At 42.0% G+C, this 207490-nt stretch overlaps 3 protein-coding genes across 7 annotated transcripts; all 3 read right to left on the reverse strand.

Moving 5' to 3' along the window:
• Positions 1–9315: 9315 nt before the first annotated feature.
• CHRFAM7A (CHRNA7 (exons 5-10) and FAM7A (exons A-E) fusion) lies at positions 9316–126700 on the reverse strand. Of its 2 annotated transcripts, XM_073303720.1 has the most exons (10): positions 105157–105328; positions 99998–100137; positions 52078–52122; positions 43929–44038; positions 19052–19131; positions 16471–16638; positions 15651–15845; positions 13982–14068; positions 12508–12617; positions 9316–10101 (listed from the first exon to the last, which is right to left on the reverse strand). In XM_073303720.1, exons 1-10 carry the CDS (start codon positions 105230–105232, stop codon positions 9583–9585), a joined length of 1530 nt encoding a protein of 509 aa, XP_073159821.1. In that variant the 5' UTR covers positions 105233–105328; the 3' UTR covers positions 9316–9582. The 2 variants fall into 2 exon arrangements, with proteins under 2 accessions (XP_073159821.1, XP_073159822.1); XM_073303721.1 differs by lacking the exons at positions 99998–100137; positions 105157–105328 and adding an exon at positions 126359–126700.
• A 286-nt stretch (positions 126701–126986) lies between these two features.
• On the reverse strand, positions 126987–153988 carry LOC140894888 (uncharacterized). 4 transcript variants are annotated; one of them, XM_073303724.1, is made up of 8 exons: positions 149374–149531; positions 145567–145920; positions 142659–143081; positions 139368–139472; positions 139257–139281; positions 139114–139148; positions 137805–137991; positions 126987–127012 (listed from the first exon to the last, which is right to left on the reverse strand). In XM_073303724.1, the coding sequence occupies exons 1-7, from the start codon at positions 149414–149416 to the stop codon at positions 137813–137815; spliced, it is 1164 nt and encodes a 387-aa protein (XP_073159825.1). In that variant the 5' UTR covers positions 149417–149531; the 3' UTR covers positions 126987–127012; positions 137805–137812. The 4 variants fall into 4 exon arrangements, with proteins under 4 accessions (XP_073159825.1, XP_073159824.1, XP_073159823.1 ...); XM_073303723.1 differs by lacking the exon at positions 126987–127012 and adding an exon at positions 132983–134946; XM_073303722.1 differs by lacking the exon at positions 126987–127012 and adding an exon at positions 153936–153988 and having other exon boundaries at positions 136289–137991; positions 149374–149481.
• Positions 153989–154231: 243 nt separating this feature from the next.
• On the reverse strand, positions 154232–191552 carry FAM81A (family with sequence similarity 81 member A). The gene is made up of 9 exons (XM_073361471.1): positions 191209–191552; positions 177603–177670; positions 175912–176185; positions 175062–175180; positions 160518–160647; positions 158456–158562; positions 157548–157683; positions 156899–157094; positions 154232–156327 (listed from the first exon to the last, which is right to left on the reverse strand). The coding sequence occupies exons 2-9, from the start codon at positions 177647–177649 to the stop codon at positions 156206–156208; spliced, it is 1131 nt and encodes a 376-aa protein (XP_073217572.1). The 5' UTR covers positions 177650–177670; positions 191209–191552; the 3' UTR covers positions 154232–156205.
• Positions 191553–207490: the final 15938 nt, after the last annotated feature.

Consider the following 207490-nt stretch of genomic DNA (forward strand, 5'->3'; position numbering starts at 1 on the left):
CTTCTGATAGTGGCCAGTGCCAGGTGCCTCAGAGGAAGTGAACAGAACAGGCAATCATCAAGTGATCCAGCCTGTCACTCATTCCCAGCTTCTGGCAAACAGAGGCTAGGGGCACCATTCCTATCCATCCTGGCTAATAGCCATTGATGGACCTATCCTCCATGAATTTATCTGTTGCTTTTTTGAACCCTGTTATGGTCTTGGCCTTCACAACATCCTCTGGCAAGGATTTCCACAGGTTGACTGTGCGCTGTGTGAAGAAATACTTCTTTTTATTTATTTTTTAACCTGCTGCCTATTAATTTCATTTGGTGACCCCTAGTTCTTGTGTTATGAGAAGTAGTAAACAACACTTCCTTATCTACTTTCTCTACACCACTCCACAATGGCCTTGTCTTACTTGAATGTTTCTTTAGCATCTCAGTTGTTCAATGATTCAATCAATAACCCATTGATTGTTTTGGCAGGCTTCCTGCTTCTGAGGTACTAAAAGAATTGCTGTTAGTTTTTGTGGCTTTTGCTAGTTGATCTTCAAAAAAAATTTTTTTGCCTGCCTAATTGTATCTTTACACTTAACTTGTGAGAGTTTATGCTCCTTTCTATTTTCCTCAGTAGGAGTTGACATCCTATTCTGAAAGGATGCCTTTAACCGTCTTGTTTGCTCTGCTGTTTAGCCATGGTGGCATTTATTTAGTCCTCTTACTGTTCTTTTAAATGGGGGGTATATATATAGTTTGAGCCTCTATTATGGTGGGTTTTTTTAAGGTTTCTGTGCAGCTTGCTAGCTTTTCACTCTTGTGACTGTCCCATTTAACTACCTTCCTCATTTTTGTGTAGTTCCCCTTTTTGACATTAAATGCTACTGTGGTGGGTTTCTTTTGTATTCCACCCCCTCCCCCTCCTTCCAACAATGTTATATTTAATTACATTATGGTTGCTATTACCAAGTGGTTAATCTATATTCACCCCTTGGACCAGATCCTGTGCACTATTTAGGACTAAATCAAGAATTGCCTCTCTCCTTGTGGGTTCCAGGACAAACTGCTCCAAGAAGCAGTCTGTCTAGAAACTTTATCTCTGCATCCCTTCCTGAGATGCCGTGTACCCAGTCAATAAGGGAATAGATTTTCTGTTTTTGTAGCCTCCCTGAGTATTTCATAATCACCATCCTGGTCAGGCGGTTGGTAATATACTTCTACTTCTATATTCTTATTACTCAATCATGGAATTTCTATCCAGGGAGATTTAAGATTTTTACTATATTTGACTCTATGCTTTCTTTCACATATGGTGCCACTCCCACACCAGCACAACCTTACTCTATCATGCTCTAGATATATTGTACCCTGCTATTGCTACGCCCCATTGATTATCATAGTTCCACCAGGCTTCTATAATGCTATTTAATACCAGGCACTCAGTAGTTAAGCTGTCTTATTGTTTGGACTTCTAGTGTTTGCATACAGCCACTTATAAAATTTGTCAATATTTAGTCGTCTGCCTTCATGTGATGTCGTTGAATGGAACTCTTTTTTTCATTTGACTGTTTCTCTTCAGTTCCTACCTGTACTTTATCCTCTCCTCCTTACTAGAATATAGAGAGACCCCTTTTAATAAGTCCTCCCCTCCGGGACGTCTCTGTCCTAACTATCTGTTCCTCCATGCCTGTCGGTTTTTGCCCAGCCCTTAGTTTAAAAACTCCTCTACAGCCTTTTTAACTTTACATACCAACAATCTGGTTTCATTATGGTTTAGGTGAAGCCCATCCTTCCTGTACAGTGGAGGCGAGAGGGATGGAGGGGTCTGTGCTTATTCAGTGAATCATCCAGCTGATATAGCAATGAACCCTTCCTGACTAGATATACACACCTGCCCCCCACTTTCAAGTTTCTTTTGCTTTTAGACAATAAATTGCTACAAAGCAAAACCTTAAAAGCCAAACTTAGCCATGGAGCCTGACTCTGTGCCCACTTATCTAAGGGTTATGGAAGGCAAGGTAAGTTCTAAAATACTTGGCCCAGTATTTATTCTTGCAATGGTTTCATTTTTCTGTTTAAAAAATATTTTGCAAAAAATATCACTTGATCAGTGAGAGATGGGAAACTATGTGTTTATAACAAAGTTGCATTGATATAGTAACTATGTATCATTAAATGGTTTAACAGCAGCATGTAATTTCTCAGCATGTGATGACTAATTCAGTACTGCCCCACGGATATCATGTATGTATCATAGTTTAGGATCAGATTATCCCAGATTTTTGGTTTCTGAAGTAACACCAAGCAAATAGATGTGCTACTTTCAATGTATTGCTATTTCCTCCTCCTTTTCCATGTTTGCAATAAGCCAGAATAGTGGGTAAGTGATAACTTCTGGAATTTTATACTAATTATGGTCCTGTCCCATGGGGATAGATTGATTCCCATTGACTTTAAAGGGTATTGGACCAGATCCTGTAACACCTAAAGGGTAAGAGATAAGTGTTACATAGTCAATAGGTTGCTTTCATTACAATCTTTTCTTGTTTAGGTTTTATGAAAAACCTCGGTTATCAACGAGATGTACATGGTCCAATGTGACATGAAAAGGTGCCTTGTTATTTTTAATAGGTAATTTAGTAATTATTTGCCTACTACAGATTTGGAGCATAATTGTTCAACATCCCTTCTTGGGTTTTTTACAGATGCAAATCAGTACATTTCTGAGAACCCAATAAGTTACAGGTGACAAAGATGCAACTGAGTGAACACAGAGATGGGCAAACTACAGCCCGCGAGACCGTCCTGCCTGGCCCCTGAGCTCCTGGCCTGGGAGCCTAGCCCTCAGCCCCTCTGCCGCTGTCCCCTCTCCCCTGTAGCTACGCCACCACGTGGGCAGCGCTCTGGGCAGCGGGGCTGCACACTCATGCAGGGCAGCACGGTAGCGTGTCTGGCTCCAGCCGGGTGATGCAGTTGCCAAACATGCTGCTCTGAGTGGCATGGTAAGGGGGCTGGGGGTTGGATAAGGGGCAGGGGGTCCCGGGGGGCAGTCAGGGGACAGGGAGCAGTTGGATAGGGCAGAGGTTCTGGGGGGTGGGGTCTTGGGGGGCAGTTAGGGACAGAGGTGGGGACAAGGAGCTGGGGGGGTTCTGAGGAGGGCAGTCAGGGGGCGGGAATTTAAAGGGGTTGGATAGGGGGAGGGGGCCAGGCCGTTTGGGGAGGCACAGCCTTCCCTATCCGGCCCTCCATACAGTTTCGCACCCTGATGTGGCCCTCGGGCCAAAAAGTTTGCCCACCCCTGAGTTAACATGACCAGAAGTTGATTGAAAAGCCTTGTACTTTTTCCCTTTGATGGTCTAAATGAAAGTTATGAGAGAATTCAGTTTTTGTTGCATTTAACTCTAGTAGCATTGATGACTGCAATTCTATTAATAAAAGGTTGCCCTTGAGGGTATGTCTACACTGGAGAAAAATAAAACCCACAGCAACGGGTTTCAGCACCTGTATCAACTGACCCGTCTTACAAATAGCTACATTTGGCTAATAGGGCTAAAAATAGCAGTGCAGACATTGCGGCTGGAGCCCCGGCTCCTCGGCCCACCCTCCTCACTGGGTTTCGAGAACCTGGGCCCCAGCCTCAGCAGGAACAGCCACGCTGCTATTTTAAGCCCTGAGTCTCGGCTCTGAGACTTTTGCAGTGTTGCTGTACCCTTAGAAAGGAAGTATGTGCTTTTCTAGGTCAGAAAAGAGATGGTGTGAGCTCATGTGAGATTTATTCTCAGTGTATGGCATCTTATGCAAATAAGGGATGGATTCCTAATTCCTTTCAAGGTGTTTTTAATATGTACTGTTTGGTTTTAAATAGCAGCAGCAATGTTAAAAGTGAAGTAACAGCAGAAGGTATTCTCTTGTGAATGTAGACATGCCAGACATTAGATCTAGTGGAATATCAAGTACTGGATCTGTTCAGAGCCTTGTTACACTATCATAGAATATCAAGGTTGGAAAGGACCTCAGGAGATCATCTAGTCCAACCCCCTGCTCAGAGCAGGAGCAATCCCCAATGTTTACCCCAGATCCCTAAATGGCCCCCTCAAGGATTGAACTCACAACCCTGGGTTTAGCAGGCCCATGCTCAAACTACTGAGCTATGTTGATCATCATAATTAAAGAACAAGTAATTGATTGGTATGGGTCTGGAGAACGTTTTCAAGTGTTGCCCAGGCCTTCTTGACCTCCCTCAGATTCCCTGCTCCTGTTAGGGTCAATATACTTTCTATCATGATTCACTCCTCTCATCTATAGTACATAATAAACTGGTATGAGTCTGGGTTTCCACTGTATGGAATGTAATACCTGTGCAAGTGTTTGTTTGTGAAACTGTCACCTTCTTTTGGTTGAATACTTATTGCCACACATAGTTGAATGCACTTGAGTTTTGGAATCTGTAACCTTCTGGTACCTGCATTCTACAGAAGCATGAATTTTTCATGACTTGCCATTAATGACCACATAAGAAAAATATAAAATTAGTGCATCCCCTTTTGAAATGATATCGAAAGTCTCAGCCTAATGCCAGATAGTAAGAACCAGGGAAGAAGGGAATGATATAAACAGAACCTCTTCTATGCTGTAGCTCTCAGTAGACTTTTTCCCTATGGATGTGCCACTGATTCAATTTTCTATGTAAATTACATGCTCCTTGATCTGCTCAGTACAATATTCTTCCTGTGTAGCCCACACAGGAACCTTACAACTGCCAGAATGTGGCTGTTTATGTATTCAGTTGATAGCTTTTTCTCCTGTTAACATGTAGAACACACAAAAGATTAACTTCACCATAGTTACAAAGTGCCCCAGCCCAAGGCATATGTGCCACTTCACCTTCCTTTGAGGGACTTATAAGAAACATATGGTGATATTTACTCCCATGCAGAAGGCCAGCACAAAGTTCATGCATCACTTAAGTGGTTTGCTAGGCAGAGTATGACTATACAGAGATCAGGAAATTTCCACTGAACTTCTTCAATCATCCTGAAAAACTTTATTTCAGTTATTTGGGGTTTGTAAATGTATTGATCAACAAAATACAAGGAAGAAACAGATCAAAGAACTTTTGATCTAAAATATTTATTTGTACTGGACCAAAAAGGTGTCGCATTACTTGTATAACAAACAATATTTAATGGATGTATCATCTCTTTCTAATGCAAGCTGTCCTTTGTTTCTTATTCAAAATAATGTAGCAAAAGGAAACTAACTCAGGGCTTTGGTTTACTTTTTTTTTTCAATACAAAGTAAAAAGTGGAGCAGTCACAAGTGATCTGAGATTAAACCCCACAGCTATAGTTAACATAAATTTCAAGAATCCTTTTAAAAAAAAACTTTTACACAATATTGTTAAATCCCATATAAAATAATTTACTATTTTAAATATTGTTTAAATATTTTATCTATCTTTAAAACTATTAACTTTTTAATTTATGGTTGGAATTGATTTTTGGCATAATGACAATTTATTTTTTAAATATTAAAAAGCTTCATATTCAATATAAAACCAGACAAAGTAATGTCTATTGTCCAATAATATTGTACATTATACCAACGCTCTAGAGTGAGCTTTTTAGTGTGTTTGCCAGACAAGTCACTTGAGAGAACTCACTCACCACAGTGTAAGATCATAACAGATCACTATCAACATGTATCTTCTATATATTATGTACACATAGAGTATATAGTATTTAATTCCCAACTTGATGCATAGGGTTTTAAGTGTACTTCCCCCAGCATTTAGATCAGATTATCTTTTAGCACATATAATACCTACAGTTTGGAAAGAAAATTTTACCTATTTTGCTCAGGCCAGCGGTCTGAAAATTTACAACTTTAAGCAGTATCTTCACGTAACAAAATAAAAATTCACTGTTGTAATTGCTGGCAACTGTCATCTTGCTATTTGTCTAACAGGCTGTCTCCACTCTAAGAAAATTAGGACTCATAATTTATCATTGGTGCATTTCTGTGTTGGCAGTGATGGAGGCTGTAGTGTAGACATGAGGCTGGTGTCTTAACCACCAAGTTGTCAAGCCCAATGCTTAATAGTGTGAAATATCAGTGGTAAAACACCTGAGATTTAGATATACTATGGCCTCCACCGTTGCTACCTCTGGCAGAGCTGCCCCATAGAAAACTATAGGTCCCACTTTTCCAAGTGTAGACACAGAATGGTAACATAGGAGCTCAATGTCAGATTGTAATCCACTTTCCATTGGGCTACACAACTACTTCAACAATGAACTTTAGAGTGTAAAAACGAAACATTTTGTTTAACACTAAATTCCATTTGATGGGGAGCAGTGTAGTCTGACAAAACATTTCTACCACCATCGTACATTGTACCAGAAATTATATCCATATCCAGCCAGATGGTCACAATAACAATGATTTCTAAGCCAACATTTTTAGAAATCTTTTTTCGAGGGAGTGGATAGCTCAAAGTATTGGTAGAGATCTTTGAGAACTACAAGCAGGTGAGCAAATCTCAAGAATATATTCCATTTATATTCACTCGACTAAACAATTGAATTTGATTCATCCTGTACTTGCACTCACTTTCTGTGAATATGCTAACAGGTGAATTGGCTAGCAGGAATTTTTGCTGACTCAGCACATTTTAAGCGATTGTTTAATAAATCTCTCTATAGACGTTTTCAACTTGAACACAAGTATTTGCACAAGAAAGCCATTTGGCAGAGCATAACTCCTAGAATCAGGGAATCATACCATGTGACTCCACTCAAACTCAGGTTTCAGAGTAGCAGCTGTGTTAGTCTGTATCCGCAAAAAGAAAAGGAGGACTTGTGGCACCCTAGAGACTAACAAATAGTGAACTGCTGATGAGCAATCTACAAACCAAGAATTATTCAGTGAATAATTTTGAATAAATACATCTAAGAAACTGATTTCCTCATGGACAAATCAAAACCAAAGAGACTAAATTAACTAATCAGTGTAAATTATTTGCTCAGCTCTAGATATTATAGGTGGGATTCTGTGCTGCACTTCAAGAGGCACAGCACCAGGGGAGGGGAGCTAACACAGCTTTAAGCCTCCCCTGGCGCCTCCTGATCCTGGGCTGCACAAACCCTGGTGCAACATGCCCAGGCCTGTCTAGATTACAGCAACCTCCCTGGCCTGCCCTATGGGAAGCAGCAGTGCCAGGAATCTCCACAGTGCTGTGTATTGTGGCTCAACATCCCTCCCACTGCCAGCATGCCCCCTATGCCAGAAGAATACTCCCCCAGCTATATAGAGGACTTTTTAGGGACCCCCTTTCACCACTCTAGGCTTTTTATTTGGCAGTAAGGGACCAAAGTGGGGATGAAGCTCTCACCCAAAGCCTTTCAACTGTAATTCAAAACCAGCTAAAATCAGTAATAACCAAAAGAGGCTCCTATCCCATTGCTCTTACAGCTGTCTGAGAAGTTAGTTGGATTCTCAACCTAATATCCACTTCAATAAAAACCTCCCACAACTGGCATCAATTTGCAGCCTTCTTGGCAATCTCAGAACTGAACTAGCTTCTGCTGTTCCCTAAAAAGAGCCCCGTCCTCTGAGATCATAGTTCAGGCACATTGGCAGGACAGAGTAGGGATACTTTTCAGCACCTGCTTTGTAGACACATGACTTCAGTCTCCAGCACTGTCCGCTCAGCACCTTCCTTGAGCACCACATTCACTTGAAAAGTTTAACATTCCATGGGGAGAATTTTAAAGGTACAAATGGTTAATGTTAAGCACCTAATTACTTATTTGTGCACTTAAAACTTTGCCCATAGAATGATTTTCTAAAAAGGAATTCCTATTTAAAGTTTCCTGGTGAATATTTACAGCTTATGCACAGCAAGAAGAGTTTTCAGCATTAAACAATGCACTGAGCAAAAAAGCTAACCAGTTTTCTTTCCATAATACAGATTGGTAAGTCAAAGAAAGATGATGCTATATCTAAAAGACTGTGCATGCATCAGACAAAACATTAATTTTGAACACTTAAATGGCTCACTTTGCTTTAGATTTGTCATTTATTTTTGAGTTTGTATAGAGAGAGTTATTTTTGCCACATTGGAAAGCAATCAGTAAAAAGACACGAGTCTCTCTTTAACAAATGAAGATGTAGAGATCTTGAATCCTGCATTTTCCTTTTAAAAAAAGACAGACATTAATATAGCAAAATAGGTTCAACAAAACTTGGCAGTTCAAAGAATGTCTTTGCTGGAGAAGGCAGTGGGTATAAGCCCCAAAATTAAATTCCTTGACAAATCATTTCAAGTGTGTTTTAAAAATTCAGCCCCCACTTTTAGTGCTGTTAAAATTAGGATCTATGCTTCAGAGCCGGCTCCCATTAAAGTTGGTAGTATCCATTTTGGCAGCCTCAGTTTTTAGGAGCCCAACTTGACACACTTTTCTGGGGCCTGATTTTCAGTACAGTAACTCCTCGCTTAACGTTGTAGTTATATTCCTGAAAAATGCTACTTTAAGCGAAACTATGTTAAGCGAATCCAGTTTCCCCATAAGAATTAATGTAAACAGGGTGGGAGGGGTTAGGTTGCAGGGAATTTTTTTTCGCCAGACAAAAGACATTATATACATATACAGTATAAGTTTTAAATAATTTTAAACAAACTAATACTGTATTCACCAAAGATACTGTGAAGCTTGGTTGGGGTGGGGCGTAGTAGGGATAAGGCACAAGGGCGCTTATCTGTCTGGCGCTCCTGCCTGGGAGTGGGGTTGGGGGCTTGCCCACTCCCCACCTAGAATACCAGGCAGGCGGAGTGGGATAAACCCCCATGCCCCAACCCTGCTCCCCAGCAGGAGCACCGGGTGGGCGGATTGGGGCGAGCCCCAACGCCCTGACCCCGCTCCCCAGCAGGAGCACCGGGTGGGCGGATTGGGGCAAGCCCCAACGCCCTGACCCCGCTCCCCAGCAGGAGCGCTGGGCAGGCAGGTGGAGCGGGACGAGCCAAACAACTTTATAACGGAACGTTGCGCAACTTTAAATGAGTATTTTCTCTAATAGATCAGCAACCTAATAACGAAACAATGTTAATTGGGACGACTTTAAGTGAGGAGTTACTGTATTGCTGAGTACCTACCCTCTGAAAATCAGGAGGGTCAGCTTGGGCCCCCTCCTACCCCCATTCACTAGTTGCTTCTGACAACATAAGCCGGTGGGAGTGTTCCCCCATTATAGCGCTTGTGTCATTTATTGGCTAAGGACCTGATCCAAAGCTCATTGCAGTGAATGGAAATCTTTCCATTAATGCCAGTGGCCTTCGATTGGTCCATCAGATACTTTAGCAATAGCTCACAAACTGTGGACTCAACCCTACAAACTGAATGTCCTATTTACACACTTCAGTGGGAGTTAAGGTCCCTCAGCATTTCACAGGTTGGAGTGAGCCCTATAGACATTTTACTGTTTTTAAATGTGTCACTGAGTAAGAGTATATTCATGATATGGCATGTTTTTTTTTAAAAAAAGACCATGTACTCATCTATATGCTACATAGCATACCTTGAAGGATCACAGACACTTTGCAGAATTAAGCAAAATCTTTAGACACAGCCTCTACAAAGTTTGGTGCCGACATTAAAATGCCGATTGTACAAATGATTGTGAAGACAGAAAAGGCCATCAAGCAGAGACGGTCTACCACAGAGGCTGCAAACTTCCATTCATTGCAAATGGCTTCCTCCTCATCCTGGTCCCTGAATCGGTTTGCAATATATCGGACTTCCTCCAAGATCTTAGCCAAATCTGGGTCACCTTCAGAGGGGTGTCCACTGTGCAGGAGAGTCTCTTCTTCTGTTGGTGAACAGGTCATCCTCCCACAAATTACCCCAGAATCAGTGGTCGGAGTGCAATGGACCCCTTCCAGCCCCCGGAACCCAATATAGAGCATATTCCCATTACTGGCTTGTTGTCCACTCACAGTGTTCATATCTACACTTGACAAGCTACATCGACGCTGCTTATGTTGACAGGCAGGGCGTACTTTATCCTCCCCTGGTCTCTTCATCCTCAGGAACCAGGCACACCAGTTCAGAAGGATGATTCTTGTCTGGAAGAAAATTGAGAAGTAAGACATCTTTGTAAACAGAAACTGATCATCATCAATAGCTATTTGTATTTTAGAGCTCTAATACTCTCTGCTCCCCATAGGTGTGGTGGACACTGCCACATGCCCTGGCTTGAAGTGGTTTCCATTCTATACAGGGTTTATTACAATTTGGCTAAATAGCTCTCAGGACCTCCACTATAAAAATTGTTCCAGCACTCCTGTGCTCCCTGGTCTCTATTTGCTGATCTTGCCCTGTAGCCTAGTGGTGATGTCATAATTGTCCTACAGTCACTCTCAGCCATTGAGGCCATTGTCCCACTCCCAGCAGGCTGCTAATGGCCCTATGCAACTGTCAAATTATGATTGCTGTGGGCTGGTCTGAAAGGTAGATTTTTTTTATCACATTCATGTCAGAGCAGTGACATGACAAACTTTGCTGTTTTTAAATTGAAACTATGGACTTTCCTTTGATTAGAAAACAATTATTTTCAATGAGACTCGAAATAGTTTTGCTTTATACTTGAGGTAATAAATAAAATAAGTGTTACAAACAGAAATAAGAGTGAAAGAATTGCAGTCTAATACTTCAGTGCTTTTTGGAGGCAGTTGCTAAAAATATGCCATACTAATTGGATTGAATTGCTATATTTTACAGTGTTTTTACTATACTCGCACTCAATCCTTTTATGACAGCTGATTGCAAACTGTATAAAACAGACCTGCATATACCACAGGGTGCAGATGGAACAGAAAAGTCCTTGGTAAAAACGATTAGTTTCGTTCCAGTGGCAAATCAAATCACTAGGTTTCATTTTATTGGGTTTTGCACTGCTGTTCAAAGAATGCTCCAGTTCAAATTCAGGCTTCCAAAATTCAGCTCTATCAGGATTTCAAAAAGTAATTCCAGTGTTTCTTTTTCCTAGTCATAATGTCATTTCATTATCTCAAACCACATGTCACTCTTGCAATGTAATTTATATTAGGTTTAGTCCATTTGTTATGATTTTAGAATGCCACTTATAGTAGATAGATATACTCCTGATGCCGTTTTGAGGGTAAATGTTTTTGCTAAAGACAGATTTCACATGCTCTTGTCTTCATATTTCTCCCCCACCCCCGCACTAATGTAATTCAGCTAAAAAAATAGACCACCTTTATTAATCCAAGGCCTGATCCAAAAGCCTGTTGACTCCTACTGAGTTTAAATGGGCTTTTGATCAGGTCTTCAGTGCTAAGTCTTGCTTATTTTACATGAGTATTCCAACTAATTCCAGCAGGAATATTTATGCAAATACAGTCATCAATATTTGGTTTTCTATCTCACACTGCATTGGTCTATACATAATCAGTTCTATTACTGCATTGGTTGCTACTTAATCAGTTCTCTTTCAATTTTAATTTCCAATGCCACCACCTAACTGCCTATAATGTAAGCTCTTCGGGGCAGGGAATATCTAATGTTTGTAAGGCACTGGGGCATGGGATTGTAGGTATGGGACTGTATGAAGTAGTGATCACTCGTTCCTGCCTAAAATCTAAGGAGAGTACATTCCACCTTCACTATTGACCTGATGCTGCAGGATGCAAGGTAAAATATATGGGAATTGAGAATGCACCTTACCCTTTGCAATATCAAGCTATGCAGGATTCATAGGGTATGTCCACACAGCAATTAAACACCCACAGCTGACCCGAGTCAGCTGACTGGGGCTTGTAAAATTGGGGTGTAGACATTCTGGCTTGAGCTAGACCCCAGGCTCTGGGGTTTAGACATACCCTTAGCATTATCTCATCAATATTCAGTTACTATGCAAGATTCTAGTTCTCAGCCATGCTATGATAGTGCTTTACATAAAAACAATAATTCATGGTACTAGCTCATGAAGATGGCATTATACTTCAGCGACAGTGGAATATGACAGACAGAGATACTAACTTTTCATTTGTAGTTGACATAGTCCCTGGCTTGATGGTAAAGTCAGTATATAACTCACAGAAAGCTCAAAAATTCTCGCTTCCACCTTAACATACCTCTCTAACATATAGTCATAGCTGCAGCTGTTCACAAGTAAATAACACTTAAATCTATAGCAGCGGCTGTAATGAAATTAATGTGTTCTTATTGGACAGAGTACTTCATGTTCTAGGTGGTTTTAGTTGTATTGCAGGAAATTTTTAAGATAGAAACAAGATGACAGTCTTAGTTCTTGCAAGTGTTTCCCTCTTTCTGAAAAATGAGAGGCCCACAAAAGGAAACGTATGCGGACATTTTTGCTCAGCTGTGAAGCTTCAGTGGGGGAGGGTATCAAGAAGTAATGATAGGTCACCTGCCACTATGACACATCTCTAATCTGAAAATTTATATAGTGAATAAGTAGATATAAATGAACTGGAATCAGACCTTACCCACTTCGGCATTTTCCCCCCATCTGGGTCATGATGATGATATTGCAGAACAATAACAGTGACAACAACAGAAAGGCCAACAATAATCATGGTGCTGGCAAAATACTGAGCTGCAAAAATAAACACATAATCAAGATATGTAAAATTATAGTGATATACAGGTGCTTCATACACCTACATAAACAGGTACTAATCTAAAGGAACACAGTTAAAATGGAAAACAAACCTGATTCTACACAAGCTACTTTTTAATGCATTTGGGAGAGATTTTTCAAAAGCAGAAAGAGTAGTCAGGCTCCAGTCTCTCACTGATTTTTCAATGGGAGTTGGCAACTGTTATGTTCATAGTATATACATAGGGAAAATAGATAAAAGAATTAAATATTCTTCCTGTAAAGTTGCGGCATAACACTGCTTTATTCCTTAGCATCCAGAACCTTAACACCCATGAACCAAACCCAGAGAGTGACAAAACATCCCTAAAGCAAGGCAGAGCTTAGTCCACTGAAAGCATAAGAGACATATCAGACTCCTCCTTAGAGAGCCATATATCCTGCAAGCAAGACCAGGAAACCCCTTACATATTTAAAGTGATAATGTGTAATTTTAACACTGTTTTTAATAAAACACAAGCACCAGACTCTTTTTAGTGCCTTTGAAAATCTCCCCTTTTGTTATTGTTATCATCATTATTAGTTAGTTGGTTAATATCAGAGAGAGTGGTTGGGGTTTTCTGCTTATATATCAATTGCCATGTGGAGGAACTGTAATGAAAAATTTCCTCTCCCCCTTCCAGAGTATATTTCAATCTGCTGTTTTATAGAGCCCTCGCTTACTGTGTTCCAAGACGCAACAACTGCATACTCCAAAGAAAATCTTTGGCATTATCCCCAGTGACGTCCCATTTGTTTTCTTTATTTTGATCCAGATCTTCCAGCAGACCAGAGGACTCAAAAAATATGTAAGAAAGCAGAGAAACCCCCCCACAAGAGGACCCTGCTTATGACAAACTTCACTGGATGCCAAGGTAGTAAGAGAGGGAACTACTATGAGTGGATAGGAGGCCTGCAGTGATCAAACCCTTCAGCGAGCCCGTGAGCACCCTGCCCACTCTGCAGTGTCTCCTACCCCCAAGTGAGTGTTTTCTCACCCAAATGTCCCTATGTTACCACCACTGCACCTTTGTGCTCCCCCAGCACATGTTCCATAACCATTCTCATTGTCCCCCTAGTGTGCTCCCTATCTTCCTCCCAATACACGTTCCCCCAGAAGGAGTGGTAAGCAGCCTCGATTCCCACTGAAATCATTGCTCTGCACCATGCAGGATCAGTCCTAAACATCTCTGATTCAACTGCACACAAATCATACACTTTCTAAATGTGCCTTATTTTTGGTCTTCAAGTGATTTAATTACAACTTGTCTGATTTAAAAAAAAAGAGAGAAAGAAAGAGAGAGAGAATAGATTGAAGTTACCTATTAATGGCACAGAATCTGATGTTGCAGGCATAATTTCTGCCACAAGTAGCATAAAGACAGTAAGAGACAATAAAACTGTTATACCTGAAAGATAAACATGAAGTACAGAATTAGGACAGCAGCTTGTCAGGTAATTGCTATCCACTAAAGAACAGATTTGAAGAAGTGCTGTGTGAAATTTATTCTCACAATCATACCCTTACACAGATTGTACTCAATCCTGTTCTCTTTTGATACTACTTTAAAAACTCCCATTTTAGTGGGTAGAAATCTTGCCAAACTAGTTTAATTTTTTCTAAATCTGTGTTTTTGATATATCTAATACAAAAGCCTTCGTGATTAGGTCCCAGTTTTTGTGCACTTGTACAAATGTAGAAGCTGGACCTAATAATTTCTTTTTGGCCTTGTTAAACCTTGCTAGACTAATCTTCACTTCGCATCACTGTCCAAGGGATTTGATAAAATATGACAAATTAAAGTACTTCTTGTTTTATGTTCCATCACCCCTTTTGAAAAGTTCACAAGAGAGTCTTTTGTTTTGAGCTTTCAATAACTTGATACAGTATGTGATGTGCTGATCAATAGGTTTGGAAGACATGAAGCTAAAAAGTACAGTAGTTAATCCCAGAAAACAGAAATTGTCCTGGGAGAGAGACCGATGTTCTCTCTGAAATTAGCAGTTGATCTCTGAGAGTTGCTTGCTCTAAGCAGTTCTGATACTGATTTCTGGATTTTGATTTTTGTTGCTCACTGATTTGCCCCTCTGAATATGACTCAGCTGTTGTCCTGATAGGATCTCAGGATTAGGTTTGCACAAAGGGAACCACTGTCAGCTGGAAAGGGACTGAAGGACAGGATAGCGCATCCTAAAAATTCAGAGGGTAGTCAGAAATCAAGGGCTAGGGAAGCTGGTTCTGAAATCCAAGAGAAACATACACTAAACATTAAAACGGCACTTGTGCAGAGATGCCCAGTTTACATTCTGTCTTTTGAACAACCATTTTCATTAAATAGAAATTAATACATTTGTTATGTCCAAATTGGTGGTGTAAAATTTCATAAAATATTTAGCAGCTACCTTAACTATCGTGTATCAAGAAGATTCCAGTTTATCCACTCCTCACAATCCAACATTTAGCCATACATTTACAAAAAGAAGATGGCCTCACCACTAAAATATTTAAATGGAAGGAGCCCAACTTTTTCAAAAGGATGCAAAGGGTGACTCCTGGCTCTTAATGTATCACTTACTAGTAAGAGGAATATAGACTGAAAATAATGCCAAACTAAAATGCCAAAATACATGTTCTTTCCAACATAACCTTTATTCAGTGAAATTATTTTTCCCTCCAGCACATAAGTGTCAAACAGTAGCTCTATTTGTAATACAGGATTACACAGTTAAACATTGTAATGCTACTTGTATGTTTTTGTTGTTTATGTAACTCCTAGCTCCACCCTAACTAGTAGTATGACCTATTCTTTCATATCTTTGCTAAGATACCACCGTAAGAGATGCTTTAAAAACACCTACATACTTTTTATTAGATAGAAATGCAGCAAGACAGACAAACTTTTTCCCTGAGCATGCTGAGGCTATCTAGCTACATTGAAATCAGAAGACTCTTATAGAGCCAACTTTTAAAATACTTGGTAATGTGTTTACCTAGTGAGATCTTCTCTCCTGAGTCAGCCGGAAGCAGAAAAACTAATAGGGCAAGTGCAGATATCAGCACGCAAGGAATGAGAAGATTGAGTCCATAATACAGAGTCCTACGTCTCATAGTCACTGTGAATGTCACATCTGGGTAAGGTTCTTTACAACATTCATAAAAACTCTCACTCCTCTTCCCAGGAACTCCTGCACAGGAAAAAAAAACGGAGAAAAGCAGAAACTAATCTGCATATAACCTATGTTAATGTAGAAGCTACATTTAGACAAACGCCTCCAAGTATCTTCTGTGAAGTCCCACAGCAAGTAAAATGTTCCTCTTCAATTCCAATTCTCCTCTCTGTTACATGACCAAAATTAGGTAATAAAGAATCTGAGTCAAAAAGGTTTTCAATGAACTTGCAATGATCAGAGTTCTCTCAGTGCCTCCACCGTCTTCATATGTTCTTCACCTTTTATCTTTTTTTCCACCACATTTAAAATGCCACTGTCTCAGACCTTCATAGCGTGTACCAATCCACTGCTTGGTAACCCTAACGTAGCTTTTTCTTTTTTTAATATATCTACAAAGAATGCTGGTTCATGTGTCTGTCAAGGATCTGTTAGTAAATGGACTGATGGATCAGCATGCATTTGTACTGGTACTTGCTACCTGAGCTGTGTACATTTTTACGATCTGAAAAAAAAAGACAAGGGGCCTGATCATCATTTACACAAAGGTCCTTTTATACTGATCTACCTTTCCATCCACTTTAAAGCCCCTTTACATTCCCAAAGTACAGAGTGTAAATGAAAATCAGGTCCAAGGGCTTACCTACTAGATCCCACTCTCCATTTGAAATGTATCCAGATATATCTGCTTCTTGCATTTGTAAGTCCAAGGACCATCCACCATAGGTCCAGGATCCAAACTTCAGATTACACTTCTGAACATCAAATGGAAACCAGCGCACATCTATGTAGCATGAGCTCTTGAATATGCCTAGAGTTTAAATAGAACCAAAAAAAAAAATCTATAGAAATGCTTGTTTCACATACTATTTCATCTGCTTTTGTAAATGATCCCTGTTACACACTGCAGCTGTCCAGCACTTACTCTGAGGGTAGTCTACACAGCAAAGAAATCCCGCAGTTGGCTTGTGCCAGCTGACTTGGGTTCACAGGGCTGCAGCCCAAGCCCAGAAGCGTACACAGCAATGAAACAGCCCCGTAGTCCGAGCCACGTGAGCCTGAATCAGCTGCCATGGTCCAGCAGCAGGTTTTTCTTTGCTGTGTAGTAAAAGTACACTTAATATACCTCAAGAAGTGAAAAGGAAGACAATTCAAACTTACTATAGTAATAGATTTGCAGAATCTATATACCTCCTTTCACTGAATTGCATAGGTCACTTCTCTAATTCTCTTTTCCTGGTGTTACTATTCTCTTCATGATGTGGCTGGGATGGGATTTCTGTTACTAAATATAGCGAGAGGCCCTGCAAGATGATTTACTGTCTTTTCAGATTTACATAACATTGGCTCATTCCTTTCAAGAAGGCTAACCTCTATTTGTTGCATTTATTGTATGAAACGATGGACAAAGTTAAACATGACAGATCAAGGACCCATCACTCAGCACCTTGAAAGATCAAGTCCACAAACACCAATTGGAGCTTCCTGTGAGCGGAAGGGTAGGAGACCCCAGGGACCATACCTAGGGCCGCAGTAGATTTAATTTCCCTGGGAAGCACTTGGATACTACAGGGATGGGCACTCTGTAAGACCCTAAGTTAGACAGAAGAAACCTGATTCTAATAATTATATTCCAGGGAACAGAAATAGCTCCAGGTGTCCAATCAAACACGGATCACTATGTTTCAAAATTTCAAATATGAAATAAAAGCATTCTCAGGAATGAGCTACAGACCAAAAGCTGTTCTGAGAATGTGTTTGGTGCATCATTTCAAATAGCAAATCCATCCAAGAAATTAGTAAACTATTTACTATAAGAATGAATTCATGAACAGAAGCGCCAAATTCATGGAATAAATTAATCATGTTTAATTATTCCCTCAGCCTCAGGAGACAATATTTTTGTATGTCAAAGGGTGATGTGATTTTTATTTCTATTCATACTTCCATACTTCTGAAACCATAAATTGATACAGTAACTCCTCGCTTAACGTTGTAGATATGTTCCTGAAAAATGCTACTTTAAGCAAAACGATGTTAAGTGAATCCAATTTCCCCACAAGAATAAATGTAAATAGGGGGGATTAGGTTCCAGGGAAAACATTTTTGCCAGACAAAAGACCCCCCCACACACACACACAGTATAAGTTTTAAACAAACAATTGTTTGTACACAGCAATGAAGAGTGAGAAGTTTGGTTGAGGTGGCTAAGTCAGAGGACGGAAGAGGGTGGGATACCCAGGGAATGCCTTACTATTAAATGATGAACTAGCACTTGGCTAAGCTCTCCAAGGTTAACATATTGTTGTTAATGTACCTCACACTCTACAAGGCAGCACGAATGGAAAGAGAGGAAGACAGCATGGCAGAGAGAGACAGACACACATGTGTGAGAGAGAGAGAGAGAGGCACGCATTGCCCCTTTAAGTTTGCTGACCCTACTCTGAGTACATTGCCTTTTTAAGTAGATCACCAAGTTGAGACAGCAGCTGCTGCCAGCAAGCTCCCTCCGTCCTAAACCCTGTCGTCATCCCCCTGCTCTGTGGAGATAAGGTGCAGGAGCAGGGGGAGGGGGATATCCTGACATTAGCACCCTTCTTCCCCCCACCTCTGCACAGCAAGCAGAAAGCTCCTGGGAGCAGCTCCAAGGCAGAGGGCAGGAGCAGCACCCGGCAGTGGGGGGAGGGACAGCTGAACTGCCAGCAATTGGTAGCTTGCTGGGCGGCTGCTGCACAGGGAACTTAGGGGAGCGGGGAGTTGCTAGGGGGCTGCTGGTCCACCCTGGTTGCAAGCCCCCACCAGCTAGCTCCAATGGGCTAAGGTAAAGCAGGCGGCTGCTAAACAACGTTGTAAGGGAGCATTGCGCAAGTTTAAACGAGCATGTTCCCTAATTGATCAGCAACGTAACAATGTTAACCAAGACGATTTTGAGTGAAGCGTTACTGTAATAGGAAATGGGGCTAAACCAGTGATAGGACAGAGGATTTATATCATTGCAATTGATACTTTTTTTTTTGTATGGTGGTATCCATGCAAGATTGTGTTCTTAAATACAAATACATACATAATTACAGGTACATATGTGTAATTTATATAGTTTTAAATGTAGCAAACAGGTACTATCTAGATTTATATGGCGTATGAAAGAGTTTATATCCAAACTATGAGATGACTTCATATATGAGTAGGCAAGAGCTATTACATGAAAACAAGCTACTACTTACCTGGGGGCAGGTATTGGCAGTGTCCTGAAGAATTGACCAAAACATTGGTATGAAATGTCGCATCAAATCGCTCATCAGCACTAGAATGGGAGGGAAGAAGACCTGAATTATACTCTTTGATGGAATCAATGAGGTCTTAAAGAATTGCAGTATTCTTACAAAATGTGGATTTCCCCTACCCTCCCAAACCAAAAACCTCTTGATTGTATTCTCCTCTAACTCCCACTTTGTCCCAATGTCATGTACCTGACTTCAGTGAAGTTACTCCCAATAAACACAGCTGCAAATCAGCAGTTAATCGTCTCATTTGCTCACTCGCTGATCAACTGGTGTAAGTCTAGATTAATTACCATGGCATCGTGTGATTTATTTCCCAAATTGAAACCAGCCCTTCCCCAAAATCCTAGCGGAACTGTACAAGGAGATCTGGTCTCCTCTTGTTGCCAGCAGCATATAACTTTCATTAGCATTAAGAGGAGTTAATGAACATTGAGAGGATTTATGACCAATTTCTCCCCCTTGCCTGCCCCCAATACAATTACAGATTACTTTTCGTCAGTGAAAAGACTATTTAGTATATCTTAAAGTCTGGTCAATCCCCACTGACATCAACAGGCGTCTTCCATTCACTCTGTGGTCACCAGATCAAACTCTGAGTATTTAACTCAGAATCGACAAACCAGGAGGCTGGTAAACTAAAATCAGACCTTATTATTGTTTCATCTTTTAATCTAATAGTGCTGTGAAATAATTACTGTTAGTGCTGTTTGTAATGCCTTAGATCAGAGGCCATCAACCGGTCAATTGTGCTCAAGTGGTCCATCCTGGAGCCTCTGACAGTCGACCTCCAGCTGCTAAAAGTCTGGTGTGCAGCGGGGCTAAGGCAGGCTCCCTGCCTGCCTTGGCCATGCACAACTCCCAAAAGCAGCCAACCCACCCCTGAGGCCCCGGGGGAGTGGGGAGGCAGTGGTTTCCCTCTGCATGCTGCTCCTGCCTGGAATAGGGAACTGTGGCCAATAGGAGCTGGGGGGCTAGGGGCAGTGCCTGCAGAGAGGGGCAGCATGCAGTGCCACGGGCTGCAGGGGGTGTGATGGCCGCTCCCAGGTACATTGTAGGGCCAGGGCAGGCAGGGAGCCTGCCTTAGCCCTGCTGCGCCGCTGACCAGGAGCTGCCCGATGAGGAAAGTGCCTCCCAGCAGGAGCCCGCACCCCAACCTCCAGGCCTGAGCCCCCTCCCAGAGCCAGCACCCCATACCCCCTCCTGTACCCCAACCCCCTCCCATACTCCAAACCCCTCAACCCCTGTCCCCAGCCCAGTGAAAGTGAGTGAGGGCGGGGGGGGGGGTCAGGGAAGGGGCAGAGTAGATCCTAGGTTGCACTTAAATTCAAAAAGTGATCTAGTGCATAAAAAGGTGGGAGTCCACTGCCTTATATTATCAGTATAGATGCAACTATTATTAAGACTAGGAATGAATTAGCTTCTTTCATTTGTTTTAAAATGTTGCTTAATTGCATATTTGTGTGTGTACAAAAAAAAATCAATTATTGCCAAGTGATATCTCAAATACATTTGGCCTGGTATGAGGAAGTTCTATAGCTTGTATATACAGGAGGTCGATCTAGATGGTCACAGTGTTCCCTTTTGGCCTTGGACTCTGTCATTAATGATTTTCTTAGGTGATACACATGCTAGAAGCTGCTATATGTAACATATATTAAAATGAACCAAAACCAAACCAACCCAAAAAACTCACTTTCTGTTTCTGAGACAAAAGTTTAATGGATTAACTGCCTTAATTCTATTCGTTATCAACAGAGATTTTTAAACTTGTCATAACAGCAAATAGCTACGTATTGTTTACTGTTTGGGCTGGTTTCGGGCCTCCTCCTTTTTTCAGCATCTTAAATGAATTTGGGGTGATTGGACTGATGGGTATTTGGTTTGTGCCATGTCTTTTTGTTTGTAAAGCATGTATGTGTGTGTAACTGATATATTTTAAAAATCGTGAAGTGAGGAACTACTGTACAATCCCAATTCTGAGGCAGCTCTCAACTCATGATATTTCCAGATGTTTGGGATGCTACAGTGATATGGTCTGTAAAAGTACCACCTGAATGGAACGTCTCACAAGGGTTTGGGATGAGACTTTCCTATTGCCAGTGTCCCACAAGGTGTTCTTTTGTTCTATATATGTGCAGTACCATAGTACTCTGCTGGTAAGTAATCCTAACCCTAAGTAACATTCACCACTCGTTTAAACTAAAATCATCCCATTTGGGTAAGAATTTTTGGCACTATCAAAAACAAACCAGAAGCTTGGTGTAGACAGCTTGGGTATAGGGTCTCCTAGCTGTGGACCTGCACATGAGAAAATCCCAGAAAATACAGGTGAAATTAGCCTGGGCCATGAGGAAATGCTGCCAGCCCCTCTTGAGACACTGAAAATAGGTGACAGCACCCTCAGTCATCTGTCTCCAAGACACAGTCTGTGCTTTTAGCTGATCAAGACACCCAAGTTATCTACAGGATGGTTTGAAATTGACCAGGCTCTGATCTCCCTGCCTCTTAGCAGTTTAGGTTCTTCTCAACTTCAAAAACAGCATCAGCAAAGTAGGCTTTGGATCTGAGGTAGGGTGAAGGTACAATATTCATGAGTCTGGTGGAAAATAAATTGCACTGAAGAAAAACTACATGAAAGGAACTGAAACCAATTAATAAAGCTAAATTAAGAGAAAGTAGAGAGGAAAGAACACCCAAACTTCAGCAAAAAAGGGAAAGAACTGGAATGCTGAATGAAAAATTGTGAGAAAAATGAATTAGGAAGCAGCACTAGCAGCAAAAGAACGTGTATCCCTATTTTAAATCCTCTTTTCCCATTAATTTCTACCAGTCCATTCTATTCCCAAGCCTAGTTTTTCATCGTGTTTTCAGTATTGTGACATATCAATCATGTCTGTGTAAAATGGATTTTTCATTTTTTGTGTAGTTCAGCACTTACTGTAGGTCCACTTAAAGCAACTGAGAGTTATAAGCACTCATCACTTTTCAAAATCCAACCAATTATTTAGGTGCTTAATTTTAGGTACCCAAGTTTGGCTACATTTCTTCCATCTACAACATCCCAATATAGGGTTTCAGCCTGAGGACCAGATTTTCAAAAGTGTTTAGGCACCTAAAAATACAGAGTGGCATGTAATGGAATTCTCAAAAGAGCCTAAGCAGGTTAGGTGCTTAATGGCCATTGGCTTAAATTGAAGTTAGGCACCTAAATTGCTTAGTTACTAGCTACATCTTTAGGCACCTAAATGCCTTTGAAAATCTGGCCCCTTGTGCATTCAACTCCCACTGTCTACCTAATTACGACATAGCGCTCAACACCATAGTATCTGAATGCCTTTACTTTAATGGTACTTAAGGACATTCAGCACCTCACAGGATTGTACCTTTAACCCCGAGTAAACAATTCCAGAGTACTCTAAAGAAAGAGGCCCCAAATATTTGGCCTACTTTGCTGCATATTTCTGTGTTTGAAAAACTAAAAGTAAAGCATTCATCATTTTAGAATTGGTTACTTTGTACTTCAATTTTTTCCCCCTCTAAGTTTCCTTTGACTCTTTACTATTAATATTATCTTAACGCTTTTAAAAATGTATCCAACTATTGATGATTGAAGCAGGAAGGACCAAGGACACAGTTGGAAACGTAAGAGGTATTGTCAGTGAGTGCAGATGCAGAATTAGGGAGGGCTGTGGATTGAGGGGTATTAAGAAGGACAAGGGATAAGGGTGCATAAGGAAAGGGTTTGAGTCTAAAGGATTCTAAGGCCTGGTCTACACTGTGGGGGGGATCGATCTAAGATATGCAACTTCAGCTACGAGAATAGTGTAGCTGAAGTCGACGTATCTTAGATCGACTTAGAATCACTTAGTTCGCGTCCTCGCGGCACAGGATCGACAGCCACCACAACCCCATCAACTCTGCTTCCGCCTCTTACCGTGGTGGAGTGCTGGAGTCGACGGCAGAGCAATTGGGGATTGATTTATCACATCTACACTAGACACGATAAATCGATTCCTGATAGATAGATCACTACCCGCCAATCCGGCAGGTAGTGCAAACGTGGCCTAAAACAGCAAATGCTCCATAATTGAAACTGAGGATGAGAGGAAGCCGTGTGCCCTTCTAGAACAGACCCACCAAGCAATACTAAGAAGCTATCTTTATTGCATGCATTGTTTTTAAAAGGCAAAACAGAATTATTTTGTATATACCATAGATCGAAGCATTGATTTTGTACAGTATTGCAATTTAGGTGAGATATTCCAATGAGGATTGGCCATTGCATTCAGAGGCACCAACTCCATGGGTGCTCCGGGGCTGGAGCACCCACGGGGAAAAATTAGTGGGTGGTCTGCATTCACTGGCAGCCAAGGTCCCACCCACCCCCAGCCCCATCACCTCCTCCCCCTGCCTCCTCCTAGTACTTGTGCTGTCGAACAGTTGTAGCAAGCTCTGGGAGGGAGGGGGGGCTGGGATTTGTGGAAGGAGTCGAATAAGGGCAGGGATGGGGTGGAGTTGGGGCAGGGACTCTGGGGAAGGGGTTGGAATGGGGGAGGGAGGGAGTGGGGGGGTTGAAGAAGTCGGTGCCTATGATTGCATTGATATATTTTTGAATACTGTAACTCAGTGTGGTCATGGAACAAGGCAAGAAGTGTTTGATTACTAGGTAGATATTCTCTAACCACTGTTTAGTGCCGGTAATTAATATATTAAAAGAAACTAATTCTGAATAATTTGCAAAACAGAGAAAAGAGGTCTGCAAGAGTAATTTAATTAACTGTAGTTACATTGTTTCAAGTTCTGAACAGAAAGTTTACCATATTAAACAATGTATTTGTCAGTGTCTTTGAAACAAATTAATGTGAAGGCTGAAGACAGCAACAGAGCTAAATTTTGCAACTGTGATGTGCATGGATATTGGTTAGAGAATGTGTTTCCAGAGAAATGAAAACAGCAGATGCAACTCATTCACTTTAAAAGAAAAAAGGCCCAGTTCTGCACCCCCTACTGTTCGATCATATTAAAGAAATTCTGTATTAAAATCACAAATGAGTTTGATTCCCCAGAGTTTAAATTCCAAGATATTACTAATTAAGAGGTCTCTTCGGTTTTGGTACTGTTTCTCTCCCTCTCTGTGTGAAACATGCAAGCTGCTAATTGTGTTAGTACATGGTAAGACAGAGTCTGTTCTCAAAGCAATACTTTGTAACAACAGAAACAGCACACAGAGACTCCCCGCCCTTTTGTTGTATTTATTTCGCTTTGTTAACAATCATGACTAAAATAGAGATAGAGGATGTATGTGGATGGATGCTTGGTGTGGATAATAACTGAATGACCAGGAGGTGCCAGCCTAAGAATCCAGTGTCCATCGGCCGAAGAAGGCGTCAAGTGGAAACAACGAGAGGACACAGGGCAGACTGGAATCCACCCAACAGCCTCAAGGATGGGAGAACCAAAGAACAAGATAACATCTGGCAGCACGGAGCCGTCAGGAACATGCCATCTGCTGATTGGTTCAGCAACAGCATGATGAAGCAATTCCCATAGACTGGCATAGGAAGAAATTCCTATAAAAATGGACTCTAGAAAGTGAGAACTTTGGGGTCTGATTCTGCAAACCAACTTCCAGGAACATCAGATGAGCAGCTGACAAGGCCCTGCTCCCTCCTCATGTCCAGGCCACCTGGCCAGTGGCTTGGCATGAACAACTCTAAGGCTGGTAACTATGATAACAACCTTGCAGAACCTGTGTGTGTGTGTGTATGAATGAATGTGTGAATAAATATGAAATTGAATGGAATGTTATAGCTATAACTAACTGCTTACTATGATTCTTTCTGTATTCACAATAAATATGGTATTTTGCCTTTTCCCCTTAAATAAGATCCTGCTGGTTTTTATTTTACTGGTATAACACTACTGACATTAAATACTTACTCATGCAAATAAATGCACTGACATCAGTAAGGGGTGCAGGCTAAGGCCCAAACTAATTAGAGTTAAAAACAAACATAACACTGTGTAACATGAGTGGAGACACTGAGGTACATAAAGGAATATTAACTTACTGGAACAGATTCTAGTCCTCTTCTGACCCAGAAGCTGAGCCATGCACCACACAGTTATTCCCAGGTTTCAGAGTAGCAGCCATGTTAGTCTGTATTCGCAAAAAGAAAAGGAGTACTTGTGCCACAAGTACTCCTTTTCTTTTTACAGTTATTCCTGAGGATCTTAGCCTGCCCCTCTCCCCACAATTTCTGGGAATTTTGCATAGGGTAAAATTTTCCAAAGCATCAAAGTGACTTAGGTGCTTAGTCGCATTTTCAAGAACAACTTGGGTGCAGAATTCTGACTGAAAATCATCAGTGGGATATAGACCTCTTATTGCTCTTTAGAAATGGAACTAAGGCACATTTGAAAATTCTACCCATAGTCAAGATTTTTTAATTGCTTTTTGAAGTGCAACGCTTCAAACTGAGATACGTTAGCTACCTAAAAACATGTTTTTCCTAATGAAACTTCAGAACTTCATAACAGGGTATCATCATGATACGGACATAATGATATGTTCACATAGGGGGGTGCAGAAGAATCTGACAGTTTTTTAAGAGGTGCAGATACTGATTGGTATAAATTGAGGATGAAAGTGTTCTGGACTTAAACACAAGGGCAGTTCTGACACAGAGGCATCTACTCAGAAAATTAATACATTTAATGCAGGGTAAACCTGTGGTGCACATTCCAGTGATGGGCTCCTAGGCAGCAGGCAAATGGCTAAAGAGCACACCCACATGTCACTGACTTTTAAGGTGCTATGTAAATTATCATCTGCATTCACTGGCAGCCACTAAAGAGAACTTTCCGAAGTGGCTTTAGTTTGCATGTATGTGCAGCTAAACTAGAACACCAGGAATCAAGATTTACCATGGCTCAAACACAGGTCTCCTATTTGTACAGCAGACACAGAGTTGGACTTTATGCTATTTATCATTGCAAAAGGAAGTAAGTATGCAAATGTAATTACTACATTCACCCCCTCCATATTGGAACTGCAACACATACTCCACACGATAGGCCTGCCCCACAGATGGCCATCCTTGGAGTAAGGGTGAAGGAGCAAATCTTTTGGTGCATGCAAGGGAACTTGACTCCATACCAGCTCTGCCAAAGAGACTGGGGGAGGAGGGGAAGTTGGTAGTTTCCTAAAAGAGGAGATGGGGCTGTACTCAAACCCATGAAGGAGACGTGCATAAACCAGGTCTGCAGTAGCAATCATGGTGAAGCTGCCAATAGTGTGCCACTGAGGTGATTTGGATTTTCTCTCCCCCTAGCCCCTCACATAGTTGACTACATATTAAAATGTCTTTTGTACCCTGAAAGCAGATGATGAAATTCTACAGAAAAAAAATTATCACAGAGTAAAAAAAAGCTAAATTCTGTTATGAGACTTAATTAACGTGCAATGATGAAAACAATGAAGTCAGAACATTGTAGCTGGAAAATAATAAGCACACCTCACTAATATGGGTGTGATAGTCTATACCATCATGTTCACCATTTTTGCAATACAGTACTATGATAAATTTGCACAAAGTCTGCCTTGGGAGGTATCATTTGAAATGTCATAATCTGCTGAATATAATTAGCCTGGTGAAACGTGTAGCAACACTATGTGTGAATTTAAAAGCTCCTTCTATATGATCATTACTGAAATAGGTTGTGACTCTGGGTAATGCCCACAAACCAGTTCTTCGCAGACAAAGACACACTGGCCCGAACCAGGAGTTAAAAAAACTATCAGCTGCTTAAGTGTCCAGTCTCCAGCAGGGGGAAGAGGTAAACAAGAAATTTACATTTCATCACAGATATGGTCCAAAGTGCACATCCACAAGCAACTGCTTGTTGCCTGCACTCCAGCAGGGTGTGTGTGTGTTCAGTAGTGAGCTGGATAGTACAAGATGCACATTTCTGGGGGAACAAGGCTGGGACTAAGAAGTTGCTGGTGTTGCCCTGTACATAATTCATGAGTGCCTGGTCAGGGTGTGCATGTATTTAATCAGGAGTGGATGTTCTGACAGAAAAGCAGTGTATAAAGCACCCCAGGCTAAAAAATTAAGGGGGCACAGCTGTTCAACAGTCCAGATTGTACCCTGGGGGATGGCACAATAGGGCAAGGCAACAAAACATTCTACTCTAACCTCCACTGCATCAGTCCAGGCAAAATTCTCACTGATGGCAATGAACATTGTGCTGAAAGGGAACTACTGAAATGGGCTCTAGGTGTTTAGGTACCATCTTCAGGACTGGCCACAGTTCATGTATCTACTTACAACCTAGAGACCATCAATAGTTAAAAGAACAGGAGTACTTGTTAGAGACTAACAAATTTATTACTTAGAGACTACTACTTAGAGACTAACGAATTTATTAGAGCATAAGCTTTTGTGGGCTACAGCCCACTTCATCAGACGCATAGAATGGAACATATAGTAAGAATATATATATATACACACACATACACATACATTCCATTCCAGAAGGTGGAAGTTGCCATACAAACTGTAAGAGGCTAATTAATTAAGATGAGATATTATCAGCAGGAGAAAAAAAACTTTTGTAGTGATAATCAAGATGGCCCATTTAGACAGTTGACAAGAGGGTATGAGAATATTAACATGGGGAAATAGATTCAATATGTGTAATGACCCAGCCACTCCCACAAAAGCTCATGCTCTAATAAATTTGTTAGTCTCTAAGGTGCCACAAGTACTCCTTTTCTTTTTGCGGATACAGCCTAACACGGCGGCTACTCTGAAACCTATCAATAGTTAAGGTACTATATAGCAGCTGAAATAAACTGTACTTCATACAGCAGGTAAATCATTTTAACATAACTTCTGTCAACCATACACCTCATTTGGAACCAGAAGTACACAATCACACAGCAGAGACTCAAAAAAGGGCAAATACAGTACTGCGTTAAATGTAAAACTACTAAAAAATTAAAGGAGAGTAGCATTTTTCTCCTGCATAGTAAAGTTTAAAAGCTGTATTAGGTCACTATTCATAGAATATCCAACCCCCTGCTCAGGGCCAATCCCCAATTTTTGCCCCAGATCCCAAATGGCCCCCTCAAGGATTGAACTCACAACCCTGGGTTTAGCAGGCCAATGCTCAAAACACTGAGCTATCCCTCCCCCCCAAATTCAGTTGTATACTTGTGAAAGAACAGCTATACCATTTTTGTTCAGACTTACGAACATTTCAGAGTTATGAACACCCTCCATTCCCAAGGTATTCGTAACTCTGGGCTTCTACTGTAGAAGTTTTAAAGAGAAATGAAGGCTTGCAGCTACTGTTAATAATAAACTGGCAAAGATTATATACACAGGCACAGTGGGCTGATAGTAAAGTTTACTGTAGCTGCAGTGAGTTTCCCTCCATTAGGATACAGCTACCAGTGAACATAAGTAAGGCTTGGGGAAATGGTTAAATATAAGCATAAATCAAAGTGAAGAAGCAGTCTAATATCTATGGCTTTAAATTTGCAGTTACAGCTATAAGTCCATATGTAAGTCAACAGGAAATGAAAGTACCTGTTTCAAAATACCATGCAATTATATGAGACAGTTGTGAGAAGACAATTATGCTACACTGTCCACAATGGAAAAATTACACAAGAATAAGGATTATTTTTAAAATATAGTCAATTCAGTCAGGTAATTAAATTTCTGCCTGTAGGATTTTTTGTAATAAATATATGTACAAAATAGTATTAGTTTTCAGTAAAAGTGGTGTAAAAGTTAATGTACCAGGATTATAAAAACAACATGAATTAAGCATGACACTCAGAAGTAATGCAGACAGCACATTAAACTTCCAGTTATATGAATTAGTGGTACATATTGTTATCATAAACAGTGTAAGTATTTACCCGTACTATCAAGTATATCAACATTTTTCAAAAGTGGCCTCTAATTTTGGGTGCCCAGATACCTAGGTACTGATTTTCAGGAGTTGCTAGCACCCTCCTTGCCTATTGAGTGTTGTTGGTTTTGAGAGAGCTCAGCATCTCTGTAAATAACCATTTTCCATGCCCAGCATGGGACAACGAAGTAGAGGTATCAAAAATTATGCCCAACATTTCAAAATCAGACTTAAAATAACTTTCGTTTGCATCACTGAATAGAGAAAAAAAGCTATATATTAGTATGTTAGATATAATTGTCATACCTCATTGTATACATCAGTACACCCTCTTCCAAAAGTACAGATTTTAAGGCATGCATTTAAACATGTTAGTCACTAGTAGTCTGGACATGAATGAACAAATTGTCCACTTTTTGAGTTGCCATTTCACTGCTAGTCATGCATGAGAGAAAATGTAATGAGGATCAGGGACTGGAAAAGACACTCAAGAAAAAACTAATTTGCAGCAAAAGATATATTAAGCAAAATCAATGTTGTGAAAACACCTGTTCAGGTCACATGATGCTCCATCTTGTGAATGGAACATTTCAAGGATTTTTGTTTTAGGCTGATGTGTGGACAAGTGCAGTACTAATTACACTGCTTAAATTAGAAACAGCCACCTAATCCTGATAGCAATTACGCTAGGTATGGAGAACTCTTTAGCAGAATTCATCCTCAGTTTCCTCACTCATTTAATACTGAATGCAAATGCACTCAAGCATGCTGTAAGCAGGGCAGCAATGTGGGCCCTAGAGAGATGCACTCAAGTGGTTGACAGTAAAGCCTTGTCACTATGTGCTGCTATAACAATATTGTGATTCAACAACACCTGTGACAATGACATTAATCATCTAGATGATTATCAAGTAGACAGGAGGGCAATGTAACTGCAACTGACATACTGGATGCAACTACTGTATACAAAACTAATGAAACAAACAATGCAGCTTCTGAAAGGGAGAAGGGAAATCTGGTTGTTACACACAGCAGGGGTGTGTTTAATCAGAAAACATATGGTGAAGACAGGAAACAAAATCACTAGAAGCCATCAGAAAAACAAAAGGGTCATATCATCTCCATGGACAAAGAATGATAGAAAAACCTCTTATCTAGCACATAAGAACCAGGAAAACAGATGTACAAAGCAGATATATTGTCTTTCCCTGAGCTGGGGAATTATACACTGCAGAAAAAGACAGGAAGTTCGTGATTAAAGAGCAGCCATCTGTCAAAGCTTTAACATGGCTGCTTTGGTAGAAAGGGTGGCTAGCTAGTGGTGCCAAATGGCATTGCATATCCTAGAGGGCGTATACCTGGGGACTAGGAACGGAATTGGCTATGGCCTTCCCAACCTGTGTATCACTTATGCCCAGCCCAAAAGCCCACTGAAGGCAAAGCCAGCCAGTGCCAGAGGAAGCCATACGTTGCTGAACTGCTGCTCTACTGAGCATCCAGCAGACATTGTCCCCCCATATCACCTGTTGTACACCCCCTTGGCCCTCCAGAGCCATAATTTGGCCCTACAGGCAATTTAGCAATAATCTCAGGTGTGACTGCATTAACCATAATTTTAAAAGATATGACAGGCTAAATTCTGCTCTTTGTTACACCTCCTATGATCTACTGATTTCAGTGGGACTGCAGGAACACTACTAAGGCTAGACTTTGGCCCAGGATAGCCACACTACAATTGATCTGATTGGGCATCTCCTCTGTTTAAAAAAAAAAGTATGTAGTCAATGGGGCAGGTTTTGGTATTTACATTGGTATAACTAAGCAATGCCATTGACTTCCTCAAGGTTCCTCCATAGTTACAATGGTGTATCCAAGATCAACATCTAGTCTTATGGCCTAGCCCATGCTGCCAATTTGCTCCAGCAATTTTTGATGTATCTGTGGGATGGGAAGAGGGCTAAAGAGGCCAGAAGATGCCTTTAAACTAAAGTGAGATTCTGCTATTCATTAAAACACTTTTAATAAAAATATTCAGGAACATAGGAATTGCCAGCCCAGATCAGCCCCCAGGTCCAGCTAGTCCAGAATCCTGTCTCTGATTGTGGCCAACACCAGATGTATTGGTGTAAAATACACTCCCTCCTGCCCCCCTGGCCCGCACCCCACCCCCGATGGCAGATATGGGATAATCTGCCTCCTCACATAGTTCCCATCCTGATCCCTAATACTGAGATACTGGCTTAAACCCTGAAGCAGGAGTCTTAACATCCTTCCAAAAATGTTATTTATCTTAATAATGCTGGATATTCTTGTTATCCATATAATGTCTAATCCCTTTCTAAATCACACTACATTCTTGGTCTTAATTTCCTGTGGCCGAGAATCCTAATTATGTGTTATAAGAAAAAGTATTTCCTTCTTAATCAGTTCTGAAATTGCTTCTTTTTAATTTAGTGGAACATGTTCTTGTGTTATGAGACAGAGTGTTTGCTGAATCTTCTGTAACTAACAGTTCAACTCACTATATGAACTATTTGCAGTAGCTGAGTATTTATCTGCCTTCCTATAACTGTTATTTCTATTGTGGTTTGGTTTTTTTTAAATATGAAATGTTCCTTGGACTGTGAGTCACACAAGATATATAGGTTTCCGTCTGTTAAGTAAGAAGAGAGATCAGCATAAAACTTCATTGAAAGAAATAGAAATATGGACCTAATTTTTAGAACAGCCTCATCCCCAGCTTCCACTGGTGCATCCAAACTCTCACCTTGGAGCACTAAATAGATTGTAAAAGAGGGTGAAGAGCTTGTTCATTTCAGCAACTGAACTCCTTGGGCAACCCTTAACTGTGCGTTTCCTGGTTTTTCGGAAGTTTGAGTTTTGCTCAACTCAAAGTTCTGCATGGGGATGACAGGCCACCAAGCAACCTCAACTCTGTGTCACTGTATTTTTTTGCCATTGAATTTCCTAGTTTTGTTTTTTTTAACAGGAAAAGCTCTATTGTTGCTAGGAGTTAGTAGTAATTTAGGCAGCTGTACATATCATGTCTCTCAATTTGCATACCGAGACAACCAGACCTTCCCACCCACACACGTCAGCTGGACCCCATCAGCCCTGCTTTGGCACACTTTCCTAGCCGCACCTCTGATCCATTCAATGTGTTCACCCATTCAACCTGGCCCCCTCCCCAATACTTTACCCAGCACCCCCCACTGTCAGCAGGGATCACATCTCCCTGAAGTCCTCCCTCCCTGGTATAGAAACGGCAATATCCACCCCAACCCCCACCCCGCTCCCTGATAGGTACCCCAGGACTCCCATGCCTATCCAACCCCCTTGTTCTCCGTCCCCTGTTATTTGCTGTTATTTCCCCCACCATATAACCTAACTGACAGGCAGAGCCTGGAGCAAAGGACAATCACGTTACAATAGATGGGTGCTCCTGGTCATGTTTCACAACGGTTGGAGGGTGTAGTTCGTGGCACAGCCAGTGAGAGAAATCACAGACAGTGTTTCTGTTCCAAAATCCTAACAGTCTTATATTTGAAAGAAAGATCTCTGGCCTCTGTCCAACAGACATTCCCCATCTCTGAAAACCAGTGTAGTGTCAGAGCTTGTAATGTTTCTATGGCATACAATACACATTTTTGGTCAGCCCTTAACCTTCCATTTTCCCAATTAATGTTTTTCTAACAGTAATTAATAGTATTCATGTGGTCACTGTAGCAATTATTCAGCCAAATCAGCAAAAACTCTCACAGCACCTGGACACAGTCCTGATGTAGTCCAAATCTGCTCTCATATATTGTATAAGGAGCACATCAGGAATAAGGCCCAGATCATTTCCTCCCAAGTGAATCACCACAATGTCCAGTATACCACAACCTCTTAAGGCACAAGTTAGATGCTACCAACTAGGCAAAACAACTATGGCCAATGCAGCCCACTTCTTTTCAACCAGTCAGCCTGTAGTCAACAATCCCCATGTCATGGTGTACTCCTTGCTTGCTTCTACAACCTTGTGGTCCCGGAGTTGTCCAGAATCCACACACTGGCAACCCTGAGAGTACCCATATTTCTTTTCCCTCCGGGTCAAGGATCTGTGCTGTCAGTTCCAAATCTCCATGCTGTCTCTCTTTGGAAAAACCACGTTAATCTGCTCCCAGATTAAGTAGTAGCCAAAATACAGATTTTCTCAAACAACCAATCAAAGGCCTGCTTACCACCTGTTCTCATTTCCCACTACCTCCATCACCGCAACCCTATCCCTGTTTCCCCATTCCCACCCTCCAACACACACAGATCGCTGTCTCCAACTCCTCTGCCCCCAATAGAACAAAAATGTTGGTTAGAGCGGTTGGTGACTATTCTGCTGTGTTCACTGTAAACCTCCTTGTAAATTAAACACACATTATAACGAGACAACCTGCAGAAAGAAACATGAGTTATTAAATTGTTATTGCACAGGAGCACACAGGTTTGAACTACAAATATCAGGGTTTGTGTGTTCACTGGGACAATTGTGTCAGTATATTTCCTCTAACTGCCCAGCTAAGCAAAAAGTGACTGCATAGAAACCCTCTCACGTTTTTTCTTTGTTGGTGCATATGGAATGTAATAATTCCACACTACATATCTATGCAAACAAAGAACATATTCTTAAATACTGTTCTCAGGTTGGCTCCATCAAAGATTTAGTACAGAGGTGGGCAAACTACGGCCCGCGGGCCACATCTGGCCTATGGGACCATCCTGCCCAGCCCTTGAGCTCCTGGCTGGGGAGGCAAGCCCCCTGCCCCACAGCTGCAGCTCGCCATGCCGCCAGCGCTCTGAGCGGTGGGTCTGCGAGCTCCTGCCGGGCAGCGCAGCAGCATGGCTGCCTCCAGCCGGGCGGTGTAGCCGCCCGTCCTGCTGCTCTGAGCAGCATGGTAAGGGGGTGGGGAGCGGGGGGGGTTGGATAAGGAGCAGGGGTTTCCGGGGGTCAGTCAGGGGACAGGAAGCAGGGGGCGGTTGGATGGGGCGGAGGATCTGGGGGCGGAGGTGGTCAGGGGACAGAAAACGGGGGGTTGGACAGGCATGGGAGTCCCGGGGTACCTATCAAGTAGCAGGGTGGGGGGTGGATAGGGGTTGGGGCAATCAGGGACCGGGGGGGAGGTTAAGGGGGGTCCTGGGGGGACAGTTAGGGGCAAGCGTTCCTGGGAGGGAGCAGTCAGGGGACAAGGAGCAGGGGGGTTGGATGGGTGGGGGTTCTGAGGGGGGCATGCGGGGCAGGAAGTGGAAGTGTGAGGGGGCAGATAAGGGGTGGGGGCCAGGCTGTTTGGGGAGACATAGCCTTCCCTACCTGGCCCTTCATACAGTTTTGGAACCCCAATATGGCCCTCAGGCCAAAAAGTTTGGCCACCCTGATTTAGTGGGTGCCATGCACTCCCTTGGGTAAAAGTCAACAGATTAAGACCATTTTGACCACATTGATTCAATGGTGATCGCTAGGACTTCGCAAAAAAAACAACAGCAACAAAAAAAACACCTAAAAACTTTTTGGAAAATGACTGTTTTGGAGAAAATGGGGGGGGGGGTCTTGGATCTCTGTAACACCTAGCTCAAATGACCCCAGATTTGGATCACCAATCCTATCCTGCACCCCACTGAGACAAACCATATTTTAAAGGAATATGACTAATCATGTCAATGTTAGAGGATTTTAAAAGGTCAACCTTTAAACAGATGTTATGACACAACTCAACTATAATACACACACCCAGGGTTCCTTAAAGTCAATGATTTTTTTTATTTAATTCGGATTTTTTTGATAAAATGTTTTTTGAAGAAAAAAAACCATCTAAAGATAGCTTTAATTAAGATACATTATAGCTCAAAGATATCTCATCATGGAACAGGGGTTATAATTCTAATTCTATTGTATGAGACAACATATTCATGTAATGTTTAAGAGAAGTTTTGTAAATGAGTTCCAATAGTTCATGGATTAGGGACCCAATCTTATGCGGTTCCAGGGGCTTCTGTATAGATTATTTAGATTAATCTTTCTATCTACCCAATGGGACTCAGTGCTCAGTCTAGATGATATCATCCTGTGGATTTGTGTCTCCAGAGATAACATGCTTGTTAACAGCAAAAATGTTTTTAAATAAAATAAATAAATAAATAATAGAAGTGAGAAATAACAGACCTCAACCCTATTGTTCCTCTGCAAATTTGTGTACACAGAGTCAATTCCTTACCTCTCTCTAAAAGTGCAAAGTTTCAAAAAATTCAATGAATAGAAGATTTTTGGGGGTGGAATAGATCTGCACAAGGAGAAGAAGTCTGGAAATAAATGTGAGAAGGGAGGGACAGGTAGTGGAAACAAAAGTGAAACTGAGCAGCATATTCCGGAAGTCTTGAGGTCTTTCTGCGTGTAGCCTTCATTGATTTGAGATCTACCATACCATTCTCTCACTAGAAGGGAAAACCTATAATGGCAGCAGGCTGTAAAAAAAGACCCAGTTTGGGAATATTTTAATGACATTCCTCTACCTGTGGGTAAGACAGGCATGCGTGCAAAATGCAAACAGTGCAACAAAGAAATGCAAGGCCTGGTTGCCCGAATGAAACAACATCATGAGAAGTGTCCCTTCTCAGGAGGAAGCTGCATTGAAGATGATGAAAGGAACACGTCTGAACATGCAGGATCTTCAGGTTGGTAAACTTTTTTATTTCATACTTCTCTCTTAAGGACTGCCTGTCTTCCTTCTGGACTATTCTTGAATTTTCATGTTTGAAAAAAATATAGTTGTTACTCTATGGTACTATCATTTTAGATGCAGTTGTGATAAAAAAAATAAAGAGCTGAAATAGGCAGATCTTCCTTTTACAATTTCATCTTTAAAGTAGTACTGAGTGTCAATGAATGCAATGAGTAATACTAAATGAGCAGTATGGTAATAATAATTAAATAACTGCATTGACTTATTTTGAGACTCCATCCTCAATATACAGGATTCTGAAGACTATCCACCTTGAAGATCACCGTCATTTTCTATAGTTTCAGAGTTATCTGCCAATGATAGCATTTCAGTCACATCATGTATGTCACATAGCCACAGTATATCACCTGTAGCAAAAAGAAAAAAAAAACTCCATCATCCAGAAACAACCACAAATAAATTTGTGATAAGAACCAGCAGATTAGAAAAAGAAGTAATTGATGAAAAAATTGCCCAGTTTGTTTATGCAACAAACTCTGCTTTCCGTATGATTGAGAACCCACACTTCATTAATGCTCTTCAGTCATTAAGACCAGGATACAGTCCACCCAACAGAGCAGATGTCGCAGGCAAATTGCCGGATAAAGTGTATGAAAGAGAAATTGAGCAGTGTGCAAAAGGTCTAGAGGGTAAAACTGTTAACCTGAGTCTTGATGGGTGGAGCAATGTCCACAACGATCCTGTTGTATGTGCTTGCGTGACAACAAAAGAAAGGAATGTCTTCCTTACAGAAACAATTGGTACATCAGGAAATACACACACAGCAGAATACTTACAAGAAGTAGCAGTAAAAGCTATAACAAACTGTGAAAAAAAATTCAAATGTCTAGCATGCAGCTTGGTCACAGACAATGCTGCAAATGTATCCAAGATGAGAAGAAATTTTTTAGAAGAGAGTCCCAAGCTAATAACATACAGTTGCAGTGCTCATTTGATGCGCCTCCTAGACTCCACAAAGACTTCAGTGTTCCAGAAATAAAGGTTAATGTTGAAATTGCAAAATATTTCCATAACAACCACTTTGCAGCAGCTGCTCTGAAAAAAGTGGGAGGAACTAAGCGAACTCTCCCACAAGACGTGTGATGGAACTCAGTAGTGGACTGTTTTGAGCACTGTATCAAGAACTGGCCTAATCTGATGACAGTTTGTGAACCAAATCATGAAAAAATAGATGGCATTGTCACAGCCAAAGTTCTCAACACTGGGCTTAAGAGAAAGGTTGAACACATGCTGAGTACCCTGACACCTATTTCTGTAGCCTTGAACAAAATGCAGGGAAATAGCTGTTTTATTGCTGATGCTGTTGAAATTTGGAAGGAACTGAGTGAGAAATATGCAATGACAGAGTTCAGTTACAAGCATTAAAAAAACAAATGGGGCAAGCACTATCTCCAGCTCATTTTCTTGCAAATATTCTCAGTACCAGGGTCAAACCTTAATGGCTGAAGAAGAGGAGTTGGCTATGACATGGACATCCAGCAATCTTCCCTCCATAATGCCAACTATAATAAACTTCAGAGCTAATGGTGAACCATTCAAGAAATATATGTTTGCTGATGATGTTTTAAAGAAAGTCACACCAGTGAACTGGTGGAAGTCACTTAAGCACTTGGATTCAGAGACTGTTGAAGTGATAATCTCACTTTTAACAGCAGTAGCTTCTTCTGCTGGTGTAGAAAGAATATTTTCTTCCTTTGGACTAATTCATTCCAAATTGAGAAATCGTTTGGGACCTGAAAAAGCAGGAAAGCTGGTTTTTATTTTCCAGATTATGAACAAACAGGAAAATGAAGGTGAAGATGACTGAGTTAGCTCCAGAAGCCAGTATTATAATTTTCTCACATTGACCTGGCTGACATAGTCGGTTTAAATTTTGGGGTTTATATATTTATAATATATTTATAGTTAAAAACAATTTTATATAACTATTTTAGTTAAAAACAATTTTAACAAAAACAAACCTGATTTTAAAAAACTTGAGTATTTAACTAAATTCAAAAATTCATATGCTTATTTTGTTAAAATATTCTAGGTTTGCTGTTGAAGAAAAAAATCCAGAATCCATAACATTGTTGTTTTAGTTAAATAAAACAATTTAAATGTCTGTCTGGTGATGTTCTCCTCCTAATACAGCATGGCAAGAAAATCCTCCAAATATTAATGATTAACCTGTTGAATTGGAGATAGTTCACCTCCCAATGACTTCATAAATATCTGCTTCAATTACCTCTGGTAAATGAAATAACTAAACAATCATTCATTTTCTGATACAGCTGTAAAACTGATCTGAAACTTTTTCAAAATAAATCGCTTTAAAAATGTATAGTGTGTACCTTCTAAAAATGAAACCTACATCTATCTCTGAGTTGTGAAGAATATGTATTAAGGTTATAACAACCAACAAGAATGCACTTTTATGTAGAAATCCATGATTAAATCGAGTCTTCCTGACTAGTGATTTAAATCAAATCTACCCTGCACATACCATTCCTGTTCAACTTGGGGCTGTCAGAAATGTGCTCTCTCAAATACAGACACAGAGCAAGGATATGGGAAAAACAGCTGTAATAAACTATCACCTCCCATTCAGTCATTGCCACTGCTAGCAGAGGAAAAAACCTGACAATACAACTACTGCTGCTGGTAACAGCACACACTCTGGAGTTGCTACTAAACATTGGTTTGCAATAGGTGTTCGTAACATTGTCCATTGTTGGGCCTCAGTTAATGAGAAGTTCTGCTTGTTTCACTTGTAAGGAGACTGTGACAACCCCAGAAGAATTTTGTGCTATCTGCCATCTTCGATCAAAGTACTGCCAAGCTGCATTTCAAAACAAAGTGGAGACATTTCTCAACCTTATGGCACAATGTACACATGGGTCCTGAACAGTCTCTAGACTGAAAAACAAAATCAATTGAAAGGGATAATTCTGTAGCCACTAAAAGATAAAAATTATAATCACCCAACACACAGAGATACTATATCATGTCAAATACAAATGTGCTAACCTATTGTAGAGACCAGTGGTGTCCCTTGTTGTGACAGATGGACACTCTGTAGCCAAAATCCCCAGGCTGTATCCTTTGTGTGGTCTCCCAGGCAGTTCACAAAAGTGCAGGAGCTATACTATCCTTGGAGAGGTGCAGCATGCTATCTACTCTGCTCTGCTAGCCGCTGAAGAGAAGGACTTGGCTATGACCTTGCTCTTATTCCACACTTTCAGCATCCAATACACATGGTTGCGGCTCTAATGACACAGAGCCCCCTGCCTCCCGCTTCCCAGTTGCTGATTCTTGTTGCAAAGCGGGGTGGAGGGAGGGGAGAATGCTTGTGCCTGCAATCGGTCCCACATTGTCAAGCATTTTTATGTTTCATTTGATTTCATTTCACTCTTTCAAACTCATCAGTTAGGCTCCAATTCAGGGAGGCAATCCTAGTCAGTTCAACACTTAAGCATAGGCTTACAGTGACGCAAGCTGTTCTGAACAGAGATGCACTTAAGTACATGCTTGAGTGCTTTCCTCATTCCATTTCTAGTTTTTGTGCTATTCAAGGCAAAAATTTTGAAACTCTTGCCGCATGTCCTTTGTTCTGAGGTACCATGCAGAAAAAAATATGAGTATACAGCATACATATTTAATCTGAATACTTGTTATTTTCCCATTATAAGTTGCAGAATGTATTTGCAAAGTGTGCAAAGACCACAGCTGAGAGTGAAATGAGAACAGTGTTACTTCAGATGAGCAACATTGGTAACCAGAGGAGTGAAAACAAATGTCAACAACCTGGCAATATTTAAGCAAGCCTTTGGCTTAATCCTGCTCTCAGATACTGTATGCTGGCAAACACTGCTGTACAATCAGTTACGGTCCTTGAATATGCAGGTGATGTATCTGATTCTACAAGACACATGGAGATGCACATGCACATATATGCAATTTCATCATCAGCACAAGTGAAATGAATATATAGACTGAAAATGCTATAGTTATTCATCACCAAAACAGGAGAAGAGAGGTTTTAAGATAAGTTTTGTTTGATAGGTTCTTTAATTATTTTGCCCTGCAGAAAACAATATTGACAATGCATTGGTCATTTTTGTTAGCATTCAGCAGATTTTGACACAAAGAGGAATGCTCTGGTCAGAGGCACTAAATTAAAGATGTTCAGTGTCTACAGATGGAGGTTTTTAAATAATTGAAGCTGTTTTTCCTCATGCTCTCACCCATCCTTTATGGCAAATATCAGTCCTGCAACTTCCATGAAAACTTTTTATCCTATTCATTTCAACAGGGAGGCAAACTGATCCAGCAAAGAAATGTTTAACACAGAAATCAGTATGGATGGGTGCTTTGTAACATGGCACATCTGAAGAAGTGCCATGAAGTTGCATTTGAAGAAGTGGGTTTTTTACTCACAAAAGCTTAAGCCCAAATAAATCTGTTAGTCTTTAAGGTCCCATCGGACTCCTCGTTTTTATTTAAAAAACTGTGTATTATACCTATTTATGATTTTATGGTCATGTGACATTTATGTCTGTATTGGTATAAGAGAACTAGCTGATAACATATGGTACTGATTATATTACACAGACACACACAGACACAAACAAACACACCATTATTGGAAATTGTAATTCTGCTATAGAATAGTTACTCTGAGTATCAAATTAAATTTTTGGAGATAAATTTTCAAATATGGCCATCTGAGTTGCGCACACAAAATCTGCACATACAAAATAAGTGTCCGTATACAAACAGGTATTTGTGATGATTGTAGTTGGGGTGCACATATGAATGTATTACAGACTCAATTTGGTGCCAAAGTCTGCTCCCAGCTTGTTTATGGATTTTTTTCTTAAAAAGGAGTGAGATAAAAGCTGTACAAAGAAGCTGCTGTATGAGTATAAGTAAGGGCAGAATCTGACTTGTTGGATTTAGACAAAAGGATAGAGAGCACACTTATCTCACAAAGGAACTACAATAAAGCTCCTTTTGTTTCATAACAGAAACCTACAATATATCATATATGATGTCGATCCAACATTACATGAAAGGTGCTCAAATAGCAAATTCTACTAAATCCAAAAGCCATCAAGATCCGTGACAATACAAATACACAACAAAGTAGATTTTGCTAGCTGAAGGCTCTCTTTTCCACTTTATACATTTTGAGTAGAAGCTTTAAAAAAAATCTGTTTAAAACTCAGTCAACTTTGCTGTAAAAGTAACATATCTGAGCTCCTGATGGAACTTTGGTGACAGTAGCACTGAAATTACTGTTGGAATCTGCTCTCACTTCTCCTGATATGGTTCATATCCCCATTCATCTATCTCCTCACACACATATCCTCTCCTGTCTCCAGCTCTGGCGTGAGACCCATTCCCCCACACCTGGCTTTTCTTAAGAATAAATTAGCTAAATACATATTTTTTAAAATGCTATGTAAAACTGGAACTAGAAGCACAATGAATCAGTTCACATACATCTGTTCAGTACCATTGTGACCCTCAGCCACAGGGCTTATTGGTAATCAATCCTGCTCCTCCAGGAAGACTGCACACTATGTTGTCTGAAGACAACAGAAGAAAAGCTATTGGGCAACTGCAATGTAAAGACAGATGGTCTCATTTTTACAGTATTGTAGAACCTTGGACTGTATGAGGCAATTAGTGTAATCAAGGTAATTCTGAAAGGTGTTAATATTAGTGAAGTGAAATAATTTATTTTCATAACACTGAAGAGAAATTTGAATTCAAAAGAGTAGCATTGGGCCCCACAGGGCTAAATTCTGCCCTGTGAGTAACCCATGCAATCCTGTGGATTACATTGAGGTTGCAGAGGGTATAATCAGGACAGAATATATCCAAATAGATTTACTTCTGCAATACCAAACAGTCTTTATATTTCTCAAAGCTTCTCTTAGATGTACATCATGAATCCATGCATAATATATACATTATTGAAAGAGTATCTCAGACTAATGTCTTATGGTGAAGAAAAGTCTTGCCATTCAAATAAATGACATGCTTTAACAGGCAGTTCTCACTGATTCTGAAACCTGCAGAAAAACTGACTACATGCTGCCAAAGGCTAGATACACTCAGCACTGTCAGAACAAATGCTAATAGAATACTTTGGGGTTTGTTACACTGTGGTGATGCCTACTCACCAAATTACATTTCATGCGCAAAACAAACCCACATTTCATCTCCTACTCCATCAAGTATTTTTAGTAATCAAAGTGGCAGCACCAAGTATTTATCAATGGACTATGAATCTTGTCTTAACAAAATATTGAAGATTAAAGACGTTATTCTACACCCAATTTTCACACAAAACTCCTATTAAAGTTAATGAGACTTCTACTTGATGGATGAATGAGAATAGGATATGGCATCTTTATTATTAAAGAAGTTTAGATGGCTTTTGGTTTTGCAGTGTATTTATCAATAGGTGACACTCCTGGTATGAAGTCCTGAATGTACTAGCACGTGTACTCAACTCAGACTTACTCCCGGAACACCATAAAATAAAGGGATTCCATAGTTAAGGCTGCTTTGAAAGTTTCATTATGGCCTTAGGGTGAACCCATCTAAAAATTAACTGAGTAAGTGATTCGCTGGAAATATTTGATGTAATTTTTTTTATGTTTCATAGTTTCCACAAGAGTTCATACAAAATTACCCTTGTACTAATTTTGCTGCTGCATCATTTTTCAGCCCATTTCTTCAGCACAGAATATACTTTAAAACACACAAACTGAGTAGTAATGTACCATCTTTGCTATTAACCAAATTCCACAAATGAAGCTGGCAGATAAAGATGCAAGACGAGGATTTATCAGTGCCGCCCAGACTCCCTTCATTGAGCAATTGGAATTTCTGCTGCTATCTACCTGCCTGCCCTGAAAGAATTAGAGTCAATTGTTTAGAGAAGACAGCAGCAGTTCCTTAAATGGTATGCTAACATTTCCTATAGCTTGGGGGAGCACAGACAGCAGCATTGGACAGGAGAATAAGGAAAAGGTGTGTGGCCTCTTTGAGGGCTAGAAAGCCAGTGATTTGCTGTGGCAACTTCAGCCCAGGTCAGAGTGGGGACACTGAGATCTCTCCCCACCAGATGACCAGAAGAGGGGGGTCTATTTAGGTCCACACTGGGGCAGGAAAAGCCCTCTTTTACCAGGATCAAGTGGAACAGCACTCACCTTCCCACCCCTGGGACTAGTTAAATACCGGGGTCTGCCATGATTTGCTGTGTGAATTATGCTAGTTGGTCCTCTCTCAGTGGCTGGGAAGGACTTTTTTCCTCAATGCCAGATTGGCCAAAGTGACGTGGGGGCTTTTTTTCTTCCCACAGCAGGTTGGAGGCTCAGTTTGGGTGAACATGAAATGGGGCGGGGGTAGGCTGTGATGTTGCAACTCATTATGTAGGCATGGAGAGGATGTCAAGTGCAGGTACTCCGTAGCGAAGGAACACAACAATCAGGTGAAATGGACTGGTAAGGGATTTAGAAGAAGTATTCTTTAAAGGAGTGGAAACAGGAGGAGATTGGGGCTCCTATGAGTGGTACGGGAGGGAGCCAAACCCCTCCCACCCTCCATAGCCCCCCCTTAGACCTCATTTAGGGGGGCCTGGCGGGGTCCCAGTAGCAGGTTGGCTGGGGACCAGGATGGGTAAAGGGGCAGGTATATGTAAATGACTGTGGCATACCTGCATTGCACACTTTTATCTGCCAGGTAGTCCCAGACATTTAGGAATAAAGCTGCAGACTAATTAAAGCACATCCAGTGTCTCCTGGCCTTCTTCCTGCATAGCCGGACAAAGAGTAAGAGCTGGCCTACAGGCAATCAAGCTCTTCTACCTCAAAAAGAGTGACATTTCAGCCAGGAGCAGGGGGAAATTGTCCTCACATCATCAACAGTGCAAGTAAAGTTTAGTTTTCTAATAATCACACTTTATCTGAAACTTAAACTATGTTTTTTGGTAAGCACTTGCATCATCATCTTTCTTGTTGTAAATACCATAATGGTTGCTTTCCATACACTGAATGTTAGTACCCAACACCTAGACATTCTAAAGGAATAATTATGCTTTCTTTTCATGAAGATGTGCCTACCTGTTGTACAGAAGAATATCTGGCTTCCAAATCTGACCATCAGGAAAACGAACATTCTTCACTCCGGGGTAGTCCGACATGTTCCATTGTAAATAGTAATCTGTCCAATACTGACACAAAGAAATGTGTTAGTGTCACTTTTTTCCACTCGCTGCCTTTCTCTCGGGATTATCTAGCCCCAACCAATCAAAGTTTATTTTTATTTTAAAAGTATTATTTAGCTTCAGACAATGTTGTTTAGAAAGAATGATTTTAGCCACCTTGAAAATAACATGCAAAGAACAAAAATCCCATTTTTAGTTTAGCTGTTGCGATCGCATGCAACAGCCTACAAAAGCAGGTTCAATATGCTTGTATTCTATTGTTCGTGCTGTCTTGAGCACAAAATTAGAATAGAACAGATTTTTTTTAATACTAATACTAATTCCAATCACATTTCTCTTCTGAGACATAACTTGGATAGTTCCTTTTGTTAAAAATGACTGGATTATGTAACCATTTAGAGGCACTTTGGGTATAGCAGCCAAGAGTCTCTTCTGATAAGGGTTACACTACTGAATTTCCAGACTCTAAATGAAACAATGCAAATCTACTACAGAAAAGAATGTCTGCTATGAAAGAGTTTCAGTCCATGTTTTCCACATTCAAAAAAGAATGTTAATTGCTGTGGTTTTGCAAACTATGGGCCCTATCCTGAGACATGCTGAACACAACTCCCATAGATAGCTGCTCAGCCCAGTGCAAGCAACAATGGTCAAGAGAGGCTTTTAGTTCAGGGTTAGTTAATCCTGTGTTGTTAGAAGGTCTGGATCTGTCACTCTTTAAGCAATGAATGTAAAATGCATTAATGTCAGGGATCTCATCTCCCATCATCAACTGTATCACACTTTGACTGCAATAATTTTAGTGACCATTTTTTAGGAAATGAGTCAAAATTGGATAAAATAACTGGCCAGAAACATCACACAAATCTTTCCAGAGGTTTGCAAAAGTTCAATTCACTTGGTTTTTAAAAACTGTGCATGCACGGCTGCTGTCCTGGTTTTGTGCCACAAGCAAGGTTGTTCTCACTATATTTGGCCCAGACACATCACATGGAAACATCCAGACGAAAATTCAGAAAAATTCCAATAAATAGGTCAGGGTTTCAAGACCCGCTACTGCTCTCCATAAACAAGACAATCCCTTTGACCACCAAGCTGCAAGCAGCTCGCTCACAATTTGTGGTAATCAGCAGACAGGACATTTGGGGGGGGGAGGGGAGTAAACAGCTTAAAATCAGATTTAAACTGTGCTTTTCCATAAACGTGCGTCTTAATATTGAAACCGCGCTCCGTTACGTCCTGCGCAGCATGAATAAGTGTGGCAGACTCAAACCCACGATGTGTTTGGCTCATGTTTGACTATTATTCTAAGAATAGCTGCACACCAACTGGTCAACAACTTTGAGAGGGAAAAGACCACCTCAGTCTTGAACTGCGTGGCAACAACAGCTCTTGGGAATACTACAATTTATATTTTTTACATACATCAAATTTTGAGACTACATCTGTGATACCGACATGCTTATCCAACAAAAGGATGGGCCACGTTATCGCCTGCACTGTAGCCACGTTGCACCACACTGCCAGCACAAAGAAGCCCTAAAGCTGGCCTAGCCAGCCACCAGCGGATCACCCCAATGTAGGGGAATCTTCCAGTGGCACAACTGGCACAGCAGTTCCTAATAGCTCCTTCTAGACAGCACAGAAAACGAGGGACATGACCAGCGGCTTTCCTGTTATCTAGCATTTCTTAGTTGCTATAACAGTCCCTTTGGAAAAATCCTCTTTGCAGCCATTGTAATTTAGAGAGGTCCTTGGGCTCCTCTAATTTACAATGGGAGACTAGTCTGGCACACTGACAACCTAAATTTGGGGGGAGCAGAAAGGTGGCTTCAAGTTGGGCTGTATGCTTCTTAGCTGTAGACAAGAATCTAGAATGCGGATCTGGCTCTTTCCTTGGTTTTTAAATGAGTATGTTCACTATCAAGCCTTTCTAGCATTTCCTGTGTAATGACCTCTCATACACTTAGCTCATCATGATAAACCCAAAAAGGTAATGACTTCTCTTCTGCCCACTCTTGTACAATTGTCTCCTTCAGCTTCTGCAAAGCTATATTTGAATGGGGTTCAGGCTTTAGCCTGTCATATGCTTTTGTGGCCAGAATTATGACGTGTGTCACAGTAACCTCAAAGTCTTCATCAATATTATTCAGTACAGAAGACCTTTTAGGCTTAGTAGGTCCTTGTAGCCCTAAGTCACCTAAGCACGTGCTTAGAGTTATTGCTGAATTGGTGCCTCAACAGAAGTTATTTTCCTGGTTACCATTTAACATCAAAGACTATCATTACAAGAAGGCAGCAATGGCTTAGGGGTGGCCTGTTCCCAATAGCGCTGCTGCCAAGCCACATGAAATTGCATACTCAGAGCTTTACAGGTTGATTAAATCAAAGTAAGGCATGCAAATAGCTTTTGAAGTGTTTTATTTTCTTGACACTGAGCTTGCACTTCACCCCATATCAACTGGCATTTTTGTCAGGAAGCAGAGGCAGTACACATGTACGCAGTGGGAAGGGGTGATTATAGTATGATACATGCGCATACTATGAATCTTTGAAGTGCATCTTTCCCTTGTGGCAGTTCTATCTCACAAAGAGCTTCCACATTTTTTTGGTAAGGTTTAACATTGTGTTCACTGAACATGTGGACAATTTCCTTTTTAGCTCATATTGGCAATTTGCTTTAACTTGATTTGATTTCTCTCATAGTTTCTGTGACATTTTACATACCTTTCATTATGCATCCCCCATTCCCCTGCATTAACTTCCACTCAAACTAGCCATCAGATATCTCCCATATAATACTTCAGTACTTGCAGGGCTGCTCCAAAGCCAAATGGCAGGCTTTTAAACATAGACTTTCTAAACAGGACATTAAATGCACACAATATGGAATTTTAATCATCCAATGGCACTTGCCAAAAACCTTTGACAGGCATTTAGAACAGAAAATTTTTTACCTCGGGCATTCTGGAAACATTATCTATCATTCTCATGGGATCACAACCAATTGCTGTGTTTAAATCTTTAGGGGATAGACAAATTCTACTTGGGTTTACCTCCCTCATCATTCTGCTGCCCCAATCAGACTCCTGTTACTCACATTCAAGTTTTATTTTATTTTTTTAAACATTTTGGCTTAACAAAATTGTGTTGTTAGAGTAGCACTGTTTCAAAGTGATTAGTTTTGCTGCATGCTGTACATGTGACACCATGTATTGGACACTTTTGACTTTTCTATAGTCATCGCTATAGAGTTTGCTGAAATATGTGCTTTTCACCCTTTGGCTAATTTGTTTACAACACTGTCAGCCTGACGAATGATCCAAGCAGTATGTTGTTTGCTCCTTTAGCTCTACAGATGTCAGTTGCTCGATGTAGACTTAAACCAGGATATCTAAGTACCTTTGGGGCCTCCCCTGCCCTGCTTATTCCACTAACAATTCTTTTTAATTAAACAGACTGAATTGCTCAAGTTCCACATTTTCTATAAGCTAAACAATTATTTCCTGTCTTCCAATTTCTGCTAAAGCACCTTACCTATGCCAGTTTTTATAATAACTGCATTATGCCTGAAACCTTTTTGTCATTTTTAACTTGTCAACTTCCGGATCCTTGTGAAAATAAATATGATTTTTTTTTTGGTCCCTCCCCTTCTTGCAGTGTGTAGCAATGTTGAGTCTATTCCTGCATCTGGATTTTTGATTGAGTCTACTAGCATGGACAAATATTTTACATGTGTAAGCAGAGTATGAATGAACTCTCCCCTGACATCTAGTGGTGAGCTGTCGAAAAGGACTTCAGGAGCTGATCGTATTTGTATGGACACACCCACCTTGCCTAGGTGCTCAGCATGATGGGATTTCTTGTCCAAAGGATCACTTGTGGCTGGTGCTGGATCCCCAGTCTCCTTGTCATTGGGACAGGCGTAATAAAGTGTTGTTATCCTTGTTGTGTGAACCGAGGGCAGCAGAACTGTACCTGGCATACGCCAATGGAGGGACTCATCATCAACTGAACGGCACTCACTAGGCAGGGGACATGGGTTCCAAAGCCCAATCAGTTGAGAAAAGGTGTGGCTAGGTATTTGTACCTGGTGGTGTGGGCCCTCTGTAAGGGACCTAGACACCACTTGACCCTTCCTCTCTCCAGGTATAATGAAAGAGCTAATTGAGAGTCTTATTACACCCTGCAGAGCTGAAATCACTGATATCTAAGTCTAAGCATTAGACCTACTTTGGGATAGTGTCTCTATTGCAAGACATTGCCCACTGTGCACCAGCAGTGAGGCTCCCCCACTAACAGCTGAAATCAGTGAGAGCTGTGTTAAGTGGTGGGCCCTGAAGACATCTTGATGAGTCAGCAGCTGGTGGAGAGGCGTGGCAAGCAGCCAGCAGGGCTCAGACTCTGTGCTTGCGAGAGGGGAAGTAGTGCCTCTTAGAGGCACCCAGGGCATGGTGTATAATTGTCCCCGGTCACTGGGTGGGGGCTTGAGCCAGTTTTGTGTTGAATTGTTGAAAAGGAGCACCTAGCTACTGAACCCGGCCCTTGTGGCTGCCACATTCCTTTCAAAACAATGTGTACTTGCTGGCTTCAGGGAATTAATTTTAAGCTGTTTTGATAGGAAGTACTATCCATTCTGTATTTCATTTTGATCAGAGGTTCCCAGACTATGGTACACAGAGCACTTGGTGGCTGTCCAGGCAACTGGCTGGTTACATGGTGCTGGCTCTCCTTCTCATTTCCAGCTACTAAATTGCATTAAACGATAGTTAGACGTTAAATATTTTCCTATTACTACTTTCCAAGTAAGCAATTTCTGTAGTTGCCATATGGACATGATGTGATGGTGAATGGGCAGGAGATGGTCCATGAAAGAAAATCTATTCATTAAAATGTGGTCCACACTAGGAAGAGAGTTTGGAAACCTCTTACTTAGTCTAACTGGGTCAAATCTTCACACTAACATGTGCTCTTTTGTGAGCATTCGCCTTAGGCATGTGCACTATGGCATTTGCACACCCAAATTGTGCACACTTTTTAAAATTTGAGGCTAGATTCTCCAAGATATACTTGGTGCACCTGAAAATAGGGAGCAGCTCTGGGACCAGCTGAAGTCCCTCCTGGGTCCTGCTGTAACCTAGAGGATATTCAGGGTTACTCTTGACTATCTCCATGTAGGAAGGGGATATCCCTTAAGGTAAAGCAGGAGCAAGAGTTTAATGTGCAAACATCAGGTTTATATTTTTTACCTCAAGAGATAAACACTTAGCATTTAGGCACTTGGATGATGGACAGATAAACATATATCAGATACTGCTGGTATCAGTAATTATAATCAGAAATATAAGCACCGTTTATTGTCGAATCACACAAATGCAGTGAAAGTCATTCTTCTTAATCCACACAAGATAACATAATAGAAAGATGGCCACTGAATTCAATGGGTTTTGAATCAGGCCGATCTATGAATTGTATTGTTATTTGTTATCAGACTAGCCATACAAAATCACTTACAACATTGATTCTTTTACTGTTCATATAAACTTAGTCTACACATTGGCCACAAGCAGCAGTTACAGTATTGATAGTAAACAGCTGATCTGGGAACTAGTGTCTTCCCTGCACCATATAGAATACAAGAACAAATAAATGAAAAGAAACTTAATCTGACAGTGTAAAAGAATTAAGAATTCCCTTAGGAAAAAAAACAAAAAAATAAGGAAACAGGAAGAAGAGAAACATAAAAGTAAATTATAGTCTTTGGAAAATGAACTATTGTTTCTTATCCTGTGTTTAGAAATCACAGTGACTGATGTCACTGCAACTCAGAGCGGGAAACAGATTATATTTGACAATTTTGATCTTATTGTAAAACTACTGTGTAAATAGCATGAACTGACTGCTTCCTCCACATCAGCCTCTCTTTGTGAACAGATGTAACAATCACACTATCCTCAGTAGCTTTCCAAAATTGTCTTTCATTTGTATCCTAAGATCTGCCAGAATGAGAGAGGCACTCTATAAAAATTATAGCAAAAGGAAAAAGATGGACTCTCAGAGAAAGAATTAAACTGAGTGAGTTTATCATTTTGAGTAAAGCAAGAGAGATCAAATTTCTGCCAACACAACAGAGTTGTTTTGAACAATAAAACTGTTCTGTAAACTACCACTTGAGTTCAGGTTCTCTGTTACAAGCAGCAGTTAAAGGAAAGGAAAGTTCCTATCCCCTCTACAGAAAGTGGAGGGAGAGCTCCGCATCTCCTCCCCCAACCCAGTCTCAGGAAGCACTGACAACCTATGGCAGTCTCTCCATCTAGTGGTATGAAGTCCCTGCCTCATCAGGCAGGAGAGCAAGAAACAATAATCCTGAGGGCTCTCTCTCACTGGAGGTACTGCCCAGGGAGGTGAGCATCCTGTTCTGCATGTGTGAGAAGAAGCAAAGCACTCTATCTGTGCTCATAGCCTCCCCTGCTAAAAACCAGACACTGCAATCTCCCTCTCCTATCTGACCTTCTTTTGTCCAAATAAGGACTGAGCAAACAGTTATAGTACATTGTGAGTGGAGGTGGTTCCCACAAGCTTTGTGGTAGAAGCAGAAAGGAATTATGTGTTGTTGTTTCCATATAAAATTGTAAATGTCAGAGATGTGATGTAAACCCAAAGGAAAGTGCCAAAGCATGTGAATAATTCTCCTTGCTTTCATTCATCCTCCTACTTTTGCTCTTTCAGTGTCAGCCCGGGCCCATTAAACGGCAATGGCTCCAACTTGGAATGAATCAGTCCAAAGCCTACATTAATGCCAAGCTTATGGGAAAATATTACAAGTCAAATCAAAGTAAATATGAATGGGCATTAGTGAAATTAAAAAAGGGAAAAAAAAACCCTCGCAAGGTTATGCCTTTTAAAATTCCACTGTATCTTCCAATTGTCAAAACATGAGTGAAGCCCATTTGCCATCTGTTCGCATAATGTCAAGAATTAAATTGTATAGGGCTAGATTTTCTGATGGTGTAAATTAGCATAGCTTTACTACGATCATTTAACATCCACCAATTTACATCAGTAGAGAATTTGGTATTCAATGGTAACTGCAGGGTAAGGGTTCTGTGTCAAGAATTTGTCACTGCAGCATAGTTAAAGATAGGGCTAAATTTTGGAAAATGTGCACCCTACCATACATTCACAAAACAAATAGGAGCACAAGGAAAATGCATGAATGTGCCCATAATTGAACATTACGCAACTGGAGACAGTGTGTGCCATTACCCATGTTCTGCATGCAACTAAGTCTTGGCATTATGGACATTTAACCTAAATAATTCCTTTCTTTTCACAGTTACTTTTGACACAGTACTATGTATAAAGTATTTATTTTAGGTATCACTTGCAATCATAGGCATTTGATTAAAATCCTCTTGCAGTTTCTAAAAAGAGACAAGACAGTAAAAGTAGCAAACATGGAAAGACTGATATCCTTAGGAGAATGGCAACAGACCACAGGAATAAATAACTCCTTTGGGATAAGAAGAAATGTCTAGAGAGTCTCAGAATACTCACTATATCGACAAGGTTGGCAAAATATTTATGTAAATGTGTGAAATTGTATTTCATGTTCTCTTTCACTATCAAATATGATTTAAGAAAAGATGCCAGATTTGTTGCAGTGGGTGCATTTTCTACGATACTGTAAGTATCACTACCTGGAACCCCTTAGGACTGCAATATCTTGCAGTAATCCAGTGTTTAGAGTGACTGAAACAAATGCAATGTATTGAGTTTATAAATCCTTCAGATATGGTACAACAATACAACTCATACAATTTTATAAGTATCTATGAGACGATGTGAAGTCCTTCTCCTGACAGTCTAAAACCTTAAACCCAGAATCCTCTATTCTACAGGATGTATCACCTCAAAGCTGTCCTGTATGCCTCAGAACAAACAACAACTTGCAAGCAACATGAATGTGGGTTTTATATTTGTTGGAAAATGAAAAGCACATTTAAAGCTGCATTTGAAGAGATATTTTATGTTTCACAACTTACCATTTGTAACCAAATGTTGGTTGTTAAAACTTGATTCTTTTCATCCTGGGGAGAAGAGAAAAAAAAATGAACAACTCAACATTTGTTCAAGGAAAGGACTATGGTAACATTGTTCGAGAAGTTTTAGTGAAATCAAATAGTCAGGCAGTTATGTTAATGTATCTTTCAATAAAAGTGATCCTGAGTAGTATGTCCTGCTAGGCTATGTGAAACCAGTTATGACTCTCTGTACCCCACTGTAACAGTTTTTGAGTGTTTCTTTTTAAGCTACTACAGCCCTCTACTGCTGGCATCTCCGAAGTGTTTCTTCTTGGTTTGTCCCTGAGCAAAGGCAAAACGAACTGCATTAGAGGTTGCCCATTTCAACTTCGCTTACAAGCTGCTCATCTACTAGTTAACCTAACACATCGGAAATGGAGTTACACCAGGATGCACAAATTATAGAAACAATATGAACAAATAAAACTGGATAATTGCAAATAGGTATTTATGCAAGGTTAGGGCCTGTTTCTGCTACTCTTACCCATGCTAAGTAGTATCTTACTGTACAGAGTCCTGTTGATTTCAATGTATCATGGTTTTACCAAAACCCTGTGTATGGGGAAGTGCATTGCTACAATGCCCCAAGAGCATCCTGGAAACCAGACAGACTCAAAAAAATCTCAGTTTGTCGCAGAGGTCTACACAAACACACTGCAGGTGAATGTACTTTGCACCAGCCCTATCGCTGAAGCAGCATAGGTCCTCAATATACTGGCACAGAAAAGTTCCCTCACGTACTACGGGGTGGAGCTGTTACTTGGCTGGCCACCCACCAGTTTGGGATGGGGAGTAGCAGCTCTGCATAGCCCCTAACTTACCTAAATGGGCACACACAACATAACAAGTCAAGAAAAAGTTATTACTCAATGCAAGTACGGGTGGCAGAACTAATGCCTTAACTTTAGAGATAACTAAAAAGATAATTTCCTCAGTTCTCAGACATGGATAAATATTTGTAACCTCAATACCCTGCACCTATCAGCAATTACTCAGCCCTCAACCATACCTTCCTCAGGGTATTTCTGCCTCAGTGGGATTCTATCAAGGTAATGGGATACACTGAGCTCCAATTCCCATCACTAGAATTTGTTTTCTAAGCTGAATGTAAAACACCCAGCCTTTTCTGTCTTAAATCAAACTGAAGCTCCCTCTCCATAAGTTTTACCCCCACCCCCACCCCTGAGCTCTACCAAACAAAGTACATGGGAATTCACTCTTTGGAGATTCCACAGCATATCCCAGAGTCACTTGTACAGTGTGAAAGGGCTCTCAAACCAGATGATACATCTACAACCTCTACAATTTTAAAAGCAAAAGTAATCTATGTTTTATTCTTCACCAAATAATAAATGTCCAAAGACAACCGTATTCAAATTTTTACATACAAGAGTCTTCTTAAACTGAAAATGTATATATGCAATTTAATCTGTAATCCATTGGTCTGCAGACTTTTGAATGAATGGAAGGACTGAAAGACCTTTAACTGTAGCGGTATCAGGGCAGTGCATTAATAGTTATACAGCATGTAAAACTAGCTATAGCTGCCAGAGAAGATGACATTTTAATAGCAAATGGAGACGTGTAAAGAGGAACATCAGTAAAGGTGTGAAACTGTTACTGAATCGCATGGGATCCCAACAACTGAATGTACAACATAAAAGCAAATGAAAGAATTCAGATAAAAATACCCCCTAATTAGTATTCTGCCTGGCTCCATTCTCCCCCTAGATGAGTGTACTTAGCCCCCATAAAAGTCAATAGGATCTGTGCCCCAGCCAGTGGCAGAATTTAAAACTTTCTCTTTATATTCTGTCTCGTTCATTCAGTGAATCCTGCCTTTCATCCAAGACTCCCTCCAACAGGCAAACATTTATGTCATTTATGAGTCTTCGGGGCAGGGGGGAAGGAAATTGTCTCATCTACCCTTCAATACTAGAAGTACAGTACTTGCTGCAGGCTAAAGTTATGTCTTATGAGAGTAAAACAGCTATTATGGTTGCCAAAAATATAGCTGATGGTTGAGTAAAGATGTTGCTTTTTCTGTAGAGATTCACAACAGTCCTTGATTGATATTAACAGCTATTACTCTGTAACATTTGTGTGATGCATCACTCAAGCACCTATCCGTGTTATCAGAGAGTTTGCCAGTCTCAGTAGCATAACAGGGCTAGCTTCCAGTGGACATTAACTCATTAATTAATGAAGAAATTATGTCCACTGGATCATTCACAATATTGCAATCAAAAAGTTTAAATACTTTTCTATTCACTGGTGTTATCCACCTTTTGGGTGAGGTGTAAAATCAAGATTCTGACAACTTGTGATCAGTATCATCTCCAGCACCCTGTGTCTGACTCCACACCCGAGGCTCCCAGTTCTGAGCAATATTGCTCCTCCTCATATCAGACGAGAGGTTGCCACTAGCAAGTTACTGAGGAAAGTATGCGCCAACTCAAGCCTGCCGGGGCACAATGACCTTTTTAAACCACAAGCTGCACGTTTTCCATCAAGTCGTCCATTATGATTTCATCCGCCACGCCAGGATGTTAGGACGGAAACACTCTGGCGAGAGGAATGGATATCTGTTATAATCCCCAACCAGTCCCTTGTTGCCAACCCTACAATTTGCCCACCTGGTTTTGACCTGTCCCGTTGCCAATGGTCCCTGTTGAACAGGTTCCGGACCGGGCAACGGTTTCTGTGCAGCCAACCAGTATTGCTGGGGCCTTCGTGACAGCCCTTTGTGCAGCTGTGCAGCCCTTCGTGACAGCCCTTTGTGCAGCAACACAGATGATGACGCGCATTGTCGATGAATGCCTGCTGACTAGGTTCAGCGGTGGCCTAGAAGAACTGCATCATGCCACTGAAGATGCCATTGCTTGGCTAGACAGCTATGCACACACTAAATAAATTAAAGATCTCATAGCACTTTTCTTAAGGCTATGCGTTTTAAACACAGGTGGGCAGACAAATTCCAATTACACCTTGTCTAGTCTGTAACAGCCATGCAAAACCATATGCAGGACACTACCAGTGTGTGAATTCGAACTGGGAGCATTTTACATGCACTTTCCTCTGTGTAAATGGCTGCACAAGGTGCAAGGCAGTAGAGAAGCAGGTAGCTGGTTGAAATCTTGTTGCAGAACTGTTAGCCTAGTGAATGTGCACCACTAAGCAACACACTGACCGCCTATTGTGTATTTTGTTATTTTAAAAGTTCAGAACCTGAAAGAGGGGATTTGAACATAACGGTGCCCATTTGTATCACAATATTAAAGGTCCCATCAGTGGTTTAATCATAAATCCCCAACTTCCAAGGCATTGTAACTCAGCTGTAAAAACTTCACTGCAGGCTGAAGCTTGGTTTATAATATTCCTATCCTAGAGAAAATTATTTCACACAATTTAGTTAAAATTGGTTTGGCTGATTTTCATCAAAAAGAGGGGGAGACTGGCAGTCCTCCGGTTTCAGAAGCTTTGCATTTTACTCTGCAATCTCACGAACAGCTTCAATTGGCGTGGGAGGGGACATTCTTCAGGGTTTTTGTGTGTGTGTCTCATGCTGAACAATGCATTTGAATATGATGGATGAATTCTGAAAAAACAGCTTCTCAGCAAAATACATTTACATTGTTTTCCATCACAGCTGTGCACAACCTCTTAACAAAATGTTTTGACACTAAAATGGATCATGAAATTTTGCTCAAACTCCATCACATTTCAAATTTGTCATCATTTTGCAGTATTTTAGCAGCAACTACTTGGGGGGAAAAGTGTTGCACGCAGTGAGGCAAACCATTTCTAGAGCTTCTCTTACAAATATTGTTTTTAACATGAAAAGGAAAGAGGACTTCACATTGCACCTGGAGGTGTCATAAACAACAACACAGAAAACAAGGCCAGGAACAAAATGACTCACTTGGGCGGGGGGTTACTATGTTAGCTACTTTAGTTAATGCAGGCCTTAAATCACACAAGAACAGGGGTTCTCAAACTGGGAGTCGTGGGGTTATTACATGGGGGGTTGCAAGCTGTCAGCCTCCAACCCCAAACCCCACTTTGCCTCCAGCATTTATAATAGTGCTAAATATAAAAAAGTGGTTTTAATATATAGGGGGGGGGGTTGCACTCAGAGGCTTGCTGTGTGAAAGGGGTCACCAATACAAAAGTCTGAGAAACACTGCACAAGAATAATAGTGTGATGAGTGGTGACTATGGAGAAAGTATTGGTCAAACAGCTCAGCTCACTAAAGAGTGTTACTTTATTCATTTAGTGGCAGCCTTTGGCTACCAAACTCATAGCAATAGTAATGATTCAATACTGTACAGGGTAAATTGTTGTCAAGCTAATTATGACAGTAGGCTGGGCCTATGGAAGTAATGAAAGGGAGGTAACTGTGATCAGTGAGGCTGGGGAGGTTATACATTCTCTGTTCCTAAGTGGATGGGGATGGAACTGAAAGCTGGAAATTTCTCCATGTACACTTCTAACAGTAATAGAACTGCCTTCTCTCCCCCTTCCCTCTGTTGTTGTTGTTCTTAACATTCAACAATCTCTCAGGCTAACTTTCTTTGGGAAACCCAGTATCACACCCTCGCTCTACTCTTCCCAAAACCTCCACCTTCAACAAAACATACTTGGAGAAGATACAGGGAAATGTAACAAACATCCTTATAAGGGGCCTTAACCCAGCCAGCTTTCAAATGGGCACGAGCCCAGCTAGTATTCATGTCTCGGATTTTAAGCACATCAAAGGATGAGCAGTGAACCCACCTGCAATTCTGTGATAAATGCTAATGGGATAACTTTCTCCCTAACGACAGTGTCTGGCAATCCATCTGCCCATGCACTCCAAAACAGAATTAAGGGCTAGCATAATTAAGGGCTAGCATGCTGCCCCGGACTTTTCTCACTTAGCCATGAGTACGGGGCAGCATGCGGCTGCACCACTGTCAGAGGGGCTGCAGAGGGCACTGTGGCTCACAGACAAAGAATTCCTCTCCAGCTCTCCTATTGGTCTACTAGGAAAGTAAATTACTTCATCCTTCTTCATGGTTCAGCTTACTCCTCTCAGCTCACTCTTCTGACTAATGCATGAGGTACAGGTGAGAGGGGAGAGAGAGTCACAGCATGGCTCCACCCACTTCCACCTATGCCCCGGGAAAACACTGGCTGCGCAGCCCCTACTATAATCCATGTAATCCTAATGCAGCAGCACAGAAGATGAGCGAGAGCCTTCTTCTCCTGCATTGGGTTTATGTCAATCTAGTCATAAAAGTTCCCATCTGTTTTTCTTAGCAATTGCACAAAGAAAATGTGTACACTGTGATGTCAAGTGGTTTGAACAGGGAGCTATTCAGACATTCAGAACATTTTCAGCACTTGCTGGTGGGCTGTTTTGGAATGGTATCCCTAACTCTATTAAAACTATCAGAATATGAAGGCTTTATGCAACGTTTAGTGATAACAAAGCTCCAACACAAGCTTGATTCCTCACAATGTGTTTCTTACTTACAGAAAACATGCACTAAATATATGAATAAATGTAACTCTTATATAAGCCAAACTGCAGCTCCACTAATATCCAAATAGTGACCAGTAATACTACTGAATAATAATTTACTGCCTGATTCTTATTCCCTGCTTGAATATATGGTAGAACAAACCATAATCAAGCAATAATTTACAATTCTGCAAGCCATACAATTAAAAAGGCTGAATGCTCCCCTGAACTGTGCTGCAGTACAATTCAAACATTTTATAGAACCAGTAAGCTTTTAAGTTTACTTTAAGAAGTGAAGCTATTGAGGTGCAATCACACTTCTTGGGTGCCTTTCCAACCAGTTCTTCTCAATACATTTGTTATCCTTTTTACAATTCCTCTATTAAAAAAAAAAAACTTGTGTTAACTCTTTGGACTGTTTCAGTTGTGATGAAAAATGTAACGTTTTGTGAAAACGTAATTTTTCAAAAATCACTGAATGCCTGTTTCAGAAACATATTCTCCCAGACCAAGATTTTCAAAAGTGACTCATGATTTTGGAGTAACTCAGTTTATGGGTCTCTAACTTGACACGCCATAAAGAAACCTGATTCCCAGAAGCACTTTTAAAGTTGCTCAAGTTGAACATCCAAAAATTGGCACCCAAGATCACTAATCACTTAGAAAAATCTTAGCCCCAGCACTCTTGGACCCCATATTGGAAAGACCAACCATTATAATGCTTATATACAGGGCTAGTAAGTTCGAATGGACATTGGAACCTTAACTGTGAATTACCTAGGATACTAGTTTTCACTTGCACTCCACACATTATTTTAATGTAAGTAAATGAGTGAAATATTGGCCATGCTGAAGTCAATAGCAAAACTCCCAGTGACTTCAACAAGGCCAGGATTTCAGCCAATGATTTTGAGAAGGAAGCCTGTTCAGTGTTTGCTGACCGACCACATCAAGCCTCTTAAATGCTAATTTTTCACGTCATTAAAAGTTGCAAGGATGATCCACTAAAAGGTTTCTCCCTTCTTTTAATGACACAGCTTGCTTCCAGACTCCACCAAGAAAGGCCTCCTTGTACTGGATCAATTGCACCGTATGGTAAAGGATTTTTTTAAAAACACTGTAAGCCATACCTCATTATAGAAAAATGCTGAGCTCCCAAGCAGCAAATCATAATGAGACAAGACTGTTTCAGCCAGTTGCTGGCCACCAATACCACAACTATCAATTTCTTATTCTATACTGTCACTTATTTACAGGTTTTAGCAGGGTAATAGTCAAGTAGGTTATTCACTTCATTCTCTCTTATGTCATTGTCTGAGCACTTCCTAATTAAATATTTGAAGCATCTTTTGACCCACTAGGTTAAATAATTGGCACCTAATGACGTTTTTTCCTTCTTTTTTGAAACCCTAACAATGTTCTCTAGTTAATGAATTTACCACTTAATAGAGTGAGGTTTTCCTCCTATGTACTATACCTCAGCAGAGTGAAAGAGACAGAATTAATGTCTGATCCCTTCAGCCTCCACAGCCTTTACTGTTCATAATTAAGGTTGGAGGCTGATTTAGACCCACCTAAAAATCAATTGCAATTGGCAAAAAGACACTAAAAATCCTATTTACACTCTGTGCTGCTCCTTGGCTTCTAATTGATAGTTTTGTGACAAGGTCATACCAAGCTATTGTCAAGAGGAAGCTGAGGTTCACTGAAGCTTTCAGGCCATATGAGACAAACAGATAAATTTATTTTCGTAGCGATGTGCTGGAGGTGGCTGCTAAAAGCCCCTTGCTGCAGTTCTGCCACAAAACTAAACAGGTTGGGATGATTTCCCTGATCCTGAAAGCAGTACGCAGAGGATGTGTGAAGCTAACTCATTCGTAACATTTCAACTTTTATAGGAGCCCCTCTTAAAATTAGCAAACAAAACCTGTTTGGAGACGAAGAAAGGTCCAGTGGCCAGGGAACTAGCCCAGACCCTGATCTGCCACAGACTTCCTGTGTGACCTTGGGCAAATCAGTGAGGTTCTCTGTGCCTCAATTGCCCATCTGTAAAATGGGGAGAATAGCACTTCCTACCTCACAGGTGTATTGTATGGATAAATCCATTAAAGACGGTCAGATGCTCAGATTGTGCTGTGATGGGGATTATATTGGAGCCATAGATATAACGGTAGTTAATGCTGTGGCAGGACAAACACCATCCATCCAAATGGAAATAAGAGATTAAGGGAAAATACTGTGCATTCCTCTCTACTTTCACATTTTCTGCACTATCAATAATGAACTCCAGCACCTCCATCTCCAACAGATATTCAAAAGAAATATGTACCCCATCTTCATCAAACTTGCATTCTAACACGAAACCTAACAGTGACCTCGTATGCTTTTATAACAGTACATTCCATGCAGTTAGGAAATTAACACTGCTGAGGTAGCTGTTAAGGTTTTGCATTTGAGTCAAAGTTTAATGAAGTGAGGGAATGCTTACTTTTTGTTATCTGGAGGTGAGCACCTTATGTAGTGTATAACTGATAGCACTGCAGGCAATATGAAAATGGAAAGGAATGCAGTGGATAAGATTAGAAGAGGTGAGATGTGAATTTCTGGTTTCCCCTTTCCCAGCCCAGGGAACTTTTCCCTAGGCTACAGTGTGGTGGACGGATGAGTGAGTGGACTGGATAGGGTTGGTCTCTTTCCTCCCCCGGGAAGAAACTTTTTTACTCCTGTTAGAAGTCTACATGGAGCTGAGTGCTAGAAATTTCTCTATCACTTAGAGATAGGGAATGTTTAACCTCACACACACACACCCCAACAACTACCACCTCCCCCTTCACTAATTAAACAGACCCTACCAAAGTCTTTGTTTTAATGAATGTTATTTCTAATCCGACTGACAACTGCTAAAGTACAGGACATAGCCAACTAACATGGTTAGATAGAGGGGTCATTGAATGTTGGTTATACATACAAACCAAAAAATAAACAATAAATAAATAGAATCAGAGAATCATAGAAGATTAGGGTTGGAAGAGACCTCAGGAGGTCATCTAGTCCAACCCCCTGCTCAAAGCAGGACCAACATCAACTAAATCATCCCAGCCAGGGCTTTGTCAAGCTCAGCCTTAAAAATCTCTAAAGGATGGAGATTCCACTATCTCCCTAGGTAATCCATTCCAGTGCTTCATCACCCTCCTAATGAAATAGTGTTTTCTAATATCCAACCTAGACCTCCCCCACTGCAACTTAAAGCCATTGCTTCTTGTTCTGCCATCTGCCACCACTGAGAACAGCCTAGCTCCATCCTCTTTGGAACCCCGCTTCAGGTAGTTGAAGGCTGCTATCAAATTCCCCCCTGACTCTTCTCTTCTGAAGACTAAACAAGCCCAGTTCCCTCAGCCTCTCCTCATAAGTCATGTGCCCCAGCCCACAGATCATTTTCGTTGCCCTCAACTGGACTCTCTCCAATTTGTCCACATCCTTTCTGTAGTGGGGGCCCCAAAAACTGAACGCAATACTCCAGATGTGGCCTCACCAGTGCCGAATAGAGGGGAATAATCATTTCCCTTGATCTGCTGGCTATGCTCCTACTAATGCAGCCTAATATGCCACTCATATCCAACTTCTCATCCACTGTAATCCTCAGGTCCTTTTCTGCAGAACTGCTGCTTAGCCAGTCGGTCCCCAGCCTGTAGTGGTGCATGGGATTCTTCTGTCCTAAGTGCAGGACTCTGCACTTGTCCTTGTTGAGCCTCATCAGATTTCTTTTGGCCCAATCCTCCAATTTGTCTAGGTCACTCTGGACCCTATCCCTACCCTCCAGCATATCTACCTAAAACACTAATCAACTAATGTGTTGTCAACAGTCAATCTGGGCGTTCGGTTTGGAGAACATATTTACCATTATGTCTAAAATCTTCTGTAGACAAACCCTACCAATGTAATTAATATACTAAGAAACAGTGCGTGAGGAGGAATGGTATGGACAAAGGACAGGTCCCAGAGTACTTCAGATTTCTTGCAAAAGGGGTACAAATAAATATGAGACAATCTAGTGAAAAAACTGTGAAAAGGGGTGATTTTTAAACTATTATTCTTTCTGTATCGATTCATTTCTCATCAAATCACCAAGAAAAATTCAAATCATACTCAAAGTTTAGATTCTATATTCTGGGGTTTGTAATTCCAGTAAGATATTTTTGCATAACATAGGTTTAAACTGCTGCAAATCCTACCTCAACGCGTCAACATGGTGCAGCAGTGACCCTGGCTGTTCGACAGCAATGATAGCAGAGTGCGTTCTCCGGCAGGTCTAACCATGCTATCAAGGTGTCAGACTGTCAGCCCAGCAAGGGGGTTGCTTCCTCTGTGAGGGGCGTATAATCCCTCTTTCTGAGGCTGTAAGCTAGCTAAATTGAGGAGGTAAATGCGCCACTGACAGCCCAGCCAGTGGATGGCTGAAAATAATGGATAAAATAATATGGAAAACCAAGTCTCAGTTCTCTGCATGTTCCTCGATCCCCACTCCAGAGGCAGTGAGGCATTCAAATGACGAGAGGCTGCAAAGAATCTCAGGTGCCAGGTTGCCAAAAGGAAACCAGACAAGTCTCTCAGTGTGCACTTATAACTGCAGAACACTGATGAGGGAGGAATCAATAAACCATCTCATGGAGGAAAAGGCAAAAACAGCCTGCGATGAGCTGGGTGTTTGCGAAACACGACAAAAGGAGATGGAGGTCAGCTGGAGGGACGGAAGCACGGTCATTCTAGGAAAAGGAGAAGGCACAAGTACAGTTGGAGGAGTCGAATGCATCATAAACAAGGAATGGTCTTTGAAAATTGTCTCATGCCATTTGAAGTAATTGCATATCGGGGTGTTTTACCTCTGATTGAACCGAAATAGTACTCTCAAAATCATCCAGATCTATGCTCCCACAAGTGCATGCGAAGATGATGATGTGGAAGGATTCTGTCAGGAACTGGAGAAAACCCCCACTCAGAGTTCCACATATGCGATTGTGATGGGAGATTTTAATGCCAAGGTTGGAAGAGGGAGAGAGGGCGAAAAGTTCATAGGAAGGTACGGTATCAGAGAACGAAACGCGCGAGGAGAACGACTAGCTATATTGGCAGAGACGAGGAGAGTGTTCATTGGTAACACCTGGTTCCGAAAGAAGGCCAACAGAAGATGGACCTGGATTGCACCAAACGCAAAGACAAAAAATGAAATCTATTACTTTCTGATCAATAGACGATGCATCGTGCAGGATATTTCAGTAGTGCCATCATTCAGTATCGGTAGCGATCATCACCTACTGAGAGCCAAACTCATGTTCATTGTGAAGGTGGAGAAAAAGGAGCTGTGTATGGCAAACAGAAGGCACCAACCGGTAGCTTTCGATGAGGCAATCCTGAAGGGAAACATTTCTAGGGAAGATTCGAGCCTCCTGGAAGACTGCGACGACAATTATGAGAACTTCAGTAAGAGACTGAAACGGTGTATGAAATCAGCTGAGCCTGAAAGACCAAGAAGAGCTAGCAGAAGAATCTCTGAGAATACAAAGACTTTACTGGAGAAGAGGAAGGAAATTAAAAGAAATGGCAGCGACAGGCTTGAGTACTCCCTTCTCTGCAAGCTCATACAAATAAAGTTGAAGGAAGACTTCGAGAAATTTGGAACCGAAAAGCTCCTAAAGGCTGCTAAAGATCGTAAAAGTCTCCAAAAATGCAATCGGGAACTGGCGTTGTACAGGTCATCATTATCGGCTTTGAAGAACAGGGAAGGAGAATCAGTAACTGATCGAACAGAGATGGAGGCGATCAGCTGTTTGCATCCCGTATAGACGTCCCAATGCCATCACTTCAACAAACCAATGAACACATACTCCTGGTTCTCATTAGCAAAGTCCGTCACGCAGTCCATCAAATGAAAGAGAGGAAGGCTCCAGGCAAGGACGGTCTGACAGCAGAAGTGCTTAAGGCGGAAGGACAGGAACTTTGGAAAGCTCTCACCCAAAGATTCAGCCGCTACCTGGAAATCCAGAAGATACCATCCAGTTGGAAAGAGTCCAATACCATCTTGCTGCATAAGAAAGGCGATCGAGAAAAATCTAAAGAACTATCACCCAATCTGTCTGCTTTCACATATCTGTAAGTTGTTCACTAAAATAATAACAAATCAACTGTCGGGAAACCTGGATGAACAGCAAACTAGAGAGAAGGCCAGCTTTCGAAGGAATTACAGCACGATAGACCATATCCTCACTCTAAACCAACTACTAGTGCGTTCAAGGGAATACAAGTTCCCTTTGTGCATTGCCTTCGTGGACTACAAGAAAGCGTTCGACAGCATAGAGACTAACGCCATTCTTGAAGTTCTTTCAGAACAGGGCATCAGTGCGAAATACATCACATTACTAAAGGAAGAGAACTCTGGCTGCAGCACGGACATATCGTTGTTCGATACTCCCCTCCAAATCCCCATTGAGAAAGGTGTGAAACAAGGAGATACAGTTTCACCAAAATTATTCACAGCCTGTCTTGAATTGGTTTTTCGACGAGCAGACTTGAAAGGCGGGATTAATATAAATGGCGAGTGGCTAAACCATCTCAGGTTCGCAGATGATTTAGTGCTGATAGCCAAAAATACAGCCCAGCTTGAGGGAATGCTTAAAGAACTAAATGCGAAAAGTAGTCAAGTTGGATTCAAAATGAACCGGTCAAAAATGAAATACATGACATCAGATGTTCTGCCAAGAACCCAAATAACTCTTGGAGGAGAGCAGATTCAAGAGGTTGATAAATACATTTGGGCCAGGAAGTCAACATGCACCATGATCAGAAAGGCGAACTGTCGCGCAGAAAAAAAGCTAGATGATGCGCATTCAACAATATGAAGGACATCCTACAAGGAAAGATCAGCAAAACAGCTTGTGCAAATCTTTTTAACTTGACTGTGCTTCCAGCGATGTTATATAGCAGTGAAACATGGTCACTGACAAAGATTGAAGAACATCAACTGTCTGTCACACAGAGGGCAATGGAACGAACATTTTGGGGCATTTCGCTCCGTGATCACATCCCCAACAAAATAATTAGGTAGCAGTCTGGAGTGTGAGACGTTGTTGTTGAAAGCAGGCTCAGCAAAATGCGGTGGGCGGGACATGCGGCCTGACTCAGCGACAACAGATGGACCACAGCTATATCCGAGTGGTATCCGCGAGAACAGAAACGGCCACGCGGTTGGCTTCCAAAGAGGTGGGATGATTTCCTAACAAGGAGATATGGACAAGCATGGCAAAGGATGGCCAGAGCAAGAGAAGATTGGAAGACGTGTTATGATCAACTCAGTTTCAACTGATGAAGGACCAACAGTCTACGCAGGTTTAAAACTCTGTTAAAAGGGAACTCTGTAACACAGCCTTAACTATGTTGCAACAGCAACAGTTTTGAGAATCCATCACTGTCTTAAGCTCTAAAAATGACAGCAAAAGACACAACCTTTCACAAACGGAAATTAAGCAGGTGAGCTACTATACAGCCCAACCTGCTGTATATTTCACCTCTTTCATGGTTGCTCCCCCAACCCTGACATCCTAGGCTTCTGGTGTAAAAGGAGTTTCCTCTGAAGCCAAGTGAATACCTGATGCATCTGGCAGTGCTGGAGCAGATTGTGAAGTGCTAAATGCCTCCTGAAAGCTGCTGGCCACTCTAAACCCAACCACTCTAACCCCTAAGTGGAAGTTGAAGGCATCCAAGACATCACCTTTTTTCCTCTTCTACATTCTACATACAAGGCCAAATTCAGGCATGGGGCAACTTTTCTGCTAGGGTTGTACTGGACTCAGTGACTCTCACATCCTTTCAACTCTGAATCTCTCTGGCTTTAATCAGACCATTTAATACTAGATAAAATATTACACCAGTCCTCAGGATTGAGCCATTATTGTTAACAATACTTGGTGGTTGTTCTGTGGTTCAATTTAGTTGCACATTTTATTGAAGTATTAAAATAAATGTTAAAAAACATTGAAACTTTTTAAAAAACTAAGTCTAAAAAGAAAAACCTTTCCATTAAACTCTGAAGGCCCTTGGGCTTAATTCAATTATAGTCTATAGGCAGCGTGCACAGCTGCCTCCAGCTCATTCTCAATACACAATCTTTGTAAAATAGGATATTAGCATGTGTGAGCAGCAACTACTCTAGTAAATGATGTAACTCAGTTATTTTGCTCCTGAGAATAAAAGTTGTTAATGTATGCATAAAAATTATAATATATAAAATTATACATATATATAGTATGTGGGTGCGCAAGTGTGGTTTACACGTGCACACACACACAAAATAACTTCTAAGTTGTCTTAAAATGACAGTTTTCAGTTAAAAATGCATGAAAGAATACTTATTATTACTGATGCCCTTTATGCCATGCAGAAGAAGAAGAGTGCTTTAACCCATAAAATACCCTACACAATTCTCAGTGTGAAGTCATGGTATGACATCTTTAATACTTTCTGTGAAGAGTTTTATCTTGGGTACTCTAAAAAAAAATTAAAAGTGTCCATCTTCTCTACGAGCTAAAGTGCTAGCAAAAGGCTTGTTTTGCAAAACTGCTACTACAGCCAATCACAATACTCAGCACTACTGTAAACATGTTCACAAGTGTAATCTTTTGCACTGCAGGTATAGCTCACCTTGCTGCAGCTGAGAGTACCACATGTGCTTTCACCAATTCCAGAGGTTTGCATGTGTTAATAGGGAGAAGGAGAAGAAAAAGGCTGGGAAACAAAGCCAAGTAACACAAAGTGTCACCCCAAAAGGGCACAAATATAAAAAAATATGGTGGGTAGACAAAAGCAGCCTGGGGACAGTTTGGATCCAGGGCTTCAATTTTTAATTACTGTGCAGTCCATCCACCGGAAAGGTTTAGCTTTCCCCGCAGGCCACTGTGTAAAAGTCTGATCCTGCAATTACTTAATAGCAGGCTTGCTATCAAACTATGCAAAGTAGCAATCCCCATGCTTCTTAGTGTTTGGTGGACTGGGCCCTTAGCAGCCTATGGAAAACCAAAATCTTTTTAGTGTATGAGCTACAGAGTCATCAAACACCAAAGCTCTGAATCTGAACTGTTCCACTACACTGCTAGTGTGTGTCACTCACTACCACTGATAGTTATGCATGTGCATCCAATGTAGGATATACTGAAATCACTTTATATGTTGGAACAGAAAAGCTTTAAAGGTTCTAAAGCTATCATTTTCTATCCTCATTTTTGGATTCACTGTTTTTGCTTCTTTGGGGGGGGGCTGATAGGAAGGGTCTTTTTTTGTTTGTTTTTTCCCTCTTTGTAGATATAAAATATCTTTTCAAAACAATGAGGAAAACTTAACCAAAGTTATGTCAAAGCTTGGTTCAGGATCACTTTGGGTTTGGAGCAAGAGTTAGAGGCCTCAGATTGCTTTATTCTTCCTTAATTACAGATAATATTCTACACTCTTTTTCAGAGACAGCTCATGTGGTAACACCACCTTAGGCACCCAGAAACTCCACAAGGCTCCACACACACACTAATCACCCCTATTTCAGGGGCAAGCTTTGTCTCTTCCTCCCCGCCACTCTCCTTCTCCCATGGAAGAGATTTAGCACAAAATTGCAGCACAAAATACAAAGATCTTTTAGGATCATGCAGATCTTGGGCACACCAAGGAAAAAGAATTATCTGCACTGGGACCTGAAGCAGCTCTGGGCCCTGCAATTCTGTCATGCTCTCAGACAACATCACTGATTCCTTAGTGCAAAAAGGCTCCTGAAGAAACTTGCAATAGCCTCTTACTGTATTGACTTTTCTGCTATGTTCGCCATCCCTGGTCCCTCTTTTCACATAGATTCTTTGCCCTATGGTGGAGGAATGGAAAAATATTGCCATGGTGGAAACACCCCCACCCCTATTCAGCGTAGAGATGGGATATCCACAAAGAGAGAGCTCCCTCGATGCTGAGATCAGAACAGCAACATCTGGGCCTTAGTTTTTACACCATACTTATTCCGCAAACTCTCATTATCCTTCTTGTTCACCACTGACGTTCATTGGAATTTGCCTGAGTGAGGGCCTCATCCTCAGGATATGGCCCTACATGTTCTCTTCCAACTTCCTAGCAAAGAAGTGGATGTTATAAATACACTCAACTACAACTAGCTGTGGTGCTCCAGTTATAACAAACATTAACTACTTCATGGTACCCCTCCAGCTCATACGGAGACTTCACTGCAATAGTAGCTGCTTTTTTTTATTTTTTTTTAACTTATTACAAAAAAAGAGTGGTGTGTAACTCTGAACCCACACTTCTTTTCAAGGAAGAATAAAAAACATGTTCATTAAGTCAACAAAATAAACCTCAGCTAATCAAATACTTTTTTAACACACCTTGTTTTTCCACAATATTATCATGGACAGGATACGACAGAGACAGAGAGAGAGAGACAACAGTTGATTTGCTTGATTTATGAATTCCCACAACTCACTGCACACATTTCTATTCAGTTCAATTATAAAATAAATCTCAAGACTTAAAACTAGTTACATTTATTGCAAGCATGCATTGTAATAACTGTGTTCTGTAAATTTATTTAGGGATAAATCTCGATTCCATTGAATTCACTCGCAAAACTCCCAGTGACTTCAATCGGATCAGATTTAACCCTGAATTAGAGTTAAATGCTAGATTTAGGGCCAGATTCACATTGACACTCAGACAATACAGAGGAGCTAGACTCCAACTGGGATCAGAAAATTTATAATCTCACCTTGGGTAGGGAAGCTCTTAATTGGCAGAAGGCTAGCAGTGTGTTCCTGTGCTAATTTCCCCCCACACACCACAAATCACACAGGAGACCTATTAGGGGATGGGGGGGAGGAGAGAAAGCAAGGAGAGAGGAAGTTGGCTTTACCAGTTCTCAGCTGGTATGTGTTCCCTTGGAGACCACACTTGGTGTAAGTTAGAGTAGTCTACCTACGAGCTGCTCTGACTCATGCTGGAACCAGGTGTAGCACAGAATGGCCCACAGGATCAGGGAACTGTAAATGATCTCTTACAGCCTCCCAACCCTCCCATGCCGGGCAGAGATTAGGCACAAGAAGGGATCCATCTCTCTCACTTCATATTTTAGTTTATTAGTTTGACGATTTTTTTTAAACTTTCCATATAAAACCTGTACAGCCAGCCAATGCACAATGTATAAATCAAAGGGCCTGGGAAGCTTCTAATTAGAATTGTATTACTTTTTGATTTAATCTATGTTTACACTTATTTATCTACTTATATATCAGATCTAAGTACTCAAGTATTTATCCTCACCATACCCATATAAGGTACAGAAGTATTATCCCAGGGGTTCTCAAACTCCCCTCGGGGGTCATGAGGTTATTACATTGGGGGGGGTCGCGAGCGGTTATCCTCCACCCCAAACCACGCTTCACCTCCAGCATTTATAATAGTGTTAAATATTTTTAAGTGTTTTTAATTTATAAGGGGGAGGGGTCACACTCAGAGGCTTGCTGTGTGAAAGGGGTCACCAGTAAAAAAGTTTGAGAACCACTATATTATCCCCATCAACAAATGAAGAACTGAGGAAGAAAGATCAGGCAAGTTGTCCAAGGTCATACAGAAAGCCCATGGCAAAGCCAGGAATTGACCCTAGCTCCAAGTCCAAGCCTCGACCAGAAGACAATCCTTCTTTCCTATGGTGATTGGAGGTCTAGAAATACACTAGACCCAAGCATCAACCCCTGTGAAAAGCCGCCAACATACTTCACTGATAAGATCAACCAAATATGTATGGAGCTGACAGGGAAAGAAAATTCCACTCCCAAACTATTATCCACCTCATCACCCGAACTGAGTTTAGCCTTATCATACACACCTAAGCCATATTAGAGCCACAACCTGTGAAACAGATCCTTGCCCCACCTGATTGGTAAAAGCCAGTAAAGAGCAGCTATGTCTTCTACTAAGGGAAATTGTTAATGACTCTTTCAGAGAAACACACCTACCAGGCTCCTTGAAAGTAGTTCACCCAAGCCTCTAAAAGCTAACACTCAGACACAAAGCTCTCTCCAACTACTGTCCCATCTCCAACTTCTCATTGGTAGGCAAAATAAATGTGAAAGGAGTAACCCCCAAGCTCCAACAACAAGTGATATCAGCCAGCAACCTGGATACCTCACAATCAAAGTTTGCACCAGGCCACAGCACAGAGACGGCTCTGGTAGCACTAAAAGATGACCTCCTCGTGGCCAGGGACAAAGATAAGATTCCAGGCTCACACTACCGGACCTCTTTGAAGCCTCTGACACAGTGGACAAGGTACTGCTAATGTGACACAGCTAGAGTAGATGGTCCAGCACTATAACGGCTCCAACAGTTCCTCTCCAGCAGAATTCAGAGCAGTGATGGGTAACTGCTCCTCCCTCCCAAAGGCCCTCACCTGCACGGTCTCGCAGTGATCAATACTATCCCCTCTTTTCTTCAATATCTACATGAGATGACTCAGAAACACAGTGAGACACTAGGGGCTTGCTGCCAATGGTATGCTGACGACACCCAAATGTATAGTTCATTCTCAAGAGATACAACCACCCCACTACTACAATGTCAGAGCTTGGCCATCTTTAGGATATGTTATAAACCCTTCCTTGAGAAAGCCTTTTCCACAATAAGCGGTGCTGTCCCAATGCAAACATTCTCCTCATGCCCAGCACCCCCCAAAAAACTCTACCCCAAGCAGAATTTGACCCCAGAAGGGAGAAGTGCCAGAGACTCCATGAAGACCACTAGAGACTTCATTATTTCTATTGATTTCACATGTAAGGTGCTTAGATACTATGTTGATGGGTGCCAGTATAAAAAGCAAGATAAATACCATAGATAGAAAAGGGTTCAAATGTAAAAATATTTGCATATGTTTGTACAATTAAAGAAAGTTATACAGATTTTATTAAAATATTAACAAAGTATTTTACAAGATAATGCATTCAGCATGGGAGTCAGGAGGTTTGAGTTCCAAGTCATGTAACCTCTCTTGCCTCAGTTTCCCCACTTTTAAAATTGGGATAATGACCCTTATCCACATCTAAAAATGTTCCTTGAGGTCTATTAATTAAAAACTCTTATAATAATGCTACTTAGCACCACTATTATTATTATTAGCTCACTATTTTGAGTAGGGGAGGAGAGAGCGTTTTATTTCTTGCTAACTTCAAGCCATTCTCTGAATTTCCAAAAAAAAATCTCTGGATATTAGTATAGCCACATCTGATTTAATTCATTACTGATGACAATAGCACTACAGTGGCCTGTACTAAATCTGTGTTAAGAAAAATTCCTCTTTAGACTGTACCTGCACATAAATGCTCACAAAACTCAAGATACTGAAGTTCTATATTTAACCCTTCACAACAGAATTTGCTCTGATTTTGTACAATTTAAGCAGCATGTAAGTAAATATGATTTAGTTTCAGTTCAAATCTATCTCCATCCAAACTGGAAAGTACAAACGTTGTAATGGTTCAAGCACTTCCACAAAAATGGAAAAATCCCTAATTTTTTAGCAAATATTGTACAGCTGTTACTTTATAATAAATGGGAAGTTTTCGTTTAGAAGTCATAGTAATACAAATTATGATGAAGTTTATGTGCACAGAATGCCCTAGTAAACGCAAACAAATGTTATAGATAACTCTGACCAAGCGTCGTATGATTAACAGAGCTTTAGTAAACTGTTACACAGAAGCTGCAAATTCTTCAAAATTCATTAGTTATCTGTTGTTTTGCAATTCAGTCCTACGTTAAGGCAAAAGAGTAGGCTGGCACCTACATTTCTAAAGCTCCTCTCCATATAGTTTCTGCAAATGGTATAGTACAATAGCAGCAGGTTCATGATCTTTCCACATATCAGGGAACTCCTTAAGCTCCCAGCCCCCCACAGTTGATATCAGCTCAGGGTGTTCTGAGCAGTAGTTACAGATATCCACAGATCTTCAGGCTGCTGCTGCCAGCACTTCCAAAAAAAAAAAAAAAAAATCTAGCCTATCAAAAGAACATTCCTGAACTGGCAGGGCTGGGAACGAGTCCAAACTCCAACATCCAATAAAAATGTTCATTTGACTCTTCTTAGGTCAGTGGGTGCTTTGACTGAATATCTGATATTTCCATCCACTTGAGCAGTAACTGATTAATGCATTTAGTAAGGGTGTCAAGCAATTAAAAAAATTAATCGTGGTTAATCACACTATTAAACAATAATAGGATACCATTTATTTAAATATTTTTGGATGTTTTCAACATTTTCAAATGTATTGATTTCAATTACAACACAGAATACAAAGTGTACAGTGCTCACTTTATATTTATTTTTAATTTCAAATATTTGCACTGTAAAAAGCAAGAAATAGTATTTTTCAGTTCACCTAATATAAGTACTGTAGTGCAATCTCTTTATCATGAAAGTTGAACTTACAAATGTAGAATTATGTACAAAAAAAACTGCATTCAAAAATAAAACAATGTAAAACCTACAAGTCCACTCAGGCCTACTTCAGCCAATCGCGCAGACAAACAAGTTTAGTTACAATTTGCAGGAGATAATGCTGCCCGCTTCTTATTTACAACGTCACCTGAAAGTGAGAACAGGTGTTTGCATGGCACTGTTGTAGCCGGCATCACAAGATATTTATGTGCCAGATCCGCTAAAGATTCATACGTCCCTTCATGCTTCAACCACCATTCCAAAGGACAGGCATCTATACTAATGACAGGTTTTGCTCAATAACGATCCAAAGCAGAGCGGACTAACCCATGTTCATTTTCATCATCTGACTCAGATGCCACCAGCAGAAGGCTGATTTTCTTTTTTTTTGGTGGTTTGGGTTCTGTACTTTCCCTATTGGAGTGTTGCTCTTTTAAGACTTCTGAAAACACGCTCCATACCTCATCCCTCTCAGATTTTAGGACGGCACTTCAGATTCTTAAACCTAATGTTGAATGCTGTAGCTATTTTTAGAAATCTCACATTGGTACCTTCTTTGCGTTTTGTCAAATCTGCAGTGACAGTGTTTTTAAAATGAACATGTGCTAGGTCATCATCCGAGACTGCTATAACATGAAATATATGCTAGAATGCAGGTAAAACAGAACAGGAGACATACAGTTCTCCCCCAAGGAGTTCAGTCACGAATTTAATGAACGCATTATTTTTTAACGAGCATCATCAGCATGGAAGCATGTCCTCTGGTGGCCAAAGCATGAAGGTGCATACGAATGTTCAGCATATCTGGCACGTAAATACTTTGCAAAGCCAGCTACAGAAGTGCCACACGAATGCCTGTACTCACTTTCAGGTGACATTGTAAATAAGAAGCAAGCAGCATTATCTCCTGTCAGTGTAAACAAACTTGTTTGTCTTAGTGATTGGCAGAACAAGAAGTAGGACTGAGTGGACTTGTAGACGCTAAAGTTTTACATTGTTTTGTTTTTGAGTGCAGTTATGTAACAAAAATATCTACATTTGTAAGTTACATTTTCACAATAAAAAGATTGCACCACAGTACTTGTATGAGGTGAATTGAAAAATACTATTTCTTTTGTTTATCATTTTTAAAGTGCAAATATTTGTCATCAAAAATAATAATAACAAGTGAGCTCTGTACACTTTGTAATCTGTGTTGTTATAGAAATCAATATATTTGAAATGTAGAAAAACATCCAATAATATTTAATAAATTTCAATTGGTATTCTATCGTTTAACAGTGTGATTAATCACGATTAATTTGTTTGAGTTAATCGCATAAGTTGACTGCGATTAATTGACAGCCCAAGCATTTAGTGTCATCAACCTGACTAAGAGGCCTGCTTCTCCCACTGAAATAGACAATGTAACTCTGGAATTCTTCAGGGAACATTTCTAGGGCTGCCAACCTCAGAAACACCCTTGTTATAATGAAGGCTACGATATTGTTATGGAGGTCGCAGAAGTCACGGAATCCGTGACTTCCAAAGAACTCCGAGACTTAAGCCCAGCGGCTGGGAGCTGCAGGGTCCCGCCGCCTCCCGCAGCAGCAGGGACCTGTAAGGTATCCCCAGCCACCATGGGCAGTGGGAATACCCAGCAGCTCCCTGGCTGCTGCAGAAGAGGGGTTAGGGGACCCTGGAGCTCTGAGCCTCCCCCCCCCCCCCCCGGGTGGTGGGGGCCTTGGACGTCCCAGCCATCCTGCAGTTGCCCAGCACCTTCCCATTTTATCATGGATATTTTTAGTAAAAGTCAGGGACAAGTCAAGGGTTTCCATTAATTTTTCTTTATTACCCATGACCTGTCTCTGACTTTTACTAAAAATATCCATGACAAAATCTTAGCCTTAGTTATAACTGAACAAAGAAAAAGCCACTAAAACACCACATGGAGCTGTTTTAGAAGTAAATCTGTACATTGGTTCAGGGCACTAAGGATGTTTATTGGCTGATTTGCCTGCAGGTGGTTCCATTAACAAGGTTAAATAAGTGGTAAGTAGACATGCGGTTATGGGCTTCATACCACTTCCTGAGCATTTCAGATAGATTAACTGTCTACAGTTCCCTAATCTTATATTTCTGTAAATAAAGTGCTTTGCTCTTGGTGCCTCCCATTTTAGGCCAAATTTTGCCTTCAGTTAATAGTATGTAAATCAATGGGATGACACAGATGTAAGTGAAGGGAGAGTCTGACTCTTCTTTTTTCTGGTTATTCTTAGGGAGCAATCATGTTTAATTTTCAACAACATAAACAGATTGGTTTTTGCTACTCCATATGCAAGTGCTTTTATATGTAGCGTACATTTATTTAGTAGATTTATTGGGAACTGGGGAAACTTTTGGGAAAGAGGGAGGCTATATAGAAAGAATGGGTTCCACCTAAACCAAAATGGAACCAGATTGCTGGCACTTAACAATAAAAAGGTCATAGAACAGTTTTTAAACTAAGGGCTGGGGGAAAACTGACAGGTGCAGAGGAGCACGTGGTTCAGGCATCCCTTAGGGGAGGATCTATTAATAGAGAATTTCTATGTCCTAGTGAGGATGAGAGGATGGAAAACGATACAATAGAGGCAGGGTCTGATCAGAAACAGTCAAATAAAAAAGAGTCCCATTCAATTACATCATGTAATGGCAGACAGCTAAAAGGAGACAAGTTTTTAAAGTGCTTATATACCAATTCTAGAAGTCTAAATAATAAAATGGGTGAACTAGAGTGCCTCATATTAAATGAGAATATTGATATAATAGGAATCACAGAAACTTGATGGAATAAGGATAATCAATGGGATACAGTAATACCAGGGGTCAAAACATATTCGAAGGACAGAACAGGTCGTGCTGGTGGGGGAGTGGCATTGCATGTGAAAGAAAGCGTAGAATCAAATGAAGTAAAAATCATAAATGAATGAAACTGTACCACAGAATCTCTCTGGATAGAAATTCCATGCTCTAATAAGAAGAAAATAGCACTAGGGATATATTACTGACCACCTGACCAGGATGGTGATAGTGACTGTGAAATCCTCAAGGAGATTAGAGAGGCTATTAAAATAAAAAACTCAATGATAATAATAATAATAATGGGGGATTTCAATTATCCCCTTATTAACTGGGTACATGTCACCTCAGGATGGGATGCATAGATAAAGTTTCTTGACACCTTAAATGACTGCTTCTTGGAGCAACTGGTCCTGGAATCCACCAGAGGAGAGGCAATTCTTGATTTAGTCCTAAGTGGAGCACAGGATCTGGTCCAAGAGGTGAATATAGCTGGACCGCTTGGTAATAGTGACCATAATATAATTAAATTTAATATCCCTATGGCAGGAAAAACACCACAGTGGCCCAACACTGTAGCATTTGATTTCAGAAAGGGGAACTACACAAAAATGAGGAGATTAGTTAAACAGAAATTAAAGGGTACAGTGCCAAAAGTGAAATCTCTGCAAGCTGCGTGGAAACTTTTTAAAGACACCATAATAGAGACTCAACTTAAATGTATACCCCAAATTAAAAAACTCAGTAAAAGAACCAAAGTAATGCACATTGGAAAGCATAATCCCAACTATACATATAAAATGATGGGGTCTAAATTAGCTCTTACCACTCAAGAAAGAGATCTTGGAGTCATTATGGATAGTTCTTTGAAAACATCCACTCAATGTGCAGCAGCAGTCAAAAAAGCAAACAGAATGCTGAGAATAATTCAGAAAGGGATAGATAATAGGACAGAAAATATCATGTTGCCTCTATATAAATCCATGGTACGCCCACATCTTGAATACTGTGTGCAAATGTAGTCGCCACATCTCAAAAAGATATATTGAAACTGGAAAAGGTTCAGAAAAGGGCAACAAAAATGATTAGTAACAGCTTCCATTCAAGGAGAGAGTAATAAGACTGGGACTTTTCAGCTTGGAAAAGAGACGGCTAAGGGGAGATATGATTGAGGTCTATAAAATCATGACTAGTGTAGAGAAAGTAGATAAGGAAGTGTTGTTTACTACTCCTCATAACACAAGAACTAGGGGTCACCAAATGAAATTAAAGGCAGCAGGTTTAAAACAAACAAAAGGAATATTTCTTCACATAACACACAGTCAACCTGTGGAACTCCTTGCCAGAGGATGTTGTGAAGGCCAAGACCATAACAGGGTTCAAAAAAGAACTAGATAAATTCATGGAGGATAGGTCCATCAATGGCTATTAGCCAAGATGGGCAGGAATGGTGTCCCTAACCTCTGTTTGCTAGAAGCTGGGAAGGAGCGACAGAGGATGGATCACTTGGTGATTACCTGTTCTGTTCATTCCCTCTGGGGCACCTGGCACTGGCCACTGTCAGAAGACAGGATACTGGGCCAGATGGACCCTTGGTCTGATCCAGTAGGGCCGTTCTTATGTACATGATCACTGTCTCATTCCAAGCATATCTAAGCTAAGAGCATCCAGATTGGTTTGAAGACTGACAGGCAAAGAAGTTCTATTCAGAAGACACAATATTAATTCAAATAAGTACCATGTTTGGTTATAATATTTAAGATTTGAATTCTTCTATTGGAGAAGTAGTCTATAATTTGGAAAAGGGTTTTCTTTCATTCTATTTACATTATATTAAAAGTAGTTTGTTCATATTCCATCATCACTTTTTATATCAATATGTTGCACAGTAATAACTTATTATGGTATATCCTTTTCTGCAAGAGTTCATATAAATTTAAATTAAAAGGAGATTATCTAACATTTTATTTACTATTCTGGAACATAGTAATATGTAGGGGCAGATCCACAACTGATGTTAACCAATGTAGCTCCACCCCAACAGACTTACACTAGTTGAAGACAAGAATGTTGTAAAATCAAACATGGACTAAATTCAGCCCTCACATACTCGTCTATTTCCTATTAACTTCCGTAGGGATGTAACATTGTAGAATTTGGTCTATATATGTAAAGAGAAAAGGTTTTGTTCTCAGTATGCAGAGTGTATTAAGTAATAATATAATTTACTGTTCAGTGGCTGCAACATAAAACAGTACTTAGTCTTCACTGTTTTCTTTTTTTAAAAACAACTGAAGAACAATAACTCTGAACTTTCATTTCCATTGTGAAAATTGCATAGAATGTATTTATTTCAATCCCAAAACTTTCTTGATTTACCATTTATGTAGAAGATACTTGAGCTACCCAGGCTCAGTGCACAGAAATTACGTCCAATGCTGTAATTTTATTTTATTAGCTGCTTTATTGTGACTATTAGTAACTACTGTAAGACATTTTAATTTGCCGATTCTGTTATTTTAGTAAAAGGTACTATGTAAAATGTGAAAGCTTTACGTTCTCATCCCTGTACTCTACAGCAATCCATCATTAAAGAATCTCTTTTCTAGGACCTTAATCATTTTCACAGTAAGGCTCCAAACCTCCTCAATCACAGGTGGCATATTATTAAATGCCCACTTATAAAGATGATGTGTTAACTGCTATACTTTCTGAATTAATGGAGAATCCATACCTACATAGCTGGGAAATTTAAAGAAGTGAAGTTGTTTGCTTCTATGAATACTGCTAATTAGTTAATTCACGGCAAATTATTTGCCTACAATTGTACCTCAAAAGGAAAATGAAAGAGAAGGAGGTTACTCACCTGTGCAGTAACTGTTGTTCTTAGAGATGGGTCCCTGTGGGTGCTCCACTCCAGGTGTCGATGAGGCCCTGCGGCTTTGCTTAGAGATTTTTAAAGCAATACCCACACAGGACTCGCATGCCAACCATGCCTCAATTTGCGTGCCCGGGCTCCTCAGTTCCTTCTCTACAACGGAGACCACTCCAAAGTAGAGAGGAAGAGGGTGGGTAGTGGAGCATCCACAAGACACCCATCTCAAAGATCAGTTACTGCCCAGATGAGTAACCTCCTCTTCTTCTTCAAGAGATGTCCTTGTGGGTGCTCCAATCAAGGTGACTGAAAAGCCGTGTCTCTTAAGGAGGTAGAGACTTTGGATCTGGTAGGAAAGCTGTGGATAACACAGCCCAGCCCTTACGAGTATCAGTTAGTGGTCCTTGAGTAAGAATACAGTGTTTTGCAAATGTATGCTCAGAAGCCCAAGTGTCAGCCTTGCAAATATCTGTGAGGGAACCGTTACGTAGGAAAGCCACAGACATCAACATAGATCTGGTGGAATGTGCCCTAACAGAAGTTGGAGAAGTCATGTTCTTCAGCTGATCACAAAGGTGGATGCAGCCCACTATCCAATTGGAAAGTCTCTGGTTAGAGATGGATGTACCTCTGGATTGCTCTGCGATGGAAACGAAGAGTTTCGGCGAAGTCCTAAAAAGTTTAGTCCTGCCCAAATAAAAGGATAATGCTCTGCGCATATCTAGTGTGTGTATTGTTGACTCAAAAGTGTTTGCATGCGGTTTAGGGGAAAAGGTAGGCAAATGGATAGGTTCGTTGATTTGAAAAGACGAGTGCATCTTGGGAAGAAATTTGGGGTTCATTCGGAGGGTGACTCAGTCCTTAAAAAAATATAATGTATGGTGGGAGAGCCATGAGCGCTCCAATTTCTCCTGCACATCTGGCGGATGTAATTACAACTAAAAACACAGTTTTCATGGAAAGATGCAGGAGGGAGCATGTTGCTAGTGGTTCAAATGGTTGGTGCATCAAGCATGTGAGAAGTGAAGGTCTCACTGTGGAGTGGGTGGTTTAATGTCTGGGTATAGGGACTAGAGGCCCTTGAGGAACCATTTTGTCTCGGGTCTTGTGGTGAAATGCCATAATTGCAGCTAGATGCACTTTTATGGAGCTGAGGGAGAGTCCCGATAGTTTAAGCTTTAAGAGACAGTCAAGTATTAGCAGAAGAGGTGCCGTTCGTTTGGCAGCGCACCAGTGGGTGAATCTCATCCACTTATGAAGATAGGTGGTACATGTGGATTTTGTTCTATGTAATAGTACCCTTTGTACCTGTTCAGTGCAGTCTAGTTCCTCATTAAAGAACCATTGAGGAGCCATGCTTTGAGGTGTAGCATGGTTATGTTGGGGTGGTGTAGTACCAGTCTCCTTGCTCCAGCACTGGAATTATGGTTGTGAGGGTAACCATTTTGAATTTTTGCTTTTTGACTAACTTGTTGAGTCATCTAAGGTCGAGAATGGGCTGCCATCCCCCGTTTTTCTTTTCTGTTAAAAAATAGTGGAAGTAAAACCCCTTTCCTTTGTGTTGGTTGGACACTGTCTTCACTGCTCCTATTGGAAGGAGTTGATGGACCTCTCAGTGTAGCAAGTGGTCATGAGAGGGGTCCCTGAAGAGGGAAGGGGTGGGGGGTGTATAGACAGGAAAGGAATGGAGTAGCCCAATCTGATGACCTCTAGGGCCAATTTGTTCATAGTGATGGCCTGCCAGTAGTGGTAGAAAGGAAGCAAACGATGCGCAAAAATCTGGGTAGGTAGTATGAGCAATGGAGTGTGTGGGAGGTCTTCTATACCCTTGACCAAGGCTTCAAATCTGCTTGTTTGGTGGAGGGGGTTGGGACGGTGCGACGGTGGGAGGCGTCGTCGTTGGTGCCTAGGTCTCTGGCTTTGTTGATTTTGTTGATCATATGGCCTCTAGTGTTGTTGAGTGTAGGCCGGATATCGTGGGCGTTGATAAGGCTGATACCTATATTGTCTCCTTCTAGGTGATGGTGTGTGGAAGAGGTCCTGAAAATGAGTAAAATCATCCACTGTTGTTGGAGGTGGGGGCATAATAGCCTCGTCCAGTGAGGGGGATGATTTATTATTGGTCAGAGAGGTGTCAGGTGCCCCCTTTTCCGTGTGCAGGGTTGGAGGTTGTTCCTGTCCTTCAGTCGCAGAAGTATGCACAGGTTCAGGAGGAGATCTGTTGTCACCTCTTCTGGGGCTGTGTCAGTCACTATGGTGTCTCCTGTATAATCCCCATGAGCTCCAGTAATGCCATTGTCGGGGGAATGGCATGGGTGGTCCCATCCATGGATGTCCATACGATGGTGGTAGGTCCTTGGAATATGAGGACCTTGGTCTCCTTGGTCCCATGCTAGTAGGAATGTGAAGGGGGGAGGAATGGTATGGTAAAAAAACTCCCTGAACATCGTCATACTCATCACTAGAGAAGTGAGAGGGAATAGTAGATAGCTGTCGGAGCCATGCTGACGGTTCTGGTGAGAGATCAGTACCGAGCAGCGGGGATTCTGGGATCAGTGATCCTAGCAAATCTCTTGAATGAATAAATTGTGGTACCAAGGTAGTTGCAGCCATAGTATATCGCGTTGGAAGCAACGGTGGTGTCATGGGGTCAGCCGATGCCGAGGGCTGCTGTGTCGTATGGGCAGCTATAGGAGGTTGAGGTGTCAGTGCCGCAGCAGCAACCGTACTTGGCTGTGGCATGGGCAGGCTCTGTTGAGTCAGCACCAGGTCTTTTGCGGTGCCATATGAGAAGAGGCAGGCAAATTTAAGCTTAAAGCCTCGGCACCAGAACGATGCATATTGGCAGCAGCATATTGGCAGTGCCGGAGGTACCCGGAGCGTCGTATGTACTGAGCCTCAGAGCGGTCAGCACCAATGAGACAGACCTGCTCAGAGATCATTTGGAAAGTGGTTGGTCTTGGTGAGGCAAGGAAGGTGGCCGTTTTCTAATCTTTTACTTACCTAGGTGGTCGTTGTCTTGAGGAGGACTCTGCACCTGGGTCAGAGGCAGGTCTGAGGGACTTCTCCATTAAGATTAACTTGAGCCTCAGGTCTCTGTCCTTTCATGCCCTGGCCTTTAACTTATTGCACTGGGCACATTTTGGGGGGATGTGGACCCCCCAAACAGCTAACACATTGAGACTGGCCCTCCGAGATGGGAATGGCACCTCTGCCTATACTGCATCTCTTAAAACCTGGTGAGCCAGGCATAGTATGAACTGTCTAACTGACAGGAAAACAGGAAGAGAAAAATTTTGTTTGTTTGCTTTTTGTTGGAGAGAACAGGGAAAGGAGAATTCAAACTAAATACTGGGTAAAACTATTTAAAAACTAACTAAACTAGCTAAAGCGGGGAAAAAAATGGAGCGAGTCTGCTGAGCTCCGTCTCAGACTGGGGACAGTAGAGAAGGAACTGGAGAGCCTGGCCACGCAAGTAAGCTATTGAGGCACAGTTGCCGTGCAAGGCAGGCACTGCACATGCGCGGCCCTTGCAGGCACTGCTGTAAAAATCTCTGAGCGAAGGTGTAGGGATGCACCAACACCGACAGGGACATCTCTCGAAGAAGTAGTTAAAATCTTTAGGTCAAAATTAGAGATGGGCTCAAATCAAAACCCCAGATCCAAATTCCCACTTCCTCTCATAAAATATGTGACATATTTCACCATGAAATTCCTGCTTTCCATTCATAAAAGGATAGACAGAGGTCATGACCTGATTCTTTCTCTGAAAGCAATAACCGAATTCTACCCTAAATCAGATTACACAGGTATAAATTATGGTGGAATTTGCCTAATATGGATAAATCTTAACTAACCGGAGAGATTTCTGGGACATGTATTAACATGATTGTTGTATTAACAAGAGTTGTAATATGCAGAACATGGCAGGTAGTTGTCCCATTCTAAGCGGCATTGTGAGGCCTCAACTGGAGAACCGAGTCCAATTCTGGGTGCCACAATTTAGGAAAGATGTGAACAAAAGGGACACAGTCCTGAGGAGAGTAACAAAAATTATAACAGGTTTTAGAAAACCTGACATGAGGAAAAGTTAACAAAACTGCACAAATGTAGTCTTGAGAAAAAAAGACTAAGGGGGAACCTTGTAACACTCTTCAAGTATAGTGAGGGCTTTTATAAAGAAGACATGAGTGGATTGTTCTCCATGTCCACCAATGGCAGGACAAGAAGTAATGGGCTTAATCTTCAAAAAGGGAGATTTAGTTAGATTTTAGGGAAAAAATTCTAAATATAAAGGTTGTTCATCACTGGAATATGCTTGCAAGGGATGTTGTGGAATCCCCATCACTGGAGGGTTTTTTAAGAACAGGTTGGACAAACACATAAGAACGGACATGCTGGGTCAGACCAAAAGTCCATGTAGCCCAGTATCCTGTCTTCCAACAGTGGTCAATTCCAGGTGCCCCAGAGGGAATGAACAGAACAGGTGATCATCAAGTGATACAGCCCCTGTCACCTGTTCTGTTCATTCCCTCTGGGGCATTCCCAGCTTCTGGCAAACAGAGGCTAGGGCAGTGGTTCTCATGACAATTTTTTTGGCGGCCTCAGAATGCAGCCATCAACTCTTACTGGTGACCACTCAGACAATTTTTCTTAAAGTATTTAGTTAACTTTAGAAAAAACACAAATATGCACATATACATGTCCAAATCATAGGAATTTATTTATGTATGGTTTTTTTGCAGACTCAATAATAAAAATAACGTGCAGTTGTCTCCATTCTTTGCTGGACCTAAACAGAATAGAAACACAAATAAGGTGCTTTGCATGTTCTTGTCTTTTTTTTATAGTTTCTTTTGCTTTTTGGTTGCATTTTTTAGACTAGTTTGCTGCTGTGAAAAGTGACACTTGCATGTTTGTTTATACCACTTTTCACAGCAGCAGACCCCTTAGCTAGCTGGGAGGCAATGAAAAGTGATATTAACAAATATACAAATATCACTTTTCACAGCAGAATTACTCAGTCCTGGCAAGCTGGAGGACAAATTAAGCCTTGAATGGGGAGGCGAGTGGGGAGGCAGCAGGGATCATGAAGGAGGTGGTGAGCCTGGAGATGGAGTCCTGCAGCCAGGGGATGGAGCCTGCCGCTGTGCAGCCAAAGCCCAGAGCCCAATGGTCAGAGCCCATGGCAGGAGCCCGCTGCCATGCAGCCGGAGCCTGCCACCCACTACATGAGGGCTAAGGCCAGAAGCCTGAGCCCCACTGCCCCTGTGAAGGTGGGTAACTCACACTGGCTGTCTGCTCTTCCCATGTTTTTGGCTCCAGAGGAGGGCAGGTCCCAACCCAGAGGAGGGGCCGCTGTTTTGGCCTTCCCCCCTCAATCACCATACAAGAGGCTATGGCAGCAAGAAAAGCTCCTGATGATCCCAGGGCTGGTCTAGGTTTGCTTGGTCCTGCCTCAGCACAGGACTTGTTGATTTCTCAAAGTCCCTTCCAGCCCTACATGTCTATGATATTTTAATTTCTCTGGTTAAGTAAGATTTATCCATATTAGGCAAATTCTACCCTAATTTACATCCTACATTTGATGTTGCATTATCCAGTCCCCATGGTCTAAATTTTCAGAGGCTAACTAGTAATTTGGGGTGGCTCCATTTTGTTTACCCAACTAGAGGCACCTTAAGAAGTCTGATTTTTAGCAAGTGTTGTGCACGGGACCCTGAAAAAATGAGGCCCCTTTAAGTGCCTCAAGTTGGACACTGAAAAATGAGGCACCCAAAAAGTCACCTGTCACTTTTTGAAAATGACAATTATTCAATGGAAGCATTGCACTCCCTGAGGTTCCAGCAGATAGACCATCTAGACACTTTTGGTAGATGAAAGCTGTGCTTGGCTCACTCCATCTTACTTTAATTGATGCCAAAGCACAGTTAAAACCTAGCTTAATTATTGACCTTAGCCTCACCTCCCCCAACCATAGTGCTGGAATTCTGAAGACCAAAGGAAGCATTTAGGCAAAGTATTTGATGATAGAATTTTGTTTATTTACTTTTATTTAACACAATCATTCAGTCTAATGATTTGCTGCCACATTCAGGATATATTTTCACTGTTTTTCCTTTTCACCCACCTTTACTATGGTCTCGAGTATTCCTTGGGGTACACACAGACCCAAAATGAAAGAATTAACAAAAGCCAACAATGTCCAATGCAAAGGACTTTGATTTTGCAGATGTGTCTCCCAGCCTTTATCTTATTTACACATATATTTTGCATGCATTTATTATAGTATGGCAAACCTTATTTATGAGATTGATGGCTTTTGACGGGTTTAATGAGGAATAAACTACAAAACTAGTTTTGTAGTTTTAGCCTCTGTTTATATGAGCAATTCAATTTATGCTATTTATAGTACATATTAGAATCATCTCTGTGCTTTCCTTCTGAGCATGTACATTTCAACTGGAATTCTGAAAATGCGTCATTTCCACCACACTGGGGTAATATCCAAGACACTGTATAAATTCTTTCTTAACACTTATTGGGCTTGAAACCCAGACAAGCCCTAATACCCTAGTACTACCAAGAGTCACTATTTCACCCTTTGTGCCTCATCTCCTGACAGAGAATGGGGGCTCTGCACAGGTTCATGGAGTCCCATCCTTAAATCTCTTCGTTTTCAGTTTAAACTGATTTTTACCAAAAAATTCCCAGGCTTTACAAAAAGTATTATTCATTTTTTTCAGATTTTCACCCTAGTTTTGTATCATTCAAATATATAAAAAATAACTTGTTTTATTAGGAAAATACAATACATTGCATGAGATATATGTATTACGATCATACATTAATCTGTGTGTATATGCAAAGCTGCCTGTTGAAGTAAGGCTATGTATTAGTCTAGAAGATACGCAAAATAAACAAACAGACACGCACGCAAGCTCTGAAGTCCGTGCGTGTCTGAACGTACTGATGATTCTCATGCCCACCACATACACATTTCACGCTGTTAGCAGATAACACTTTAAATAGAATACACTAAAATGGGAAGAAAATTAAAATTTGTAACAGAATACATTTCAGAACACAAGGAAGTACAGGTATTCAAAAGTTTTAAGAAAACAAAAACAGGAGAAAAGGATGAAGTTGAGTGGATGCGCTGCAAATGGTGTGGCCCAATTATTAAATGTAAATATTTATAGGCTAATAGTTCTAAATCTACAACAGTAAACTGTTTATTGAAATGAAAAGTTTTATTTGGGGATTAGAGATATATTGTTTTCTTAAGCTCAGAGGTGGTATTGTGGTTTGGAGTTCCGCAGCAAACCATATTGATGCACAGCATTCAAACCATTAATTTACTTTTCAAATAAACCCCAATATTTATCCATAAAAATTAATAGGGTTTTGCACTGATTTTCACCTGTTTTTGTTGTTGTGGTAATAAACATTGATAAATTCCCAGGAAAAAATAAATAAAATAAAAACTGCCTACAGTACACCTGAAAAATCCCCAATCATCCTTAGATCTTAGTTTCTCCTGAGCTATTGACACAATGGGCAGTCCAGTTCCTGCACTGATTATGATCACTTTCCAGTTGTGGTACTTCTTCACAGGTGATGCCAGATCATTCAATCTCTCTGTCACCATCCCCTACCAATTCTTTCTTGGCCTTCTTCACTTTGTCTTTTCTCCCTCACATACCCAATTCAGTGTTTACTTAACATGTCTCCTATCTACCATATGGTGTACATGTCCAAACCACAAGCCTTCTTTCTGGGATATTTTCTAACATGTCCTGCTCTGTCAGCTCCCTTACTCTCTCATTTGTTATTTTGCCTTTCCATAAAATTTGGAATATCTTCCTCAGCCATATGTGATGGGCAGCCTCCTTTTTTGTTTGTCCCTATCATCAGCCAAGTCTATGCTCCACACAGTAGCATGCTCAGTACAATCACGCAGTATAATGCAATCTTTAATTGGGTATGGAGACCTCTGTTTGACCAGATGTTTATCTTTCCAAAAGTTGTGTTTGCTTTTCCCTATCTCATATGAATATTTTTATTGCAGCCACCTTCAAATGTTACCACACTCCCCAGGAAGGAGAATTCGTCTACCCGTTAGATTTCTTTTCCATCCATGTACACCTTTGCATCAGTTGTCCAGTTTCCTACTATTATAATCTTAGTTTTCTCTGCATTTACTTTCAATCTAATTTTTGCTGCTTCCTGTTCTAACCTCTGATGTAGGGGCAGTCATTCCATTCTTCATCGTACTTAGAAAAGGAATGTTGTCAGCAAAGTCAACCTCATGTAACTCATCTACCCTAATCTATTTTATACCATCCACAATGCCTTCTGTTGTCTGTTTCATCACCCAATCTACTGCTTACATTGATCAGCTTGTTTGGAATCCCACAGCGGATCTCTGTGGACATTACTGAATGCTTTCTTAAAGTCAATAAAATGGATTAAGATAAGTCTTTGCCAAAGAGTAGCTTTTTCAATGATCTGTCAAAGGGTGAATATCAGTTCACCACATGATGCACCTGTTCCTCTCATAACATTTCATCCACTGCCTTCTTCATGCTATTCAGCATAATGGTAGACAATACTTTACGCAGGATTGGTAGCAGTATAATACCTCTCCAGTACATGCACCAAATAAAATCACCCCTTTTTTGGCAACGCATCAATGATATCATCTTTCCAGTCTTGTGGCACTTGTTCTTTCACCTGTATTTTGTTAGAATTTTGTTAAGTACTCAATCAGATGTTCACTTCCCACCTTTAGTGCCTCTGCTTGAATTCTGTCAACCCCAGGAGATTTCCCATTTGACAGCTGCTTTAAATACATCAGGTGTTATTGGTCTCTCTCTCTTATTGCTAAGCCTATGGCTACATTACAGTTTAAAGTTGACATAAGTTATGTTGCTCAGAGGAGTAAATAAGCACCGGTGTGGACAGCGCCATGTCAGCCTGGAGAGCTCCTCCCACCAACATAGCTACCGCAGTTCGTGGGGACTAGAGTAATTAAGCTGACGGGAGAGCTCTCTAGTGTAGCCATATCCTAACTTAGCGTTAGCATTGCTCTCGAACCATGCGTGATCATCAGATCTGGACAGTTTAAAATGGAAGTGTGCGTGACTATCTGGTTCTTCCTGAAAGGTCTTTCACCATTCTACAGAGCTGCTTTAAGACTCCTCTCTGTGCTGCTGCTTCTGTAGCCTTCTCTTGATTCCAGACATTTCTATCTTTCCTGAATCTTTCATATGCCTCTAAGACTTCTACTTGTGCCTTGCACTGTTCCTTTTTTGCCTTCAGAGCTTTCCAATTGTCAATCACTGCCCATGTTCCAGCTGTAATCCATACATCTTTCTTCCACCCTCTTTGGAAGCCCAATACTTCCCTCTGCTGTCTTAACTACCACCTTCTTCCAGGCTTTCATCAGCCTGGTCCTGTAAAACACTGGAACGGTTCCTAAGTGCAGTCTGAAGTCTGATCTGCATTTCTTTATACCTGAACTTCTCTATTGCTATAACACACTTTTTGTACACCTTTGTGATCTTTTGGCGTTTAAGTTCTAATGTGGCTGCTAAAAGATAATTATCTGAGCCAACATCAGCTCCTGTGCTGACTCTGACATCCCCCAAAGAAGAAGCTCATTGTGACATTACACCCGATATTCATCATGGGGATTATGGCATAATTATGATGCATTTTGTACAAGATGGGTCATGTAAGGTGTCACTGGAAAAGCTGATTTGCTGAATATGATTATCCTATTTGTATGTATGTATCATTTTTGTATCTGAAGTTATGAATATTGACTATGGATCTGTATTTCAAATGTGTTTACTCTCGAAAAACACCCACAGCTAGCCTTTCAGGTATAACAATGATGAAGCTAGATGGTGCTAATAGCTCATCAATAAAGACAATGGGCTGTGGAAAAGCTCAGCCTTCCTGTAAACATTTCTCCCCGCCTGTAAGTAATGGCTGCTATAGAATCATAGAATATCAGGGTTGGAAGGGACCCCAGAAGGTCATCTAGTCCAACCCCCTGCTCAAAGCAGGACCAATTCCCAGTTAAATCATCCCAGCCAGGGCTTTGTCAAGCCTCACCTTAAAAACCTCTAAGGAAGGAGATTCTACCACCTCCCTAGGTAACGCATTCCAGTGTTTCACCACCCTCTTAGTGAAAAAGTTTTTCCTAATATCCAATCTAAACCTCCCCCACTGCAACTTGACTCAGTGAGGGCTCTGTGGTACCCCAGTTCCAGGTGGCACCCCGGGGGGAACTCGTCACACTCATCTCTTAGATATACAAACAAGAGATATCTGGTTGACAGCTGTATTGTCTGGTGATCTCCATGTCAACTAATGAAGCCTCTTGTGCAGGAAGAGATTGTCTCCTATCTTTGTGCCACAGAGCTTTCTGCCATTATCACTTTGGATGCCTTCTATTGCCCCACTGATGACTTCTTCCCAGCCGATAAAGTTGTTGCCAATTTGTGGGTTGCAGTTGCCTATAATCAATGTGATATCACTGTTAGGCAATACTTGCTCCACCTGTTCATGGAACGTATCCTTTTCACCATTGCCTGCTGCACCTGTCAGTGCATATACTTGGATTATTGTACGCTTGACATGTCTTGTTTGTAGCCTGGCTGTTATTAATCTGTCATTCACTGGCTCCCAAGCCAGCAGTCTTCACTATGATGTTATCCAGCATAGCTCCTACACCTCTTTTGTGTTTTCCTCTTTCTCAGTATAAGACGGTAGACCATCAAACAACATCTTGCCACTCCCTGTCCATCTTGTCTCACTGATGCCAAGCACATTCAAAGGGTGTTTTTTAATTTCTCATGTAACTTGTGCCAGTTTTCCAATACTATACAAAGTAGGCCCATTCCACATGTCTATTCTTGTTACAGATTTGGTCATCAGGATTCGATGAGTCAAGATCTCAGCTTTCTTTTGACTTTCACTGAGATCTGTCATGCTTGGGTTTTGAGCTCCAGCTGCACCTACCATCCTCAAATTTGGATTTAACTGAAATGTTTCCTCACAATAAGGTTTTACATGAGTGAGTCACAAACCCAACTGCAGCATCTTCCTCTTTTATCCAGGCTTGGGACCTACACCATTGATAACAGCAGCAGAGTTCCTAATGCATCACTGCGGGAAAAGATACCATTGTGCTGATTTTAGTTTAATGTTCTTGAAGCTGATCCCAGAAAATTTGCTAGGGGATGATACTACAGCAACTGTCCCATGGCCAGCTCCAAACTAAAAATCAGAGAGGATGATTGATCCTCTAATGGTTCAAGAAAATGCTCTCTCAATGCTTAAAGAGTTTGTTTCTCTAAGAAAATATGTTTCACAAATGAGCTTACATTTTACAGTATTTAGCTGACCTAGGTGTCAAGTCTGAGATGCAGGAATAAGCCACAATTAAATATAGATTATGGAATACTGTTGGCTTTACAGATTTTCATGCTAACAGGTGTATATGGAACTGACAGGGATTTTTATGTTTCAAATATGGACCAACTCACTTTCATTCTTAAATATATCCTAGGAAGCTTTCTGCACTTTCAAATTTCTGAACTTTTGAATTTTCATACACTGAACATCTATACAATCGGACTTGAGTGAAATTTCTATCAGCACTGCCACATTAATGTAAGAGAATGCAGGGGCCTGGAATAACCTTTCTAGACAAGAACAAAGCTTTCCTAGTAAATTGTTAACTATTATTTAGAAAAATTGGACAGAGTGATTTGTCCAGAGATCGGCAACCAGGTGAATTAAGTGATTATAATCAAAAAGCCTTGAGACCACTTTTCTAGTTTTTTTGCTAATGATGTCTCTGAATATTGTCCACATATAACAACCAGAGTTGAACAGAGTATTAGATAAGACTAAGTATTTTAATTATACTACTGGAAAATAATACAGAGTTCCACCACCCCCATTATTCATCATAAAATGTTTTATGGCTTTATGATGAGTGCTGGAGAAATTTGATCCACTTTTATATAATTTATATAGTTATATATATAATTATTTGACTTAAATTTACTGATAATGTATTTTGAGCTATAGTATGTAAAGATGACAGGTTGCAAACCACTGTTTCATTTTTTAATATACCAAAGACTATAATGCCCTCAGAGTCTCATCTATCAATCCTAATCATAGACTGATTTCCTTGGAACCTCAGATACTGAGATCCTAGGTTAGAGAATACAGGAAGTGAGTTTTCACTTTGTTGCTTTAGAAGGCTAGAGGAAGCTAGAAAGTGTCTTTAATACTTGCCTTTGTTTACTGGACACCAAAAAATAAATTAAAACAAAATAATTAACATTGAAGAATTTTAAAAGCAGGCACTTATCTTGAAAAAGGAGCTCATCAGTGGACTTGCATCAATGTAACACTGTGGTACTACCAACTTTTTAGGGCCAGATTCTGCACCCCTTACTCATGCTGAACGGACACCAATAGTCCCAATAAAGGCAATGGGACTGGGTGGTGTAAGTGTTGCTCAATGCAAGGGGGTTGCAGAGTCTGGCCCATAATGCATTAACTCCACATTTTCAAAGTACTATGAAGGGATTTAATTAGGTAGCTCTCATTATTATTAATTACATGACTAAAGTCCTGCACAAAATCTTAGGAACTCTTCTTATTTCCTTGTTTAATGTGTTCATTATTATTTATTATTTCTGTTGTGGTAGTAGCTAGAGGGCAGGGCCCCACTGTACTTACAAACACTTAAAGAAATGGCCCTTGCTTCGAAGAGCTGATGTGTTATTGTGATATCGTTATGGTTTAATACAATGGTGTTCCCTAGGCCCCTCAAAATCTGTATGTTGTATCTCGTGAGGATTTATTGGTCTAGGTAAAACAGTTAATATATACATTTGTACTGTTTCTTTAAGAACTGAACGCTCATGCCAATCATGAACCTACTGTCCTGTTAACAGGAAGTTCTGCAAATGATCTCAAGTTACTGAACAGAGCAGACCATTTACCCTACTGTAATAATAAGTATTCAATAAATCTTTTTAAGACATAGGAAGTCGTGTGCCCCTCAATTCGTAATAACAGCACGGCCTTACAAAGGATATGAGAGAAATGTTAGATGTATGAATTGCTTTACTGATAACTAATGAAAACATTTTTCTTCTTGGTACAGTAATTCTGAGGCAATTCTCTACAGAAATTATCCATTACAAAATAGCCACGCTCCTGGACATTGAGAGGAGAGTTCACAAGTCTTGATGTTCATAGACAAGGGCCTGATCCGAAGTCCAATGAATACAGAAACAGTTTTAAAAAGAAGAAAAATCATGACCTTTATTTTTCTTTAGGCCAGTAGTTTAAATAGTCTTTTGTTCTTCACCAGTGTGCATCCTATAGCAGACTGAATTTATCTGAGGTCTCTTTCAAGAGACAGCACAGCTTGAGAAGAATAGGTGGGAACAGGAAACTAACAGAGGCAAAATTATTAGCCAAGCCATAAGTTAGAAAGTAAAATCATTAAGAAGCACATACAGACTCTCCCATCTCGCAGGGTCCTAGAGCCCAGGCTCCAGACTGAGCCTGCATGTCTACATCATAATTCAACAGCTCCTTAGCTCTTTGCCTGAGCCCCACAAGTCCAAGTCAGCTGACATGGGCCAGCTGCAGGTTTTTAATTGCAGTGTATACATTTCCTCTGTCAATCCAGTAACTTTCAAGAGCACCAAATTAATTTAAAACTATTGGAAAATATATTCCAGCACTGCTCCATTTTTCCACAATCCAAGGAAAAAACGTAATCTATGGAGATTAAAGGGTTGCACATTTTCTCTGCAGAATGGAGACAGGAAGACAGAGCAGGGAAAGAGAGCAGAGATAGACTCAGAGAGACTTTTTCTAAAGTCCACAAATGAATGCTAACAATTACGAAGAACAATGCAGATTTGATGAGCTTCTCCCAGAGCTACTGTTTGCAAAAGAAGCTGTTGAGACTTGATAAGCAGCTTATCCATGTCCTTAGCACTCCTTTTCAATGTGCCTGTTGATTCAGCTCCATTTTATTAATTTCTTCCAGATTTATTTTTTTTCCCTCTTTTCTTCGATGGGTGATTGGTTTTATAGAATTCATTGTTCTCTCTGAATAAGAGTGTGATTTTCTTTTAACATTTCATAATATTTCACACTGGTATTTGTTTGTTGGATCCAAATGATTTGTTATCTAACTTAGGCCTTGATCTTGCAAAGACATATATGCAGGCGTAACTAAGCATGGTGTGTATCCCTGTTGAAATGAATGGCGTTACTCACAGTGTGTAAAATTTAGCATGTGCAAACCTTCACATGACCAGGGACTTCGCTTTGTATAGCCAGGTTTCCAGAGGTGAAAGTATGATAAGCAAACCGCAGTTCATCTGAGATAAGCTGCCAGAAGTCTGGATCCTTTTATATATTTTGTCTGCAAAACTGAACTGAAAAGCCAATAAGAACACATTTGCATGAGATCCTATTCACAAACAATATCTCAGCATTTTTGTTTTCTGTGCTGAGAAGAAACGAAACAGACCAGAAGCAGGAGAAAATGAAAAATAATGCGTGAGGCATTTATCTGAAATATTTGGCAGATGGGGAGGTTTAATTCAATTTAGCGCAAATATTGCCAAAAATTTGAGTCATCTCTCAGATTAATTAGAACAATTCAACAGTACCTAGTTAACAAGCTATTTAATAGTTGAGAAAAAATTCCACAGAAAATAGTTGGTTTCACATCAAAAGAAGCGAGATTTTGAAAATAAATTTATTCATCCAAAAAAGGGAAAAATCAAACAAATTTCCAAAATATAGATGTTTGTGCCCAACAGCAATACTATGTTTGTGTGAAATGGTTGCAATTAAAACCACAAACTACACAACTCACTTGGTTGCAGGTTTTGCTATAGAATCGAAAAGAGAGACCATTTTTGTCTAGAGACTCTCCAAGGTTATGAATCTGGCTCAGTTTTGAGACCAACCGAGTTAATTTGGTTTTGCTTGGAAATTGTAAGAGGTACATGAATTTTATGTGAAATCAGGAGAAACTCTTGAGTTTTACATTGAGATACTGTGTACAAACTCTAGATTTAAAGCAAAACGTAAGGGGTTTAAACCCATGCATCTCAAAAGAGAATGAAGTATACACACAAACATCTGCAAACTAAAACGTCCGAGTTTCTACTGAAGCTCTTATTACTGGACCCTACCAGAAAGCATATACCTAGCTTTAAAAGCCAGGGTCTGGTACAGTACAGCAATTCTTTTATTCCTAACTTTCAAACATCTCACCTGGTTAAAAAAAGTCTGCATGAACAAGGATAACTTGTATACAAAATTCCAGTCCAATGTAAAATAAGAGAGACAAGATATCTTGCCTGCTTACACTCAGACTCCAAATGCTCCCACTTCACGGTTTAAAATGAAAATATTGACAAAACCTTATTATAGCTCCAATTCAGAAAAGCACTTAAGTACCAGATTAAGTCCCGATGACAACAAGCATATCTCCAAATACTCTGCTGATCTGGGACCTAAAAGTACATCAATGGGTGCCATTAGGATATATTTACACCAACAAGGAAGGAGACCGCTAATGCCTTGAAGCAACAAGCTCCCAGACACAAAATGTCATTTTTGAAAGAAAACAGAACAAGCAAAAACATTCAGTTAAATGAGTTCAATGCTTCACTCTGTTTGAGCTGGAAAAAAGGAGACAAGTACAGCGTGGAAGAGGAAATGCTTTGAAGCAAATAGCCAATAATTCTGTTAAACTTCATCTAAAGTATTTTTTCTTGTATCAGACAGTCCTGTTGGAGAGGGCAAAGGTTTTTAAATGTTGTTTCTGCAACCTCTACAAATGCAAAAAAAACAAAATATAAAAGACAGTACTTGAACAGTATAGCATCTCAGATGTTCTGACTCTTTCTCCCTGACTCTCTTGAGAAGTCTACAGTGGGGACTTACGCTGATTTTGCATTCATTGATTAGAGTTTTCACATTATGTCTCATGACATTTTGTGGTGTCCCTGAGATCTTTTGGAAAAGCTTCTCTAGATCATGTTATCTCACAGGAAACCTAAATATATCCATTGAGAAATTTCATAAAAGGAATAAAAAACTCCTGCCATCATCACTGTATGTTGTTCAGCTACCATCTTTCCTTTCTGAGTGTCCTTTATAGACGTGGAACTGCATTCATTTTGCTACCCGCTTTAATTGAACACTAAAGAGGAAGGGCAAGGAATGTGATATGAAATTGCTGCCCCTAAATTCTTAGGCAGCAATTTCATATCACATTCCTACGTGGCTCCAGGCTCAGACTTACAATAGTGTGAAAAGTATGAGAAGTTAGGAAAAAATAATTTAACCAAGTCATGTTTAAAAAACACCCTGATTTATCCTATGGGGAAAATATATATTTTCAATAGATTTCATAAAATATCTTATGTGAGATTTTATACACTGGCAGCTTTTTCATGTTATACAGGATTATCTGGGTTCACATCCAATGCTGACACTGCAGAGTAGTACTAGGGAGTATGGAGGGACTAGAAGTATAGCCGTTTATGACAGCAGTATGTTTCTATCACTGGGGATAGGGAGAATAAGAACAGTCTACATAAAGGACTGTGTTTTTAGAGGCATGCTCCACATCTTTTATACATGTTCATTGCTGATGCTGCTATATCCTACCCACCTAGGAATCCCTCCTCTACTACTGCCACTAAAGGGTACAGATACCAGAATAATAAAGGGGAGAGTTAATTCTCCTCTCTCTCTGCTCTTGAAATGTTCCCATTGCTCCCTATTCCTGTAAGTCTTGGTTCATTTCTTACTCCTTTTATTTCCAGTTTGTTTGTCTTGATCCCAAAATTACCAAATGTTTTCTAAACAACAGGCCCCCTGAATTTGAATATCAGCCTATTTGCTCATCCTAAATTGCTTTGCCACAAGAAGTTTCAGCAAATGACATGTCACAGAGAAAGCAGGTTATTTTTCATTCCATTTATCAAAGTGGTTGGCAGTTCTCATTTCAAAAAAGGTGAAACAAAAATAAAGACTATGGGAAAATGTTAATCTGTATCTAGATCATCATAATAAACTGCCCTTAAAAACCAGTTCCGGTTGACTGTCACCACCTCCCCTTAAAACTTGAGGATGGTACAATATGGAAAAAAAGATAAGTTGGACACACAGGATAAAGATTTCAGTGCATAGAGGTGCACGCAATGATTTTCTATTGGCGAGCACAGATATGAAGACCAAATGGTACATAGAATCCACCCACACTGTTAGAAATAAATTGTCACAAATCTCCTTCCACACCCACCTCCACTCAACCACAGGACTGACTCTTCCCATCTCATCCCCCACTCATCCTCCCATTCCAAATCCCATCTTTCCTCTGAAGAATCCTCCCCAGTCTCTCCTCTTGATCCCCTCCAGGTCTTCCCAGTTTCTCCTCTTCTTAACAGACCTCCCAGTTCCCAGCGCCTGTTCTTCCTTCTGTGCCCCAGTTTCTCTCTTGGCATGCTCCCCTTGTTTCCCCTCCCCCTTCTTGCAGTCTCTCAGTGACCACTCTTCCCGTAAGGCCTGATGCTAACGCCATCTCTCAATTCACCACCATCACCACGAGACCGGAGTAGCTCCCTCTCTATCTAATGCTGATGCCAGCCTCTAGAGTAATAAGCACAGCAGTAAAGAGGACTCAGTAGCCTCAGGGGGTTGCGGGGGGGAGCATTCATTGGGTCTTTCAGGGAACATTAAAACCTGTGAGGAGGTAACCCCCACTGTGGCAGAGGTGCTGGAAGTACTTTCTGCCCCTTTTCCTGTGCAGGAGAAAACAGGAGAGAGATGAGCAAGTAACAGCAGCTGGGCTGTGGGCTTGCACATTCTATTCACCAGGGGAAATTAAAGGGCCTCCTGCAGAGGTGGTGTCCAGTCTGGTGCACTAGAGATGCACCCTTAATCCACCATTAAATGAGTCAAGTAAAGAGAATGCATCAGTCACCAGGAAGTATGTTGGTGGCACATTTTGTTACTAGCTCATTAAGTAATTGTTGTGACGAGTACTCATCATCCCCTTCAGTATTTGATTCTAGTTGAAAATCCACAATACTCATTTATTTTATACTGTGAAGCCTGGTTGGTTTCTCCCCATGCCTGTCAATCCCATCACTTTGAGGCAGAGATGCAATCAATTTTACAGCAACTACAGTATCACTGGCTTGTTGTTGTTTGAATTTAAAAAAAAAAAAACAATGTACAGAAAGGAGTTTTCAGGCTAATGATAAATGGATATTTGCCTTTTCCTCTATTATTTTTAATTATACTCGATAACTCCAGAAGAAATGACAGTTCTGTAAAGTTCACTGGCTGTTGGCCTTTAGTCATTTGGGTATCCAACTATTTGCACGCTGGTTAATGTTCATTTGGGTTTGGTCTACACTTAACAGTTTTGCCTGCATTGCTGTTGGTTAGGAGTGTGGGGGAAAAAAATCTTGCCCCTCATCATCATAGCTATGCTGGCAAAAGCTCCAGCCTATATGCAGTTATATCAGTGGCAAAGCCTCCCAGCATAGTTTATTTCATTCAGAGAACTGGTATAAGTATAGCAGTAAAGGAACTCTTTTGTTGATATAAATTACATCCCCATTAGGAGGATTTGCCAGTACAGCTATACTGGCAAACCCTTTCTGGTGTAGACACAGATTAACATATATGGTCCAAATTAATTCCAGGAATAACTGCATTGACTTCAGTAAGGCTACATCACATATGTCTATATTTTTAAAGCCCTTAAATGTAATTAGTTTTGTTATAAACAGCACCTTTAATTATTAAAATAAATAATTTTAAACGTCTTTCATCTTTTCATGCTATTTGTTTGCTTTCTATATTTCAGCTCAAACAAATATAGACTAATTAGTTTTCTTATTGTCTAGCTAACCAGTTCCCTGTCAATTTCACTTTCAGGTTCTCATAATGCTGAAATGGGTTAAATGCACTGCAAAGGGAGCACTGATTTGCCTTTTTTTTTTTTAAATGAAACTTACTTTTGGAATTAAATCAATATGGAAATACTCTGATTGGTCTTAGGTTTTAAACGTATTTGTACAAGAGGCACAGCCTATGGAGGCGATCACACTGCACTGTCAGAATTCCTGCAGGGGAAGGCACATACTCAAGCAGGAACTCTGCAGCTGGAGGCCAGGTTGGAAATGAGATCAATAGTGTAGAAAGCTTTTTTGAAGTCTATTTGGAGTTCAGCTAAGATACTTTGCACCATGTTGAAGTCTGCATTTGTAACTGTACATACTTACATATTAGACCAGAAGAGGTGGCAGCCAGATTTTCAAGTGCTCATCACCCAGAGTGCTGAACTCTTTTGAAAGTCTGGCCCCAATAAGGAGTGCTGAGCTCTTCTGATAATTCTGGCACTATCAAGACAGGAAGGCACAAAAAGATAAAATCTAAAGTAAGTAAGTAGGTGCAGAAAGCACACACGGAGAGCCAGAGAATCCAGTCGGGGCCACTCTTCCTCCCCAGCACCTCTCTGGACCCAGAACTGAGCTGAGAAGCCTCCTCTAACCTGAAACCTCCTCTAATCTGGAGGCACTAGGACCCAAGTGATGCCTCTCCTCCTTTCCCCTCTTCTTCCTCCCCCCTATGTGTCCTTAGAGAAGAACTGCTGAGAGGAACCAGCCAGACACTCCATCTGGTAGGAAAGGCTGCAGAAGCAGCCAAAGCAGGGGCCTTCGGACATTCAGGGAACTTTCTACAGTTGAGTGGACTTCCTCTGCCTGCACTGATTGGCTGTTTGCTCCAACCCTCTCCTTCCCACTCCCTTCAACTCAGTTTCCATCTACATCTGCCCCTATTACTCTCTTGTCCCCTGCCCTGTCCCCCTTTCCTTCAGGGTGCTCTCTCCCTTCGTTTTTCTTTCCATTTAGCTGATCACCTCCTAATTAAGCCCACCCTACTCCCCAAAAATATGTGGAACTAACATGTTTGCTGTCATCCTATTGTTCATTATGCTTCTGTTTAACACTCCTTCCCCCAGCCAGTGCTTGTCTTGTCCATTTAGATTGTAAGCTCTTTGGGGAGGGGCAGTCTGTAACTCTGGATTTGTAGAGCACCTAGCACCATGGGGCCCCATTCTTGGTCGGTTCTTAGGCACTACCATAACAAACAGTTATTACAATTACCACCATCGCTCTGTATACTGTCCAAAAGGGAAACTAGTACCATCTACAGTACTAGTCTACTGCTGTGCCTGTGCGTCTAACCACATCACAGTTGACCTCTCCCGATAGTATGTGCCCATGCAGGTGCAGCCACAGTCTGTGATTAAATTCTGCATCAAATTTAACCTGCCAGTGCCTCTTCAAATTCCCTATTCCAGCCTACATAAAACACCCATCCTTCCCTCCCTAATGCACCTAGAGACACGCTGTCTGTAATTTCTGTCCTCCTATCCAGTGTCCCACCAGTTCTACAGGTTGATGCATCATCAACCCACAGAACTCATTGCCAGGGGATGCTGTGAAGGCCAAAAGTATAAATGGGTTAAAAAAAGAATTAGATAAGTTCATGGAGGATAGGTCCATCAATGGCCATTAGCCAAGATGGTCAGGGATGCAACCCTACACTTTGTCCCTAAACTTGATTGCTAGAAGCTGGGACTGGAGAACAGGGGGGGAAGCATCACTGGATAAATTGCCCTATTCTGTTCATTCCTTCTGAAGCACCAGACACCAGCCACTGTTGGAAGACCAGATACTGAGCTAGAAGGACCATTGGTCTGACCCAGTATGGCCATTGTTATGTTCTCATGTGCCATGTATTAAAACTCTTTTTTTTTTAAAATAAATTTAAATAAATAAATAAATAAATTTAAAACAGCCACAACTAGAATATAAGTGACAGGTTTACTTGTTGGCTTTAATTGCACAGACACAAACAGTTGCCTATTACTAGCTACACTCATGTCAGTGAATAATAAATCTCACGCTGGAAATACCTACCATGATTCCCATTTAGGTCTTGGAAATCTAAAACTTACACCCTAAAAGTTATATTTATTAGAGACTAGGAACATTTAAGCCTGCACAGTGTACTGACCTTTTGATAGTAAATCAACAATGACCAGCTTTTGCCAATCGGCAGCTTGTAAGGAAATAAAAAAATAACAAGCTATCTGTCATATATAATCCCATCAGTTTATTTAATTCTGCTGCTCCTAATGTTTTTTACTTTGAACATCTGCTGGAGACATTATGGCATTTAGAGGTTAACTATTAGTTTTTAAATAACTAATCTCTTTACTAAATGACTTTAAATCTAATAAAAAGGAATGATGTGGTGAACAGTAAAGTATAACCACCTTGATATCACATATCAGTGACCTCATGTGGTACATTCTAGCTATTCATGGGATTTTTCCCAGCAGTTTTGTCATTTCACAAATGCAAATATAACAAACTCTGCACAGGAATCACTTCATTCACCATTGATATGCAACCAGTTGTGGCATGGAACACAGCCGCTAATTAACAGCACACAGTTACATAAAAGTTTAGGACAGGATATGAAGAATAGCTGATCTAAATTAAGATACAGGAGCAATGTAAAATGCAATTACCCAAGATGAGATTTTGCCAGATACCCCACCACCAGCAAAAAGTGCCATGAGTTCTTTAACAGCCACTGTAATCAGGATCTTTGCTTTACATCTCTTTCAAAAGACAGCACTTTCACACTGGATCAAAGTATAATTAAGGATTAGAATAAAGCAAAGAAGAAACCTTGACTCTTTCTTTGAAAGCGATCTGTTCTGAGAATTGGTAGGTTTGTGACTATCTAGGAGGTTGAGTACATCTCAGAAAGAGACTTAAATTTGACATAGCTAAAATCTTGATTTATTTTTTTTAAAATGAATCCATCAAAACTTGGCTTTGGACTGTCTGAGTTACCCGTGCTTTCCCAAAGAAGTTCCACCATCCATTCATCACCGCCATATTTCCATGGCTAAGTCAATTGGGTGCAGTAATACTTAGCCTCTTAAAGAAGTAGCATCCTGTAATATTAAAGACTTACCACATCCATGATCTGCATGAGGCTAAGAGTGAAGTAGACAGTAAGCGGCTGGGAATCATTGGCCACAGGCCTCTCCAGAGGATTGTAATTCTTCAGCAACTCCTTATAGAGCTTCCTCTGGAACTCTCCTTGCAGGGACACTTTGAACAAGTAAATTGTTTGAATAAGTAAACTGATAAATACTTAGGAATCTACTGTCAGCATTATGATGTAAAAGAATGCAGCATTCAGAGATGCTTTCCACTCAGAATCTGCTCCCATTAGCCAAATCAGGCATTATGTTACCTTTTAGTTTATACTTCCTCCTTCCAAGAAATTCTACCATAATCTATGTATTACATCTGTTCCATTAATTACCATACCAAACTCTTATCCCAAAACCTTCCACATAAACTTCCTCATGGCTGGACTTTACTAAAACTAGACAAGCCATTTACAACACACACTTTGCTTCTCTACAAAAGAAAAAGGACACTAAACTGTCTAAACTACTACATGCCACAAGGGGCCACCGCAATGGTTCCCTCAACCCACCCAGCAATATTGTTAACCTATCCAACTATACTCTCAGCCCAGCAGAAGCAGCTGTCCTATCTTGGGGCCTCTCCTTCTGCCCCTCCACCCCCACGAACATGATACAGTTCTGTGGTGACCTAGAATCCTATTTTCGACGTCTCCGACTCAAGGAATATTTCCAACATACCTCTGAACAACATACTAATCCACAGAGACCTCCCTACCAACACTACAAAAAAAAAGGATTCTAGGTGGACTCCTCCTGAACATCGAACTGGACTGGACTTCTACATAGAGTGCTTCCGCTGACGTGCACGGGCTGAAATTGTGGAAAAGCAGCATTACTTACCCCATAACCTCAGCCGTGCGGAACACAATGCCATCCACAGCCTCAGAAACAATTCTGACATCATAATCAAAAAGGCTGACAAAGGAGGTGCTATTGTCATCATGAATAGGTCGGAATATAAACAAGAGGCTGCTCGGCAGCTCTCCAACACCACTTTCTACAAGCCATTACCCTCTGATCCCACTGAGAGTTACCAAAAGAAACTACAGCATTTGCTCAAGAAACTCCCTGAAAAAGCACAAGATCAAATCCGCACAGACACATCCCTGGAACCCCGACCTGGGATATTCTACCTACTACCCAAGATCCATAAACCTGGAAATCCTGGGCGCCCCATCATCTCAGACATTGGCACCCTGACAGCAGGATTGTCTGGCTATGTAGACTCCCTCCTCAGGCCCTACGCTACCAGCACTCCCAGCCACCTTCGAGACACCACTGACTTCCTAAGGAAACTACAATCCATCCTGATAACACCATCCTGGCCACTATGGATGTAGAAGCCCTCTACACCAACATTCCACACAAAGATGGACTACAAGCCGTCAAGAACACTATCCCCGATAACGTCACGGCTAACCTGGTGGCTGAACTTTGTGACTTTGTCCTTACCCATAACTATTTTACATTTGGGGACAATGTATACCTTCAGATCAGCGGCACTGCTATGGGTACCCGCATGGCCCCACAGTATGCCAACATTTTTATGGCTGACTTAGAACAATGCTTCCTCAGCTCTCGTCCCCTAATGCCCCTACTCTACTTGCACTATATTGATGACATCTTCATCATCTGGACCCATGGAAAAGAAGCCTTTGAGGAATTCCACCATGATTTCAACAATTTCTATCCCACCATCAATCTCAGCCTGGTCCAGTCCACACAAAAGATCCACTTCCTGGACACTACAATGCTAATAAACGATGGTCACATAAACATCACCCTATACCGGAAACCTACTGACCGCTATTCCTACCTACATGCCTCCAGCTTTCACCCTGACCACACCGCACGATCCATCATCTACAGCCAAGCTCTGCGATACAACCACATTTGCTCCAACCTCTCAGACAGAGACAAACACCTACAAGATCTCTATCAAGCATTCTTACAACTACAATACCCACCTGCGGAAGTGAAGAAACAGATTGATAGAGCCAGAAGAGTTCCCAGAAGTCACCTACTACAGGACAGGCCTAACAAAGAAAATAACAGAACGCCACTAGCCGTCACCTTCAGCCCCCAATTAAAACCCCTCCAACGCATTATTAAGGATCTACAACCTATCCTGAAGGATGACCCAATACTCTCACAAATCTTGGGAGACAGGCCGGTCCTTGCCTACAGACAGCCCCCCAACCTGAAGCAAATACTCACCAGCAACCACATACCACACAACAGAACCACTAACCCAGGAACCTATCCTTGCAACAAAGCCCATTGCCAACTGTGCCCACATATTTATTCAGGGGACACCATCACAGGGCCTAATAACATCAGCCACACTATCAGAGGCTCGTTCACCTGCACATCCACCAATGTGATATGTGCCAGCAATGCCCCTCTGCCATGTACATTGGTCAAACTGGACAGTCTCTACGTAAAAGAATAAATGGACACAAATCAGATGTCAAGAATTATAACATTCATAAACCAGTCAGAGAACACTTCAGTCTCTCTGGTCACGCGATTACAGGCATGAAAGTTGTGATATTACAACAAAAAAACTTCAAATCCAGACTCCAGCGAGAAACTGTTGAATTGGAATTCATTTGCAAATTTGATACAATTAACTTAGGCTTGAATAGAGACTGGGAGTGGCTAAGTCATTATGCAAGGTAACCTATTTCCCCTTGTTTTTTCCTACCCCCCCAGACATTCTCGTTAAACCCTGGATTTGTGCTGGAAATGGCCCACCTTGATTATCATACACATTGTAAGGAGAGTGGTCACTTTAGATAAGCTATTACCAGCAGGAGAGTGGGTTTGTGTGTGTGGTGGGGGGGTTGGGGGGGTGAGAAAACCTGGATTTGTGCTGGAAATGGCCCAACTTGATTATCATACACATTGTAAGGAGAGTGATCACTTTAGATAAGCTATTACGAGCAGGAGAGTGGGGTGGGAGGAGGTATTTTTTCATGCTTTGTGTGTATATAAAAAGATCTTCTACACTTTCCACAGTATGCATCCGATGAAGTGAGCTGTAGCTCACGAAAGCTTATGCTCAAATAAATTGGTTAGTCTCTAAGGTGCCACAAGTACTCCTTTTCTCTTCTCTTCCCTGACTCTCAGTAGGTAGAACTTCTGGTTGATGTGTCTCACCTTTCAGAATCTGCCACTCTGACCAGTTCCCCTCTTTAGCCAGGGAGAGCAATTTCCAAACGTTAAGATCAATGTGTCAACATTTGCATCCTTTGGATCAGGGATGAGAACTAGTGAGATGTAGCAGTTTTTAATGGATGAAATACACTGCTCATAATTTGATACTTGCTGTAGCATTGCTGTAACTAGAAAAACAGAAGAATGTGATATACCTGAAAATGACGGAATAACCAGGAGATTACAAGGACAATCAAAGTACCCATATCATTGGACTGTAAACTCTCTGGGGCAGGGACAGTTTTCTTGCCCTGTGCTTGAACTGCGCCTAGGACATTGGGGTCCTGGTCCATGACTAGGATTCCAAGGCTTTACAGTAATACAAATACTAAATCACACCACCGGGGAAATTTTATCATCTTTGTGCACCTCAAAGCTCCATATCATTCTAGAGAAGACACTGATTCTGTCATTTACTTTTGGTGAGAGAGAAATCATACCCCTGAGATGGAAGTATGGAAGAGCCAATACAGGAGAGAATTAGAGAAAATGGAAATCCACAACACTGTAGGAATCAGTCCTTTTTGTGTTTGACCTGTGTGTCTGTCCCCAGCCCAAACCAATGTTGTCATCTGTCCCCCACCTCCCTGCTTATTTCCTGATCACCAACCTTTTGTTCCCCACACAAAGGACTCCCAGGTCCCTACCCTGAGGAGCTTACTGTTTAAAAGCCAGGAGTATGTTTCCCCTCCCGCTCATCTTTTAGCCCCTACTCCTGCCAAGGGGGTAAAAACCATTGAGGCTGATCCCAGACAGTGATCTGGGCTAGGGAACAGTTTTCATGCCACTGGTCTGAGCACCAATGCAACAGCAGGATGTGGGGAGAGGGAACAATCTGGGGGTGGGCATCAGTCCACCCACCACTGCAGAAGAGTCCTGCAGAAGACTCTCCAAAAGGATTTAAAGGCAATTGTCTTTCTTCCTAACCCACATGGGTATCCCTTACATGCCAGCACATTAGGGATCACATCCCCTCCTCTCAGCTTGCCAAACACTGCTCATGGCTACCTGTTGGGCTAGGGGCAGTTTGCAGAGCATCTGCACAGTGGCCTCATCACCCAGGCTACATCTGATGACTAAGAACCAGGACAGTAAACTCCAGCCCGAACCCTGTGGAGAGAAGGGGCTAAGCAAAGGATGTGTGGGCAAGCAGAGCCCTCAGATACACAGCCACAAGGGGCAGAAAGGGAAAGCGAAGCACAAAAGTCCACTCACCATGTACGAGCCCCACAGCCACGATCAGCCAGACAGTCAGCTCCCGGAGTCCCATCCCCAGCCTCGCTAGGGAAGTGCAGCAGCTGCAGAGCCCCAGACCCAGAAGCAAAGTTCAGCTTGAGCCCCAAATCAGCCAGGCAGCTGCCGAAAACAGGCACTCAGAGCAGGATAAAGAAAGGGAAAGAGACGCAGAGCAGAAACTAGAAGGCAAGTGCTTGGTGGCACACAGGGCTGAGAGGTTCTGGGGGACGGGGTGTCAGGAACAGGGCTCCAGCTCCTCTTCCTGGTCCCAGCTCCCTTCCTGGGCTGGCCCCGGATCTCTCCTTGAGATGCTGCCAGCTCAGGCACAGCACAGGAATGCTAATGACTGCCCCCCTCCCTCCACCTCCTCCTGCACGTAATGGCTTTCCCTACTTTCCTTAATCCTTGTAGACCCTCAGGCAAGGGCAGAGGGGAGGCAGAGACGTTGCAGCAGCTGGAGAAATGCAGCCCGTTCAACGGAGCAGCCCTAGCTTTATAGGGCTGTGTGTGTGAGCTAAGAGCGGATCTCACTCTCCACCCTTCCCTCCCTCCATGGCTACTCAGCCCTGTGACAGTCACTCAGGCACAACTCCCCTCTGGCCCCATCCCACTGCCAGTCTCTGCAGTTCACTCCAAGAGGGGCACTTTGCTACCGCAGGATCAAGCTACTCTTGCTCACATTTTAACAACCAAGCTGAGCTGCAGCCTTCTCCTTTAGGGTACGAAGCACAGGGGGGGCAGGAGCTCTGGCTCATCCCTGCCTGCTGAGACACTTCTCTCTGCACAGTCGTCAGACGCTGGGGCGGCCACAAATCCAGCAATTCCTAGTAAATGGAGCTGACTCAGCAGTATAGGGGCTCCTCTCCTGGGACAAATAAGGGAAAAGCAAAACTTGTGCCAAACTTGCATTTATTAATAAGACAGGAATATACATTCTGGTGGTCCTTTAAGTGAGAGCACCTTATTGGAACCTGATCAGTTTTCTAGTGATTGGACCTTTAATTGCACTTAAAGCTAAAAATAAGAGCCCCCACTCCTACCTTGCTCAACCCCTTGCACACTGGTCTTAACTGGCCCCGGGGAGGATAACCCCACGTAAGATGCTCTGCTCGTGCAGAGGTGGCTTTCTGCCTCTCTCACTCCAGGCTGCTGGGGTAGCAAGGAAAAAGAGCATGTCTGGGACCCCCTATGCCATGCTGCTCCTCAGCAGTGCCTTCAGCTTCAGGTGCCATTGCAGACTGGCCCTGGCATGAACTTGCTGCTCTAACAAAGAAGGGTACTGGTCTATCCATAGCTGCAGCAGGATAAAGGACTGCAGAGGAGAGCTTTAAGTCACTGTTGCCCCCCACCCCAACCCTGACTTGCACTGTGTGCAGTGCAGCCATAGCCAAGGATCTGACCCCTAGTCACATTTGTTTTGGGGGGCAAGTGGAATCAGATAATGTCGTATATGCATGAACCATTCTGTGCCCTTTAGATCCCAGCTGCCGCACAGAGCTGGGAGCTCAAGTGTGAGATGGTTATTTTTTTCCCCAGTGTCTAGAATACCATGTAATTTAAAAAGAGTTGCAGGAGAAATCCATGGCCCCTGATTTATTGATGACACTAAACACATTTTTTTAAAGGACACCAGAAACTCAGCCAGATCTGGTACGGAGCCCACAGCCTCAAACCCTCGCCATGCTACTCACCCAATGAGATTCAGGTCCATTTGCTCTTACACTGAAGCAACAAAAATCTTAGTTTTCCAAGGTCTGGTTTCCTTTCCTTCAAAAAAAATTGCCTTTACATGCTATTAATATTTTTATGTTCTTCCTTAAGGGTTTCAGTCCTCCTGGGTGCCAAATGCTGGATGTTCAGCATCCTTCACATCCATGGACTTCAACGGGCATTGAAGCTACTCATCAGGATCAGGCTTCTAAAGCTGTTCAGGAGTGTATTAAAATATCGGATTACTTTATACCCAGTAGTGTTTCTATATTTGCTTGTCTTTCAACCAAAGGATACTGAAGCACTTTAACAAACCTAAATTTATACACAAATCCCATAAAGGGATCACTTCATCAACCAGTAAAATGTAGTCATAACAGCCACCCTTCTCCCCCACCCCACCTCACCTCACCCCATCATACACACCCTTGCTTAAACCTTCTGTGAAGCACAGATTTGCAAAGAGACATCTCCATTTTGGTGGAGAGGTTTACTAATTGCTAATTCGTAGATCAGCATCTGTGTGGCATTTACAGTTCACTAAACCGTAACTTATAGTAAAAGCACATTTCCAGGGAAACAAACACTTAGGCTACTGCCTTAAAACCATAAATCCTAAGTAATCAGCGCTTAGGAGAAAAAAATTTGCCGCAACTCTGTACTTTTGATTGGAACTGGCTAGAAATAGTCAAAATACAAATTTATGAAGAGGGTTTTTTTAATGTACCTATTTTGCCAGAAACTTTCACTTAGCCTGAAATCCATAGCCCATGTGCAGAACCTGAGTAAATGGGTGGGGAGAAGCTTGGGAATATGTAGATGAAATTTTTCTCCTAACAGCAGAACACACAGTGGATCCCTGCAGTTCATGGATATACTGATTCTGCCTCCACCTCCTCACGCTCTCTCTCAGCTTAAGCACACATCCCTAGTCCCTACACAAACACAGATACTGATGTGGAGGAGTGACACCATGATATTTAGGTCTGGTCTACATACTGTTTTGTACCAATTCAATTATTTCAGTTAGGGACTTGTTTTCCTACTGAAATTATTTAATCCCTCCTGTGGATGTAGCTATACTGTTAGACTTTATTCCCCTTACCTTATAAGAAGAAACTATACTAATTTAACTGCATGTGCAGTAGAGGGGCTGTATCACTAACTATACACGGTGCAATGTGTGTGTAGACAAGTCCTCAGTCCCACAGTACGTAGAAAGATGCAGAGTCCCTCATGCATAGCCTCTCTTCCCAGCCTCCTTCCACACAGCACAGCCAGGGTGCTTCAGTTGCACTTGGGCCTTTCTGTAGCCACATTAAGGGAGCCAGTGAATTTCACTCTTAGGGATTGACTGAATCCTGCTGGGGCAACAAAGTACAAACTGCAACTCCCTGCATGAGCAGATATCAGTGCATTTCAGACCAAGGATTCAGTCTCATGGAGGGTGGCAATGTTTGCACTACCCTTGCTCGTGATGTGGAAGTAAAAAGAAAACAGTAGAGTTTAAGCATAGAAGTTTCTGGTTATCAGGGAATAAGGTACATATTATCAAGGGGTGCGAAATTCGGTTTAGGAACGGATGGCGTAAGGAGTACATAATCTGCAATCTCCCCGATTGGGAGTAAAAGTTTAACAGGTCAAAGTACGGACATTGAGATATGGGGGTATATTGTTCATATAATGGCTATGTTCAGGTGTGGAGTATAATGAGTGGATACGATGATGAAGATCGATTGTAGTTGAGACTCCATTGGATCTCCAACAGCAGGCATTGCATGGAGCTCACCACTCCCGCTAGCCAACCCTGACCACATTTTAGGTTGTGCTGGCTTGTTGTGTTCTCTCCTCTCCAACACCATAATGCAAGATTTACTGGTACAAATCAACCCTTCTCCATGCAGACTTTCTGTGGTCAGGAGCTCCATGACATGGGTTATACTGTGCAATGTCAGATGGAAAGTTAATAGCAGTCCCGGGGGGGGCGGGGGGGGTCAATGGACTGAGCTGGTGACTAGCTGACTCGTGTAGGATCAATTTCTGATTACTTTTAGTTGTTAAAATGGCTTTTGGTAAGTTTAGCCACCCCATAAATAGCTGTCACATTGTATTTCTGAGAAACATAAAGGATGACTTCATGACAAACACATGATTGAATAGAAAAGATCCTGATGCAGTTCTAATGTACAAAATTTGGAAAATAATCGTGATAAATGCAACATTTATTATGTATTTTAAAATATTTGACTGTGTTTCCCATTTACAATGTTTAAAGTATTTTAAGCCAATAAGTGGGTTATTACTTTCGGTTCAAATCCCTGACCTCAGATTCTGTGCTTTTGCTACAATAGTTCAACGTCCTGGACAACTGCATCTTAGCAGATATTTGCTATTGTTTTGCTTATCTGTGATAGAAGACAGTGAGCGTTCATCGAATAATAGAGAAAACTGTAGTTTATCAGTCACTGTTAGTTTTGAACTCTGAAGAGCCACTTACTCACCTAAGTTACCTACCATCTGTTTGGTTATCTCTAAAGGGCCTGTCACTTGGTACCTAGGTGCCTGCCCTCAGGCCCAAGAAGGAAAAGCAACAGCTAAGTGTGCACAGCCTGAGCAGAGCAGAACATTTCTGCTTTTTCACATATAAGGTGGTGTATTTCCTGCAGCCTCTCTGGCACACTGGCCAATGAGGTGCAAGCTGAGGCAACGGAAAGGCCATGCTCATTTGAAACCACACAATACACAAGGCGTGTCCAGTCATCAAGACCAATCCCCTCCGCCCCCACAGGATACTCTCCCCCCAGGGGATATACTTTTCTGACAGGGTAACGCCTCAGTGGCTTCCTTTTAAATGCTCTGCCTGAGGCTGAGACTGTGACTGATTTTTGGGCTGGAATCAGATCCTCGGCAGCACTGAAGAGCTGGGAATCGGGGACAAACCCCCAGCTGCCCGCGGCTTCGCTCCAGCCAGCGCTCGGTAGCATTTCTCCTCCCCCTGCCATCATCCCTTTGCAACCAGCCCGCCCCGCGGGCCGTAGCTGCTCGCAGCGCCCGGCTCCAGAGGCTGCCCGCGCCCGCTCTGGTTCTGCCACAGGCCGCCTGAGGGAGCCACCTGCGCACGCGACCCACCGCCCGGGGACCGCGTCCACGGCTCAGCGCTGCCCTCTGCTGGCGGGCTGCGATCCCGCCGCTCTGGCCCACCCCCCCGCGACTTGGCCGCCGAACGGCCCTGCCCCCCCCACTCCTCGGGCCCTCCCCCGCGGGTCTGCCTGCCGCGCGGGGGCTGGAGGAGCCGGCCCCCACTAGCCCAGCCCCAGCCTCTCCACCTGCTGCGGCTGCGCGCAGCCGGCCGGCGCCGGGTGGGGCTCAGCAGCCCGCGCGGCAGAGGCTGCAGGGCAGGTTTCCACGTGCCAGCGCAGCCGGCCGGCCAGAGCTGGTCCTGGGGCCCAGCTGCGGTGCGCTGACCCGGGGCCATAGCCTCAGGCCGCCCCTGCAAGCGAGGGTGGGGCGCGGGAGACCCCTGCTGTTCCCCGCAGCCTGACGAGGGGGCAGGGCAGTTCCAGCCAGGCCTGGGTGCACCCAAAGGCCCCTTCCCCCGCGGCGTCAGCACCATGTTGAAGTTTGCATTTGTAACTGTCGCAATTGCTGCCCCAGCAGCAATGGAGCGGCTCACGCTGCGCCCCGTATAGAATCCCAGGAGCAGCGAGAGGGACCGCGCGGGTCCTTGAGTCTAACCCCCACCCAGGTGCGGGATTGCAGCCCCCCCCCCCCCCGTTTGGGTGAGCGCCTGGGATCTGGGAGACTTACCTCCAAATTGCAAATCAAAAAGAAGAAATTTAAAAGCAGATCGCCTGCATCCCCGGTGAGTGCCCTACCCCCAGGGCTATTGGCTATAAGGGCTCAGGCCACTTAACTCCAGAAGAGGGTTCACAGCCATGAATCCTTAACAAAGAGGCACATATGTCCCTTTGTAGATACAGGCCCTAAGTGCTTCTTCAGTAGTGAGTAGCTTAGGCAATTCCCTGCTCAGCTTGCTGGCTTCTGTGAAGCCCTACAATGGATGGGGTGCCTGGACACCTAACTCCGAGCTATGAATTCCACTAGGTGACAGGGCACCCTTAGGTGTTGCAACACCTAAGACCCTTTGTGAATTTTGCCCTATGCAGTCTACACCAGTGCTTCTCAAGCTATCTGATGTGGGGAACCAGCAGTTTTTTTTTCCAATGTGCGAGCAGACTAGCAGCCAATGGCTCACGGACCGCCACCGGTCCACGGACCACCACTTTGAGTAGCACTGCTCTAGACTGAGCTTCCATGTTTGAGCATTGCTCTATCACCTCAACATATGCCAGTTAAAGACAAACACAACCCTGTTATTTAGAACCATTTAGGGTCCTCAACATCTTTCCTTCTTAGTAATTAAAAGCAAACTCAGTTATAAAAATTCTGCTGTTACCAACGATGAGCTCATTAACATTAATAAAGAATAAACTTGCTGTAAAAATAAACTAATTAACACTTACCTGTAGAAACTCAGAATAAATCAGTGACTTAATTGTTTATTAGGAAAGGTTAAAAAGAAAAGTCTGTTCTTCATGGATTGTATGGAAGCCCAACCTCCAGTAATAGAAGAGCTGAGAGAATAATTCATAGCAAATAATTTCCTTGATAAATCTTATTTTTCTGTTTGTGGAATAGCTCACATTTGTTATTTGAAGTTATTAAATCCATTTTATATACTCCATAGTTTGCTATTAAATTAAAAATCCATAATGTGAACTCTGATGCTTAGCTGTGAGTGGGCACATAAATCTTGTGGTATTATTTCTGTTCCCTCACTGGAGTTTAACTCTTATGAGATTTCTGGTGTGACTGCTCACAGGAAGTGGCTCAAGTTTAAAATATTATCATGAATATTCATAGAGAGTGAAAAGACATATGAAGCAAACCGAAAAGGGTGCAAGCATCGCTGTACATTCCTGGGCTGTTTCAGCAGCCTGGGCAGATAAGAAACCTCATATACCCTTGACTCAGGGCTCCCTTTATAATTTGTAAACAGAGGACATAAATAACACAAAAGAAAACAAATTTGCTGACAAATGCTATCTCAGTCCCCCAAGGTTTTTCCCTTGCCTCCAACACTCAGGGAGAAAAATCCACTCAGTTCCAGTCCACCCTGTAGGTCCAGCTTCCTCTTTCTTACAGATGTCATCCAGCCATGTGATAGGCAGGGATCCATTAGCCCTTCCCAGAGAGCTGCTTCATCTTGTCACAATGGTCAAAGCAAACTCATTTAAAAATGCAAACAAATATCTGCAGAAAATCTTGAGCACCCACTTCTGGGTAGCATGTAGAATGCAGAACTATTAACATACCAAAAAACCACTACTGAATATAAATTATTTTGTTTTTCCAACATATTGATCCAGTTTTTCAAAATTAGAAAATACAGTTGTATCCATACACATCTGTGATTGAGTCATACTCAGTAAAATTAGGAAAGCCGTGCATTTGAAGAGTAAGATTGGGTGCAAGCAAATATCTGCACAAATTTATTTGTCTAACTTGAAAATGTGGCCTGTTTCTCTCTCTCTTATGCAAAAAGAGAAATGTATTCCTGTGCAGCACATCTAGGCATTGCATAGATCTCACTTAAACCCTATTTTGAGAGCTTACATGAAATTTTAATGGTGCAAAGGTCTCTATTGGCCTTCTGCACAGGGGTATATTCCACCCAAATAGCACAGAAAACTACTGTTGAAAAAGCTGCAAAATCCTGCATTAAAGCTTATGTGAACCTCCCCCCCATTGTTACATAAACCATAGCTCATTTATACCTGAGAGCTCTTCTAGTTTCATATACAGTATAAGGAAGCTTAGTATAGTTGTCAATGCACAGGGGACAAGGACTGAAGACAATTCAAAGTGATTTGCTAGTGGACTGCAAAATTATTAGGATTGTGCAGTGACTGGTTCATATCTGTGAGTGTGAGTGAAGATCTTTTTCTCTCTGCAAAGACCTAGGCCATGCAAAGCAATTAACATGACAGAAAAATGATACAACAGTCCTGAGATTATACCATTGCAAAAGTGACTGTGATTCAGATGCAACTAGAAAGGGACTGTAGTGGTTTCTGACTTTGATCTAATTATTGTATGACTGCAGTGACCCAGGACTTGCCTTGTCATAAGAGATCTGATATTGCAAGTCATGTAGAGCAGATACAATAGATGTAGAATAGGCTAGAAGAATATGCCTTTCAGTTAAAAAAAGTAAATTACAATATATGTGAGCAGTTTAGTTGCTTGCCCTACAAAAGAGAACTCATTCCTGAATATTTAAATTTTCTAATTATTCAAATAATATTTTATGTAACTGTTTAGTTACTTCCCATACATTCAGATTTTAAGGTGAGTCCTAGCAAGCGCTTGGTGTTGTATTTACAGTGGTCTAATTTATTCAAACAGTGGCATCAGCCCTCTGAAAATGTAACCATGTATTGTACTTCTTGGACTTTCTTTTTCTTTCTGGGCTACTCTGACATTATAAAAGTATTGTCATCCCCTTATCAAGAGGTTGCAGATCTTAGAGTCTTACAGGTCAGGTTCCAACTGGAGAAAACGTCAGTGAGTTGGAGTCTAGCTATTTCCTTAATGCAACTGGTTTATTTACAATATTTAGAACACTTGTCAGGGGAGGTCTAGATAATATTCAGTCTGCCTTGAGTGCTAGAAGACCTCTCGAAGTCTCTTGCAGTCCTATGATTCTATAATATATATACACACACCAGTTCTTGAACAGAGGTGGACACAAACACTGCACAGGCAGTCTGTCCTTTTTTGAAATCTCAGCTCCAACACCAATGTCAGAGAATCATAGGGTACAAGGGATCACAAGGGTCATCTAGTCTAACCATCAGCCAAGATGCAGGATTTGTTGTGTCTAAACCATCCAAGACAGATGGCCCTCCCGCCTCCTTTTGAAAACCTTTAGTGAAGGAGCTTCCACAATCTCCCTAGGCAGTCTGTTCCATTGTCCTACTGTTCTACAGTTAGTAAGTTTTTCCTGAGATTGAATCTAAATCTGCTATACAGTAGTTTGAACCCATTGCCTCTTGTCCTGCCCTCTGTGGCAAGAGAGAACAACTTTTCTCCTTTTTTATGGCAGCCTTTCAAGTATTTGAAGACCAATATCATGTCCCCTCTTAATCTCCTCTTTTCTAAGCAAAAATACCCAATTCCTTCAGCCTTTGTTCATATAGATTGCATTCAACCCCTTTGATCATCTTTGTCACTCGCTTCTGGGTCTTTTCCCGCTTCTCTACATCCTTTCTATATACTAGTGATCAAAACTGGACGTAGTACTCCAGCTGAGGCCTAACCAGAGTAGAGCTGTACTATCAACTCTTGTGACTTGCATGCTATGCCTCTGTTAATGCGATCTATAATTGCATTTGATTTTTTTGCAGCAGCATCACGTTGAGGTTGTGATGCACCACAACTCCCACATCCTTTTTGGCAGTGCTGCTGCCAAGCCAGTTATCCCACATTCTGTATTTGTGTGTTTGTTCTCCCCCCACTCACAAGCACCTTACATTTGTCTTTGTTGAATTTCATTTTGTTGGCTGTAGCCCAGATCTCCGATTTATCAAGAGCTAAAATTCAGAGGGCTTTATCTTCCAAAGTGTTGGCAACCTCTTCTGCCCCCTCCCCCCCAGCTTTGAGTCATAAGCAGATTTGTTCAATATGCTCTCTATTCCTACATCCAGGTCGTTAATAAAGATGTTAAACACCAGACCCAGAACTAAATCCCAGAAAGCAACTCTGCCCCCCAAAATTGACTCTAGGTAGAGAGATGAAGGCAGAGAGTAAATTCTTTTGCTGTTTGCAACAACTTTCTAAAAAAAGAACCCATAATCATCAAACAACAATGCAGTATTTCTTAAGACTTAACAGTGCTCACATGGTAAGAATAAAAACATGTAAAATCATGGGTAACAGTGCCATCTGGTCAATCCCGACATAACTATATCTTTTAAAGTTCCATCCTTTTGGCCTTTATATATATTGTCTTCACCAATTATGCCAGAGATGAACTTTTGTATCTCTTATAACGGTAGGTCCAATTAAATAAAAGTGGGTTTCCCTGCTTCTGACAGCTGGAGCCTAGTCACTGGGTGTCACGCATGTAAGTATCAGAGATTTCCCAACAAATACCCCACAGGTGCTTTCCCCTGTTGAGAGCTGTCCTGAATTTTCATTCATATCACACCAGGCACATTTCCATTTTGACTTCTAGAGAAGTAATTACTTGGTGCTGTCATTTCAGCTTCTGTCAAGTCCTGGTGAGGCATTTTGTGGTTGCAGGGCACTGCCGTCGCTTCTGACTGACACTGCAATCACATCATAACACTGTCACTTTGCCATCTCACTGCATCAATCTAGAAACTTGGCAAAACTCTTTTCTTTACCCCAGTTAATTTTAAATGACTGAACATAAATTTCAGTGCCTTAGAAGACCATTAATTTTGACACAAAATCTGCATATTAGGCCTGCAGTTCTAACAGATCCTGATCTATAAGAATCTGAAAAATCAATTTTTTTTTCCTGCTGGAGCAAAACACTAGACAGTCTCCTCTTTAACCATCTCCTACATTTTAAATAGCTAAATGAATTCCTGTCCAAAATGACAGTTTTGTGCACGGAGGCTAATGTTAATAAGGGCCTCTGAAAATGAAGCTTAACTCTAATCCTTTCAAAGAAAGGATTGTTTGAAATTTGATCTTTTACTGGCAGCCCTTCATAAAGGTGGGTTAAAATGGAAACCATTTGTCCAAATTCACTCAAACTTTGGCAATCCAAACAAAGTAGGACCCAGATTTGAAATATCCCAGTTTTGCAAAGCCAAACCTTGAGCAATAAAGTTTGGCAAACACAAAAGCACCTTGGTTTTGATCTCCACATCTTAAAAAGCACCATATTTTTGGTCCATGTGGCATTTTTATGATTGTTTAATTTCTTCAATTAAATACATCTGCCATAAGGATGATATGAAAAAGAAGGGTTTTAAATGTTAAAGGTGTCTCTGTTTGGTCTTGAGATGCAGGCGTTGGAAAACTTACAGGGATATTTTCTATCTTGCATGAAAGCAACACATTGTTACACTGTACAGCCTCCCCTCCCAACCTCTCACTCCCATGTTCTCAGTCTCATTGCCAACTTCCATCAATCATGAAAGGACAGAAAGTCAGGCAAGTCTGCGTGTGATATTTTTAATTAATCCAGAAGTGATGGGTATTTCAAGCATTTGGAACTAACTCAAATACTGTGTATCATCTGCTGCTTTTAAAATTATGTATGTATAATTATCTCCTTCCTACCACCATCCTGAATCGCTCTCACTACAAGAAAGAGCAAATGGGGTGGTGTTACTATGAAGATAGAATAAGAAATTCATCACCATCAGTACCTTAGAATAGATGCCAGTCATGTCTCAATGAAACAACGGTTTTCTTGCTGATTGTCTCCAAGCATGTTGGCGATAAGTTCTTCAAGGGATGTCTCACCAACTTTGAGCATTTCTTTAGAGAAATGAAGAACAAAACTAAGTCATTTTTGTAGTGGGAATGCATCATCTTCAAAGGCCATGGGTCCTTCAGAGAAGGGAAAACTTTGAAAAGGAGATTCCCCAATAGCATGTCACATTAAAGGAACTCTCAGAGAACTATGAGATTGTCTCTTTGATAAACACTTATGGACTTGCAGCTATGAAAGTGGCTAGTAAAATATCTCAGCATGTTCCGTTTCTCGAAGCAGCCACTGGAATCTAAGCAATTACAGCCTTTTAAGTATCAAAAGTGATTATAGTAAGTTTTGACTAGCAGACTGTCTCTTGGAACATTTGAAATATAAAAGTAGTTAACTCATTTTAGCTAGCTGTCAGAACGTTTTAGCTGTCAAAATACCTGTAAGGATTCTAGCTCGCAAGCTGTTTTCTCCTGTCACCTTAAGTTTTCAGTCTGAAAATTCTTTCCTAAAAATAAGAAGTTTGTGATAGAGGTGTTTTCCATGGTATGTTCAAACTAGGGTCACGGACAATGAAATACAACTCCCCTAATTAACTTAATATGCAAAATATGATATTTTAAAGCAAATTTTCTCCAAAGTTACAGGGATAGATGATACTCAGTAAAAAGTGAAGATGTAAAACACCACAGGCCTGATCCAGTTTCCGTTGACTAATATAGCAACATTCTCCTTGACTTCAGTGGAAACAGGATCAGGCCTGACAGCTCATAGCATTTCAGTAGGATAGTATCTGCAATTTAGCATGTCAGTAATCGGCCATAATGAAACTACTGAATTGAAACAGAGATTTAGTTTACTATTAAAACAGGAATTGGTGGTTAATCACATCTGTTTTTGGCCTTGGAAAACCAAACCCAAAGCTACTGTAGCAATAAAATGTCACATACATACATGAAATACAGGTTCAGTAGTCATTACAATATGACAAAATGCAGCAGAGAAAATTAACCTACTGTGGCCAGTCTGTTGTTGGAAATGAATTCAAGTACTTTAATTTTAAATCATAACAACACTGTCAGGTGATCTGTGACTCACATCAAAGCTGTCTAGGCCCACTAGTATTTTATAATGCATTCTGTATTTGGAATTTTTAATTTTTAAAAGTATATTCAAAAGGTCCTTTGATGTTAGAGGTAAACAATTGGTGTTTAAGCAGTTTGCTTTAATCAAAAAGCCAAAAACAGGAATATCAACACCTGCAGTTGTCTCTTGTCCTGTTCAGTTAGTTGGTTCAGCTTTTCTCTCATTTTTGCTCCCCGCTCATTCATTTCTCTGCATCTTTTTGACCACATGTAGTTAATTAGTTTGATAGTAAAATAAAAAGCAGCTATCGTGTATGTATTCAGGCAAATTCTGTTGTTGGTTGTCGGAGTAAGAAGAGCAAGATTTGGCCCACTCTTTTTACTCTTGCAAGGAAGGATAGATTTCTCTACATGTATTAGATTAGTGAGATTTTATTTTGACACTCGAAAAACAATGTCAAATGTAGCCAATAGAAAGCATCGACTGTCTCCGAGCACCATCCAGAAATGTCCAACCACATTAGGAGGAGGTGGTCCTCTCCCAACTCGACTTCTGATATTGCTACATGTGTTGAAGTGACAGGGATTTGATTTTACCCTGATTCTTCTTAGTAAAGATAGGCAGGCTGTCTTTGACCTTGACTGAGCTAGGCAACATGTGGGGGGTTGCCTGTGGCAGGTGTCAACTGCATGAATCACGAAGCGGAAGAGTGCAAGTAGCTCTGCTAATTATGGTAAAGCAAATATATATATATATATATATGGCAACATGTCTCCGCTTCCAATAAAACTATTCATTTTTTAGGTTTCAGAGGAACAGCCGTGTTAGTCTGTATTCGCAAAAAGAAAAGGAGTACTTGTGGCACCTTAGAGACTAACCAATTTATTTGAGCATGAGCTTTCGTGAGCTACAGCTCACTTCATCAGATGTTTACCGTGGAAACTGCAGCAGACTTTATATACACACAGAAATCATGAAACAATACCTCCTCCCACCCCACTGTCCTGCTGGTAATAGCTTATCTAAAGTGATCAACAGGTGGGCCATTTCCAGCACAAATCCAGGTTTTCTCACCCTCCACCCCCCCACACAAATTCACTCTCCTGCTGGTGCTAGCCCATCCAAAGTGACAACTCTTTACATAATCAAGTCGGGCTATTTCCTTGATCTATGCAGGAAATAGCCCGACTTGATTATGTAAAGAGTTGTCACTTTGGATGGGCTAGCACCAGCAGGAGAGTGAATTTGTGTGGGGGGGTGGAGGGTGAGAAAACCTGGATTTGTGCTGGAAATGGCCCACCTGTTGATCACTTTAGATAAGCTATTACCAGCAGGACAGTGGGGTGGGAGGAGGTATTGTTTCATGATTTCTGTGTGTATATAAAGTCTGCTGCAGTTTCCACGGTAAACATCTGATGAAGTGAGCTGTAGCTCACGAAAGCTCATGCTCAAATAAATTGGTTATTCATTTTTTAGTTTATCATTTCTTTTCCTAGGGAGAAGAGCCATGTGTGGCTCCCTTTACAGGAAGTGTTGCTGAGGTTCTGACTCACAGGCAGTAAATATTGTTTATTAACATGCCAGAGGAAAACCAAATCAGGATAGGCTCTGAGAGGTATTGATTCCTGAGAAATAATTATATGTAGTAGCGTATGCACAGTGATTAAATGTAAGTACCAAGAGTTAATACCTTCTGAGCTAGTGAGAGGCTTGTATAGAATATGACAGTGTACTTTGTAGTCACTAGTTCTTGGATGAGCTGGTTCAGTAAACTTCAGGTGTATCTTAAACTGGAACTCTTTTGCTCCTCCCACATCCCCTACCCCATCTTAGAATCCAAGAAAGAAAGAGGAAAGGTCTACTGCACAGTTAAGCAATATTTCATTTTTCCCTGTTCTACTATCTTCTCTCTTTCCCATATGCAAAAGGCTAATTTACAGATAGGCCCAATCCTATTCCTCTTACTTAAAGTGAGTAATACTTCAGGTTCCAATTCAGCAAAGCATCCCTTTTCCTAAAAACATTTAAGCATGTTCTTAAGTCCCTTCGACTTTAATGGGACGCAAGCAGACACTTAAAATTATGCATGTGCCTAAATCAGAGGTGGGCAAACTAAGGCTCTTGGGCCACATCCAGCCTGCGGGACCCTCCTATCCAGCCCCTGAGGTCCTGGCCCAGGAGGCTAGCCCCCAGCCCCCCCGCAGCCTCAACTCACTGCACCGCCAGCACAGTGCTCTAGGCGGCAGGGCTGCGAGCTCGTGGAGCAGCGCAGCTGCAGAGCCCGGCCTGACCCGGTGCTCTGTGCTGCATGGTGGTGTGGCTGGCAGTAAAGGGGCAGGAGGGTTTGGGGTGGTGGTCAGGGGGCAGGGTGCGGAGCGGGGGGCATGGATAGGGGGTGGGGAACAGGGGGGTTGAATGTGGGCAGGGGTTCCGGGGGACCGACAGGCACAGCCTCCCCTAACCAGCCTTCCATACAATTTCCAAAACCCGATGCGGCCTTCAGGCCAAAAAATTTGTCCGCCCCTGGACAAATGCTTTACTGAATTGGGATTTTAGTGCACAAGTAGTCCCATTGAAGTCAATGGAACCACTAGTGGAGTAAGGTGCTCATCAACTTGCAACTCAAATACTGCAACATCCTTGTCTCCAGCCTTGACATATGCAACCAGGCCCTACTTATATCCATTCAAAGTACCGCTGCTGCAAAGATCATTTATGTAGCCCACCATTCTGACTATGTCACCCCTCCTTTTGAATCCCTTACCCGACTCCCCCTGCCCGGTTGTCTCTTGTCTTATACAAAGAGTGTAAGCTCCTTGAGGAAGGGACTGGCGATTTGTTCTGTGTTTATACAGAATCTATCACAATGGGGCCCGATCCATGAGTGGGGCTCCTAGAACCTAGAATAATACAAATATAACAATAATGATAATCCCAACATAAGGATGTGAGCAAGTACGTTTATGGGCCATCTGGTAGGGCGCAATGAAATTACATAGGCGTTCCCAAAGGAAAGGCTGCTCAACAACACATGGGGCTTTGCTTTAAAAAATGGTGGCTACCCTAGCAAAAGTGCTCTTGTTTTTTTAATTCCTACTGAAAGATTTTGTTACTCATGACTGAATCCTATGTCCCTCAAGGAGAGTTTCTTCAAACGGTTTATTCAAAAAAAACAAGGTAACTTTGCATAGTTACTATGGACAGATTAATGCTAGAACTTCCCTTTTTCTGTGGGAGAGAAGTTAATTGAAACAGGGAAAGGAAGGGAGAATTAGGGAAAGAGGCAGGGATCCTGGAGAGCATATTTTTACTCTGAGTTTTAAATTTAATTCAGTGTAGATTTTCAGGCTTGAAGGTGCTTATGGGTTGTTTATTTTAGAGTTTCTTCAGCAGGAGGAATTTCAGAGCTCTTGCCATTTTAATTACTAGACATGAGATCAAGGACAGATGATCTGGTTAAAATAAAATAAAAACTGATGAAAACATTTGCCTCAAACTCAGATCAGTGTAACCTGCAACCTCTTGTGAATTCAGAGAGAAGCTTGATTCACACGGTTTGTTTGAATTTGTGTCTGCTCTGCATTTCTTGACAGCAGAGACACAACAAGCCAGATTTATCCATTTTGTAATTCAATATCAATAGAGTTTCATTAAAAATATTGAAAGAACATGGGAAATATCATGATGTTCCCAGACTGGCTGAAAGCAAGAGAAAGCAACTCACTAGAAAGCCTGTTCTCGTAAGAGTTCCAAGGTTGATTTTTCAACCATAAAAGTTTGAATACATAGGCTTATGTGAATGAAGCTGAACTTACAGAGATTTGTTTATCACTACCTCCTTATATGCAACTGGAAAATACACAGAATCTGTCACCTTATTAAAATAATGTTCCTACATTTACTGATTCACAAAAATAAAATCTTAATTCATAATTGAAGCTATTGTTCCTAATGAATCCTCTGGGAATGCCTAAATAAAAAATGCCATTGACTTCTTTAATAGTTTTAATGCTAAGCTATCTTTTTATGATGGAAATTCTTTTTAGAACTCCTATTCTGAATTCCCATTTAATTAAGAAGATGATATGGCAGATCAATGGCAACAGTAACATCTCTAATATCAGACTATGATTGTAGTGTGTGAGTAGCTCCGATGGCTTTGGACATTTAAGTCAATTAATTTCCTTATTCATCCTCTGTGGTACTGACACTGATAGCATTTTATTTTATTTTTTACTTGTTGAACAGTAGATTAAATATAGTTACTAAAGGTAAATATTTCAGAGGTGACTAAGGGCTTGTCTATGGTACAGGGACTATACCCGAATAGCTATAGCCTTGTAGCTATGCCAACATAATCCTACATCATAGAGACAACCTACAGAGATGGAAGGAGTTTTTCTGTTGCTGCAGAAGCAACACTTCCCCAAGTGATGGTATCTAGGTAAACAGAAGAATGCTTCTTCCATCAAACAAGTTCCATCTACACTGGGGGTTAGGTCGGCATAGCTGCATTGCTCAGGGGTGTGAAAAACATACCTATGTTGACCTAAAGTTTAAGGTTGAGACTAGATCAAAATAACGTAGGAGCCAAACGTGACTTAGGCATTTAGTATCCTAAGTATTATTGAATGTCTATGGGTTTTAGGTGCCTAAAGGGAATGTTTTTCAAAGGTGCAAGCAGGAGGCACCAAACTCCCATTGATTTTCAATGGGAGTTAGGGTAAAATTTTCAAAAGCAGTCAAAACACTTAAGAGCCTAAGTCCCATTTTCAGAAGTAATTTGAACACTTTAGTGCCTTTGAAATCTTCCCCTTCGTGTTTAAATTAGTTTTTAAAATGGGACTTAGGCTCTTAAGTTATTTGGGTGGTTTTGAAAATTTTACACTAAGGCTTTATCATGTGTGTATTTATCTTAATTTTTAGTGTTTAAAGTGATTTAGTACTTGTGAAGTGTACTTGAGAGCGCGCCCTGGAATCTGGAGACCTCAAACCAAAGAGGCTGGTTGTATCTATCCTGCAATCAAAAGGTGTGATTGCAGCTCAAAACAGACATGCCTGCATTAGCTTTAATCTAGCAGGCACAGCTAAAAATAGAAGTGAAGCCACAGCACACAAGTTTCAGTGCAGGTTGTATGAGCCCATCCAGTCCCCCTAGGTATGTACTCACATTCCTAGACCCGGCTGAAGCCTATGTTACCATGGCTTCACTGCTATTTTTAGCCACACGAGCTAGATTAAAGCTGGCACAGGTAAGTCTACCCCAGGTGCAGTCATGCCTTTGACTGCAATGTAGACATACCCACAGTAGGTCATAAAGCAATGATAGCACAAGTTTTCTGATATGCAGGTCCATTGTAAATATGGCTTCAGTTAAGACATAAGAATGGCTATGCTGGGTCAGACCAGTGGTCCATCTAGCCCAGGATCCTGTCTTTCAACAATGGCCAATGCCAGCTGCTTTAGAGGAACGAACAAAACAGAATAATTATAAAGTGATCCATCCCATCATCCACTCCCAGCTTCTGGCAGTTAGAGGCTTCTGACAACCCCAGAGCATGGGGTTGCATCCCTGGTCATCTTGGCTAATAGCCACGGATAGACCTGTCCTTCATGAATATATCTAATTTTTTTTAGCCCAGTTATAGTTTTTGCCTTCAAAATACCCCTGGCAACAAATTCCACAGATTGCCCGTGCACTGTATGATGTAGAACTTCCTTTGTTTGTTTTTAACCTGATGCCTATTAATTTCATTGGGTAACCTCTGTTCTTATGTCATTTACCCCCTCCACATAACACTTTCCTATTCACTTTTGCCACACCATTCATTTTAGAGACCTCTATTATATCCCTCCCCTTAGGCGTCTCTTTTTCTAAGTGAAAAGTCCCAAGCAGTCCCAAGTCCTCTCCTCATATGGGAGCTGTTCCATACCCTTAATCATTTTTGTTGCCCTTCTCTTTATCTTTTCCAGTTCTAATATATCTTCTTATGAGACAGGGTGACCAGAATCACACGCAGTGTTCAAGGGAGGAGCATATCATAGACGGACAAAATAATGCAACTATATCTATCTATCTCTTTCTTAATGGTTCCTAACAACGTGTTAGCTTTTTTGAGTGTTGCTGCACACTGAAAATATCTGCTCAGAGAACTGTCCACAAACTATCTTTCTTGAGTGGTAACAGCTAATTTGGACCTCATCATTTTGTATGTCTAGTGGGAACTGTGTTTTCTAATGTGCATTATTTTGCATTTATCAACACTGAATTTCATCTGCCATTTTGGTGCCCAGTCACCCAGTTTTGTGAAATCCCATTGTAAGTCTGCAGAGTCTGCTTTGGACTTAACTAGCCGAGAAGGATGTTAAATTAGTTCCAATTCCATTAGGATTGCGGGGGTGTGTGTGGGGGGGGGGGTTAAATGTGGAACTCACATAATTTGGCAGCTTTAGCTGCATTCAAATAGGTCACTGGACAGCAGTGGTGCAGTAGCACATTTTGATCACTGGCAAACTGGTTTGGAGTTGAACCATTCTGTTGAGACATCCGTATCTCTAGCATCTTCTGAATTGTTGTAGGTTTGTTCTCTCTCCTTTTCTTGTTTGTAGCAGTTTGGTTATGATTTATGTATCACACTGCCATGATCTGAAGCCCACCCCACACTAGGGTTCAGAGCCAGAGCCCGAATGTCTACATAGCTATTCCTAGCACCATAGCACAAGCCCAGATCTTATATCCAAGCTCTGAGACATGCTGCTGCAGGTTTCTGCTTGGCATGTAGACACAGCTAGGCACCTAGACTGAGGGTATGAGCAGTGATGAAACTGACAAGAATTTCAATTTCAGTCAGCAGCTGCAGGTTCCATGAGCATATTGCATTTCAGAAACAGCCATTTTAGAAACAGTATGTGCTGATGTTTCCAAAATAAATTTGAGATTTTCAAAAAATTCTTGGGGGGTCAAAAAAAAATGGTTTGTTCCAATTCAGAATGAAAAACTATAAAATGTCTGAATTTCTCATGAACCAGAAATCCCAAATATCAGCCAGCTTGCTAATAATCTTTTTGGTACAAGGATATTGTGAAGATAAGTACATTAAAAAGACTGTGAGGCACTCAAATGCGACAGTAAGGGGGGGGTCAGATAAATACCCAAGATAGATAGAGTCCCAAATCAGGTTGGGGAAAAAGAGCCAACTAGATTTTTAATTTTTCTCCTCTTTGAGCATCTTTTTTACGCCAGATGCTCCTGGAGAGTTTGCCTTTGGGGAAAGTCAGCTGAATTCAAATGAAGGAGGCTTAAAAGAAAATACGATAAAATATTCCACAGAACACTGTTTCTGAAGATCCTGTCTCCTAGGCTGCAAAGTAAGCTCCACCCCACCTTTCCAGTGTAACCTTGTACTGTATATACTTACAAGAAAGTCCTGTCAAGTCAATGGGTGTAGGAGATAGGAGGTTTGTAGTTATTTATCTTCTAATATTAAGATCTTTACATTTTTAAGATAGCAAGAGGCTGTTTTCCACATTCTGAATGTCTCATGGAGCAAAACTATCACTACTGTCAGTGAGAGTTTGGCTCAGTTAGGCCCTGATCATGCGAACATTTATGTTTGAGTTTAACTCTAAGCACATAGGTAGTCCCATTGAAAGCCACTGGGACTACTCACTTGCTTGAAGTTACACACATGCTTAAGGGTACTGCAGGATTGAGGGCCTTAAAGAACCACAGAATAACGCCATACAAGTTCAGCTGTAGTTGACATTTTGTGAATACAGTTTCAAGCACCTCATCTGACTATAAGAGAAGCCCTTTTCTTTCCCCATGTATGGTAACTAGAAATGGACTTTTATACACCCCAAACAACCTTGTGGGAGATTCAGAATTCAAACCAGGCCCTGGATCTGAATATCATGGCCTTAGGCCAGCTCCTCATCTGTGGGTATAACCCAGCTGAGGATCTGGTCCAATAGCTCTGCAATGAATCACTCCAAAAACCCAGATCCACACAGCTTTGAATTTTAGGGTGAATCCAAATCCACAAACAGATCTAGAACCGAACTGTGAAGCTTGGACCCACCTCTAGTAATAATGGAGAGTCAGAAACTCTGTTCTTTGTTTTTAAATTGATCAAATTTTCTACATTGTTTCAAGCTACAGTTGCCTGTGCACAGCCTCATTTCACTGACATTTATAAAGACTTTTGTAAGGTTTAGGAAACAGACATTTCCCTTCCTGAATGCTCTGTTGCTGTTTACAAAAGAAACCAAAGGATCCACCGATTCCTGGAGGTAGAGAATATTACTATCTTCAGGGAAAACACTTTCCTTTGGGAGCTACAAGATTTTCTTCTCAGTTTTTTAACTGAGAAAATGCATGGCCTTTATAGAAATCCTTGAAATGAATCACCGGAAATACTTTATAAATATCTGCAATGAGACTTGGCAATATTCTGAGGGAGCAGTTATTTAAATATTAACTAATGAAATACTTTTTCATAAAAAATATTTTAGCAGGAGAATTCCCTATAAATAAGATATTCTCCTGACATGGTAGAATTTAACACTTGTTGTCAAGTTGTCCTACAGTGGCTCAAGAGCATGAGTACCAACCTCAGGACTGACTGTAAGCAGGGCACAAACCCCAAATTGGCTGAGAGTTCAGAAGTTAAATTTCTTTCACCAACCAATTATCAAGTATAAACTGCTTAGGCACTAACAGCCTGAACATGGAGTCAGAGACAGCCCCCTTGGCTATTCCAGTCAGTCTTACCACCCAGGTAAGCTAACCTTTCTTACAGCAAAGATCACAGTAACATTCAGAGTACTTCTGGTCCCAAAGGACCAGTCAATTGCACCATAGATCTCAAACCAAAGAATGCTTTTGGCCAATCCCATAATAAAATATCTAGAGATCTGTTATATAAGAAAAGGAAATTAGTTATTTACAAGGTTAAAGCCACACACACACACAAGTTCCAGTTTTAAGTTTCAAAAAGTAATAGAAGCTTCTATAATAAGAAAGCTCTGTGTGCCCATTAAGGCTAACCCAGACTAAACAATGGGGATGTTTTCTTTATACTTCGTAATCCTTGCCCCTCAGAGTCTAAGCAGCATAATAGATAGTTTTTTCTTGTTAGGGCTTCTTATTTCTTCCACCCTTCTGCTTCAAGGTACGAACTTAGTCAAAAAGAGGAATTCAGTTGCACATCTTTTCACAGTGGGTGGAAGAGAGCAATCAACAAAGTCTTGTTTTCTGATGTTCCATCCTAGTTTGTCTGGCATTGATTAGCCTTGTCAGGCAGGACATAACACCTGTTGGAGACTACAGTTTCCCACCAGTTAATGCTTCTTTCCTGTCTAGTGATTTACAGTTACAGAGGCTTATAGTGCAAATGTTCAAACACTACCTTACTGTATGTGCTATAGATGTTATACACGAGATTAATGCAGGCAGCAACTTACAAGCATTCAATAAAGCCTAAATACTAAGCACATTTTTATAACTATTCTCTCCCAATTTCCCCTTTCTGTAATTAACATTGCCAATATCACTAACCTGCTGTAAATGCTTCTGAGTAAGGGGGGGGAAATAGCCTCCCTTCTGTTCCTGGGACTCATCTTCTCCTAACCCAGGCAGACACCCTTTTGCAAAACAGCTGTCCTGACCTCTTGCCCTCAATGGAGTCTGAGTCCAGCAACAGGGAACCTACTGAGCATGCTCAAGACTACCACACCCAATTCCAGAAACTTCTGGGTGTGGAATGCTAAATCTGTATCTGCTTAGCAACAATGATACAGACAACTCATTCCTCCCACCTCTCTATAGATGTCTTAAAGAGAAATCTCCCTGTTATGAACCTGGTTACCTTTACAGATGATATTCAGGGACTTACAACATGAACTGAGAATGAATCCCTGAACAGGCCTTGACACCTTTCAGGCACTAATTATTTGGTCAGTGACTTATACTCTCATGCAATCAAACCCGTCACACATAAAAAAAGGAGTGTCACACACAGGTTTAAGCATCAAACCCAAACACAAGAAGAATATAGGGACGTTTCAAGGCTTACCATTGCCACCACTGGGAGTCTGGCCACAAAGACTCCTGCAAACCAGGACTTTTGCATTGATTCCTTGGAACATTTTCAGTAGCTGCTCTGAGGATCACTACAACAACGGAAATTGGCACGATTGTTTGTGGTTCTCCCTGGTGATATTATTCATCAGTCAGTCAATGAACACTATCTTGCCATTTTATATCTTCCCTCTTATATCTCAACTCCTAAAACACTTTTTTGAAGTAAATCCTGCAATTTCATCTTTGACATCTTAATACGCCATCATTCTTGACAGATTTGTATAAAAGCATACTATCTTAATATAATATAGATTAATTCACATGTTCTCTGTTTATATTCTGTCTTTAATTCGTCGGTGGATACTTATCAGCTTGCTAAGAACTTTTTCTATGCCATGTGTCCAGTAGTTAAGTCTTGCAGCATGTGCTGAGAGGCTCTCCGGTATGTGACATTTATCTTGCTTTTTCAGTCTTAGTTATTTCTTTTATTTCACATTTGCAAAGCCAGAGCTCAGCATTAGCTCAGTTCTGTGTTCATCAATGGGCAGAGGCCAAAGAATTTTAGAGCTGTAGAAAGTATGTATGTTTTGGCTTCTGTCACTGTATATATATTTTCATGTGTCCGGTCACTCCCAATGGATCAGTGTCTGACTTTGGTTCTCACAGCCTAGTCAAATCCACAATCTTCAGCATTTTTGGCATAGCCAAAAATTTGTCCTTTACTTCTGTAATCAAACATACATCCTAATCCATATATTTTTCTTTGTTACCTCTGCTTCCTAGATATTAATAGAAGAAATGTAAATAGCAATCTTTGCAACTAATATAAAAGATTCAGGGCAAGCTTCTCACCTAGTCTAAATCAGCATAGTTCTATTGAAGTTAATGGAGCTTCACTGATTTACATCATCTGAGGATTACACTTGTTCCTACTGCTTACATTCCAGTGTTTTATGCCATTCCACTATAATGCTTCACCTAATCAGGGCTCTATATGGCCTGAGAGCAGCCTTTCCTTCTAAAACTAGGGATACAGTTGACATATTAGGGGGTAAACATTTTGGATTTTGCTGGGACATTTGAATCACAGTCTGTATTGGGATGTGATGGTGGGGAGGGAAAGGTCTGTACATCAGCAGCAGCTCCTGGAAGCATTTAAAGACATTAGCAATCAGCTGTATGTTATTCCTTTACACCTTTGCTTTGTTTTAGAACTTGTCATTTAGGAGGCTGCTTTGCTAACTTTACTATTTCTACTGTTTTTACCTTGTTTTGTTATATTTTATAGTAACCCTGTCTCCACTGGTGGTGAGGGCAAAGGAAGGTTTGGTGCCAATTCAGTGAGTCAGGCATACACATAATTCCCATTTACTTCAATGGCAGTTCTATGCACAGAGGTTATGCAGGAGTAGGCCAAACCCAGCAGGCCTTATGCAGATACAAGAAGAATTTTCCTTGAGTGAGAATCTCCAAGTTTGACCCTTGTTGATTTAATAACTGGTCTCTGGAACATCATCATTTGATTTTGTAAGATAACTTCCATGATTTGCCTGAGCATGTGTTACCGGCCTAAACAATTTCCAGAGTTGTATCAACTCTGTCTTAGCGAAGATGTCATATATGTAATTTAACTTTCTTTCGTTCGTCTAGGGCAACAGTGACATCTGGTGGTCACTTTCATTCAGCAGGACTAGTACAGTATTTCTATACCTCTCCTCTTTCAAACTCTAGTCCAGGGGTGGGCAAACTTTTTGGCCCGAGGGCCATATCAGGGTTGCAAAACGGTATGGAGGGCCGGGTAGGGAAGGCTGTGCCTCAGCAAACAGCCAGGCCTCCGCCCCCTCCCACTTCCCGCCCCCTGACTGCCCCCCTTAGAACAGCTGACCCATCCAACCCCGCTCCCTGTCCCCCCCTCCCGGGACCCCACCCTCTATCCAACCGCTCCATCTCCTGACCGCCTTCTCCCAACCTCCACCCCATCTAACCACCCCCTGTCCCCTGACTGCCCCCCAAGATCTCCTGCCCCTTATCCAAACCCCCCCCCCAATCCCCTTCCCCTTACCAGGCCACTCAGAGTGGCAGGACAGGCTTATTAAAAATCCTGGGAGGTGGGCTGGCACAAGCTGCACTGCCTGCATGGCAGCATAACTGTGGGGGAGGAGGGAGAGCAGGGGAAGGAGAGGGGGCTAGCCTCCCTGGCTGGGAGCTCAGGGACCAGGCAGGACGGTCGCGTGGGCCGGATGTGGCCCGCAGGCTGTAGTTTGCCCACCTCTGCTCTAGTCATTTGAATTTAAGGCACCTTTCAATCATATGTCTATCATAAAGTAGATACCATTGCTGACTGAACATTCTGCCCTTTCTACCCTGGAGAGAGAGGGAGATGCTGCCCCAACAACAAAGAGAGGTGAATAATGAAAGATCCCTAATATGATGCCTGCATAACTGAACTCTGTAAAGGGAATGGCCTCCCTTATGACAATTGTCCTGCAACACTCCCCCTATTCCCATCCATGGAGGGGGAAAGGGGTCTGTGCAATGCAACCTCCTTTCCTGAGGAGGTTGTGAAGGCTCAGACTATAACAGGGTTTAAAAGAGAACTGGATAAATTCATGGAGGTTAAGTCCATTAATGACTATTAGCCAGGGTGGGTATGGAACGGTGTCCCTAGCCGCTGTTTGTCAGAGGGTGGAGATGGATGGCAGGAGAGAGATCACAAAATTATTACCTGTTAGGTTCACTCCCTCTGGGGCACCAGGCATTAGCCACTGTCGGTAGACAGGATACTGGGCTGGATGGACGTTTGGTCTGACCCAGTATGGCCATTCTTATGTTCTTAAGATATTAATACTGCATTTTTGCATGGCCAAGTCTATCAATCACTGCACATCTGTGGAAGGGATATGGCTGTCATGAGGGTTATACCATGGATTGTGATGGAGCCAGAATGGAGTCATCTGGGGAGGGAATGGTATTTTGATGGGGAATACCGAGGGGCCCCCACCTACAGAGAAAAAGACCATATTCTGAATTCATTTCCAACAATGGATCTTAAAAAGTAGCTTCAAAGGAAGGGCAAAGAAAAGTTTGGGCCCAGTTCAGTGAGTCACCCATACACGTAGACCAGCCAGATAAGGTGCAGTTCAATGCAAAAGAGTCTTCAAATTCTGTTGAAAAGAAGCTTCATCCTATTCTCATCTCTGTGGAGTGAGTCAGACCCCAGATGATATATTGAAAAAATGAGAACTGTTTCAAAGCCAGCAGAAAGCAGCCAGTTACTAACACTTCAGCATGTTCTAGAACCTCAGCCCATCACTGGAGCTCAAAACAGTTTAATGCAGGAAGCCAAGCATTAGCTTCATGTTCAGACAGGAAAAGCAAGACATGGAGGGAATTGATTTATAAAACTAAACTGTGCAGTAGCAGCAAAGCCACAAGGAGAACCCAGTTGTTCTGACTCCCAGGCCTCTGCACAACCCCATTGCTTTTGATTCTTCCATTTCTCTGAATCCATTAATCTGTGAGGTGACCTGGGATTTCAGAGGGGGCGGGTTGGGCAGCCCACCCAGACATACTCATCACAGGAGAAGTTGCAACAAGGCTGTCACATCACCAACTCATGGCCAGTTGCTGCTAGCAGACCCCAAAATATATTGGCCCCAGAAAACAGCAGAGCAAGATGATGCTGGGGAAGCCAGTGTTTATTCAAGAACCAGACAGACTATGGAGTATCATGCAATGTGGACTGTTCAAGGGCGATCGAACAGGGAGAAAGACATGAGCATAGGGGTCATGCACTGAGGAGAACTTGTGGATAGTCAATTTCACTGTTTCTCTGGCATAGCCAGTATCATCCTGTTTGTGTGGGTCTGTCCACCAGCCAAAGGAAAGAAATGTAAAAATAAGAAAGTAATTGTGACACCAGGACAGGGGAAGTTAATTTCACTTTTTAAGGTGAAGAGTGACAGTGCCTCACAGTGGTTTGTCACAATGCTTCTTAAGAGCCTATGAACTCGTTAGTTTGCTAGCACCATATTGCAGAGCATTGTGACCGTACCTAATGTCATAAGAGTTTGCTCATATACTTCAAGAGAACTTCAGGGTACTCAGTACTTTACAGGATTAGGATCAGAATTATGGGCAACACATTTCTTCTTGTTTGTATGTCATTTAATTCAGGTATAATTCTTCATTTTCACAGAGCTATGCCCATATTTCTTGTAAAAAAACCCAAGATTTACTTTAGAGAGACAAGGTGAGTAAGTAAGGTAATATCTCATTGGACCAGAGGTTGGTCCAATGATAAAGACATTACTTCACCCATCTTGTCTCTCTAATATCCTAGGACCATCACAGCTACAACACCACTGCATACAAGATTTACTTTATAGGCCAAATTAAACATTTGATTTTTCTTTTGTGTTTTTATGCTTTTTCCTTTTATAAATATAGGACATTTTCATTGGCATTAAATCAAATTTGCTTTAATTTTCCGAACAGATAATATTCCTTACAATTACTATATGATTTTAAAATTCAGTACACCATGTATAACATACTTTGCCATAACCTCTAGCCACTGGTAAACATGATACATATTTTCTGGTGATGAGATAAATCTACTTTAGGCTTTCAAAGAAACATGGGTTGTTAAAAATATTTAACAAAAAAATTCTTAATCTCTTCCAGATGGCACATCATTAGTAAGAGCTTGGAGTAAAGAGAAAGAAATAGGGCCAGATACCCAGTTCTTATATCCGGCGCATTATAACCACAACAATTTGCCTACAGCTAATAATTATTTGACTGTTCCAATAGTTAGATATTTTTACTGCGTACTCTGGAAATCCTCCTATCTTTGTTCCGTTCTACTACATACATAGATGATATCAGTTTTGTTTGTTGAATATGTTCATAATGTAGTTTTAATCCAGGCATTTCACATTACTTGATGTTGCTTTTGCTTTAGGACTTTGTCAGAAGATCACCACAAATTATTTGGAAATGCAAAATGAAATTCTGTCACCCAGTAGGGTTCATCCAGATTATTGGACTTGAACACATCAATTGATGTAGAACATGGTCCTCTGCTGTAAGCACAGTGTGGTTTTGGCAACATTAGTGAGGTTATAAAATGGATCTTGTGCCATTAGGCCAGGGTACATAGTTATTTTAATAACTAAGTACAAAAATTGTTACATTACCTTAATGTTGTAACCAAACACAGCAAGGACATTTGACTAGAATACGTCAATTTGCCCTTCACTTATTATGCCAAAGTATTCAAAGATCTGAAGTACCAGTGGGCAATTTTACAAAAGCTGTAGGTGAAATCCTAGCTCCACTGATGGAAAAACTTCCTTGGCAAAACAAGTAAATTCAGTTGACCCAAGAATTCACTCTCTGGCAGCTGCACAATATGTGAGCACAGAGAAGTTCAAGGATGATGCTTCAGTCTTAACTTTGAATTTTCATTCATATCAAAATCATAATTCTAAAAAATATTTGAGAGAGAAGAATTGGTTCCTTTGGTCTATTGAGAAATTCTGACTCATAACACTGTAGCAGCAGGAATAGCTGAAGGAATGAAGTAGGATCATGCTTTCTAAAACTCCAAACTTTAACGCAGCTAGAGCCCTTACATTGCATCTACTGCCTGCCTGGAGCTGACAAGAGGCAGCCTCTCCTCCCTCCCCAAAAAACTACTTTGTTTAAATTACCAATCTCCCACCCTTTCTCAAACCACACCCACCTGCCACCCAGCCAACAGGAGAGGGGAAGTCCATTACTATATATGACTGAAATTAGCACATTTTGAAATTCTCTCCCACTCCTCCATGGACATGGACAGCCCAGGATGCAGTGTAACTAGTAGGGCTATGCTGCTTGTGAGGTCTTGTAGGTCCCTACATTCCCTTTTATTTTATATTATAATAAATGCACCTACATAAACCCTGATCCTGTGAACACTTAAGAATATGCTGAATTTGACACCTTATAAATAGTCCCTTTCCCTTCAATGAAGCTAACATGCTTAAAGTTAAGCATGTGCTTAAGTATAAGCAGGATTGGAGCTATAGACCAGGGGTCTCAAAGTCCCGGCCTGTGGATCATCTGTGGCCCGAGAACCTCCCCACTGCGGCCCGCGGAAACTTTTAAAAAGTTCTTTCAGCCGGCCCAAGGGAGGAGAGCAGGCAGGAGAGATTCACATGCCCCTCCCCCCAACATTGCTCCATCCTGCTGCTCCTGGGACCAGGGTGAGCTTGTAGCAATGCAATGTACCATGTCCAAGTTCAGGCCTCAAGTTCCCTATACCTAGGGTGACCAGACATCCCGATATTATGGGATTTTTCTTATACAGGCAACTATACGCCCCCCTCCCCATAAAAGTGTCCCAATTTTTCACACTTGCTATCTGGTCCCCCTACCTGGACCTGGAACACTGGAACTAGGGGTGCTGCCACACCACCTGGCTTGAAGTAGTTTCTGTTATATGCAGGGTTTACAGTTTGGTTAAATGGCTCTCAGCACCTCCACTATATAAGTTGTTCCAGCGCCCCTACAAAGACATCACACTCAACCCCTTGGAGTGATCCCACTTGAGCATCCAGAATGGAGCCAACAGACTCTTGAAAGAGGATCACTTCACTCAGTGTCAAGCTTGTAAGGTGGGCAGGGGAAAGTAAATGGAGAATATGGAAATTCCAGTGGACTGAATATTTAAATAGGCACAGAGATACAACTATTCTCTCATCCTAGCAAGGGTTCCTCTCACCTTTGTGATGGCTAAAAAGGCTTACGTGAGGACACTGGCACTGCCATGGTGTCAGTGGCCAGGACATGGGCAGTCATGCCGAGCGGTTGACACAGGCACCAGAGCCCAGGGTCAGAGCCACAATCAGAGGCTAGGTGCCAGAACTGAAATTAGGAATCAGGTCCAAGGGTCAGAAACAGGTTACCTGAAGTGGGGCAGGGCTAGAACAAGCACACATAGGAGCTAGCTCAGCCATGAGTAAATGCTTTGAAGAGACACTGAACTGCTGCTGGGCTTAAGTGCTGGCCTGCTGCACTGCTCAAACCAATCAGGCAGTGCAGTCAATCAGGCAGCCAACTACAAGCCAGCTGTTTTTGTTAGGTTACTAGGAGAGTGGCTCTGCTAGTTCCTGGAACATGGTTTGTCCTGTACCTTTTCTCAGACTACATAAAGGGCCCCAGTCTCCCTTCGCAACATTACAGCCAATGTGGCTGTTTTAAAGAAGAAAAACTTATGTAGGGGCTAATAGTGTCCTTAATTGATTCTGCCTGCTCTAGTAATCACACCTGAGTGTCTCAGGGCTTGGCTACACTTACATTTTATAGCGCTCTAATTTGCTGGCTCAGGGGTGTACGCAGCAAGTCAGAGCACTTTAAAGCCCTCGTGTAAACAGGCTGCTCCCAACACTCGGAGCTAGTCCATTCGTGGAGGTGGATTACCAGTAAAGCTCCTGATCCTCCGCTCACTTACACCAATGTAAAGCAGGAGTATCTTCAGTGGGGCCAACAGAATTACACCAATGTAAAACTGGAGGAAAATAAAGATCTTTGTTCCTAAAGCAATCATTCATTTATATAGGTTTTGATACACGAAGGATAACGTTACATTAGATAGCATAATATGTATGAGGGCTATAAAACACTCTTGCTTCAGGGCATAGCCAACCTCTAGCTGATAGGTGTTGAGAAGAAACTTCCCCTGTGAGCAAGTTGTGCCATAACTGTCCATTATGGGGATTCTTGCATCTACTTCTGACACATCTGGTGAAGGCCACTGCTGGAGACAGGATTCTGAACTAAATGAACCAATGGTCTGAGTGTGACAATTCTTATGATCATCTGGTGCAAACTGTCATAGCTTCATAACGGAGCTATGAGAATTTATATCAGCAGAGGATCTGCCCCATTATATTTTGTAAGATAGCTCACTGAATAGTCAAAATTGGGTAGTCAAGGCTACTATGCTGGGTTTTTTCCCCGAAAATCAGCCAAAAGTTGATAGTCATTTTCAAACCAACTTCCATTCTCCAGCTCTTTTAAAAGAAAAACAATTTCATGGTCAGTAGAGAACTTTTAAATATGGTTTTAGAGAAAGTCATATTTCAGCATTCATTATACCTTCTGAATAACAATCTCTCACTAATTTTCCTCTCAGGTGGCAATTACATTGATATCAAAGCAATTGCATGTGACAGGATACTATGGCCCATTACTCTCAAAGTGATTTCTATTTATTTATTTATTTTACTGTAAAAAAGGAGTAGTAGTGGGGATTTCGTGGCTGTTTTACAAAGGCAAATTAGTGCTCAAGAGAAATACAGGCCCAAACAATGGTACCAATACTCAAGAATACAACTTTGAGCATTCTGACCTTAAATGAACCATAAAAGGCCTTTCTATGTGTATTCAAAGCCATATGTGACAGGAAAGCAATTTACCCACCATCTCCTGGAACTACTCTGCATTGCTGGGCAAGAACAGATGCCGTGCATCCCCAAAGGAAAGTGTAAGGTGGAGCGGGTTGGGCCATGACCATACCATCTCCCTGTACCTTCTATTCCACTTTTTGGGCAGCTTGTGTCCCAGGAAGCAGTTCCTGCACTCAGGAGAGCACAGAGATTGCAGTTATGGCAAACCAATGTACTGCTCCTTGTGCCTTCTCCCTCCTGCACGTTTTGCACTAGCTCAAAGGTCACAGCTGTTCAGTGTATATGATCAATTTAAGGTTTGCTCGAGCTGAACAATTCCCTGATTAGCCTGTTCCTTTTGACACAAATCTGAAATGCCGAATCTACAGCTTACACAGTGCAAAAAGGGGAAGATACAGGAGATAACTAAAGTTCCATACTGCTGTAGTGAGAAACAGACCCCTGAGCAGATTCATACAACTGGAAGCATATTTCCTATTATTAGTGCATACAGTAGCTCCTTACTTAACACTGTCCTGGTTAAATGTTGTTTCGTTGTTACATTGCTGATCAATTAGAGAACATGCTCTGTCAAGGTTCCTTCCCCACTCTGAGCTCTAGGGTACAGATGTGAGGACCTGCATGAAAGACCCCCTAAGCTTATTCTTACCAACTTAGGTTAAAAACTTCCCCAAGGTACAAGCTTTGCCTTGTCCTTGAACAGTATGCTGCCACCACCAAGCGTTTTAAACAAAGAACAGGGAAAGAGACCACTTGGAGATGTCTTCCCCCAAAATATCCCCCCAAGCCCTACACCCCCTTTCCTGGGGAAGTCTTGATAATAATCCTCACCAATTAGTACAGGTGAACACAGACCCAAACCTTTGGATCTTAAGAACAATGAAAAAAATCAATCAGGTTCTTAAAAGAAGAATTTTAATTAAAGAAAAGGTAAAAGAATCACCTCTGTAAAATCAGAATGGTAAATACCTTACAGGGTAATCAGATTCAAAACATAGAGAATCCCTCTAGGCAAAACCTTAAGTTACAAAAAGACACAAAAACAGGAATATACATTCCATTCAGCACAGTGAATTTTACAAGCCATTAAACAAAGAAAACCTAACGCATTTTCTAGCTAGATTACTTACTAACTTTACAGGAGTTGGAAAACTTGCATCCTGATCTGTTCCCGGCAAAGGCATCACACAGACAGACCAAACCCTTTGTTCCCCCGCCTCCAGATTTGAAAGAATCTTGTCCCCTCATTGGTCATTTTGGGTCAGGTGCCAGCGAGGTTACCTTAGCTTCTTAACCCTTTACAAGTGAAAGGATTTTGCCTCTGACCAGGAGGGATTTTACAGCACTGTATTCAGAAAGGTGGTTACCCTTTCCTTTATTTTTATGACATGCTCGTTTAAAGATGTGCAATGCTGCCTTATAACGTTATTTGGCAGCCGCCTGCTTTGTCCACTGTTTGCAGAAAGAGCAGCCTGTCGGAGCTAGCTAGTCGGGGCTTGGAACCAGGGTGGGCTGGCAGCCTCCCTATTAGCTCCCCTAAGTTCCCTGTGCAGCAGTCATCTAGCAGGCTATCAATTGCCGGGCAGTTCAGGTATCCCTCCCCACACTGCCATGTGCTGCTCCAGCCCTCTGCCTTGGAGCTGCTCCTGGGAGCCTCCTGCTTGCTGTGCAGGGGAGGGGGAAGAGGGGGGCTAATGTCAGGGTGTCCCCCTTCCCCCGCTCCTGCTTCCTGCTCCTGTACCCCATCTCCACAGAGCAGGGGGGACACACAACAAGTCTCAGGACGGAGGGAACTTGCAGGCAGCAGCTACTGTCTCAACTTGCTGATCTACTTAAAAAGGCAGTGTACTTAGAGTGGGATCAGCATACTTAAAGGGGCAGTGCACATCTCTCTCTCTCTCTCTCACACACACACACACACACACACACACACACACACACACACACGGTGTGTGTCTCTGTCTCTCTCTGCCATGCTGTGTCTCCTCCCTCCATTCGTGTTCCCTTGTAGAGTGTGAGGGCTCAGCCAAGTGCTAGTTCATCATTTAGCAGTAAGGCATTCCTTAGGAAATATCCTGCCCCCTTCTATCCTCTGACTCCACCACCTCAACCAAGCTTCACAATCATCATTGCTGTGTACAGTATTAAATTGTTTGTTTAAAACTTATACTGGGGGGGGGGGAAGAGAGTGAGTGAGTGAGTGAGTGTCTCTTGTCTGGTGAAAAAAAATTCCCTGGAACCTAATCCCCTCCCCCATTTACATGAATTCTTCTGCAGAAATTGGATTCGCTTAACATCTTTTCACTTAAAGTAACATTTTTCAGGAACATAACTACAATGTTAAGTGAGGAGTTACTGTACTCATATAGCCTCCTATTAGTTATACTAGTGTGACTAATCTGGGTGGTAGTATTTGCAATGTCATTTATCAAAAATAACACTTCCTCTTACAAGTCACTTACAGGAACAGCTATTGTTGCACCACTGCATAGACTGTATGTATTTCATCTCCTGACCCCTTGCCAGATGCTGCAGTGTTATCCACCGTACAATTGGCTGCATTTGGGTCCTCATATGGGCTTGTTGCAAGTGAATACAACACTTCATTACTTTGTAAGTCTTTGCTGCTGCTTATTGCGTACGGGGAACCTGTAAAACAAGTACTCTGCATCAAAGAGTTTATGAATCTCACAGAATTAAAATACAACATCAACATCAACTAAATAAAGTAGTAACTATCTCCCTTTGAAAAGGACGTTAAATAAATTCTTCTCTCCTACCTCCAAATAATGGAATTTGACTCCATTCTATTCAGCCCAGAATTAAGACCTGTGTTGGTTACTGTCTACTGTACCCCACCTCTAGTAGCTAGGAAAACGATTCAGAATCACCCAGCTGCTAGATTCTTCTATGGACCCAGCACTATTCTGTCAGAACACACAAACACTGAGAACACATGACTCTATCTTTGCACCCCAGAGAGAGCAAGAAGCATTGTTATATTCATTTTACTGAGGAGAAACTGAGGCATAGAGAGATTCTGTAACTTGCCCAAAGTCATAGGGACAGGATGTATGTAAGAGAGCCAAGAATTTAACTCAGATGACCCATATCCTATTCCAGTGCCTTAACTGCAAGACCATCCTCCCTAAAGAACAACTGTCTACTTAACCAAAACTAATTTGATTAACAAAAAGTTACTTGTCAAAAAAGCATTGGCATTATTTGAAGTTTAAAAATGTAAAACTGTGCCCAGACAGTCTAAGACAGGGGTGGCCAAACTGTGACTCCGGAGCCACATGCAGCTCTTCAGAAGTTAATATGCGGCGCCTTGTATAAGCACCGACTCCAGGGCTGGAGCTACAGGCGCCAACTTTCCAGTGTGCCGGGGGGTGCTCACTGCTCAACCCCTGGCTCTGCCACAGGCCCTGCCCCCAATCCACCCCTGAGCCTGCCATGACCTCGCTCCTCCTGCCCTCCCCCGAACCTCCTGCATGCCACGAAACAGCTGATTGTGGTGCGGGGAGACAGTGGGAGGCGCTGATCAGCAGGGCTGCTGGTGGGCGGGAGGCGCTGGGAGCAGGGTGGGGGAGCTTATGGGGGGCTGCTGACGTATACTGTGGCTCTTTGGCAATGTACATTGGTAAATTCTGGCTCCTTCTCAGGCTCAGGTTGGCCACCCCTGCTCTAAGAAATCTATAGTACACAATTCTCAAAATATGCTAAGTAGACAATCACTTCAAAAAGGTTTATCAAAAACTTAATGCTCACATTCATCTCCTGGAATTTCAAGAGCAGCCTGAGCTCTAAAATAAGAAGATAAGGGAAGAATCTATTTAGTCATTATCAGTTGGAAAAAAACACTTAACTAATGAAATATTAGTATCATTTTTAATGTCCATTCAAAGCCATACCTGGGAAGTTGTGCAGATGGCTTTCCTGTAACAGATAAATAAAACACACTGTAAAGTTTCAACGGTTAAAATACTCCTGCAGATCTTACTTACTAATTTTACTTTTCCTACCTTTTGATTTGATTTTCTTTTTATAGATCAACCATGCTATCCCACTGATGATGATAATCCCTATGATCAATCCAGTGGTGGCATACAATGGCACGGAAGCAAAGGCTAAAGAGAGGACCAGGGTTAGTTAATCTTTAAAAATTTAACTAGATAGTCAGAAACACACTTTACCATCACCTCCATTATACGGATAGTGCTTTTCAAGTGATCAAAAAATGTTTAACTACTATGTGGATAATACACATTCAGCAACCCATTAATGTGCACGGTTCCAGGATACAGCATGCTAGGATTGCAAGTTGCAGTGGGGGAGGTTTAGATTGGATATTAGGAAAAACTTTTTCACTAAGAGGGTGGTGAAACACTGGAATGCGTTACCTAGGGAGGTGGTAGAATCTCCTTCCTTAGAGGTTTTTAAGGTGAGGCTTGACAAAGCCCTGGCTGGGATGATTTAACTGGGAATTGGTCCTGCTTTGAGCAGGGGGTTGGACTAGATGACCTTCTGGGGTCCCTTCCAACCCTGATATTCTATGATTCTATGATTGGTAATAAAAACAGCAGATAAATTAGCTTATAGAAATCAAGTTTTCTTATGAGAAACTTTTTCAATATTCTACTGTAATGATGCAACACAATATGTTACAGTAGCAATACTGCAGTGTCTTGTGACATTACTGAAGAATACTGTAGTATTTTAGTGGGTTAATGCAGCACAACTGTAAAGCATAAATATTGAGGTTCACATTTTTAAAGGAGCTTAAAACTGTCCTCCATTTTTGTGTCCACATGCATTTGCAGGTACAAATGTTGGACTCAACTGTGTTTTGCCATGAGCCCTGAAAAAGAAACAGTCTGCCTCCAGGTCTTCCCCCACCCCTGCACTTAGTGTACACCTGGTGCAGTGTATTTCTTACAGTTCACTGTCTAGTATAGCTAGCCAACGTGTTGGGGAGGCAAAGCCAAGAATCTCTCCATTCCCTGCCCATTTTCATTCACCTGCTTATGGAGAGGCGACCGGGGCGGGGGTGGGGTGAGTGTAGATGCTCCACAGAGCCTTCTGTCTTCCCCACACTGCAATCCATGGTATGCCTTACATCTCTTTACTGCTGTACAACCTAACCTTGATTTTGCCCTATAGCAATTAGGGGTGACATCCTGTCTCCATTGAAGTCAATGGGATGTTTGCCATTAACTTTAGCTTTAATGGGGCTAAGATTTCATGATCTCTGGCTATGTGTTATGCTGGCACAAGCCGGTGGTAAGACCTTGAAATACTGTCATTTGTTCCTACAGTTAATCAGATTAATCCCTCAAACCAAGTTATTTAAAAAAATGAAACCTAGACTGTAAACTCCTTTGGACAAATGGGGAACTGTGGTCAGAGAGATTAGGGTCTAAAAATCCACTAATTTTCCATCCCCCATTTGAGATACCTAGGATCTGCTATTTCATAGAACTTAGCATTCTATGGCACTTTATATGTTCACTCCCACTGACTGAAGCTGCAGCTGCTAGTGCTCAGCACTTCTGCAAATCAGATCCCAGGGTCTCAAGTCAGCAACCTTAGTACTGGCATCTCCCAACTTTGGAGTGCTTGGTTTTGAACCTTAATGCTCTTTTAATGTGTTGGGGGCAGGGGGTAATTTACTGCTTTCTTACGAAAGCAAACTGAAAAAACAGAAATTCTATTATTTGACATCATATTGATACCCACTGAGTCATCGGCAGGTTGGGACATTTAGATCCACCACAAAGACCTATGCCACGTAAGCTAACTTTGTCACCAATAGCAGTAGTAGTAGGTTGTCATGTGGATCAGCGCTAGAGGGGGACATGACACTTTCCCTGTGAGTTTCACAGATATTTGCTAACAGCAGAGGAATGGTGAGACTCAGAAATCTTGACTTCCATGCCAGGCTCTGGAGGGGGTGGCTCTAGCAGGCATGGACTCTTCTGACCAATCCCCTCCCAGCATGACCCCTTTTGCCCCATCCTCTCAAACCTGTCCTTGTCCCAGTCCTGTCTCTTCCCCATCCCAGTCCTGTTCTCCTTGCCTACCCTAATTGCAGTCACCAGTCCTCAGGCTTCTCATCCCAGTCCCAGTCTCCTTGTCTCACCCCCTCCAAACTTCCAATCCCAGTCCCAATCTCCCCTTCACTCCCAGGTCCAGCCTTTTTGCCAAGCAATTCCCTTTTCCTCCCTCTTCCAGCTTCTCATCCAACCTGTCTCTCTTCCCAATGCTTCCCTCCAGTCTCCCCCTCCTGCACTCATCTTCTCCATCCCCACTGGTTCCCAGTCCCATTCTCCCTCGCTGGGCTCCTTGTCTAATCACAGCACTTTCCCCACCCCATCCCGGCTCCTTAGCCCACTATTTTTTGCTCAGCCATTCCGACTTCTCCCCCCTGCCACACACACACATCCTGGCTCATCAGATCTCTGCCCCTCCCCTTTCCTCCTCCTCCATCTCACTGTTTCTCAGTCCCAGGCACTTTGCCCAGCCAATCCCAGTCTCTTCCCAGTTCCTTATCTGATTTCAGTCTCCCCCACCTACTGGCTTCTAGTGTCCTTCTCCCCCAACCACACACACATTTCTGTCTCCAGCTCTCAGTCCCAGTCTCCCGCACCCCAGCTCCCAGTCCCAGTTTCCTTCTTCTGCTGCCCCATCCACTAGCCTCATGCATTCAGTCTCCCCCACCAAGCTCCTTCTCACACTCTGATCTTTCCACCCTCCCCCAACTGGCTGTTTAGCTTCTATCATCTCTTCATTCCTTCTCCTCCATTGAAGCCTGGGCCCAGCATGGATGTCACTGACAGCACAGAAGTTCAGTCTCAGTTCAATTGCTTGGAACTGGATACTGCATAGCTCACAGCAGCCCAGACCTGCAATTGCAGGGAAAGCCCACTCAGCACTGGGCTGGAGCATTGGGGAATTTAGTGGCTGAAATCTAAGAAGTCTTTACTGAGCATCTGTGCACTGCGATTTTTAGAGGCTTATAACTTGGCCAAATTTAGGCAGACTTTCATGGGAATGGTAAAAGGTACACTGCTAACACAAAGGCTGCTCTCCTGCCAAATGTCAAGTCCCTATTCCAAAGATCTGTTCAAAGAAAATGTCACCAGAATTTTAAACTTGGGCAAAATAGCACATTTTTCCATGGGTTGTTCTCAAAATGGCTGAACCATTTTCGCTGAAGTTTTCCCAGCATGGAAAATTTTATCCCAAATAGCAAAAGTTTGGCAAAATTATAAGCAACTTTGGTACCAACCCCAACTATAAAACTTCTAACTTACAAGGAATGGCTTGAGTCCTCACTTCTATAGAAAGATTTGCAATCTTCCACACATGTTTACCATTTGACCAGGCATTTACAACACATAAATAAGTTCCACTGTCAGAGTAAATAACATTCAAGATGGTAATATTATGGACTACACGTAACTTGGTTGTATCTAAGCTTGTATTGTGCAATAGTCGCCCTTTGATCATCTCATCAATACAGCAAAGTGTATTATACGAGAAATTAGAAGTAACTTGCTCTGTCTGAACAGAAGACAGGCATTTGCTTGTTTCTGTATATTTGATCCAATATATAACAAATGGTTCTCCTGAGCGCTTCATTTTAAATTCACAAGACAGAGTGATGTTACTTTCTTCTTCTTCTGCTGAACGATTATTGTGTGATTTTGCATGAATGCTCTCAAAACTCTCGTTATCTGCAATACAGAATGAAACAAACACAAAAGATGTGATAAACCTGCACTGCAACCTGTTATAACATGCTTTGTCTTTGAAAAGGGGGGGGAGGGTATTTTATTTTAATGAACACTTTACAGGGCATTTTTACATTACCAGGCGCAAATACCTACTGTACTATGGCTAGAAGTCAGCTATTTTAAATAGCCATTTGGGGCCCAATCCTGTGAGGTCTGAGTACCTTCTGCAAAGTTGCCAGTACCCGCCCATTCCACTGAAGATGAAGGTGCTCAGCTTCGCACAGAAGGTTATCAGCATGTTCAGTCCATCAGTGGTTATCAAAATAATAATTCATCGGCTGGACCAGCTGTCTACTGGCACCAAAAAAGTGGGGCATCTTCTTAGAGATACTAACTATGCTACTCCTCCTACAGATATATGTCCAGTTTCACTGAGAAAACCTCTGGGACTTAGGAACACATGAAGTAATTCTTCCACTCTACTCTGCACTGATAAGGCCTCAACTGAAATATTGTGTCCAGTTCTGGGTGCCACATTTCAGGAAAGATATGGACAAATTGGAGAAAGTCCAGAGAAGAGCAACAAAATGATTAAAGGTCTAGAAAACATGATCTGTGAGGGAAGATTGAAAAAATTGGGTTTGTTTATTCTGAAGAAGAGAAGACTAAGAGGGGACATAACTGTTTTCAAGTACATAAAAGGTTATTACAAGGAGGAGGCTGAAAAGTTTTTCTCCTTAACCTCTGAGGATAACACAAAAAGCAAGGGTGGTTTAGGTTGGACATTAGGAAAAACTTCTTAATTGTCTGGGTAGTTCAGCACTGGAACAAATTGCCAAGGGAGGTTGTGGTATCTCCATCATTGGAGGTTTTTAAGAACAGGCTAGACAAACACCTGTCAGGAATGGTCTAGTTATTACTTAATCGTGCCTTGAGAGCAGGGGACTGAACTAGATGCTCTATTGAGGGCCCTTCAGTCCTACACATCTATAATTTTATGATAACATCTGGGAAACCACATTCTCAAGCTGCAATAAACATACATTGTCATTTCTGCTGCCTGGTTCAGCGTCTTCCCTGGCCTAAGTGCTGATAGTATCACAAGATACATTATTAGACAAATAGCTGAAAAAAATGTGAAATTGTGAAACAGCTATTAAAGATTAAATATTAAACAGGACATTCAGAGAACAGTGGTTTTTAATATGAACATATTTAAAAACAACAATGGCCTGTAGAGTGAGATTCTGCAGCGTTTACAAGGTAAAATTTTCAATTATCCTCAGACCAGGCTCCAAATTGCAGACACAATATTTAGCATATACCTGTTATGGGTGCTCAACAAATATTTGCATACACAAATTTGGTTCTTAGGTGCCTTCTCTGCACAAATAGGAACAAAACCAATTTTGTGAGTACAATCAATTGAAAGCTTAAAACACTAGAGGTAAGATTCTGTGCTGTGCCTCTAGACACACAGAACAAAATTCACAACCCAGGCAGAGGGGGGCTAAGGTGACTTTAAACAGCCCCCAGTACAATTTAGGCAGCCCTGAGGAACAACTGCCGTGAATTTAAGCAGTGCTGCATTCTGCAGCCTGCACCCAAGCCCATACCTGCTATGTCAGGAGTTGCAAGAGTGTTGCTAAAAAGGACAGTCTGCTGCTGTCTTCCTCAGTTTCTGTGCCAAGGGGGAATTCTACCCAGACCAGATGCTCATTTTAGAGACCCTTTAGCCAGTTTACCCAGCCAGAGCATAGTTGAGAATCTCACTCTAGGGGCAGAAATTCAAAGAGCAAGGCAGAAACCTGGGTATTAATGTTTTATAATTTGTGAGCCAGATCCTCAGCTTGCATGAATCAGTGTAGTCCCACGGCCTTCCATGTACAAGGATCCCTTCCCCTACCAACTTTAAAGTAGAAAGGTGGCAGATAAACTGTACCAGATTCACTACAAAAAGTGTGTTTCTAAGGGAAAGTGAAGAGCAACTTATTCCGCTAAAATCGGTGGGGATTTACCCAAAAAAGGGCTGAGCAAAAACTGAATAAAGACATCATGAGTAGGCCTTTGAGTTGGAATGCATCTAAACAACAGGGTAAGTAGACTTAGTATGGCAAAAAGTGCGGATTTTCAATGACCACTCGCCAGATATTTGTTTTAATTTATTTTCTTTTTTAACAATTTCCACTTTTGTTCACTACTTTACTCAGCCTAGTTCAAATGCCTAATTCATTCAAAGCCAAATTCAGTCACCCTCACTCATAACACCTCCTCCATAGGTGTTCCTTATTTAAGTCAAGGGAACACTGGTGGGGAATTGTATTATTCACTCTAAGTAAAAGGGGCAGAATCTGGTCCTCAGTCCTGAATTCTCTAAATAAGCTCCTTTTAAACTCATTAACTCCCTTTCTGACCTCTCAGCTCTAGAATGTATAGATTAAAAATAAACCCTTCCCTCCTCCATCCCCCCAAGAAATGCACTCACCTGCAGTCATGTTTATTATCACCACAATAAAAAAGTTATAATGTCTGCAGTGAGTCACATTGGTAAAAAGTGGGCAAGTCTGTGATGTGCCAGTATTTGTAAATTGTTCACATGCAAATACCCCACCACCTTTGGAAGCAGAATTTGGTAATTGGTTTGTACACTTTGTGTTACCATAGCCTTTTTTTGGGCTGTTCATTTCTTCTGCCCATTGATTACTGCAGTTGATTTCTTTGAATTGTTCCAGAGTTTCTCCAGTTTTGTACCAAACTGTTTCCTTCTTCCCATTAGCCACTGTTTCATTGCATATAAGTGTGAAATTTCCGTTTTCATAATGATGAAAGAAAGTCTCACCTGTTAAAAATATGTAAATGATGCAAAATGATTCAGAAATTATTTTACAAATAACCTGCAGCACTTTCTTTACAGTATTATAAGCATTATTAAGGGCCCAATCCTGCGAGCTTGTGTGCTTCTGGGATGCTGCTGTGTTCCTCGTGGGTCATGCTCAACATCCTCCCTTTGCCATTAGCAGAAGCTCAGTGCTCTAAGTACTTCCTATGACACCCACAGAACTTTGTAGGATCTAGCACTAAGAACACAGATCTGGAATTTTATACTTGGACCTTGGGGAATGAGAAGAATATTGCACAGATCATAGTAAATGCAGATCAAATTACATAGTTTAAGACTTGACATTGGCTTTGTTTTAAAGGATGTTTTTTGGCCATTTCTGACCATGAGAATGACACCAAAGAGTTCAAAAGAAGAAAAAAGAGTGTACAAATATGTATTTTTGTACTAATGATTGCCATATTTATTAATTCCCTTGGCCAATGGCCAATCACAAGCAGCCATGGCACAAAACTGCAGTTTTAACTTAGAAAATCCAGCCCTTGGTAGTTAATTTTTAGTAAACTACATAAAGATTAAGTCCCTGATCCTGAGAACGTTTGTGCACATGAACAGTTCCAAAATTCAATGGGACTATTCGCATGCATAAAGTTACTCACATGCCATTACTGATTACAGAATTGGGGCCTACATGTGAATTACAAAGGCTTTAAGAGTCATGTGTCTAAGAGACACTGTCATCACGATTATGCCTCCAATCCTCTTTCCTAAATTTTAGAGTTATAATAAAATATAGCCATTTTGGTGAAATGCAACAAAAAACAGTGTATGAGCTCCTCCAGCTGGTCTGCTGCAAAAAAATTAAGCATACTTAGAACTATTAATATAAGCATAGATGATGGTAAGTAAATAGACAAAACATTTTAGCTTTTCTATTTTCACAGCTTTTTAAATACAGTACTGAATAAATTGGGGTTTAGTACCAGAGCTGGTTGAAAGATAGGGAAATATATTCCACTTTTTTCATTGAAATGTCATGGTTTGATTAGTATTTTGTGAAAATATTCATGACATTTTATTTCCAGTTTATCCATTGAAATTCAAAATTTTGATGTAAAATTTTATCAGATTTTGAATTTTGTCAAATTTTGACCAGCAAAGTTGAGGACGTTTTGCCAGCCATGGAATCTAGAAGTGTCAATACTTGTCCAAACTACAAAAGCCCCAACAGGCCCTGCATTCCTCTGTCCCCACAGCATCCTTCAGCCATGAGCAGACCCTGTGACAGACTCTGCCTTCAATAGACCATGAGCCTTCCAACCTGTTCTATTGTGCTCTTTCTGAACAGAGTGAAGGGCAGATGGACTTTTCAGGTCCTATTCTCTGCCTCCCACAACAGGATGGTGCCCCAATGGGACTTTTTCCCCCTTATAAAGCAGTTCCCTTTCATAGGAGAGTCCTTGCCACAAAGACCTAAGAAAATTACTTAAAATAGCTTCTGTTTGGATCTTTCGGGGTAGATTTAGCCAATCGGGGTATGACTGATTTGATCCTGCCCTATGATATTTTATTGATGCTGTATCTTGAACTGGTTATTGGGGTGTTTATTGTATGAAAGTATTCATTTAGCTTAATAAGGGCGCTGTTAGGAAATGTACTCAATAAGAAGAGAACAATGGCTCAAGACAGCCACATGTGTGCAATCACTTGAGAACTGTTAAGGGACAAGACCAGAACGGTTTGCTTTGATGATTCTACCTCCATTTCAGGACAATCTACAAAACTGGTTCTGACTAGAAACTTTTCCAACATTACACGGTTTTACTATCAGCTGTGTACACATGATACATAATATATCCCATGTATACTTTCAAAAGCAAAATTAGAGGTGGACAGTTAATATATCTCTCTTCTCCTGATCAGCTGTGTTTGAAGCTAAGTTATGCACATACAGCTGGGGGGAATTTTTTTATTTTATTTTTGGGTACAAAAAGGAACCACTAGGTCACATTCACATTCAGAACTTCTGTGTACATTTTTAAGACCCAGTCCTGCTCCCTTGGAAGTCTATGGGACTCTTTAATTTCACTAGTAGCAGGTTTGAGCCCATATTCAATTAAATTAAATAAATAAATAAATAGAGGCTGAATGCAATTTCTAACTCTCTCTTTGAAAATTTCCTTAGCAAAATGGAAATTGGTGACGTGTAATATGTTAGCACTGTGAGAGCTCACTGAGGGCCAGACTCAGTGACCCTTATTCCTGGGAATAGCAAGTAAGGTGCTACTCCTTTTGAGTAAGGGAGGCAAGATCTGGCCCCAAATATAGAGAAAATAGCTTCCCTAATAAGTGACTCAGTTTTGCTTAGTGCAATATTCTATGAAATACTACACCAGTAAAAACTCCCCACTGCCAGTTAATTTTGCCGCCAGCTACGTGCACTTTTGAAACATTCCCGTAACCCTCCCCCTCTGTATTTCACACAAATGTACTTTCCAGAATCTCTAATGCCTCTCCCAATTCCCTAGTCCATTTATTGGTTGAGAAAATAACATTTTAAAACGTTTTTAAAGTCAGTAAATATAGCTTGCAATCAGGAATACTTCTTGAATTATTTATAATATTAGAAATAATTAATATGGGAGACCACCAGACACTAATTTAACCATACATTCCTTTATCAAATCCAAAGGCCAAATAGTATTTTAACCTGCCTCTAAACATGCCTGTCAGCCTTAAAATAAACAGTCACTACACCCAATACAGTAACAAAGTATTCATAACCATGCGATCAGTATACTTTCAAATAGGTCAGACCTAAGGAAAACCATCTAGTCCTGGTGTGCACAAGCATAAAAGAAACCTCAAATTCATAATTCTTTTTATACCCTTCAAAAAACAAATGATGCCATAGCCAGTTATCACATTAGCTAATGGCTAATTTGAGACAGTTCACCCTTATTTTCAGTTTTGATCCAGATAAGATTTACAATCTGCTTTCTCCCAAGATCTTTGCTCCTTATCTTTTCTTCTCCCCCCTACTGTCCAACCACTTTTTCATTTCACTTGAGTTCACACAGGCTTTACTTTTAAGATCATACTGGTATGTGGGGTGGAAAGGTCCAGGCTGGCTCCTTTTAAAACAGATTCTCTTTGCCTTATTTAAAATCATCTGCAGTCAACCCTGTCAGAGGCATCCTCCCTACTCCATTCCTTCAGGCCTTATTATTTCCTTATGTTCTACTTGCTAGTCAGTGCCTTTCTTTATAACACAATATATTCTTAACCAAACTTAAACCAACTCTAATTCTTTAATTTCATATTTATGCTATACTTCACTACATGTTTAGATTAAACATCCCAGAAAATGAACTTGACACAAAATATTCTTAAGAATTAAGAAAGTGAGATATGCATAGAAATAAGCAATTTTTTTCTTAATAGGAAACATACCAGTAATTTGTCCTAGAAAAACCAGGTTTACCAAAAAATACATTCTTCTGGGAGGAAGGGTTGCAAAAGTTTCCTCTTCTTGGTTTTGTCACTAATTCTAAAAAATTTCTTGTGAAGAGAGAGGAAAACGGAAGTTCAGTGGGCACAAGCAAAAGAAACAGGAAACAGATAACTGCCCAACTGCAATATATGCTGTTTATTTTAGAGTCTGAGACACTGCCATCACAAACAAGCCTACTGTCATTCAGTGATGACAGAGGTAATTTATACCTTGGGAAATAAAGTCCAAAGACTAGAGGCTCTTAGGCAGTAGGAGAAAGTCTTCCCTAGAAAAGACAGTCCTAGGTGCCCACAGTAATTTGCTATCCCCTGCCCATATCAGTTGTGTAACTCCTGCAGTGTAACAGGATAGTGTAGTCCTCACTCAATGGGCAAATGTCTAGTGAAATGGAAGCTATTTTAGCCTCCCACTTATCAGGGATTCTTTTGGGCCTGAGCCATTGTCTGAAAAGCAGCCCCATAAGGTATCTGGATCAAAGATGCAGCAGTCACTGAGTCACTAGCTGGTTCTCTTCCGTGCCCCAAAGGAAGACATCCAGACAGAAAACACCATTTGGGGAACAGAGACCACGTGAGGGAAGAAAGACTCCTTCATAAGCCTCCACTACTTCCACAAGGGTACTGGGTGTGAAAATCAGAAGAGAAGGTGAGCAGGGCCTATGAACAGGTGGTCTATGCCACTCCAGCTTATTTTGCACAAACTGCTGCATTGGTCCTTTCACATTTAAGGGGCAAAGTGATACCACCAGTTTGTGAGAAGTAACATGACTTTATTCCCCTCCAATAAATGGAATGAACTTTTCTAATCAAAAATCTGTTTGTCTTGTCTTCAGAAATGCTAGCTCTTCAGAGGAGCTAGAAAAACCACAGTCTGACCAAGTTGTGCTGAGGGTAGGATGACATCACGGGTAGTTCCCTAATCCACTGTCAGTGAGTATGACAGCTTGTCTGGGCAGTAGGGATGGCTGGGAAGTCTTGACAAGGTCCCCTGGAGTTCTGTTGGGGGTTGTCTTAGACATGGGGTTTTTTTGGAGATTGAAACCTCAAGAAGCAGCCAAGAAGCAGCAGGCTGAAGCTGAAGAATGGAAGCTGCTTGAAAAGAAGACTGGAACATCCTGGAAAGCAGCTACCTGAAAAAGCAGCAGCAGCAGAATTCCGAGGTTGGCTTGGCAACGAGCAGCTACCTTGTCAGCAGCAACAGAAGAGCAGTAACCGCCACTGCATCCGCGGCAGAAGAGCAACAGTGCAGCTATGGCAGCCACACTCCGGGGATCAGACCGGACGGAAGGACCAATAGACGAATCGGAGGAAAATTTAAATAAGGAGTGTAAGTCTGATCTTCTTTTTTTATCTATTATTTAAGAGTGTATGGGTTTGTCTGTGAATAAATCTAGATGCCTGCTTCTTCAAGGAGATCTCCACTACCCATCCCGCAACTGGCTGATCACCCCTCATGGGATGTTAAATGTCAGGTGTTAAATGTTAAAATTTCAATGTCAAGTGTTAAGTATTCATGTTGATGTTAAGTAAATGTTTTATATCTGTGAATGCAGTAATGGGTTCTCATATGTGTATATAGGGGCTGCGTATACTGCATTGTGTTAAGTCTGAGGTTAAATTATATCATTAAGATTAAAAGCCTTTATGGATACAGGACCTCTATATGCTTGTTACATTGAAACCACTGTATTTCTTGTATGTGTTAAGATATCCTATGTAATCTGTGTCTTTTATTTTATTGCACTGCTTTAAGTCTTTAATGTAATTCTATTGCATTTTGCTATGCTCTATGTATCCTTTCTTGCTTCATTTACTACATTGTAACCACTTATTTCCTTTAAATAAATAATTATTTTGTTTTCGAAGAGTTACTGCTTGTGTGTCCATCCTTGAGCGGAAGGCTGTATCCCTGTCCTTTCAGAAGTCAGCAAGACTAGCTTACTCTGCGGAGCCCTCTGTGGGTCAGAGACACACACTATGGTAACACTATGGAAATTCCTTTAGGGCAAGCCACAATCTTGTTTATCCCTTTTCTTAAAATTAGACAACCTTTAGGTAACTTAATTAGCGTCTAAAGTTTTGGGTAACAAAGCGTCCCCATGCTGCCGGAAGTCCTGTAGTGCTATGAAAACCTCCCCGTACTGCCAGAAGCCATCATAGTGCTATGGAAGCTTCCCCAGACCCCCACAGGCCATCACAGTGATAGGAAAACCGCCCTGTACCACCAGAAGCCATCACAGCACTGTGAAAGCCTCCCATATTTCCAGAAGCCATCATAGTGCTATGTTAGCCTTCCCCTTCTGCCACAAGCCATCGTAGCACTATGAAAGCCTCCCTAGACCACCACAAGCCATCGTAGTGCTATGAAAGCCTCCCCATACCACCAGAAGCCATTGTAGCACTATGAGAACCTCCCCGTACAGCCAGAAGCCCTCTTAGGGCTACAAAAGCCTCCCTGTACTGCCATAAGCCATCATAGCAGCATGAAACACAAACTCAAACATATTAAAAAGGGCCACTCCTAAGGGAGAACATTTGTGGTCATGGCCATCATTGGTGTTTCTGTAAATTCGTCAGGAAGGAAGGGTAAACCAGTTTGGAAAAAGTTACAAAAAACTCCCACCTCCCAACCTTTGCCCATCCCTCAGCTTATTCTGGACCAAACTATTTCCAAAGTTAGAAAATATCTGGTTCCTACAGGCCGTGAAATGGTAAGTATACTTCCACCTAATCTCTCCCCCGAATTCACCTGCTCTGAATGCTCTTCTAAGGCCTGTGAGCTTCCTTCAGGGGACATAACGATGGGCCTACTCATACCTCAAATCCCTACACTGGTATCTGAAGTCAACATCATCAGGATTTAGTTCTCTCCGAGGCCTGCTGCTCACTCTCTTTATGCGTAAAAAGTATTCTGGATTTTGCAGCTCAAATAGTCTTAAGAAATGCCAGTTTCCTCTTTTCCAAACTCTCCCCATTCATGCAAAATTAGTGGCCAGAAAAAAAAAATCTGTTTAATAATCCCATGGGCCTTTCAATTCACTAACTGTGTCACTCACCCCAGTGCAGAAGGCCTCATGTATGCCCTCTGCACCCATTAATCCTCACATTAAAAGCCAAATCCGGAAGTCCTAATTTAGGTTAACTCAGTCAAAACTGTACTGATTTCTGTAGGACCAGGATCAAGCTCTATGAGGCAAACCCATTTTCCAGCCTAAGATACTCAAGCTGGTTGCTGGGGAGATCCATGGCAGAGGGAAAGCTGGGGAGGAATCTTCCTTGGAAGGTCATAGAGTTGAGCCACTGTGGAAACTACGCTCTGGAAACCCTCCAGTTCAACCCTAACCCATCCCACTGCCTGTTCCATTCCTAACTCCAAAAACCCTGAAGGGGTTTTGTGCCATACAGAAGAAATAGTCCCTGCCTCCTAAAACCTTCACTCACTAGAGAAACCACACTATTTCAACTGTCAGAACCTCTCTACAGCTACAGAAAGGGATGCCCCCCCATTGAGCAAAATGAAGAGACCACATGATGGCAGCATGACACTAAAAACCAGAAGGGGCCGCTCCATTGTATAACGACTGAAGGCTCTTCCTCTTGGTTTTACAGAGACTTAGTAAAGTCAATTTAGAAGCAAATTTTAGTTTTGCAAAAGCAAGCTTTTAGAAATATCCCTGTGTCTGTGTGTTTATTTCAAAGGAGACAGGTTGTTGAGATTTCAGAGAAGTGGATTTCACCACACATCTTCAGTTGAAATGAACACAAGATGTGCATCCCAAATACACTGCTTTGACAATCTCAAACATTATTTTGAAAGGATTAATATTCCACTGCAGAGTTTGCAAACAAGCCGCCCAGCACCTGCTTGTGCAGGAGAACCAGAAAGGGAAACTGACTGGAGAAAAAGCGAAAACAACTCCTCTATTTCTCTTGTTCAAGCAGCGTGAAACACAGAGAACAAGGAGTATAAATGATGACAAGTAAATTAGGTGTGTACATTTTTCTCTGTGTTAGTAATCCAACCCCGTAGCTCCCAGCTTTATTTTGTTCAAACCCCTGTTGTGATGCTTCAGCAGGTCCCCTTCCATGAGTCCTCCCACCATGCCCCAAAACTGTTGCCATTGTATGTCCTTACTTATGGCCATTGTCTCCTTCTCTGCTATCCTTTCAGCCAGTTCGTTCCCCCTGCTCCCAGTCTTGGTTTTTCCCTCTTTTGCTTTCTCTTTTTTGCTGCACATCCCTGCAGGCTCTTCCTCTCCACTCCCACACTAACCATGGACCACATCTTGGGGCTTGAAAAGGATATCCGTTAGCGGTCTTGTGAGACTGAACTGCACATGTTGTTATGTGAGTTGAGTTTCACAGCAGCAGGCAGGAGAAACATGGATCAGTGGACTACTGTCTGAACCTGTAACCCTGTACACATCTGCTGCTTCCAGAACTGGTTGCCATATGGGCCACCATAGAAGAAAGAAGGAAAGGTGAGAGCGAGGGAGTTTTACCTGCATGTTTGCAGAGAGCAATGTAGATCCAGGTCAGGTAGCTTTCTCTCTCTGCTCACAGGGCTCTTGTTCTCTCACTCATATCTGCCTGGCACCTACCCCTGAAGTTTGGAGACACTGGTGTAATGCTGTTATTTAGTAACCTGGATATGGATATTATTTTAGAAAGAGATCATTTTTGACCTGATAATGTCCCTTTATTCACCTTTAGGGAAAAAACTGTTTTCAAAAGCAAAAACCGAGTAATCAGCTAGCATTTCCTGTGTTGTTTTATATATGGGCTGGATCACACAAGGTTTTACAAGAGAAACATTTTTATTAAAATCATATATAAATTGTTTCTCTGACTTACTGTATGCTTGTTCATTTCCTGTAAGATTCACTTTGTTACAGATTTTCTATTGTAGGAGAAAAATACCTTCTGCAGGGAGGCCGGGGGGAAGAGGGTTACATAAGGCCAATGATTTCTTCTCCACCGCACATGGCTAAATATTGACTAGATAGGTATACAGACATCAAGAAAAGGAATTTTAAAAACAACTTTTAAGAAATACCAGTAAATGTTTTAACCATCTCCTTCCAGTGAACAGGAATCTTATCTCTAGCTACTATTTTAATTATATTTCACAGCAGGTGGCCAACTGGGTGACACAAAGTGGGACGAAGAGAGTCTTTTTTGCCATTAGAGAGCATTGGAAATCAAAGTTGTAAAGTTTTAAGGTAACTTCTATAATATGTTAAACACACTTTTGGCTATATTGGCAGCAAATGCTACTTTAGCCCTTGATCCAGCAAAGACTTGTGCATTTGCTTAATGTTACACACTGTGCATTGTCCTACTGAAATCAATGAGTTTTAAGACCTTGTAGGATTGGGGCCTTAACTGTTGTACTATTTGTTCCACACCTTTGGCCCATCAAAGTCATTGGGAGTTTGCCACTGACAGTTCAATGGCACCAGCATTTGGCAATATGGGCCTGGGCAAAAGCCTACTGAAGCCATTGCAGACTCCTATTGACTTCAATGGATTTTGGATCAGGCCATGTATTCTGAGTGATGGCTTGATCCTGCACCACTTGACGATAATGGGAGCAGGATTAGGCCCTGAATGTTTTCCCATCTAGATTACTACACAGTGTTGGTGCTAATTTTCATTGTGTAATCTATTATGGAAATTGAAATAAGCACCAGTGTAATATAAAGTACATTAAGAGATTAAAATATTCTTTGGAAATTTTGTAAATACAATACTAATTCAAATCTACTTATCCATGCTAAATTATTAAAACCTACTTAAATAAATTAAATCTGAAGAGTCAGTTGTCTTACATCAGCAATACAAATTTCTAGTAGATCATAAAACATTTTAAGATACATCAAAATGCATCTTATTTTTACATCGTGTTCTCCAGAATTATTTGAATTATCACTTTCTCCACTGACAGCAAAACCCTCAAAGTTTACACTGACATAATGAAACAATGTACAAGAACACAACTGATATTAAAACTTACAATAAAATACTGTATACGTTATCCTTCACCCCATCTCAGCTCTACCTGGATATTAATTAGAAAGTTCACAATACCTAAGGACTTCAAACGACGACATGTTAAGTTGCTCGTGTTCCTCAAATGGATTATTCTTAGCCTACAACTACAAAATATAATACTATATAGTTAACACGCATGTGCGCACACACAATATTTTTTTTAATGAAGCAAAGGCATCATTCTCTGATGGTATTTGGATTTTTAAAACTGGTCTATTAGAAGCCAGTTCTGCTCCCAGTGAAGTTAATGGGAACATTTCCAGTGACTTCAATGAGAGAAAGATCTGGCAAGGTGGTGAATTGCAAAGTGATATTGACCTGTTAAGGCTTGACTTTTAAACAGAGCAATTAACTGTGGGTACAAGTGCTAATATTTCAAAACCCACAAAAGTGGAGGCAGCACTGAGGTTCTTTTAACAAATCTGGCATCACATTCACCAATGTGTTACTCCACTTTTAAACAGCTGTAACTCCACCGAAATCAACTGGAGTAAAACAGTGGTGAGCTAGGGCTTTGCCCCCTAAAAACTATTTATCAGCTTAGCTATTAAAAGCTTGCATTTACCGCTTACAGTAAACATACACACCATTGGAACAGAAGCATGTTATTTGGTACATGCACTTAATTACAAATTGAAATGAGGTTATAGCCTATTTAGACACATAAATGCTCTTCTCTCTGAATAAATCTTGTGATCAGTCATGATCTTGACTCTCCCTATGTCGGAACTTCCTGCTTCATTTGGTGAATCTGCTTCTGTAGCTCATCCCTGTCAAGTTTCATTTTGGCTTCTAGAACTTCCCGTAGGGACCCAATGCTCTCATAGATAGCCGCAAACCCTAATTACAGATAGAAATTGAATTAGTTTTATTATTAAAACTAAAGAACATTAGAAAGCAAAATTCAACATATAACAGTGCATTTTCCATTATCAGTAGAGCAAATGTCCCTAATAAAGACAGACACCGGGCCAAATTCTCTGCTGGTGTAGATGTGTGAAACTCCATTGAAGTCAATGGAGCTGTGCCCATATACACATTATGGCAGCCAAGAGCTGTTGGCAAGCACAAGTCCACACCCTCTTGCCTGGCTACTCCCTCAATAGACTACTGAATTCTTCTGTTTTCTAAAGACAAAGAAAACGACAACAAGAAATCTAAAGCTAATTCAGTTTCACTCTGTGCTTTGTAGGAATCTCACCCACTGTGCAGATACCTGTGCCTGCAACAGGTGCGTGCACGGTTTTGTAGGTACATCCATTATGCACCCAGTTGAAAAATCGGTCCCAAAGTTGGTAAAGAGCTTTGAGATCCTCAGATGAAAGATACATTAATGCAAATTAGTATTATTATCATAGCTAAATTCTGGTAGCAGAATTCAGAGTACAAAGCTTGACAGTAGTGGTCCTACCAGCATTAACTTCAGCTTTCATTTCTTTTATATCTTCATTAATCTCCATCTGAAGCTTGCTGATTCGAATATTTATCTTCTCTTCAGCCTGTTTTGTTCCATGTTCCTCCATGGTTATTTTTTGAATTTCTTCTATTTTATCAAGTTTCTCTGACATCTGGCTGAATCTCATCTCTATGGCCCTTTCACTCATTTCCTGAGGTCAGTGAAAATAATTATATTTGGTTATTCTTTGGGTAATAAATTACCAAATTCTTTGGGTAATAAACTGTTCATTCCCTAGATATGCAACAAGCATCAATGCTTACTTATAATTTTCTATACAAGATTTAAATGTTTAAGCAGTTATAGAATATAGTTAATAAAAATTCTCAAATTGGCTGGGTCACTGTAAGCTGCTTCTTCATTTTATTTTTAAGATAGAATATTTGTAAATTTAAAAGTAATGTTCAGATTTATCTATCATTATAGGATGCATTTCAAAAGCTCCCAATCAATGGGAATTTTATCATTGCATCAACAGCAGTGGACTTATGCCCATATTGAGCACTTCTGAAAATCCCACCAAATGCCAACTCAGTAACATTTGCTTGTATACATCTCTAGAAGTATTTTCAAAACAGTTTATTCTTTTATTACAGAAACCTACAGTCTTTTCCTTAAGGGCCAAGGAAATCTGATCAATTTTCTGTAAAAGCTCTTTTTCAATCCGTTCATGTTCCTGTTCCAACCAGCTGCGGGCAGACAATATCTGGCTGCTGAGTTCTTCTACTGCACCTTTTAATCTACGAGAATAAAATAAATGAGCATGTTTGCAAATATACAAGAGCATCTCAGGTTCTTTGATCACTGGGCTGTGGAGTTTTTATGACAATCAGCATAAAAATCCCCTTCTTCCTCCATAGCATGTTTGACAGCATATTCATGCAATGTTTTGAAATTTCACACTGCTAGCCTTGGTTTATGTTAATTGTTTCAGATAATCAAGGATGAGAGAATGTAATAGAACAGCAACTAGTTGCACAAAATATGGTTGCAGTATTTTGAGGCATATATGATGCAGACCCTTCAAGAAATAGTATGTCATAGCCTATGTCAAGTGTGGCATCCCATTCACTTTACAGTCTTTGAAGCCCATGAGAATTTGGACTGGAAAGAACTGAGTAAAGATTTTAGGATTTGGATCTACATGTATAAATTTCAATGTGCTGTAGTATTTGAAGTCCTATGCATTTGCCTCTCTCATTTTGGCATAGTGCTGAGATAGTTGCAGTAACTCTGTGTGCACATATATATTTGCAGTCAGTTTGAAAATGTTACAACTATTGAATTCCGTGTCTGGCTGTCTGCACATGTATATACAGTATACATTCTTTTCCCGGTCTTAATACTCACATCTGGCACATAATGTTTTACAAATTTAGTTCAAAGTGGTTTGTGACCAGATTTACAGAAGTATTTAGGTGCCTAAAAATACAGAAAGGTGCATAGTGGGGTTTGCAAGACTAGCCCCTTGATGTATAAATAGCATGATTTTCCAACAAGGTGAGTACTCACTTAACATCCAGAAGGTGGAGCTGTTGGTTGCTCTCTTTGTAGGCAATCTTCAGTTTTGCTTCTTGTTGCATTATTGACTGCTCTACTCTGCTCAGAAGGTAAGAAATCTGAAACAGAATTCTGAATTTACTATTTTTCTCCTCGAACTCATCACACATTGTATTTGGAACATAAATACTTATATTATGAGTGAAGATTTTAAAGGGATGCTGCTCTAATTGATGGGCCCAAACTTTAACCTACTTGCAAATTTTCCTTTTAGTTTTTTAAACTGTCCTCATCATGCAAAATGTACTAACCCACACAACTGGAGTGGCAGCATTACTAAGATCACAATTTCTCAGCCAGCAACAACCGGGGGGGAGCTGTGTTTCCTTGCAGTAAGAGCATCTGCCTGGACCTGTTTTTGTGAGTAGGTGAGGAATATCACCTAGCCGCACCCCACCTCCAAAACCTCCCTGTGTGAGGTAGCTCTCAGGAGTACTGTCCATGGTACACACCTCTTGGGCAGGCCCTCATTCTTCCTTCCATTACCTTCTGGACTTTCCAAACCCATTGAGAGAGTATGGGGGAGGGAGGAAAATAAGATTTGTCCCAAATGCACACATTAATTCCTATTATTGTCCATGTGCACACATCAGGTCATGTTACAACCTCATTCCAATGCTGAATTCTCATTGACAACAATGGTATTTACACACAGAGACTGAAGGTAAAATGTGGCCCATCAAGAGAACAGGCCCTGTGCCAGCAGTCAGTGTGCTGGCAAACTCTGTAAAATTGTAATTTTAAAAGTTACTGCTTAAGAGCTCTATACCTCACTACCTGGGAAACCTGAGTTACTCAACACATGGGAAATCTGAGTTCATAAATTAAAGGAATATTTTAATTATATAAGTGTAGAAAATGCATCTTAAACCAATCCATTTCTATAAATCAGCTTCTATATTTGAGGCATTCATTAAAACAGAACAGATTGTTTTAAAAGCTAGTAAGAAAAAAAGTGAATTATCAGACTGCTCTTGTGTGCCAAGCTTTAGATCAGTGTGAAATTTTTATGGCATACAATGGAAATGCTAATGTTCAACTACGGTATCATGAAGAATGAGACTGTAGTTAGCAGGTTACGGAATATAGATTTTTTTCCATGTTTTAAAATTGTAAGTGTAACCTACTTGAATCATGGAAAATGTCTTTGTTGAGCTCTTTTCTGATCAGGGTTTAAATATAGAAGTTGGAGGTGTCATGGGATTGATTTTCCTCTGTGACTAATATACCTACAGTACCACTGGCTAACTCAGTGGGATTACTTGATATATTTGACAGAATTATTACTGCACAGATATAAGTCTAGATTGTGAGTGGCCCTTGTGAGGCCATGCTAGTGCACAGGAACAAGCAAAAAGCTTGTCCCTCACCTGCATGTCTGCTGTAAAACAGAAAGAGACAGGAAAAGCCCTGGCATCACTCCCTCCATACTCGCCCATGGAATCAGGCTGGTGCATCATGGCATTCTGTATAACTATTTTCTTATATACAGCATTTTGTATAACCCAAATGGCTCGTGAAAAATGCACAAGGAGCAGCACTCGTGGAAACTGTGCCTGCATGGTACAAAGTGTTCCTGGTGCTCTTGCAGGGGCTCTGCATCACTCCTGGTTTGTGGCTGAATGCCACAGATTAACCCAGAGGGAACCCCTACTGAAATGCAGCCATTACTGGGGTTGCTCACAGAGACATTAGAACAATACGCGCAACCACTAAAGAACATTTTAGGGACAGGAAATTATGAATACTTTATCCAGTTAGAGCAATAGAAGAATGTAAGTAGGTGAAATGTACGTACCAATTCAGATTTGGTCCGGATTCCAGAGCAGACACATTTGCATCTACATTTGCACAGAGTGTCATGGCATCTTTAATGAGTAAAAATGGTCAGGACCTTGATTATGTTTCTTCTGAAAGCCAGCAACTCCAGTGGCATTAGCTTAACAATATGGTGTTTTTGTTCATGAAGTTAAACTCTCCCTCCTATGAGGATCACTTGTTTTATACAACATACCTGTATTTCTGCCTCTTTGATTTTAGATTCCAAGATCATTTTAGAAGCTTGTTGATCTTTGCTTAGGCTTTGAAGTCTTTCATATGTAATTTTGTGCTCTGCAGACAATCTGGCTAAACCGGCATCACACCTATTGAGATAAATAAATACCAAAGCAATGGATGACTGTTACTGAACACAATGTATAGGCCAAACTTTTTAAAATATATCTATTTTAGAATGGACATTTCTATGAAGGTATCAGTCTCTCCCTGCAAAACATTTATTTTCCATGAGATTCAAAGAAATATTGATGTCTCTAACATCCACCTAATTGCCCCATAACTGGTATAAGTCTCCATACTGTAGTAGGTGCAATCCTGCGGTAGATCTCAGCTCTGAAATCATATGGACAAAAGGTGTGCTTATGGAAATCACATTACAAATTCAAGGATGTACAATTTCAGTACCTTACGCTATTCCTTATGATCCATCAGACATCTCTTAAGGTGTGTGTAATTGGCCATTAGTCTGCCAGACAGGCAGCTACTCACACAGTTTACTTACAAGATGCAATTAGAAAGTAATTATAAAAAGCATATTTAAATTATTGCACCTAAGCTGCTTTGGGTTTTACATGCTTATTTATACTTCTACTCACAAAATAATAGCATGCAACCATATTAACTACTTCAGGGCCAATTCTGCAGTCATTAGTTTGAGGTTTTTTTCTCTCCAGGTAAGTTCCGATTAAAAGCAATGGGAGTTTTGCCTCATGAATTGGCAGAACTGCGCCATAAGATTTACCATTTCTCTTCTGCACATTGGAATACTTCTGTAATTCCACCACATTTTCAAGACAAATGGTGTGTTCTAGTATATGCCTGTGTTTTTTCTCCCACTTTTCAGAAATATTTTTGACTGATAGATTTCATCTACAATAATACAATAAATGCATTAATGAGTTGTAAAAATATAGGTACTGTCGGTTCAGGAGTAAGACCTCTCAAAAGTATGAGTAATGTGTATTTTTGTTAAGTGAAATATGTAACTGTCATAGTTACATAATCTAATATACAGAACTGATTAAGATCAGATAGCAGTTAAGGTTTTGGAAGAAGCAGGCGTGGAATGTGACAAGCAACAGCACGCTAAACCATTATCCAAATTAATCTCACATTTTAACCATTTTTGGTATCATTTCAATTGGAAAGCATTCACTCTGGGATGCACTTTCATCATCTGAATTATAGCAAGTATCATTGTTACTTTCCCTTTGTGCTTGAAAGGTAACAACTCAAATGGCAAACAGAAGGGAAGACACTTAGCAATATGGTAGAACTACAATATGAAAATAATAAAAGAAGCAAAGTAATAGAGAAGTGAGAACACATTAGAAAATCATCATTTAGCAATTCAGTGTACTGGAGGAAACGTGATATGGGCAGCAAGAACAACTTAAATTGGATGTTTTTCTAGAAGATATGCTCTAAAAATTATTTTGCAGAAGCGCTGGCCGGTGTTATACGGGAGGTCAGACTAGATAATCACAGTGGTCCCTTCTGGCCTTGGAATCTATGAAAAAAGTCAACATAGGACTAAAGATGTACCTCCAGACTAGGGTATCTGTGGAGTGTTTGGAGAAAGAACAGAGGCTAAATCTCTCTATGTAGTTACCATTAGTGGAAACCAGAGACATGAAATTATCCTGTGTCTATTCACCAACAGTACATGGACTCCAAGAAGTGGTTAGTCTTGTGTCTGAGTTCTCATAGAAAAGCATAAAAAGCAATTGCTTTGAAACTACTGTAGCAAATGTATGCAACAGGCATCCATAATTTTTATGGCACATTGTTATTTTTGGCTCATAAGATCATAGTGGATCTTTGTTGTTTGTGAAATTGAGTACATTTGAAAGGGGGCAGCTGGTTGTATGGTATAGAACATAAGGGATTTCCAAAGTATCCCAGATTCTGATCTCAGTTACACTGATGTTAATCTGGAATAAACGGAACATATTGGTTTATATTTCTCCAGGTATATTTTGGTTGGTACCATATGACAAACTGTGGAGGCATAAACTCAAAGTCTTAAGACATCAGCATGCTCTTAATGTTCATTTTACTAGGATTTTCTTTAAATTTTATTCAGTACTCTGTACAGTATGGTCAAAAGAGAGACTATCTCAGTGCTGTACATTCAAGAATGTGGTTGGTATCTTCCCAGAAGAAAGTACAGATATGCTGCAGCTATGGGGCCAGATTCTGACCTCCATTGCACGAATGTAAATCTGTAGTTAAAGGTTTGTAATGATAAAAGAATGTTTAATGAATGTCTCCACTGGTTTTCAAATGGTACCAACCAAAAAATAAGATAGCATGATTTACAATTTGAGCAATACCTGTTTCTTAAAATAACTCTGGTTCAGATAAAGACAAACTAACAATCTCAAGAGACTTCACCTCTGTTGGGCCAAAAGCTCATTACAGTGACCATTCTAATGAGATTTTGGCCACATCGAAATTAGGATAAAAACAGAACCTGTTTATGGCTTTGAATTTTACTCTGTAACAAAACCCTGAGGATGGTGTACAAATCCAACACCACTCCAGTCATACTCCTCTGAAATCTGAACGAGTTCTAGTTTCAGGTTCTTTTTTGGCCAATCTCTAATGTGACTATAAAGTTCTTTTAAATAAAAATGTATCAAAATCCAACCTGCAGTATTAATTAATACCTTGTGCTGTTATCTTTAACAAAATCATATTGCCAAGCCCACACACCTAGCCAAAAGCATGCTAATGGCTTGTGGGACATAAACACAAAAGAGAAAAAGTCACTTCTTTGTACCCTAACAGATTTTCAAAGGCCAAATAAAAAATACGTGGCACATATTTACCTGAAGTGAGATCATTTAAAAAATATGAAGATACAAAAGAGTGGGATTAGAAGAAGTCCCTGAAGAAATTTTGTTACTTGAAATCTAAGTGCTGAGCTTACAGGACATAAAGGACCCGATTTTCAAAAAGGTGGATGCAAAAATACACATCCAGTCACCCACCTAATTTGTTTGTGGAGTTACTAGGGTTATACATGCAATTAGAATTTTGTGCAAACAAATATATAAATACATAGTGTACATTTGCATGCTTAATATGCCCATTTTGGGCAGACAAATATCACCTAGTTTCACAGGCATTTTTTCGTGTGCAATTGCAAGCACACATTTTTGGAGCTTAGGCCAAAAGTATATTTTGTTGTTTGTTTTGTTTTTTTAAGAATGTTTACTGCAAGATCCCTTTACAAACTTCTGTATTTATATGCGCTCAGTAAGTAAAAAATAACATGGAAGGAGCTGACTTTGTAAACCAAGTATTCTGGGTTTCAATATAGAATATAATTGCAGAAACCAGCGGTGTTTAATATAAACTGCACAATTAAGCTGCCTTCCAAATCTCAGTAAACAAAAGGAGTATTTAGTTTTATGAATCACTGAAAAGTGTTTTTGTTGCTAAGAAATCATTGGACAAATATGAGGAGAGTCTGCTGTTCTATTACTTCAGAGGTTATGCCTACAGTTGGAGTGGGTGTGCTACCCAGATCACATAGACATACGCACGCTCGCTCGCATTGAGCTAGCATGCTAAAAACAGTAGTGTAGCCAGGGTAACAGTTAGCAGCAACATAGAATAGCTGTGTGGCGTATGTACCCACAAGTTTCAGTCAGGTTTGTATTTTGCTAGCTTGTTCGCTCGCTGCTGCTGTGGCACCCCAGCTACTCTTCTATTTTTAGTGCGCTACCTCAGTGAGACCTAGTGCAAGTATGTCTGTGCAAGCTGGGAATCACACCAACAGCTCCAAGTGTAGACATACCCTGACTGTCGCTAGTGGCTATATGCATTTGGGCACCAAACCAAGTACTTTTCTGCAGGAGGTACATACAAGTACAAAAATGGTTTACTTAAGACTAAATCCTGTACAACACTCATGTGACTTGTAGTTAGCATGATGTATATTCAAATGTGCAAGCAAGCTACTCAGGGTAGCAGTGGTTACACATGATGCACTGTTCTGCCTCACAAGCAAAGGGTGTATTAGTGATGGGACGGTTGTGTGTCAGGAACAGTCAGGATGTGTCAGTCCCTGCCCCTCCCCATTCTGCCTGCTCAGGGGAAGGGGGCATAAGCAAGCACACAATGCTTGTTTACTCCTATGTGTCTGGAACCAAAAATTTAACAGTATATCATTTGGCTGAAGAATCTACAAGCACAGTAACATTTCAGTGAGTTTTCATATTGCACATGCCATAGGCATCAGCATGCTTTTATTTATTTATTTTGGTGCCTTTATGGGAACTGAGCTCTTTTAGAAATCTGGCCCCAATTCGTGGTTCTGAGCCCTTCTAAAAATTCTGTTCATAATGACATGGAAAGTTAAAAGAGACTGGTCAAGCCAGAAGCAAGAGGGAAGCTCAAACTGCATTTCCAAGTATGAGATCAAAAGAAGACTAAGATTTTTTAAAACTTCAAAATAGTTTTAAAGAATAATCTTCCACCTGCTAGATGCAAGATACAACCTCCACTCTGTAAAGCATGCTGCAGTTCTGGGCTTTTGCTTTCCTTTGTGTCTTATGATACAAATCTCAAGATGTTGTTGGAATTACACCCACAATTCACCAAGGAGCAAACATTGTAGGGACAAAAGAACAATATTCAAGAGCAGCTAGTTGTAATAAGGATAAAAAGCATTCCAGTCCAGGATAGCTTATCAGTTTTTTTTTAAAAAGTATTTCATGATTTCTATGCTTTTGTGAAAAAACATAATGAACATAATTCACCGAGCGCAGAAGTTTTAACAGCTGTTCCATTCATATAGCAAGGAAATGCACCCCAGTGCACAGGGGCCAATGCAAGGCAAAACTTAAACATTTATGCATTTATGCATAACTTAAAACCATTGAAGCCTATAACAGTAGGCTTCACTGGTATGTGGGACCTTGGATGGATCATCTGAACATGTGTGCTACAGTATATCAGTTTACCGCTAAGACACTTTGAAAAGATCATCCAGTGTTGTAATAACAAAGTGTACCTATTGGGTTCTGGGAAGAGGACAGGCGGGAGCCCGCTCACTGCTTAAGGACCACCTCCCCCCCCAGCCTAAGGGAAGGATATACAGGACCTGGAAACCACATGATTCTGGGGGACAACTAATGAAATAACAGGGACAGGAGTGCGGTCAAAGGGTCAAAAGAAGGGAGCCTGACGGGGACTCCGAGCAGAGAACCCCGGACAGTGCCCACTGCTCCTCAAAGGCATCAAGAGAGCCAGTGGACACCGCCCAGAGGAACTCTGCCCGGATACGTGAACGGATAGAGGATCGGAAACAGGCCCCACAGTCACAGGAGTCTCCATTGGCCAACCTCCTCTCCCTGGTTTTATAGATGGCTGTTTTAGCCAGGGCCAGGAGGGGGTTGTCCAGGAGATCCTGTAACTTTGTGGGGCCAAAGATAGGGAGTGCATAGAGAAGGAGGTGAGGAGAAAAGTGCAGCCAGAAATGTAACAGGATATTTGTGAGGAGCCGGAATAGGGGCTGCAACCTGGCGCACTCCAAGTAAACATGCGCCAGAGTCTCCTTCGCGCCCTCATGTTCAGGTGTCCGGGATAGGGGTAAACTGCGCCAAATACATGCCCGTGCTCAAGGCCCCATGAAAGAGCCGCCAGCTGTTATCCCCAGCGGGCCTTGGGACCAGGGTGGAGCATAGACTGGCCTACTGGGGCTCCTCACCCTCTAAAGGTGGCAGGAGGTCCTGCCACTTTGTGTCAGGGCGGGACGCGAGGGTGAGGAAGTAAAGAATGTGGAACACGAGCATGTAAAGATGTTTCCTTGGTGCAGTCTGGAAACGAACCGTGCAGCCGGTTCACGGAGAAGGGGCGGGGGGACCAGTTGGGTCCACAGAGCAGGGGCCTGATGAAAAGGTCCGGAGGGCCTGGGGTGGTGGGTGGGTGGGGTGTGCCCTCGTGCAGGATCCGATCGAGGTAAACCCGAGCAGTGGGCGTCAAAGCGGCCCTCACCTCCTGAAGTACATGCCGGGGAGTGCAAGGCCTGGAGAGTCCCATATGCTGAGCGAGCGTCAGGGGATCCAGCCAGTCTCCCCGGTCGTAATCCAGGAGGTCTCCGACTCTGGTGACTTCTGCCAGGACCAACTTCTAGCACACTGAGGGGGACTCCGCCACCTGCACACGGAGCTGGGGATTGTGTAGCAGGGGCTCCGTGAGGAGATCTGCCCCCTTGGTGGCCGCCACGGACCTGGTCGCCGAGAACAGTTTCCAGGTCCGGAGGAGGTCCTGGTAGAAGACCGGCAGTCCGGAGAGGTCTCGCGGAAGACCTCTCGGATCGAGATAAAGGAGCTGCCAGTCATATTGGAGCCCTCGGAGGCGGCGCAGGAAGGCATGCGCCAGTACTCTCCACACCGGACTACCTGCACCATAAAGGAGTCTCTGCAGGGACTGGAGGCGGAAGACATGGATCTGAGTGCATAGGCACTTCAGACCCTGCCCTCCCTCCTCAAGGGGCAGACGGAGGACTCCTGCAGAGACCCAGTGCAGTCCTGGCCAAAAGAACTCCAGAATTGCTGTCTGGAGGTCGGCCAAGAAGCCCGGGGCCGGGACCAGGGTGTTGAGCCAGTACCAGAGCATGGACAGGACTAGTTGATTGAGTACCAGTGCCCTCCGTCGAAGGGAGAGGCACCTGAGTAGTCCTGTCCAGCTCCAGAGCCGCTCCGTCACCCTGCTCTGCAAACCGTGCCAGTTCTCTGGCAGAGACGGATGCATGGCAGAAAGGTAAACGCCGAGATAGAGCAGCAGACCCGCGCTCCACTGGATGGCCTGAAGCATGGGTGGGAGGCAGCTCACCTGCCACCCGTCCCCGACCACCAGAGCTCTTGACTCAGTTGACCCGGCCAGAGGAGGCCACCGAGTACACAGTCTGGCAAGCCTCCACCCGCACCAAGTCGCCTGGGTCCTGGACCACAAGAAGCACATCGTCGGCGTATGCCGACAGGACCAGCTGCAGCTCCGGCTCTCGAAGCACCAAGCCCGTCAACCTCCTGCAGAGGAGACAGAGGAAGGGCTCGATCACCAGAGCGTACAGCTGGCCCGAGAGGGGGCACCCCTGCTGTACTCCCCACCCGAAGCTGACTGGTCAGGCTCAACTGGACCCTGACCAGACACTCTGCGGAAACATACAGCACCTGGAGAAAACTCACAAACTGGGATCCGAAACCTAACGGTCGCAGAATGCCCAGGAGATACCCGTGGTCCACCCTGTCGAACGCCTTCTCCTGATCCAGGGACAGGAGGGTGAACAAAAGACCATCCCTACACCCAAGCTCCAAGAGCCAGAGGCAGGATCCTGGGCCCCAGTAGCTGGGCCGCTGGGAGATGGCTCCTCTTGGTCTGGCTCAGGGGTCTGAGGGATGGGGAGGGGGATCCCCAGTGCTGCCGTTGAGCCTGAGCCCGGCATGTGTGACAGCCACGGCATCAGAGGGTGGGCAATTTTCAGTGGGGCCCCTGCACGGGAAGGAAGTCGGTTGCCCCACGCCAACGGGGGATACCCTTGGTAACTCAGGTCCTGGCCGCGAGGCACTAGCCTTCGCCTCAGGAGGCTCGGCGGCCGTCAGCGGAGTGCCACCTGTGGCCGGGCAGGTCAAAGAGTCCAGGGGACCCTCAAAGGCAGGAGCAGAAGCAGGGGTTATGGGAAAGGGGCACTGGGAATGGAGGGCCGGGGTTAGGTCTCTCAGGTTGAGGCCCGCTGGCAGAGGGTCATCCTCCCCCTGGGTGACCAGGGTCAGACCCAGGGCCTCAATCTCCTCATAGATGGAGGGGAGATCACCTCCCACCACCCTGAGGCCCTCCCCGCCAGCGCCCGGAGCGTGCTCGCTTCGGGGCTGACAGGGGCTTTGGATGTCAAAGTGGCAGGAGGGGCTCTATTGGAGGTCTCCGTGGGGAGGGACCCCAATGGAGGGGCGGTGCTCCTCTCCGGTGCTGCCACATCTTCCTCAGCCGGCACCGGTGGATGGAACTTGGCCGTGGGCAGGGTGGAAGGCTCGGTAGCGGTGCCCTCCTTCCTGGTTTTCCGGAGGGCCTCTGCATCGGATGGCAGGAGCGGAGCTCGAGCCTTCCGCTTTCCCCGTACTAGTGTCCAGCCCTCCATGGCATTGTCTGCGGGCTGAGTAACAGGTGTTGGGTCAGGGGCAAGGATGATGACTCGGGGACTCGTGCTGCCCCACCGTTGCCTTCCCGAGGGGGGGCAGATTCCCCCTGGGGCGAGCCCTCTCCCATGCCCGGCGATACCCCCACCGGACCCTCCTCTACGGGCCCTGCCAGAGTGCATGCAGCAGAGGCAGGGCTCTCCTGCTCATCTGGGCACACTGGGGGAAGTACCCTTTGGGCCCGAGCGGGAGAAGTGGTGGGCTGAGGAGGAGGAGGGGCGGCTCCGGGTGTTGGGCAGCCAGGGGTGCTGGCAATGATGGGGCTGGCGCCCTGCCAGGGCTCGGGGGTCCCAGGTGCTCCTCTGTGCTGGGCCAAGGGGCAGTCCCTCAGGACATGCCCCATCACCCAGCAGAGGTAGCACCGGGCCTCTCCCATGGAATAATGCACCCGGTAATGGGCCCCCTGGTAGGTGACCAAGAAAGACCCCTTGAGCGCCTCTCCACCACGCACCGCTGGCAGCAGTTGAAGCTGCACCTGCTGGCGGAACGAGAGGATGTGACGGAAGGTGGGGTCTTTGCAGCCCAGCGGGAGAGGGCTGATGACAGAGATTGGTTCCCCCAGGGTAGAGAGGGCAGGCAGCAGGGCAGCATTGGGGAGGAAAGGAGGAATAGAGGTCAGGACTACACAGGCACCCAGGTCCTCCAGCGGCTCCAGGGGGATGAACATGCCTCCCACCGCCAGGCCCTTCGCCACCGCCTCCTGGGCGGCAGCCTCCGAGGCAAGGAAGAAGACGACCTTGCCGTACATTCTGGAGATCGCCACCCTCGCCAACGCCCACACGTAGGTCTCCAGGGCAAGGCAGGCACCAGGAGGCAATAGATGTCGTGCTTTCTGGTCAAGGTGGGGAAGGGGCCCCGGTCGGTAGGGATGGTAACAGTGGCGGTGGCTGGGAGAGATGACAAAGTAATTGGCAGGGGGCCGCCGCCACCTGGGTATACGCTCTGGGGGCTGGAGGGGGTGGCACCCACGGTGCTGGTGGAGGGAACAGCAGGGAGGGACGCTGCGGCCGATAGCAGGGCCGCGGCAGTGGGGGCAGCCCTTGCCATGGAAGGCCTAGTCTTTTTAGCTAGGAGCTCCCCCGGAATCGGAGGGGGAAAGAGACTTGGCAGCAGCGGAGGTCACCCCATTGCCCGCCACTGACGGTGCCCTAGCTGGGGCAATAGCCAGTGGTTCGGCAGTGGCGGTTGAAGTAGAGGCTATCGGAGGTGTCGGGGGGGAGCGGGGTCTCCCCCAGGGAACCCACCCGTCATGTCTCCTGCCATGATGAGCTGGGAAGGAGGGGAAAAAACACCAGAGAAAGGGGTTGAGAGGGGAAGCAGGTCAACCACTCCTCCCCGCTAGGCTGCAGGCAGGGAGGAGAGCGCCCAAAACGGGGGGGGGGGGGCAGATTCGTGGGCTATCAAGGACTTGTGCGGGGGGGGGGGGGGGGTCAGACACCGACCTAGGGTGGAAGTGCGGCTCCTCTAGCTGCACTAGGGGAGGGAAGGTCACAATAACATCAGGGGGGTGCAGTGATCAACCAAAACGGTGGGGACACAAGCACATGAGAGGGGGGCATGGGCACACAAGGGGGGGGCTGCAAAGGAAAGGGAGTAGCCAGGCTGGGGGTGGCAGGGGAACCCAGGGGCTAGCCATAGGGCCAGGGCAGGACAAACAAACCAAACCGTGGAGGGGAAATGGGTAGGCAAACAAACTGGGCTCGCAAGGGGCTTAGGCAAAAAAGCTGAGGGGCAAAGGGCTGTAATTGGAAGGGGAGGCAGTCCGAAAAAGGAGGGGCGGCACGTGTGCTTGCGAAAAGTCACTGTTGGCTGGCTGCTGCTGCAGGCTCAAATGGTGGAAACAGGCATGGCAGGCCAGGCAAGCAGCTGAGTCCTAGAGGCAGGAGCTTGAGGCCGATGGTATGTGGCCGGTGGCGGTGGTGGAGGGGGCAATGGTGGTGGTTGGGGACACACATGGACCGGGGGCAGGCTGCACGCCACACCCCCTACCTCCCCACAAACACAGTCAGGACCCCCACCACAAAAGCGCAGTTCGATAATCACTCAGTCCTCAATGGCCCCCTCCACAGTGGTCTCCAGGGTCTGTGCGCTCCCCCAGCAGCCGATGGTCCTATTAGTCCTCTTCCTGCTCCAGGCTCCAGCAGCTCCCCAGAACAAATGCAGCAGCAGCTCCAGCAGCCCTGGCGTCCAGGCAGGAAGGACCCCCAGAGGTGTCAGTAGTGAGGTCCTGGCTTCTCCCTCCAGAGGTGGGGGGAGGGGGAGCAGGCCAGCAAAGCCCCCCACACACACACTCAGCAGCTGTGGCGGCAGCAGCAGCAGTCCTCCAGGGAAGGAGAGAGCTCCAGCCAGCAGCAACAGCCCAGGGCAGCCAGAGAAAGGAGAGAGCTCCAGCCAGCAGGGCAGCCCGAGCAGACTGACCCTCCCTCCTAGAGTGGGGTGGTTACCCGCTCCGGCCCTGACGGGCTGAGGCTGGCCCAGAGAGAGGGCTGGAGCTGTGGGGAAAAGCCCAGCCGGGTTAAAGGAGCAGCCGCAGCCACCTCAATCAGGCCCAGCTAGCCCCTATAAGAAGCTGTGAGAGCCCAGTCAGTCTCCCTCTGCCTGGAGAGGGAGAAGGGCCTGGCTGCAAGGTGCCAAACAGGACACCTAGGTTGGAGCAGGGCTGGGGAAGGGCCAGAGTTGCTGGGAGCTCTGGCCTGGAAAGCCTCAGGCTGCAGGCCTGACTAGAGGCTGAATAGGTGCAGGGCTGCAGAGGGGCAGCCCACAGGTAGGTGGAGGCAGCAGGTCCAAAACCCCCTTGCCTGTGATGAGTGGTGTATATGCTGCAGTCTGCGCCCGATACAAGGAGCTAAGTGGGGACTGGCAGTAGCCCAAACTGAGGTGAGTTGGGGTTAGAGGGTGGGGGTTCCCTTGGGTGGGGAGACCCAGAACCTGAGAGTGTGGGGCGACTGCCAGGGGGGCAGCACTCCAGAGAAAAGGGCACCAGGTCCTGGGAGGGACATGGGGGCTGGCGGGAAGGTGGATCACCAGCCTGCAGAGGGCGCTCCAGGGCTGGATGAGCTAATTCCCAATGACTACCGGCAGGAGGGGCTGCAGGGGTAAATCCAAACTTTTACACAAAAATTTAAAAAAAAAAATTTTTTTGGAAGAAATATAATCTCTCATTTTCAGGGCATAAATCAACCTCTCATGACTGCAGATAAAGAAGAAGCTTTCCCTACTGGCACGTTATTCCCTTTACCTGCCTTCTGAAGGGCTTCTTTTAACTTCCTTTGACAGTAGACAGGACTGGCTACTTCAGAGACAAAATGCTGGATTAGATGGAGAACTAATCTGATCTAGTATGGCAATTCTCATGTTCCTAAATCTTTCATAAAAGTTTCAGTTAGCTTAATGATGCTGATTATTTATTATTGATATTAATAATTTATGGTGGACTTATACAGCATCTTTCATGTTGAACAATTTCAAAGTGTTTTTCAAAATGTTTGGCAAATAAAAGTAAGTAGAGATGGGCATGAGGCACAAGCTGGAATCTGAACTTAAACTTTCCCAGAGTTTGGAGGGTATTCAGCTGTAGGGATTTAGTCTCATCCCTTTATAGAGATGAGAACAGCTGTGAAGTTCAGTTCAGGTCTGAACTTCTCCAGAATTTGGGGGAGTTTGGATTTGTGTTATGCTTCAAGAGCATCTGTCTATAAGGATAACACTACACTCACCGAGAAATGCAGCTACCTGGAAGAAGAAACAGAATAGCTGTTCAACACTGTACAGATGAGATCCACTACAGAATGGTTTATGATAGGAAATAATACAATATCCATTTGAAATTGCAAGGGGAATTTAGATAGGCAGAATGTAATCACCCATGTTGATATTTGGCCAGAACCCTGGATTAACACTCAAATTCTTACAGAAGCTAGTCAAAAAAGTTAACTCCTAGATCTAGCCTGAGAGCCAGCAGGCCAGACTCACCCTTTGGATTCTCCTGGTGGAACAGTTTGGGTGAAATTATACAAGTGAGTTAATTTCAAATTTATTGATGAAATAACTGCAAGCAATTTAGAACAGTCTCCCACTATATATTTGTATAGCATCTAGCACAATGAGGTCGCAGTCTCAGCTGGGGTCTTTAGGCACTACTGTAATACAAATAATGATAAATTGTAGTCAGGAGTTATGGGAATTTTTACAGCAAAATGTGCTTGTAACTGAAGGCACTTCATTCACTCTCACAGAACAATGTCCTAATTTAATTCAGCATTTACAAGTAAAACAAGTTTTCTTCCCCTCACGGGGAAGATTTTAACAAAATGCCTGATGGGGAACCACGAAACAGCAAACAACAAGAGAAAATAAACTGGTTCTGTCTCAATAACGAACATGAATTTCCAGCCCGAGGCACTCTGATGACTGACCTTGAGCATTGCACTTTGTGTAATCTGTCATGTAGTTATAATTATCAGGGGAAAAGCATGAACTTCCCCGAGTAAACATATCAAGAGGAAATAATGGTCTAAGTGCTGATAGCCCACTATCATCCCCCATTTTAAGCACTTAGCCATTTAGGGCCACATTTTTACAAGTTCTCATTCATGTGAGTATTCTCATTGAATTCAATGGCACTACTTGCATGAATGAGCACTCACCAATGTGAATAAAGGCTACACAAGCTGGCACTAGTTGTGTTGCTCCAAACATGGGATCTTGTAGAATCTCACTGTGAATCCTTTATATGAAAAAAGAAAAGGAGTACTTGTGGCACCTTAGAGACTAACAAATAAATTTATTTGTTAGTCTCTAAGGTGCCACAAGTACTCCTTTTCTTTTTGCGAATACAGACTAACACAGCTGCTACTCTGAAACCGTTATATGAAAGAGAGCTATGCAGGAAGACTCATGCAGATGAATTTGGCAGTGACCCTTCAGTGATAAATAAATATTATTCAATAGTTTGTCTGACTTGAAGACAACAAATCAAGAGCTGGTTTTGTTTTCCTGCTGTGCTTAAAAGAACTGACTGAATGTCTGTCTGAAAAAATCAGTCCTCTATAATCAGTGCTTTAAACCCTGTTTAAACCACTCCTTGGAAATTGGGCTAACAAGTCAACATGGAAACTATATGCCGCCCAATATAGACACCAGGAAATCTTACAGAAACTTAACCTTTCACCTCCCTCAGCTGAGGTTTTTCTGACCTTTTGAAGGTATCAGTAACTATAATTTCAGATGAACCGCAGTCAACTAACAAAACTGGTCTGGCAAAAAAGAATAGAATGTCTTCAAAAATCCAGATAATTGGACAAATTCATCCCTGATGTAATTCGGCAGAAGCCATCAATCATAAAGGTTCTGTATGCGAAATTAAGTCCTCATCTACACGTGTGCAACCCCACTACCTTCCAATTGTGTCTTCTTTGTGATCGGTGCCAGCTGTAAGTAGGTTTACCCAGGTGTCATTGAGAGTATAATCTAAAAACAAAGTCTTGTCTACACTTAAAATGCTGCAGCAGGTAAACTGCCCTGATGCCGCTGTACCACTGCAGCATTTCAGCGAAGAGGCTACCTGCACTGACAGGACAGCTTCTCCTGGCAGGATAGTTAATCCACCTTTCCGAGAGGTGGTAGCTACGTCAACAGGAGAAGCCCTCCCGTCGACATAGCCCTGTCTACTCCAGGAGTTAGGTCCACACCCCTGAGCGACATAGTTATACCAACATAAGTTGCTAGTGTAGACCAGGCCTATATGAAGGCTTAACTTGGCCTGTAGAATCTCTATCACTCTCTGCTTTCCTCCACTCCCCTTTACTTTAAACCCTGGGAATAACATGCAGTTTATCTAATGTTTAATAAGAGTAACCAGTTTGTTTCTACTTCTTCAAATACATTCAAAAGCAATATATAATTTTATATTGCTCTCTGGGAACGCAAACTGTTCCATGGTATCTTTATTAAAGGTGAGCTAAAGAGTTAGTTTTTAAAAAAAAAAAAAAAAAAAAGACAACCCAACCTGAACCTCAGTCCTTTCTAAAACTGAACCAAACTGAAGCATTTTTAGAATTCAAGCCCATTAACTGAAATCTAATTTCAAGAATTAAGTCATGTAACTAGTTTTAATATTTGATACTGGAAGGCAGGAGATTATTGTGCATTGCCATGAAAACATTGAGCCAAATTCATTCTGGAAGTTAAGCCAAGGTTAAATTTGACCCACTGTCATTCAATGTAAAAGGCATACTTCAACATTAATAGAAAATCAGCTGATTGCAAAAAATACCCCCAAAACTGACACTTACCTTGCAACTCTCCCCCGAAGATCTCCCAAACCAGACAACTGCCGCATTTCCAGGCTCTTTAAGGTAGAATTAGTTCCATAACTGAGGTTATCCCTGACACGTATCTGTTCCTGCAGCGTCTATAACGCATTAATATGCAAACGGGAGTTCAATAAGTCAATTATACATTCAATAGGCCACTTATTATATTTTGCAAAATCCAAATATAAAATCTATTTTTTAATTTAATAACTGTTTTTATAGACATGCAGAAAGTGATGCATTATATTAATTTATGGCTTCTCCTGATTTTCAGGGCCCAATCTACACACACAACTCTCACTGAAGTCACACTGGAAGCAGAATTGGGCACTCAAATACTAGCCTATATTTGTCCATCTACCACTACCCTGCTAATTTCTGCAGACGTCAGCCTTAAGGTTGCATATTTAATTGTGATTGGATCACCTGGATGTGTGCATTGTGGGTGGTGCATGTGGAAAATGAAAGGGAGTTTTTCTTGCTGGGGTGAGGAGTCTGAGTATGTTTAGGTGGTAGGGCCTTTAAACTAAGGTTGAAATGCATGTTAGTGCTGCATTAACTGATGATTTCTTACATTTTCTAGTTTTGTGTTGAAAGGAAATAGATTAGCACCGCAAAACTGTTTGTGTAGAATTTATATTTAAATTTCTGCCACCCTGTATGGTTTTTTTATAGCCACGAAAAGAACTACATACTCTGCATGCACTTTGTAAGGATGTACACACAGATCTTATACTTGCATCACATATTAAATCTTACTAAATTTTCTTATTACTCTTGGCGTCAATAGCAGAGATGAGGTCAGGCCCGGGAAAGAATCAGAACATACCTCAATGTCCCGGTTAAGCTGCCTCACTATTGCCGTTATGTTTCGGATGTGTTCTTCTAAGAGTTGCCTAGCCAACCGATCTCCTCCTCCTTTGTTCTGCATTCTATGCAAAGTGGAAACAATGTCCTCCTTAATGCGAAAAGCGTGTTCCACAAGGGCAGCAGTTGTTTTCTCATGGCTTAGAATTCTGTCTTCTAGCTGATCCACTAGACTTGCAGATGCTAATGGGACCGCGGTCAAAGCTTGGCTGTGTAGTGGTATATTTCGAACCCGTCTAACAAAAGAAATATATTCAAACAAATGAATTATTAATGCGTTGCCAGATACTGAGGACCTTACTCACAGTTCTATGGTACCTTTTAACCACAGCCATGTATGTAAGATTGATACCACCTTAATAGAACCACTGGGAGGTAGAGTGCCTCCAGAAAGAATACTACCTCCCAGAAATCCTGAACACTTCCAGGGAGAGGCCCACTACTGTACATAAGCAGGTGCAGCATTTACTGCCATGTGTAATAGGTGTAAAGGGAGATCAGGGCCTCCTCCTCACCTCACTTAGGGTGACTAACCCAGGCATGTGCACTTAACAAAAGGATATTAGTGTGTTTTGGGACAAATTAAGACAGACAAAGCACTTTGGCTGGGAACATGAACTCAGCATGGTTTTGATTAAATTTTGCAAGCATTACTACATGTGTGCAAACTTTGCAGCTGCTTTTTATCCATCTTTGTTCAACGCAATAACTGCAATAAAGTTAAATAAATATAGACTAAGAAGAAATATCTTCTCTTCTCTCCCAGTAAGGCTACTCCTGGAGTATGCATCCAAAAATTTCTCTTGGGAGCTGAATAAATGCATGCTAAAGCTTTGTAAATCCAGGAGGGACAAAATCCAAGCTTCTCACAGTCTCTAAGGCAACATCAGCTCCCATTTAGGCACCTAAATAATTGTGCAGATTTTTCAAAAGAGCTCAGCGCTGAGCAGCTTCTGTTGAAAGCAATAGTTGCTGCTGAGGTGCTGAGACTTTTGAAAATCCAGCCATCAATGAACGCAGTCTTTCGCAGAGGTTAAGTTTTGTAATCCTTTGGGGGAAAGATTTTCAAAGGCACAAAGAGAAAAATAGGTATTCAGCTCCCACTGAAAGTCAATGAGCATTGGGTGCCTAATGCCCCTTTGTGCCTTTAAACAGCTCTTAGTTATTTTCTTTAAACACCTTAGTTTTTTTTCTTGTATGCTGTATGTTATCTGATATTCACAGGGGCCAAATCATGAAGTGAAGGTTAAATTCTGTTTTCACTTCAGTGAAATTATAGCACAATGTAAGTTAATGGAGATGCAACCAGGGTGTAAATGAGCATAGAATTTGGCCCCAAATTTTTACCTTCATTCCTTACTCGTGAAAGACTTCCACTGGGACAAGTCCTGATGTCCTGGGTTTTCACTCTGTCACAGTTGAAGCCAGTAGAAATTTTCCTTGAGAAAGGACTGAATAAAAGCCAAGGGCTTTAGGATTTGGCCCATGATTTGGATAAGCAGAGTATATGTCTACCATATTTAATTTAGTTTAATTGTTGCATTAAGTACAAAAGCTACAATGTTAAGCATGATTGTAAATAGAGAATTAAAGGAGAAGCACAGATACTCCTGCGCTCTGTAGATTCTAGATTTCTAACATGCCAGACTGTACCTTTCAGTAGGGGCAAGTGTCGGAAAGATTGGGCTTCGTTGTGCCATTTTCTTTTCAATAATTTATGTCTGTTGAGAAAATACACATTAAATTATTTAACAGTTGTTTATATCTGGCACTGAAATGACTTTGTGTATCTGTTTTAAGTGAACCTTAAGATTATGCTAACAACTCTGACATTGGAAGACATTTGATATATTGCCCATGATTTTGCTTTCAGACTACTTGCATCCAAAATTTGATATAACACAACAAAACAGGGGGGAGAATTAGATGACTAAAAACAACTAAAAAGCTTTTTCAAGTGAATGCAGCATGCATGAAAGCTGCTAGATTGACAAGCCTGTAGGCTGTAGTTCTTTGTTTATCCACTAATAATAGTAGTTCTTAGTTTATCCACTAATAATAGTAAAGCCTCTCTCATATAGCACTTTTCATCAGTCGACCTCAAAGCGGTTTAGTGTCTCTAATGTGTTTAGGCTCACAACCCTGTTCTGAAATAGGGAAGCATTAATACCCCAATTTTTTACAGTTGGGGAATTGAGGCACAGAGAGGCTAAATGACTTGTCCAGAGTCACACAGGAGGTTGGTTCTTGGTGGAACAAGGAATGAATCTGGCTCCCCATGTCTTAAGCCAGTGCCCTCACCACTGGACCATCCTTCCTCCCCGAACAAGATTGGCACAGGCAGTGGCAAAGTGAACTTCCTAACACCAGTCCGCAAACAGGACAACTACTAGGGGTGAGAGGATATTATTATGTCAGGGCTTAGGCCAGGTGAAATTTGCCCCATGAAAGGCCTATAGGGAACTCAAGTGGTTCAGAAGTCTAGTGTTTGTCTTCTGCACAGAGATGAATCTGACATTCAGTTCTTGGCCTCTCTCATCAGAGAAGAGTTCCAGTTAGTGCCTCTGGTGGCTTTGTGATGTGGACACAAAAGCTTGTTGGAAATTTTCCAATGGAACATTTTTGTCAGAAAATGCTGATTTGTTGAAAACTATATCTTTTATGGAAATATGTTGATTTTGATATGGAATTCTTTTTCATGAGAAGAATGGAACAGAACATCCTGATAAGGCTGAAGTGTTCCATTTTGATCTTTTCAGAATGGAATGTTTTGTTTCCAAACAATTTTTCAGGGTTTTTAAAAATTGTATGTTATTGAAATCAGAATGAAACATCTGTATTTTATTTAATTTTTTTAATTTCATTTCATGGGAAACTTCAAATTTTTTGATTTTGTTGTGTCTCAGAACAGAAAAAAAATTCTAAATTATGGAATTTCCCATGAAACAGAAAATCTGGTTCCCACCCAGGTCTAACAGATACCTCTCTACTGTGAACTGGACTGAGACTTGCTAAAGTCACCTCAAAGCCACAAGATAACTTTTAGTCATTATTGACCTAGTGAGCACAGTGGAAATTATCTATACAACTCCTATTTCCCATTCTAAGTATTGATAAATTTGGTGGTATCTCAAATATTACTATACAGTACCCATGCATAAATATAAATTGTGTAACAGTGACCACACAGTGATATGATGTTCAATGGCTTTGCAACTCATTACCAATCCTCCTGGCACTAAGGCTGCATGTCTTTGATATTTTTCAAGTATCTACAGTATGAGAGAAGAATTTGCAACACAAGGATTGTCTGGTAGTTTCTCTCAATGTTCAGATCATAATTAATATGGTGCTATTTTAAAATTTTGTTTTAAATTAGTTTAGTGGAAAAAATTCAAATACATTGCAATTAGAGTGACTTCAGCACATGTAGTCACAACCAGGGTAGCTTTGTTCTAGCTTGCTCAAATAACAATATCACTGAAGCCAAGGAAGCAGTGTACGGACTAGACACAAGTACATAACCTAGGGTCTGTGCTGCTGAACCAGCTGCTGCAGCTCCACGGCTATTGTTATTCAAGCTAGCTCAAGTAACCATTTGTCTAATTTTAGAAATTAACTAAATTGCTTAGGTGATGTACACACCACACTTTGTCAGGATGGTCACCAGGATCTGCTTACACTGGATTTCATGCAGACCACTCCCATTTGGGGAAAACTATACTCAAACTGTGCCCTTGCTTTTCATTTCAGATAAAAAGATGGATACATGAACTGGTTTAGATTTTTTTACAAATATATTTTTGGGACTATGGGGAGATTTTCAGAAAACATAAAGGGCAGTTAGGCATCCAAATCCCACTGACAGGAATGGACGTTGGGCACCTAATTCCCATTTATGCCTTTGAAAATTTTCCCCTTTATTATTGCTCCCTATTATGAATAGTCCCATTAACTTCAACAGTACATGTTTGCAAGATTGGGTCTGTGGCCTAGCTCAAAGCTATGAGAATTTACACCAGCTGAGGATCTGCCCCCATGATTCTAAGGTCTTGTCTATATGAATATTTAGTTCACCGCAAGCCAGGGTGTAAATCTACCTCACTCTAGCCTGCCATGGAATAAGTGTCCATGTGGACCCTGCTGCCATGCATTAAAATTCCATAATGTGCTTTGATCACTCCCATTTTGAAGCAATATAATTTAAGTGCACTTCCGAACTTTCAGTGCGCAGCAGCAGGGTCCACACAGACATTTTAGTGCACAGCAGGCTAGTGTGGGGTAGATTTACACTCCAGCTTGCCAGGCGCCAAGTGTTCATATGGACAGTCCCTATATATTGACATCTGTGGTCATCTGAACAAACTACGGTGATCAGACAGCAAGGGTGAAAAATTAGGGGACAGAGGGTGGAGGGTAATAGGAACCTATATAAGAAAAAGACCACAAAATTGGGACTGTCCCTATAAAATTGGGACATCTGGTCACCCTAAAACAAACCCAATACTCACAGGCACCTACAACTTTCTAAACTGCTATACCTTTCTGATCCAACTCTAAATTGATATACAAAAATAGCATAGAAATAATTCTAAACTGTGATTTAAAAAACCAGTAAAAGCAAGAAAATTCAGTGAAAGCTGACACTCCCCTCTCAATTATGGTTAACTTTTGCATGGATCAATTAATGGTGAGTGTCTGCTTGTTAGCATCTACAGCTGTACCCTGGAATTACCAATCCCCAGAAAATTTTAAAATATCCCAAGTTAAGAGACTTATTCACAGATGAAATATTCATTAAAATCAGTAATTTAAAACCAAAAATCCTTACAAGAAAGATTTATGGTTAGCCAAATGAACCCCACCAACTTCATAGCTAGGCTGTGATACTACTCTATAGGAGCAAGAGTACCTCTTATAGAGTAGAAATATTCATGGTGTAATGTACTATTCAGCATAAGTAAGTGTATCACGTTGTGGCCATTAGTATTCCATTTAAGTAACCCAGCCATTTGAAAGCTTGTTCTGAGAGACAAATAGATTCCACAACACTGCAGTCTGTGGAGCAGACTTAACTGTGTTTCCAATATAATAGGCTTTGCAATTTAATAATGGAAATGTTAACCCTAGTGTACTGGATCAGGAGCCAGCCATGTTTTAACCAGGTCCCCTGACTCAGTTGTAGTTGGGTTGAGTAGCCGAGAGAGAGAGGAAACCCCACACAAAAATAAACAAACCATCTGTTGACTAATTCATCTCCAGCATCAGAAATTGGGAAACCACCAACTAAGGTCAACATTGCTAACCTATGGCACTGATGGGAAACAACAAAATATTCCTAGTAATAGGAAACGTTTTTGCATCAATGATTAATACAAAAACAAAACACAGTCAGGATACGTAAGAATATGTTTGTTGAAGAATGGAACAAATGTTTGAGACAGTACATTATATGGGCTAATATGTTATACAGGTTCAAATACTGGCAGAAAGACATCTAACTTGTGCCTGTAGAAACAGAGGTCACTGAAAATCTGGTCAAAATTTAGTCTTTTACCCATTTGTTTTCTATTTCAAACAGCCATAATACATATGGTAATAACCACAGATCCTGATATCACTTGCACCCATTTAACTCTAACTTCAATACAGCAACTCTGGATTTATACAAGTGTAAATGAGATCAGAATTTGGCTCAGTAAGTTACTTGCAAAAAGGAGTGGTAGCCATAACCAAATCCATCTACTCTATGCCATCTAAAAACAAATGTTTTTAACATTGTAATGGGGTATACAAACCTAACACTGGACTGGAAGGGTTAAAGGGCAGTACTGAGCCCAGCTAGCCCCTCCCTTCCAACCCTGCAGAGCATGCTCCATCTGGAAATAGGGCTGAAAAGGAAGCAACCAATATCTGAAGGGGGAGGTTGCAGAGGAGTGCAGACCAATCCTGAAGCGGGGCTGGAGAAGCCTCCCTGAAGGAACAGGATTGTATGCAGAGCCCCATATGTGCTGGCAGTTGGGTTTCATTTTCATTTTTCTTTTCTCCTTATCTGGGGCCAGAAGCTGAGGGAGTGAAGCAGTGGTAGGAATGGACCCAGGGAAAGTAGCTCAGAGTCCTGCCCTGTAGGCAAATGCTGCTGACCCTCCTCGGGCCCTGGGTCAGAGCCCAGTGGAGTGGATGGGTGCAGGCTACCCTACCACTGCACCATGAATGAGTGGACACTAACCACTAGGCCCTTCAGCCCACTGAGGATCCTATTACGATGTAGCAATGATCACTCCTTTTTCACATTGGGCCTGATCCTGAATTCCATGTGAACTCAGAATTGCTACAGAATACGAAGAGTTCTATGAAAACAGTTTTGCAATTGCTGATGAAACTTGGTGCAATATGGTGAACAGATGGAAGGAGAAAACAGGTTATTTTAATACAAGTGTCAACTTTTGAAGTTCAAAAAACCTGTGAGGGATATCCTGAAAAAGTATCAAAATACATCTCATGTTCATGCATTAGAACATGTTTCAAGGCACTGCTTAGAAAACGGAGAGCATTTTTGTAGCAATGTGTGTGTTCCAGTTACAGTATAGCATTCCATGAATAAGATTTATTTTTTTAAACATAGCCCCATTTTAATGAGAAACACTGTAGTAAATGGCCAGGACACTGACTGGGACTGAGACGACCTGATTTCAAATCCCTGCTCTGCTTCTGCTTTGCTGTGTGCTCCTGGGCAATGCTCCTCTGTGCCTCAGTTTCTCCATGTGTAAAATGGGGATAATGATACTGACCTTCTTTGTAAAGTGCTTGGAGATCTATGATGAAAAGCATTATATTGGCGATGGCTATTATTATTTACACATTTTTACACTGTACAGATACTAAGGGCCAAATCCCACAAACCATTCCTCACAAAAATAGTTTCCACTAAGGCCTGGTCTACACTAGGAGTTGAGGTCGAATTTAGCAGCATTAAATCAATTTAACCCTGCACCTGTGCACACGACGAAGCCCTTTTTTTCGACTTAAAGGACTCTTAAAATGGATTTCTTTACTCCACTCCCGACAAGGGAATTAGCATTGAAATTGGCCTTGCCAGGTCGCATTTGAGGTAGTGTGGACGCAATTTGATGGATTGGCCTCCACGAGCTATCCCAGAGTGCTCCATTGTGACCGCTCTGGACAGCACTCTCAACTCAGATGCACTGGCCAGGTAGACAGGAAAAGGCCCGCGAACTTTTGAATCTCATTTCCTGTTTGGCCAGTGTGGCAAGCTGCAGGTGACCATGCAGAGCTCATCAGCAGAGGTGACCATGATGGAGTCCCAGAATCGCAAAAGAGCTCCAGCATGGACCGAATGGGAGGTATGGGATCTGATCTCTGTATGGGGAGATGAATCAGTGCTATCAGAACTCCGTTCCAGTTTTCGAAATGCCAAAACATTTGTCAAAATCTCCCAGGGCATGAAGGACAGAAGCCATAACAGGGACCCAAAGCAGTGCCACATGAAACTTAAGGAGCTGAGGCAAGCCTACCAGAAAACCAGAGAGGCAAACGGCCGCTCCGGGTCAGAGCCCCAAACATGCCGCTTCTGTGATGAGCTGCAGTGCCATTTTAGGGGGTTCAGCCACCACTACCCCAACCCTGTGCTTTGACTCGGTCAATGGAGTGGGAGGAAACACGGAAGCAGGTTTTGGGGATGAGGAATATGATAGCTCACAGCAAGCAAGCGGAGAAACCGGTTTTCCTAACAGCTAGGAACTGTTTCTCAACCTGGACCTGGAGCCAGTACCCCCCGGACCCACCCAAGGCTGCCTCCCGGACCTGCCAGGCGGAGAAGGGACTTCTGGTGAGTGTACCTTTTTAAATAGTATACATGGTTTAAAAGCAAGCGTGTTTAATGATTGATTTGCCCTGGCATTCGCGGCCAGCACAGCTACTGGAAAAGTCTGTTAACATGTCTGGGGATGGAGCGGAAATCCTCCAGGGACATCTCCATAAAGCTCTCCTGGATGTACTCCCAAAGTCTTTGCAAAAGGTTTCTGGGGAGAGCAGCCTTATTCCGTCCACCCTGGTAGGACACTTTACCACGCCAGCTCAGTAGCATGTAGTCGGGAATCATTGCAGAACAAAGCATTGCAGCGTATGTTTGCTGGCGTTCAAACAACATCGGTTCTTTATCTCTCTGTTTTCCTCAGAAGAGTGATATCATTCATGGTCACCTGGTTGAAATAGGGTGCTTTTCTTCAGGGGACATTCAGAGGTGCCCGTTCCTGCTAGGCTGTTTGTCTGTGGCTGAACAGAAATGTTCCCCGCTGTTAGCCACGCGTGGGGGGAGGCAAAATGTGACCTCGTAACGAAAGCACATGTGCTATGTATGTAATGTTAACAGCAAGGTTTACCGTGAAAGAGTGTACCCATTGTTATATAAAATGTATCTTTAAATACCACTGTCCCTTTTTTTTCCTCCACCAGCTGCATGTGTTTCAAGGATCACAGTATCTTCTCCTTCCCAGAGGCTAGCGAAGATTAGAAGGTGGAAACAAAACGCAGTCGTGATGAAATATTCTCTGAGCACAGACCAATGCATGGAGGCAGACAATGTCAGAATGCAGGAAAGCACAACATGAACGTGAGGAGAGGTGGCGGGAAGATGATAGGTGGTGGCAGCGTGATGAGAGGAGGCAGGATTCAATGCTGAGGCTGCTGGAGGATCAAACTAATATGCTCCAGCGTATGGTTGAGCTGCAGGAAAGGCAGCTGAAGCACAGACCGCCACTACAGCCCCTGTGTAACCAACCAGCCTCCTCACCCAGACACCCAAGAATGCGGTGGGGGGGCCCTCCGGCCACCCAGCCACTCCACCCCAGAGGATTGCTCAAGCGATAGAAGGCTGGCATTCAATAAGTTTTAAAGTTTAAGTTTTAAAGTGCAGTGTGGCCTTGTCCTTCCCTTCTCCCCACCCGTCCTGGGCTACCTTGGCAGTTATCCCCCTATTTGTGTGATGAATTAATAAAGAATGCATGAATGTGAAGCAACAATGACTATTTCCTCTGCAAGCGGTGATCGAAGGTGGGAGGGGAGGGTGGTTAGCTTACAGGGAAGTAGAGTGAACCCACGGGGGTGGGGTTTCATCAAAGAGAAACAAACACAACTTTCACACCGTAGCCTGACCAGTCATAAAACTGGTTTTCAAAGCTCCTCTGATGCGCAGCATGCCCTCCTGTGCTCTTCTAACTGCCCTGGTGTCTGGCTGCGCATAACCAGTGGCCAGGTGATTTGCCTCAACCTCCCACCCCACCATAAACGTCTCCCCCTTACTCTCACAGATATTGTGGAGAGCACAGCAAGCAGTAATAACAGTGGGAATATTGGTTTCGCTCAGGTCTAAGCTAGTCAGTGAATTGCGCCAGCGCGCTTTTAAATGTCGAAATGCACATTCTACCACCATTCTGCACTTGCTCAGCCTGTAGTTGAACAGCTCCTGACTACTGTTCAGGCTGCCTGAGCCATGGCATTAAGGGGTAGGCTGGGTCCCCAAGGATAACTATAGGCATTTCAACATCCCCAACGGTTATTTTCTGGTCTGGGAATAAAGTCCCTTCCTGCAGCTTTTGGAACAGACCAGAGTTCCTGAAGATGTGAGCGTCATGTACCTTTCCCAGCCATCCCATGTCGATGTTGGTGAAACGTCCCTTGTGATCCACCAGTGCTTGCAGCACTATTGAAAACTACCTCTTGCGGTTTATGTACTCGCCGGCTGGGTGCTCCGGTGCCAAGATAGGGATATGGGTTCCGTCTATTATCCACCACAGTTAGGGAATCCCATTGCAGGAAAGCCATCCACTATGACCTGCACATTTCCCAGACTCACTACCCTTGATATCAGCAGATCTTTGATTGCGTTGGCTACTTGCATCACAGCAGCCCCCACAGTTGATTTGCCCACCCCAAATTGATTCCCAACTGTCCGGTATCTGTCTGGCATTGCAAGCTTCCACAGGGCTATTGCCACTCACTTCTCAACTGTGAGGGCTGCTCTCATCTTGGTATTCATGCGCTTCAGGGCAGGGGAAAGCAAGTCAAAGTTCCATGAAAGTGCCCTTATGCATGCAAAATTTCGCAGCCACTGGGAATCGTCCCAGACCTGCAACACTATGCAGTCCCACCAGTCTGTGCTTGTTTCCTGGCCCAGAATCGGCGTTCCATGGCATGAACCTGCCCCATTAGCACCATGATGCCCACATTGCCAGGGCCCGTGCTTTGATAGAAGTCTGTGTTCATGTCCTCATCACTCTTGTCACTGTGCTGATGTTGCCTACTCACCCGGTTTTGCTTTGGCAGGTTCTGGTGCTGCATATACTGCTGGATAACGCGCATGGTGTTTAATGTGCTCCTAATTGCCAAAGTGATCTGAACAGGCTCCATGCTTGCCATGGTATGGCATCTGCATGGAAAAAAGGCGCGAAACAATTGTCTGCTGTTGCTCTGATGGAGGGAGGGGTGACTGACAACGTGGCTTACAGGAATTAAAATCAAAGGGGATGGCTTTACATCAAGGAGAAACAAAAACAACTGTCACACAGAATGTCCCCCTCAAGGATTGAACTCAAAACCTTGGGTTTAGCAGGCCAATGCTCAACCCACTGAGCTATCCCTCCCCCTGGTATTCCAGGCAGGACTGAATCTCCATTAAACTTTTCAAGGTGTGCCTGATGGACCTCACCAAAACAATAGTCGGCCCTTAATTTCATGGAGGGAGGGAGAGAGGGAGGGGGGAGCAAATGAATACAAAACAAATCTGGTCTATTTCTTGTTTTGATCCACTCCATCTATCTTTTACATCTTAGGCTGGCAGCAGACGGTGCAGTAGGACTGCTAGCCATCCTCATCTCCTGGCTGCTCAGCAGAAGACGGTGCAATACGACTGCCGGCAGGACTAAAGAGAAGGACCTGGTCGAGTCACTCCTATTATGTCCCTGTGCCCCATGTCTGCCCAGGTGCTCCTGACTGACCTCACCGAGGCGGCATGATGATGATGATGGTTATCAGGCCTATTGCATTGTCTGCTGCCGCAAGGCAATGAGCTGCTGCTGTGTAACAATGCAGTACCGCATCTGCCAGCACCCAGGAGACATACAGTGACAGTGAGCTGAGCAGGCTCCATGCTTGCCATGGTATGGCATCTGCACAGGTAACCCCGGAAGAAAGGCATGAAATGATTGTCTGCCGTTGCTTTCATGGAAGGAGGGAGGGCGGGCCTGACGACATGTACCCAGAACCACCTGCAACAATGTTTTTGCCCCATTAGGCATTGGGATCTTAACCCAGAATTCCAAAGGGTGGTGGAGACTGCGGGAACTGTGGGATAGCTACCCACAATGCAACACTCCGGAAGTTGACGCTAGCCTCGGTACTGTGGAAGCACTCCGCCGAGTTAATGCACTTAGAACATTTTGTGTGGGGACACACAATCAACTATATAAAAACGATTTCTAAAAAACCGACTTCTATAAATTCGACCTAATTTCATAGTGTAGACATAGTCTTAGGGTATGTCTACACTACTGCGGTAAGTCAACCTATGCTATGCAACTCCAGCTACGTGAATAACATAGCTGGAGTCGATGTACCTTAGGTCAAGTTACCGTGGGGTATACACCATAGGGGGTCGACGGGAGAAAATCTCCGGTCGACTTACCTTACTCTTCTCATTGGAGGGTAGAGTACAGGGGTTGACTGGAGAGCGATCTGCTGTCCATTCGGTGCGTCTTTACTAGACCCACTAAATCGACGGCCGGTGGATCGATCTCAGAGTGTCAATCCCTGTGGTAGTGTAGACCTGCCCTAAGTGTCATTAAGACAATGGATTACTCATCTGAGGGCTATCCTCACAACAGTCTGTGAGGTAGGTTTGGTTAGCACTATTATCACAATTTTACAATTGGGGAAATTTAGCCAGTGAGGTTAAATGACTTGTCCAAAGAGGTCATACAGTGAATCAGTGGCAGAGCCTGGATCTGTGCTCCTTCCACTAGGTCAAACTGCATGTTAATGACCCTGATGCAGCAAACCATTTAAGCACAGCTTAATTTTAAATATGTGAATAATCTCATTGACTTCAGTGGAACTATCTTGATTTATATCACTAAGGACTAGCATATTGTCCCAAAAACAAGACAAAATATTAAACTATTTTAAAACATATAATTGACAGTATATTTTAAATGTGGTTTGTTTTTTTACCTCAGCTCACAATGGCTTCATCCTGCCATACTTTTGCATCTGTAACTCCCACTGAAGTCAGTGTCTGGGTGCAGAAAGACTGCAGGATTAGTCACAGATGTACTTTCAAATACAAATTGTCCTAAAAGCCACCAAAGACACTGATTCGTCTGAAACAATATTTCCAAATATGAAATATTCAGCTATTTGTCATTTTTAATTTAAACACATCACTCCGTAGACCAGTGCTTGTGCTCGGCCATTGCCGGCCCTAAGCAGAAATATTTCCTCCCCCCAAACACACACAACACATACTAATAATTAAAAGGGGCTCCCTTAAGTTGCTCGGGGTCCTAACCAATTGCTTATTCTGCTTACACCTCGTGCTGGCTCTGCAGTACATGCTCAGATCTCTCTGCTGTTGAGACCTGACACACCTACAATGATATTTGAGGCAGTTATCTCATCCTGAATGATACTGGGGGCATGTCTACATTGCCCCGCAGTTCGGACTAGGAGTCTGAATGGTAGTGCACACCAAAATGCTGCGCTGTAACTCCTCTGTGTGGATGCTGCAGGTGTGAACTTAAAAGGTCCCCAGAGGAAATAGACCTATTAGATCTGGCACGTAACTGTTATTGTTTACAGAGAACTCATGACCAGTACATTCTTACCTGCAGCACCCACAAGGGGGAGTTACAGCACAGCATTTTGGTGCCCACAGCTATGCACACTCCCTTAGTCCGAACTGTGGGGCAATGTAGACATGCCCTTAGAGTTCTCACCACCTTCTTCACTGCCAGGCTTGCAATGGTTTAAATCTGTTGTCAGCTTTAAGTTCCCTTATTTGATTTGTTTAGTAGCTCTTCACTGTGGGCCAAGTTCTAACAGCCTTCCCCAAGCCAGAGCCCATGACAAAGCACTGGGGGGTATGTCTACACTGCAGTTAAACACCCACGACTGGCCCATGTCAGTTGACACAGGGTCGTGGGGCTCAGGCTACAGAGCTGTGAAATTGCTCTGTGGGCATTCTCAGGACCCCACGAGAGGGGGAGGGTCCCAGACTCCAGGTTTCAGCCTGAGCCTGAACGTCTAGACCACAATTTTAGAATCCCGCAGCCTGAGCCAGCTGACACAGGCCAGCCATGAGTGCTTAATTCCATTGTAGACATACCCTGGGATTTTGCTCTACTACATACTGAATACGCACTGGGTAAGGACGCCATGATTGGGCTTTGTGTGTCTAATGGGAAAGCCTCAGTAAAGGCCTGATCCAAAGCCCATTCAAGTCAATGGAAATACTCCCACTAACTTGATCAAGCCCTAAATTCCACACTTTTTCAGAGACCAAGTCTCCAGCATCTTGTCCACCAGCATTCAAATTCCACACAGCTCTCTGCAGTTCTGGAAATGTATGTATGTCCTGTAAATAATAATAGCTACATGTCAGAACTAATAGTTATATTCCCTCTCTATGTATGTGTGTAATACCCATTAATGTTAACAGGTGTGCAGCAAAAGAAAAATGTAACTCTCAGGGACAGATCCTGAGCTGGTGTAAATTGGCATAGTTCCACTGAACCTAATAGAAGTCCAGGCCCCAAATGTTTAACCTTTTAAGTCAGTAGTTATTTTAAATTAATTTTACTGTTTGATATATTAACTTAAAGCACAAGACAGTAATCAATATTATCAGATTTACAAGATTATTTCATGAGTTCTTTTCTGAATATTCTACATTTATCAAATTGCAGATACATGGATATCTCACAGCCATAAGTTCCATACCTGATTGCAAAAATACCCACTCACTTGAAGCCTACCACAACTTCTGTCTCATATGAACCTGGAATACCTCACTGTTATTCCTGTAGATCATTGACATCAGAAACACAAAACTTGAAACTAAAGATAAAACTACATGCAAGAGTAAAGAAACAGACATACATAAATTCAGGTTTGATCCTGTTTTGTTGTGGCATACCTCTCCCTCTGCCACATCCTGAAAGCACCCATTGCCCTGCACATTTGATTTCTGGGGGGATGAGAAGAAGGATGTTCTAATGATTTAGGCACTAGCTTAGGACTTGGGAGACTGGGCTCAATTCCCTGCTCTGCGATAGTTTTCCTGTGTGACCTTGAACAAGTCTCTTAGTTCTCTGTGCTTCAGATACCCATCTGTAAAATGGGTACAATAGCACGCTCTACCTGACTGGGGTGTTGTGAGGGTAAATAGATTACAGATTTTGAGGAGCTCAGATTCTACGACAATGAGGGCCATACAAGTACCATACATATTCACAATGGTAGCAGTTCTGTTCTGTAGCTTTCATAACATTGAAATCTACCTAAGATACATATACTAGGATCTGAGTACCTCACAGTCTGTAATGGATTTATCTTCACAACACCCTTGTGAGGTAGGGAAGTGCTATTATCCCCATTTTAGAGTCAGGGAACTCAGGCACAGAGAAGCTAAGTGATTTGTCTTAAATCCACACAAGAAGTTGAAGAGCAGGACTTGAAGGGCTTCCCAAGTCCTAGGCTAATGCCCAAACCACTGGATCATCCTTCCTGTCTCAAAACAGTCCAGGAATACCTTTGGAGGCGACAAGGTTGTAACAAGGGGCCCTTTGGGAGGGCGTGGCAGGGACGAACTCAGGAATCACAATGTTGCACTGGAGCATTGCAACATACCAGGATGGTGTTTCGGAGTGAGCAGAAATGTTAGTGTCATGACTCAGTGTGAGGATGGGTCAAAAAACAAAAAGCCCATCACTTTGCTACATCAAACAAGTCCCTACACTACATACACTGCATTGCCACATTATGAAGTTTTACAGGTCCCCTAAAATGACTGCAGCATACGTCCATGAGGGATCGTCTGAGAATATGGGGATGATTGTGGAAATGCTATGATGGGGAGAAAATTGACATAACAGCACAACACAAACATCACCATATTGTCATGCGACAGAGAGGGGCAAAGTTCAGACAGACTCTTAGTTGTATTAAAGCTCCTGTATTCACTCACCAGTGTCGGATTAGGGCAGGACATGGCTGCCCATCCTTCCCTTGCATCCTAGCAACCTCTCTGCTGAGTGTCTCTGCTCGGCTTTTTAATATGTTTTTACTTCTGGGATAGCTGTATGCAAAGATTCACAGATCGCAGCTAGACACCCTGGATGTCCATCCGTCCCTTCCTGCTGCTAGTGGCAGCCAGGTCCTCTCCCTCTCCGCGGGGCCTGTTGCCACTAGGCCTGGTAGATGGGAAGAAAACGGCTGCTGAGAGTTGTTGCCAGGACGCTGTCTCCATAGAAACCTGCAGCTCAATCAGAGGGAGCCAGGGTTCTCCTAATAAACAGAGAGCGAGAGAGAGAGACTTATTTATAGGAGGCAAATATTCACACTCCATCCAACAACCAGAACAAATCCCTTCTTATCACCATTTCCTCACAATCTATTTCATGGCAGTGTCAACGCCTTGCAGAACAGGGAGGGGAAAGACACAGCAAATAAAAACCGTATTCCATATGTTACAGCATGAATGACTAACGATGACAGATTCTAGCACAGTATTGGGCCAAGTATAAATGCAGTGGCTCTGGATAGCTTGCATTCTGTTCAATACAGTCCGCTGAAGCCCCTGCTCTAGTCAATCTCTTGCTTGAGAAAGGTGATCGATTTTATTGGAGTTACTCTGAATTCCTAATGGTATCAACAAGATGAGAATCTGGACTATAAGGGATTTTTCCCCACAGTGTATGGAAAATCCTGGTAGAATACAGGGCTGTCAAACTGTGCCAATTTGAATCAGTGAGAAGTTAAAAACAATTACTTATATTTTCTGTTGGTCTCAGAGCCAGTGTACTATTTTGTGCCTGTAAAAAGTAAGAGTGTGTGTGTGTTAGAGCCCATGAAGCGTGCATTGACCTACATTTGCATGCACAAATCAGATATATAAACTAGGGGAAAGAGTAGCCAGCAAAAATGGTGAACATTGGGTCTGCTTCTGCTCTCATGCTGGTGTGAGTCTGTTGACTTCATTAGAGTTACAGTGGTACAAACCAAAAGTAAGTAAAATCAGATCTGTTGCAGCAATCCCAAAAGTAGAGCCTAAGCTACATTTGCCTTTGGCTGAAATAGATATCAAATCCCACTACTGCTGCCAACACAAATCATCACAGTGCTAACCATCTGGTATGTCTGAAGGTTAAATAGCATTCTGACATGCACATACTTTTAAATAAAAGCAACTAAGGGTTTGAACCTATAGGGCATTGATTGCCCTCTGTTTATATTAAAGTCAACTGCACCTCAGAGAATCAAGTCTGAAATGAAACAGTAACTCATTTCTGACAATCATTGGACCTAATTACAAATTTATTCCCTGATCCTGACACAATAGAACATGCTTACTTTATGCATCTGAGTAGTCCTCTTGATTTCAAAAGGACTACTCAGGTACCTAAAGTTACTCGTGTATATTATTATTTCTAGGATTGGGGTTTAAGGGTGTCAAATGTACAAGTAAAATTGACTTGTTTGCTTCTTCTTTTTCCAAAGAGTATGTGAGGGAGTGAGTGCCTGTGTATGTGAACAAAAATAAGGGGCAAATATTGCATCCGTTGTGCAACTAAATTCCCATTTATTTGATGACTCCAATAATTTTCACGAGTTTCTGGTATGCAAATAATGCAGAGCACTATAGTTATAGTAATACATACATGGTATCTCTATTAGTCTTCTCAAGCCTCTATCAACCTGGCCATCTCTGGTCCCATTACCATCCAGAGCCAAAGGGCCTCTGTACTTTGTGTTAGACCAACAGCTCCACCATCCCTTTTGATTATGGTATGATTTTGCTCATGAGGCTGGTCAAGCATGACTGCAGAGAAAACATGTTGTGTCTTGCAAACTGATGTTTCCTTTTAGGAACTCTCTAGCTGTGTCTGGATGCACTGTGTGAAGGCTTATCTTATCTTGGAGGTGAACAGGCACCCAACGAACATAATTACTATGATCTAACACAAAGAACCAGGGTGAGAGCTTTCCAAGGCATTCATTGTAGAGAGCAAAGTTTGCCTGGCACATTTACAGCACATAGGTCAATACAAGAAGATCCAAATTAAGTGTGGTATGCCAGAAGTGGAACACTGGGTTTTCTAATTTTCACTTGTCACACCATTTATACCTCATGAGGGCCTCATCTTCCCTGAGACATTGCGTATACGGTATGTGTGCATTTTGGAGCAAGATGCACAGACTTTTGGCAGTTACTCAATGGGCATGCCTAGTATGTATGACATGAGACTCTTTCAAGAAGTCAGCCATTCCTAGGGAGGCCACTTTGGCCTGAACAAAAGCTCCTATTCATTCACTATCTTCTAGCCAATCTCCAATTAAACTTGCCATTTCCAGATGACCACATAATGACAGATTTGTCCTTACCATACCCAGCAAGCCAGGTCCACTGTATCTGTTTGGGTATGGTGAGAAGGGGTTAGTCCTCAGTGATCACTGTCACTTGACATGGATTTAGGTGGAGTACAGTGTTCCTTATCACATCCATGACATGATGAATCATTGCCACAGACTTCGAGTCATCTGGAAAGACGGGAAGAAGCTCATTGATGACTGGAGCGAAGTCTGGCACTGGATGCTTGCTGGCATGATAAGTTGCCCAGGAAATGTGTTCATCTCCATTGAAGGTATCCAGACTTGCTGCTTGCTTAACTTGTTCAAGCCACCTGCATTCTTCCTGCAGGGCTTGGGTAATCAGTCTTGATTTCAACATTTGCAGCAGGGATGGGAGTATTCATTTTCTTAAGATCATTGGAGGGACAATTGTGTAAGACTCAGAAAGTGATGATAAAATCTCCTTCACTGATACTACAGTCTCACAGTCAAGGATGGAAATTCCATGGACATCTCCCTCCACTTAAGTACTGGGAGGCTGAAGAAAGTGGTATCCTAGTTTTGTGGAAGGAGTCTGTTGCTGTGGTGCGGCTGGGATTATGGTCTGTGATGTCTACAGCCACAGTAGTGAACAATACATCACAAAGCTTTGGAGGACAGACTACATTCTCAACCTCCAAGTGTTGGCATGCTCTGTTTGCTGATAGAGATGGCCAACACTCTGTCATAGGAGATGGCCAATCCAAACGTAAAGGTATCTGGTAGCTCACTTTTTCATGTCTGTGCATGAAGTGTCAAACCAACATAGATAGGTAAATGCATTTCTCATGCTTTGTTGTGGTACAAACTTTCTGTTCCTTCATGGTAACAGATATTTCTGTTGTACTTCAACAGCTATCCCAAAGTAAAGGTAGCTGGATGAATGGAAACTTGCTCTGAGTGAGTTTTAATGTTTGGACCATCCAATATCATGGACATCAGTGCCAACAGTGACTTGGGAACAGATTTTTCTTGGCATCCTGGGTCAAACGATCCATGAAATTCTGTTTTCATTTGAGTCATTGTTGCTGTTTGGGATAGGTGAAGAGCTTCTTCCTCACAGTCTTCCTCACATGCTTTTTTGGAGTGCATATCCAATATTCTGGTTGAAGGCAAGAAGCACGTCATGTGTGCTTGGAGATCTGGAGTAGTGAAATGATGTGGGATTTTAATTCAGTGCTGTGAATGTGCCCTGCCAGTGTCATTCCCAGCTGTTCTAGTCTAGCAATATAGAGCCTTGTGAGGTCTGCTAGTTTTCATTCATTCTTGTCTCTTCAATGTATGCTATCAGTTCAGTGAAGGCAATGCCACGTGACATCTTCTCTGTGTTGATTTGCTCAGTTTTCTTCTCCCTGGCTTTGTTGTAGAGACACCAAACATCCTACATGATACTTTGCCTCTTGGACCTCTAAATCCCCTCTACTTAGTTTTGCAAGCAAGGGCTGCTTTTGCAGATGAAGTGCACTCTTGTGGACTCTACTATCGATGCTGAGGGTAGAAGTTTCATGGAGGTCTTCTGATGGTAAGCTCATTTCACAAATAAAGCACACTTCTTTTTCTGGAGGCCCTTTGTGTTCATCACTTAAACGTGTGTATTTCCTCTGCAGTTCAACAAGGTGATCCATAGCTTACTCAGTTCTTTTTTTTTTTCCTCTTCAGTTCTTTTAAATTTGGTCCTGTTAAACTTGATGTAGCAAGATTTGTGCTGTCCATTGTTCTTATTCAAACTCTTTTTAATACCATTACCATCTTCTAGTTTGCATATGTTTATGAATATGGGAAGTGCATTCACTTTATGGAAATGTCTGCTATTTTCTGTTAGAGTTCGATAGCCAGATCCAACATGCTCTCTTTTCAGTTCTGCTGGATTAACTAACTCTGCACCTGTGTCTTCCTGACAAAGTACACACTTCAGTCAGTAGAGGAATGGGATGTCTGTGGTGATGGACCTGGATCTTGAACAAGTTTGTGTCTTTTTGAGATGGGTAAAGCACTAGTACTAGTCAATGGTAATCTAATATTTTTTGCTACTGTGTACAGCTAACATTACTCAATCACCAAGCAGCTTTCACACAACCAAAGTAGCATCTGAAAGAAAAAGAGAAGAATACACTGGCAATCAAAATTAGTACAAAATGTTTCCTTACAGCAATTTTAAGATCATGCTGAAGCAAAACCAAGAATACATCCCTTGTGTGTCCAGCTGCAAAACAACGTAATTTGCCAATAATGACAGTGATGTTAAAATGGCTACCACAGCCAACATGGCATGAGCTGGTGATATCTCCATATCTGAACATCTTTATTAGGTCATGCTCTGAGACAAATTCCATGCTTTTACATAAAATGCACAATTCCAATCTTTTTTTTTTTTTTTTTTGGCCACAGATCTGATCAGCTAAATATATAGGAGCAAAATTCAACCTTTGGAGGGTCCTACATGCCCCAGAAGCCCCAGAGTAGCCTTCCACAAGGGTCACAGGAGTAGCCATCCTCCCCAACACCCACTTGTTTGCTTTATTATTCAGGCTTGGTTCAGGGAGAAGCATATTTAAAACTAAATGTATATTCAAGGCATTTTTAGTTTAAAAGAACATTCTTCTTAGTTTTTGTACTCTTCTTAGAATCATGACTTACCATTAAAATTTATTTCCACATTGGTTTTCTTGTGTTCTTTCTGACACACAGTGCTCCCCCCAATCTTTGTAACAGAATTTAAACTTAACATGGTTATTGAATTCACTTCTTCTTTAGTGCACCAACATCTTCAAAGCACTTGGTGTTTGTCAATTAACTGCTGCTGCAGAGGGAGCACCAGAGGACAAACTGTTTTTGTGGAAGACCAATTAAAATGTTGCATATTTTTATTGTGCATTTATTAATTTATTTGTTTATACTACTTCCTACTGATAAGGTTCATGGTCCTGCAGTCCTGACTTAGGTGAATATCTATTTCAGTTCAGTCAAGAGTTTCCCCTAAATAACAGGCCCAAAGAAGTAGTTTGTGGGGACTTTGTTTATTTAAGAGGGAAAATGAAGAGGACGTTCTCCACCATCTTAGAATAATCTTAACCTAGGTCAGAGCTGGAGCATACACAATGATATTGCTTTTAAAAAGTGTCTAAATAAATGCAAAGCAATTGACCACATTTAAAGATCATTTTCAAGTACAGGTTGAACCTCTCTAGTCCGGCTCCCTTGGAACCTGACTGGTGCCGAACCAAAAAATTTGCCAAACCACGGGAAGTCAATATTGTAGCAAGCGGGGTCTCTTTTTATTTTTATCTCACGGAGGCAAATAAACGGCACGTTTGCAATGCCACCCAGCCAGGGTTTACCAGCTCTCTTCATAACAAAGTGTTAGTGTTGTTACACAATTTTACTGTATTGGCACAAGGAAATAAGTAGGTAAAGTATAAAAAAAAAAAAATCATGCCGGACCACGGATGTTGCTGGACCAGAGAGTGCTGGACTAGAGAGGTTCAGCGTGTAATTGTTTAGGGCTTTTTATTTTTTTGTTGGTCATATCATATTAGAAATTAGAAAGACAATTGTTTTCCTTTGACATTGTGAAAATATTGATTTTTTTGTCTGAGTGGAAATTAGCTCATTAAACAACTCCACCTTATAAAGAATGCTATCTTGCCAAACATCGTTGTTGTTGTACTTGTAACCATATTTGTTGATGTTGCCAACAGAGACCATGAAATTATGTGCTCCCACAATATTTTTATTTTCTGATAATGAAGAGATAGATTGCATTCTTAAAAGATAAATTTAGCAACTTTCCCTGTTCAGATCAATAACAAACAATAATAACCATTAATGAAACAGTACTGACGAAACATTTCAGTCAGAAGCAAAGACTCATTTTAAATAGTGGCAATATAGGTACAATTTTTAGCTTAAAAAGTTTGAATTGATATTCATGAATGTTTCCACTGAGGACAAAAGGGCAAATTGTATTCTTATTTACTTTGGAGTGACTCAGGTTCACACCATGGAAATCAATGGAGTTGCTTGAGTTTTATACCAGTGTAAGTAAATGGAATTCTGCAACAAATCCAGTAAAATTTCTGTAAATGGAATTCTGCAACAAATTTCAATGGGAGCAGGAAAGAGCTCTCTGGGCCTAAGTTTGAGATATCCCTTAATCAAGCCCAAAGTCTCTGTAAGTGGAGATCCATGTGATTATGCTCTCAGTTATACCATGTATAACCAGAGGAACTCAATTGACTTTGTTATTATTATTACTACTTATTGTTCCAGTAACATCCAAAGGCCCTATTTTGCTAGGCAAATATAAATGCATAGGTAGGAATGTTAAAGCTAAGCATGTGTTTAAGCATGCTTCCTGAATAGGTGTGCTTTCCTTCAAGGCCAATAGTAGGGAGTAGGGGATGAAGGTGTCAGATTCAGAGGATGACAGTAATAAGGTCACATGGTTACATTGATTTATAATGTGGAAAACCTGATTGTTCCAATCATTTACATGTTTTTTAAATGTACTACATTTACATCTACACTACATTTATTCCTGTGTAACTGAAAGTAGAATTTAGCCATCTGTTTTTAGCAAAACAAGTTTAAGGGTATTATGGTATATAATTATTCTTTGAAAAGCAAAATCAAGCAAAAATATTGTCTAAAGTTTGCCTGATTTATACCTTTTTTTCTCTATGATATAATGTATACATCTAAGAAATACCTAAGTGTGTGGTTTACAAACTGTAAATCTTACATTTTTGTTAATGATTCTAAGCCCTATTTTAGCAGTTTTCAAGCATTTGAATATTAACAAAATGAGTCTAATTAATAAAACACAAAGCTGTGGTCTGCATAGTGGAAAATTTGTTCTAAATATATTTCAGGAACTTCCAGCAAAAAAGCAGCAATGCATTATTTTTTTTTTTTTACTGTCAGCTTTTACCAATTAAAAAGCAGACAGAGCAGTGCCTATGTCATGAAAACTTCAAATCTTTTCCAGATTCACAGGGTTTCTATAAGAATGTTATCCTTTGAAACTTCAGTACATTTTTAGATTGAAGGTAAAGTGAAAGTTGTATTCTGTAAGGTTTTCAAACATTTAGAAATATTTTCTTGGCAAAAACAGTTAAAGCCCTAGATATTTCAGGCTCCATCCTGTTCAGTATTTACCATCCTCGCACTTTTCCAGAAGAGCAGTTAAACATGTGCTTAACAGTAAGTCAATGAGACTACTCATGCACTTAAAGTTAAGCTCATGCTTAAGTGTTTTGTTGGATCAGGGCAACCTGGCACTTAGCATCCCACAGTGTTTAAGTCAAGAAAATGTCTCTTGTATAGTCAGATCACATTATTTCATGTGGGGGTATATGAAATACAGATTTGTATGATAATGTATAGGGATGTAAATTCACTTTTGAATCCTGCTTTCACACGTTCATTTTGATAGGAAAACACTCCTTTCCTCCATGGTGTTATGGTCAGTTTTGTAAAGACACTATCAGCTAGGTTTTGTTTTATTCATTGATCAACATTTTTAAAAAAATCAAGTGTGACAGAGCACCTTTAAAGTAGTATGTCCTGTATTATTTGTTTTAAAATTCCTTATAAACCTCTATAAAAGGTTTTCTGCTGTCCTGGTGATAGTTCTGAAGGTTTTATAGACATCAGTTGACCCGTGCTGTGAAACTCACTGCTGCAGTTTTCTTTTTTTTTACAGTGCAAGCCCAGGGTTAGTGGGACTCGAATCAGTGGATCCTGGGTTTGTAAGCCCATAGTTTGAGCATCCACACACATTCTAAATCTAGAGTCACCAATTTCTGGACCTGAGCACCAAACCTGGGTTCCAGCATCCACGCTGCAGTACACAGACCCGAGTGAAACCATCATATCCCAGGCTTCCTAGCACCCCCCTCCCCTGTCACCACTCTGGTTCATTGTGCAGTTTAAGAAAACTTGACTATCACCCCCCACATTACAGACAGTTGTCGCAGTCTCCCAATTCATCCTGCCAAGCCATCTTTTAGGTCTGCGTGCTCCCAGCATCCAGAGCCAGCAACATGGAGGAATGACCGTGACAGTCTATACCTTGGGAGAGCGTACTGTAACCCCCATATTTCTCATTTTCATATAATCGTGATCTTACATATAAAGCATGCCTTGTAAGGTATGGTTATGATCTGCTGAAAGTCATTTCTCTATCCACAGATGTGTATCATTAATGCATATGCATTTATGAGAATTGTGTTGCATGGTGATCACTAAAACATGCTGTAAGTTGCGGGATCATGTAAGGACAGGATTTTATAATTGTACTATAAAAATTGATGTAAACTTTGAATTAATTCTTCCAGCCACCCTTTTTGAACAACAGAAAGGAATGACCGTCTGAGACTGGGATCTTGTTTCCTATATGCATTATAAACTTCCCTCTAGTCATTTCTTTGGTTTAAGGTTTAGTGAGTAAAACACAGGATCTTGTATTATGTCTATGTTAATTAGATTAAAGGAATGTTAGTCCTGAGCCACAATGTAAACTGTTTTGACCACAAGATTTAGTGAAGTTTAATTTACAGTGTATTCTGCTGAATATAAAATACTGCTGTCTTCTCTGTGAGAGATTGTTTGTGTGAATGTGGAATGCATGCAGCAGGAAAAGATAAGGTGTGAAAGCCATCACAAATGTCCAGATGGTCAAGAAAAAGTGAGAGACTTGGAAACACCAGGAGACAATCAGAAAACATCCATTGTATCGATGCTAAACATGTTAGCAGCATTGACGGCCTCAGAGGTGAGGCAACCACTCCCAAAAGGCGTCAACAAATAGGAGATAACAATGGGAAGCCCGACAATAACCATCAAATGATAACAGTGGAAAACCCCAAGATTACCATCACTTAAGGACTAATGATTACAGGATGACGTTGCAAAATGCATGGACTCAAATAGGAATTTACAACTATAAAGCTGGGGTGTTCTGCCATGAAACTCTGCAAAGCCTCGAATCGTGACCAACTGAGCCCAGCTCCTTACTCGTGCTCAGTCTAGAATCATAGAATATCAGGGTTGGAAGGGACCTCAGGAGGTCATCTAGTCCAACCCCCTGCTCAAAGCAGGACCAATCCCCAATTAAATCATCCCAGCCAGGGCTTTGTCAAGCCTGACCTTAAAAACTTCTAAGGAAGGAGATTCTACCACCTCCCTAGGTAACGCATTCCAGTGTTTTACCACCCTCCTAGTGAAAAAGTTTTTCCTAATATCCAACCTAAACCTCCCCCACTGCAACTTGAGACCATTACTCCTTGTCCTGTCCTCTTCTACCACTGAGAATAGTCTAGAACCATCCTCTCTGGAACCACCTCTCAGGTAGTTGAAAGCAGGTATCAAATGCCCCCTCATTCTTCTCTTCTGCAGACTAAACAATCCCAGTTCCCTCAGCCTCTCCTCATAAGTCATGTGTTCCAGACCCCTAATAATTTTTGTTGCCCTTCGCTGGACTCTCTCCAATTTATCCACATCCTTCTTGTAGTGTGGGGCCCAAAACTGGACACAGTACTCCAGATGAGGCCTCACCAATGTCGAATAGAGGGGGACGATCACGTCCCTCGATCTGCTCGCTATGCCCCTACTTATACATCCCAAAATGCCATTGGCCTTCTTGGCAACAAGGGCACACTGCTGACTCATATCCAGCTTCTCGTCCACTGTCACCCCTAGGTCCTTTTCCGCAGAACTGCTGCCTAGCCATTCGGTCCCTAGTCTGTAGCTGTGCATTGGGTTCTTCCGTCCTAAGTGCAGGACCCTGCACTTATCCTTATTGAACCTCATCAGATTTCTTTTGGCCCAATCCTCCAATTTGTCTAGGTCCCTCTGTATCCTATCTCTGCCCTCCAGCGTTTAGTTTACCACTCCTCCCAGTTTAGTATCATCCGCAAATTTGCTGAGAGTGCAATCCACACCATCCTCCAGATCATTTATGAAGATATTGAACAAAACCGGTCCCAGGACCGACCCCTGGGGCACTCCACTTGACACCGGCTGCCAACTAGACATGGAGCCATTGATCATTACCCGTTGAGCCCGACAATCTAGCCAGCTTTCTACCCACCTTATAGTGCATTCATCCAGCCCATACTTCCTTAACTTGCTGACAAGAATACTGTGGGAGACCGTGTCAAAAGCTTTGCTAAAGTCAAGAAACAATACATCCACTGCTTTCCCTTCATCCACAGAACCAGTAATCTCATCATAGAAGGCTATTAGATTAGTCAGGCATGACCTTCCCTTGGTGAATCCATGCTGACTGTTCCTGATCACTTTCCTCTCATGTAAGTGCTTCAGGATTGATTCTTTGAGGACCTGCTCCATGATTTTTCCGTCTAACTGGCCATTAGATTGTCTTGAGCTACAACAGGCTGGTAACTATAAAGACCATCTGCAGGATGTGTGTGTGCGTGTGTCTCTCTCTGAAAAGCATATGCTAACTGTGGTATTCTCAATAAATATGGCGTATATAAAAGATCCCGTGTGCTTTGTATAGCATAACAATCAACCAGATATTATCTCCCCAGAGGCAACAGCAAGGTAACCAAGGTCCAGGCAGGGTGTCAAACAACTCATCAACAGCCATTGTCCAGCAAGGGAGCAACAATGCAATGACTCACCTGCATTAGGCCACACCAGGGGAATTGCTCAACCTTGCTTGGAGAGACTCAGCAATGCCCCCAGACGTGCCTGGACTTGTGCTCCCCAAGCACATGGACTGAGAGTATAAAGCAGGCACAGTGGACACGTACTTGGCCCTTCTCCTGCCCCCACCTTTGCTGCAAGCAACTAAGACACTGAGAAGAAGACAAGACTCCAACAGAGGAGATTGACCCAGGTTTAAGGAACAAACCTGTATATTAAGGACTGCAATATCCAGTGGGGTGAGGAAAAACTGCTTAATCTAGATGTTGCCTAGTCTAATAGGATTGAGAGTTTAGACTGCATGCTTATATATATTTTATTTTATTGTGGTAACCACTCTGACTTTCTGCACATCACTTAAAAAAATATCTCTGTCGTTAATAAATTTGTTTGTACTATCTGAAGCAGTGCATTTGGTTTGAAGCATGTCAGAGACTCCCCTTGGGATAACAAGCCTGGTACATATCAATTTCTTTGGTAAATTGACGAACTCATATAAGCTTGCAGCATCCTGCGGGCATAACTGGACACTGAAAGATGGAGGTTCCTAGGGTTGTGTCTGGGAATGGAGACATTGGCTAGTGTCATTCAGTTGCTCACTCCCAGGAGCAGCTTACATGTCAGAGGCTGTGCGTGAACAGCCCAGGAGTAGGGGTTCTCACAGCAGAGCAGGGTAAGGCTGGCTCCCAGAGTCAGGGATTGGAGTAGCCTGTCAGATCACCAGTCCGGATAACACCAGGGGAATGTCACAGTGACCATTTGAAGAATTTCTCTTGCTTAGGCTTTCATGAAACAGGCAGAGCATCCATGAGATGCTGGTGGACATTCCAGCAGCATTTTCTGACATACTATAGACCTACTTGTGACGTTCCCCTCTGGTGTTGTCTGGACCACTGATTTGCTATAGTGGGTCATACTGAAAGGTGAACTGTCAGGCTGGAAGGAGGTTACTAGTGGAGTTCCTTAGGGATTGGTTTTGGGACCAATCTTATTTAATATTTTTATTACTGACCTTGGGACAAAAAGTGGTAATGTGTTAATAAAGTTTGTGGAGGACACGAAGCTGGGAGGTACTGCCAATACAGAGAGGGACCGGGATATCATACAGGAAGATCTGGATGACCCTGTAAACTGGAGTAATAGTAATAGGATGAAATTTAATAGTGAAAAGTGCAAGGTCATGCATTTAGGGATTAACAACAAGAATTTTTGTTATAAACTGGGGACGCATCACTTGGAAGTAACAGAGGAGAAGGACCTTGGAGTATTGGTTGATCACAGGATGACTATGAGCTGCCAATGTGATATGGCCATGAAAAAAGCTAATGTGGTCTTGGGATGCATAGGTGAGGTATTTCCAGTAGAGATAAGGAGGTGTTAGTACTGTTATACAAGGCACTGGTGAGACCTCATCTGGAATATTGTGTGCAGATTCTGGTCTCCCATGTTTAAGAAGGATGAATTCAGACTGGAACAGGTACAGAGACAGCTACTAGGATGATCTGAGGAATGGAAAACCTGTCGTATGAAAGGAGACTCAAAGAGCTTGGCTTGTTTAGCCTAACCAAAAGAAGGCTGAGGGGAGATATGATTGCTCTCTATAAATATATCAGAGGGATAAATACCAGGGAGGGAGAGGAATTATTTAAGCTCAGTACCAACATGGACACAAGAACAAATGGATATAAACTGGCCATCAGGAAGTTTAGCCTTGAAATTAGATGAAGGTTTCTAACCATCAGAGGAGTGAAGTTCTGGAATAGGCTTCGAAGGGGAGCAGTGGAGGCAAAAGACATATCTGGCTTCAAGACTAAGCTTGATAAGTTTATGGAGCGGATTGTATGATGGGATAGCCTAATTTTGGCAATTAACTGATCTTTGACTATTAGCGATAAATATGCCCAATGGCCTGTGATGAGATGTTAGATGGGATGGGATCTGAGTTACTACAGAGAATTCTTTCCTGTGTGTCTGGCTGATGAGTCTTGCCCACATGCTCAGTAGCTGATTGCCATATTTGGGATCGGGAAGGAATTTTCCTCCAGGGCAGATTGGCAGAGGCCCTGAGTGTTTTTGGCCATCCTCTGCAGCATGGGGCACGGGTCACTTGCTGGAGGATTCTCTGCGCCTTGAAGTCTTTAAACCACAATTTGAGGACTTCAATAGCACAGACATAGGTTAAGGGTTTGTTACAGGAGTGGGTGGGTGAGATTCTGTGGCCTGCGTTGTGCAGGAGGTCAGACTAGATGATCATAATGGTCCCTTCTGACCTTAAAGTCTATGATTCTATAGTGCTCTAACTTGCTGGCTCAGGGGTGTGAAAAATCGCCCAGTGTCCATTGTTCCTGTGAGGCTGGGCTATGTTTGTCCCATCCATGCCCTAACGAGGTGTGAACTGCTTCTCTGTTCTTGGAGAGTTTTTGCATGGGCTTGCTTTAAGCCAGGAGGATACATTTTCAGCCTCATAACTATATACATGAAATTATAACTTATAACCTTACAATAAAATTACTGTAACAATTACTGTAACACCACTAGAACCATGCTCAGTGCATTATGAGCCTTCCAAAGACACTCAACATGACAAACTTTGCATTGGATACCACACAATCATTTTATAAAGATGAGCCTTGGGGTGTAGGGTGTTTCCCCGGGGTACAGAGCGTCACACTACTGCAGACTCGTATTGGCTGATGCTGCTCACAACTCTTAGTATAGCTGCTGATATGGCCTATCTATATCAGTGCTTCTGGAGCAGGGTCAAAAGCACAGACTGGTGGATCACATCATCATAAGGACCTGGTATGACCAGCAGTGGGTCCAGAATTGTCACATGAAGAAAGCTACACTTCTGAAGCTTTGAGAGCAACTTTCAATCGGAAAGTATGCCTATCACAGCAGGGGCAGTATGCACCCAGAGAACACAAATCAGGGTGCTCTGTGCTCCCACATTATGGACTTGCATGGGCCAATCGAAGTTCGATAATAGTATTGTGACGTTATTGACATGAACTGTGACCATATAGATCATTGTTGCAACCAGACTCCTATGGTTGCACCAGGTCTTGTACAGAGGAGGTCATGTGGGGTGTCTATGGAAAGGTTGTAGTTTGCTGGTTATGATTATGCTGTCTGTATGTGTGCATCATTTATACCCTGTATAAACTTTATACAGAGTAAAATGAATTTATTCTGGGTTTAGGCTCCCAGAAAGACTGAATACTGGGTGCTGGGAAAGTCCCTGTTAACTAAGAAGCCCCTGAGCTGAGTGGAACTCAGTTTCAGTGAACTGCAGAGAGGTGTCGCCCAACCCCTAGGTCTGTGCTGAAGCGGATTGAAGTGTCTAACTTAGCAAGACAGGAGTGGAGGGAAGCCTCTTCTGGCAGGGGGGTTTGTTCTCACTGGTATCCCAGCACATCTAGTGACAGTCTTGAGGGAGTTTCTGCAACCCAACCTGTGACAGTGGCGTAGTCGGCAGGATCTATGCACAGCTGATTGCTTTGAGACACTGGTAGTGATTTTAAGTGAGTTTTGGGTGTGGTGGCTGGAGAACAGACAGATTGGTTACTGGTTTGTTATTTTCTGTTTGTTTATTTTGGGTGAGGGAAATAAGCACAAGAAAGCAGGAAAATGACGACCAATGAGGCAGCTACAAACTAAAGCTGGCCAGACTGGAAGCGGAAGAGAAGGCAAAGGACCGGGAGTTTCAAATGAGGCTCAAAGAAGCAGAGGCAGCCAGGGAGGAAGCTGCTCACAAAATAGCCATGGAAGCCCAGAGGTTAGCCCAACAAGCTGTTCAAGAAGAGAGGCAGCTAGCCCTAGAGTTAACAGACAGAGAAATACAGGCCCAGACTGAGACCGAGAAGCATGAACTGACTGTAAAGGAGTGGAAGAGACAGAACCCTTCAGCAGCTGGCTCCACTTCCGCCAAAATCCATAAATGGGAACGGTTATGTCCACAGTATGATGAATCCAGTGATATGGCTGAATATTTAATCACCTTTGACAGACTGTGCACCCTCCATGCGATTCCTGAAGATCAAAAGATGACCACATTGGTAGCAAAATTGACTGGGAGAGCTCTAGACACATTCAATAAGATGCCAGTTGATGATGCTCCAAACTATGGTAAATTTAAGGAACTGCTTTTGAAACAGTTTCAGATTACACCTGAAACCTACAGGGTTAAATTCAGGAGTCTTAAAAGGGGATCTGGATTGAGTAATATGGTTTATGTAAATTAAATGAGAGATTTGTTAGATAAGTGGTTTCAGAGTAACAGCCGTGTTAGTCTGTATTCGCAAAAAGAAAAGGAGTACTTGTGGCACCTTAGAGACTAACCAATTTATTTGAGCATGAGCTTTCGTGAGCTACCCCCCCACACAAATTCACTCTCCTGCTGGTGATAGCCCATCCAAAGTGACAACTCTTTACACAATGTGCATGATAATAAAGTTGGGCCATTTCCTGCACAAATCCAGGTTCTCTCACCCCCCTCCCAAAAACCACACACACAAACTCACTATCCTGCTGGTAATAGCTCATCCAAAGTGACCATTCTCCGAGACACTGATGCAGAAATTTCTGTGGTCAGGAGGGACCTGATCCAGGAGAAGGATTTGTTACCAGGGAAAATGGCAGAATTAGAATTGGTGGAAAGTTACAACGTCCTTGCACCTTTAGCTAAGGTACACAAGGAAACTGGTGATTTGCAGGCTGAGCTCACTGTTGCAACAGTGGCACACAATTTTGCTCCGTTTCTACTGGGAAAGGATTTCTTTAGTGTGGCAGAATCTGTCCCAGGGTTTGTTAGCAGCAAGAGGGAATCTTGGGCTGAAAGCCCCAGGGGGAGGGTAAAGTCACAAGTGCTGCTGGGGAAATAGGAGAGTGTCTTTAATTCCTCAAAAAGAAAAGGAGTACTTGTGGCACCTTAGAGACTAACCAATTTATTAGAGCATAAGCTTTCGTGAGCTACAGCTCACTTCATCAGATGCATATCGTGGAAACTGCAGCAGACTTTATATATACACAGAGAATATGAACCAATACCTCCTCCCACCCCACTGTCCTGCTGGTAATAGCTTATCTAAAGTGATCATCAGGTGGGCCATTTCCAGCACAAATCCAGGTTTTCTCACCCTCCACCCCCCCACACAAATTCACTCTCCTGCTGGTGATAGCCCATC

The sequence above is a fragment of the Lepidochelys kempii genome, chromosome 10, assembly GCF_965140265.1.
Source record: "Lepidochelys kempii isolate rLepKem1 chromosome 10, rLepKem1.hap2, whole genome shotgun sequence".
NCBI lineage: Eukaryota > Metazoa > Chordata > Testudines > Cheloniidae > Lepidochelys > Lepidochelys kempii.

Excerpts from the sequence above, each read along its gene's own strand:
- CHRFAM7A (XM_073303720.1), bottom strand. The coding sequence starts at position 105,232 with ATGAGCCAGAGCTCCTGCCCCCCCTGTGCTTCGTACCCTAAAGGAGAA. Across the intron at positions 15,846-16,470 it reads TGGAGAGTGGGATCTAGTAG|GAGTTCCTGGGAAGAGGAGT; the intron begins GTAAGCCCTTGG and ends TTTCCTGTGCAG. Across the intron at positions 12,618-13,981 it reads AGATTCTGTGCCATTAATAG|CTCAGTATTTTGCCAGCACC; the intron begins GTAACTTCAATC and ends TTATTTTTGCAG.
- LOC140894888 (XM_073303724.1), bottom strand. The coding sequence starts at position 149,416 with ATGTATTTTTTGGTAAACCTGGTTTTTCTAGGACAAATTACTG. Across the intron at positions 139,149-139,256 it reads CCATCTGCACAACTTCCCAG|AGCTCAGGCTGCTCTTGAAA; the intron begins GTATGGCTTTGA and ends TTCTTATTTTAG. Across the intron at positions 137,992-139,113 it reads TGAAATTCCAGGAGATGAAT|GTTCCCCGTACGCAATAAGC; the intron begins GTGAGCATTAAG and ends CTTGTTTTACAG.
- FAM81A (XM_073361471.1), bottom strand. The coding sequence starts at position 177,649 with ATGGCACAACGAAGCCCAATCTTTCCGACACTTGCCCCTACTGAAAG. Across the intron at positions 158,563-160,517 it reads TCAAAGAGGCAGAAATACAG|ATTTCTTACCTTCTGAGCAG; the intron begins GTATGTTGTATA and ends ATTCTGTTTCAG. Across the intron at positions 156,328-156,898 it reads GAAAGCTGAAGTTAATGCTG|GGTTTGCGGCTATCTATGAG; the intron begins GTAGGACCACTA and ends ATCTGTAATTAG.